General features: G+C 41.2%; 3 protein-coding genes across 3 annotated transcripts in view; 1 reads left to right on the top strand and 2 right to left on the bottom strand.

Moving 5' to 3' along the window:
- Positions 1-7,679: 7,679 nt before the first annotated feature.
- On the top strand, positions 7,680-23,219 carry THBS1 (thrombospondin 1). The gene is made up of 22 exons (XM_002913232.4): positions 7,680-7,848; positions 8,435-8,530; positions 8,789-9,348; positions 10,250-10,325; positions 10,612-10,811; positions 10,920-11,042; positions 12,038-12,131; positions 13,499-13,672; positions 13,974-14,150; positions 14,480-14,653; positions 14,924-15,051; positions 15,164-15,316; positions 15,683-15,901; positions 16,384-16,491; positions 16,970-17,129; positions 17,283-17,401; positions 19,318-19,552; positions 19,916-20,143; positions 20,302-20,573; positions 20,999-21,096; positions 21,200-21,339; positions 21,613-23,219. Exons 2-22 carry the CDS (start codon positions 8,464-8,466, stop codon positions 21,618-21,620), a joined length of 3,513 nt encoding a protein of 1,170 aa, XP_002913278.1. The 5' UTR covers positions 7,680-7,848; positions 8,435-8,463; the 3' UTR covers positions 21,621-23,219.
- A 2,256-nt stretch (positions 23,220-25,475) lies between these two features.
- FSIP1 (fibrous sheath interacting protein 1) lies at positions 25,476-210,842 on the bottom strand. The gene is given in 13 exon segments (XM_019802523.2): positions 25,476-27,802; positions 38,347-38,857; positions 146,285-146,425; positions 156,453-156,611; positions 164,072-164,182; positions 167,382-167,462; positions 167,464-167,507; positions 169,883-169,981; positions 191,809-191,902; positions 193,245-193,399; positions 198,336-198,516; positions 205,485-205,617; positions 210,660-210,842. Coding segments are annotated over 12 exon segments (1,749 nt in total). The 5' UTR covers positions 205,611-205,617; positions 210,660-210,842; the 3' UTR covers positions 25,476-27,755.
- Positions 210,843-221,947: 11,105 nt separating this feature from the next.
- Positions 221,948-236,021, bottom strand: part of GPR176 (G protein-coupled receptor 176) — a 120,439-nt gene continuing 106,365 nt past the window's right edge. Inside the window, exons 2-3 of the mRNA XM_011228174.3 lie at positions 230,023-230,275; positions 221,948-225,218 (exon numbers count right to left, since the gene is read on the bottom strand). Coding sequence (XP_011226476.2) covers positions 224,096-225,218; positions 230,023-230,275 — 1,376 coding nt within the window. The 3' untranslated portion in view covers positions 221,948-224,095. The remainder of the gene's footprint in view (positions 225,219-230,022; positions 230,276-236,021) is intronic.

Below are 236,021 nucleotides of genomic sequence, written 5' to 3'. Positions count from 1 at the left end.
AAAAAAAAAAAAAAAAAAAAAAAAAAAAAAAAAAAAAAAAAAAAAGAACAGGCTGTTGACACACATGCCTACATGCACATTGAAGGCTCCATGATTTAAGACACTGAAATCTTGGATCAATTAAAGCTTTGGTTGCTGTAGTTCACTCTTCCAACTTTGCAACATTGTCACGTGTAGAGCACTGGGTGTTATATGTAACTGTTGAATGATTGAACTCTACATCTGAAACTAATGATGTACCAAATGTTGGCTAATTGAATTTAAAAAAAATAAATAAAAATAAAATGTCTCTATCTTCAGGGAAGAAAAAAAAGTATGTGAAGTTGTAATCAAAACTTGGACAAGTTCATCTGAAACATGACTTGATATACATAATTCTTATTCTGCTACGCTGTAATGTATCAGTGGTAAGCAATTCGTGTAGGTTATTATAATAATCAGCACAGCCAAGTCCTGCTTTCCTTTCCCCCTCTGGCTTCATTTTTTCTCCAATGTCTGTGGATGGGTCTACAGTATTCCTGATACCATGCGCTTAACAATGTCTACCACACAGGCACAAGCACAGGCACCCCAAGGCGGGAACCCTTTGCCCCTTGCTCTGATGATCTTTCACATGGCTGCCTCTGTTGTCGTCCTGGGGAGTGCTCCCCACACCCTCTCCCTCTTCAATCTCCCTCCTAAGCATCTCCTCCAGGGGATGAGTCAAGTTAGGTGGGCCTAAAATGTATATAATTTAGGGTATCTTGATAAGAAAAAGATTACAAAATTGTGAGTTTAAAATTAGGTAAAAATGGATGTTTATTTGAAATGAGAACAGTCACAGCAAACTAAAAAAGATGGACACACCGACAAGGGAAACAGGAAGGGGAAGCCATACAGATGCCTTCAAATCTTGGGAAAAAGAGTGATGGGGGCAGGGGTTAGAATTCTGATGAAAGTCAGGACTTCAAACTCAAGCAAGTGTACTGGAGGTTATCAGATAATGAGCATTTGTCTCATAAAGAGGAGAGGGGTAAGAGTAAGGGGAAAGAAGGAGAGAAAATGAGAGAGGAGAAGGGAAGGGAAAGGAAACAAAGAAGAAAGAGGAAGAGAAGAGAAAAACAAGAAGTTTCCTCTGTGTACACCTCTTCCCTGGGAAGCAGCCGTGTTTATCTTTGTGTCGTAATAACATTTACAAGCTCTCTTCAGACTATACACTCATCCTCTTAAATTAGAAAGGGTGACAGTTCTCTTGGCTCCATTCTGCGAAATGCCAGTTGTCATGATCTCACTATTACAAAAGGGAAAGGGGGGGGGTGGAAACCACCTCGTAAGAGATTGATATCACTTAAAACAAATGCCCAGTGGCCCGGCCATTTGGTCACTGTCCATGTTCCCCAGTGGCATGTGAATTTTTCATCCAGACCTAAACTGGATGCCAATCTCCATGTCATCGTCCATCTTCAAAACTCTTCATGCAATAGTTGGAGTTTTCTTTATGTTTGCTTGCCTTACTCTTTTAACTGACTCGTAATTTTCTTCTAGGAAAAAAAAAAAAGATAACAACAGAAAACTTGGAAAGATCACTTAATCCGGACTGCACATGTGAAAACTGTTCAGAAAAATTGAAAAATTATAATTTATAAATGGGCGGCTTGAGGTAGCACGTTGACCCTCAGAAAAGTTAAATTCTTTAGAGGAATGTGATTAAGCAGCATCAGAAACAAACTACCTCATGGAAATCCTGGAAACTCCATTGTTTCACAGCTTTGCAATGTGATAGATTTCCTTAGTGACGGGGACCCCTGAAGCTCACTAAATTCCAGAGTAACTACCATCCGTGCCATTGGTGAAGACATCTGGGAGACATTTCTCAACCCATCTCAGTAAGATTCCAACGTGTCATAATCTCCACTTTTCGGAAATCATTATTTCCAAAGATACTGCCATTACTCCACATAGTTTGTGAAAGTAAATAGACTGACACCTTTACAATCTCAATAAGAAAAACAAGGTACAGAATTAAAGCACATTCTATTCGTCTGCAAGCTAACTTGTCTGCACTTTTTCCAGCCCTTGAGCCACCAGTAAGGCTCCCATACCTAATCCAGGTACTCGCTGGGCCCTTCAGTTGTGGGCAGAACAACTAAACATCTCACTCTACAAAACATTTGGTTGATGATGGGCTGAGGGATTCTTTCATAGTTCCCAGAAAGCCTGAAGGTCAGATTTCCTGTAGGACCATAAACCCTGCTCAAAAATCAGAGTGATTCTCCATCGCATCCTCGGCTGGGTAAATCTAAAATGACGGTGCATTTCTAAAGCACTTGGCAATCCCAACTTCAAGCCAAAATGTAGCATCCCTCCCAGGAACAGCAGTAAGTGTTACAGAAAAGTCAAGAGAGAGTCGGGAAACCACCAGAGTCAGGGACTCCGCGGGGAGCAGAGAGAAAAGTAGAGGCAGCTTTAGTCAACAAACTGTGTTCAGTGTCTTCTTTATCCTTCCTTCCTCCCTCTTCCCTTCACCTCCTGGGTCTCCCACTTCTCAGACCTTGTTCCTAATAGACAAATTGGAAAGCTCTTATGCCAATTTTAATACTGAGACATCTTTGAAGCCATATGCAATGAATCTTGAACAGCAGAGTGCCGTCAAGAGAAAGACTGAGCTGGAGGTTGGGGCACCTGAGCTCTTTCCTGGACGTCCATCACCAACAGGCTCTAGGACCTCATTCAAGTCGTGTGCCCTCTTTGAACCAACTTCATCTATTAACTGAGTGGTTGGACTAGATGGCTATTTCTGGCTTAAAAATTCCAGGATTTTATTTATGGATGAGTTTCAAACACTGGGAGAGAAAGAAGAAAGTAGAAGGCAGGAGGCTTTCTTTGGACTCATTACACTAAGACTGGCCAGTGATTCCCCAGCCCCCTCCCCTTATCTGTCCGGCTGCCTTCAGATGTGCACCCTTCTTGTGAGGTGGCAAACAGAGAAAAGAAAAAGCTCCCACACTGAAACCCAAACCAGCCATACCTATGAATGCTCCAGAAGGACACTGAGATGATAAAGCATAAAAGTTGAATAGAGAATAAGGTCTGAGGATCTAATGCATAACATGGTGACTACAGTTGATAATACCATATTCTCTAAATGAAAAAGTTCTCACACACACAAGAAAGGTAACTATGTGAGCGATGGATGTGTTGATTAACTTGATGGAGGGAACCCTTTCCCAATGGTTGTGTATATCAAATCAGCACATTGCACGTGTATTCTCAATATCTGATCATTTTGTCAGTTTACCTCAATAAAGCTGAAAAAAAAAAGTCAAATGGAGAGAAGAGCATGAAAGAGAAGTTGGAGAGGCTCCTCCAACTTTTTACAATTGACCCAACTAGCCCTGCACCCCCATCCAGAAAACCAATGGGTCTTTGTCAAAGACAGCATCAGGGGAAGGGGTCTGTCATTATCTCTGGTAAGAGGAATCTCCTCACTTTCCTTTCCAGCTATCTCTCCCCACTTCCATCTCTGGGCCCAGGCTGAGATCTCATCATTTCCTTTTTCCTTCTTCTTGCCCCATGTCCTCAATTTCCCAGCAGGCCCGTTTCCCAGCTCCTCCGCTCACGATCAGCTACTCCTGGCTAGCCTTTCCTGTGTGAGCGCCTTGGACTACATCTTGACAGTGGGTAGAGTTTGCTGCTGGCAAAGGCAAAGGAAGAGAGAGAATGGTGCAACTTCTCCAGAAAGCACTTGAATCATATATGTGAAGAGTCTTTAATATATTTTATCCTATGACCTATTCTTTCTCTTATCCTAAAGAAGTCAGAAGACGTTCCAGCAAAGTATGAGTGAAAAGGCAATCCAGGCAGATGAAAAAGAGCTGCAGGAGTTGTGATGTTTGTGGCTCTGAGTAACAGGAAACAGCAACAAATTGGCTTAAATAATCAGCACATATCCAGAGAACTCTGGAGGCATGAGAGCCTTCAGGGTTGGTAGATTGAGCAACTCGTGTTCCTTCCAGGTCTCTGCTTTTCCTTCAATATTGGTGTCTTACTGAGTTTGGCTCCCCTAGTGGCCAACAGCGCTTCTCAGCATTCTTGTTCACGTCCTAAGGAGCTGGAGGGAGCCTGATTTCTTAAAAAGAAAGAACTTTTCCCAGAAGTCTTCAGCAAGCTTCTCATTGGCCAGAATTGGGTCACATGGCAATTCCCAACTCAATCTCTGTCTGGAAAGGGAGAAGGGAGTTACCCTGAAGCCAATAGCTCGACCCCTTCTTACTGAGATCAATTCGCAGAGAGTACTGCCTCAATCCTGTGGGGGTGGGCGCCATGTTTGGGAGTCAGTCACCCGTGCAGCCCAAGGGCTAAGGCTTATCCACGCCAAACGGTATAGCTGGTTAGGGAAATGGTGAGTAGTCCAATCCCTTGCTACCATAAATTCACTTGAGCACAAAGGGCCTTGGAAATTCAACTATTAGAGCCCTTTCCCAAGCCCAAGCCTTTGGGTCCTTACAATATAGTCCTTAGACATAAGAAAATAAAATTTACTTTGAAAAACTAGATAATAAAGAATGTAAGCTGATGCATTATGCAGTAGAGATAAGCCATGTTTCAGAGTTTCACAGAAAGAAGAAACAGTGCAACACAAAGCCAGTGGAGAACATCTTATGAAGGAGGCAGACTGGTGTTCGATTGAAGGATAAGAAAAATCTGGTAACTTCCATCTGGCTTTGCCCATCAAGGTAGCTGAGCTGAAACAACTCTAAGGTATGAGCTACCGAAAAATATTCAGAGCGAATGAATTTGTGATGTCTTCACTGTAGAGATGTTATGATTCTGGTCTGTTCTAGAATTCAATGATTTTTGGGTGCTGCTCGATTCAAAGAAATTTTCCACTGTGGAGCATTTTCAATATGGTTTTTTGTTTTGTTTTGTTTTGTTTTGTTTAATCCCTACATAAAATCGCAGTCCACCTTGCTGTTCTTTGCTAGATAAACAAATTTTTTTCTCAATTATCCTGCTCTCCTTAAGCACATGTAATTTTTAAACTAGCTGTTACTGACAGTCCTTTCCTCCTATTTACTGGCAATGTTTTTAGGTCAATCCCACATCCAATTAGGGGAACTTGGAAAAAGGAAATCCTACAGCAAAATGCCATATGCCTTACAATGTAATTTTAAATACATAATCCTCAAGGATAGCAACTTGGCAAAGAGAGAACTGGACCCTTTCCCTGGAAGAACGCAACATTCGGGTCCCTGTCAGATTACTGGCCTGAAATCCCAGCATTTGTAAATACATACCCAAGAGGGACGATATCCCGCTAATTAAAGGTGTAGGTTTTCTTTCCCCTTTTTTCCACTCCTGCTTCTCTCAAAGCTTCCCCGAGGTATTCAGGTTTCTGGGGAATATTTTCAGCACACACTGACCAGCAGGAATGTGGGTGAGTTTCTAACTCTGCCAAAACACCCGCTTCACTGTGGTCAATCCTTTCCACCAGAAAACCTGGAGTGCTGTGATTTGGGGAAGGTCTTTGCATTTGAGCTAAATAACTCCCACACCTCTGTCAGCTTTCTTTGACAAGATAGCTCTTCCCTGCCACCATACAGGTCACCTTCCTACTCTCTGTAAAGCATGTCCGAGGATAAAATTCTTCTCCTTGTTTTGTTAAAAGAAGCCAAGTTCCAAGAAGATCCAGAGGGATTCCCACAGTCCCTTAGTCACGGAAGCTCCTAGCTTGAAGGGGCATTCCAGTGAGCTTCTATTCTAGCCTATCCATCTCCCCAGGGGAGATGAGGTTTTTACAAAAGGAAAGATGTATCCTGCTTTTGTGGGCCTCTTGTGGACCTTACCCCCCAGCTGATTTGTCTAAAATTAGCAAGTGGGTGAATAAGCAGGAGGCCATCAGCTGGCCATCCCTCCAAAAACTGTGCCTAGGTACTTGGTATGATGAAGAATTAATAGCAAGTGAAAAGAAAATTGCCTTTCAAGGAGCACACAGGATGCTAGGGAAGAAGGAAGGAGAGGGACATGTACGGCTGCTGACTCTGGAATCTTCAGATCTGTTTGGATGAGTCATTACTGATGACTTCTGCAATAGGAATCTGATTTGACTAATCGTCCGATAGAAACCCTTATTTCTGTCTCTCAACATGTGAAATCTATCTGGCTGTCAGGTTTAGTTATTACTTAAGCAACAAACCAACATGTGTCTTAGGAACATATTTGTCATATTCCAGAAGTACTTGATGTATACTGAGTAACGAGAAAACATCCATGCTGGAATCCACACACACGTGCACCTTGTCACACAACACTCCCACACAGGAAAAGTGAAACTGCCCTTTGATGAACGCAAACTCGTGGGTGTTTCCAGCAGTTAGGAGTCCTGCCAGGTGTGAGTCCTAAGAAGGAAGGTGAACCCGAGGGCTTTCCCCAGCCTGTGGCTGAGATCCTTATTTGGTAAAGCTACTACCTAGCAGTCCTCAGTCTCAAGGCCAGCCTGATAGCGCAGGACCACAGCAGGGGAAGTGTGGCTGCTGACATCCCAGCCCTAAGAGATGAATGGAATTCCAGGCAGCTGGAGTCACGCTGGCTTGAGACAGTGGTTTGGAGACCAGACTTCCAATGACAGAAGCATTAAGCAGCCGCGCTCATGGCAATTGGTGCACCCACAGAAATGTAACCCACACCTCGGTTTCAGGAGCTAAAAAATGAAAAGAACGTTGAGGGAGGAAAAAAGGAAATAAAATGATAGGTGGAGGGTAATTTATTACTTTATGGGTCTGTTCTGTAAATAGTTTAAGACCCAGAGCCAGATGGTTCCGCAAATCCTCCAACCAGGAGTCACGTTAAGAAGCACGAGTGGGCATAAAAACTGTTTTTCAAGACACAAGTTCAGTTTTGGCTTGAGGGAAGTAGATAGGAGTACGTTTCCTTAACAATCCTGTCTAGAAAGAAGCGCTCTTTGCGGGTCCTCTTCATCAGAATACATATACCGCCCCCAAGCGGCCAGCCGTGGAAGCGCGGTAGCAGGGCGAGAGGCGATTTTCGCGGGGACCTGGGCGCCAGGCAGCTGCAGAAAAGTGTGTCCTGTCGGGCAGCGGGAACGCGAGGTCTGTTCACCGCCCGGCTGGCCCACGCGACCCCGCACTCGGCTCTCTTAGGACTCGGGCGGGAGGCAAGCGCGTGGTCCTACACCCCAGCGGGTGGATGGAGGAGGGTCACCAAATAGCCCAGCCGGAACTTCTTTAACGACTGCTTCTCTCTGGGCCCCATTTACCCGGTTGGGCTCATTTGGTTTTACAAACGGGCTCGGTCCCCAAGTGTCAGCCGTCGCCCAGGTATCCAAGAAGATGGGTTTTCCTGACAGCCCTCCTAAGGGTCTGGAGGCGGGGGGGCGGCTAAAGCCCCGTCCCGCTCGGGTTGCTCACACTGACTCCTGGAGCCAAAGTGCTGAGCACGAGGGCGCCAAGGCTGGGTGGGCGGGCACCTATTTTTCAGAGACTTTCCACCGCTCCTCGCCCCGACCCCCGCCTCCCCCCCAGCCCTCCACTCTCTAGCTGGAAAGCTATGCGCCAGGCAGCGGGGGGCGGAGAGAGGAACCCAGACTGGCCCCCCCCGCCCCCTGCCCGGCCGCCTCCCATTGGCCAGAGGAATCCCCAGGAATGTGAGCGCGCCTTTAAAAGCGCGCCGCTCCGCCGCCTCGCCAGCCACTGCCTCCGAGCCGGCCGCAGAGTCTCGGCTCCCGCGAGCGCTCCCCGCGCAGCCTCCGACTCCGGCCGCCGCCTCCCCGGGCGCCCTGCCCGCCCCGCGCCTCTCCCGGACTCGGCGCCCTCGCCGCCACCCCGGGCCGCTGCACCCGAGCGCACACAGGTAAGGAGTCCCCGGGCCGCCGCCGAGGACCGGTGCTGCCCGGGTCAGCCACCTTGAGCTCCGAGGCTTCAGCCCCTCGGGGACCCCGCAACTCCTACTCCTACTCCTCGCCTTCCCCCGCTGTCCCTCTAGTCGAAGGGCTCCGGAGCTATTCTCTCCGGCCTTGGGGTTCACAGACCAACTCGTCAGGACTTCCCAATATTTTCTTTTATTCTCCACGTGTTCCCCACACCTATCAGTCGTCTAGATGAGAGTCTCTACTTCCCCAAGTCTCTGCGCCCCCACACTGCATCTCCTGGTCCTTCTGTTTACCCTCAACTTCCCAAGAAGTCCCCAGGTTGTTGGTCTTTGCCCCAGCGCCACCCCCCACCTTTAAAACCACAGTCTCCTCCCCTCGACTCTTTTTCTTCCTGATGCCCTGTCCAAAGTAAATAGTGTCTACCCCCCTGCCCCGCGCCCCATTCCAGCAAATGTGGGGCCAAAGGGGGGATGCCCTAGGGCCCTGGCCCCAAGCCCAGCCTCCAAGTTGTGCCCACCCTCCCTGCTTGGCTGCCACTGACCATGGGCTCTGTGTTTCCTGTTACAGGCTCTCTGCTGGGCACAAACAGCTCCACCATGGGGCTGGCCTGGGGACTCAGTGTCCTATTCCTGTTGCATGCGTGTGGTTCCAGCCGCATTCCAGGTGAGTCTACATGATACCTTTTGAGAGGGGAGGGAAGATGAGGTGCGAGGGTAACCTGAGTGTGCTTCCCTCCCATGCTCTGCTCTGCTACCTGTTTCTCCCCAGAGCCCTGACTGGACATCAGCAGGCAGGTTCCCTCTGAGTATGGTGTTTATTCAGCTCTTTCCGTGGTTGCCCAGAGTTTTCGCCCTGTCCTTTCGTCCCCATCCCTGGCCTTAGCCTAGAAAGCTCACCGTGTGTCCTGCTCTTGTTGAACAGAGTCTGGGGGAGACAACAGCGTGTTCGACATCTTTGAACTCACCGGGGCTGCCCGTAAGGGCTCTGGGCGCCGACTGGTGAAGGGTCCTGACCCTTCCAGCCCAGCTTTCCGCATCGAGGATGCCAACCTAATCCCCCCTGTGCCTGATGACAAGTTCCAAGACCTAGTGGATGCCGTGCGGGCAGAGAAAGGCTTCCTTCTCTTGGCCTCCCTGAGGCAGATGAAGAAGACCCGAGGCACTCTGCTGGCCATAGAACGGAAGGACCACTCGGGCCAGGTCTTCAGTGTGGTCTCCAATGGCAAAGCGGGCACCCTGGACCTGAGCCTGACCGTGCAGGGGATGCAGCATGTGGTGTCAGTGGAGGAGGCGCTCCTGGCCACCGGCCAGTGGAAGAGCATCACCCTGTTCGTGCAGGAGGACCGGGCCCAGCTGTACATCGACTGTGAGAAGATGGAGAACGCAGAGCTGGATGTCCCCATCCAGAGCATCTTCACCAGGGACCTGGCCAGCGTGGCCAGACTCCGCATTGCCAAAGGAGGGGTCAATGACCATTTCCAGGTGAGGCATCTTCTCCGGTTCCTGGTCTGTGGGGTCGACTGCCCGGCAGCTGACCTGTCCGGGGGGCTAGAGCGGGAGAGCCTGCCTGTGGCCTAAAGCAGTGGTTCTCCGACCTCAGGGAGCATCAGAATCGCCTGTAAGGCTTGTTAGCACACGCGCTGCTGCGCCCTATTCCCAGAGTTTCAGGTTCAGCGTGCCGGGGGTGGGGCCTGATGATTTGCATTTCTACCAGATTCCAGGTGAAGCATAAGCTGGTGCTGGGGTTCTGGGGACCACCCTTGGAAAGCCACTAAAGGAAACAAGAAATGGTTTTCCTATAGCCACCTGTTCAAGCCTTAGATACTCCTTATGCTCTCCTCAAGAAAATAACTTATTTCAAAGCATTCCACCAATTGTAATGTAGCTTGAAATGGATACTGTGAGCAGAATAAGTACCAGTTGGCTATCTGATTACCCACGGGGGTGGAGCCGGTCTCAGGAGCTGGTCTCCGAAGGTGAAAATAGTGGTTATTCGCTGCCGCGGCTTCTTCCTTGCTTAAACATCTAGGTTTTTGCAACTGTGGCTTTGAAACTCCCACATCTAACTCTTTGACACTGGAGAGTGTCATTATATCCTCTGTCCCTAGGATCTGATTCCATTTCCTGTGTACCCAAGTAGGCTGATAACGGATTTCTTTGTACAGTACTGAAGACTTGGCAGGAGACCCAATTAAGATTGTGAAGTTGTTTAGCAAATTACGTTGGTGTGTTATTTTGACGTGGTGATGTTTAAAGGGAGCTCTTTCAAACTTCTAGAATCTCTGTTGTGTGCTTTTCCTGGCATAAACCGTCTCCCCCACCCATTTCCCCCCACTGCCCCCCTCCCACCGCTCTACAAGTAATGTGTGTCCTCTGCCCCCAGGGGGTGCTGCAGAACGTGAGGTTTGTCTTCGGAACCACACCAGAAGCCATCCTCAGGAACAAAGGCTGCTCCAGCTGTGAGTACCCTTCTGTTCTGGGGGGCGTATGAGGACATTCAGGGGATTCCACCCAGAACAAGCGGAGAAACCGGGAATGGTGGTCATGCATACATTACCTGGGTAACTTAGGAAGTATATGAAAGTGCCTCAAAGGGTGATGCACATATGGGCATCCCCTCCCCCTGTATCCTTCACCCCAGGTTTAATGTCTTTCCAACTAGGAACTCCAGGGGCTGGCTGGTGAGAGCAGCTGTGTGAAGATCTTCCATTACTTTTCTCATGGTGTTCCTTTCTTTCTTGGCAGCGACCAATGTCCTTCTTACCCTAGACAACAATGTGGTAAACGGCTCCAGCCCTGCCATCCGCACTAACTACATCGGCCACAAGACGAAGGATCTGCAAGCCATCTGCGGCATCTCTTGTGACGAGCTGTCCAGCATGGTCCTGGAGTTGAGGGGCCTGCGCACCATTGTCACCACACTCCAGGACAGCATTCGCAAAGTGGTCAGTGGCCTTGGCTCCCAGCCCTTTAGCATGAGCACCTGAAGGTGTATCACAGATGACCCCCGATGAAAATGAATATGACACTAATGACCTTTCTCCCCCTTTTAGACTGAAGAGAACAAAGAGTTGGCCATTGAGCTGAGGAGGCCTCCACTCTGCTACCACAATGGAGTTCAGTACAGGAATAATGAGGAATGGACTGTTGATAGCTGCACGGAGTGCCGCTGTCAGGTGAGGGATCATTCCAGAACGAAATAGGAAGTGATGGCATGTGTTTGAAACCAGTCCCTAGGGAAATACACAGATAGCCACACAAGCTCTTTCTGTGCTCTATGGCCTGATACGAAAGCAGGTTTTTTTGTTTTTATTTATTTTTTCAATATGCATTTTTGACCTCCATAAAACCTTAACTCTCAGAAAGTTTTTCAAAGTCTTCATTATATCCCAGGCCAAGTATCTAAAACAACAAATCTGCTCAGACATTTGAGTAATTTACCTGCTTTCGTTCAAAGCCTAAGTGTTGAATGTCGGGTAAATAAAACCTGGTCGGAACATTCCTTTCATTTCCCCAACCCTGACTTGTATTCAGCAATGACATCGAGAGTCCCTTAATACAGCACCGATTGTTCCAATCACTTAGCCCGACACTGTGAGGACGCAACTGTCCACTTAGCTCAAATGGCACCCCCTGCAGGGTGTGTGTCGCTGGCTCCCCAAAGCCAGCGCCAGGCGACTTGGACGCTTCGCCTGACGCACTGAGCAAAGTCCATTTAAATACAAGTCCCGGATTGCTAGATTTGGGAGCTAACTTGATTTCCTTTCTTCTCCAACATAATATAAAACCAGATGTATACGTGAAGGGGGGAAATGTTCACTGGTCTTGCCTCTATGCAGAGAAAATTGTAAAATTTCAAAGTCCTGGCTGAGTAAGGAGTTCATTTCAGACACTGATTAAAAGATCTGACTCAGATAATGGTGGTTCCCTTTGGATAAATTCTACATGCTGTCACTTCATCACTCAGTAGCAATTGAGAAAGAAGTCTCCAAGGCACTCAAGCTGTCTCCACAGCATGGTGGCTGCAAACAAGACCGACAGATGGATTAAACTCCTTCCACCAGAGCGGTTACAGCTCTGACCAGGTTTCATCTTGTAATGGAAATGTTATAGTATATGAACTTTTGCTTACAATATGCTTAGTAACCCATGTCTCCCTCTTGCCCTGCAGAACTCTGTTACCATCTGTAAGAAAGTGTCCTGCCCCATCATGCCCTGCTCCAACGCCACAGTCCCCGATGGAGAATGCTGCCCACGGTGTTGGCGTAAGTTCTTAGAGCTGCATGACCATTCTTGAGTGACAAGGTCCATTCTCCATATCCACGGGACAGCTGAAATGGGACACGGGAACCCCACCCCCATTTCCATTGTGTTTCCACTACGTTTCCTGCTGTGGCATCTGGGTAACTGATGGCTTGGCTTCTCTATGGGCAATCATGATCTTGGCACAGCTTACTAATTTTGACTTGAGGCTGGGAGGAAAGGAGAGACGAATGTGTAGCCGTAATAGCTCTAAGTGGACGGCTTTTAGAATTTGACGCTATGGCCTAGAGGGAAGAAAAATCTCACCAGATAAATTGACGGTCCATAGTGCAAGCACTGAACTTAATTGGGCCTGGAGGTTGTATGCATTTTATCTGCAGGAGGAGTGGGCCTAAGAGTAACAGTTTCAGTTTCAGGGCACTGGCAGAAATAAGGCACTATATTGTTCCGTGGCACTCTATTCCCTGGTGGGTGTTGCCCGTATAAGTTAATCCCTTTGCCGAGACAACATTGAATGTAGTACACACAAGTCATAAAATGATTCAGCACAACAAAGATGAGAAATGAAGCAGGAAAGTAGCAGTCCCTCTCCAGCTCCACACACCCCTACCCCCAGGTGGTCACAGCTGAGAATAAGCAGTCTCCTCCAGGGCCTGCGTTAGCGCTCTTGGCGCTGTGATGGTCATGGGCATATCTGCTTCTGTTCAGCTTTCACGTCAGGTGTGGGCTAAAGGGAACGAAGCTAGCTGGAGACCAGTGGAGTCCTGACCTTGAATCAGGGATTGCTAGGAAAACTTCCAACTGTTGGCAAGAGAAACAAGTTCTCGGGCTTGTGTCTGATACAGCTTCATGTGATTGTAGTCCTGGGGCCCAGGCAGATGGTAAACAAGCCCATTCTCTCGTGCAAATACGTAGAGAGAAGGCCTCACGTGCTAGGGTAAGAGGAACCGCACACTGATTAACCTCATGACCGAGTTGGAGGCAGGGCCGACAGCAGCCAAGCCGCCTTCAAGCTCGTCTGCCAAACACATGGTCTATGGCTCCCCTGACAGTCCAAAGGGCCTCCTATGAGCTGCCTGCACATGGAGTACTCTTGGAAGCCTGAGACTAGAACTGCCCATCAAGCTGTCTTAAGTCAGGAAAGGGAAACACACTCGAAATGCTGAGAAAGGCCCCGTGAATAGGCCAACACATGCTGGGAGAAGGTGGGGCTGTACATGTAAGGACGTGGGATAGACCCTTTGGCTATTGGCCTAAGAAATACAGGGCTTTTTGCCCTCTGGCAAAGGAAGAAGATCCCAAAGAGCATGAGCTACAGAATAGCTGGTCCTCACTGATTGCACACTAAACGAACCCGCTTCCTCTGCAGCCAGCGACTCTGCGGATGACGGCTGGTCCCCGTGGTCTGAGTGGACCTCCTGCTCTGCGACCTGTGGCAATGGAATCCAGCAGCGCGGTCGCTCCTGTGACAGTCTCAACAACCGATGTGAGGGCTCCTCCGTCCAGACGCGGACCTGCCACATTCAGGAGTGCGATAAGAGATGTGAGCATCTTGGCCACTTAGCGATGGAGAGCACAGACTTGGCCCTGGCCTCATCCAGGCAGCATAGAGGTTAAGGGCACAGCTTCTCGACCACCTGCATCTGAACCCCAGTTCTGCTCCCCTGTGCACCCTTGAGCACAACTTACCCTCCCTGAGGCTCCTTCCTCAACTGCACATCGCGGGGAATAATAGCTCTTGATAGGGTTATTTTGAGGATTTCATTTAGGTAATGCATTCAAAATGATTAGCGCAGAGCCTGACACCGGGTGAGCACCCTATAACCAGCAGCTTTGTATTTCAGTTAAACAGGATGGCGGCTGGAGCCACTGGTCCCCGTGGTCATCTTGTTCCGTGACCTGCGGCGATGGTGTGATCACAAGAATTCGACTCTGCAATTCTCCGAGCCCCCAGATGAACGGGAAACCATGTGAAGGCGAAGCCCGCGAGACCAAAGCCTGCACGAAAGACGCCTGCCCCAGTAAGTGAGCGTGTACAACATGGCTGAGGGCGGAGCAGCAGCTCTGCGCGGCTGGACGCCTGGCGTCTGCGGCCCCTAGTCCTGTGGGTCATGGAGGGGGGAAAGGTTACTTCCTAGGCAGCAAGTAGAAGCCGCGTCCTGCATGCTCAGCAGCTTCTTCTAATAAAAAACAGAAAGAAAACCATTTCAAACTCTGTCTCTTCCCGAACATTCTCTCCACGTGTCAGATGAGCAGAGGTTTTCTTGAACGAATCTAGGGGAGTCTTCTATGACAGGTGAGGTGTTTGAAAATTGACCTTAACTTGGGCCTGTGGTTCACTTCCTTGCAGTCAACGGAGGCTGGGGTCCCTGGTCACTGTGGGACCTCTGTTCTGTCACCTGCGGAGGAGGGGTGCAGAAACGTAGCCGGCTCTGCAACAACCCCACACCCCAGTTTGGAGGCAAGGACTGTGTCGGTGACACGACAGAAAGACAGACCTGCAACAAGCAGGACTGTCCGATTGGTGAGTCATGCAGCCCAGGATAAGCGCACCCTTGGGAGTCTGGGTTTCTTTGTTGTTGTTTCATTGAAATCCACGGTCAGCATTCAAGGGCAGGGGCGGGGGGCTGGTTCTGGCTTTGAATGGTCCTGCGTGTTCATCTGGCATTTCCGAGTAATCTCAACACGTGAACGGTTACACATACCCTACACTGTTTAACACTTCATTGTTTTGTGACGAGTGGGCCAACAATAATCGCTTAGACCAACCATTTGCCTGTCTCCCTGATCTCAGACGGATGCCTGTCCAATCCCTGCTTTGCCGGGGTCAAGTGTACGAGTTACGCAGATGGCAGCTGGAAATGCGGTGCCTGTCCCCCGGGCTACAGCGGAAACGGCGTCCAGTGCGAAGATGTGGATGAGGTGAGGAAGGGCTGGCTGTGTTACTAGGTCTCGGGAAGCGGCTCAACGTGTCCCAGCCCCTTCCCAGGGCGGCGTTACCGACACAAAAGGCTCACTGTCGTTCCTCCCACAGTGCAAAGAAGTACCCGACGCCTGCTTCAACCACAACGGCGAGCACAGGTGTGAGAACACCGACCCCGGCTACAACTGCCTTCCCTGCCCGCCTCGCTTCACGGGCCCGCAGCCCTTCGGCCGGGGTGTGGACTACGCCACCGCCAACAAACAGGTAGAAAAGGCTAGACTCCCACACCGGAGTCGGCGGGGGGTGACTGAAACAGCCAGCAAAGGGAGGCCTGTCCTTTCATAGCCTTCCCGCAAGACGGGAAGAGGGCTGAGCATATAGCCTAGGGTTTAGAAACAGGGCAAGACAGTCCATTGAAAATGCAGCAGGGGGAGAAATTGCCCATGACAATAGAAACTGCAGCTCTGGACTCAGTGGTGAGCTGATGGGCTTGTAAAGCCACAGGGGCAGACACGGGAGGGACAGAGGTAACCCACACTCCTCCTCATGGAGCCTCCATCTCCATGGAGAGGAGAGGGACACGGGGACTCTGGAAGGCTCTGCATTCACTTCGGGACGCTGTGCCCTCAGGTGTGCAAGCCGCGCAACCCCTGCACGGACGGGACGCACGACTGCAACAAGAACGCCAAGTGCAGCTACCTGGGCCACTACAGCGACCCCATGTACCGCTGCGAGTGCAAGCCCGGCTACGCGGGCAACGGCATCATCTGCGGGGAGGACACGGACCTGGACGGATGGCCCAACGAGGACCTGGTGTGCGTGGCCAATGCCACCTACCACTGCAAAAAGGTAGGGCCCGCCTCCCTCGCGTGCCTCCCGAAAGAAAGCACGTCGCCCTGACCCAGGGAAGAGGCTGAGCAATTTTTAATGCTTCAAGTTTGAACACGAAAGTGACAGATGAATTCACACAAAGGCAGAATGGCACAGAGCCTTCACATTAAACCCCCTGGAGCCACAGACATGAAGAGGGAGGGCCCTTTTGGGCAGTGCGCTCCAGAGCGGGTTCTTTTCCCCTGAAAAACGCTCGCGACTCTCCCAAATACCGCAGGGTAGGACTGGTGCCCCCAGCATGTATGAAGCACGGGGCATTTATAAAAAGACCCATCCCCCCAAAAAGTGCTTAGTTTCTTGTCTTCCCATGAGAAACGATAAGATGCTGTCAGGGAGCACAGCATTTCTGGTCCGTGTGCGGCATCCAGGGGCCCTGCCCCGGGCTCGGGCCAAATGAAGGGCACAGGAACGGACCCATCATATGCGTCCTCTCTTCCCAGGATAACTGCCCCAATCTGCCCAACTCCGGGCAGGAGGACTACGACAAGGATGGAATCGGCGACGCCTGTGATGACGACGATGACAATGATAAAATCCCAGACGACAGGGTAAGGATGTGGTCCAGGCCTCCTCCATTCCCCTTCTCCACGTGGCAGCAGCCTGCGAGACTCCCATGCAGTCACTCGGGGGCAGCTTGAACACCTAGATGTTGCCAAGAGAAGGTTTAAAATGAGGGTTTTGGGTTTTCATCCCCACCTTCCCTTCCCTCCCCCCAGTTTAGCAAGAAATGACAATGTATAAACAAATGACACTCAGGTCCTTAGAGTTGTTTCACATTCTTATCTAAATTGCAGTAAAATTTATATCGGGTATACTGAGAACTGGGGCGGTGTCCTTATATTTACATTTCACTGACTTGTAACCCACAGGAATCCATTTTTCATTCATTAGGCCCTGGCTTTTAACTTCTGCAGTGAGGATTAAGTAGAAGATGAGACAGATGGTTGTAGTTGTATGTAATGCAGACGGCTGCAGGCCTGAGCTGGTTGCACGGACAGTGTTGCACAATGCTCCGTTCTTTTGCAGGACAACTGCCCATTCCATTACAACCCAGCCCAGTATGACTACGACCGAGATGATGTGGGAGACCGCTGTGACAACTGCCCCTACAACCACAACCCCGATCAGGCTGACACGGACAACAACGGGGAAGGAGACGCCTGCGCCGCAGACATCGATGGGGACGGTAAGGCACCCCTGACTGCGGCAGGCCTGTAGGCAGTAGTGACCACACTCAGCTCTCACCTTAGTTCTCTCCAGCCCTGGTTCTGGGTGTGTGGTTTATTGAAACCCCAGACGCTGGAGATTCCAACCCTGACTGGTCACCTGTTCTCTGTAGGTATCCTCAATGAACGAGACAACTGCCAATATGTCTACAATGTGGACCAGAGGGACACAGATATGGATGGGGTTGGAGATCAGTGTGACAACTGCCCCCTGGAACACAATCCAGATCAGGTAGGTGGACTCCATCGAGAATCTTCCAGGAGAGTGCTGGAATAGATTTTGCTAGGCCTCTTAAAACAAAAACAAAAAAACCGAAGTTAGAGTTCAAACTCTTTCACGACCATGGCTCTCAGCAGTCTCGAAGCCAATTCCAAGATTTTCATGAGAATGACATCTTTGAGAGCTCCTTGCAGGAGAACATCCCATAGATCCTTACTGTGACAATGTTGTAACTTCACTCTTGTCTATCAGGTTACCTACTCCGTGTGAGCTACCAAATTACACAAAGCAGAAATCTGAGAACTGTAGTAAAACCGATCATTTCTAAGACTAACCATTTTCATGGCTAATGCTATAACCTGTCTGTAAGAAAACCTCAACCTAAAAATACTTCCAAAACTAGAGAAATTCCTGTTTGTCGTTCTTCAAAATTATTTGGCATTGCAAACACATCTGTTTGTTCTCTGTGTGACGGAGTACTACAAGTAGACCTTAGAACAGGTCCCATGTTTTTCTTGTGTGTCATTGGCCATCGTATTCTAGGAATCTAAGTTAAGGCAGGTCTTTTTTTAAAATGCTTTGCTGTAGAAACTTGGAAATCCGCTTTTTAAAAATGGAAATTTTGTAAGATCACAGAAATGATAAATCCAGCTTTTTCCTCCTAACACGTGTTATGAGGCCCTGGAAAACAAAAAGCAATAGGATAAACAGCTGTGGGCTATAACAAAGTATAAGGCTCTGGGATAGCTTTGCTGAGCAAATGGCATTGAGGGTCCTCTGTTTTGAGTTTGGGTCTTACCATAAACTTCTTTAATATCATTTAATCTCCCTGGAAGAGTTTTTCGTTCCTGAGATTATAATATTTATATCAGTTCAGGCATTATGTAAATCTTACTCGCAAGCAAAATTCCAGTCTCTGTATAAATCATCCCTGAGCATCCCATGCACACTGAATATGAAATTACTGAGAAATATAGTTTTGAAGAGACTAAAGTTTGACTTTACCCGAACCAACAAATGAGAACCCTCATAGACTAGATGTATTAAACCAAATATAGAAAAAAAAATTTAAATAAAAATCCTTAATCCCCACCATACACATTACCCAGTATTAACCAAAAGCAGTGCCATGTTTCCATGATTTAATGACCTAGAGTAGAAATGGACATGTCTACAATTTTATAATTGAAACCTTCAATGGAAAATAAGAATGACCCAAAGAATTTCATTTAATGTTGAGAAATAAGCAGTTAACAGACTAATGGATCAAAACATTAAGATTTCGAAGTGAGGCACCTTAGTCATTAAATTTATTTAGAAAGTTTTATGTTTAAAAACTCTGAATAGGGGCGCCTGGGTGGCACAGCGGTTAAGCGTCTGCCTTCGGCTCAGGGCGTGATCCCGGCGTTATGGGATCCGGCCCCACATCGGGCTCCTCCGCTGGGAGCCTGCTTCTTCCTCTCCCACTCCCCCTGCTTGTGTTCCCTCTCTCGCTGGCTGTCTCTATCTCTGTCGAATAAATAAAATCTTTAAAAAAAAAAAAAAACTCTGAATAGCTTTTAAAATTCATATTAAAACAAGGATCAAGAAAATTTAAGATTTTACTTACTTGAGCAGGGGGGCAGAAGGAAGAGGGAGAGGAAAAGGAAAAGAATCCCAAGCAGACTCCACAGTAATCACGGAATCTGACACAGGGCTTGATCCGAGCACCTGAGATCATGACCTGAGCTGAAATCAGGAGCCAGATGCTTAATGGACTGAGCCCCCGAGCTGCCCCAAGGATCAAGAAAATTTTACTACTCCTCTCTTTTGGCAATAGTTTATAGACCCGAAACCCCACTGGCCATATCAAACATGGGAGAATCTTGCATAAGTCATCTTTAACATTAACGACTTACACTTCAATTTACCCTCCCTTTCTCTTTCAGCTCGATTCTGACTCAGACCGCATTGGAGACACGTGTGACAACAATCAGGATATTGATGAAGACGGCCACCAGAACAACCTGGACAACTGTCCCTATGTGCCCAATGCTAACCAGGCTGACCATGACAAAGATGGCAAGGGAGATGCCTGTGACCATGATGATGACAATGATGGCATTCCTGATGACAGGGACAACTGCCGACTCGTGCCCAACCCTGACCAGAAGGATTCTGATGGTGAGTCAGGGGAGCCCCTTTAAGAGACTGACACCATGGCGTCTCTGGATTGAGAAAATAAAAGCAAAACTAAGTGCATTTGAGAGGATGAAGAGACAAGATGCCAACTTAGACAAGATAGTGCATTTCTGATACGAGTAATGTTTCAGAATTTCACTGAATATTATATATTTCACTATATATTAGAATATAATTATATATAATATGAAATATATATTATATAATCATATATATAATTTATATATATTCCTATATTTCCTATAATAAATATATAATATAATATGAAATATATATTATATATTTCACTATATATTATAATAGAATACATTATAATGTAATATAATCTTGCCTTTTTGACCTTAGGTGATGGTCGAGGTGATGCTTGCAAAGACGATTTTGACCATGACAATGTGCCAGACATTGATGACATCTGTCCTGAAAACATTGATATCAGCGAGACTGATTTCCGCCGATTCCAGATGATTCCTCTAGATCCCAAAGGGACATCCCAGAACGACCCTAACTGGGTCGTACGCCATCAGGGTAAAGAACTCGTCCAGACCGTCAACTGTGACCCTGGACTTGCTGTAGGTGAGTAGTGAGTTCGCCACACAAGAGGCTAGCGCACACAGGGGAAAGAAGCAAATCTAAAACCTGGCACTTACGTGTATTCCTGAGGATGTCTGGGAATGTAGCAGAAGCTTCTGAAGGCTGCAGCTTTTAACCTCGGTCTGGCCTCCTTTTCCTAGGTTACGATGAGTTTAATGCCGTGGACTTCAGTGGCACCTTCTTCATCAACACGGAAAGGGATGACGACTATGCTGGATTTGTGTTCGGCTACCAGTCTAGCAGCCGCTTTTATGTCGTGATGTGGAAGCAAGTCACCCAGTCCTACTGGGACACCAACCCCACTAGGGCTCAGGGATACTCAGGCCTTTCTGTGAAAGTTGTGAACTCTACCACCGGGCCAGGCGAGCACCTGCGGAATGCCCTGTGGCACACGGGAAACACCCCTGGCCAGGTAAGAACAAGGCCCTGAAGAAGGGAGAGTGGATGGGTGCTTGCCTAGCACTCGGGGTGCTGTGCTTTGGCCAACGCTCCCAATGTGGGGGGCGGGGGGTCCTTAGATACCACGTTCTCATCACCGTCAACTGCAGCATTAAGCTCTGCCTTGTAAAAACCTAACAGTGTCTGAGAAGGGAGCTTGCTGTAACTTCAGAGTTACCTTCAAATCCAAAGACCTTTCCAGCCTCTTCAAACAAAACTTTCCCTCTCTTTCTGCATTATAGAGACATTCAAGGGCGCACATCAAATGAAAGGCCTTGGAAAAATCCAACATGGCAGCCCTCTAATTTAGGTCCACTTGGTACCTTTCACATACTGTTTCTTCTAGAACAAAACTAAGTCTTGATGGAGCCGTGTTTCACCCTTTTCCTTTTCCTTCAGGTTCGTACTTTGTGGCATGACCCTCGTCACATAGGCTGGAAAGATTTCACTGCCTACAGATGGCGTCTCAGCCACCGGCCCAAGACGGGTTTCATTAGGTAAAGATTGTGCTGACGATGTTTGACTTAGTCACACTAATGGGGAAGCAGGAAGAGACCAAAAAGTAGGGGTGTCACTCACGAGATTTTCTTTTTCCTGCAGAGTGGTGATGTACGAAGGGAAGAAAATCATGGCTGACTCAGGACCCATCTATGACAAAACCTATGCTGGTGGCAGGCTAGGGTTGTTTGTCTTCTCGCAAGAAATGGTGTTCTTCTCCGACCTGAAATACGAATGCAGAGGTAGGAGCAACATTACTGCAAATGCAGTTGACGTCTCTAAGTCAGACTAATAGCAAGAGTGCCAATTCTGGAAGCATCTGTTTAAAAGACTGTTTTAGAGACAGGGATTATTGATACTTTGCTGTGAAGACCCTAAGAACAAGGCCTATGAACTGTGGCCAATCTTAAATTATGCTTTGGTTACTATAAAAGTAGAGCTCTAAGGCTAATTTATTAACTGATAAAGCTAATACCTTCATGAATTAATTGGCTTGTATATTTGTGTGTTAACAGATTCCTAAGCATCAGACTTGATCAAAAGACTGATCCTAACCAATGCTGGTGTTGCACCTTCTGGAACCACGGGCTTAAGAAAACCCCCAGGATCCCTCCTCCCTGCCTTTTCTCTGCTTGCATATCATTGTGGACTCCTAGACTATGGGACTTGCCTCGAGAAAATGCCATTTTCCCAATCAGACTCAGCATGCAGCCTCTGAATGTGAAGAGAATCGCCCAAGAACAAAAACAATCACATTGGTTTGCTTTTCAAAAAGTAAAAGCCCCCATGTGCTCCAGCTGGCAGGTGGCCGCTCCACTCTGTTCCTGTCAGAGTAGAGTGCTATGGGGAAGCCATCTTGGAGCAGTGGACTCCAAAGCATTTCCAGGCTTGTGAGAGAAGGGAGGACTCACTAGAATTGGCAAACCACCACCCTTGACAGACTCCCTCGGAACTAGGGGGAGCAGGGGCCAAAGCCCTAAGGGGAGGGCGTGTCCCCAAGAGATGATTGTATGAAGAAAAGATGGAGGAGCTGTTACGTGTTCGGTACTAAATCATTTTCAGGGGATTTGGAAGACTCTTGCTGGATTTCATGATGCTGACCAGTGTTAGCTGATTAACCCGCATACATAGGCACTTACACAGAAGCAGGGAAGGGAGGGAGAGACTGGCTTCTGGACTTCCTCCCAGATCCCCATCCCTTACCTCTCACCCGTAGTGACCACACTAGGGAGTGAGAATGAAGCGGGTGGAAGGCGATGCTGGCTGCCCCTGCCTGCTTGCCAGGAAATTGGTTTTATTCCACACGTAGCTTGTGCAGATGCAGCAGGAAAATCAGAAAACCTACCATCTCAGTGTGCACCAGGCTGCCTCCCAAGGGATGGGCAGCCATGCTCGTATATTTATGGTTAGAAAGGCACAAAATAATTATCAACTAAAACATTCCTTGTCTCTTTTTCCTGAATATCATGGAGTTTTCCAACTCTTTTAGACTGTAGGGTTTTTTGTTTTTGTGTTTGGTTTTTTTTTTTTTTACAAACACTTTACAATATAAAATATTTATTTTCTACTTTGGAGGATCTGTCTGAAAGACTATTCATGGAACAGGAAGAAGCATAAGGACTATCCGTATCAGCTTTGTTAGGAGTCTTCATGACTGTAAGATTGTAAATACAGATTATTTATTAACTCTGTTCTACCTGGAATCTCGGTTTCATATGGAAAGCGTCTGACAGCAGGTAGTGGAGATTGAGAACAAATCTCTCAAGAACGGCACGAGGAACATCAGAGCGAGCTGCCCTTCACTTTGCGCTCAGAGTGAATGATTTGGGATCTTTTTTTGTCTTTTCAAGTGGAATTGTCCATTTGCTAGTGTCTTTAAGTCTCAAAGAAAGCCATGAGGCCTTTCAAACTGTTGTACCCCATCCCTTGTGCCTATTTCCAGGGAGAAGAAAAGCATCTACACTTTGTTTTTCCAAAAGAGAAAAAAAAAAATAACAAAGGTGAAACTTATATACAAATATTACCTCATTTGTTGTGTGACTGAGTAAAGAATTTTTGGATCAAGCAGAAAGAGTTTAAGTGTCTTACAAACTTAAAGCTACTGTAGTACCTTAAAAAAAAAGTCAGTGTTGTACATAGTATAAAAATTCTTTGCAGAAAAGTATTCCCAATAAGGAAATAGCATGGAAATGTTAAATACATTTTCTGAAAGTTATGTTTTTTTTCTATCTTATATACCATTGCTTTATTTTTATAAATTATTTTCTCATTGCCCTTGGAATAGATCTCAGATTGTGTAGATATGCTATTTAAATAATTTATCAGGAAATACTGCCTGTAGAGTTAGTATTTCTATTTTTATAAAATGTTTGCACACTGAAGAATTGTTGGGGTTTTTGTTCTGTTTTTGATTTGTTTTTCGCTTGTTAACCCCCCATTTTTACTATTTGCCAATACCTTTTTCTAGGAATGTGCTTTTTTGTACACATTTTTATCCATTTTACATTCTACAGCAGTGTAAGTTGTATATTACTGTTTCTTATGTACAAGGAACAATAAATCATATGGAAATTTATATTTATACTTACTGTATCCATGTTTATTTGTTCTCTGCTGGCTTTGTTATGAGGTATGGATAAATTCCATTCCTAAACAAGACAGCATACACAAGAACACATTACAGTAAATACTAGTAACATTCCCAGTTCCTATATAATCAAAGATTGACTTACTTAGGAAACACATTTGCTGGATTTGTAGAATAAGAACCAAACATGAGCCTACCACATCCAACACAGGAAGGAGGGGGCACCTGCGTGGCTCAGTCAGTGAAGCATCCGACTCTTGATCTCGGCTCTGGTCTTGATCTCAGGGTTCTGGGTTCAAGCCCCAAAAAATCTTAGAAAGAAATGGCTCTTAAGATGGGGGCCCCAACAGGATCTAATTTTGTATTTTACTAAGGTACAAAATGTCCCATATTGAATCCCTCTCAAAGTACAGTCCTGTTTCCACGAAGAACTGTAAAAAAGGGAAAAACACAGGTAAAGCACACACAATTCTCACAGCTGCATTTTCCGGCCCATGAATGACCGCGCTGTGCAGGCAACACACTTGCGAGTCGTGGAGAAGCATTAGAAGGAAGCGCGACTGAGGGAGGAGCCGTCCTTACAAAGTTGGGCCAAACTCTACAGACATCACCTTTTAGAGGATGAATTCACCTTTGGTCAAAAACAGGACGAAAAAAGAATTTAGAAGAAACCCTAAAAATACATACAAATGATCAAATTAGTTTTTGAAGAGCAGGCCAACGCATTACAGGGAGCAGACCTTGGGTTTCCGGTGAGCTAACAATGAAGGTAAAATACGGACTGATTAATTTCCGGTTTTAATAAGAACAGGTAGAATTGGAAATCTTAGGAGTAGGCTAAAGGTCAGGCTTTGGGATCCAGTAAACGCTGGAAAGGACTGGCTGAGACAGATTCTTCTTGTAGATCTTTGTCTCTCATTCTAAAAACATTTCTCCATCGAAGGCAGCATAATCATATGGAAGCATAAAAGGCCAAATTATTTCCTGGTGCCCAGGTGGAAGAATCAAGCACTAGAAGGTACCGGAAAGGGTCACAGAGTTTGGAAAACGGATTTGAAAGATAATTCTTTCAAACAGGACCTCATTCCTTCTCAGAGGAACACAAACATGGTAAGTCTTGGGAGAGAATTCTTACTCACTTTCAAGTAGCAAACCTACAGTCACTGAAAAGACCCGGATAGGACAGAAAAAGTATATAGGAATAGGAGCTCCCCACCCCCCCGCCCCAAGGTATGTTCCATGTTTACTCGGAGACTGACCTTCCAATCAGTAGGTTGTATTGAAATAAAGGGCTTGTTAAACATTAAAATTACACCATCAGGGTGATAGCTTTCTCCTGCTACAAGAGTTTATTGTCCCGTGTTTCAGAAAGAGTCGGAATGAAGGGCAATAAACTTCAGGTCCTTCGGGAATTTACAATAAATGCAGTGCCAGGAGTTTTTTTGAGAAGTCACAAACACAAAAACCTCACATTGTAAGACCCTAAATATGCTCTTTCATGCTTGTTCTTCTCTATCTTGTTCTGGGGCAAAGACTCAGGGGTAGAGGGAACCTTAAAATAAATACACTGATTTTTAAAAAAGAACACTTTCTCTCCCTTTCAGGGTAATATTTAAAAAAAGAAAAGAAAACAGGGGCGCCTGGGTGGCTCAGTCGCTAAGCGTCTGCCTTTGGCTCAGGGCGTGATCCCAGGGTCCTGGGATCGAGCCCCACATCAGGCTTCTCCACTAGGAGCCTGCTTCTTCCTCTCCCACTCCCCCTGCTTGTGTCCCCCCTCTTGCTGGCTGTCTCTCTCTCTGTCAAATAAAGAAAAAAAAATCTTAAAAATAAATAAATAAATAATAAAATAAGAAAACAAAACTCTGGAGGCTTCATGTCGAATTACATTATCCCCCTGAATGGACCTGATCTCATCTGAATTATGTATCAACTTACCAGTCCCTGTTAGAGGTCCCTTCAGCTGATGTGCTATGGAATCAATGGTGTCACCTCTTTCAACGGCAAAATCCTTTACTTAAGATCATTCTGTCTTCCCTTCTCTTAAACTCCTATAACATAAAGGCTCACTATACCCATTTGCAGAAACACATTATGAAGCCATAAGCTCTCAACCCCCCAACCCTTCACACACACACACGCACACACACACACACACACACACTCAAATACCAGAAGCACACAGATTTAGAAAGCGGAGCTCCTCGGACAGGGCGATGGGCCAAAATGGCTCCTCTCTGTCACTACTCCAAATTCCCACCCATGTCACCTCTCCCCTGACTCAGACTTTACGACGCGAGTCATTCCTAGCTAGGAGAGTCTAAAAGCATGACTTTAACTTCTGCTGGTACCCCACACCAAAACTCCTCGCGTCAAGATGAACTACGCCATCACACAGCAACATCGACGCGAACCACTGTTATTTTATTTTCATGTGCACTGAAAGAGGAGGCCCAAAAAAGAAACTGCTTATCGATTCCTCTGAAAATAGTAGCTACAGGATTCATTTTTTTAAAGTCCAGGAAATGTGATGTTAGCAGTCATTAATATCATCCACTATCAGATGAAAATAGGTGAGCAAAAAATAACCATGCTACACACCTATCACTCCGAACCCCGTTTAAGGCAGCACAGTTGCCAGCTCATTTCTTTGTCATCAGAAATAAACTGGACTTCTAGTTCCAGTGCCAGTTCGTTGTCAAAAAGTGCTGACATAAAATTTTCTCATGAATGCGAGTGACTGCCTTGTAACTAGACAAAACTTCTCTCTTAAAATAGAACCACAGAACTTAAGCAGCTGATCTTTATTTGCTGCGTTCTAATTTCTTCCAGTGCACTCTAGAGAAAAAAGTCTGAGTGTCTTCCCTTTGCCCTCTCTATATGGTGCTTACGGCATTTTGATTAATACCTATGTATTTAACAATATCATCCATTTATTACCACTGTAACATAAGAATCTCCAAAAAGAACATTTAGAAGACCTCTATATAGGGTTCTTTTGTAACAGTTATCTACTAACTTACTATATAGAAAGCGGTTGTCTCTTCCTATGACATCTGTCAGTCTAACACAGAGAGGCATCAACACATTATTTAATATTTGAATAATTATTTATTATTTATCCCCTCCAGTCTTCAAGTTATTTAAAATTAGAGGGTTTACCATAGAATTCTCATTGGGAAACAGTAGGAGGTTAGAAACCGCAGTGAATATATGTCTGCTTCCCCCAAAGCACTCATTGCTACTGCTTACTTTTTACTATTGTCCCTAGTTTCTATGTGTTATTCCAGGCAGATTAACCCAACTCCCATCTAGGAAAAGCAAGCATGAATCCCTGACTACACCAATCATCACAGTCCATCCCCTGGCCATAGAATTTGCTTCAGAGATGCAAAGGTGATTAAGCTGGTTCCGTCAAAGCGAGGCATAGAGCCTCTGCTCAAACTTGTGACATAAATACTCTCTCCAACAGGGTATATTGTTGCTGCATTCTGAAAGATAATTGATAATAAAAATCGAGTAATTCAATCAAACTCCTGTTTAAGCTAAGTATCACTGCTAATAAGAAAGCAGTCTATGCTAACATTGTTTTGTTGAGAAAATTCATTTTTTTCCATGGCGAGTTGTACTTAACCACCAGGCATTAGAGAGGAGGAAAGCTGGAAAATCAGGGCCCAAGTAAGAATTCATAGTGATTAAATCTGTCTGAATCCCAAGGAGGTTGTAACACATAAAATCAAATACAAAGTCATCATAGCACTTCAACTAATTTGAACATAGCACACACATACATAAAATGTTGGTTTCTATCATGTATCCCTGATGTTACAAGACTGGCAATAAAACACAATTTTACCAAGGATTTCAATGGGAAAAAAAAAGCGCCACTGACCAATTGTACTCCAAGTCTCAAAAATATCAAAGAAATATAATCCAGGTAGAGAAAATCCAAATATTAAAATCATTATTTGAGGAATGGCCCTTATAAATGCAGTCACTGAATATAAGAATTCAGAAAAAAATATGTAATTGAATTTACCAACTTTCTTAAAAGCACACCCAGCCAGTCTTTGCTTAAGATTCTTTCCATTCTTCTGTCACATCTTCAGTCTCCTGTTCATCTGCACATTGAAAACAATAACCAGAGTTGTTAAGCAATCAGAAATGTGTGCATAATTAAGAAAAATCATTCAACCTCCAGAACAGTGAGTCATTTTACACACGAGACAATAGCCATTCTCATTTAATATTAATTTGAACACTCGTCACAGGCTGCATACAAAGTTTACAAGAAAAAACAAAAGAGAAGGTGCTCGCCTTCATTTAGCTTACAGCCAAGACAGAACTTTCTAGGTTTTAAGAACTAAAATGGTTATGGATTTGGAGATGGCATCAACTTTCGTTGTTGCTTGTTTTGCATTGTTTCTGGGAAGCAGGTTGAAACCAAAAGTAAATGTGGTATTCAGGGTGGATGGGTATTGCTCATCGGCCATTTCTTCACTGTGTGAGGAAAGAAATGTGACACTAACAGAAATGACACGGAAAGATTCCCCCAGCCTTCGTGAGAAGGTTACCAGAAAAGGCAGAAGAGATAAGAGAACCAACTAAAAGAAGACAATACAATTAAATCCAGAAACCAGAAAAACTGAAGCCCTCATCCATCACTGGTGGGAATGTAAAATGGTGCAACCACTTCGGAAAACAGTCTAGCAGGTCCTCAAAAAGTTACCATAGACCCGATAATTCTGCTCCTACGTATATGCCAAAGGGAAATGAAAACATACATCCACCCAAAAATCTGTAGGCCAGTTTGTTTTTTTTTTCATTTTATTCATTTGGGACAACTGAGTGGCTCAGTCGGCGAGGTGTCTGCCTTCAGCTCAGGTCATAATCCCGGGGTCCTGGGATCGAGTCCTGCATCGGGCTCCCCTGCTCAGCAGGGAGCCTGCTTCTCCCTCTGCCTGCCGCTCCCCCTGCTTGTGCTAGGTCTTTCATTCTTTCTTTGTCAAATACATGAACAAAATCTACTTTAATTTTTTTTTACAGATTTTGTCAGAGAGAGAGCGCAAGAGCACAAGCAGGGGCAGCAGCAGGCGGAGGGAGAAGCACACTCCCCACTGAGCAGGGAGCCCCATGCAGAACTCAATCCCAGGACCTTGAGATCATGACCTGAGCCAAAGGCAGAGGCTTAACCGACTGAGCCACCCAGGTTCCCTGGAGGCCAGTTTTCATAGCAGCATTACATACAACAGCTAAAAAGTAGAAACGACCCAAATGTCCACCCACTGACGAATGGATAAAGAAAATGTGGGATAGCCATACAAGAGATTACCATTCCACATAAAAAAGAACGTCTCAAACTNCATGAACAAAATCTACTTTAATTTTTTTTTACAGATTTTGTCAGAGAGAGAGCGCAAGAGCACAAGCAGGGGCAGCAGCAGGCGGAGGGAGAAGCACACTCCCCACTGAGCAGGGAGCCCCATGCAGAACTCAATCCCAGGACCTTGAGATCATGACCTGAGCCAAAGGCAGAGGCTTAACCGACTGAGCCACCCAGGTTCCCTGGAGGCCAGTTTTCATAGCAGCATTACATACAACAGCTAAAAAGTAGAAACGACCCAAATGTCCACCCACTGACGAATGGATAAAGAAAATGTGGGATAGCCATACAAGAGATTACCATTCCACATAAAAAAGAATGGAGTACGGACACCTGCTACAACATGGGTGAACCTTGGGAACATTTTGCTAAATGTGAGAAGTCAGACACAAAAGGTCACATATTGTTATGATTCTGTTTAGATGAAATGTCCAAACTAGGCAAATTCACGAAGACAGAAAGCAGATTACTGGTTGCCTAAGGCTGGGGGCATTGGGGGAACATGGGGCATCACTACTAATAGGTACACCATTTGTTTTGGGGCTGAGGAAAATGTCCAATTGAGAGTGGTGATGGATGCACAATTCTGTGGCTATAAAAACCACTGCATTGTAAAGTGCTGTTGAAGAGTGGCCAAAAAATGTTCTGTCCACATTCTAGTCCCTCGAGTCTGTGAACGTTACCTTACTTGGGAAAAGGGTCTCTGCACATGTAACTGTTAAGGGTCTTGACATGAGAAGATCCTGGACTAATGCAGGTGGCCTGGAGGCTCAGTAACAAACGTCCTTACAAGAGAAAAAGCAGAGGCAGACTGGAGACACACACCCAGAGAAAAAGACAATGTGACAACAGAAGCAGAGATTGGCATGATGTGGCCCCAAAGCGAGAAAGCCAAAGAATGTCAAAAGCCTGAGACACGGGAAGAAGCAAGGAGGCACTTTTCCCCAGAGCCTCCAGGCAGAGTATGGCCTTGCTGACTCTTAGATTTCAGACCTCAGGCCTCCAGATCCTTGAGACAGTAAATTTCCGTTGTGATCATTTGTTGTGGTACCATAAGAAACAAACACCAGTATGGAAAATATATGTCAATAATGCTGTTATTTTTAAAAATCACCCTAATCATTAAAGACAAATGATTTGGAGTCTCAGAGAGTGAACTGAGAAATGTACTGATATTTTCAACACATGGATGAAAAATATTGCAGGGATTAAGGAGGGCTAGAGGAGCCGCAGACCTCAATATCCCACACGTGAGAGTAGGAACGATAGGAGCCGCCCAGGCCTTCCCAGGTACTCTCTCTTCTATCTGGAGTGTTGCTCTTCTTGCCCACCCAGTACACGGCCCTCACCCTTGGAGGCGCAACTTGAATGTCACTTCCCCACCTCCTCAGTGTTCGTCACTCCCTCTGTAGTGTGCTTTCGTGTCTTTTGTGCTGAAGCTCTTACTACTCCTGTCTCGCCGCTGCTGTGATTATCTGCTTAAGGGCCTGTCTTCATCAACAGACGATGAAATAATTCAGAGTTGGGATTGTGTCCTATTCCTTATATCCTAGAACAATGCCCTTAATGAATGAACACTGATGTCCAGAGCCGATCCCTAGAAATACACTTAATTCATCTGGGATGGAACAAAGGCATTCACCTGTTTTTAAATCTCACCAAGTGATTCTAATATGTTGCCAATGTAAGAAGCATTGCCTAAGGGATGGACTTAGTATAGCTTAATGTGCCAGACAGATCTGCAGCAGAAGCCAAGTAGAGAGATCCAGAATCAAAAGTATATGGAGCACAGATGATCCCATACTGGTTATGTGTGTCTCCGAATATCAACCATGAAAGAGCTGAGAACTCAAGTTAGGGCTGCTTGCTCTTGGTGACTAAAGGGAAGGTTACCCAAAAGCAGGACAGGAGGAATGTTTAGAGAGATAAGACAATCTGGAGAAGGTAGTATCTTCATTAAAATTAAATTTAAGAATAAAAAGTAGGGATTGAGCAGATGGAAAAGAAGATAATTTCTGACATTATTTTCACCACCATATAGATAATCCTGCAGCAGAGTGACCCGTAAACCATCTAGTCCAGAGCTTCTCACACTTCAACAAGTGCACAAATCACCTGCTGGGGCATCTTGTTAAAATGCAGGCTCTGAGACAGTGGGCCTGGAGCAGGGCCTGGGACTCTGCATTTCTAATAAGCTCCCAGGACTGCTGGTCCATAGACCTAGTCCACAGTTAGGATCTTAACTATGTCATTTTACCCAATTTGAATGAAGCAATGGAATCACAAGTTCTTATTAACTGATACAAGGATAATATGTTACAATTAAATACCAAAACTCTCCAACATGCCATTGGTGACACTATTAAACAAAATGATAAGGTGATATTTTNTGGAGCAGGGCCTGGGACTCTGCATTTCTAATAAGCTCCCAGGACTGCTGGTCCATAGACCTAGTCCACAGTTAGGATCTTAACTATGTCATTTTACCCAATTTGAATGAAGCAATGGAATCACAAGTTCTTATTAACTGATACAAGGATAATATGTTACAATTAAATACCAAAACTCTCCAACATGCCATTGGTGACACTATTAAACAAAATGTATGAGTAGATGAGAAAAATAATCAGCGACACATATTTACATGAAAAGCCCACCTCAAACCAAGAATGAAAGCATGAAAGAAAATTAGTTGAAAGCAACTTATAAAGATAAATTCATTGAATATAAACTTACTAAAGTTTTCTATCAAAAGGTAATGAACACTGGAAATTTCTCAAATAGCAACTCTGATATTTTGATCAAATAAATTTTGGGGAGTCGATTAAGTTACTAAGAACATCTGAAAAGCAATGAGTAGCCTTGAAAAAGAATTTAACAAATAATAACCAGGAGGCCTGAAGGCACACACAGTTTGAGAGAAAGAGAACTCCATCAAAGCAATGATGAGTTAAAGGTTTCCCTAAGAGCAAGCCAACATATTTTTTAATGGAAAAAAAAAAAGTTAGCTAATAGTGTTACTTTTTTAGAATCTCAGCGCTCCACTACAAACCAGAAAGCCTGTATTACAACAAAGAAAACTTTCTCAAAACAATCTAGTGCCTTCGAAACTGTCCAGGTAGTCCGAGTAAGGACATACACTAACACACCCTTCCCAACTGCAACGTCCTTCACAAAAGTCAATCCAACTACAACCACCTGGAGTTAAGTGTGCTCAAAAGTTAGTCAGTGGTGAGTCCCTGTACTGTACACCTGAAACTAATTTAACACCGTATGTGAACTACTCTGGAATTAAAATAAATTTTAACAATAAGTAAACAGTCACAATCAAATAAACCTCCCAGTGGGCAGGACTCAACACGAAGTATCTTCAGATTGTACGGTTGTCATTGTCGGTCAACTTGTTCTGAGGACCCCAGTGGAAGAACATAATTAGCTTTCTTACATCTATACTGAAATTCATATTTCTCAAATGTGTATAGCGAAATCTTGTAGCTTGCATTAGTGTGACAGACTGAATGCTCCACACCAGGGACAGTGATTCAGCAAGTCAAGCCAGGACCTCGGACACAGGTATAAAACAAACAAGCAAACCCCCCCCCCCACCGACGATTGTGCTGCTCTGTGGTTTGGAACAGTGCTTCTCGAACCTTGCGGTAGGGGTCGTTGGGGGAGCTTATTAAAGTGCGAGTTAGGGGTCAGTGGGTTTTCTTTTTTTTTTTTTTTAAAGATTTTATTTATTTATTCAACAGAGACAGAGACAGCCAGCGGNCGGTAGGGGTCGTTGGGGGAGCTTATTAAAGTGCGAGTTAGGGGTCAGTGGGTTTTCTTTTTTTTTTTTTTTTTAAGATTTTATTTATTTATTCAACAGAGACAGAGACAGCCAGCGGGAGAGGAAACACAAGCAGGAGGAGTGGGAGAGGAAGAAGCAGGCTCATAGCAGAAGAGCCTGATGTGGGGCTCGATCCCATAACGCCGGAATCACGCCCTGAGCCGATGGCAGACGCTTAACCGCTGTGCCACCCAGGCGCCCCATGGGGTCAGTGGGTTTTCTAATAAGCCCCCAGTAACTGGGCCACACTCGAAGCAGCAAAGGCTTATAACATGGAATGGAAATCATATGGCTCCAAAGGGCCAGGCACATGAAGCAGAGAGGGACAGATGGAGGGGGCCCCATCCCCCTGGAGGTACATGCCTCCTCCAAAGGGAATGTCTGTTACTCAGCTCTCCTCACTGGTGGAAGGACCTGCTGATTTGTCAGAAAAGTCAGAAGTCCAGGCTTTTAGGGGAAATCTCCTGATTCAGTGTTAAATACAGTAGTTCCTCTTATCCACAAGGAATATATTTCAAGACCCCCAGCGGATGCCTGAGACCGTGGATAGTACCAAACCCCAGAGACACTGTGATTTTTCCTAGACATACATACCTCTGACGTTTCGTTTATAAATTAGGCACAGTAAAAGATTAAAAACAATACTAATAGAATGCAATTATAACTTACTGTACTAAAAGTTACGTGAACATGGTCTCTCTCAAAATGCCTTGTACTCGCCCTTCTCGCTGTGATGATGTGAGGTGATAAAACGCTTACGTGATGGGATGAAGGTGAATGACATGTGCATTGTGACATAGCGTTAGCCTACTATTAACCTTCTGACAACAGGCCAGAAGGAGAATCACCTGCTTCTGGAAGGCTGCTGACCATAGGCAGCTGAAACCGCAGATAAGAAGGGACTACTACTATCCCACGTGAGCCGACCAAGTCCAGCCACTGACATAATCATCTTACGTGGACTTTCTCGTTTGATCCTTATTGAAAGATTAAAACCATCTGATCTTACAGATAGGAAACCAAGGTGTAGAGAAGAGAGATTAAGTAACTTGCCTAAGATCACTGCTAATAACAGAGCAAGGATTCAAAGCCGGATCTGCCTCACCCAGAGCCCACGCTCCCAACCACCGGGCCAGATCCTGCCAGTGGGTGGGCACACCCAATCTCTCTGCTCCTCTAGGTTCTAGTCTGGGATCCTGCTACTTACCCAGACTACTGCAAGCTTTAAGTAATTAATTTGCCCTCTGGGTTTCCGCTCTCAGTTTCAATTCACAGTGACCAATCATCCCAGTTTGCCAGAGACTAAGGGTTTCCAAGGACAAGAAACATTTGGTGGTGAAACCAGGACACTCCTGAGCCAACCAAGACAGTTAGTAGCCCTAGTTTTAAAGTTATTTTTTAAAACAAACGTACCTGACTCATTCGTTATAGAAATTTTTAAGAGCACCATTCATTATATGGGTCCTATGGGAAATTCCATTTTGTTTCCCTCGAAGAGTTAGTATAGTTCTGACCCCTTTCTTTACTACATGACGGACTTGGTGTTCCTTTTGTCCTATTCTACTGTTGGTTTTGTTATTTGTATTTTCCTCTTTACTATAGGAACTTCCATTGATAAGTAGCTCAAACGCTTAGTGGGGGAAAAAAGAATACTATACGTGCAGAGATGCCTTTCTGTTGGGATTCTCTGGAAAGCAATTCAACATTAGATAACTTGATTAAATACTAGAATAACCACCGACCTGAAGGGCTTTCTCTCTAAAGTGCCAGTGTACTCAGGGGTGTCTCAGAGATGAAGTGATGGCAAAGAACGCTTACTCCCTGCTTTCCTCGCACTTGAACGTGGAGAAACTTATAGTGGGGAAGCATCCGCCCTCACTCCGTTCTGCACCGCAGTCTGCCAGGGAGAAGAGCCAGTTCCCTGATCAGTGAGTTTGGGGGAAGAAAAGGCACACTCAGCTCAGCCCCGTCCTCCACGGGACTCAGCATGCCAGCCCGCCCCGCTAAGGGCGCTTCATGGCTCCTCCACGCGAGTGGTTCCACATGGACAGGTCTCCACAGGTGAGGCTCAAGGCTTTTCACCTCCGCCAGTGGCTGGGTGTGTCGGTTCACTCGGAGGATGCAGCATTAGGAAGACCATTCAGCTGCCTGGGTGACAACAAGCCCCTCCATTTCATCAGCAATGAAGCCGACCTCCTTGCTCTGCATTCGTCAGACTCTATCTTTAAATGGGTTCTGATCCGGGCAGCAATAGAGAAGACAATATTTACCAATCCCCTAAAGCCCCAAGAGTGGGTGAGAAGAACAATGAATTTATTGGACCTTTTTTAAAAAGATTTTATTTATTTGAGAGAGAGAGCACAAGCGGGGTAGGAGGGGAGAGGCAGAGGGAGAAGCAGACTCCCCACTGAGCAGGGAGCCCAACTCAGGGCTCGACCCCAGGACCCCCTCGATCCTGAAGGCAGACACTTAACCGACTGAACCACCCAGGCATCCCTGAATTTACTGGACCTTGTATCCAGAAAGTCAAATATCAGTAGGTACCGCTAAGCCTAAAGCACAAACAAGAAAAATGCAACTTTTAATACAGCTGTGGGGCAGATCCTTATCTTTCACTGCCACAGTTTAAATTGGCCCTCAATATCCCTCAGCTGGGCTCTCTTTGAAGTTTTATCTGACTTTGCCTTTTAGAAGAATTTTAATACTTGTAACAGACTTCAGTTCCTCAAGAAAAACAAAAGATTATATCAGTAATATTGGCCATTAAAAGAGAAAATGATAACTAGCTTTTCTTAGTTCATTCCCGTCTATAGACACCTACTCTGAAATCACATTCACATGTGACTGTTTCCTAAGAAAGACCTGAACATAATGTATCAGCTGAACACACTGCAACTCCTCGTTCAAGTGACGTCCGTAAAGGGCTTTGTGCCAAGGAAGCTGGCTTGGCATTCGGTTTTGGTGTTCACTTTCGTAGAAAGCACATAGTTCCAATTTAGTATTCAGAATAAAATTGATCAGCAAAATATTTTAATCGAAAGCACTGAGGTTAGTAAAATCAAAAACTCCAACCTCAGATACACTAACATTCACTCAAAATGATAATGTGGAACCTATTCCTTGAAGTTTGTTAAATAATAAACGGAAAATAAAATACGGTTCACATATTCACCTCTCTGCCATCTTAATCCTCCATACTCACAAGGGTTGTTACAATCATTCATTAGGATTATCTGGTGCCTTCAGAGGCACGTTCTATGAAGTTATAGGTTAGCCTCCACAGCTTCTTTCCATCAAGTCACATTAAGTTCTAGTTCATTCCATCTTGTCGTGTTCTACTCGGAAACAGATATACATCAGTGTGACTCAAGTTCACACAGAGGTAAAGTCATATTTTGGCAAAGTATTGTTCTAAACCCCCTTGCACACAGACTCCATGGGAATGAGATCGTGTATGCAACAAATCATCACATCCTTATTTGGTAAGTTTGCTTATTAAGGTAGACAAAGAGGACATGCAGATACTTTTTCTAAGAAAAACCCTTTATCCGAATAGAAAGAAAATACACCGTGATCTTAGAGCAGAACAAAGTTTTCATAGCTTATTTATTAAAGGAAGATCTTTAGTGGGGAAAGGCAGAACGCACCCATCTAATTGAATTGCATGTTGTAAAAATGAACTCTCTGCTGGATACAAACTTCATAGCTTGTAAAATTTCATGAAAAAAAGAAAAAAGTTCCAAATCTTTATATAGCATGTGAGGCTTGCACAACTCTTAAGCAATACCACCTGCTTTCATTCATAATGTGAAGAATAAATGTGAAACCATATTTTCAGCATATTATTCTAAAACTGGGCAATTTAAATTTTCATTTATTAAACAGGCACTTACTTTAAGGCAGCACTTTGGACATCAAAGGAGATGTTACCATAAATCAAAAGATAGGATCTTTGTCCTCAAAAAAAATTACACAATTTTAAGGAAGGGAAGGTGTGTGTGTGCCTAACAACTTCAAGACAGTATGTCTGAAATGATCTGATAGGGGACCAATGTTCCTGGACATTCAGAGGAGAAATCAAAACTTTTAAAAAGGGAAGAAGGGAAGGTTACACTCGGAGAATGGGGTTGGGATCCAACTGCCATTGAAGGGGTACCTGTACATTCTTCTGAAGAAAGGGGTAGGGGCTATCCAGGGGCAGAGGAAAGCCCTGAAAATCCCGAGACCAGATTAGCCATAACCGGAATAACAGGTAGAGGACTAGTTAGAGACTGATTAGGAAGAGATGGAAGTCAGATTGTGGAGGCCTGGGCCAGCCAGGGAAAGAATTTGGATCACATTCAGTAGGCGCTGGAGAGCTACTGAAGTTTTCTGAGCTGCAAAGTGTGGTTATCAAAGCTGGACTTTGGAGGGCTTAGTTTGGTGGTCAATGATGGCTGGAGGTGGGGAGAAACCAGAGGTGGGGAGGATGGATCCAAGGGTTATCACAGCGGTCCAGCTGAGGCAGCAGGAAGAGAAGGGAAGGGATGGGCATAGGGGACGCTGCGGGAGCGAACAAACAATACTAAAGGTCGAAGGCGGGGAGCGAACGAGAGAGGAGATTCAATGATGACTCAAATTTTGAGCCCAGGTGATGGAGGAAACAGAAGGGAAAGAGGAAAATATGAGTTAAAAGGAAAGATGAGGAAATCAGTTTGAGGCCATAACCACACAGAGCTGTCTGGCCGGCAGTGAGAAATATGGGACTGAGGAGTTAGTTCGGAATTAGCAGAGTCTAGATTTAATAGGTAGTATGCAGATAATAAAAGATCGATATAGATTTAATAGACAATATATAAAGTAATCAATACATTAATAAAGACATCTACGTTAGAGGAAAAGTTGAGTCTATGTAAATAGACTTCGAACATAGATAAATAATCGAATATTTGTTTATGTCAAAAACTGTCGATAGTATTCATAACCTGTACCATTGTACCATTGTAAAATGCAACACTGGATCAAGACAAAATACCTGAGTATATATAAGTAGCTGGGACAGGAAGTTTATATAGAAGCTAATAAAACCACTAATAAAATGTATTTCACATTTACAAATTCATTCCCTAGAATAAATTGCCATCACTGAAATGGGGAAGTTAAAAGACTAAGCAAATCTATTCAAATTATTTGCATCAAACCAATTTGTCTTTTATTCTGAAATCATCACTGTTTTCTGTATAACCATCAAGAATATGTATTCATTACCATTAGGAATAATGGATCTCATTAGAGTACCAATCTCAAACTTGGTGTCCCACAAACATGGATAAATGTTATGTTGCCTGCTATTGACACCACCTGTGATTTACAAACCTAACTCCTATCCTGCTCTACCTGAAACTATAACATCTTTATATTGAGATGCCAAGTAATAATGATTCACCAAATACACATTCTCCAAGCCTTACCTGTTTCTGGTTTCTCTGGAGGGCTGACTTTCAGACATTGGTCTTCGGATGAAAGACTCACATTGATGCCATACAGTGGATCATCCAAGAAAGAAGGCCTTTTCAGTCTTCCAATGCCAAGAGTCTTCGACATAAAGTAGTCTTTTGTGTCAGTAATAACCTCGTCCTCGGAAAATTGGAGGCATTTCAAATTCTCCTCTTCGATGACAAGAGCCTGGGACATGTAATGCCCAGTCAAGGCTTTGGTGAGATAGTAGCCTGCGTGTGTTTCACATTCCTCATTCTCAGGCATATCTGCATCTTTCACTTCTGTGCTTTTGACCTTTGTTTCTAATCCATTTAGGAGCTCAGAGAGGATGGATCTGGAAAGATGGGGGGCCTCAGGTGTTATATCCTCAATGTCTTCCTTTTCTCTTTCTGAAGGAAGTCTACTCATGGACTTTTGGTTGAGCGTGCATTCATCCAGAAGACACCTTAACTGTTCCTCAGAGAGAAGTGATGTTGAGTCTAACTGATGAAACAAACCAAATGTTTTCATAGTCAATTGATCAAGTACACACACTTATTTTTGATAAGTTCCAGTAATGCAATATAAATGCAAGTGCCAGGAAATCCCTTACACAAAACACCCAAATAGCAAAATCATTCATTTTAAAGGATCCAGAATTTCAGAAGAAATGCACAGCATCCCTAGAGAATAGCTTTAGAATCCATCATGCCTACCAAAATCCAGGGGAAATGCCCTCAGTCCTGATGGAAATAAGTTACTGCTCCAAATTAACCACTACCTCTCTCTACAGGAAGAAGTAACTTGAAATGGAGATATTAGAAAAGCATTTTCAATTTCATAAGTTTGGGGACATCAGGCAGGGCAAACCACCCATTGATAAACAGCTAGAAATCCTGCCATAGTCTCCCGCAGGTGTTTCTCTCTTTTCCACCATTCCTCAGTGCAAACCCCCATCACCTCCAATTTCTTAAAAATCTGGGAAAAAAAAAACAAAACAAAAAACAAAACCTCAGGCGAGCAAGTCAGCCTACACCTGCCCCTGGGGATTTACCACTCCTGTCTGTCCCCAACTTTCAGTGGACAATACGACTGAAGCCGGAAAAGGAAGGGCGAAGGGTCGGTACATCCGGAGATGGGTAGTTGCTTCAACACTACAGGTCTAGACAGAGGTCAGGGGCATTCCCATAACAGTGCATTCTGGGAGGAGGATTTGATCACAGACATTTAATCTCTGCTTGTAAAGGCTATCAGGGCTGAGCGTTTCAACCAAGATCCTAAGGACTCAAAAACATTTTCTTCTAATGATGTTCTCAGGAAATAAAATAAATCAAATGAAAGTATAGAGCTATGTTCCACAAGAATTCAACTGAATTCTTGAATTGCATCAATCTCAAAAGGAATGGAATTAAACTATACTGAAAAACACTGAAAATAATTTCTCCTTCTCTAAAGAATCAGCGCCATTCCTGATTTATGTAGTGGATTATTTAGGAAAACACTAATTCTCCTTTACAGGGTTATACCTCATCTAAGAACAAAAGTCCCCATAAGAAAACCTAATCATGAATTACGATGGCCTTAATTTCTACTTCAGTAAAGTAAAACAATGCTATTGCCCTACTTAGTAGGACCCAGTCAGAATTCACCAAATATTCTGCATGTATAAAGTATCAGGGAGGGATGGTGTTATTGGAACTAGTGTAGTTAATTCCCTATTTGTGTAATGTTTCTAATGCAGCTAACAAAAAATAGTATGTAAAACAAATTTTTAAAATGTATTTTATGTTGTAAAATTATATTTAACTTCCATATATTAAAAACTAGCTTTCATAGTGGCAACTGCTATTACGAGTTTGAGAGTAACAAGAAATTGGGAATATACATATATATATATTTTAGAAATTGGGAATATATTCTTAATAATTATCTAGGATCCAAAATTTAGGTAATTCACCCTAAGGTTAATTTACACGTCAAAAAATAGGAGTTGAATTACATATTAGCAAATCCTACTTTTAATGTCCAGACGTTTCAGGCATCCAGATGTGGTATTTTATCCATTATTAGGAGAATTCCCTTCGAAAACCTAGTTAACTATAAAATGAAGCCAGTCCTTGTATGGTAGTAGATATTTAAAACACACTGTCAAAATCTGCTTATATGAAACTGTTACATAAAATTGCTTCTAATGAGTAGACAATTCCCTGAGATTTAGAAAGGGCCCGTTGAGTGTCATTTTCACAAAACATCCTCACCAAAGGCTTATCATATGAAATTTCCAGACACTAGAAAAAAAATCACTTTAAACTGGAGAAGGAGGATGATGTATTAAGCAAGGAGGTCTGGGGGAGGGGGCAGAGAGGAAGAAGATTGGTAGATTACCTGATATATTTGACCACTTCCACAAATAATATTGATAAAATAGATGTTTGGTAGTTCTGATAATCTATTTGGCTAGATGCACAGAAAATTAAGTAAAAGGGGAAACATAGCAATTACAGACTCTGGGGAAAACGAAAAGCTATATAAAAAGAAAGGAGAGGTAGTGTTTCAGATAGGTAACACAGAATATTAAGCAAAAGAAAATGAGATAATTATTAACATTAAGACAAATAAAAAGTTGCACAAGAAAGGATACCGTAGGGGGCGCCTGGGTGGCTCAGTCAGTTGAGCATCTGACTCTTGGCTTTTGGTTCAGGTCATGATCTCAGGGGTTGTAGGATAGAGCCCTGGGTTGGGCTCAAGCACTGGGCGCGGAGCCTGCTTGAGATTCTCTCTCTCCCTCTTCCTCTGCCCCTCCCCGCACAGCCTCTTAAAAAAAATGATACCATAGGATTCTACTTGCTTTTGCTGTAAATAATATTTACATGGTCATCATAATATAAATAGTGATGATGGAGGTAACCAAAAATTGTGATTTGACTATTTTGGGGAAAATAGGGATGTTTAGAATTAAAGTTAAATCCATTACAGGAAGCCAACATACAACTGAATAATAATACAATACTATTGTATTATTGATATAAAATTTTATATTATTGTAAATTGATATAAAACTGATCAATTGAGATAGCAAGTTATTAAACAATATGGAGGTAAGCAGTTGGGAAATACCTAAAGGAATTAAAAATGCTTGACTCTGGAGAGCAAAACTAAGGGATGGGGAAGGATGGGTCAAGGAGCTACACTTTTTGTTTACAACCTTTTAACACAACTTCTTCTTTATTTTATAACTATAACAAAGGTTAAAATTAACTTAAAAAATAAAAAATAAAAATAACAAGTGTATTTACGTTTTTAAATAAAAATTAATTCAAAAATCAAAATCTGAAATATTAAAATGAAATTTCTAACCAATTATATCTTTGGGCATCAGAGGCAAATTGAGGTTTCATGGAACCTGAAATTTACAATCTCGCAGCAGGAAGAGGATACTTCTTTAAGAAAAAGAATACAAAATGGCAAGTAGGAAATAGGTCCAAAAGCAAGTTTCTTTTTCTTAGAATGTGAGAAAGATCACAATACATTACTGGAGCCTTGGAAAGTCAAATCCATCTCTTCCATTATCTCTTTAGGTCATTTACCAGAAGTGTTTATATAGAAATGTTTCCTGATTACAACCTAGCTTCCTCTCCCCACTCGAGGCTCGTACAAGTGAGAGGTCCTAAAGCTTAAGCTTTGCTGGCTTCACAGTAAATCTGCTTCTGGGCGCTCCAGCATAAAACACAGCACATCTGCGTCTGTGTGTACACAGAAAGAAGCTCAACTACAATCACCCTGATCCTTGGGGGAAGCAGCCTGATGGGAAAGAAAACACAGAAGATTAGAGCTTGGGCTTTGGTCCAAGCTTGGCCACCTGATGTATGTCAACCCAAGGGACCCATCTCCTTCAGTGCTGAAAGGAGGCATTGAAGAAGATGGTCTCTAAAGTAACCTCTAGCCCTAAAATTGATTTTTATGAATAACCGCTTTCAGAATAAAAATACAAGAAAGAATAAACTTTCTATTAACATTAGAGTATCACCTTGATAGAATTTATGAAAGCAAAACAATAACAAAAAGGGAACATTTATTTCCTTAACTTCTTCACAGTACCAATTCTGAACTCAAAGAATAAAGCAAAAATTCCCTGGTCTCAAGACTCTAAGTAAAAGTGAACCAACTGTATTAAACCTTCAAATTAAGTTCATTTGATCACAGTGTTTTCTGGGTGGCAACGCAGATCAGAACCTTCCCCATGAGCGATCTTTCTCATCTTTGGATTCCCTGCAGAGACTTGCCCACGGTATAAACTCAAGAACTTGCTGTTGTGGGAGTCAAGTGAATTAAGGTTGCTGAGCGGTTTGCAACAGCTATATAGTACGTTAGCAGAAGTTATTTACACATGCTGCGCTGGACTAAACTAGGGCTCTATCCCAAATGTCCCTAACGACCTTTGATAACCCATACTCTTCATCCAGATTGCTTTGAAACCCCTGAGCTGATGAGCTCTGTAACTGAATGACGCAGAGCAAGCACCGTCAAGTAACCATCTGTTCAAGTATTCACCTCAAAGTATTCATCTTTCACGCCAGTTCTAATTTTCCAGTATTTCATAAACAAGTTCTTATTCATGCTATTCCTTTCACAAAATTCATCATAGTGCTTCTCAGTCTTCATTTTTCCAGACCAAAACCCAATCTATTTACTCTCCTTCTATGAAAGCCCCTCTCTTCCCATCCTCATTTTAGTAGCCCTTTTATGCACCTTCTTTCTTGTTTTAGCCAAAGCACACGCATTCCAGAGTCAAAGAGTAAACAGATTGGATTTTCTCGACAGAACCAGAAGAGAGAATACTTGTGGTGCTCATTTTCATGCCTCTCGCTGGTCTTGCTGACACACCTGGTGACGTCTTACAGACTAGTAACAGCATTTATTAGGCGCCTCCTCTGGGCCAGACACTCCTCTGTGCACGACATGTATCAATTCCGTTCATCTCCACAACAAACCTATGAGGTAGGTACTCTCGTTATTCCCGTTTTATAGATGAAGAAAGAGAAGCACCAAGAAATCAAGTAACCTGTCCATGGTCACTAAATGGTAAACCCGGGATCTGAAACCATGTAGTCAAGGTCCAGAGCCCATGTGCCTAACTGCTAGACTACAAACCCGCTCACTATAAATGAGTTCTCCCTCTACCACTCTCTATCCTTTTCCCACCGGACATTCATTTTTCTGTCCATTCCCTCATGTATGAAACCTCTTCCCTTAGAGTATCTTACCTAACTTTGAATTTTATTACCCAGACTAGTTTAGTATCTTATGCAAACTTACACAGTACCCTCTCTTTCAGCTCATTTCAGGAGAAAAAAAAAAAGGACAACCCCAACTCCATTCCCAGGGTACCCACTATTTGCACTTCTCCACCCAGGTAAATACCAATTTGGTGTAGGCGCTAAATCTGACGAGGAGTGCAGCTTGTAATTGCTGGAGACGGATCACAGACTGAATGACCTCACCTTCATTCCTGCCTCTCCTCCGATGCTATTTATCTGGAGTTTCCCCAGCCATAAAAATCTCCAGTCATTTGGGCACTGAATTTGTTGACAAGGCAATCAAGATTATGTCTCTGGTGCAGATTATCCAGAAGTCCACTATTATAAACAAGCAGAGGCAATCTTGCCCTTTGATGTAAGCTTACACCTGATGTTGGGCTTTTTGTGAGGGTTTTTTCCCCCACAAATGCAGAGTCCCTAAGGACACACACTACAGCCAATATGATTACCACAAGAGAGAAAAGAGTGAAAAGCCAGAATGTCCTAAATGATTAACAACCAGAGTATGGATGTAAATAGCTTTCAATGACATCAAGCTCTACTTCACTAAGCTAGAAGAAAACAGTCTACCCTTTCCTTAACTGCCAAGATAAAAGTTTACAACTCTCTGTTGCAGCCACTGCCAGCAACACCTAAGTAGTAGTTTNGTAAGGTGGTATCTCAGTGTGGTTTTGATTTGAATTTCCCTGATGGCTAATGATTTTGAACATTTTTTCATGTGTCTGTTAGCCATTTGTATGTCTTCATTGGAAAAGTGTCTGTTCATATCTTCTGCCCATTTTATGATTTGTTTATTTGTTTCTCGTGCATTGAGTTTGAGAAGTTCTTTGTAGATCTTGGATACCAGTCCTTTATCTGTGGTGTCCTTTGCAAATATATTCTCCCATTCCGTGGGCTGTCTCTTAGTCCCTGTGGTGTCTTAACTCCCTGCTTGTCTGATGCACCCTCCCCTCTGCAAACAAGCTGTCTCTGCTTACTAATGCTTTCTGCTCTCTCACAACCCCAGGTTGCCTATGGAGCGTGAACTGACTCTGGTTCTATCCAACATAACCTCAAGGGTCTAGCACCCACCAATGACTGGCAATGACCTCTATGTCCATTAGCTCACATTTTCAGGCAAGATGACCTGGTTGGTCACTGACTCGATGAAGGACTGACGATATCAGTTTCGAGTGTTCATCACTAGTCCAATCACCTGTGGTGAGGGTCACATGGTATGAACGTGGGGTATTTTTGGCAGGGCTGCGGGTAAGGGAGATTTCTCAAAGAAGAAGGCAGGAGCAGAGCAGGAACTTCAAAATAAATCTACCATATGTATAGAATCAGAAAGGGACCTGACAATGATGTTGTATATAGCCAACTTCATTGATGAGCAATCACGGTGTTTCCATACTTCACCGATCTCACTTAATCTGAGTACTCATTGAATAGTTCATTGATAAATAAAAGAATTACTTGTTGGAAAATATTCAGTTGCAGAGAGAATGGTAAGTTGGACTTTCAGTGGAATACAGAACAGCACTCCCAAGCACGATCTATATGATCCGAGCAGGCTCATATAGGCTCAAAAGGTTCATATCACTTGCCGTGACTCTTTGAGATTGAGCAAATCTAAGAATCATGGGGGTAAAATGATCGGCGCTTCTTTTAAAGTCTGCATCAATAGCGCTAAATTTTCAGAAGGAAGGGGCTTATTTGTTCTTCCCTCCCTCGCTCCTTCCCTCCTCCATTCTATTCTTCTACCTTCCTCTCTCACACTGAGGCTACCCCAATCATATGATGGCCAGTCTGGCAGGTGCAATGCTCTGAGGAGGCCGCAGCAGGGACCAAGGGTGTTGGGGGCCAGGTGAGATCTGGCATACCTTTACCCAGAATAGTCAGAAGTTGCCTGGCCAGAGGAGAATCTGAATTCTAGTCAAAAGGGAAGCAAAGGTCACTGCCAGAGAAACTATGTAAAACATTAGGAATGAGGGTTGAGGCCAGGCTGTAAACAGGAAAGTGAGTCAGCCCCCAGGTCAGAAGCCGGGAGGCGCTGTGGATAGAATAATAGGGAGTGTGAAATAGGTCAAGGCAAGTGGCTCTGAGATGAGTTCATGAATGATGTGGTGGTGTTGGAAGGCTGCTTTTATGTGGGGCCTGGCATATCAAAGTGACCATGCAGAACAGGACATCGCCCTTGCTCAAGCCACTGATCTTCCCCAAACAGCTGGGCGAGGCAGGGCCTGGAAGGTTTTGCCTGGTGGGCTTGCCTGGTGAAAGGCTGTCATAGCCCAGAACATTCTGTAATGGTTCTTCTTAGCCCAGGTGCCAGAGCAGGTGTCCCTGGCATCAGGAATCCAGACTTCCAGTTTCTCTCTACAAGGATGAGAGGGGCGGGAATGCAGCGTGATCCCAGTGCAGAAGGGAAGGGTGAGCATGGATGGGAAGAACTAGAAGCAGGAAATGGGATTCTCAATTCCTGCAATTTGAAAAGGGGCCAGGAGCTCAGCTTCAGTTGGTGACCTAGTCAGAAGGGTGCAGATGTGCTCAAAGGAAAGCCAGACCAATTTCACTCCTCTGATTTCTAACAGGATGACTTGAGAAGGGGCTCTAATTTTCCTGTTTTGTGGGAATTTTTCATCTGAGGGCTGCCAGCAGCTGCTGTTCTCCAGCAGTAGAGACAGCGAGTCCTCTTGGATCAGCTTCCCTTTGTTCTTTTTTTTTTTAAGATTTTATTTATTTATTTGACAGAGAGAGAGAGAGACAGCCAGCGAGAGAGGGAACACAAGCAGGGGGAGTGGGAGAGGAAGAGGGAGGCTCCCAGCGGAGCAGGGAGCCCGATGCGGGGCTCAATCCCAGGACCCTGGGATCACGCCCTGAGCCAAAGGCAGACGTTTAACGACTGAGCCACCCAGGTGCCCCCAGCTTCCCCTTGTTCTGAGCAAGTTGCTGGAATGGCCCTTTGGTCACATATCTACCACATCATTTCCAGAAACAAGGTTCAGGGTCCAGCTCTGGACCCACACACTCCCAGCAAAACTAAGCTTGGCCAGGAGGGTGCTGAAAATGAAGATAGCAAGTGTGTATACAGAGCACTTTTTCTGGTGGGCTGAGCCACCTACCCACCCCACCCCCCAGGGAAGTATATCCAGTGTGTCCCTTGCAGAGCAACTAACTCTCCCTCCTATGCAAGATTGCTGGTTTATTGGATAGTAACAAGTATGCAAATCATTTGCATGGTCTTCCCTACTCTCAGTTTAAAAGTCTATTTTTACTACGTAGAAATAAGCTGGGTCAAGGGAGGCCATGATGGGATCAGAAGTCAAGAAGGCCATTAGCTATTTAAATGCTTCAACCTAGGCCAGAGTCCAGATCAAGCCTCACCTTGATTTTGTAGGAGGTCACCTGGAAGATGAGTCAAGTTAGAGAAATTCAGTATAATCAAAACATGAAGAACTTCTGTATGGCCACAGGGCTGTCTCTCTAGAAATTTAAGTACTTCCTTTGACATCATCTTAGCTTCCCAACTGAAGAGGAGGTGACCTTAGAACTCTGTCTCTGCTATCTTCAACAGGCATTGTCTGGGCCAGCTGTGGTCACTATGGGACCACCCCCAACAGGGGCTCATTAAGGCCAGGTCAGGGAGCATATCCGACAGGTGTTAAGGAAGATAAATGATCACCCAGTGCAGAAGGGCACGGAGGAGGCCATCTGCTAGAGCTGAAACAAGGTGGAGATACGCATGGCCTAGAAGGTAGGAACTGGCCTCATAACGGCCTTCCGATGGATCGGATAAGATCTCCAGCCTCTGACCATGAGTACTTCTTTCCAGAGACACAGGCCCTCAGCACATGATCAATGCCACATTTGTCAGCTGCTCTGAGGACCGTGCGTCTTCCTCTTGCTGTGAGAAGTATCTCTATTGTAGCATTATCCAGATCCTGCCTCCCCACCCGCCCAGAGAGAACACTCAGCTGGACCCCACCCACCTAAGAGATACTATCCCCTCTGAGACATGCTCAACCCTAGGAACTGGAAAGAGAAACTGAAGATTTCCTTGCATAGACAAGAAGTTTCCCAGAAGCACAAACAAGCCCAGCCCAGGAACTAAGCTGCGCTGACATTAAAATGCTCCAGCGTGACCGGATTCAATTTAACCATCACCCGGATCTGTGCACTTGCCTGATGCTGGGCTGAGCGGACCTAGCACAGCCTGCGCTGCCCCCACAGCTACGGATCCGGAATCACTACTGACGTCAGTGCCATAGCCCCTCGTGCCACCAATGAGCACACCATGGGCCTCTGGCCGGCCATCCACAACTTTATTGCTGCCAAGGTGCGACTTGCTAGCAAGGTGTGATAGGGTCAGCTGGCCACTCCTAGGCTTTGCAAACTACATGTACAAGCCTGCCCTTGGAGCAGACTTTGACCAAGAGCGGAGAGGAGCCAGGGAATAAAACCCTGCCTCCTCCTCTCCGGGGAAGAATGGCTATAAAATGTAGTCACCATCATGGATTTGCCCCGAAGATATCCCATAAGATCAGACAAACAACTATATTTGTTAACAAACAGTAGCCAGATCCATAATACATCTTTCATATTTATTCTCCCTCCTTCTTTGTCTTACTCCTTTTCCCCACTTCTCTAGTGTTGCTTTCACGAGTTAAGTGATAGCACATAAGCTTTTGCCTCCGATTTTGCTGTTCTAGATGGTTCCGGACGGAGACGGCCACGATAAGCAACAGCTCCCAAGTCCTGGTAGGGTTCTTGAGCCGTGCAGGATGGGCCCGGAAGCACTGGGCCAAGAGCTCCACCGCAGCCTCCACGAACTGGTCAGAGGCTCACAGGGCAGTAAAAGCCAGGGACAGGGACTGCAGGGCTAGCACCAGCACTGTCAAGGCCACAGGAGGCAAAGTGCTGCCTCAGGAGCCTTAGGGCTCACAGCTTCGTGGCTGTTCATTCTGGCACTGTGGAACGAGAGCAGCAGGGCACCACCCAAGGGGGAGGGTCAATGGAGAAAATCCCTCGGAGGCCTGGGAGGACATTTGCCCAGGGCAGCCAGAGGCAGCACAGCTGGAGGGAGAATATGGACTGGAGCCAAGGAGAGAAAGTCAAGATCACAGCTTAGGTTCGAGGGTCAAGATAAACAGAAAAAAAATGACAAACACTGGGTATAAAAGACACGATGGTATGGTGTTCAGGACTAAGGCACGTTTGTTACAAAAACAAGGGAGGCCGCCTTCTTTCCCGGGTGGGCAGAGTTCAAGGTCAGGCCTGGGGTCTAAGGATGTTGGCAGGAGCAGACTCCTCCATGTCAGCATCCACTAAGGGATCACAGTGCAGGCCTAGGCCAGCACGCAAATGTGTGACAGCCTCCCCTGGCTTACATGTGCCTCCAGCACCCTTTCCCACACCCATTTGTGTTCCAGTAAATAAAGTTTCCCCAAGTTAACTGTGCCTGAGGCTGCATGCTATCTTTTCGGGGGAAAAAAATAGAAACCTCCAGATGGAGAGGAAATAGCCTTAAGCACAGGATGGAGAAGTAGAGAGAGGCAGACATTTCTAAGTTAAAACCCCAGGTCTCTCACCCCTCCGCTGTTCTGTATCGGACAAATCACTGGGCCTCTCAAAACCTCAAATTTCTAAACTGCAAAACAGAAACTCGAACAACTAGCTGGCTCCTCACTAGCGGGGAGGAATATTAACAGCTCGCAATTTGCGATGAGCCTGAGAAACATGCGTGAAGCCGCCAGCACCCTGCCTGATGCCTAGGAAGCAGAATTCCCCTGCGAACCAGAATGCCAACAGTAACACTCGGCTTCGATTTGAGACGCTGCGCACGGTAGTAGCTAGATGACGCCTCTCGCAAGTTTGAGACCCAAGTGCGCACATTCCAAGTTCAGGTGGCCCCTACCTCGGAGGGCCTCTCTGGGATATGGGAAATGGAGCTTTGCAAACAATCGGACAGTTAACAATGTGCAACAGGTGAACCGTCACGTGCACTCCAGGGATTAGTGGGGGGCTATAGCGGCCATCCGATGCCAGGAGAGGGGGCGCCCAGGAAGGAAGGATGGAATGTGAATCTCAGTCATCATGGCAGGAAGGTTGACACTTCAGGGCAGACACTATTCAGTCTTCAGTAGCAGAAAATATTGTGGTGACCAGAAAGTACCCGGGAAGGGGCTGGTTTCCAGACACCTTTATCTTTGCTTAAAATAATGTCAGGGCTCAAGATAAGTGGTGAAACACAGGGACGTAGGTGAGCCGGGTTCATCCCTTGCTTCATCCCTTGCACGCACACAGACACACACACTCACACTCACAGGACACTTCCCTTTTGCCAACACCCTCTTTTTTCTGCTCCCTTCCCGAAGGTCCCCTAAGACCTCATGCCGCCCCGTCAGCCCTCTCCACCTGAGCACACCCTCCTCAGAGAGTATCCTCAATTCCAAACCTTTCCAAATTTCCCTCCCATCAAAACTTACCTTTCCTAACATGTGTTTCCTCATTATTCTAAGACTGAACCATGCAAGCCATTGTGTAGCCCTCCCAAGGGACAAGCTCACATTTACAGGAGCCTCTTCAAATCAGAATGACTTAAGCAAACGGGTGATTCCAAGAATGGGAATCCGGGCCTGTAGCAGGATGGTAGAAAGAGATGTGGGAGATACTGTTTTCAGCACCCTCACATCAGGTCACAAAGTCAGGCCTGGTCGAGTCCTGTCAAATCTCATCAGGTCTCATTTTCCTCTTGGGTGTGAACCTAGTGCGGGAGAGTTAACTCCACGTTTAACTTGTTAATCAAGGAGAGCTTTTTCTGGTCACAAGCAGGCGACCTGTAGCTTTTCCCAGGGTTGAGCAAGGGCTCCTGAAGCTTTATCCTGTCTAGACATGTATCTGAAACATCTAATTACCGCTGTGCATTCTGTAGAGCCCACAAAGCCCAACGCTATTACATAAACACGAAGCTCTCTCTTAATATTGCTGCTCAGTGAACTGTCCTTTTACATTTGCCGATCTGAGAGTGAAGTCACGCTACCGCTGAGAATAAGGATCGGATACTGTGAACAGTAACTTCCAAGTTTTGATATGACCCAAACTGTGGGAGTTAAATTCTCTAAAAATCCAACAAAGAAGCCATTTAGTAAACTGGATCCAAACTCAGAAAGATCTAAAGAGTTTGATGCATACGCTCTTTTAAATGATGCATTTCATTTTGCCTTCCACAGGGCAAGAGGGATATCCCTCTCCCGGAGGGATAATGCTTTCCATGTCCTCCAAGGGTCATCGGCCTCTCTATGAGGCAGGTGTCCAGACCTGCCTTTGGTCATTGGCCAGCTGCACTGGGGTTGGGCCATGGAGTGGACAAGGTTTATAGTCCTTGACTAGCCACCATATACCAGGAATGCCGACGTACGTTATCCCATTTCTGTCTCTCAATTACCCAACGGGAGGAACTGGGAAATCATTCTCTATATATAACAGATACAGAAAATGAGGCTCAGAGAAATTAAAAGGCCCAGAACTACCGAAAAATGAAACCAGAATATAAGGCTAGGGCTTTTCATACTGCTGTCTTCGCACAGACGCCTAGAAGAGCTGACGCGGTCCCACCTTCCAGGGGAGCGCTCCGAGACAGCACGGTACTGTGGGTACTGTGACATGTCCTCTCACAGCCTACTTGGCATCGAAAACACCATCCAGCAGAGCAACCCCATAGAACCACTTTCACCTCATAAACATGAGGCAGAAGACGTGTGACCACTTCCAGTGGGTCACGGCTGCCCTGTGCCCCCCCCAAACCTGGACTGCCTGGTTACATCAGCACAGGACCCTCTGTGTCTGCCTTCCCTGACGGATATACAGTTTCTCAAGGCTGGAACCAGGTCCTCCTCATCTCTCTTCCCCCATGCCTATGGCACAAGATGGACACAAGGCACAGGTTTGTCGGCTACATGAAACCTTCCTTAGGCGCTCCTCCACCTTCCGCAGGGACAACATGCTCCTATAAACTCAACTCAGTGGTCTTACTCCGTCCCCTTAACCACCAGTGGTCCCGAAGCAGGGAGAGAAGTGTCTCTTCTCTCCCATGTGTCCTGCTCCCTCTGGGCCCTGCTCCCTCTGGGCCCTGCTCTCCCCACACAGCTTTGAAAGATAACGGTTTCATCAACTGAGGAACCTTCACTTATGATTTGGCCAGGCCAGATAACAATACTTTAACGCCTAAGAGTTCCTTAACATTTCAAATCCCAACAAGGATAGAAGACAGACAAACTGGTTGAAGGGAGGGGATACTTCTGGTACCCTCCATATCACCCTCCACAGGCAACAACTCCCCAGACCTGTGGGCAAAGATGATGCTAACAAGGACTGTCCCCCCAGCCGTCACCAACTTCATGCCACCCCTTGACCAAGGAAAAGTGCTTCAGATTCACAAAAATTCCCAAGCGCAATAAAAAGCCGATGTTCTGAGCCTATCACTGTGATATTCACCATAAGTCGGACATAGGGGTTTAATTTGGTCTGCCATGAAAACAGAACAAATAATAATCACAGTCTTTGATTGTGGATAGGTTTAATTATGGAAGCTACTCATGCACTTATATAGAAAGCTTCACAAACATGCAGAAAACCATTTCTTTTCATAAGTATTTATAGGGAAAGAGCCTTTTCAAAAGGCTCTTTAAATAGATTCTTTTTTTTTTTTTTTAGAGAGAGCCAAGTGGGGGGAGGTGGGGGGAGGGGCAGAAGGAAAGAGAGTCTTAAGCAGGCAGGCTCCACACCCAGCACAGAGCCCGACGAGGGGATCAATCTCAGGACCCTGAGATCGTGACCTGAGCTGAAATCAAGAGTCAGACATTTAACCGACTGAGCCACCCAGGCGCCCCAAAAGGTTATTAGTAAATAAATACTTCAAATAAGCAAGCAAAAATAAGGTCTCTACCTTTTAGGGACATAAATCATGATCTTGTCACATTAACATTCTTTCTCTTGATTCCCAGTGACGGGCTAGAAGGAGCTCTGACCTGTGTACCAGGTGGGGTGCTGCATCACTTATATAGAATGGGATGTGGACGTTATCAAGACTGACAAGTACAATCGATGTTCAGTGTAATAGCATTAGAAACATCGTCTAATTAAATATCCTAAAATAGCTTGGCTGAAGAAATAGAAGAAAAAGCAGTAACAACTTTTAAAATTTTTGTACTTTCTGATTTTATAATATACATAATACTGTCTCTCGAGTCAGACAAAAAAATGAACAGCCTTTATTTCCTTTTAATCAAATTTCAAATTAATGTTTTAACTTATGCAGGGATATGCATATGCAAGTATGCACAAACACAATTTCCCCTCAATCACTTAATAACAATTTAAGGATGACAGGCTGAAATATACAAAATGCATAAAAATAAAAACACAGAAAGAAATGGAGTCAGATAAGCACTTCCATTTGCTGGATGTAAATTCCCTTACTATAATTACCATTTTTCTAATGTTCAAAATCTTCCCCACACGGCCTATCTTCATAAAATGCCAACACAATTGATGACACTTAATCAATCTAGGTTTTTTAATTACTAAAATGTATTATTTAACTGAATTCACTAGTTAATCAAGCCAGTGGACTTTTTCATCACTGACTTATTAAAATTAATTGTGCATTTATAAACTACCATGAGTTTGTCCTTCCATAGCATAATTACTGTGTTATAACTAACTCATCATACTAAAATGAAAAATTTATAACTGTGACACCAGTGCAGATGAAAAGCTTTAAATGTAGTTAATAACACTAATAAATGTATGAAATGGAAGATCCATTGGGATTTTAATATTGTTTTAAAACTAAAGCCTTAGCAAATTTTCCTTCTAATATATATCAACATACATTTCATATTTAAGTGCTAGGTATGAAATGTCAGATGCCAGCTGCATCAACCTTCATATCGGCTGAAACCCTCAAGTTCATTGCTACACACGCCCTCTCCAGCCACGGCTCTGAGTCTCCCATTTTCTTTCCAGTAAAATTTCTTAAAATAGTCTTCCTGTCATCAGGTCTGTCTGTCTCTTCCTATTGTCTCTTAAACCCACTCCGAACAGGACTTAGTCATTAAGCCGCACTAAAACTGCTCTCGTCCTGAGAACCGATGTCCTCCCCAGGTCTGAGGCAACGGTCAGTTCCTGGTCCCCATCTCACATGGGCCCCCGAGACCTATCACAGACAGAGCCAATGACTCCTCACTGGGCTCCCAGATCACTGCTCCCTCCTGATTTTCTACCTTCCTCACTGGCTGCCCCTCCTCAGTCTCCTCCGCCAATCTTCCCTCATTTCTCCAACCTCTCTACCTCTGCGGAATGCCCCAAGGCTCAGCCTTAAATCCATCCTGTCTTCTACTTCCTCCAGCTACCTCGGTGATCTCACGCAACCACAAAGTGCTCACTCCCGAATGTACGGCTCCGGCCTGCACCGCTCCTCGAAATGTAAACTCGTATCCCACTTCCTATTTAACATGTCCACTTAGTGGCCTGGGTGGCTCAGTCGGTTAAGCGTCTGCCTTTGGCTCAGGTCACGAGCCTGGAGTCCCAGGATGGCGCCCCACATTGGGTTCCCTGCTGAGCGAGGAATCTGCTGTTCCCTCTCCCTCTCTTCCTCCCCCGGCTTGTGCGTTCTCTCTCTCTCTCACTCACTCTCCCTCTCAAATAAATAAATAAATAAATAAATTTTAAAAGCGGAAGTTAAATCATTGGCTGCCTTTCTGTTTAGAAACCTCTAGTGGCCCCTGCTCCTTCGGAGTAAAAGTCAAGCTCCTTCAGGAGTTTGGTTCCCCTACCACCTTTCGGTCCTTCTCACCTACCTCCCTTGTCATCCACTCCCTCCCACCATGCCCGCTGCCTTGCTGTCCCTTGAAGGTGATGGGCATATTCCTGTCTTAGGGCCTTTGCCCTCACCATCCATCTTCCCGAAACACTCTCTCTCAGATGTCTTCATGACTCGTTCCCTCATCTCTTTCAAGCATTGGATCAAACGTCATCTCACTGGGCCCTTCCCTGACCGCCCAGCAGTGTCTACCTGGACTCGCTCTCCAGTGTCCCTTCCCTGCTTAATTTTTCTCTGTACCTAGGCAGCACTTGCCTGCCTCCGTTCACATACTCCATAATTCACTAATTTCTTTGTGGCCTGTCTCCTCCCCCTAGAACTCAAGCTCCACGAGGCAGAGATTTTGACTAATCATTTCACCACTATCCCCAGAGCTTAGAAAAGCATTTAGACCTAGTGGGAACTTAACAAATACTTGGTTAGTGAATAAAATGCCTCTTCTTGGAGAGGTATGCGCTGCACGGGGATGTGCTCACACCATGGTCTAAGCATCCTTCTTAAGTCTCTGCTACAATTTTATCTCCCACTTGATGAGTAAGATTTGCACCATTTGGGATCAATTTTTCTTGCTTTTGTGTCATCATTGTATCACCAACCAGTATGCTTCTTTTGGACAGTTTAGTGTTTTAAAATTCCTTTCAAATGCCTTTAAGAAGAATATGTATATTCTCTAATCACTCAGAACAAGCCTTCTCTCTACCCTCATGCATTTCATACATCTCACATGCCCTTCCTGGTCTCTGAAGGAGTTTCACTTGGCAACACCTGCACAGAGCATAGTATAGATTTCACCAACCAGTCCCGTGTCCAAATGCAACCTTGTACTTTAATGTATCCAGCAATTCCATTTTTTGCTGAGGAACCGTGACCTTCTTAGGCTACTTTTCCCTTTATTCATTTTCATCACCACACTAGCATATGGCCCTTCAGGATGATTTCTTATGACAAAATAAAATATCTACAACATGATAAGCATTACCGTGTCAGAGGGAGGGACAGAGAATGGATCTTCACTGTTGCATGGATACCAGGAGACCACCTAGATTGTCTCCTTCCTGCTAGCACACGTGTATTTTAAACCAGGACAGCTAATGATGTACTATATGCGGGCTAATAGCCAGGACATCAGGGGCACCTGCCATAGCCTACTCTCCACGTGCCACAATATATTGGACCAACACCGTGTCCTGGGTGATGGTCAACAAACTCGAAGACAAAATGGTGACACAGAGCCACCGTCTGACGCAAAGCAGTGAAGTTACTCTGTCGCTGCTATCAGATAAAAACAAACTGTTTAGTGTATTCTCTGCTTACTTGTCTAGGGGAAAAAAGCATTTGTTGGATAAAGACATGCATAGCAAATATCGAGGCATGTGTTGAGTTGTTCCAGTAAAGAGACTGTATCCTGTAGAGAACAAGTGTCTACTAATCTCTGTTAGGTCTTAATATTTCCTTTTCCCCAGTTACTCTAATAAATATACTCAGGACTCTTTTGCAAGGCTCCATCTAGCAAGTTCTTGACCTTGCTTCCATTCAAAGGATGTTGGGCTTATGAACTAATCTCTGTCTGGGAGTTAGGTGAGGGGCCACGATTTCCTATTGTAACGGCTAAAATCAAGCCTGTTAGCCAGAAGATCCAGAGTTTTGGGTTGTAAAAATCAAGCAGCATAGCTAAGTGCCTATCTATTTCAATCACAGGGATCCCATTATCAAGAGCCATTTCCGAAGATCCCTGCTGTTCGTTCCAGTTAAAATGCCCATCCTTCTGCCTATTATGGTAGCCACGCTGCCTACTTTGCCTTCTCGTGGTAAGGTGCTGTTACGTAAGCTCCATGGTGCCAGAACCCTAATATCCCTAGTAACGTCAGAGAGCCTCGCTTCAACCTGAGTGTCTTCTGTTAGCACCAGTGGCCATTTTTCCCAAAGATGTTAGTGAGAACTGTATCTCCCAGTTCCATCACTGTATCAGTGTATCTCTCCAGCTCTTGTTGAAGACAGTTTCATCAAGATCCTCTCAAGGGACATAGTTAAAATATGGGATTCAATGTCCAAGATATATCCCTTCCAACAATTTTATCTCCCTGAGTGTTTGAATTCCTTGCTCCTACAGTCTGTAAAGGGATTTCTAGCATCTCAGTGGAGCTCAAGTCCGAGTTTTGGTCAACCAATCAAGGAAACAAATAGAATCAGTGTCACCTAGTCATGCTAGTACATTGAATCCAAAACCTCTGATTAAGTGCTCCCATAAGAACAAATTCAACCCCTCTAAAATTGTATTTTTCTTTCTTGGACATAGAATCTTCAAAATCTATTCTCATATATGTTTCTGGATTTTTTTCAATATTAATTAACAAAATCTTGCAAATTTTTAGCACCGTAAGCCTCTTTCCATCTCTGACTTTGTCATTGGCATTTTGAAGTATGCTGGGATCCAAGTTCAGTTATAGATCTGGGAAGGGGGCATCAGGGGCATAAGGAAAACTGACTTTGTCATGCAACTCCTTTCGGTGACAGAAAATGCAATCAAAACAGGAACAGCCTCATCAAAGAGGGCAGAGATGCTGCAGCAGCTGGCAAGGGTGGCTTGCCGACCCTGGGGTCCAGGGCACCCTAAGCTCACCAAACCCTACCATACCCCTGTTATAGTTCTCGGGGGTCCTACCCTTTCTCTCTAAATGCCCAAACTTCAATACAAGGGACCAGGCTGTGAATTCAACTGACACTCGAATTTGGCAACCCACATTTGGCTTTTAACATTTTCCTCTCCGAAAGACAAAAGAGATATTTTTTTACTGAAGTCACAGCCAAGTCCCTAGTTTTTAATCCATGCTTAGAGAAAAAATTGAGGAATCTGACCTCATATTCTCTTTCTTTAAGCAGTCTCACACTGTCAGAGGCAGCTACCACACCATGCCACACCTTCACATCCTCTTCCCTTCACATTAATTGATGGAAGCTTCGACTTGGTTCCCAAAGCCTCCTTCCTACTTCATTCTTGAAGTTCACAGATGACTTATTTGCTGATTTGCCACTGAATGTTATGGTACGCAAGAGTCTCATCCCCTTACGTGGCTGTAATTCTTAACTACCTTTAGCTCCAACTAAGCCAGACAACCAAACCCTGCCCCCTCCCCTCAGTTCTCTGCGGTTCCATTTCCTACAATCATTCCTGGTGTCAAATGTCATACCAATCAGCATTCTTAGTTGCAAACAAATAGAAATAACAAAACTGAGTCTGGCTGCTTTAAGCAGAAATAAAATTAACTGAAACAATGTTGACTATTCTCGCATAATCACTGAGAAGCCTAGAGAAGGGCTTTGGAAAACGGGAACAATAGGAGGCTCCCAACCACAACCGAATTCCTGCCATGTGGTTCAAGACTACAGCCTCCTCAGGGCGCCTGGGTGGCACAGCGGTTAAGCGTCTGCCTTCGGCTCACGAGCCCCACATCAGGCTCCTCTGCTGTGAGCCTGCTTCTTCCTCTCCCACTCCCGAGCCTGCTTGTGTTCCCTCTCTCGCTGGCTGTCTCTCTCTGTCAAATAAATAAATAAATAAAATCTTTAAAATAAAAAAAAAAGACTACAACCTCCTCTCGACCACTCAGCTAGCTAGCTGAGCTACTGACCAGCATCACACCACCCGAGACAGGATGCCGCGGCTGGGACTACTGCCCCCTGTTCCCCGGGGAAACTGACATTTCTATCACCACTGCTCACACTGAGTGGATTCTCCACTCTCCCTGCTCCATCCCTTAGTTCAAAGTGGGGCTGCCTGCTAGGCTAGGTCTAGCATATGTCCTGTGGCAAAGGCTGCTGGGAAACTAAATAGTGGGACTTCCCAGATTCCATGATGAGAGGCAAGATCTGAATCCCACTTAGGTTCACAAAGTCAGGAATTTCCCAAACAAGGGAAGAGGAATCATATGCTAGCCAAACAGATTGAAACAAACAAAAAAACAACCCACATAGAAGTATCCCCTACAGGAATCTTCTTTATATTATTAGGAAACATTGTTACAACAAAAGAAAGGTAGATTTTTTTATATGACCCAAAGTTGGAAATTATCCATGCTAAGGGGAAAACAGTGTTGCAAAAGCTTCATTTATTTGTGGGTGTGTGGCATCTACGAAGGAGAGGAATGTCTGATATTGAGGAAAGAGAAAGCTGGTAAAAAAAAAAAAAAGTCAAATTCCCCTTAATTTTAACTATGCAAATTAGAGAATCTGGAAATAATACTCTTGATCCCTGATCCTTTTTTTTTGTTCTCACTAAGGCTGATTCATAAAAAGTATTTAAAATATCTGTTAGTATTTTCTCAAGGATGTTTTAAAATTCCACAAGGAGCTATAGGAGAACATTTGCTATCAATTTGAATGGATTTGAACATCAAAAAAGAGAAAAATTCTTATAATAATTTGACTCCATACTTCCCTTTAAATGTGTTTAAAGCACTTTATAGCAGAGCACGTTAAAACAATTTGTCCTCCAAGAAGTACAACTAAGAGGAGAAACAATGGAACATAGCAGAGCAAAAATGGAGACCCAGAAATCTAATTGGAGAGGGAGAGGAGGAAATATGCAACAGGGCAAACAAATTAATGAATCTTGGTGATTGACATACTTTGCCATTGGTGAGGAGTGAGGCATTTTTTTTTCTCAATATTAAGAAAATAAAAGATACAGAAACTACAGAAATACACAGTTATCTCTCATCTTGAGCAGGAATGTATCCCTCCCTCTTGCTATTATCACCTGAGCACTATATAAGTACTTTAATTTATCTGCTTTTAACATTTAAATAATTACATCCATTTTACTATGTGTGTTTTCATTATAGACTTCTAGAAGACAAAACATTTAATAAAAATGTGGTTAGATGGACCACAAAGAGATGTGAAAGAAACAAAAGAGAAAAAAAGGAGGTAGCAAGAAGGAGACAAAGAGGGATGTGTAATGATTATACTCTTTTACTATTTCCTCTGTAGGTGTGTGTGTGTGTGTGTGTGTGTGGTGTGTGAGTGTGTGAGTGTGTGCGGGGGGGGGTTTGACTAGCAAATTTACTCCATATTAATAGAGACCTTAAATTTCATAATTCTGTTATTTTTTTTCTTATTTCTAAGTATAAAAGCTAATGCCAGTTATTTACAACAGCCAAGACAAGGAAACAACCTCTGTGTTCATAGATAGATGAATGGATAAAGAAAATATGGCATACAATGGACTACTATTCAGCCATAAAAAGAAGGAAATCCTGCTATTTGCAACAGCATGGATGGACCTTGAGGGCATTATGGGAAAGTGAAATAAGCCAGAGACAGAAAGACAAATACTGTATGATCTCACTACATGGAATCTACAAAAGTCAAACTCATTGTTGGAGGACATAATCAAAAGGACATGGCCACCAGTTGACCCTCAAGCTGGACCCAGGCAATCGGTGGCTCCTCACCCCCTTCCCACCTCCCCTATTCTTGGAATGTACCCTCTGCCCACTGTTCCTGCGGTGGAAACTGTTCCAAGGACATGGCCTTGAGAGAGTAAGTTCTTACTGAGACCATCTGGACAGTATATGTGACTGAACCTAGTTAAGGCCTCTGTACAAACTTTAAGATTCTGGGAGATGAGCACAGACATCTTGTGGCCACCCCAAAACAAGCCTTGTTATATACACCTGCCAAACTAGAGTCACCGGCCTCTTTCTTCTGTCTCTCCTTGCCCTCCATGGGAGGGGGCTGGTTGCAGATGACACCCGGAAGCTCCCAAGGCTGCAAACCAACATTCACATGAACAGTAGAATGGTAACTGCCATGGGCTGGAGGGTTCGGAGAGCATGAGATGAGGTTGGTCAAAGAGTACAGACTTCCACTTATAAGATAAGTAAGTTCTAGGGATCCACCGTACAGCATTGCGACAGTAGTTTGCAACACTGTATTAGATACTTGGAAGTGGCTAAGAGAATATCTAATTATGTGAGGTGAGGGGCACCTGGGTGGCTCAGTCAGTTAAGCATCTGCCTCCAGCTCAGGTCATGATCTCGGGGTCCTGGGATCAAGCCCTGCATTGGGCTTCCCGTTCAGCAGGGAGTCTGTTTGTCCCTCTCAGTCTGCTCCTCCCCTCCCCATGCTCTCTCTCTCTCTCAAATAAATAAAATCTTTAAAAAATTTTTTAATAATAATTATTATGTGAGGTGGTGGAGACGTTAACTAACTTTATTGTGATAATCATTGCACGATACACATACACGTGTATCAAATTACCACACTGCACACCTTACACACACACATTACTGTATATCAATCACATCTCAATAAAGCTGTGGGGGCGGGGAGGGGAGAGTCAGTGCCACGTTAAGTCCCAAAGCTATATGCTGAGAAAAACGTAAGGGTGTACCTTTAGATTCAAGTGACGTCTATGAAGTCAGAAGGACACTGTGAAGCAGTGCTGGAGAGAAAAAAGAAGGGGGGAGGGAGAGCAAATGCCTTCCAAATATGAGGTTAAAAACTGACCAAATTTTCTTGGTTCCCAACTGACACCAAAGACCAAAATGCACCACTTTCCTTTCTTCGGCAGCTGAAGCTATAGCAGTTACTGCCAAAGCCCCAGGCCTGCGGGGGCCCGGACGGGTTGAAGAGGAACGACTCTCAGCACGGCAGGTGATGAAGCAGAGAGAGTCTTTTCCTTATTCCTCTAACAACAATTTTTTAATGTTTTGACACAGCTGTCCAGGTCTGCGAGCGAGCAAAAAGGAATAGGGGAAACTACAAGCTTAGTCTGTAATTAAATAAACAGTTTCAGTTAAAGGCACTAAAAGCAGTAACAACAAAAATGAATTCGAAGTTGGTACGTACAACTCTACGATTATGCTTTCCCAGGAGGCCAGAGTCAGGCGCTAGATACACTGTATTTTATATCAGAACTTTGCAACACAGTGAATATGCTGGGGTTTCTCCTGGGTCCTTTGAGTTTCTGATGGTTTGTTTGTTTGTTTGTTTTTTCTTCTACTAATTCTTCTGACTCTCTCTTAGAGTATACAGCGGAGGGAGGGCACCTTTCCTGCTTGAAATCACAAATGCAAATAGGGACACATTGTAAAGGGTTGTATATTCAACAGCATGCCCTGGATACCAAGAGTATACCTCAGGGCCACACAGGGACTATTTTTTAATTATTAAAGGGGAAAAATAAGACAGTCCACAGGTAAGCAAAGAGCAACTTAATTTAGTTCTAAAGCAGTAGTTCCAAATTCTTCTCAAAATTAAAACAATGAACTGTATTTTATTCTTACTGGACTATAAATGCCATTTGGGCAACAGCCAAGTTTGTCTTTTCATTTCTGGAATCCAGTACCCAGTGGGGTGTCCAGCACAGAGAAGCAGCTCAAAAAATACATGTTGATTGAATAAATGGGTATTCAACATATAAAACAATAATCCAATGAATATTTGAGTGTTGACTTCACGTATAGACATTATGTATACTAAAATCCACTTAGTCCCCAGATAGATTCAATTAAGAAATAAGCAGAGGTGGGAAACGTGAGAAAATAAAAGACAGAGAAAAAAAACCAAAACGGACAGAAAGCAAAATATTTGCCTTTGGAAAATCCTGCCGGCAGTTTATCCATTGATCGTGGCACCTAGAAAACTCTCATCCTTCAACTAGAAGCTCCTCTTTAAATGAAATAGTTACAGGGGCCTCCAAGGAGATAATATAATTCTGAACATAATTAATGGTCCCCTCCCCCGCCCCATGATGCTCAATGACATTAAATGAAGTCTCATCTGGCTATGCAATTATTTTCAGGACCTGTCGTAATGACGCAGCATCAGAGAACCTGAGAGCCCGAAGGAACCATATGAACCATCTAGTTCAACCTCATTCATTCACAGATGAGGAATTTCCCAGAGGGTTTGAGGGCCTTGCCCCAGTGCCCGGGCAGCAGTGAAATCTGAAACCCCTGTTCTGCAGAGTCCTGAAGCCTTACACTGTCTTGTCAGCTCGAATTGGCCACAGTTTTAACCATTCATTAAGAATCCAAGACTTTTCAAACCACTTCTTGGTTTGAACTGCCTCTACTTCCACTCTAATAGCAACGTGACCCAGTCATTCTCTACAAAACTCATGCTTTGATTGAGTCCCACTGCAATGTCAGAACGCACTCAGGACAGGGGGAAATAGCTCAACAGCAAATATTTAGATTTCCAGTCTCTCATTCCCCACCCATGAGTTAGACCCTCTCTGGCATTCTTTTTATCCTATAGTTGGGTACAACTTAATGGGCAAATTTACTAAACTGTCTGAATGATGACACCAGGCCCTTAAATCCAGCTGGTAGTGGCAGGGACGAAATGCTTGGAAGGACAGGTGATCAATTCCCACAACGGATGCTCAGAAGGGTCTTTAAGAAGTGGTATGAATGAAAGCCACGTGAGAGGAAATAAAGTTGGGAGAGCCTATGTATAAAACATCCTCCAAAATTCCTCTTCCCGCCTGGCATCAAAGAGAACCAGTTGGATGTCATCCACTGGGGTACTGCAAAGAACACTAAATTGTACAGCACTTTATTTGAGTTTCTTAACCCCGAAAGGGCTCATGGACACAAAGGATTCATTACTACAAATAAAGATCTATTAGACACCCAGAAATCTTTGGAGACAAAGACAGCTCAAATAACCACAGAAGGGTATCCGTAAAGAAGATAACACAAGTTACATACACAAAATTTTTCTAATTCAAACTGAACATCTTGTAAATTTTTTTTCCAATTCCCATTATTCTCCAGACAGGGGAAAGCAGGAGTTTCTCTCCACAGTACACATCTCAGCCGTCTATGTTGTAGTATCAGCATATTACCCGCGACCAGAGCACAAAGGCAAAGTTCAGGCCCTCCTTTTAGAATCAACATGAGTAGCTGCTGACTGTCAACTGCACCGGTGGGTAAGCGCACACAACTCCCCGGATGCCTGTCATCTGCTTCTCATCACATCATATCCAGCAACCAGTTGTAGACCAGGCAAAAAAATCCTCACAGCTGTTTATTGACTATAATGAACAGGGTTTATGGTATTTGAAATCAAATAAGCACCATGACTAATGCCATGAAATATGATGTATAAAAATGATATAAAATCGTTGTGCTGTTCTATTTGACTTTCCAATGGAAGAACCATGAGTCATGGCTTCCAATCTGTTTGCCACCTTACCATTTACACGATTTAGGGCCCAAATCTGCTCTCCTTCCTGTGTTATGACAAAATGACACAGGATTAAAACACAAGCCCCACCAACCTTTTCTAGGGCATTTGCAGCAGCCAGCAAATGTAAAATAGGAAAAATCCAGGACTCTGAATAGATCACCCAGCTGCTGGTGTAAATTTATAGCAGCCTGTAAGCCTTAATAATATTCACCAAATTACTGAGCAGTCCTTGATTACAGGGTGCTATAAAAATGCAAATTGCAGTCACAGGAATAAGATGTGCGTTGGAACCTTTGAAATCAACCTTCATTTTTTGACCTCCCATTTGATATTTTGCTATAAAGCCTCCGATTTTAATGTTATACTTGTCAGAGTTAGTGAAACTGAAATGGGTCATACTTACTATGACTCTGTTAATATAATATCATCATCATCACCTAATATTGCAGGTATTCACAGCGCAGAAGCAGAATGCCATAGGACCAAATAACTCAGCTGCTGATCCCCTCGTTAAAATGCAAAGAGCAATAACCAGTCTCGCTGATTTTAATCAGACAGTCTTAATGCAACTCCCCTCCCCCCATCTCTATTTTTCTTATTTATTTTATGATTTTTAACCTGCTTGTGGTCCAAGAAACCAATTCCTAGCCTGGCGTAACAGGCATTTACTAATGACCTTTCCAGTAGGGCTCATACACATGAGTGGCTTCCTCCAGCTCGCTCACAGACTCACAGACTTGGGGTGGCTTTCAACAGCCCATTTTTACCTGAGGGTCTTTATATTTCAGTGAATTCTTTAGTGACAGTGATCTATGGAAGAAAGAATGCCGCTTGGGGTAGGAATGCACACACATGTTTTCAGCTATTTTACATTCAGGCCTCCTGTGACTCAGCTTGCAAGTTCAAAGTTATAAAGCCATTTTTCATTTCTTTGGAGAAAACGTCTCATTAACAGTAAGGAAACTTAAAAAAAAATCCAAAACCCCCTTTTTAAGGGAGATATAGAATAAACGTTCAAAATGATTTAGATTTTTCTAAGTAGTGGTAAGAATCAGGAAATGACACCCATTAAGATCTACTAAGTGAATCTAAAATAAACAACAAATCAGTTTATTCCTTTGGTAAAGCGCATAAATTGGTGGTTTATTTTCATTGCACTTGTCGACCTTCACTGAGCCTATCTCTTAAAATAACTCAGTACTATAATTTTTTCATAGGAGTCTGGGAGAGAAAATAAAATTCCTCTAGTAGAGACAGTTTCTTTATATAATTGATTTAGTCTTTAGAGTACTTCACTTTTAGGTGGTAGTCATAAAATTAAATCAATACATTCATATTCAGACTTTGCCTTTGGAGAAAATCCTGGCAGTATAAATTAATCCTTTGCACCTGAGGTCAGAAATGTGGCAAAATAATGGCATCGTTTTAGGCCCTGGCAGAGCAAAGTTCAATTTTAATGTGGGAAAGAGAAAAGAAAAGAAAAGAAAAAAAGGTCCAGTATAGGAAGTGTGACTGCTATTTTATTAGCAGTGATTATATGTATAAGAAAATATTTAAAAAGCAAGTTAACAACAATAAAATCACAAGAATTTTGCTTTTTCTCTTATGGATTTCAAAGCTGAAAGCACTGGAAAAAATTAAAACAGTTTCTTTGTTTTCAGTATAGTTGACACACAATGTTACATTAGTTTCAGGTGTACAACTTGGTGATTCAACAAGTTTGTACATTGTGCTGTGTTCACCACAGTATAGCTCCCATCTGTCCCGTTATGTCCCTATGATAATATCACATTGACTCTATTCCTTATTCTCTGCTTCTTATTCCGGTGACCTACTCATTCCATAACTGGAGGCCTTAAAACATTGAGTTTTTAAGTGTCAAAGGTAATTCTGGAAAATATTTGGCCACACAAACCCTAGCTGGGCCTATTCCAGATGGTTTTCTTATGTGGTGATGCCCAACCAGATTAATTTGGGCATTACCAAGGGCTGAGGTAACCAAAAGGAGTGGTTTGAAAAAAGAAGTTGATGCCAGGAAAAAAAAAAAAGAAAGAAAGAAAAAATATGAGGAACCAGATAAACAGAAAAATGACATAGCCTGTTTCCTGATCAGAAACCAGCCCGCCCACTACCCATGAGAGAATAGGTAGGTAATGCTTATCGGTGTCACATTTGCCCGAAATTACTCTGGGACTTCTGGATATATCTTGGAAAATCTGGACAATACTGCTTCTCACCTTTCTTAAGACACAGTAGATGTTACCTACAACAAGTGGGAACACCAAGCCCAGGCCCTTATTTCTGAATTTGCGGGCAACTTCCTACGTACTTTATAAAAGTGCTTTTGCCATTTGCTCTTCAACATAAACATTCTTTCATAAGCAAGTTATTTAAATTGGATCCTAGCTTCAAAAATCAGTGTCACATTTTTCAACCTTCCAGTTGAGTTTGGTATGACTGGAAAATTCTGCAAAGCTAAGAAAGTGTGCCAACCATAAATTTTTAAAAAAAAGTCTGAAGGGGCAGAATGTAACTCTGTGGTTTACGAGCCTACAAAGGATCTAATGTCATGAAGTTTATGAGTAACAAACCTCGGTGACAGTAATTTTCCTCAGCTGAAACGCTCTATCGCCTAAAATAATGTGCAAGCCATCCCATTACATCTGTAGACATCTCATCAGGCTTTTAGTACTTTAAAAACTCAGTGTCTGAAATCTCCCTTTACACGTGACCCCTCCAAATGCACCTCCTCCTGGATTTCATGCTCATCACAGCCGAACACGTGGGAGTAGCCGAACACGTGGGAGTGTCCGAAACACTTGCCCCCTCCGCGGCAAAGTGCGCGAACCGCCTGCCACCAGGCCCGGTGTGCGGCGTCCCAGGCAGTAGGCTTGAGGGTTTAGAACAACTGTTCCAGAGGTGATGGATGACTGGAAATGCGCAGCCCTTTTGTTTCCCTGGGGACAGGTCACACCAGACCCTCTGTTATTGCCACCAGTCAAGATGCCTTGCTGAACCAGCACATCACGCCCCCCCCCTTTCGAACAAGTGCTCATTTATCAGTCAAACCGGCCAAAATGATTCTTTTCGGCTGTGCCTCTGAGACACAAGAAGAGAGACCTTTGTCTTGCTTTATGGCCTTCGAGAACTCCAGAGACATTCTGCAAAGTAGTTTCAATTTCCAAGTCTGAGAAGCATACTTCTCGAGCTGCACAGCAGCATTATACCGAACGTCCGAGCCACTCTGAAGGCGCTGGACGGACAGAGCAAGCGCTGGAAAACGAACTCAGCAGACAGGATGTGTTGACTATGCAATTGAAGGTGGGACTGCTTTATAGTCAGCTTCCCTTTGTGCAGGAAACTCCTTTTTCAAGGTCTGGTGAACAGCCTCTTCAATTTTGTTTCCATCTCTCCCAAACTTTTCATTCCAATCAAGCCAATATCCTGTCTTTCATGGAAATCACGTGATCACTCACACATTCATTCAGTAAACAGTGACTGAGCCTCAAATAAGCGCCAGGTCTGGTGCTCATTCTTGGCCCCACACTCTTGTATATCTCTTTTTTTATCTGTATATTCTCAACTCACCCATTTCATTTTTTCTTTAAGATTTTATTTATTCAACAGAGACTGAGAGAGAGCACAGGGGGAGAGGAAGAGGGAGAAGCAGACTCACTGCTAAGCAGGGAGCCCGATGCAGGGCCTGATCCCAGGACTCCGGGATCATGACCTGAATCGAAGGCAGATGCTTAACCGACTGAGCCAATCCCGGCCCACCACAACTCTCCCATTTTTAAAAGGCCCCCTCCTGCACAACGCTCTCCTCAACTGTGCTAACTCCCCAATCAGCTTTTTTTTTTTTAAGATTTTTTATTTATTTATGTGACAGAGAGACAGCCAGTGAGAGCGGGAACACAGCAGAGGAGTGGGAGAGGAAGAAGCAGGCTCCCAGCAGAGGAGCCCGATGCGGGACTCGATCCCAGAACGCCGGGATCACGCCCTGAGCCGAAGGCAGACGCCTAACGACTGCGTTACACAGGCGCCCCCCCCCCTCAGCTTCTTAATCCCCAGGAGTCCTAACTCAGCATCTCTCAATCTGCATTCACGTACCACTATCCTAGGACACTTGCAGAGATTCCGTTCCTCAACTCAAATTGGAAACTCTGTCTTAAACAAAGTTCAATTTGTTTCTCTACTACAGGAATTCTCAGAGCCTTTAAAAAAGCTAACATTAGTGGAGCGCCTGGGTGGCTCTGTTGGTTGAGTGTCAGACTCCTTATTTCAGCTCAGGCTATGAGCTCAGAGTCATGAGATCCAGCCATGCATGGGGCTGCACGCTCAGCAGGGAGTCTGCCGGAGATTCTCTCTCCCTCTCCTCCTCCCCCCCACTTGCACCCTCTCTCTTTCTCTAATAAATAAATAAGTCTTTTTTTAAAAAAAGCTAACATTAGCTTGAATTCCAACAAGGGGTATACAGTAGTCAGCATTTCACAAACTTACTTGGGCATGGAGCATATTTTTTTTACAGCTTAACTACTGATATCCCAGGGAAATCTTGTTTGGGAAATGTTCATTGTCATCTAAAACTGGTACCACACGATTTACCACATGATTGTGCTGGCTCTATAGTATTCTCTCGTTATTCCTATGCCTTTTCTATACATATTAATCCTTTTCAAATATCCAAAATATTAAGTCCTTCTCCCTCATGACTAACAGCAAAGGGTTAAAGCATAAAATACTGTTTGTCTCAACCCTTGGTAGAAGTTTTCCAAGATGTATTAATTTATCTCCCTGCCTTAGTAACTAAATGAATGAATGAATATTTGATGACTGAGGATAGATAAAATAATAAAAAAGACAATAGCACCACTCTTAAAAATGACCTCACACAGACCCCCTCCCTGGGCCTCGGTGCCCTCATCTAAATAATGAGAACCTCCCAGTTCTAATGGTTTAACTTCCATCTATGTCATGATTCCTTAAATGAGTATTCACTGTACAGCCCTATAAAAATAAGAGCAAAACAATCAGATACTGGACTGAATTCATCATTCCCAGAACATTCTTAACAAGTCTTGTGCTGCACTTCACTTTCTTTTTATTCTAATGTTAATTTGTTTTCTTATTATTTCCCTCCTTTGAATAAAAACCATTTCTGCTAATTTAGGTTTCTTGTGATTTGGATTTGAGTCAAGTTTTACTGGACAAGGAATGGAATGCCTCGCAGCCATAACAGTAAGAACATTCTCATGTTCTTGAATTTACGATATACATCTCTGGTAACTGGTCAGATGGAGTCGTAAAGGGCACTGGCCAGGGGAGAGGAACTCACGGGGGCAGGGTGGGGGGACATGTACCTGTGGGAAACACTGTAGTAAGTCTCCATGTCTGCTTATCGTTTGGATTCTAGTGATTTAACAACTAAACAAACGGTTCATTTCAGAATTTACGGATTTCTAAATTAATGGATGTTAAATATCTTACACACCAAGAGCCCACTAAAAAAAAATCTTACCATGAATCCAAGATTCCAGAAATGATCATTAAAACAATCTCTATTCCATTACTCTGATGAATTTTGCAATACTGACATGGGTTTCTCACAATGTTTAATGCACAATGATAAGCAACTCAAAATTTCATATTTTTCTTTCAACCGCCTATTAAAAACGGGTAAATATTACATTTAGCTCAAACTAATGAATGGAAAATGCGTTATCTCTTTCAAGAAACTTTAAGAATTTGACTTTGGGCAAGTTAACTTCTCTATACCTCAGTTTTTTCATCTACAAAGTGGGAATTATAATGATACCTAACTCATAGGGTTGTCATGAATATTCAAGAAAATGATGGATTCAAAACACTTGATGCATCACTGTTGTACTGTTACTGTTGTTTTTTAGTATGGTTGCTGTTACTGTTGCTTGATTTTTTAATGGAAGAATAGTTGGTACATAATGTTACATTAGTTTCAGGTGTAAAACAGACATATGATAACTCCAAATGTTATGCTATGCTCATCACATTTATTTTTGTTTAATTGCTATTACTACCATTACTACTACCGCTATAAGAAGGACAGTTGGAAAGGATTCTATTAAGCCTCTTGAGGAGATTATATTACTTTGATTTGGAAGCCAAAATCTTTTTGCACTGTTCAAAATCAACCTATAAAAATAGTTAGATCCAACTTGGAAAAGCACAGAAAATCTCTTTTGCCTTCAACAGTTTCCACCTCTCAACCAGTCGGTCTCCCCTGGTCCATGTCATCCAAGAAGCTTAATACAATTAAATGGGGAAAGAAGTAGGATGAAGTTGGATGAAGCTGGACTGAAACAGTCAGCTCAATTCTCGATACACAGGATGGAGGATGAATTACGGGGTGAAAGAAAGAGATGTTTTTCCTCCCCGGACAGGAGGCATGAATTGTACTCCCATAATGTCAATTAGAAGCTATGTGACTATGAGCAGGTCAAGAAACCGCTAGACTAGATGACCTCCATTGTTTCTTTCCAACTTAGAGTCAGCCTCAAAGGCCACACAGTTGCTTTCTGTAAAGTCAAGCCTAAAGGGGAGGAGCAGTCTAAATATTATCTTTTAAAAAAGAAGCACAGTGCTATTCAAGAACCAAAGCATAATTCCGTCTGGAGATGAACAATCTCAACTTGTTTGCTTAGAAAAAATGTTTCCTGGGCAGAATAAAATGACACAGAGCGATGCATTGGTTAAAAGCTAATTCTACACATTAGCTACACTGGGGGTTACTAACAAAGTGTTAGTTATATATGTTGAGCTGTGTCTGTGTTTATAGAAGCAAATTCTGCTTATAGAGGACCAAGGAATGTTGAAATGAAAATTCGTTGTGGATTTTGCACATGCATGTTAACAACCTAAAGATTTCCTTTACCTAAACCTTTCTTCCTATATTTAAGAAAATCTTGGATCCTACTTTTCTAAGCAGTCACCCTTTCTACTAGATTAGATTTAAATAACTTCAGAGACCACAGGAAAAATAAACGCTTCTATGAAACTGGTCACATACTTTTTTTCTAAGACTTCAGCACATTTCATTTGTTATAACATCTAATAATTATTAACTAATGGAAGTTCCTCCAGCAGACACTATCCTCTTCCGGGCTGGCTCAAACATGACTAACTTATTAACAGCAAGAATTTATTAAGCATTAACTACATGTTGTGCTAGATGTTCTGGGGGAACAAGGCTCCTTAGAGTCCCCAACCTCCCTGATTTATAATAATTTAAGTAACCCCGATGATGTAGACTAGAAATGCAATGGAGCTCAGAATATCGCATTCTTTGTAACTTGATATGAAAAGCAGCACCCTAGAAGTTATTAAAAATGTTACAGAATTGAAAGCACAGTTTCTGGTCTCCAGAAGCTCACCTAGTAGAGGGTTATAAATTTCACACTCTGGACATGAGGACTTGTACTTTTTCAATAGCGTATTTTTATTTTTCTGTATATGGAGTATAGCTATTTCCATGTTTTCAATTTTCCTACTCTCATTTCAAATGGCATCTGGATATTTAGATTAATAAGATCACATGTGTAAAACACGTCAAGATTCTTAAAAGGCATTTTAGAAGTCCAAGAATGTATCTGGGAATGTCAAGAATGAATGTGCCTAACGACCAGTAAATGACTTAAGGTATGTGTGTCCTATTGCTTTTTCCTCTCACTCATATTCATAAGAGGTTAAGTCTTACTAATGCTAAAGGTTTCTATCACTAGAAGATTATATAAACCACTAAACTAATTAGTCCACTAGATAACAAGGTCATCTGCTCTACCTCAGCTGTTTAAGGGTAGGCTGCCTAAGAAAGGAGAAGCTGTTCTCTCACATGCCCATGGGCCCAGGAAATGTTCTCAAAGTCACATAAATTGTCTGGGAGACAAGTTTCTTAAGGTTAAACCGGAAGGACTAGTCTTGTCATTCGTTAGATTAGAAAATTATGACTCTGTCTTGTATTTGTTGCCCACAAGGTAGAAAATTTCAAAAGAACATTAAATGAGAATACCGAATGCTTGAAACGCTGCAACTGAAGAGAAACTTTAAATACATCACCCACAGAGAAAAACTGCTAGAGCCCCTTGAGATAAAATAAATCCAGTTCAGTCTGCCCAGTGAGAGCCCCTTCAGAAGACAGCCCATTCAGACATGGTAAAAGAAGAGGCCAGAACACATGCTCTCTCAGACATACAAGCGTACTAATTTTTCACCAGCCTCAGGCACAACAGCTCACGGAGCTAGTCTAAAAGGACCCCACATCAGTCAGGAAGACCTGTGACCAATTGCTCTCACGACTAATGGCCTAAACAGGGGAAAAAATTCCATGCCCCCCAAGTATGGTAAATGATGAGTGACAAGGAAAAAAACTTTCCTATTCTGACCATGTAAATTCCTTTCCTTTAAAGGGAGGCTGTTTGCCCAAAGGCTTAAAGGTGAATCATGAAACCACTCATGTTCTGGAAAAAGACACACTAGTTGATAAAAAGATGATTTCCCCAATAAGAAGTGAAAAACATCAAGACATTTTAATTCTGTGCTATTACTTTAAGCTGACATTCTCTATTTCTAATCAGTTTCGTGAGTATACCAGGTATGGAAGTTTATAAAACTTAAAATACAGAAAAATCCCAAGGAAATTCCACTTCATCTGTGTTCCTCAAACTAAAGTTTTCCCTGCACCTGTTTTCTTCTTGTTAGCAATGTGAGAAGGAAGAGTGTATAAAAAGAGATTTAAGACATATCACTGACTATGTTATCTGAGAACTTGTCCTTCTGGAAAAGAAATTTAAACTTACAAGGAATCTTTTTTTTAAGGTATTTGTGGATATACACCATCCCCCTGCCCCAGCAGCAGGTGTCTTTTGGACTCCAAAATATTGAACTAGAGACCTATTACATCAAAAGAGCCTTTCTATCCTAGAAATTTTTTCAGAAAAACATGCCTCAAAATATAACTGTTCAAGCACCCAACTAATTCTTCTGCTGCTCTAACATCTCAACAAGACTGATCATTCATTCATTCAACAAACATTTGTTAAATGCCTACTACAGAGCTCATGCTGTAATCATTTAATGGACTCTAAAAATCCTGGATTTGAAACTCAAGACCTGTGCAACCCCAAATAAATTTCTTAAGCTCTCAAGTTTCAGTGTCTTTGTCTCTAAAATACTAGTTGGTGATATGAAATTACCTCTTAAAAGCCAAGCTAAAAAAGCACCATCCTCCTTACTCAGATGGGAGGGGTGGGGGCGGGGTGGGGGTTCGTGGGCCAACCTAAAGGAAGACTACGATATATTTTGCAATGTATTTAGGCTACAACTTACAATCTCAGGCAGGTTGCTGTGGACCCTCTCACTGGTCTAAGAATACAATCACTTATTGAGACAATAAAAGCAACCATTTCTATTATATATGGATATATGTAGGCCCAGACAGTGGCTGAGATGAAGAGGCCTCTGAAAACATCAATCACAGCCAGTGTCCAGGTGTACATCACTCTGTTGCTGGAAATTGTTGAAGAAGACAGTAAAAGCAGAAATTGAGTATAATACAACAGGAGTGCCTAAAAATCCCAGGGGCCTCTGAATACTGTAGCTGGTTATGGGAGTGAGTAGAAGTTAGGGTTCTGTCACTCTTGGGCTATTGCTGCTGACATACTCCTAAGTGGAAAAGTCATGTGGTAGACCTTTAAATTCTGTGTCTTTAAAGATTAGCTTGGAGGAGATGTTTGGTCCAAAACTGTCCCATGGTGCACTGGGTGTTATATGCAACTAATGAATCATCGAACTTTACATCGGAAACCGGGGATGTACTGTATGGTGACTAACACAATATAATAAAAAAAAATTAAAAAAAATAAAATAATAAAAGAAAAAGAAAAAAAAACCTGTCCTGTTAGGGTACTGAGGTATACTGGGTCATTTCAAACCTCTGTTGGTGCTGTTATAATAACCTTTCACCTGAAAAGTACTCATTTTTCAAGATTAATTTTCTATATGAAGTCTTCCTTGCCTATAAAATTTTATAGCATGTAATTTGTAAAGGTCCAGTACCACTGTTAGACTGTTAGCTAAAGAAAGAACTATGTCTTATCTGTCTTCATGACTCCAGAACCTAGTGCATGCCTAGCATCTTGGAGGTGTTTGATTTTCTACAATGTTTAAGCAGTCCTGTTGAGGAATCCCCAGGGTGAAATCAGGAAATGCAGAGCAAAGAGTGCTTGAACTGTGTTTGGAGATAGTCCCTGATATTTCTCCTGCAGAAGAAACAGACTGAACCAACAAGGCTCAATGTCAGTTTTTATCTGGGCTGCTCAGGATTTCTGAGGAAGCATCATCCAGAACTTCCATTATTAAATAGTTCATATTGCCCAGACAGCTAGACAGCTAGATCTCTTCTTTAGAGACCTAATACATGATATTATGATCAGATAATAGGGAGCAAAAATGGGGGGGATGCATTTGGGATGGATCTTCTCCATTTGCCCTGAGAGATCCATTCTGACCTTTCTCCACCTGGATGGGTCTCCTTGACCTCCAGTTTCCTGTCAGATTCAGCCAATAGAAGGCATCAGCAGGAGACTAAAGGGAAGGAAGAGAGTGAGGTCAAGATGTTTATTCCCCATCTCCTCCCTGCCAGGCCACCAGGGGTTGGCAGCATCCTTCAACAAAGGCCACAGCTCTTGTAGGGAAGTACCTACCTTCTGGTTTCTGGTAGCCTCTCCCTCCCCTTATCCTTCCTGGGAAATGGGAAAAACAGGAAGTTAACAGCTTCTCACAGTTGTTATCCCAGGCTGATGCACCACCCTTTGCTGGTTTCACTCAGCTCACCTCACATCTTGGTAAACAGCCCCTTTATTAAATTCTCCTCAATTATCTCATTTGAGAATCCATCTATTTTCCTGTAGGGACCCTGACTTACAAACATTGAAAATGGAAATGCCTGACTGGAAAAGGTTTAAGGGGCTCAACCTTCTTCAACATTCACAAATGACAAATAATTACATGTAGTCTTATTTCTACGTTTGCAATCTTTATCATTTTCAAGTGTCTTAGGGTGTGTGTGTGTGTGTGTGTGAGGTCAACATTTGACCACAAAAAAACAAGAAAACAAAAAACAAAAAACAACATCTAAAACATTTGAAAATGCAGAAAACATTAGCATTCATCTTAGAATGAAGATTTATTTTCCCCAACTAATTTGTCTTCTATTATTTTGCTTCAGATTAAATTATTTAAAATACCTGAATATAAAGACCAAATAGTGATGGGATGGAAACCAAGCAAGAATGCTAGACACGACTGGACAGTAGGTCCAGATTTTATAGTTTGTCACAGATAATCTGCAGGCAACGTATACAAACCAAACAATATGCACAAACCCCTCTTCTCCTTAGCTCCTGAATACTCCTCCTAACGCAAATGTAATACATCCTAGGAGAATGAATTCAACACCATTGTCATGGGGACTCATGCATTAGAAAATATACAATCTGTAAGAAAAGAGAAGATCAATAAGATAAAAAATATTTAAAAGATGTTTCAGCCAACTCCTAACTTTAAAGGAAATTTTTTAGATTTTATTTATTTATTTGAGAGAGAGACAGAGAGCAGGGTGAGGAGCAGAGGGAGAAAAAGACTCCCTGCTGAGCAGGGAGCCCAATGAGGGGCTCAACCTGGGATCATGACCTGAGCCAAAGGCAGATGCTTAACTGACTGAGCCACCCAGGCGCCCCTTTTAAGGAATTTTTAATTTATATGAAGTCCAAATTCTAAATTTGCAGTGAAGATGCTAATATTAGAGAACAATGCAATTTCATTTGACTCAGTTGGAGTAATTTGATAGCATTTGAGAATACTTGTAAATGCCTATCACTCCTAATATTTATTTATTTAAAGATTTCATTTATTTATTTTTTTATGGGGTGGGGGGTGGAGGGAGAGGGACAAGCAGACTCCCCACTGTGCCTGGAGCCCCAGCACAGGGCTCGATCTCACGACCCTGAGATCATGACCTGAGCCAAAATCAAGAGTTGGATGCTTAACCAACTGAGCCACCCAGGTGCTCCTCCTAATATTTAAAAGGTAGTTGCCATGGAAATAAGCAAATGGGCTCAAGGATATTTCAGGAGCACAATTTATAATTTCTTTACCAGAACTTCAAGAATTTAGTTCATTAATCTTGCCATTTGCAATGACACGAATGGAACTAGAGGGTATTATGCTAAGCAATATAAGTCAATCAGAGAAAGACAATTATCATATGATTTCACTCATATATGGAATTTAAGAAACAAAGCAGAGGAGCATAGGGGAAGGGAGACGAAACAAGACAAAATCAGAAAGAGAGACAAACCATAAGAGACTCTTAATCATTGGAAACAAACTGAACATTGCTGGAAGGGAGGTGGGTTGGAGCATGGGGTAACTGGGTGATGGACATAAGGAGGGCACGTGATGTAATGAGCATCACTGGATATTATATAAGATTGATGAATCACTGACCTCTACCTCTGAAACTAATAATATATTATATGTTAATTAATTGAATTTAAATTTTTAAAAATGAAAAAATAGAAAGCCTACAATTACATGAAAAGACTATTACAAAAAAAAAAAAGAATTTAGATCATTAAGGCAAATAGATCTGACCTTGGAAAGTCAAGTTTGAAATGCAGTACTCAAGACATAGATGGCTGTCCTAGAACCAACAACACACCCACCTTACCCAGAAGGTCAGAGTTCACTTGTCACAATTAAATGGGAAGGCTCCTTTATCAGACATCACAGCAACCAGGTTACAAGATCATGAGTTACCATACATGGTTTGGCACACCACTAAGTAGTGTAGCTTGCTAATGTCTTGCTAAAACTGTCACTTTTCACAGCTTGAGTTGATATCAAATCAAAAATTTTGAAAAAAGCTAGAATACCCACAGGATCTCAGAAACCTAAGCTTTCTACTGACAGGAGGAAGGTGAAAAAGAGCTGGTACCTTCATGGTTGTTCCCAGTGTCCCCAACATAGCATCTGAGCCTTCCAGTTAATGCCCCAAATAGCTATACCCCAAAAGGATGAGGGCTGGAGGAAAGTAATGTCAGAAACAAGACAGAAGGACAGGAGAATAAGAAATCAGCTATGAAACATAAATCATATTTCTACTTATTGCATAAGAGTATTTTTTAAATGGGCATTATCTCACAGAAAGACTTCATACCATGCTACCCATACAACTGCTGTCCAGTCCTCCCCTAATTCTACTGCTGCCCTACACCCCATGCTCAGATGGATCTGAGTAGGGCCCAGAAGAGAATCCTGACCACAGCTGGCACTCAAGTATCTGTCAAGTAAACGACTCTACAGTCTTCTACTACCCATTTAACAAATTTTTATTTAAGGCTTACTATATGCAACATCTGTGTTAGCGTACTACTGGAAAAAGAGAGAAATAACCACAACTATCTTTTAGGGGCTCACCCAGCCTAGAAGGGAGACAAAGGCACACATAAACGCTGCCAATGTGAGCCAGACTATGTTAATTGTCACAAGACAAACACAAACTAAGTGCTTAAAAACAAGAGAGAAGAACTCAACAACAAAAAACAATCCAATTTAAAAATGGGCAAAAGACTTGAACAGACATTTCTCCAAAGAAGATATACAAATAGCCAACAGACACATGAAAAGATGCTCAACATCACTAATCACTGGAGAAATACAAATTAAAACCACAATGAAATACCATTTCACACCCATTAGGATGGCTATTATTTTTTTTAAAAAGAAAAGGAAGAAAAGAAAAGAACAAGTGTTGAGAAGGATGCAGAGAAATTGGAGCCCTTGTGTGTTGCTGGTTGGAATGTAAAATGGTGCAGCCGCAGCAGAAAATAGCAGTTCCTCAAAACATTAAACATAGAATTACCATATAATCTAGCAGTTCCACTTCTGGGTGTATGTCCAAAAGAACTGAAAGCAGGGACTCAAACAGACATTTATACATCCATGTTAATAGCAGTATTATTCACAAAAGCCTAAAGATGGAAGCAACCCAAGTGTCATCATATATATATGTATGTACACACATGTGTATATGTATATATAAACATGTATATGTGCCACACACGTGTATGTGTATGTATATATGTGATACACATATACTCCACACATGTGTGTGTACATATATGATATATATATATCACATATATATGCATACACACACACACATACACAATGTGATCTTATTCAGCCTTCAAAAAGAAGGAAATCCTAACACATGCTATCACATGGATGAACCCTGGACACATTAATAATAATAATAATAATAATGTCAAATGGAAGAAGTCGAACACAAAAGAACAAATATTGTACATTTGCACTTATACGGGGTACCTAAAGTAGTCAAATTCCTAGAGACAGAAAATAGAATGGTGGTTGCCAGGATCTGGAAGGAGGGGGTAACTGGGGAGTTATTATTTAATAGGTACTCAGCTTCAGTTCGGGAAGATGAAGAAGTTCTGGGGACGGATGGTGGTGATCGCACAATAATGTGAATGTGCTTAATACCACGGAACCATACACTCCAAAAGTGCGCGTCATGCTGATTGATATATGTATACATTGTGAATGGATTCCCATTATCTGGTCAATTAATACGCCCATCACCTCACATACCTTACCACCTTATTCGTGAATTAGACCTCAATAAAGCTGAAAAAAAATGCTTAAAATGCCAAATATCATGTTATGTATATTTTACCACCATAAAAAAGGAAAAACAATGGGGGAGAGAGTTTGTGCATGAAGGGAAGGCTTGCCATAGAGGAAGGATGCTGTTCTGGCTGTAAAGGGGGGGGGCACTGGACAGACAGAAGTAGGGAACGTGGAAGAGAGCAGGTGTCACAAAAGACAGTGGGTGATGGGCCGGAGGCCATCTGCAGGGACCCAGGACAGAACTATGTAACCAGGACAGAACTACGTAACCACGGTAAGAAGTACAGATGACATGAGGCTGAAAGGGCAGCTGTGATCTGCCTGGCGAGAACATCTGCACCCAGAAGAAGGGAGGACTTGAAGAAGTTTGAACCCTAAAAAGAGGCCCTTGTGAGCACTGAGTTGACTGGCCTGGAGCACGGAGCGCGAGGAGGCTGGGAGGCCAGGGAAGAGTCTGTCACAACAGTTCAGGTAAGAGCTTCAGCGGCATAACACTCTACTTATCACCATGCTCTTCAGCCTCGAGTCTACTTGTCAATGATTCTTTAAATTAAATCATTGTGATCGTGATGGTACTTAAATGTGTACGACACAGAAGTAGGTATAAATTCCCTATACTTACAGCTCCTGTGAAACTAAAAACCAAAACAAAGTTACAAACCCAGACAGGCTCATTCTAGGGCTTGTCCTCTTTCTGCCATTGGCCACCTCCCAAGGACTTCTGACATCCTCCCTGTGAACTTGGCTGAGAATGTGGCATGTGAAGCGGGAGGACCTGGGTTCAGGCTCGGACTCTGCCACTTCCTTAGCTGGAGACTTGGGCAGATGCTTCAGCAACGTGAACCTCAATTTCTTCATCCACGAACCGAGCAAAATAACCTACCTCACACGGTTTTTGTGAGAATCCAAAGAGAGATGTGGGAAGAACTCTGTTCCCAAAGTATCTTCTAGTAAGTTCTCACTGTCACAATCTTGTGCATTCATTTTAGTATGCAAAAAAAACACCAAAATTTGCTGAATTAAGTGACACTTTTAGAGGTGTTCTGAACTATTAGGAGAGAATAATCAAAAGTGACATTTTTCTGGGAAAGATGTAATCATTTATTTTTAACTATTTATATTCAGGGATCATGCGTTACTCCATCTCATGCCCTCATTGACAGGGGAGAAAAAGCAGACAGGTTGAGAGCCCACTTGTACTGGTGACAAAGGCAAACTGAGCCCAGGCCCCCCGGATCCCAGATCTGTTCACCAACTATAAGACATCCAGCTCGTGAATAATGCTGAGAGAGGGCACAAGTAGCACCTTGTTGTGGAAAGCGTCACCTGGGACGCTTCCACAACACCCCCTTCCACACCCCACAACGGGCTAAAGTGGGAGACAGAGAAGATCGGCAATTGCCAGGGAAGGTCCCTGAACCTCATGGCCCTCTCTAGCGAGTCAGAGCTGATTCTTCACCCCAAAACACAATGTGAAAGACAAACAGTACCCCCACCAGGCCTGAATGTCAACTCATGTCTCTCACCTTCTGATCCATTAGGCAGTACGATACTATGCTTGCTCCCGAGTTCCTATAACTCTCTTTTCCAGAACAATTTCTTGGGCAAAGTTTATCATATTCATAACTCCATAAACATTGGCTTTCTCTCCTGCTCCTTTTCAGAAAGAATTCCTTTGAGAGCAGAGTTATCAGCACCATTGAAATTGTGTACTTTCCAGCATCCCGTGAACTATTAGATCGTATGCGTTAAAAACATACTGGTTTTTTTTTTTTTTGTAAGGTTTGCACTTAAAAGCCAATTTCGAAGGACTGTGGGGGGAAAAGTCTAAACAAAAATACACCTTTTTAAAATTTTTATCGACTTACTTAACGAAACCGTCTCTAAGAGGAGTCATCAGAGCCAAATCCGCTATCTGAGGTTTGGGCTTTGCGCTTCTCCGGCCCCTCACCCAGATGCAGGCTCACGGGGATCTGGCAGTCCCTGTAAAGAGCCATCAGCGCTGATGCTAAGAATAGTGGCCGCGCACTGCGGGTGCCTGAAAACAGGCATCGCGGTTCACAAGTCCTGCATCTCGGTGCTGTCGGTCGGGATAGGCACATGTTATATCGTAACAATTAAGGCCGGTGATGCTGTCCCGGATCACGAGCGGCTCCACTCTCTTCTTCTACGAGCATTGTGGCTGTTACAGTAATTCCTCAGTTATCAGCTTTCTCAGCAGAGAATCCCGTAACAAACTCTAGCAGCAGGGTGAGACTTGGGATAACTGGCACAGGGGCTAAATCCAAGAATGGGTTCTCCGCAGTCTAGTGCCACAGAGAGCACAGGGCATCCACTGAAGGAAAGACGTAAAAGCGGTCTCTGTGACCACTGAAACTAAGTCGGTGGAGCTTAACACAACAGGCATTTCTGGATTCTCTCAGCCACAGGGGAAAAGCAGAGTCAATGGCAAAACTTTCAAATACAACAGCAAAACAGAAAAATCAGTATCCTCTAGAAAGGATTAATTTCATGTATAAACATAATTCTAACCAGCCTCTGATAGCTCTCATTACATATTTAAAGAATGCTTGTACCAAGATTGAGTAAAAGAAATTATACTTTGATAGACATAAGCACAAGAACAAAACTACAATCCTAGGTTCTCCTGTGATAAAAAGTAACAAAAGAGTTATGGTAATAAAAGTTACCAAAAGATTTTTGGCAATAAAATCATCAAGAAGTAAAAAATGGGGATTTTCAAACCCAGAGTCAGTGCAGAAGTTCACCAGATGTTTATCACATGAGAAAGCTCCTCTTAAGTGAAGAAACAGGGACCAGGAACCTGAATCAGGATCAACAATGATGATCAACCAAGAAGTCTTCTATGCAGATCAATTTCATATGAAGGATCTCATGTCTTCAACTCAGGGAAAAGTTGCACAATTAACAAAAGTGGTTTCACACACACCACAGTTGATCCACACTGTGATCGTGTTAAGTTGAAATTATGACAAAAAATTATTAACAAAAAAATAACTTGTTTTTATTGTGTTAACCTTAAGCAAAACATTTTATCCTATTTTTTCTGTTCTTGGAGAAAAATTTGCACACCTTTAATTCAGTAGCGAACTTCCTGCATTTGGTAAGCTTAAATATTGTTTATAAAAATAGCAAATAAACTTTCATTCCACCGTTCCTCCCTCTTGAAAGTAAAATAGCACAGTACCAAATTCCATTAATTCTTTCCTTTACTCATAAAACAAACACTTTGGGAGCACCCACAATGTGCCAGCACTATGTTAATCTTAGGGGACTTAAAAATGAAGACTACCAAAGTCTCTGCCCTCTGATCATAAAATTAATATTAATACAAAATCAGAGCCAGCAGACATTGGCTGAAGTGATTTCATCCAAGAGTACAAGAAAGTGCCAAAATTAAAGAATTGTGGGGAAAAAGAAAGTTATCATTGAAAGAGATGACTAAACAAATTCATAAGAAAGACATTAGCGAGGCGCCTGGGTGGTTCAGTCGGTTAAGCAGCTGCCTTCAGCTCAGGTCATGATCCCAGGGTCCTGGGATTGAGCCCTGGGATTGAGCCCAGAGTCATCAGGCTCCTTGCTCAGTGGGGAGTCTGCTTCTCCCTCCTCCTCTGCCTCTCCCCCCACTTCTGCTGTCTCTCTCTCTCACTTGCTCACTCTCTTTCTCAAATAAATAAAATCAAGAAAGGAAGGAAGGAAGGAAGGAAGGAAGGAAGGAAGGAAGGAAGGAAGGAAGGAAGGAAAAGAAAAAAGAAAGAGGAAGGGAGAGAGGGAGGGAGGGAAAGAGAGAGAAAGAAAGGGAGACATTAGCAACAAAAAAGTTCTGAAAATGCCTATTAGGGTTTTGGCCACTCATCCAAGAATAGAGTATATTTATTTAGTAGAACAAGTGATGGTCAGCACAAAAACACTAGGACATAGATTAACTGCATTTGATATTTAGCAAAGAATACTGACTATGTACTTTGACATAAAATAAAATACGTAGGTACATTTCTACTCTTTGAATATTTACGCTGTGTTCTTTTGCTCCATCCTTCAAAAAAAGTGAGGGATCTATTAACATTCGTTATCAGGATACCATTTTAGGCAAAGAGACATGAAGGATCAATGCAGATTAACCAGTATTCTACTAGGAAATCTGATTCTTCTTTCAGCCTCAGCAGATGTGATATCTATTCTTCTAATCAACATAAGTTATACAACCAAACAAATCTCCCTAAATTATCTGTATTACAAAACAGGAATGTTGAATTAAAATAAGGCTTAAGTTAGATATAGCAATACTTGGCTCATCCCAAATAATCTAATTCCAAAATCTTGCTTATATTTGACTGCTTCCTATTCAAAATTTATATTAAAAGTCAAAAGATTCCTCAAAAAGCTGAACATAGAGTTGTCATATGATGCAGAAATTACACCTCTACATATATAACCAAAACAACTGAAAATAAGTCCAAACTAAAACCAGTGTTCTTGGCAGCACTATTCAGAATAGCCAAAAGGTGAAAACAATCCAAATGTCCATCACCTGATGAATATGCAAGATGTGGTACATCCATATAATGGAATATACTTTGGGAATAAAAAGGAATGAAGTACTGACGCACGCTATGAAATGGATGAACCGAGAAAACATTACATAGAGGGAAAGAAACCAAACACAAAAGACCCCATATAATCTGATTCCATTTATATGAAATATCCAAACTATGCGGATCCACAGAGACGGAAAGATTAGTAGTTGGGCAGGGGATGCGTGGTGACTGGCAATGTGTATGAAGTAAGAGAAATCTCCAGGTATTTGATAGTGATGGAGGATGCACAAGTGTGTGGCTATACTGAAGACTACTGAATTACACACTTTAAAAGGGTGAACTTTATGGTCTATGACTGATAACTCAATAAAGCTGTTATTATTTTTTTTGAAAAGCCAATGGCCTTCCAAATGCTTCCTGAAATTTAGTCTCGGTTTGCCCTTTCTTACTTACCACTAGTGTATTTCCTCATATATAATAAATAAAAATCATTACATGAGTAAATCTGAATGCTTCATCAGTATACATTACGCTATAATGCTCTGATTCTGGAATTTATACTGCAAGTTTACTTCCAAAATTGGAATGCTATAATGTATAAAATTCAATGTCATTGGGTCCTGTTACGATAGCAAGAATCTAATCATAATTCTGAACGTGTTCCAAACATGCAGTATCTCTAAGACCAAAAATTATTTCAGAACATGTAGTAAACACGACCCTGTGTGTGACCTCCTGCCTCCATCTCCCCTCACCATCCGCACAGAACCTTTCCCTACCTATGGGGAAAAGAAAACTGGCCAACCCCCAACCACCTGCAAGGGCAGGAATGACCAGGCAGCTCCATGATCAAGAGAGGAAAGAGAAGGAGGGAGGGGCTTGACAACACAGCAGCAAGTAAATACCAACACACTTTTGTCCTCAGCTTTGGCCAATCAGATTCCAGCCCCACCCTCCTCCGGGAAACCTGGAGAGAGTGGGGCCAAACTTCCTTAAGTTCCCTCCCTATCACTAAGCTGGGGAGAGAGGAAGAACTCCCTGCTCCCTGACAGAAAGCATGCAGTAAATGGTGGAAATGTTTGTATTTTCTTCACCCCATCCCACATGCAAATGAAGCTAGCTGTGGCCCTTTTATAACTTTCAAGAAATGTTAGTTGAACTCATTGAAAAAAATTAAACAAAACAAGACAAAAAAAAAAAAAAGAAGGGGGGACCATTGGTATTTTTGATGTTATAATAGTTTTGATTGAATATAAGCCAGTGGATTTCTTAAAATCAGATTTCTTCTAGCAAAAAGTAACTTTCGGTATGTCTTCGTAAAATTAATACACTATCTAGTCTAAATGAAAAATGGCTGATTGGGACGCCTGGGTGGCTCAGTCAAGTTAAGAGTCCAACTTTTGATTTCAGCTCGGGTCATGATCTCAGGGTCATGAGATCAAGCCCACCTCAGGGTCATGAGATCAAGCCCACCTCCGGCTTTGAGCTGGGTGTGGAGCCTGTTTAAGATTCTCTCTCTCTCTCTTTCTCTCTCTCTGCCACCCATACCCCCCTCCAACAGCTCATGCATGTGCACTCCCTCTTTCTCCTAAAAAAAAAAAAAAAAAACTGATGAAAGTCTTTAAAAGATCCGCTGCATGAGTAACAACTGACCGGCTTAAAACAACTGACTGGTTTATTTAACTTAGAATAAAATTTTATTTACTTGAAATAAGAAAGCGGAAAATTAGTCTTCTATAAATTTTAACAGCTACATCCTAAAGCTCCGTGAATTTTCCTATGAGAAGTCGACCCTTTAACCCAAAAGCGATAATTAACACAATGGAGCATCTGAAGACCTACCGGCTTCTCTAGTGAAAAACCTACTAGAGTGTTGCTATGCAAACTAGGGATTTCAAATACTAAGGAACTAAACATTCCCCTTGGAATTTCTTTCTCCTGCTTATTTTCTTAACAAACTTTCTTTCAACACAGAGAACAGGGGTAAACTTCTAGTTAGCCCAGATCTAAGCGATGAGACGGCTTTCTTTATACGATAGGTCTGGGTAAATAATGGGGAAACTGAGCTTCTGCTACAAATTTTGACTCTTCTGAGCCTAGTTCAGTTAACGTAAAAATTGCCCACTGAAATCTATCACATTTTCTTTCACACAATCTCATTACTTGGGTATTTTTCGTAATGAATCTAATTACATGATTACTCGGAGAACAATCTTAATTATATGAAGATGACAATATAATTCCAAATGGATTTTGTTCACTCTCCTTAAGTTCCAAAGTGGCCTTTTTTTTCCCCCCTGGGCAATGGTGGTGAAATTAATTTTTCCCAAATTGCTGAAAATGTGACAATCTAGACTCAAAGTACTATGGGCTTGGTTACAGATGCCAGAACTAATTAACTTATTACCATAGTCTTTCGCTCAAGTCACACACCAGAGAAAATCTGACTCTGTAAGAGATACAGCTTCCTAACCACAAACGTTAATTTTTAGGTCATATCTAATAGAGTTCTGCCAGCTGGAAATCAGTCTTTTTTTCCACTAAGATGCCTGGTTTTAGCATTACTTCAGGACATAAAAATATTATTTAATCAGGCATTCAGGAGCCTGCTCTCCTGCATTCCATTAACACCTTCTAATACAGTATAAGCACTGTAAAGGTTATAGTCTTGGACAGGCCAGGATGTCTTTGAAAAATTATTAGATCGCCCCCCGAAGGACACTGTAATCCAAATGAATGAGTCATAGGTCTAACTGGAAGAAGGGTAGTATCCCATCTTCAGAAATACAGTTAACTATAATATTAAAAGACTTGTTATTTAATGTTTGGGCTAGAGTAGACGTGGAAGTAAGGGTTGTGAGAGGGAGTGAAGGTCGTTACTCAAATGTACTCAAGCAAAACATTTAGGCAAGCCAAGTCATTTTTAAATTTTAATGACATTATACTGGCTAGCAGGAGTCTAGATGTGCCATGCCTAGAATAAAGCTAACTGAGCCTAAAAAACTTAAGTTATAAATACAAAAGTATAAATACAAAATTTAGGGGCACCTGGGTGGCTCAGTCAGTTAAGTGTCTGCCTTCAGCTCGGGTCATGATCTCAGGGTCCTGGGATCAAACCCCGAGTTGGAGTCTGCTAGGCAGGGAGTCAGCTTCTCCCTCTCCCTCTGCCCTTCCCCCTGCCCACTCTCTCTGGCTCTGTCTCTCTCTGTCTCTCTCAAACAAATAAAATCTTTTAAAAAAATAAATACAAAATTTAGAAAAGTTCAAAACCCAGAATCTAAAAGTTTCTTTAGAAGATGAATTATCATGAGTATCCACCCAAAAATTAGGAGGAAAGATTAACACATAAGATATTCTGAAATACCACATATTTTGGAAATTAAGGACATGTAATCACATGCCCTACAACTCTTTTCTCAATTAATATGCATAATATTACTCAAAGATGAATGATGAGTTGGAGGCAATGAGGTGTTCTCCAGCCTTCTACACTGAACAGTATTGGGAAATTAAATCAATGTCCTCAGTTAGTGGGGATGATTATCTTAACATCCAGCACTAGGCTGTAAGGTTAGGAAAACTCCATTAAGTGGTAAGAAAAATAAGGTATAATTAACACTTTGTATTTATTGACTTTCCTAAAAGGTCCATTAATTGGTAATAAAATGCAAGTACTATTAAACAGCACTTAGAAAAGTAAAACAGGGTGCCTGGGTGGCTCAGTGAGTGTCTAACTCTCGATTTTGGCTCAGGCCATGATCTCAGGGTTGTGAGATCGAGCCCCGTGTCAGGCTCCACATTAGGTGTGGAGCCTGCTTAAGAATCTCTCCCTCACCCTCTGCCCCTCCCGCTCTCTCAAAAGAAAGAAAGAAAGAAAAGCAAAACAATTCCTTGCTAATTGCAAATATAAACAAATCTGCTTAATGGCATTAAATAAGATACCAAAAATCAAAATACAACCAAAGAATTACTGTCTCATTTACTCTGCCTATTTTCTCACTGGCAAAAAAAATTCGTTCAGCCCGCAAAAACAAAAATGAAATATTTAAAACATAATCTTAGAAAATATCTTTGCTAAACTCAAGCAAGCTCTCTTGTTAAAAATTTTTGATAAAATTAGTTCTGGCTCAAACTGGAAAGATTCGTGATGTGTAAAATAGATATTCCTTACAGGCCTACTCTGTGGTTGTCAAATCCCCTAAATGCCATATAATAGTGACTAAATTTAATCCAAGTCTGTCCCACTTGAAAATAAGTAAATTGTAGGGCACCCAGGTGGCTCAGTCAGTTAAGTGTCTGCCTTCAAATCAGGTCATGATCTCAGGGTCCTGGAATCAAGCCCCACATTAGGCTCCCTACTCAGTGGGGAGCCTGCTTCTCCCTCCGCCCCCCACCCCAGCTCATGCTCTCTCTCTCTAAAGTAAATAAATAAAAATCTTTTCCAAAAAAAGAAAATAAGTAAATTATGTTAATATACCCACTAACACCTGTGCATAGTTTTTCAACAAGACCTACAGGTCCACTGACATGCTGAATTTCTAAAGACCCTACAAATAACTGGTATCACAACAGAAGCAATTTATTTCCCAGGGAATATAATATAATATACTATAAATATATATAAATTTAATTTGTAAGAGATACAAATAATCTCTATATCTATCTATTTGTGTTCAAACCTAGGACAAATATATCCAACTCGATCCTCAGTGCAAATCAAATGCAGATATGGAGTAAAGAGAACATAATGAAAATTCACACTTAGGTCTCTATGGTAGCAGCAGTTATATTCAAACCCAACGACAGGAACTGTACTTGGCACACTCATAATGCATCCTTATAATATAAGGTTAGGAATGAAAATGGACTAAACCATTTTCATTGAAGGTAACTTAAGCAGAAGTAACAATGTGCAACGTATTGGAAAAATAAGGTATAAAACAAAGGGCTTGCAGAATTAATTTCCAGGACAAAACATTGTCCAATGGGAGATAAGAAGGAAATAGGCAAAAGTCTTAAAGGGATAACTAGGTTTTAAGAATGTTTCTTCAGGCATTATTCAGTGATCCTAGGCTCTATTTAAACTCTACTTTGCTGGCAAGAAAAGAATTTTATGGAGATAGATATTGTGCAATGGAATGTAACAAAGCATTGTTCAAATGTAGCGTCTATTAATTTCTGTCACTGATTTTGGATCTATTCCTACTGGTAACTAAAAGCTTTTTGAACTGAAAACATTAAAGGACTATTAAAAGAAATAAATGCAGAGGAAGGGCAGCCCTGAAATAACATGCAGGGGTTGGGGGAAGGGTCTTCACATTTAGACAGCACGGGCAGGATGCAGATTTTTTCCCATTACTAAAATTTGTATTATGCTTCAAAAATCAAAAAAAACCATTCCACAATAACAGTCTGACCTGATGCAATTGATTCCATTTAGAAAAGCCACCTAATAACATGTCATTGAAAAAGAGTGAGGCAGAGTTGCAATGCCAGTTTGCAAAAGTCTTTGTGCTTAAAAAGAATTAGAATTAAGAAAGCTGTTATAATTTTGGCTAAAGGAGCACATTTTAAAGGATTTTTAAAATAAACATTTGGGTTCCATCAGACCTATGTAAAATCGGTCAAGAATTCATTCATTCGGGGCGCCTGGGTGGCACAGCAGTTAAGAGTCTGCCTTCAGCTCAGGGCGTGATCCCGGCGTTATGGGATCGAGCCCCACATCAGGATCTTCCACTATGAGCCTGCTTCTTCCTCTCCCACTCCCCTGCTTGTGTTCCCTCTCTCGCTGGCTGTCTCTCTGTCGAATAAATAAATAAAACCTTTAAAAAAAAAAAAAGAATCCATTCATTCAGCAAATTTATTTGCAGTCAATTGAAACTTCAGTCCTAGATGAACCCAGACATCAACCTGCAGCCAAGGAGCCAAACAGCAGTGGACTAGTACTACAGAAAAAGCCAGCGAAGCAGATTGACTTTGTTTCAGATTCATGATCGGTCGCCCCAACACTGCCCAGACATCCGACTCTCTGTCTCATGAGTGTGCACTCCCACCTCAAGCAACGACTTCACACCTGCTCTGCTCTCCTTCAGCCACTCCGACACACACCGGACCCCAACCTCAGCTGATGATATCACTCAGTTTTGCTGGGGAAACAAAAGCCTTTAGAAAAGAGCTCTTTTTTTTTTTTTTTTGAGTATAGTTGACACGAATGTTACGTTAGTTTTAGGTGTACAACATAGTGATTTGACAAGTTTATATGTTATGCTGTGCTCACCGCAAGTGTGGCTACCATCTGTCATCACGCTATGCTATTTTACAGTAACATTGACTGTATTCTCTATGCCGTGCCTTTTAATCCTGTGACTTGTTCGTAACTGGAAGCCCGTATCTCCTGCTCCCCTTCACCCATTTTGCCCAGCCTCCCTACCACCCCCCACTCCGGCAACCGTCAGTTTGTTTTCTATATTTATAGGTCTGATTCTGCTTTTTTTGTTTATTCATTTGGTGCTTTTTGGTTTTGTTTTTCTTTTCTTAGATTCCAGAGAAGAGCTTTTGAAAGTCCCACCATCAGGTTACAGACCCTTGCATCGATTCCCACTTTCCTTTTCTCTCTCCTGTTACCAGGGGGTGTCCTTCCTCCAATTAAGGCTAAGCTCCCCTCCATAAGCCATCCTTGACCCACCCAAGGGGAGAAAGTGCAGAGAGAGCCAGAAATAACTTCCCTCCGCTCTACCTTTAAAAGTACTACCTATTTGTCAAAAGACACTACCTTCTCTCACTAGAAGGTAAGTTCCACGGGAGCAGAGATGTTGTCTTGGTTCACACTGGCTCTCCAACACATGATCGAGTGCTGTCATGCAGTAGGTGTGCAAAACAAATTCACGCAGTAGGTGTGCAAAACAAATTCCTTGAATATTTGCTGAAAATGGCATCCTCTCCTCCTGCCACCCTCATTGCCAGCACTATCAACTAACAAGATCTCAACTACATCCAGGGAAAATTAATCACTCCCATAACATTTGTATCCTTCCTACAACACATGAGGAACTTGCAAAAACTATATTCTTCCTTATTTTGATTGTCATTGCAACAGTCTAAGGCAAGGTATCAAGAAGAGAGACTTATTATTTACCGCTTGGATTCTAAATCAGTGCCTGAATGAGCTCAGTGAGTTTCTTCAACCGAATTGGAGGAAAAGTCCAAAACTGCTTTATGAATTAATTTCCAACTCATCTTGTATTTTTCACAAGAAATATGTAAGATAAAATATCTGTTTAGTGAATAACAAAAATATACTCTTCTTTAGTTGCAGAAGTCATTTAGGCATAAAGTTGACAAGAGTACCACTCAATTTAATAGAAAGATAATCTAAGTCTGTAAAGAAAACACCAAAAACTGAAAATGTCCGCCCCCCCCCACAACATCATAAACGAAGGCCATGCTGAAGTCAATTAACTAGTATTTATCTCACCAACACCAAGAACTTTGATTTCTCACCAATCCATACCCTTAGATTTCGAGATTTGTGCTATTACGGAGGTAGTTGGTAATTTTATTTTGTCTATTAACAAAAGCAGAGTAAAGTTTTAATTAATTAATTGTACTAAATAAAATGTAGGGGGGGGAAGCAATTAACAAGAACAAACAAGATTTTTTTCTTGGTCATTCCACACAGGGCTAAACAAAAGCCACTCTTAAAAAACTCCCTCCCGGTACAATAGCTACTTTTCTGTGTGGATTCCTACAAGATAATGATTATGCAAGAAAAACACCTAATTTCCTTTTTTCTTAAATTCTTGTGTTTCCCAAGAGAGGTTCCACTCACGGTGTGGAAACTGGTGCTCTTAGAAGAATCTCACATACTTATTAACCAGGAAACTTAAAAATTAAATAAAATATCAGCAATTGGGAGCTTCTGGTTAATCATGAGAGGAATAAACAGTGAAGCAAGAAACCCCATGTTAATCAACTCTGTCGATCTATCAATCCTGATTTTCTCCAAGTGAAAATCGTAGACGTTGCTGAAAAATGAAATAAGATAAAGCACTGTCTATGTGACTAAAAATGCAGCCAGCCTCATTTCTGGTGTAGCAGACATAGATTGCAGAAGAACATGGCCAAGACTCGGACTAAAATTATCGATCAATCTATAAGCCTGCAACTTACAAGAAGTAGTTTAAATGTTGATAAAAAAAAAAAATAAGACAAGGTTCCAAATAAAGCTACTCTTAGTATGATTTCAATATTGTTATTTGCATGAAAAATTACAAACTGTTTTTTCAGTCCACTAGTCCTGGCATTCATATACAGGAACCTCTGAAATGTCAAAGATACAATTAAGTTAAATTACCAATTGTTTTCATTTATTCAAAGTGAAAATAAATACAGGAAGCTTTATAAAGTCAATGATTTCAAAATAAAACACAAAGACAAAATGGCCAGTTGGATCACACTATCAAAGTGAATGAACCACAAATTTTCAAATTTTTCAAATCAAACATGTAGTCCTTCTCATTTTCAGTTCAAGATGCGATACTTAACTTCAGACAGTCACGTCTGATTTTTAGGATGCCTTTGGAATTGAAGTCTAAGGCCACAACTAACAAAAAGCAAGTACCTCGCTGCTTCGCAGCAGGATGCAGATTCCTTTTTCTAAGAAGAATTCCAGACATTCCACATGTTTCCTATAAAAATAGAAGATGTCCATTTTAAAGTAGCCCAGCCTGAACTCATACCAGCATAAAATGGCCAAGAAATGCACTTATTATGAGAAGGCTGATGTTTGCTCTTGTAAGCAAACTACATATCTCCACTCTCCCCTCCAGCTCTTACTTATAAGACACGGGGCGCTGTAAAAAGAGCTTTTGGTCCCAGGAAAAACAACAGATTAGGAAAGCTTGTGGGAGAGAAAGTGAATGAAGGGCTTGCTTCTCCCTCCCCCACAAATCAAGTCCTTAAAAAAAAAAATCTGAATAATAATATTTGAAGATATCACGACTCATAATTCAATGACTTAAGGAAAATAATTTTTTGAATAAATCCAAGTACCATGATTTTTTTAACCTGACATGACGACATGCACTTAAAATATAAAGTGTACTAGGTTTAAAATAAAATAAAAGAAAGAGTACTAGATTTGAACAAAGGTAAGGACTGTTTTTAATTGTAGACATCAGAGTAAAGTCCTCATTCCTAGTCTTTGTGGTAGCAAATGTATAGCTTAATGTAAGTGGGATTTACACTGACCTATGTCCAAACTGAGATGGCCCCAACAGTGAGGTGGGAAACATAGGCTGAACAAGAAAAAATTACTGGAACCTTCTAAGTTTCTAAGTCCTAAGACTAAGTCCTTTGTTCAAACAGATTCAGTGAGTCCCTACTCCATGCCAGCACTGTGCTTGGCAGATGGGAACCCAAACAGACATAGTCACGGTCCTTGCAGGGCTGCAGTTGGATGGGGGAAATAGACAATCACACACACACAACAGGTAATTATCTCCTGTGATCAATTCTAAGAGAGAGTATCAGAGGAAAGTAAGAGGGGGACCCAATCTAGTCTAAGGATCAGCAAGGAAGTAAAATATACACCAAGTGACAGTTAACCGGGTGTAGAAGGAAAGAGAAAGAGCGTTATAAGATGAGGAACCAGTATGGGCAAAGACCCAAAGCCAGAGGGCCAACGCCTACTGGGGGAGCTAGTGAAGCAGAAAGAGGGCGAGGGGAAGGGTATGGGTTTTGGAGTTGGGTTTGGAAATGTAAATAGTGAGAGATGAGGTTGGCGGGCTCCAGGCAACAGTCAATGCCAAGTACTTTGAAGCCTTTATGGAAGTAATGGGAAGTAGGAAATAACAGGATTGAATTTCCATAAAGAATGGGTTGAAGGGAGGCCTATAGTAGACAGGTGAAAATAGTTGCCAGTCTACAGCAGTAACCCTAGGAAAATCATGGAGACTAACCCAAGAGTGTAGAAGTGGAAAATGGAGAAGTGCAGTCTTCGATGAGCTCAGATCTGGTACTTTCATTGACCTTCTATAATGGACTGCATCATTAAAATTCAAAAGAGGCCTGGCCCATAATAAGTGTTCCATGAATATTTGTTGATTTAGTCAATCTTTTTCATTCCATGCTCCTTCCTCTCCTTTTTTTAAAAAGCGCCCTTCCCATGTCTGTCCGGAATGGCCCAACATCGCAGAAGAAACTTCTCCAGAAAAGTCTGTCAATTCATTTCCTAATAATATTAACACTAAAGGTCTAAGAGAGATACAAAAGAAAAATATGAGGCAGAAAAGTTCTATCTTCAAGTTCAAATCTTCATTTTTCTATCAACATTTTACAGCTTGACTTGTTTTGGGTAGTTAAGAAAATCAGCATGTATGGTGTTTCCTGCTAGGAACACCAGCATACGATGAGTTTTCATCCACACTGTTCAGTCAACACATCCACTTCATTCCTCTCACTGACCAGTCAGAACACTGAAGGTCAGAAGGAATGAGAGACTTGCCTGTCACAGAGCCACACAGAACAGAAGCTGGAAGGCCACGCCAGCTGGAAGGTAACACCTGTGCCCTTTCTCACTCACCACTCTAGTTCTCGAGTAGCTACGACACCTTTCCCTTGCTTTCCCTTCACATACACTGACCCCCATTCCAGAATAATACAGCCATGACAGCACGACGTCAGTTTGCCAAAGCCTAAGAGAGGAGGACACATTAGTTATTCCTCCCAGCTTTGCTCAGAATTAACAACGAGATCTTAAGCAAATTGTTTTGCCTCCCTTTTTCATTGGTCAGATGAAGATACTGATACAAGTATCTAAGTGTTATCATTAGGAATAATCAGGAGAGTCCCATGGGGTACAGCTCAGTCCCCTCATCAAGAAAGACCTCCTGCCCAGCTGTGGAGATGTGCCAGTGACAGCCTCTAGCAGGCAGCTCCTCCATGGGCCTCCGCCGCTGAGAGCCTCTTGCCTGAGGTCACCCGTTCTCCAGGTTGGCCTGCCTTCAGCGACTGAGCAAGGGGGACGGAAAGGCCAGTCACTTCAGCCAACATCAGCCACTGCTGACTGGAAACCCTTGCTCCCTAGTTCCCTGCTGGGTCTGAAGGCAGTTCAGTTTCTCCCTCTGCCCAAACACACCTCGCCCTTTCCCTTTCCTAGGTAAGAGTTCCTAACAAACATCTTGCATCCCAAACTCCATCTCCACACTGCTTCTGGAGAATCCAAATTGCCTCACTCGCCTTACTCACTTCGGGAATATTAACTGGGTCAACATAAAAGTTACCTGCATACTTGAAATGCCAAGAACTCAAGTTACTGTTGAGTAACTGGATTTGAAATTGCTCTATTTATTAATAGAAGTATATTTTTAACTCATATTTTAAGCCAGTCAAGTCCTAGTGGCTACTTTAAAAAAAAAAATCTCTAGTGAATTTAAAAGCCACGCTTGAACATTTGACTTTTTATTGCAAATAACTTGGGAAGAAAGTTACGAAGCTAAAAATAAAAGGATAAAATTAAAGTAGCATATCTAATAAGATGATAAGTGTCCTGCAGGGCCACTGCTGTACAGCTCCACTGTATGGCAGAGACCGACTACACGTGGTATTATGCTTTCTGCAACCATGCAGAAGGGAACATACGGCCTCTCTGCTGTCTGCAAGTCCAACTTATATGCATAGGACTTTAGAGGGAACATCTCCCTTTGTGTCATATATCATATCAAAACAAAATGGACACTTCCAAAAAGAGCAATAAAACATGCATTCTCATTATAACAGGTTATTATTTCAGGTTGTCCTGCAAAGGACTTACCATTCTATACTTACAGAGCACAAGCTTTCAACCATATCTGGAAAAACGAATTCCAAAATAAAAACTGAGAATCAAGAACATCAACAGGGTTATTGCTACATGTGCACATGCAATTAAAAGAATACAAAAACAAATACAATAACCGAGACACGTGTGACATCCTTCAGGCTGGATGTTCATATATTACACAAAGCTGATTTGATAGCTGTTTGTCATCAGTAAATAAATAATCAGCATTTTTGCCAGCAAAGCACATCTATAAAACCAACAAGGGATAGAAGATCCACTCATGCATTTCTGCCAAGGCTTTAGCAATTAGAGCCATTTAATTTTAGCGTTCCTATTAGAGTGGAGTCAAGTTCATTCTAGGAATGTCTTTTTTTCCAGCCTTCCTGGAAAATGGAAATTAATACATGTCCCTGCTTGCTTATAGCCTGTGCTACAACTTTACTTTTATCTAAATCTGAAGGTAATGGTTAAACCATTTTAAACCATCCAGGTAAAGATAATTTTGAAAATATTTCATAGATAGCAGCGATATGAAAGAAAATCAAACCTGTAAATATATGACCACTTAATTAGATATGCAGAGAGGCTACAAGGTCCCCATATTTACTGCCCAGCATGTATTCATTCAAACACTATTTACTGAGCATTTACTATGTGCCAATCAATGTCTGAGTGAGTAAATCTATCCAACAGTGATCACCTTGCTTGGTAAACAGAAACTCATGAAACAAATTTGGCCCAAAAGCCCCACATGTGTACATAACAGGAAATGTACTCCCATACATGAGGAATAAATTAAGGAACCATATATTAGATATAAAGTAGTGATTATTCCTCTCTTAATGGAGCACAAAAAGAATACTGTAGAAAGGTCCATGGATCAATCGGTCCCACTGGAATGTTGATCCCAACTTCTTCCATAGGCAGAAATACCTGTCAGCTCTCGGTCAGCAGCTATCCTATGTAGTAAGGCTGTTTAAAGGAAACGCCTAGGGGGCGCCTGGGTGACTCAGCTGGTTAAGTGCCTGCCTTCGGCTCGGGTCATGATCCCTCATGATTCCAGGATCCTGGGATCGAGTCCCATGTCGCAGGGAGCCTGCTTCTCCCTCTGCCTCTTTCTCTCTCTCTCATGAATAAATAAATAAAAATATTTTTAAAAATAAATAAAGGGAAAGCCTAATGGGGCTGCTGTGTCAATGGGACCAATAAATTAATACACCACAAATACTGAATATTGAGAGGTGCCAGAGAAATTCTTGGGAGTCACAGGCTTTCAAATGTATTGTAAGCACTTCTGCAACATTTTTATAAACAGAATCTGAGAAGTATGGTACGCTTTTTCATTTTAGATCTCAGGCATACACTTTATTGAATTCAAAACCAAGCCAAATATACACTACTTCAGCGAAAGGGAGGCTGCCAAAATAACACGACAAACCAACAGAAAAATGTCACCTCCTGCAGAGAAATTGAGGTGTTGAAACAAATCGGGTTGATTCTTGTTTTTATTAATGTTTAATCATTTACAGGGCACACTTCATTTGCAATGAAAATACTTGATCATCAAGTTGAAAGATGAATAATAATTGCTTTCTGAGCATTTTAATATTAACTGGATCAAAGCAGGGAACTAGAAAAAGGGCAAAAAATAAAATTTAATGATTCTGCCTAAAACTCAGCTCGTTTTTTGGGTGTGCTAAAGAAGGAAAGCATTTTAGACAGGAAATCTTATTCTCTCATCCTTTGGTTAATTGTGCTTAATTAAATACTTGGTAAAAGGAGAAGAGTAAATGGACTTTTTAAGTTGAATTTCTTTTTCAAAAAATCAGCCGTCTGTGTGGGATGAGGGAATCCAGGATTCATGCTGCAAAGACTATGTTAATGTTTAATTTGGTTGTGTTTTAAGGAACCTGAAGGCTACTGCAGACTGTTTTCATTCTATGCCACTACCCCACTCCTGGGCACAGCTACCAAATTTTAGTGCCACCCTTATAAAAGCCAAGGGAGTAAGTTTATTTTTCCCAAGGTTCAACAGAGATCTCTTGTGCTTAGTGTGAGGGCAGCGGATTCCTGCATTAATGCATATTTTTATTAAGCTCTCACTTTATTTCAGCATACTACAGATATTTTCCAAAGTTTTTATAAACCCTCTAGCTCTCTGACTTAAAAATCCAAAATAAAGTCATGAATGCCACATCTAAATATTCCTTCCCCAAAGTGAATAATGCAAAATCCCTCAAACCTACCAATCCCAGCACTGGATCATCTCAGATGCAACTTTTAGTAGAAAATGGCCAAATAGCACCCGAAGTTTCCAGAGCATCTCTCACATCTGCAGGGAACTGGCTTCCCCATTCGGCACAGAGCATCCAACTATTTGACCACCAAGGAGGTACCACTGAGTTCTGGGCTCCATATACTTCCAAGTCCAAGTCCACAATCCAGAAAAATAGGGAGATGTAAAGACTCTCCAGAGAACAGCATCTGCATAGGAAGTGGTTATGAGTGTAGGTTTTGGGGTCAAAGAGCCTAGGGAATACCTCCTGGTTTGGCCAATTACTCATTGTATGACACTGGGCTAGTTAATGAACCTTGCTAAGCCCCAACTTCCTTGTGTTAAGATGAAGGTCAAAGATCTGCTTTGGGAAACTGGGCTAGAATCTAGAAAGATGCTGAGGGTAAGGCGTTTGGTACCGTAGCTGCTGCAGAAATGCTCGGTACAGGGGCGATCACTGTTAATATTGTTCTCAGCATTGAGAGCAGCCCGAACACCTGCACCTACCACCTGCTTAGAAAGGGCCTGACTGTGAATGACATGACTGCCTGTCTCTCCCCCTCCCTCCGGAAATAGTACAGACAGAACAGAAAAATCACCGGTTGAAAAGTAAAGGTAAGGCTATTTGGGCACTATGGTTCTTTTCAAAAGGGCACTATGGTTCTTTTCAAACCTTAGGGCATAAAATAACTGGTACCTTTCTCACACTGAAGGGAAAATCAGACCGGTAGCTGACACTCCATCCAGTTACATGAAGATACAAAAATTAATTCTATATGATGGTGATATGACAATCATAGTCATAATAATAGATACGTTATAACACTTACAACAACCTGGGAGAAAATATCACGCAAATTTTTCAGGTAACTGAGGCTCAGAGTGGTTACTAACATTTCTAAAGACCACATAGCTGGTAAAGAGAAGAGCCAAGGTTCAAATCCAAGTGTGTTTCATTCCAAACGTTCATAACCACTGTAATACATTCCAAGCATCCTCCCCAAAGCTACAAACCTCACACGCCAGCACTACAGGATAGGATGGGGCGAGATGGAAATTCAGGGCGTGCAACACAGAAGGGTGTGGTCTAAGGAACTAAAAGCAAGGGTCGGGCCCTCTCTATATTACAGAACATTCCACACAAAGTGTCAACCTAAAATGAGGGCCATTTAGGGGCGCCTGGGTGGCACAGCAGTTAAGCGTCTGCCTTTGGCTCAGGGCGTGATCCCGGCGTTTCGGGATCGAGTCCCACATCGGGCTCCTCTGCTGGGAGCCTGCTTCTTCCTCTCCCACTCCCCCTGCTGTGTTCCCTCTCTCACTGGCTGTCTCTCTCTCTCTGTCAAATGAATAAATAAAATCTTTAAAAAATAAAAATTAAAAAATGGCCATTTAATCATCTGGTAATCTGGGAACTAAACAATGGACAGCATAGGATAATCAGAGAACTTTTTACTCTTAGGATGTGCAGACCCCATAGCACATGTGAATCATGATAGTAAGTCTCACAACCAACAACTGCCCCAAACGTATATAACAAGGGGAACTTAACTAATAACAGGGGGGAAATACGGCATTTTAAAAAGACTCTTTTTTACCAACCCAGGAATAAACACAACACAGTCTCATAAAGACAAATATGAACTTTTTTTAACCATACCATTGGATTAATCATAATCCTTAGTTCATAACCCATATGCTTACCTTTCCTTAATGCTCCATGCATGATCTGCTTTTGTATTTAATCATTTGTGTTTGTATACATATATGTGAATGCTTTAGATAATATACCAGATTCTCATGAACTCACCACCTGACAGGAGAACTAGAACATTAGCAACAATTTATATCTACCAAGCGCTTTGCCCCAGCCCACCTGTGTTAACTGTCATCCTGAATCATGTACTTATCATTGACTGGGTTTTTTAAAGATTTTAAAAATTAATTTTATTAATTTGAGAGTGAGGCCACAAGGCGGGACGAGGAGCAGAGGTAGAGGGAGAAGCAGACTCCCCGCTGACCCAGGGATCCCAATGCAGGACTTGATCCCAGGACCCTGGGATCATGACCTGAGCCGAAGGCAGATGCTTAACCAACTGAGCCACCTAGGTGCCCCTAAACATGGGAATTGTTTAAACTTCATTAAAAGACATTAAAGAATATCTAAATAAATTGAGAGCTATCCCAGGTTCATAATTAGGAAGACCTAATATCATAAAGATGACATTCTCTCCAAATTGATCTAAAAATTCAATACAATGTTAATCAAAATCCTAAGAGGGTTGTTTATGGAACTTAACAAGCTGATTTTTAAGTTCACATGAAAGAACAAAGAGAAAAGAAGAACCAAGACACTCCTGACAAAGATGAGCAAGGAGGGGAACTGTGCCCTATCAGAGATAAGGACCGCTTATGAAGCTGGCTAGCAGACTAGGACTCAGGCCAGGGATAGACATCCTGGCCCATGGAATAGAAGAGAGCTCAGAACAAAATCCCACACGCATATATGACTTCAACATATGATGCAGGTGGTGAATGATATGATAAAAGTGAAAAGTGAACATCTATCTCACATCTTACAAAAACCAATTCCAGATGGATCGGACTTAAAATACCAGAAGCAAAACTTTAAAAATTTTAGTGGAAAATACATTTTTTAATTCTTTCTGATCCTGACAGGGAAGGTTTTCTTTAAAAGTGTTCATTAGAAAATGTTAATGAATTTGACTGTTAAAAGCAAGGACATCCAATAGTCAAGAGTCACCCTGGAGAAGGTGAAAAAAGTTACAAATGGAGAGAGGATATCTCCTATTCATATAATTGCCAAGGGATTAGTATCAAGAATATATATATTTTTTAAACTTCAAAATAAATAAATAAATACTCCTATAACAATAAGAAAAGCTGAATCAACGTAAATTTTAAAACTAGGCTAAAAACATGAATAAGTCTTTTTTTAAAGAAGAACTACATATACCAATAAGTATTGAATAAATATTGAACCTCATTAGTGACCAGAGAAATGCAAATGAAGACCATTCTAAACCCACATAATGAGCAACATTTAAAAGTCTGATAAAATCAAGTGTTTAGAGAGAATATGGATGACCAGATTTCCAAAGTATCGCTGGAATGTAAACTGGTACGACTCTTTGGCAGACAGGACTGCATTATCTTATAAAGCTGAACATTCAAATACTCTATGACCCAGCAATTCTCCTCCAAAGCAGAAACCAGAGGAACTCTGACACATGTAAAGTAGACATTTCTTGTATAAGAATGTTCTTGGCGGGGTTCCTCGGTGCACAGCAGTTAAGCGTCTGCCTTCGGCTCAGGGCGTGATCCTGGCGTTATGGGATCGAGCCCCACATCAGGCTCTTCCGCTATGAGCCTGCTTCTTCCTCTCCTACTCCCCCTGCTTGTGTTCCCTCTCTTGCTGGCTGTCTCTATCTCTGTCAAATAAATAAATAAAATCTTTAAAAAAAAAAAAAGGAATGTTCTTGGCAACAGCATTCATAATAACAAATGTCTGGAAATAACCCACATGTCTATTTACAAGAAAATATGTAAATAAATGTAGGTATATTCCCACTATGGAATGTTATATTGCTTTCAAAGAGTGCACTATTGATGTATCCAAAAATACAGATAAACTTTGGCAACATAATACCAACTGAAGAATTAAGTGCCAAAAGATTACCAATACCAAGATACTCTTTAATCAAATATAAATTCAAATATAAAATTCAAGGATATATTGAGGCAGGAATTCACATTTTTCCACATCCACAAACTGAAACCTCCCACCTCTCTAAAAACTTATCCTAAAAGTACAGATCTTCAGAATTTCCATGGTATAATACACAAACCACTTCATCTATTTCATTGGATCAATTAAAATTATGTACTTTATCAAGATCAAATGAAATATGAATGTATAAAACTAAAAATGTACACTGGCAGATATTATATCTTCTCTCATTATTTTTAGGAATAGTTTGCTTGCTCATTTAAGTACAGAGATCATATTAGTAATAAGTAAACCAGAATAATATTAAGTATTTTATTGTAAAGAGGTATGTTTTGGAAAACAGCTCAGTCACGTAATTTATCTTGCCACACTTGGTACGGTGTCTGTCCGTGGCCATTTTTGAGTGAAGAGGGAAGGCCATACACTTGCCTTAAGATCATTTTTGGGCCCAGTAAGGAAATCTTTTTAGCTCCTAAATTAAAAGCCAGAGAAGCTTGGCAGCCCTCACATGTGGGAAACGTGTTGAGCAGTGAATAGAATAATTATTCCCAAGGACCGAGTGTTCTGGGCGTGGAAATGCAGCTCAGTGCCCCATGAAAGCCACATCTACCCTCCTAACTAACTTACAGACAGACTAAAACTGTGTGCTTTTTTTTAACGCCATAATGTCATTAGTCTATTCTGATGACAAATAATTGCTTTTGATTGCCAGATATTTAATACACTACCTTTATGTATACAACCAGTTAACCTGCTCTCCAGAAAACTGGAAAATCGGCTATTTCTGTCTTGAATATTAAGCCAGTGCTTAATAGGTATTGGAGAACCTGCAAATTAAATATAATAGCATTACCATGAGTTTTTATCACTATAGGTTTTTAGGTTCCACTCTTATATGCCTTATACCCACTTATAAAGAATACACATAAAAGAAGGGTCTTTCTCCTTTGAAAAGGAGAAAAAACGAGTGGTAAGATAGTTTTAAGCAAGATGAGTTCAGCGTTCTTTATCAACCATTCCAAGCGCCAGAGTAGTGGTCTATTTGTCAGTGGCAGAAAGTATCAAGATACTGGGAGAAGACAGTAGGAAAGCCCCCATAAAAGTATGGAAATGAGAATACTATGCAAATGTAGATTAATGCCTTGCTACAGAAATGAGGATACTGAAATGGATTGGGTTTCCTAAATAAAAAATGTCAAAAAATTACTAGGTAGGTGATTCGTGATAGGCAGTAACCAAAACACAAATTTTTTACTTCCTTTAAAGTATTCTCTGCATTTCAAAGAACACATAAACACATGCGCAAAGTTCTTGCGTATGTTGACAATGTCAGTAACACATAAATTAATACAACCTTTCCGAAAGCATGGACTTGACCGTAATGATATACATGTCTCTCTCCCGACTAGACCATGACTTGAGAGCAAGGACTGTCTTATTCATCGTTGTATCCCTGGTACTTGGAAAAAATTTTTTGACTGAATGAACGAACTTGGCGTTATGTATCAAGAGCCTTTAAAATTTCTTCACGCTCCTTTCAAACAGTAATTCTACTCCTGGGAATTCATCCTAAGGAAATTATCAGAGACACAAAGATAAATATATCAGAACGTTTGTTGCAGCGTTCTTTCTAGTAGTACAAAATCTAAATGTTCAACAACAAGGAAATTGGTAAAATGTGGTATATCACACAATGTAATGTAGTACTAGGCAGTTATTTAAAAGCATATTTATAAGGTTTAAGTATTGACAAGGGGAATTTTCACAATACAACGTTACATGTACAATGTAAATAATGTATATATACATATATATACCTAGATGCTAATTTATTACATAGATATGCATGAATACATTTGTATACATAGAAAAAGAACTTGTAGAAAGAAAATACACCAAAATGTTAAAAGTAATTAATACAGGGGCGCCCAGAGGCTCAATCGGTTAAGCATCCGACTCTTGATTTCAGCTCAGGTCTTGATCTCAGGGTTGTGAGTTCAAGCCCAGCATTGGGCCCAATAAAAAATTAAAAAATAAAAACATTTAAAAAGTAGCTAACACGTTTTGCTAATATAAATACAACTTAGCAGTCTTTATATTTAAAAACTTACAAAAATAACTAAAATTATACTTAGCAAATGAAATGTAAATAATTATTCTTGTATGTGTTCTGTCTGTAAGCTATCCAATAACCGCCAAAAATTATTCTTGTATGTGTTCTGTCTGTAAGCTATCCAATAACCACCAAAAAGAAGCATTGGAATTTAGTCTTAGAAGTCAGAAACAAGACATTCATAAGGAAGAAGAAAATATGTAAATACAGGTTAAACACCACAAGAGCAGCTCCACCCAAATGAGCACATGCTTTGAAAATAGTTATGCAAATAAAATATCTCATCGGAAAGGTAAATATCACTGAACATTTTGTTTGAAATATAGAAGAATTCATATTAGAGTAATGATAACAGTGAAACACACTTTACAAAAATTATCTAAAATCTTTTAAAATAATAAATACAGTTGTTTCCAAGTTTTACTTTCTAAAAATATAAATTCTGCTACCAATTCTTATCAAGGGTATGGGATTTTCCTTCTTTAATACTGTTTTATGTTATTGCTACCCAAAGGCAATGACTACATCAGAACTCTGGACGAATCCGGTGGAAACGTCGCACCCCCACAGGAAGGCAATCTGAAATCACACAGCTAGGTCTGCTAGCCTGTATTATCTATCCACACCAAGCCACAAAAGCTGCTAAAATCAAACAGTGGAGACCAGATTCACTGATAAGCTTTTAGGTTTTTTAATTCTTTCAGTATTGTTTTGTTGGTGGTGTCCAAATATATATTTTGTTTTGTTGGTGGTGTCCAAAAACATACACATATATATTTAGGAAAAATCCCCACTTTTATACAGGCCTCAAAAAAAAAAAAATGAAAAGCAAGGGTGGGTGGATCTTGTCTGGGTTTGAAGCTATCCATATGCACAGGTTCATTCCTCAGCCCAGTGTACTATGCCATTTAGTGTCTTTGAGTCTGTTTTTCTGTTAGTTAAAACAAGCTAAAGAGCGGCTCTACACTCAGAGAGCCAACATGAGGGTTTTAAGAAAGATGGAGAAGAGTTCGGTATAATTACTGCCATGGCCTGGGAGTCCGGGTAGGCTAAAAGCTAAGCCACCAGGATCCCCGAATATCTTAAATCAAGCTTTAGAAACCAAAGAGATCTGGACAAATATCCCAAGGCCTTGAATATTTTCTGAATGTTGCCCTGGCAGACTGATGTGGAGAAAAGAATGTCTGCCCTGAGAAACACCCAAATTTTGGTCATAGTCTCAGCTACTATTCAGCTGGCAACCATGAAATCTAATTTTAAAATAAGAGTTCCTCTATATCTGAGATGACACAGAGCTTGGTATAAAGATAAGCTAACCAGACAGGCTACTTTACCACCATATGCAAGAATAGCACAGAGCCCAACAACAACGTTTATGTTAAAGCATTTTAACGATTAGTCAATACTACGAAATATTAATTAAAGGGAACTAACCCAACAACGTCATCACAGGCATGCCATCACAGGTGTTTCCTTGGCTACCTAATTTTCCATTTGTCACAGGCACAATCTTTAACATTAATATTTGTAATAGCCACAAGGTACCAAAGCTATTATTTATCATAATAAACATTCAGCTTTTCCAAGTCTGCATCTTTCAGCAATCATTTGAATGTTTACAGTCATGTCACTGAAGTCTATACGACAATAATCTGAAATAGCTCTTAAGCAAGCTCCCGTGGTACTGGGCTGATTTCAATGAATAAAGTGTACTTCTTCAAACAGGGAACTGGGGGAATGTTAAGAATAAAGCCCAGAACCCTAGATAATCACGGCAGTCTTAAAGCATAAAAAAGTAATTTTAGTATAAAAGGAAACAGTTCTTTATACAAAAGCTAATAAATATCTGGCAATCACTATCCCAAAGAATGAGTAAAAGATAAAAATACAAACAAGTTTACAGAAGTGTCTGGTAAATGCACAGATAATAGGGTAGGAGCCAGTTCTTAAAGAGGACATATGCAGGGGCCCCTGGGTAGCTCAGTCGATTAAGCATCTGACTCCTGACTCCTGGTTTCAGCTCAGGTCATGATCTGAGGGTTAAGAGATCAAGCCCCGCATGGGGTGCCTTGCTCAGCACAGAGTCTGCTTGAGATTCTCTCCCTCTCACTCGCCCCTCTACCCCTCTCCCTGCTTGTGCTCTCTCTAAAATAAATAAAATCTTAAAAAAAAAAAAAAGACATATGCAGAACACCTGCCTTACCTCAGAGACCGTGCTGTAGCTCCCATGACGGGGACTGAAAGTTGCCTCTCAATGTCTTTGACATGGTAGCAGTATTTTTAGTTGGCCATATGGCCACTCAGGTAAAGACTCACTTCCCAGCCTCCCTTGCTGTTAGGGATGGCCATATAACTAAGTTTTGGCCAACAGGACGTGAGTATATATGCTATATGCAAATTCTCAGTCATGATCTTCCCCCTGGTTTGAACACAGTTGAGGTGGTGAGAGCTACAGCAGCCATTGTAGACCAGGAGATGGAAAATATATTAGCATCAAGGTACAAAGAACCTGGGTCTCTGGTAACTATGGAACAACAGTCAGCCCTGGAACTTCCATCTAGACCTACATATGGGAAAGAAATATACTCTATCTTGTTTGCACCATGATTCTTCAGGGTTTCTCTATAAATAACTATTAATTGTTAGTCAAAGCAATATAATAGCTAACATTTATTTAGCATTTACTATATATCAAATACTGTGCTAAGGGCTTTACATAATCTTTCATTAGCTCAAAACAACACTTTATTTTTTTTAATTTTTTTATTATATTATGTTAGTCACCATAGAGTACATCCCCGATTTCCGATGTAAAGTTCGATGGTTCATTCGTTGTGTATAACACCCAGTGCACCATGCAATACGTGCCCTCCTTACTACCCATCACCGGTCTATGCCATTCCCCCACCCCCCTCCCCTCTGAGGCCCTCAGTTTGTTTCTCAGAGTCCGTAGTCTTTCATTCAAAACAACACTTTAAAGCAATTACCACTATCCCCAGAAACCCAGGCCCTGTGGAGGAGAGGCGGCTTCTCTGGAGTCCCTCAGCTACCGGAGCCTGAACACAAGACTATCCGATGCTGATGCTGTGGCCAGACTGACCTAAAGTCCCCTACACTTGAAATTCCATTTGCCTGATATGGAGAACAACCATGATCCCCTCCTACAAAGCATTCCAAGAACACTGAGTTGTACGTCCCTTGCATTTGACTGCCATATCTTCAAGACTATGCAGAAGCAAAAATATATCATATTCTCATTGGTCATGGTAATGATTTTTTGAATATGATACCTAAAAAGCACAAGTAACAAAATCAAAAACAAACAAGTTGGACTACATCAAACTAAAAAGTTTCTGCACAGCAAAAGAAACCACCCACAAAATAAAAAGACAATCTGTGGAATGGGAAGAAATATTTGCAAGCCACATATGTGATAAGGGGTTAATATCCAAAATATACATACAACTCAATAGCAAAAAACCACATAACCCAATTTAAAAAATGGGGATTTTGGAGAATAGACACATCTCCAAAGAAGGTATACAAAAGGCCAACAGGTGCATGAAAAGATGCTCAACATCACTAGTCACTAGAGAAATGCAAAAGCACAATGACCGCAAGGAGCTATCACCTCACACCTGTTTGAATGGCCATCATCAAAAAGACAAGAGAGAATAAATGCTGGTGGGGATGTCGAGAAAAGGGAACGCTTGTGCACTGTTGGTGGGACCGCACAGTGGTGCAGCCACCGTGGAAAACAATACAGAGAAGCCTCAAAAATTAAAAATAGAACGATCATACAATCCTTGGGCACCTGGCTGGCTCGGTGGGTTAAGCGTCTGCCTTTGGCTCAGGTCGTGATCCCAGGGTCCTGGGATTGAATCCTTCATCAGGCTCTCTGTTCAGCGGAGAGTCTGTGGCCCCTCTGCCCCTCCCCTCTCCCTGTGTGCTCCCACCTCACCTGCTCTCTCTTTCTTTTGCACAGGCAAAAATAAAATCTTAAAAAACAAAAAAGAACTATCATATAATTCAGCAACTCTGCTTCTGAGAGTATCTCCAAAGGTGAGGAAAACACTAACTCAAAAAGGTATTTGCACCCCCATGTTCATAATGTTCATAGCATTATTTACAGTAGCCAAGACATGGAAACAACCTAAGTGTCCAGGTATCCATCAACAGATGAATGGATAAATGTATATTGTATACATAAAGTATATATAATAGACATATAATGGAATATATATTTTATATATATACTATATATTAATGGAATATTATTCAGCCATAAAAAATCAGGAAATCCTACCATTTGCAACACCATGGATGGACCTTGAAGGCATTATGCTAAGAGAAATAAGTCAAACAGAAAAGACAAATACTGTATGATCTCACCTATGTGTGCAATCTAAAACAATAATAAACTCACAGAAACAGAGATCAGATTTGTAGTTACCAGAGGTGGGGGTGGGGAGGAGGAATTTGAGGAAGGTGGGCAAAAGTACAAACTTCCAGTTGTGAGATAAACACCAGGGATGTCATGTATAACATGATGACTGCAGCTAGCAGTGCTGTACCGATATATGGGACAGTGGTTAAGAAAGTAAACCCTAAGAGCTCTCATCACAAGGAATTTTTTTTTGCTTTATAGACGGATGTTAGATGAACCTAGTATGGTAATCATTTCACAATGTGTAAATCAAACCATCACACTGTACACTGTAAATTTAAACAGTTATGTATGTCGATTATTTCTCAACAAAACTGGAAAAACAAAATTACACACTAAATGGTTAACAGTTTTTGTGTTTTGGTTTTTGATATTTGGGTTGTTTCCTGTTTGTTTATTAGTTTGTTTTGGAAAGAGGACATTATGGAGGACTTTTATTTTCTGTATTACATATTTTTATAATGTTTAAACATTTTATAATGTTTTTTATAACCAGCTAGTATTAGTATTACTTTCATTATCTGAAAAGGCAATAAATATTTTTTAAAACACCCCCCAGGAATTTTCCTGATTGGAACTTTATCATTTAAGAATATGTAATTGTAAGTTACGAAGAAAAAGGGCCAAAGTGCTATAGAAACGTAATGATGTGGATGAAATGATCTAAGAAAAACAAACTCGGATTTTTCTAAAATCTATTTTCAACCATATTATTCTAATGTGGATGTACAGCAGCCTGTAACACTAACTACACTGTAACATGGGAATAGATACAAGTGAAAAAAAATTAGGCGAAAGAAAAATAAAGGCAAAAGAAATCAAATGGAAAGGATTCCATATGTGTCCTCAGTGTACAAAATGCATGAGCCAGAGATGGGCTAAAAAATTTTTTTCTGAGCTTCCTAGCAGACATGGCAAAAAGGTGCTCAGGATGTCCATCAGATCATAGGAAGTGAGCCTTTAGAAGGAAGCACAACTCATTTTGGCACCAGAACCTTCTGAGATGCTTCTCTGGTACGTCCAAAGCAAGAAGGTACTTTTTCACATAGTGAATTGTGTCTCCAAACACATAAAAGATGCTTGAACTTTGGGGCCCAGTTTCAAATACAAAAAGTTTAATCATTTTAAGGCCAAAATTTGATTAATGTAAAGCCAAAAGACATGCATATTGCACAGACTAGTTTCCAACCACCTTCTCCTCTATAGAAATGATATAGTATAATTTACTTTCCATAATTTACTTTCATTGCAGATACTAATATCTTAAATATTAGTGACCCATTTTTAAAATATGCAGCACTAAACTCATTATGGTCTGACATTTTTATATGCTTATAAAACACATTTTGTTCCAACTGTTTTTATTAGAAGAAATGTGGCCTCCTGAAAACCAAAACCCTCATATTTTACTCTGAAAAAAAAAAAAAGGCAGCTGGAAATATAAAACCCCACACATTTGCTTTTAACATGGCTTGGGAACTAAAACCTATAATGTGAACTTGACATCTATTAATGGTTTGTTCAAAGAAATGGAGACTATGTTTTAACAGAAAGCAGCACTCTGAGCTCATGCCACAACCCATGGCATTCTCACTGCTCCCCAGCAAGGGGGGAGTGGGGTGCCCATGCCTGCCGAGGCTCCCCGGATGAGGGCTTGCTTTCACAGGCATCTCTGGACCGTTGTGTCTTCAGACTCAAGAATACAGAAACAAATTCTTTGGAATTTAGCCTCCGGGGAGGCAAGCGAATTATGTTAACCACATGCAAACATTTATATTACTCCCTGGTTTATTTCCATGACCTTCCCCCAAAATTGCAATTTAAAAGCAGATCTTAGAAGACTACATATGACAAGACATCCATAGTTGTGTGTGTGTTTTTTTTTATGCCTCATGAAAGGACAAATTGTGAAAACAATTATTTAGTATCATTTAAATTTTAGCATGCTAACCACAGATGTATTTAAGTAAATGTTCTTTAAAATACAATACATCACCCACTCTCTTTTATAAATTAAATATGCCAAGCACAAATGAAGGAAGGAGATGCTCAGGGGTGACTCCAACATTTAGAGATCCCTGCTCAGGGACTTAGGTGAGGAAAAAGAACGAAACTAAATATAAGTAGATAGTAGATACAAGTAGATAGGAGGGGGTAGAGGCAAAGTATATTTTGCAGCACAGGCATGGTTGGTCTGAGTGGGTTCTTGGAAAACAGGTCAGCCGAAGCTAATGGGGCAGTTAACAGCCCAATCAGCCAACTGATTTCCAACATATCAGCCCAAACACAAGTCTCTAAGTTCTTCGCTAGCTGATCCCTTATTACGTGTTTCCAGTTGGAACTTCAAAATCTTACATGAACAACAACCAAGTGGGGTTTAGCACAGGAATGCAAGACTAGTTCAATATGCAAAAACCAACCAGTGTAATCTACCAGATTAGCAGTGTAAAGGGGGAAAAAATACCCCGTAGTCCTATCAATTGATGCAGAAAAGCATTTTACAAAATCCCGCATTTATTCATGATAAAAACTCAGCAACACAGGAAGAGAAGGAAATGTCTTCAGCCTGAGAACCCGCAGCTGACGTCATACTTCACAGTGAAAAATTGAAATGTCCTCCTCCCAAGATCCAAAACAAAGCAAAAATGTCCACTTCCATCACCCCTGTTCAATCTAGCCAGTGTAAGAAAAAAGGCAAGGAAAAGAAAAACAAGGCATACGGATTGGTAATAAATTAATAAAGCTAATCCCACGCACAGACAACATGAAAATCCCAAAGAATCAGGAGGGGGAAAAAAACTCCTAGAATAAATAAGTGAGTTTAGCAAGTTCACAAGATGAGTCAACATCTAAAAATTTATCCTATTTCTATATACACTAGCAAGGCACAGTTAGAAACCAACATCATATCATCTACTGAAGTTTCAAAAAAATGCAATACTTAAGTAAAAATCTAAAGTGTGTACAGGATCTATAAGGTAAAGGCTACAAAATTCTGCTGAAAGACATTTTTAAAAAAGACCCAAATAAACAGGAAGGCTTGCCAAAGTGATGGACTGGAAGATACAACTAAATAAAATTCATAGGACCTTATGCAAAAAAAAAAAAAAAAGTCATTTTTCTGTTAATTAAAAATGAAATATCTTTAAAGACATATTTTGAGATAATTTATTATTGAGAAAGTACTGTTAATTCCTTTAGGTGAATAATGGCATGGTGGCTACATTTCTAAAAATTCCTTACCAATCAGAGATTCATACTAAAGTATTCATGGGTAAAATTACCTGATGTCTTAGATTTGCTTTAAAAATAACTCTGACTGGGGGGCGGCTGGGTGGCTCAGTCCTTAAGCGTCTGCCTTCGGCTCAGGGTGTGATCCCGTCGTTATGGGATTGAGCCCCGCATCAGGCTCCTCTGCTGGGAGCCTGCTTCTTCCTCTCCCACTCCCCCTGCTTGTGTTCCCTCTCTCTCTCTCTGTCAAATAAATAAGTAAAATCGTAAATAAATAAATAAATAAATAAATAAATAAATAAATAAATAAAAACTCTGACTGGGGGAGGGTCAGGAAGGGGGACTTGATAATTGTTAAAGCTGAAGACGGGGGGCGCCTGGGTGGCTCAGTCATTAAGTGTCTGCCTTCAGCTCAGGGCGTGATTCCAGGGTCCTGGGATCGAGCCCCACATCAGGCTCCTCCGCTGGGAGCCTGCTTCTTCCTCTCCCACTCCCCCTGCTTGTGCTCCCTCTCTCGCTGGCTGTCTCTCTCTCTCTGTTAAATAAATAAAATCTTAAAAAAATAAAAATAAAAAAATAAAAAAAAATAAAGCTGAAGAGGGGTAACACGTCCCTGGGTTCCCATGATAGTCTTCTGACTACATTGTTGTATGTGTTTGAAACTTCATCATAAATGGTTTTTAAAAATATATAATGAAGTAAAATAAAATAATAACTAAATAATAATAATAAACTAAAAAATAAACCAAACGTGATCTAGAAAAGATATTAAGGCACATGGGGAACAGTATTTAAAAGTTAGAGACCAGAAACTAGAGCTGTGATTCTTGTCTGCCTCACTCACTACAGTACCCCAGTGCCAAGCCCAAGGCCTGGCATGCAGAACATCGGACATAGTCCATAAATTACTCCTGAATGAAAAACAAACAGTAAGCAAACAAAAGGTCAGCTTTTTCTTTACCCTCAGCCCTACAGAAGCACAGAGCACCAAGAATCACAATGAATTATTCTTCTTAATTGAAATCCAAATAGGGAGAACTGGCTTTTTTGAAATGTTCAAAATGTTCAAAATCCAGATCCATCCCTCATTCCTTCATTTTCAAAATTCCCAGCCCACACCGGTTTCTGTTTCGTGAACCCCTGTGGTAAGTGCTCTTAACAATTTCTTACTAGACAAAAGACAGTGTTGAACTGTCCACCTGTGTATGGCGCCTAAGCTCCGGCTTCCTCCCCAGATGATGGGGATTCACACCTACTGTGGACTGAGTCCTACCGTATCTCCAAACACTGCCCTAAACACTTTCCACTCAACCCTGCAAGGTCAGTTATACCTCCACTCACACATGAAGAAACTAAAGCACAGAGAGGTCAAGTAACTTCTCCAAGGTCGTACTACTAGTGAGCAGAGCAGAGGGGACACCTGGGTGGCTTAGTCGGTTAAGCGACTGCCTTCAGCTCAGGTCATGATCTCAGGGTCCTGAAATCAAGCCCTGCCTCAGAGCGGAGTCTGCTTCACCCTCTCCCTCTGCCCCTCTCCGTACCCCTTTTGCCCCTCCCCCTCCCCTCTGCTTATGCTCTCTCTCAAATAAATAAAATCAAGAAAGAAAGAAAGAAAGAAAGAAAGAAAGAAAGAAAGAAAGAAAGCAAGCAAGCAAGCGAGCAGTGAACTCAAACACAGGCAATTTGGCTTCACAGTTGTCTCAACAGCGCCTCTTACAAGGACCCTGAGAACCCAGGCTCCATCATACATATTTTTGTATTCTTCTTAGCAACTATCACCTAGCACAGTATTGGACATGCAATTAGACACTTTACAATCTAAATGAGTGATGTGTTACCTAAGCTGTCTGCGAATTCAGAGAACATCTTTAGGAAAGTTTTTAGTTAAAGTCTGCATTGATCTAAAGAACCCTCCTATAGTTTCTTTTTAATTTAATTTCACCATGAGAATTTCTTAGGCAACAAAAAAATTACATAAGTATTTTTATATATATACACATATATACATATACATACACATACATACATATATAAAATATATGTGGTGTGTAATAAAGATAAATGTTAGTACTTAATCAAATATAAATTCTTTATGTAAATATTGCCCATAATGAACCCCAAAACAATACTAAGAGAAATCTTCCTAAAGAAATTTATTTTATATTCCAAAGTCCTTTACTACTACTGTTTCCCCCACCCTTACCCCCTACACATACACACACACACACACACACACACACACATATACATACACACACACAGAGGAATCTTCAAAAATCTCTTGTCACTAAAGAGAGAAAGTACACAATTCCCTCTGGGAATTTTGATCATTCTTAATATCTCTATCACTAAGTTTGTTTTGGAAAACCTCAATATTTGACACAATTCTGGATTACATGTGGTTTAAGGATTAAGAAATGATTACAGTCAGCTGTCCATAGCTCTGTTTAATTAGGGGTGTGCTTGCTGAACATAGCTCATCTGAAAACAATTTTTTTTCCAGAAGATGAGTTTTCCCATTGATCTTTTTCTTCAAGACATTCTTACTAAAGAAAAATTAATCTTAAAAGAACAAGAAAATCTTGTAATGAAATTTCACTGCAGCTGGCCATCATCCAGACTTTAGTTGGATCCGACGATACACTCCAAATACTCTGCATGTCTTCTGTGTATTTACATGTGAACTCATTTCAGTGAAACAGTAGACTAGTAGTCAGCTATGATTTTTAAGTTTAACTCAAATTTTTGCTGACATAATTAGCTAAAAATATTAGTAAAAGGGATAGCAAAACCATTCAGCTAATAAAACTAATTTCAAATAAGGAATTTGAAGCACAACAATTCTGGTGACCATAAGCAGAAGTAAAAATGTTATCCTATCAAGGACAGCAATATGCTAATCAAATTCACCACTTATGTCTTACAAGGATTCAGCAGGAAACCCCAACACTGCAGGCAATCCACCACTGATACTCAATAGCCAGGGGCGAGAAAGAGAATCCAGACAGAACACTGTGACCACTAGGTGGCATGTCCACACCATTTCTTTCATCTCCAAACCTCTCCTTTATAAGGGCTTTCCCAAAATATCAGCACTATAAAATTCAAAACAGTAAGTGCCTCACTTTAACAAAGAAAACAAATTTGGAAAACATATTTTTAATAAAAAACGCTTCTTATAACTTTCTGCATAAGATATTTTGGTATATAATCATCAAAGACTATCTCATTAATTATAAACTGATGTTCAGCCGCCCTCTCTCTTTGGCCGTGTATCAGTCCAATATGATAACATAGAATTGGGATGAATTCATTTTCATTCTTTTCTGTCATAAATACCTTCTACACATGCATAACAAGAATCCCTTCTGTCCCTCCCCCGTGGAAGGTGGTTAACATACAAGGCTATGTCTAACTGAAAAAACATAAAACTAAATGGTGACCTGTAATAGTTCTTGAATCCCAGCCAATGATGGCAGATGCCAAGGGACCCGTAGACAGGGTAGAATGTATATCATTTCTCCAACCATTTTAAATAAACAGTGTTAAGGGTTTTGTTTTTTAAAAAATTATTTATTTATTTATTTGAGAGAGAGCGAGAGAGATATGAGTTGGGGGCGGGGGAGCCTGAGAGGGAGATAAAGAATATCAAGGCAACTCCCGCCCCTGAGCACGGGGTTCAATCTAACGACCCTGAGATCATGACCTGAGGCAAAACCAAGAGTCAGATACCCAACCAACTGAGCCACTCAGGCACCCCAACAGTGTGAAGGTTTTTAAAGACATTTTAAAATAGGTCTAGGCTAGGACTTCGCAGCATTCACAAAAAATTGGCAAGTTTCCCAAGACCCGGGTGGCACCATTAGATTGAAAGGGGAAGTCTGAGTAATGGGCATTTTGTTTATTTGAATTTTTTAAATTTGCTTGTTGTTGGCATGGTGCAATTTACTTGTATTTATTTGCAAGATATCACCTCAGTTCTGCCTATTTATTAGTGTTTATTCACAAAATACCACCTCAGTTTCAGATGGCTACAAATAGGCTGGATCCCAAGTAAAGTCAAAAGGTATGTGCGGTTTCTCCTTGGAAACCTCAAGTCTCTCCTTTGCCGATCCAACCTGTGTCCTTCTCCGCCTTTCAACCTCTTGCTCAGTAACACCTCCTGCTGTTGACACTCAGTGCCTTCTCTCCTTTCTGAACTAATCAAAGGGTCTAGAATCAGCCTTTTCCATTCTTTTTTTTTTTTTTTTTAAAGATTTTATTTATTTAACAGAGACAGCCAGCAAGAGAGGGAACACAAGCAGGGGGAGTGGGAGAGGAAGAAGCAGGCTCCCAGTGGAGGAGCCTGACGTGGGGCTCGATCCCAAGACCCCGGGATCACGCCCTGAGCCGAAGGCAGATGCTCAACGACCGCCACCCAGGTGCCCCAGCCTTTTCCATTCTAAAGCACGTATGTGGTCATTTGCAGAGTTGGGCCTTCTTCCCATGGGGTTCCCTGACACTTTGTTACCTGCCTTCACTTTAGCCCTTCATTCCTCACACTGTAACTGTCTCAACGATAAAAGTCTGTCAAGAAAAGACCAGGTCTTAATCTGCATCCCCCAAACTTATGATGTTTGTAAATAATAAGCTTTCCAAAAAATGCTTGTTTAATGGATGTATCGTCTTGCCTTGCCCTATTTACACTTTAAGCTTCTTCTTTGTGGAAAGACTTTACCTCCATTTGATGCAGGATTTTTTTTTTTAAGATTTTTTATTTAGTCATTTGAGAGAGAGAGCATGGGCGCAAGAGCACAAGCAGGCAGAGATTCAGAGGGAGAGGGAAAAACAGACTCCTCGTTGAGCCGGGAACCTGACACGGCCGACATGGGGCTCGATCCCAGGACGCTGAGATCATGACCCTAGCCAAAGGCAGACACTTGACCCAAGCCAAAGGCAGACACTTAACCTACTGAGTCACCCAGGCACCCCTGATGTAGGGGTTCTTAACTTTAGAGTTCAAGAACCAGCTTTTATGTACATGTTTGCAAGCATTTTTCTAGGAAAGAGATTCACAGTTTTCATCAGATTCTTAAAGGGGTCTCTAAGTCCAAAAATTTGGAACCAAACTATGCTAAAGGACTTTAGGTATGAGGAATCAGAAAGGAGGTATATTACTGGGCACAGGGGACTTCCCAGCAACCCCAAACCATTTCTGCAGGCATCTTCGTACTCTGCTCGTAGGTAATGTCTCCTGATTTGTTCCTATTAAAAAAACCAGACCAGTTTGTTCCCAGGTTGTTGCAACCATATGTATTTCCCGAATAAGTACTTTAAAGAAACTACATCGGGGCACCTGGGTGGCTCAGTCAGTTAAGCATCTGCCTTCAGCTCAGGTCCTGGGATGGAGCCCCACTGAGCAGGGAGCCTGCTTCTCCCTCTCCTGCTCCTGCTCCCCTTTCTTGTGTGCTCGCGCTCTCTCTCTGTCAAATAAATAAATAAAGTCTTTTTTAAACAAGTTTTTAAAAAATAAAGAAAGAAATCACACTGTAGACAGGAGGTAAAGATTAGAATATATACAGAGAACAAACCCTCCCATCAGAAAGATAAAGCCATAATGAAATCACGTTAATTTATAATAATAATAACGTGATTCGTTCCTTAAATGTCCAAACAAATGGTGTAAATTGCCGAAGTCCTCCAGGAGAAAATGTTGGAAGTAAATGAAGCATCATTTGAGCACATTATTTATTTCCACCATTTGTCTTCCAGGATAGGTTTTCTTAAGTCATGCAGGTCTCATGTCTGAAATATTCCCTTCTACTCTCCCTTTAACCAACACCTAAACCATCAGTCAAAACCAGCCTTATAGGTAAGGGGCCAGCAGCCACATACTAGGCTTTCAGGTTTAGATTCTGATGGTTTGGAGTGGAGTTTTTCTTTCTTTCTTTTTTTTTTTAAGATTTTATTATTTTATTTATTTGACAGAAACAGCCAGTGAGAGAGGGAACACAAGCAAGGGGAGTGGGAGAGGAAGAAGCAGGCTCCCAGCAGAGGAGCCCGATGTGGGGCTCGATCCCAGAATGCTAGGATCACGCCCTGAGCCGAAGGCAGACGCTTAATGACTGCGCCGCCCAGGCGCCCCTGGAGTGGAGTTTTTCTTTTGAATTATAAAATCCTGTCTCGGCCCAGTCTCAGAGACCCTTGAGCAAATGTCGGCTGAGATTTGAATGGACCCATGAAAAAGGCCTTTTTCCAACCAGCACAAGGTACAAAGCTGCCCTATTTTCTGCTGTGCCCAAATCCAAGCCTCAGAGGAACTTCCCACAGCACAGGGACAACCGGGCACACTCAGCAGCAGGGCAGGAAAAGGCACCATCAAGCCAGACTACAAGAAAGAGTTACCCAAAGCCTACAGGCACTTACTCCAGGCCACCTCTGGCTAGAGCACTGCCCCTGAATCTACCTGTCTCTGGATGAGAAAGAGGAATGAAATAGAAAAAGAAATGGGGAGGGACCAGGCCAGGCCTCTTCCCTTTTCAAAGAAATCACTCTGTCCAATTCCAGCCAGTGGAAGAAAGAAAAAGAAAATGGCATATATTCACACCTAAAAAACGTGGTCTAGTCAGGGTTGCAAGATAGAACATTCGTCCTCTTTGGACATGGATTGTTAGATGGACAAGGGAAGAAGACTTCGACTCAGGCTTGAAGACAAATCTAACTAGTATGGTGTACAAGGTACTTGGGAAAGTTCCACTCCTGCCACAGACTTGTCTCCACATTTATTTTTCATTTCACAAAGTTAATAGAGTCTACCATTTCCAGGCATGGGTTAGGTAACAGGTATATTCATTCTGAAAGGAATAACACATAGTCCCTGTCCATAGCCTTATAAGAAAAACGGACATGTGGCAGAACAAGATTCACAAATGCTATGACATTTGAATAAGTCTTTTTAAGGGTGAGAAAGTAAAATACAGGGGGAGGAATACATATGCAAAGACTTGGTTGCATGAAGAATTTTTGTATGTTTGGGGAACAGCAAGTAGTCCATGGTGGTGGGTGCACTGGGCAGACTGGGAACTATTACAAGAGGTGTGTTAGAAGAGAAGCTTTGACCAACGAGTGAAGGCCCACACATACCCAGCTAAGGAATCCGGATGCTATTCTAAAGGTTACAGGGCCATTATAACTGGTTAAGTAGGAGATTGACCTATCATATTTGCATTCTAGAAAGACCATTCTTGAGGCAGTGTGGAAATGGACTAGAGAGAAAGCTATAGGAGGGCCTGCTAACTTGGTGAGGCAGGAAAAGATTTGAAAGACACTGAGGAGAAAGAATCTCGTGACATGACTCCCTTCATAACTGTGGGGTTAAAAACATCATCCAATCTCTTATATTTCCAAGTCACTGTTTTTGAGACCCCGTAAACCTATAACATTAGAAGCAATGCCAGTATCTTTCTCTAGAAGCTACTTCCCCATCCCTACTCCAAACCGTTCAAAAGCTTTGTGGTCTGTCTTCCTTCCAAACATGCGGCCAAAAGAGAATGGACAGTTTGATCCGTCCACGATGGGTCCACACTTCCAGCTGACGTGGCTCCGGGTAAAGCCCGAGTTGCCATTTGTGTCTGCTACTGCCATGAATCCTGGTGCCCCAAATTCTTGCAGAGATTAGTAGTGCCTCACCCCAGGGACCCTGGGGTACTGCTGTTTTACCTTCACTTACGTAGCTGTCAAAGGACCAGTGCTGTGTCAGGGACCCAGGCTCAGTCAGCAGAACCTCCCCCGCAAGCCTCCAGAGGCCCCGATGTTAAGCTTGGGTCACCAACTCAACCTCCTCCTTCCTCCGTGGTGAGTTTTCCTCTGGAAGGAATTTTTCCTTCCAAGGGACCTCAGCTGGGGCAACATCAGTCCTTTAGGGACGTTCCAGTAAAAGTGAGCCAGGAAAGAGAAAGGGGTTATAATCTGGTTCCCCCTCCTCTCAGGGGGTTCCCTGGCTCCAAACTGACAATCAGCAGTGCACACTAAGGGGTACTAGCAGCCGTGGTTTTGGCCAGCCACCAATTTCCCATCAATTTCCTCCCAGAATAGAGGTTAGTTACCTGCCTTTTATTTGCATAATCGATAGGGTCCAGTCAAGTGTTTAGGGAAAAGTGACGGTCCATGTCCACCTAAAGAGCAATGGCCTAGACATTTTACTCAACTTAAAAAAGAAAAGCGAAGATGCGAGGTGTCTCCCCTGCTCTAAGTTCCATCACCAGGGTAGCGCCTGCATATAGGACGCCTTTGGGCAACTCGGAAATGGAGCGGGTGTGGGTGGAAGCAACTTCGCTTAAGGGCGTGGCCAGGAGAGCCTTCTAGGTAAAGAGAACATCTCCCCTTCCTCCAGGTGAACTCGGCTGCATGCCAGCGAGCACGACTCACCAAATGAGCACAGCAGATTTCGGCCCCTTCTTGTCCCTTAGCTGGACACCTCTGGGCAGTGTACAGTGACCCAGGAGCCCTGCCTGAGACTGCCAGGGGCTGAACATTCTTCTTCAAGAAGTGAGGTTGTAGGATGAGTCTCTGACCTTGGCAAGTGAAGGTCCTTCCTACCCAGTCTCATCTATTAAAAAGAAGAAATCTCAGTGAGGTAAGATAGGCAGCAGAAAGCACTAATGGGTGCACAGCGTTTTCATGGGGGACTAGAAGCTCACAGGTCTCCTAACTGATTTGATGCTTCCCTATCTCTACTCTGGAAAGAGAAAGTCTCTGTAATTCTCACACCCACGCTGAATAGTCAGTTCTTAAGGGGACGGTCATCAGACTATCTTCCTCACAATTCTTTAAACAGGCTTAAAGCCATGTGAGATATAAAAAGATACAGATATATAGATATATTTAAAGGCATGTTGGATTTTTTTGTTTTAAAGATTTATTTATGTTAAAGAGAGAGAGAAAGAGTGCACATGAGTGGGAGGGGCAGAGGGAGAGGGAGAGAGAGAATCTGAACCAGACTCTCCACTGAGCACGGAGCCCATCACAGGCTCCACCCCATGACCCTGAGATCAGAACCTGAGCTCAAACCAGGAGTCAGATGCTCAATCCACTGAGCCACCCAGGCGCCCCCAAAGGTATGTTGTTTTAAGGAAGTGGAATAGCAATTATTTGCCAAGCAGTGAGAAAAGAATGGGTGTTTTTGGTTTTGTTTTTGTTGTTTATGCTGTCAGTAAATGTAAAATTTTGCCAACTGCTCACAAGTGTTTCTCTTTCAGTGCTTTGAATTAGGGTGATTTTCTATAAAATCAAATGAAAATATAAATAAAGAATGCTGGGCCGCCTGGGTGGCTCAGTCGTTAAGCGTTTGCCTTCGGCTCAGGGCGTGGTCCTGGAGTTCTGGGATCAAGTCCCACGTCAGGCTCTTCCACTGGGAGCCTGCTTCTCCCTCTCCCACTCCCCCTGCTTGTGTTCCCTCTCTCGCTGGCTGTCTCTCTCTCTCTAATAAATAAATAAAATCTTTAAAAAAAAAAAAAAAGAATGCTGACAGGAAAAGATAATTTAATCAAGAACCTTCTAAGTAAATAAGCTTAACAGTGGGGGGAATGTCCAGTCAATAAGCAACACGAAGTGGGAGGAAAGAGTCCCTCCCCCAGGGGAGAGGAGACCATGGCTCCACCACCAGCTGTGCTACCGACTAACTGTGTGGCCTGCGGCAGCCACCTCATAATAATCTCTAAATTACCCATGTTGAGGGGTGTTTAAACACATAGTTATGTGGAAACTGCTTTGCAACTACAAAGCATTATTCATCTGTATTATAATTATGTCCCTACAAATTGTGGCTATTAGTTCACATCCCAAATCTACCTAAGCATTAAACACTATTCTACACATTTTAAAAGGACATTATAAAGTTTTGAATTACACTTTGGCTAGAAAAAAAAAATACAGAGCAGTTTAGGGAAAAAAATAATGCGTCATCTACATCGTCAATTCCAGGTCCTAAAGAAAAGGTTTAATCCCGTCACATAATACAGCAAAGCCTGTTAACCTATAAAAGGAAAGCACTAAACCCTTAATTTAAGGACTAGTTACAACTGATTAAAGTAAGGATACTTATAATTTAGAGTGTAAGAATGTATGCTGAAATATAATTAGTGCCTATGAATTAAAGCAGGATGGCTTAGGCTAATTCATGGAAACCTATCAGAGAGAAGACCCTGGGTTTAAAAAAAAAAAAGAAAAAAGAAAGAAAAAGAAAAGAATGATCCTTGTGTTTGCACAGCAGCTAAGCAGCTTAATGGTCCTCTAATCAATGTGAATGGAAAGAAAGGGGAGTCGGAGCCCTCTCCATGCCTTCAGCCCTCACCGCTGCCAGGCACTGCAGCCCTCGAAGCCGGGTGGGAGCAGAAGTGGCTGCGCTCGGTGCGGTCCGCTCACTTCCCAGCTGAATTGATATGGTAATTAGAGCTCTGCAGCCAGAAGGGAAAGCATTTGCCAAAAGTAAAGTCCTCACAATAACAAAACTGACATATGCTGTGATATTGCCCAAGTGCTGACTCAGGAAATTCTTTTATCTCCTTTTGAAGCCATAAAGTACTATTCGTGTTATTACTAGCCAGGAATTTTTAACAGTCTTGCACTGACAGCAATTATTTAACACATGCACAAAACAATAGAGTTTCACATCACTTAATAAACCTTTGAGCTCGGTGCCTTCCAACACCCTCACTGGCTGGATTTTATGGTCTAGTAGTTCCTGAACAGCCAAGTACACATGCCACAAAAACGGTATAAAAATGATTTGAAACCACCTTTCTTTGTGCCGTTGCAGATCTTTTAAATGAATGAGGCAAGCTCCGTGATCATGGGCTAATTAAAAGATTTGTCTGCCCACTTTACTCTCCGTGCTGAGCTGCTGCGCTTAAATCTCTGTGCAGGAATCAAGTTGAGGCCACGGCTGCTGACCCATCCCTACATCTAATTTTTTTACAAACATCTGCCCCCGTAAGATTTAACAATGTATATAAGATAGGGCTGTAGGATTCCCTTTCTCAGGAAAAAGAATTCATTCGAGTATTTCAATACCAACTCTGCTAAGCCTGAAATAATATGGCACATATAGAGAGGAAAATCAAAAGTACTGCCTTCCACTATTACCTAAGTGAGGAGCCATGATCATGTAATGATGGCAGAAGCCATATATGTTGAAAGAACTCTCCCAGAATTAAGGAAATGTGGGTTACGGGCAAACCACCCAAGTCCCACATCTTGGGTGTCCTAACCTGTAACAATAGAGATAGTGCTGGTTACACCACCTGCTTCCAAGGTTATCATGTAGTTCAGGTAGTCAAACTATAAGGACAAGCGCTTTGCAAACTGTGATGCCCTATAAAAATAAAAGGAATGATTATGTTCTACAAAAGACCATATGATCTTTTTGTTTTGCATTCTGATTTTAAGGATTTTCACATGTGGCCATGTTGGCCACTGAGGCCTTTGTGACCTCACTCCATTTACTATGAGTTATCATGGGAGTTCCTTAACTCTGTGCCAAAAATACAGAAATCAGAATATCAAAGTTTTACGAATTATGAAATTTGTCTCAATGGAAGGTATGGCTTAAAATCGATGGCTAAAAAACAGCAAGCATTATAAAACAAAGTCAACTTTAAAAAGATCCAACTCATCTACACAAAATTCCTAATAACTACATAAGTTCATGTCTTAATACATATTTACGTGCAAGGTTTGAATTACACTCTGACCCATTTTTTCAAAGGCATTTTTATTCAAGTAACCAAAGAGTTAAAAAATATCCTTACTGTGAGTGAGGGACCATAGAAAATACTGTAATAAATACCTATTTTCTTAGCCCATCTTGTAATAAAGACGCACCCTAGGTGGGGTTTACATTTTCCCAGCATGTAAACTTCAGCATATAACCTCTTTTCTTGAACTGCAGACAAGAGGCATGCCACACCCACTACGTGAAAAGGTTCCAGCTGCCAACCTGGAGTTAGTCCTTGGTCTCTACTCCCGGATACTTTGTGCTGGTTACACGTTTGGTATTCTCTGCCTTCTACCCTCCCGGCTGCCAGTTCCCCAGCCGTATGTATCCTTGTGGTATCCAGCACCCAACTGTTCCTCCTCCGCTCCTCTCACTCCACTCCTTCTCTCTGAATACATCAAGCTTTACTTATGTTTTTTGTCCCATCTGCCAAACTTTCAAATACCACCTGATACACTTTATCCTTCAGAATCTTTAAATTATTGTTCAGGTAATCCCACTAGTTATGTATTTGTCTTGTGTCCCTATTTAAATTCTTAGAGACATGAATTTAAGATGTTACTATATTTCACAGTCAATATTTCCATGTTATCTTCATACCCATGAGTATGACAGTGGGTGAAAACATTACTCGCTGGGTAGGTGCGCTTTCCACACCATAGAAAGCTCTATTTTTAACAGGTATTTCATATCTTTTTTGCACCCGCTTTACTAAGATAAAACTGACACATAACATGACATAATTAAAAGGTGTACAACATGTCATTTGATGCTTAGGTGTTCCAAAATGATTACCATCATGGCATTAGCTACCACCTCTAGCCCATCACATAGCTCCCATTTATTTTCTGTGGTGAGAACATGCAACATTCACGTACATGATACAGTATGCATACTGGGCAGCAAGTATTTGAAACCTTACTACCTGCTAAGAGTTCAGTGACTGCGGGATGTTGCTTTGAGTAATGGTCTCAAAATTTTCTGAAGGATAATCTTAGAACAGTGATGTTAATTTTGTGTGCTTTCATATAATGTAGGAACAGGCTGAATAAAAATAAAACTGAGTTTGTTAATTCTCAGTTGTTAACACTGAATTACAATATTAAAAGCAGACTCCCTCAAGAAAGTACAGTCTTCTATGTTTTTACTTGTCATTGCTTATCTAAACCGTAGATCCAAAGAAATGTAGCTAAGAAGAGATTAGCAGCAAACTTCAAAGCTGGTATGAGGCACTGTAGCAAGAACATAATTAGATGGTGATTTCCTTCACATTACTTACTCAAAACATACTCTAGAGATGATGCAGGGCTTAGACATGAAAGGATATAAATACTTTTGCTGGATCATTTCAAGAAACAAAGCAAGTTGCAACAGCCAACATGTATCTCACAAATGACTCCATATGATAATAAATTAGAAAAACAGAACCTTGCAAATTTTTTAAATATTGGAAAACAGTATGCAGAATTAACATTTTGGAAACAGTTAAATATACAACATACGTGACAAACAGCATACTTTCTAAATATACCAAGATGGCTTTTCAATAAAAAATGTAAAACACCGTAATGAGAAAGTAAACAAAGAAACAATTAGACAGTTCACCAAAGAGGGAATATAAACCACCAATAAGCATGTAAAAACATGTCCAAATTCACTAGTAATAAAAAAATGCAAATTAAAGGAACAATATCACATTTAAACTATCAGATTGGCAAACATTTTTAAATGATAATAATACTGGCATAGATATAGCACTCTGAAACACAGTGCAAGCATAAATTAAATATCTTTGAAGGGTAATCTGGCAACATATAGCTAAATTATTTAAACATACACTTTGACTTAGCAATTCCACTTAGGAATTTATCCTAAGAAAATAAGTCAACAATGCATAAAAAAAGATGCTCACTGCACTTTGGTTTATAATGAAAAAAATATTAAATGTAACTAGAAACTCTTGATTTCAGCTCAGGTCATGATCTCAAGGTCATGAGATTGAGCCCCACGTTGGGCTCTGTGCTCAGCAAGGAGTCTGCTTGTCCCTCTCCCTCCCCCCCATTCTCTCTCTTTCTCTCTCTTTCTCAAATAAATAAATCTTTTTAAAAAATGATGAGATTGGAAAAAAATTTAAAAATAAAATGATGAGGTTGGTTATATACCTTATTAACCTGAGAATTTGCCCATAATGTGTTGTTAAATGAAGGAGCAGGCTATAAAATGTATGTAGAATATGATCACAGTTTTATAAAAAGACAAACAACAGAGGGGAGGGTGTGTGTCTTTTGGTGGGAGATGTGAGTACGTGCGGAGCGTGTGAATAGGAAAAATGTCAGGCAGGATAATGGCCAAGGGTTAACTATGGTCGTATGACAGGTCAACTTTCTAAGTGGTAATATTATGGGTGATTTTTTCCTTTCTTCCTTATATTTTTCAGATTGCCTAAATTCTCTAGAAAGCCATTTTCACTATGAAACTAAATTTAAGTCATAACCAAGTGTGCATAATTACTTCATAATCAGAGAAATCTTTTAACAAATTCTCCTTTATCTTCAGAGGCAGTCATATATTATTTCTAGTTGGGCACAGGGGGGAGACTCCTCTGTCTTTACAAAGTATGTATCTAGGTAGACCAAAAAAGCTAAAAGTCCGTGTAGGCCACCATAGACACTTTAAAAACATTCTTGAGTACTTCTGGCGAGAGGTATGTCAGTGGAGGCAGGACGTGAAACGTCAGACGTCTGTAACGTCAGACTGTTGTTACTGGTAGATAAAGTATCTGCTGCTGGTTGACCAAAAAGAAAGAATTAGATAGCCTTCAGAATAATATTGTTCATTAAATGAACTGAGATTAATAATAATGTTATTAATAATAATCACATTGTTGATATCAAGCTCAACAGCTATAAAAATAAAGTAATAATGTCTCCCCCCTGTTCCCCAAATTTGTCTTCATTCATCTCTCCTAATTTAAGGAAGAAAAAAGCCTGTAACAGCAGAATGGTAAAACAGGTTAAGTAAATCCCCACCATTTTAGATAGATATTATAGATAATTCTAAAAAGACACAAAATAGTTTCCTACTCCTTAAAATACCCAAGAGGTGAAATTGAGAGTATTAGTTCTGTTTCCAAGATTACACATATGGGTTCAATAAATCTTTTATTTCAATGTTTATTTCTTGGCCATCATTTTTTTAGATCTTATCTAACAATCCAGGTCAGACTCCCTTTAAAAATACAGTTGGACACTTTCCATAAGACCTTTTTCTCACCGTTGTTAGATTCGCCTAGAAATTTAGGAGAATCTCTTTCTTCTACAACCTAGAAAATTAGAAATTTGGTGAAAACTTTTATCTTTTTTTTTTTTTTTTTAGAATAAAGCAATACTTCAGCACATAAATTACTCTGCTCTTCTCTGGAACTGCCCTGTCCCATACAGTAGTCACCAGCCACGTGCAACCCTAAAATGTGGCTGGTCTGGATCATGACATGCTCTAAGTATAAAGACATCTGGGATTTCAAAATTTCTAATGTTTCATTAATAACGTTATACTGAGTACATATAAAAGCAGCAGTATTTTGGATATATTGGGTTAAATATAATTTCACCTGTTTCTTTTTACCTTTTTAAAATGACTATGAGAAGATCAAAGGTACATAAGTGGTTTGCGTTGTATCTCTTTGGGCAGTGCTGGTTTACAATATTAGTTCATCATTTCAGGATTCTTATTACCATGTCTACAACTCTGCAAACATTCAATATTCTCCTTAAATAATGCGTCTTCACCAGTGGCATTTTGCAGAAGGTTTACTCCCTTCCCCATATTCTGTAAAATACCTGCTGCTAATTACTCATTTTCCCCAAAAATGACTTCTGTGCTTACCAGACGCTCCCCTGCTACATTAATCTGAGCACTCTGGGGGCACTGGGTGGCTCAGTTGATTGAGTGTCTGCCTTCAGCTCAGGTCATGATCCCAGGGTCCTGGGATCAAGCCCCTGGTCGGGCCCCCTGCTCAGGGGGGAGTCTGCTTCTCCCTCTGCCCCCCACCCCTGTTCTGGCTCACTCTCTCCCTCTCTCTCTCAAAATAAATAAATAAAATCTTAAAAATAAATAAATAACGTGAGCAGTCTATGCTCCTTGCAGTCAGTGTTCTCCCCCTTCACGTTCTGCCCTCTGCCATGAACACTTTAGCAATGCGGAGGGGTGACAGTCTGTCTCCACAGGTGCAGGGCGTAACTTTCTTTGAGGTTCAAATTCACATCAAATAAGGCAAATAGACACACGGAAGTGCCAGGGCAATTCCCCAGCAAACCTCATTAACCTCGCCAGTGTATTAGCATAAAATGTTAACCATTTTATACCTGACTGGAAGTAGACTACTGTATCAGTTAAAATTGCTTTCATAAAAAAATTAAAAAATAAAAAACACACGACCTTCCTGACATAACCAAGTTTAGTTTGTTATTCTTTTTTTAAAAAAAAAAAGATTTTATTTATTTATGTGACAGAGAGACAGCCAGCGAGAGAGGGAACACAGCAGGGGGAGTGGGAGAGGAAGAAGCAGGCTCCCAGCGGAGGAGCCCGTTGTGGGGCTCAATCCTGGAATGCCAGGATCACGCCCTGAGCCGAAGGCAGACGCTTAACGACTGCGCTACCCAGGTGCCCCTAGTTTGTTATTCTAACTAAAGAAATAGGTCAGGAAAGATGCACAATATAACTAAGCACCAGGAAAACACAAATCAAAATCAAAACCACATGAGATGTCATCTTACACCTGTCAGAATGGCTAGTATCAAAAAGACAAGAAATAACAAGTGTTCGTGAGAATGTGGAGAAAAGGTAACCCTCATGCTCTGTAGGTGAAAATGCAAACCGGTGCAGCCATGGTGGAAAACAGCATGGAGGTTCCTCAAAAAATTAAAAGTAGAATTACCATATGATCCAATAATGCCACTACTGGGTATTTACCCAAAGAAAGTGAAAACAATTTGAAAAGATATATCCACCCCTATGTTTATTACAGTATTATTTACAATAGCCAAGATATAGAAGTAACCCATGTGTCCAGTGGTAGATGAATGGATAAAGAAGATGTGGTATATTGGGGTGTGCGTGTGTGTGTGTGTATATACATATATATGTATACATGTATATGTATATATACATATAATACGGTGTGTATGTATACACACACACACACACATATATATATATCAAGGAATATTACTCAGCTGTAAAAAAAAGATGAAATCTTACCACTTGTGACAATATGGATGGACCTAGAGGGCACTATGCTAAGTGAAATAAGTCAAAGACAATACCATATGATTTCACTTATATGTGAAATCTAAAAAACAATACAAACAAACAAGCAAACAAACAAACAACCAGAAATAGACCCTTAAATACAGAGAACAAACTGGTGGTTTCCAGAGAGGAGGTGGAAGAGGGGCTGGGCAGAATGGGTGAAGGGAGCAGGAGGTCCAGTTAGGGAACGAGTAAGTCACGGGGATGAAAGGTACTGCAGAGGAAATATAGTCAGTGGTAATGGTGTGGACAGAAAATGGCTGCACTTGCTGTGGTGGGCACAGCACAGCATAGAGAGTTGTTGAATCGCCATGCTGTACACCTGAAACTAATGTCACGTTGTGTGTCAACTGTATTTCACTCAAAGAAGGGGAAAGAAACAAACGAACATAAGAGGTCAGAGTGAGCAGACAAGGCGTGGGGCGGCGGCAGCAGGACAGCATTATGGCCCCAGCCCCATATTCTGCTCTGCCCTGTGATCTCCAGATGTCTCCTGAAGGGTCAGGCAGTATTTCTGTACTCCAACCAAGAAGAAGGGAAAGGAGTAAGGGCAAAAGGCATATGTCAGCATCTTTCTCTCTTTCTTTTCATGAGGACATGTCTGCTTCTATCCCACTGGCCAGAATTGGTTCACAAAGCCACCCCTAGAAAGAAGGGAATGTGGGATGGCAAGTATTCATAACTAGGCACTCGGCTGTCCCAGAGTTCTATCGGTAAGGAAGATGGGTAACTAGATTTGGGGTAGGCCACTGGTAATGTCAACCACAGCTGTATCTTTTACAACAAATACAATTGCAATTCTTTTAGAGAGATCGAAAAAAATACTAGAAAGACTGAGATTACAAAAAAATCCAACACAGTCCACAATCTCAACATAAGGTACAAAATTGGAAAAATAGAAGCCTTGAGAATGTAATTTCTATTATATGAATCATTCCATTTTACTGAACTCTTACTGGTTTGAATAGTCCTTATAGCAACTTTCAGCATTACCTTTGTTGATAGTAAAAGTTTAGTCAATGTACCAACACAAACTTTCCTAAAATTTCAGTTCAGGGGCACCTGGGTGGCAAAGTCAGTTGAGTGTCTGACTCTTGGTTTCTGCTGGGGTTGTGATCTCAGGGTCCTGGGATCGAGCCCCACCTCAAACTCTACGCTCAGAGCGGAGTCTGCTTGGGATTCTCTCTCCATCTCCCTCTGCCCCTCCTGCTTGTGCTCTCTCCTCCTCTCTAAAAATAAATAAATAAATAAAAGCTCAGTTCATATCATATCAAACAACTGCTCAGAAAACTTTATCAGTCAGCAATAGCTTGCTAATAAATAGGACCTCATTCTACTTTTACAATTCATTTCCCTGGATAAAAGTAAACCCTTGATAATAGAAATATTTTTGTCCTGAGTCATCTGTAAAATTCCAAACTCCCATCACAGTCTGATCTAATATGAAATTCAGGATTCCACTCTTCTATTTATCTGAAGAACTGTTACTGTCGTCACTGAACACCACTGTCTTTTTCCTCTGTACTACTAGAAAAACTTTTTTAATAATCAGCATAGAAGTGGCTTTTACTACCACATAAGGGTTAAGGTCCCTGTGATGCCGGATTGAGACCAGCAGAGCTGTGCTGACTGCGGGCGCTTGGCCGGCAGCTAGAGGCATGCACTGAGTGACTCACTCCTGAACAAGAGCGCTGCAGAAAGCCTGGTTCAGATGCTTGCTTCAGCAAAATTCAAGTTTCTACGTCATGTATCTTTGTGTAATTAGCATAAAGTCAAAACTTTATACAATTTAGTCCATAAATGCTGATTTTGTTTACTGTTCCCTAAAATGGCCCAAGCTTTCCCACATCTGGCCCTTTTCCATGAAGTATCTTCTTTCTATAATGCCCATCCCCGTAATTACACCGAGTGAAACCCTCCTCGTCCCCCAAGCTTCAACTCAGATTTCACATTTTCCACAAAGCCTTTACGGATCCCTTCACTACAATCATTCTCTAATTTGAACAAATACAGTACTTTCTCTGCACTTCTTGTCACCTGTCACTGGTTTTATTCTGCTTTATATTATGATATTTGTTTACTAGTCCTATGCTCTCCACTGGATCAAAGGCTTAACTCTATACCCCACCTTTGAGAGAGAGCTTTGTACATACTAAATACATAGAAATCTGTTTGCATTTAATTAAATCTGGAATTTTTTTTATTTGACAAAACCATTTAATCCTGCAACATCAGTCACCACCATGGTTTTTAAAATACGGTCGTGAATTATGGCCCTCAAAATAATAATGAGCCCACTGCTTTCCATTTGGAGGTCCAGAGAAAACTATTAAAATATATCTGAATGGATGGCTTTGAGCAGGGAAGAAAGATGGCCCACGAATGTCTACACAAGGTATTCACTATTCTACTATGCAGCCTATCGCCCCCCCCCCCGCAATTTAAGCAGCAGAATCCTGTACAGCAAAGTTTCTTGAGCTTCAGCAGAGAATGAACAGATTTCCTGAAACAAAAATTAGGACACAGGAATTCTATGCCAGTTCCAGGTGAGGTCCCATTCAAAATGTAGCTTTAAGCAGCAAAAAGTCTCAGAATAACTGGGATATTTCAGTGCTTGGTGATCAGAGCAACTGGAACCAAAGCTGCCTTTGGAAACTGAAGCTGCGTGATTATACTACCTACATCTGCGTCTGATTCTAACATGAGCTGAATTTCTGCCTAGAATCATCCCAAAGACATAATAATGATTTGCTGGTGATGGGCAGTACACACAGAGAGAACTGTGGAGAGAAAGCTTTGGCTTCTATTAGATTGAACTATACAAAACTGCCAATACTCTATCATTTTTGACCTATGAAAAGTGAAATTACATACAGCTCAAACTAATATTTTTTAAACTCAAGTATTTCATATTATTTTTAAATTATAATCTAGAAATGTTTGATTTGTAACAAAAAAAATATGTAGTCCTTAAAGCAGTGAAAAAATGGATCAGGTATTAAAATACTCAAATAAAAAGTATTAAAGTATTAAAATACCAAAATACAAAGAAGAAAATATTTACAAAATACATATCTCATAATGCACTTGTATCCAAAATATACAAAGAACTCTTAAAACTGAACAATGAGAAAACAATCCAGCTGCAAAATGGGCAAAAGATCTAAACAGACACCTTACTAAAGAAAATGTATGTATGGTAAATCGGCATTATACTCAACTTCAGAGTCATTACGTAACTGCAAATTAAAACAACAATGAGTCTACCACTACAAACCTATTAGAATGGCTAAAATCCAAAACACTGACAGTACCAAATGCTGACCAGGAGAGAGAGCAACGGGACCCATCACTCATTGCTGGTTGGGATGCAACAGTACAGTCCCTTTGGAAGACAGTGTGGCAATATCTTACAAATTAAACATAGGTTACCATAGGAGTCAACACTCACACTCCTAGGTATTAACCCAGATAAGCTGAAAACCTATGTCTACATAAAAACCTGCACCCGAAGGTTTATAGCAGCTTTATGCATAGTTGCTAAAACGTGGAAGCAACTAGAATGCTCTTCAGTAGATTTATGTAGTACAGCCATACAACGGAATATTTTCCAACAATAAAAACAAATGGCTTTTTAAGCCCCCCCACAAATATGAATAAATCCTAAATACATATTGCTAAGTGAAAGAAACCAAACTGAAAATTCCACATACCGTGTGATTTCAATTATATGACATTCTGGAAATATAAAAATGGTAAAAAAAAAAATAGAGCATTCTGGAAAACTATGAAGACAGTAAAAAAATCAGTTGTTGCCAGCAATTTATGGAAAGGAAGAAAGGAATGAACAGGGCGGAGAACAGGGGATTTTTAGAGAAATGAAAATATTCTGTATGATATCGTAATGAAGGTTACTTGTCATACACTTGTCAAAAGCCATTGAATGTACAATATAAAGAGTGAACCCTGATGTAAACTATGGACTTCAGTTAATAATAATGTATGTATGTTGGTTCATCAGTTGTAACAAAGGTACCATGCAAAATGCCAATAATAGGGGAAATGGGAGCACAAGTCATGGTGAGGGGGCATATGGAAATTCCCTGTATTTTTTGCTTAATTTTTTCTGTAAACCTAAAACTGCCCCAAAAATAACCTATTAATTTTTTAAAGGCTACATACTATATAATTCCAAGTATATAACATTCTGGAAAAAGCAAAGCCAATGAGAAAAGATTGTGGTAGCTAGGGGTACAGAGAGATAGGAGGAGGAATGAATAGGTAGAATACTGGTTTTCAGGGAGTGAAACTATTCTGTATGCTGCTCTCACAGTAGAAACATGACATCACATATTTGCTAAACTACAGAACTAGACGACACAACAAGTGAATTCTAATCTAAAATATGGCCATTAGTTAATGGTATCAGTATTGGTCATCAACTGTAGCAAACGTACCACACTAATGCAAGACGTTAATACTAGGGGTAGCTGGGATGGGTGTATAGGAACTCCGTACTTTCTGCACATTTTTTTTTGTGTAATCCTAGCACTGTTCTAAAAAATCAAGTCTATTTTTTAAAAATGTAATGTATCAGGGAACACACTTCCTTATTAAATCTGGTATGCATTGCAATGAAGAAACTGCTCAATGTAAAAATTTCAAGTCATAAGAGCTAACACTTTAAAAAGCCACAGGTAAGAGAAGGCAGATAAACAGAAAAAAAAAAAAAGTCTGTCTTACTAGGACAAAAGTAACAGATGTATTCTTGCAAGGTAGGTTGTATGTGATTATACTGTATCTCTTTTTCTTTCTTCTGCCCTATGGTTCAGAGGCAGATGTGTTGTTCTTGAAAAGCCACATCCAATTTTTCTCTAGCTGATTTGAAGCTACTGACCATGTTCTCATTATAGGGTTGATGGAAAGCTATAGAAAAGTTACAGAAAAATGAGAGGGAAAATAAGCATGAATGCCAGAATCCTGTATAGGGATCAGGGAAGGTCTAATTCCAAGAATTTCCACTTTCATTATATTTTCATTTCATTGGTTCCATTTCAAATCTTCCTTTGCCGTCTTTCAAAAGCCCCTTTTATTTCTTTAAATATGTTAAGCAGACTTATTTTACATTCTGAAACAGTCTGTTCCAAACTGCCGTCTGTGTGGAACTGATTCTGTAAATGTGTTTTTTCTATTAACTCTTGCTTGTGGTGGCTTATTTCCTTAGGCATTTGGGGAGAGGGAAGTTCTTTATTGTGAATTTGTGGTCCTTACACTTTATTCGTGGGAACGCTTTCAGATCTAGATTTAAACTGTGTCCTTCCAGAGAGACTTGCTTTTCCTTCGACCAGCAACGAGGAGTACTGCCAACCTAAGGCCACTTTCAACTAAACATTTAATTTGATGTTTTTCAGACCCTGTAAGGAGTGTGAACTCAAACTCAAAACCTACCATCATGCAGGCTTATCGTTAGGAATTCTCATGGGAGATTTTTTCCTCCATTCCACACACAACCAAAAAAAGACACCATCCCCTCTCCACAGCAGGTGTTTTTTTTCTAGTTCTTTCACTGAGGTTTTAATGATTTGGTGAACCAACTCTGTGTGGAGTTTTGATTTGACCTCCTCAGCCCCAGGCCCCATCTCCTCGGCCCCCACACTCAATGGCTTTAGGCCATTGAAGATCGACAGATAGCTCAGGGACAAATGCTGACTCCAGCGGTCACTTACCCTCACTCATCTTGTCATTTCTGTCCTCCAAGGAATTCCCTTTCTTGCCAGTTCACTCATGCTTTAAAAATTACTTCAGAAACAAATATATCTTAGACCATTTTTAGGTTTACTAAGAGAAGCGTCTAAATAACTAGTCGGCCATACAGCTAGAAGTAGGATTCCCCTGCTATACTAAGTATGAAACTATATATAGTTCACAATCCCCAGCAGAATTTCGCACGTTGTTTCAGCTTTCTCCGACGTGCCGCCAAGGCCATGGAAATGCCAGGTCCGCACAATCTGCTTCTGGTCCCCAGCCTCATGCAGGTCATTTTGACCTCACGTCAGTCAAACATCCAGCACCAGGTCAGCTAAGTTCTGTGTTTCCATTGCATTTCACGTGTGTTCTATCACATTCCAGAGAGATACAGATCTTGCTTTATTATTATGCTGTTTTTGTACATTTTCTATATAGTTGGAGTCCATAAGTATAAACGTAAGTTAATATATGATCTTGACCAGAAATCAACATTAAACTGTGCTTTTAAAATAGAACTTTCAGGGGCGCCTGCGTAGCTCAGTCAGTTGAGCATCTCCTTCAGCTCAGGTCATGATTCCAGGGTCCTGGGGTCTACCCCCATGTTGGGCTCTCTGCTCAGTGGGGAGTCTGCCTTTCCCTTTGGCCTTCCCCCTGTTCACGCTCTCTCTCTCTTAAATAAATAAAATCTTTTTTAAAAAATAAAAAATAAAAATAAAATAGAACTTTCAGGAAAAAATAGAACTCCCGGGTCAAATTTTATAGGCAGTTTTTTAAGAATCATATATTTTTTTCCTAAAACATTAGCATCTGTGGTCAGTAGCCAACGGTATCATGTTAATAAGACAGAATGTTGAGAACATGAATTTTTTAAATTTAAGTATAATTACCATATAGCATTATATTAGTTTCAGGTGTGCAATGGGGTGATTCAACCATTCTACACATTACTCAGTGCTCATCATGATAGTGTACTCTTAATTCCCTTCACCTATTTCACCTGTTCCCCCATCCACCTCCCCTCTGATAACCACCAGTTTGTTCTCTATAGTTAAGAGTCTGTCTTTTTGTTTGTCTCTTTTTCCTTTGTTCACTTGTCTTGTTTCCTGAATGCCACATATGAGTAAAATCATATAGTATTTGTCTTTCTCTGACTGACTTATTTCACTTAGCATTATATCCTCTGGATCCATCCATGTTGTCACAAATATTAAGATCTCATTCTTCTTCATGGCTGAGTAATATTCCATTGTGTATACACCACATCTTTATCCAGCCATCTATAGATGGACATTTGGGTTGCTTCTGTATCTTGGCTATTGTAAATAATGCTACACTAAACATATAGGGTACATATATATTTTTAATTAGTGTTTTCATTTTGTTTAAGTAAATACCCAATACTGGAATTATTGGATAGTAATGTGATTCTATTTTTAATTTTTTTAGGAACTTCCATACTGTTTTCCACAGTGGCTGCACCAATTTGCATTCCCACCAACAGTACACAAGTTTCCTTTTTCTCCACATCACCAATTCTTGTTACTTCATGTGTTTTTTATTTTAGATATCCTGATAGGTGTATAGAGAAGAAGAATTTAATAGATAAAGATCATCTCTGGACCCAATAAACTAGAGATGGAGGTCTCTATAGTTCTCCACAATATACATGAGCCAAAGAGCTAGAAACTAAAGACCAGGGCAGAACCCAGTGATGATATCAAAACATCACTATATAGTAAAAACATAGGTCTAAAAGACACAAAGTGAAGGTAAAGAAGGGAGAAGACAGCCACATTCAGTTACTAAGATCCAGGAAGTAGGTGCTAGGAACCATGGGCTCAATATCAGAGATCAGGAATAGGCCAGGGGCGCCTGGGTGGCACAGTCGTTAAGCATCTGCCTTCAGCTCAGGGTGTGATCCCGGCATTCCGGGATCGAACCCCACATCAGGCTCCTCCGCTAGGAGCCTGCTTCTTCCTCTCCCACTCCCCCTGCTTGTGGTCCCTCTCTCACTGGCTCTCTCTCTCTCTCTGTCAAATAAATAAATAAATAAATCTTTAAAAAAAAAAAAAAAAAGAGCAGGCCAGCACTCAGCGCTCCTCAAAGTGTGGCCTGCTGGCCAGGGCTGGTCCCCAAACGTTTGTTACAGGTCTGCTATGCAGTAAGAAGCTAAGCCAGAATTTAAATCACTGATTCACCAAACAAGCTTTTCTTGATGAAGTAAAGAGTATTGCACTTACATTCTGGTAAAAGTTCCTTACCCCCCACCAGTAACAGACGGCTGTTTGACCAACCACATTAAAATCACCGCTTTATGGGGCGCCTGGGTGGCTCAGTCATTAAGCGTCTGCCTTCGGCTCAGGGCGTGATCCCGGCGTTCTGGGATCGAGCCCCATATCAGGCTCCTCCACTAGGAGCCTGCTTCTTCCTCTCCCACTCCCCCTGCTGTGTTCCCTCTCTCGCTGGCTGTCTCTCTCTCTGTCAAATAAATAAACTCTCTAAAAAAATCAAATCAAGTCAAATCAAATCACCGCTTTAGACAATCCCTCCTTTGACCAGAGATAGCCTTAGACCCTAACAAGAAGTAGATCTAGGATACCAAAGGTATGTAAAAAGAAAAAAAAAAAAAAACCTGACTGTAGCTGGTTAAGAAAAACTGAAAGGATTAAAGACTGCCTATGAATACAAATAACATCTCCACTGGGAATTCATCAACTCCATTGGGAATCAATTCAAGAATTTATTATAATAAATGATACTAAAAATGACCTTAAGGAATGGAAAAGAAATTAAATAGTATTACTACCACATGTTAACAACCAAATAATAAGTTTAATTTCAACCTCCGAAAGTGTCATGAGTTTTAATTATTTATGCATTCTAATTTTATGTCAGTACATGTTATACTGGTTAAATGCATGTGTATGGCATAGTATAATCTTTACAATACTTTTTTAACTTTATATAATTATACTTAATTCTATCCTCTAATAAGATATTATTTCTTGATGTATGTACATGCATTTGTTCCATGTAACTATATCCATGGCCTCAACCAATGAAATTTGAAAACTAATTCAGAATGCAAAAAGTAAGTTATGCTAAGATCTAACTAGCCTTATGATCTATTTCTAGAGACTCTGCTCAACAACAAAGATTTTTAAAATCAGGCAATATTCTAAAACAAGATTGCCACCAAAATTTTCATTTTTTTAGCTATTTTCTTATTTTATCAATTCTTCTTAAAATTTTTTTAATTTTTATTTTTATATATACATTATATATGTATTACATATGTATTATTTTTGGTTTCCTTGAGTTGCATTTTATTTTTGTATATTTATAATATATGTATTTTTCTTTACTATTTTTGGATCTAGGTCCTTTATTTTTAAGATTTTATTTATTTCTCAGAGAGAAAGCACAAGCAGGGGGAGCAGGAGGCAGAGGGAGAAGCAGGCTCCATGCTGAACCGGGAGCCCAATGCGGGACTCGATTCCCAAGACCCTGGGATCATGACCTGAGCTGAAAGCAGACTCTTAACCTACTGAGCCACCCAGGCAACCCCAAAATTTTCATTTTTAAGATGACATTCAAAACTTGTACATTATCATTCAGAAACAGCACAATACCTACACTTCTCTAACAAGATCAAGTCTGCGTCATTATAATATATGTGAAAAATCATAATCCAGAAGAAAATATCCTTAATAATTTTTAAAATGTTTTATTATGTAGGCAGAATACAAGGTAGGTATATATACATATCCTCTCTTGTTCCAAAATATATTTGAAACTGAAATCTATTAACGTATTTTGTAAGTGTTTTAAAGTGATGGTTGAAACAAAATAAGTTAAGGAAAAAAATATCCAATTACTTTTTTTTTTTTAAGATTTTATTTATTTATGTGACAGAGAGACAGCCAGCGAGAGAGGGAACACAGCAGGGGAGTGGAGAGGAAGAAGCAGGCTCCCAGCAGAGAAGCCTGATGTGGGACTCGATCCCGGAATGCCAGGATCATGCCCTGAGCCAAAGGCAGACGCTTAACGACTGCACTACACAGGCGCCCCATCCAATTACTTTTAATACTTTACTCCCAAAGCAATACAGCTAAGTTGTGCTTTCAATTTATTCTACAACATATTTGAATACTATACATAGCTGATAGCTTTAAAGTGGTTACTAGCTCATTGACTCATTCTAGAATAATTCTTGAACACCAGCCACGTACCTATAACTGCTACATGCTGTTTCGCAACCATTACATGATTCTATTCAGTTGCAAAAAAAATTTATCAAGAGTCCTGCATCAGGTGATGTAGAAATAAGTGAGTGCTTCTGAAAACTCTATGCTCTACTTACTTGCTTCAAAATGTGTTTCTCTTTGCCTATGATTTTGAGAATGGATTTTTCAAGGTTTGCTTCACTGTCGATGTGCAAATCCCACTCTCAAAATTTCACAACCAAATATTTTGCATCATTATTGTACACCCTGCCAACACCTACAGAAGGAAAAGTAAAGGCTATAAATTCTATAAAAATACCAATAGTTTATGTGTCAGTGATATCATTGTTATCATCTACCTTCCTGAAAGCTGTTACAAATGACAAAGAAAGATTTTTAAAATTTCTACAGTTCTGAACAATGACACCAAAGAGAGAGTATAATTACTTTTCCAACTCAGGCCTTAGTTAATGTATGAATACCAAAACACACTAGTTAGTCTTCCAGTTTAACCACAAACATGTCAGGTTTGTTTGGAGTTCCACTGAATTTGAGAAAGATGTATAAATGGTTGGTAACAGTTGAAAGGCTTTAGAATGAAGCCCACTTTTGTCTGTGGCTCCAAATCTTAGCTGAAAATTGGCTCATCTGAGCAGGTGTGACTTGGAGCGGCAGAAAGTAATGGAAAGCTCCGAGGCTGAAGTATCAAAAGAATTGGGGATTGGCGCAAGTCTATCACTAACTGTGAGTCCTGGAAAAATCAGTTAGCTATTCAAGACCTCGGTGGCTAATCCATGGGACTGGCCCACGTGACCTGTAAGGACCCTTCAGCTCTCACATTCTGTAATTCTGATTCTATGGCATGTTTAGTAATTGAAGGTAGACCCTCCACCATTCACCGAGCAGAAGAAACCCTCCAGTCTTCTGATTGGGGTCCATGTATTCTTATACTAGGTTAAACGGCAAGAGCATGTCGAAATAAGAATCAGAACACAAGGATTGATCATCCTCTGTGAACCACATTCTTATCCACAATGCTCAGCAACAAGGCCCAGAGTGCTAAACATTTTGATGCGATAATGACAATGCAGTTCACCCCACAAGGCCAAGCTCAGTGGTTTCCGGGAAACCGAAAAGGGAAAGAATGTGGAAAGAAATAGTAGAGACTTCAAATGATGAAAAAAATGAATGAAGTTCAAACCGAGAATCAAAAGAGACACAATAAAGACCTAAAAAGTGTGGTCAATGCATTTAGAATGATTGGAACCATGGAAAGCTTTTGCTAACAATACTAACAAAACATCTTTGAGAATATTTTATCATTAAAGGAGTCCATGAGATGAGATCAGATTGATGATCCTTTCTTGAAAAATGCATTCTTTCTTGAAAATTGAATTCTTCTGACTTGTGAAAGCTAAAACTATTATGCAACTTCATTAAAAGCATTTTTACCTAATTCTAGAAGTTAAAGATGTTCTTTATTTGAAAAAAAAAAATCCCCTTAGTCTTATTGTGACAGTGGAACACTCAATGCCTCTGAAAAATTAGACCAGACATGAATTATTACTATTTATTTTAATTACTCAAGAAGCCTATCATTACAGTAAAGGGTTAGGTTGTATATGAATAAAACAATGAAATAATAAAATTACCTCAATTATGAATCCCTTTCTTTAGGAATAAAGGCAATTTAATAGAAAGTGGAAAATAATAGAACTAAGCTATTAACATTTATATTCTATTTACCTTCAGACTGTTGTCCGTATATACATATATATATTACATAGTTATAGTTGATACTTACAATTTAGAATTTTTATCTTTTTGTTTTAGATCACTTATTTCCAACTAAAAGTCCTTTATTGACAAAATCCATCTACTTGTCATTTTTATTATCCTACCACAGTATTAAATGGGTAAGACTGTATAAATTGCTTTGACATTCTATTTGAGAGCATTTAAGTTGTTTCTTACTGCATTCAGTTTGGTTCCACTTGGTTGTTATTTCTTTGTAAATATTCCTAAAGGTGGAATTGTGCAGATCAAAAATAAAAATAATGTCACTGGTCAACAATTGACCAATAGCTTTTCAGGGCAAAAATAAGCAATTTAAAAAGCTACCAATAACTGGGTATTTACCCAAAAAATACAAAAACACTAATTCAAAGGGACACATGCACCTCTATGTTTATAGCAGCAATATTCACAATAGCCAAATTATGGAAGCAGCCCAAGTGTGTATCAATAGAGGAGTGGATAAAGAAGATGTGGTGTATACACACAACGGAATATTATTCAGCCATAAAAAGAATGAAATCTTGCCATATGCAACAACATGGATGGAGCTAGAGACCAAAATGCTAAGTGAAATAAGTCAGAGAAAGACAAATGCCATATGATTTCACTTATATGTGGCATTTAAGAAACAAAACAAATAAGCAAAGGGAAAAAAGAGGGAGAAAGACAAACCAAGAAACAGATTCTCTCTCTCTTTTTTTTTAAGATTTTATTTATTTATTTGAGACAGAGAAAGAGAAAGAGAGAGCAAAAGCAGCAAGGAGGGCCAGAAAGTAAGGGAGAAGCAGACTCCCCACTGAGCAGTGAGCCCAACACGGAGCTGGATCCCAGGATCCCAGGATCATGACCTGAGACGAAGGAAGACACTTAACTGACTGAGCCACACAGGTGCTCCTGAATATGAATTTTAATTACTGCTAAGGCTGAACATAATTCTTTATGATGACTCAATCTATTGTTCTAAATGCATGAAGACAATATGTAATGATCCTTCATATATATCAATGCTTTCCACATTTTGAAATATTGATTCTACTTACAAATGCAACACATGTATATTACGGAAAGTCTGGATATAGAGAAAAGTATGAGAAATAGTATAAAAAGCATCCATAATCCCAACACACTTTTCCCTTTAATCTATGTTATAAAAAGTGAATTTCCTTTTTTCACCTCCCCATCCATCCCATTCCTACTAAAAGTAATCACTCTTTAGCATTTGTTATATATTGTCCCAGGATTTTTCTATGAATATTTTTTAAATAAAAATGGAATCAGGGGGCTCTTGGGTGGCACAGTTAGGTAAGCGTCTGCCTTCAGCTCAGGTCATGATCCCATGGGCTGCGATCAAGTCCTGCATCGGGCTCCCTGCTCAGTGCAGACCCTGCTTCTCCCTCTGCCTCTGCCATTCCCTCCACTTGTGCTCTCTGGCTCTGTCAATCTCTCTGTCAAATAAATAAATAAAATCTTTTTTTAAAAAATGTAATCATACCGACTACTGTCTTAAGCAACAGGCTCTTTTTCCTGAATACTGTATCACGGACATCTTTCCCAGATATATAGATCTTCCTCATTTTTTTGATAGCTGCCTGCCATTCTATCCTATGTTTACAATAACAAGTTATGAACCCAGGTTGAGGAAGGGCAAAGAGGCCCCTGCTGATACCTGAGGCAGCCATGTTACACTCTTCTCCTTTCCCCATTGCAGGTACAGTCTCACAGGTACCACCAATTCCCTTGCTTCCTTGGTCTTGCATTGCAATCACCCAACTTCTCTTCACCCCTGCCTCAACTCCAGACCCATTTCCTCCATCCTTGGTGGACTGCCGAGGGCTGCCAGAGAAGATCCCAAGCCCCACTGGCTGGCTCCCTGTCACAGCTAGGGTTTCCAACCTCAGTGGGGCTGTCTTCACAGTTCACCATTGTTTTTCTCTCCTCCTCACAGCATCTATTCCAGTCCTTCCCCACCCTGCTTCAAGGTCCCATCCCCACTCTGCCCTCTCATTCCAATTGTATAGTTTGATCTCTAATTTACAGACTAGATAGAGAACATGGAGGCATGGCCTCTCTCACTTTCTCTTCAGTTCCAAACCTGCCTTCTCTCCTTTCATCCTGAATCAGAAAAGGGCATCTTGATTCTTTTCTAAGGCTTACTCCTCCATCTTCAATCTCATCCTCTCTGCTATATCTCCCCCTTGTTATCATAGAAACAAGCATATGCAAATGCCACCTTATTAATGTTAATAATAAAAAATAACAATGCTAACAATAAACATTTGTATAGCACTTAAAATGTGCCAAACCCTGTTTCAAGCACTTTACGTATATATTAACTAATTTAATCTTCATAACAGCCTGTAAGGCAGGTATTAATTATTAACTATCCCATTCTACCAGTCAAGGAACAAAAGCACAGAAAGGTCAAGAGACCTGTCCAAGGTCACACAGCTAGGAAGTACAGAGTTGAGATTCAAACCCAAACAGGCTGCTCCTGTCTGGCTCTTAACAACTATGTCCCACATATAGAAGCTTACATAGCAGAACTATAACCCAGGGAGGAAATATAAAGCAGAGTGGGTTTCAAAGAGTGAAGGGTCAGAGAAGCCTGTAGAACATCTAAAACAACCGAAAGTGACTCTCTGAGCTAGACAGGAAAATCAGGGGACAGGGACCAGAGACCACTGGATGGCAAATGATGGAGAGGTTGTCTGCGAGGTCTGTCTGGTGTTGCCTTTCTATGAATACAGCTATTTTCATTTTCTCTTGATTCCATCATCTCAAATTATCTCCGCACAAGTAGTTAGCCTGACAGAGGAACCCTTATCCATGGTCAAAGCCAATACTCCTACCCCCATAGGAACCAACCAAGCAAGAGATGAGTGGCTCAGCACAAATCCCGCCCACCACGTGTGACGAAGAGCTCAAAGCACAGCGCCCCCACACACTTGCCAGACGCCAGCTGCCCGCTTGTGCCAGAGGTGGCCTAACCCGACAGATGGATCCCACTCAAATCATGCTAACTCTTCCTTAATATTTACCAGAAATCGGTCTCTCCGTGGCCTCCCAATCACCATGCTTTTTTCCTAAGCTATCAAAGATTAAAACTAATACTTTAAAGAGTAGTCCTTTAAATATCTTTGGGAAGTGGATAGTGTGTGATTTCTACCAAACCACCCCCTCCTTCTTCACAACACACATGCGTGCACGCACACACACACCCTTCTTCTTCACCAAGCTAAAAAAATATACTCAGTCCCACCAATAATCCTTTCATAGGACCTGGTTTTATTTTTTTAAAAGATTTTATTTATTTATTTATTTGACAGAGAGAGACAGCCAGTCAGAGAGGGAACATAGCAGGGGGAATGGGAGAGGAAGAAGCAGGCTCCCAGTGGAGCATGGAGCCTGGTGTGGGGATCCCAGGACCCTGGGATCACACCCTGAGCCAAAGGCAGACGCTTAACGACTGAGCCACCCAGGCACCCCATAGGACCTGGTTTTAAACCTCTTCCTCAGCCTTGTCACTCTGCTATCCATAAGATCCGTTTTGCTCACCTCCCCCGTACTAGGCAGCATGACTGCTACATTCCACGGCTGACTCATCGTGAGTGAATCCTGCAGACTTGTTCCACACATGTTGCTTCTAGCAGCCATGGCTCGTCCTTCCTCTACTTATGCGGCTGGTATTCGGGACTCCTGTCTGCCCACTGAAGTTCATACTACCCTCGGGAGCTTCTGCCTCATCTCATTGTGCCCACCTTCCCCAGCTCCTAACAGCTGGGCACGCTGACACCAACAACACCATTACCACCTGCAGACTAAACCGGATCCCACTTCCTCAGTCAATCTTGACCAAGGCAAACGTTCCAACTTTTACAGACAAATCAATGGTGGGATTCAAGTGGTTGCAGGACTGTCTCCAGGGCTCCTACACTGCCCCTTCCCTCAATCCTTCCCTAGTGCATCCCTAAAGCTGAGTATGAATTTTATTCCTAAATCACAAGTTCAATGGCCACAGATTACTGCTTTCACCCAAATCAGTGATCTTGAAACAATGTTCCCTTATAATGGGAAGAATAAGACAAAACTCCAAAATTAGCCATTTCCAGAAGCTATCATACAGAAAACACATTCTTTGGTCTATAGGTAGCAGGCTAACTTTTTTCTATAGAAGGAAGACAATCTCACGTTCTTCTAAAAAGTGTTACTGAACTTCCAAAAATAACTTTCAATAGAATATTTAAACCAATTAATACCAGTTGGAAAGCATACACACTAAGCTTTAGATATTTCCAATAACATCATTTTTCACCAAAAATATGCTAACAATCACAAGCAGAAGGACAGAGTTCCTCCAGCCCTACTCCCTTGATTTTAAAGTAAGAAAACCAAGTCTCTAAGAGAAAAAGTGACTTAAGGTGACAGATCGGGCCACTGACAACCTTGAAACAAGGACTCGGGTCTCCAGATTCCCCATCCACAAAATACCTAGGAATCTATGAGGTACAATGGGCTTTACAGAGTTTGAAACAGACACCGTACCTTCCCTAAAAAGCACACACATGTGGTATGCAACGTGGTCCACAGGATATTATGAAACGCTAAGCAATTAAAACATAAAGACATACAGACCAACACTCATGTGCCTTTCTCATCCCAGTTCTCTCTGAGTGTTGACTGTCAAGCCAGACAGCTGATCAAAGCTGATCATTTGAATCCTCTCTCTTCCACTTAGTAATTATATATACTTGAGGAAGTTATTCAACCTCTATTTCCTCATCTGGAAAGTGAGGATTGTACTGTTTACCTCACAGAGTGCTTATAAAGACTACACAGTAAGTTATAAAGTACTTGGACAGTGCCTGCTACTGTAGCCACACTATAGTCACTCTTCTCTACTAATTTTTTAAAATATTTTATTTATTTATCAGAGAGAGAGAGAGAGTGTGCACACACAAGCAGGGGGAGCGGCAGGCAAAGGGAGAAGCAGGCTCCCCGCTGAGCAAGGAGCCTGATGTAGGACTCGATCCCAGGACCCCGGGATCACGACCTGAGCCAGACGCAGATGCTTAACCGACTGAGCCCCCCAGGTGTCCCTCTCTTCTCTACTTATGTATTATTTTTTTCCACTTAGATAACAACCAACTCTTGATATTTATCAACTCTCTGTAAGCCTAGCCAACTTTCACATGACGCTGGAAAAAAATACAAGATTTCCTAAAGGATCCAGGTTTTAAGTCAATAATTAAATAATAGTAGAGACATGGCAGAAAACAATGGATATACGTCCAAGGCATATGACAGGTGGTCAGAAATCAGGAGAGCTGAATTATGGAGAATGACAGGCTTTGCCTGCCTTGGATGGGCAGGTAAGGGATGAGAAGTACCAACGGTTTTCAAAACCAGTCAAGCCCCAAACACTGTATTTACCACATCAAGTTTGCAGTGCCCCATCACTACCACCACAACTATCGGCCAAGAACCTCTTTTATGCTCCCTAGCTATTCTTACTTCTTTTACTTCTTCTCCGTATCAACAGCCTCAAGGAGAGAAAAATCCCTCCGAAAATAAAAATGGAGGCGTCCCTGAAATATAATCCCCTTTTAATTTCCCATGCAAAATAAACAAAAATGAATTATAAAGAGAAGCACAATGCATTCATTCCTCTTCTATCTGCCCCCTGCTCTCATGAGGCAGACCTGCCTGTCCTCTAGGCTCAAGTCAGAGCTGCTGTCTGTGGCTGGCGAATGGTTAAGAGCAATTCAGCTGCACATGAGCAGAAGGGGTGGAAAAATCTCCATCGAAATCAGTGCACACTCTGGGAGAGCTCTAAGGAGATCAGAATTTAATCAAAGTCACTTACCTGATGCTTACACCCATGCAACAGCATATAAAATGGAATAATGAGAGAAGAGACTGACGAGGTTTAAGTGGCTAGACAGGAGGTGACAATGCTGACAGAAGGGTGATACAGGCAAGGACAAAAGAGAGAAGATTTTCAGAGTCATAAAGAACTGTGGCAAGATATGACAGCAAATTAGACATAGTGGTTCAAACTTAATGAGGCTTGAAGATCACCCAAGATAATAGGATTTAGTAGGAGACAGGAAGTAGGTGCTGCTGGCAATTGTGACAAGAACAGCCCTGGGAGAGAGGATGTAGGGAGAGTCACAAGTTGAGCCTTGTCATGTCTCATTTTAGGTAAAAGCCAAGTATCCAGTTGGAAGCATCCTCTGGGTAGCTGGAAAATCATAATATTATGGAGCCTTTCAGAATATCAACCAGCTCACAATTTAGTTGACTTAAGAGCTTTCTCTCATTAGCAATGTTATTAAATGACAAGCTCTTAAAACATGAGATAGGCACAGAACGATTTAGAACATATTAAAATTGAGTAACAATACATTATGAATTATGAACAAAAAGTGGGAGTATTTAAGCTGTAAGTTCAATATGTAAAGATGATTTTATGGAGAATAACTATCACTTTTTTCCATTAAAAAAACATTGATGTCACTGTCAGGCACAGAATATTAGGCGTACGGATCATTATTCTGATCTCAGGTGGCATTTCACAGGTTTATTGTATCACATAAAGTAGGTGTAATATTACTTTAAGTTCTATGAATCCCATTTTTATTCAAATTCTCACTGACAAATTCCCATGTCAGTTTTCTTGATGGACTCAACAAATATAATACCAGTCATAAAACAGTCAAAGGAAACTGGAAGCCTTTTTAAAGACATGGCTGGTGACAGTTAAACTCGAAATAAAGACTTACCACATTTTCCTTCAGCTTCCTCAGTTTGTCATCTATCTCTCGCAGCCGGTTTTGCTGATCTCGTTGCTCTTTGGTGTTGCGAAGCACCTCTTCTCCTGGAGTTATTTCCATATTTCTATCATCATCATGAAGGTCAGGTTCCTAATTAAAAAAAAAAAAAGTTCACACACAGGCTGAAAATGTACCATCATAAACTGCTCCGAAGAAATTGAGCTTTGAAAGTTGGTTTTGCTTCTCAGACAGTATTTCTTCCCTTCAAAATGATATTCATAATTCTCTAAACTCTTTCTATTTAAGAGGGAAAGGTCTGACAGTATGTGAAACAAGTAGGAAAATAAATTCAGTCATCTGGAAAGCAAGCAGTGGCCAGGAAACAGCACCTGGTCTCTCGTCCCCGCTCTGTACTTACCAGCTTAAGATCATGGGCAAATCACACTTTCTCTGGACTCCACGTTCATCATATATAAATGACAAGAAGAAAATCCTGCCCATTCCTGCTATGAGAGACAGAGGTTCAAGACAAACGGGACTTGGCAACGTCAAGAGTTTTGAATCCTGGCTCTACCTGGTTCCTGACTAAGATGGCCTTAGGGAGATCAATTAACCTCTCTGACCTTCAGTTTCATCATCTGCAGAATGATAATAATATCTAACCTAAAAGTCATCACACTACGTAGTCGGCATGCAACATATCTTAGTGCCTAACAACTGTGAGGGAAATACGTCCTTTGAAAAGAAAAAGGACTAAATAGTGAAACTATTTCGCTATTATCAGCAATATTTGAATGGACAGAACAATAATCTCCCAAAGTTAATATTATTTCTAGGTGATAAAAATGGGTATTTCCTGACAGGAAGTTGGTCTTATATCTATAGCTAAACTTCCCACTTTCCCCCCACAGATCTCCTACTCCATGTTTGAAGTTGCTCAAACCAGAATCCTCCCACATTCTCACGCCTTACAGATGGTTGGTCGCCAAGAGGAGTCGCCATCTCTCTTCCTTAAACGCTCATCATTGCCCTGAACCAGTGGTTTTCAAAACCTGGGGTGCTTCAGACTCACCCACAGAGCCTGGGAAAATCTTCAAAGGTCTTGCCTCCACACTGGACATTCCGACTCAATGGGGGACTGACAGCCTGAAGCGCAACTACTTGAAAATTTGAGACCTGTCACCTTAAGCTACTGCTCGGGCCTCTTCATTGATCTGGGAGCCACCAGTCTCCCCATGCACTGCAGCCTCTGCGGAGAAGCCACGGAGCAAGGTGCAAAGTCCTCACCCGTTTCTGGGCTGCGCCCGGGCTAGCTCTTCAGTCTGTCTCCCACTGCTTGGGGCTCAGACCCAAAGGCACAGCAACCTTCATGCCTCCTGGTTCTCCACCTCTCCATGGCTCTTTCCTCCAGCTCCTGAGGAACACTCCTACTCTTTTTTGAGCGCAAGTATATTTCCCCTATGAAATGTTCCCTGATGTACTTAGGAAGGGCAGTTACTCTCTTGACCATGCCACATGTTCCTTGTTGCACTTACCACACTGCTGCTGCTCAGACAGGGATCGTGACTGATCCCACCCTGTATCCCCACACAAACTACGCACTCCCGAAGCCGTGTGGACACGGGTCCATAGACTGACCCTTGAACAGCATGCCGTCTGAGCTGCTCAGTCCACTTTCATGTGGATTATTTTTCAACAAATAGAGTACAGTACTATAAACATATTTTCTCTTCCTTATGATTTCCTTTCCTCTACCTTAATTTATTGTAAGAATGCAGTATATGATACATACAACATTCGAAATATGTGTTAATCGACTCTGTGGTATTGGTAAGGCTTCCAGTCAACAAGTCAACTGCTATTAGCAGTTAGGCTTACAGGAAGTCAAAAGTAACGCACAGATTTTCAACTGCACCGGTGGGGTTGGGGGGGTGTCAGTGCCCCTCGCCCCCACATTGTTCAAAGGTCAACTGTAATTTGTTTCTCAGAACTCTGATCACACTAATGTGTCAATGAAATTTATATTGTATAAAATTCTAATGAGGAGACTATTAAAAGAGTATTTCAATTTCAAGAAGCAATTCTTTTACATTTTGTAGTCCCCAAAAGGGGACTCATTTCTGGTAGCTTCAATCTCTAGAAGGACCCAGAGGGTGAATTATTATCAGGAATTTTTTTAAGAAGGAAACCTAATGTTAGGGAAGCATTTGGAAAAGATGGTATGAAGGTCCCTCTGCAGCTTTAAGCATCCAGGACCTCATGAACTTTCATAAAGATATCCCCACTATGAAGTAGGATACACAGTATCTTAGTCTATCTGAGTTGCTATGACAGAAGACCACATACTGGGTGGCTTCTAAACCACAGAAACATAGTTCTGGGGGCTCGGGAATCCAAGATCAACACACTGGCTGACTTGGTGTCTGGAAAAAGGCTACTTCCTGGTTCCTACATGACCATCTTCTTTGCTGGGTCCTCACATGGCAGAAGGGACAAGGGAGCTCTCTGGGTCTTTTTTATAAAGGCACTAACCCCGTTCATGAGGGCCCTACCCTCATGACCTAATCATATCCCAAAGTCCTGACCTCCAAATATCATCACATTGGGGATTAGATTTCAACATATGAATTTTGAGGGGACACAAACATTCAGTCTATAAAATGTAGGGAGATGAAAAACATCCAAACTGGATTTCACTTTTAAATGGAAATCTTTTTTTTTTTTGAAAGGACAGCATCTTAATCATCTACAACCATGATTTTTTTAAAAATCTTTGAGTAGGCAAAGAAAAGACACAGAAAGAAAAACATTTCTAAACCAGACTTCATCAATATATTAAATTTTGCTTATTCGAAGCCACCATTATTAAGGCAATCCACAGACTGAGAGTAAAGTATTATAACACACAAAGCTGTCAACAGACTTGTATCCATAATATGTAAGGAACCTCACAATCTGATAATAAAATAAAGTATAATAAATACTAAAAAAATCTAGCTTTAAGATGACTTGGAGAGATACTTCATAAAAGATATGTGAATGACAAACAAGCACATGAAGAAGTTCTCAACATCATTAAGTCATCAGGGAAACGTAAATTAAAATCACAATCAGATATCACTACACAGCCCCTAAAATGGCCTAGATGAAAAACGTTAACACCAAATGCTAGAGAGGTGTGGACCAAGAGGAATTCTCAGGTGTTCCTGGTGGAAGCATACGATGGAACAACCACTTTGGAAAATTGTTTAGTAGTTCCTTGAAAAGTTCAATGTTGTCTATCCTATGACCCAGCAATTCCACTCCTGTGACTCTATCCAAGAGAAATGGAAATATATGACTGAAGCCTTGTGCACACATGGCCATAGCAGCTTTATACAAACAGGCGAATGCCCATCAACACAAGAATGATAAACTGACAAACTATGGGGGACACCTGACACAAGCTAGGAGAATGGGACTCCTTCTCCTTGACCTCTGTCTTGCGGTTAGGTTTAATCAGTGCGGTGAGACTGGAGGGCAGAAGAAAGAGAGACTGCAGGACTTTCCCCTGCTCCTCCCTGCTTTGGCATGATGGTTTGGGCAGCAATATATCCCATCAGGTGCCCTTCAGGAGAGTTTTCTTAGATTCAACTGAATATTCATGCTCAAATACAGAGGCCACACGTGGAGAGAAGTATATTCAGAAGAACATAGGACAGGAAACACAGCAGGACTGTGTCAGGAATCCCTCCTCAATGGGAGTTTCTGCTACAGTCCATGCTACGGCAGTTCAGGTGCAAGGGGCAAGGAAGCTACCCTGGCTTAAAAGCTTCCTATCTCATAATGAGAACATCATCTCTGGAAATGACGCCACATGTACACCCCCACAGGGTCCTGGCAAGGGACATGCCGGTCTCAACAATCACTGCACTTAGAGAGACCCAAGGTATGGCTTCCCCACCAGGCCCTCATAATTCCCCCAAACCTCGGGTCATTTTTATCACACACTTTTCTAACATTGTTAACATTCCAACTTTCATCAGACTGCCAGGGAAACAGTGAAGAAGTTAACTACAACTCAAATTCTCATGCTAAAGGGGAAAGATTGGTAAATCCTTTGCCCATGGCTTCTATGATTACAATTTTGGATGGCTGGTTCTTTTCCCACAGCTCTAACTCTTCCTGACTCCAATACACTTTTTCTTCCTCCTACTCACTGTTGTTAGTCCCAAGGTGTCCCAACACCCCTTATTGGCTCCTTTAAATCTATAAATAGTTCCTTCATTTACTTATCTTCAGAATCCAAGCAGGATGTTTTCTCTTTCTTGCCCAAAACTCTAACTGGTATATTGTGTGTCTGTGTGTGTGTGTGTGTATGTGTGTGTATTTGTAGAGAAGTAGACTGGGAGGAAATTCAACTTGATGGTCAAAATCTTGATTCTTTCATCTTATTTTTCTTAGATATTTTTGTACTTCCTAATTTCTATAATACCCATGTACTAATTTCATAAGCAGAAGTCATATTTTATTTTTAAGAAAAAGAACTATTATTCTACCAAGGCTATTTCTGTTCTGCTCTGACAATGTGACTCTCTGTACCCAAAGGTATTGGCCCAACGGTTATATTTTAGCCCCAGTTCTACTGGTGTAATAACCAGTTATATACTTTTAAGCAAGTCACTTTCTCTTTCTGGGTCTCAATTTCTTCCAAAAGAACTTTCTTCCAACTCTCATAGCTTATGAGTCTTAATTCTCTACAGTTGGGCCCAAGAATACATAACATCCTTCCTCAGTTGTGGTCTGATAGCATAACCATATAGTTCAAATAGCATGCAATGAAAGAGAGGCCAAGAGAGTGCAAAAAAAAAAGAAAAAGGTAATCATTGATTCTGGCAGAACTTTCCCCCTGGCATATTCAAGAAGTTCTGTGGTAGCAGGAGAGGGTCTACTGTCACATCAGAATGCCAACCAGTATTATCTGTTTTCATGATCCTAAGGAAATATCTTGATTTCCTATGGTAGAAATGTTGGAGCAGATTCTCTGACCAGCCATATGGTTTCTGTGTTTCTGAGGCATACAGGAATGCTTTTATTCAGTAAAAGTAAAATTCAGTTCAGTAAAAGCTCTCTGTGATATGCACGGAATATCCAAGGAGCCACAAGAAGAGAACTGTCCCTGAGGTCAACAGATATTTGTTGATTTGACCAATTGACTGCCAAGGGATTCTAAGTTCAACCTTAGAAAAATATCTGTGGTGTTGACGGAGCCAACAGGGGTCTTTGAAGCTAACTAAACAGGAAAATACAAACCTGCCTACATAAAGCCAGCTTGCCCTGTGTTTTCAAACAAAAGCTATACTTTTCCAAAGGCCATTGTTATTTTCTGTCATCAGATGGGTCATTTGCCTGGCAGTACAAGAAGTAGGGAAAAAAATCTTTCTGTCAAATTGTTTTTACCATTTTAGAATATTGCCCTGAAACAAAAGAAACCTTGACTACACAGGAGACTTAACATAAAAAAATAAAGAAATACAAATATAAACTTTAAAGTAACCCATAGAACACAAGAGGCAAGAATTCCCCAGATTTATGTGGGAATGTTTGACAGGTTCACAACAACCTTCAAAGTAACTTCTTGTTTATTCCTCAATCCAAAAATCCATGCTCTTACAGCATGCATCTATAGTTTTTGGAAATGAGCCAATGGTCAATAAGATTTCTGTGCTTGTGACTACCATACATAAAAAAATTCCCAGATTCCTGCCCTCAACCAGTGTATTGGGTAATCTGACGTCAAGTAGACTACTTAGCCATCATCAGGACTCTGCAAACCCCTGGACTCAACAATGAAACGTCTTTCCGGATTACATGTCAAACAACATTTTCTATTTCCTCAACTTTAGCTAATGTTGAAACAGGAAGAGACCAAAAAAAAACAGTTTATTTTTGCTGTCAGCAACAGTGTGCTCTTGGTAAGAAAAAAGATGAATACAACTACAATTTTCATCAATCAAACGTGTGTTAATCTTTTGTTGGTCTTACCAAAATGTGTACAACTGAACCAACATTTTAAGAACAAAAAATAAATAAATCAATTAAGGGAGACGTTTATGTTCAGTTAAACAAGCTGGTTTAAGAACAAAGAAATGTCTCTTGTCAATGAGGGCAATTTGAAGACCTTCTCACAACCAGAGGAAAAAAAAAAATCTAACCATAGAACTGGAATTCTAGATTCAGTAAGACTGATTGCATGAGACATGAATAAAGTATACTTCTTTATAAGAGCCAAACTGAATAGAATTCATTATTGAATCCAGTTGCTAAGGACTTAAGAAACTAAATACCCACATAACTCCTATATCTTAGAAATTTCTGGAGAAAGCTGGAATCAAAGACAGCTACAAATAAGAAATATGGCGACTAAATTACAGAACATCACTCAGTTTTACGGTGGGACTTACAGTATGAGCAAAGAACTAACTGATTTGTTGGAGGGTTAGGGGATGGATATGGAAAGGTATGCACAGTTAAACCACAGGTCTTAAGAAAAAAAATTGCTTCAATTAGTTCTCTTTTGCTAAGATGAAATGAAAATAAAAACCAGATGTAAAAACGGCACCCATGTGATATTATTCACATTACAGCAAGAGTAGTAATATGCCATTCCTCCTTCTAAACGTGACCACATGCTTTGTTTTACACTAAGGAAATCAGATACGTAAAAGCCAAATTCTACTTTTAAAATACTGCCATAAACTTAAGAGCCAGGCCAGGGTATCGTCTGAGAATATCCTCGTCAGCAAGCTCAAAAGGAAAAGAAGATTTCTTAACTGCTCCTTTCACAACAACTTCCTTCATCCGTGAGTCACATTTCTGGAGCCCCTCAAATTATTCTGACTCGAGTACGTTTATCATCGTAGGCTCACGTGCCTACCAGTTTAGCCCCTTATAGTTGCCACAGTAAGTCAGAAAGTTTGCACGGCTCAGCTTGTTTGGGAAACGTTTTCTCGATCAAGATAAAAACAAAAACAAATCTCCAAAGGAATTTTTTCAATATCATGCCTTCAGCAAATAACCTTTCCTTTCTCTGTGCCCCTCCCCACACTTTCTCTACTCTTCATAAGATCGGTTAGCATATCATGGTACTTCTTTCACTGTATGGTCACTCCACCACTATCCTCAGGTTGCTACAAGCTGCTTGAAGGCTGGAGATGAAGCCACATGTCAATCTGGACACTCGACACCAGCCACCACGGCATCTCCAACGAAACAAGCGGGCATTCAGCGATGCTTTGACGGCCGGCGCCGGGGCTGGGTAAGTGACCCAAACACGTGCAGGAGGCCTGGGGGCCTGCAGTATGATACAGAGTCGTGAACACCGTGGCAACCGGGAGAATCTGTGCTCCACGGAAAGCAGCGGTTGCTATTCAGAGCAGCCTGTAGTGTGCCAAGCAAAGCTTCAGGTCCAAGGTTGCCAGAGTCTCTAACTTCTCAAGAAAAACTAGAAATGCAGACATTTATATGAACTCACCCAATTCTGAAATGTTGGCTCAAATAAACAATTGTAGACCCTCTGCACGCTAAAGGAAACCTGTGCGTGAGTCAGATTTGCCCTGCAGGCCACCAATTCTCAAGCTTGTGCTGTATACGGGTGGTCTTCTCTGGGCCTCTGGCCCCTTCTGCCTCATTCCCTAGTCCCTCTTCATCCTCCTGTCCCTCACTTGTGGAACCGGACTTTTTTGATATTCCTTCCAGATGCACTTTCTCTGTCTCCCCGCACCACAGCGCTCTGCTTCTATAGCTTTCTATTGTGCTCACCTATGCTCCTTGTACCACAGTTATCTGTGTGCATATGAGGGAAGGTTAAGTCACTCATTATTATTGCAACAACATCATTGGTTGAGTTTTGTGTCAGACACGGGGCTGAGCACTTTACACAAATCAACTCATCCACCCTTTACAAGAGTCCTAAAGAATGATACTATTATTACTACTGTACGGACAAGGAAACTCGGGTTCTTGGTGCTTCTAATTAATGTCAAGGCCTCAGAGCTAGTAAGTGGAGGAGCCAGAGGTCCAAGTGAGGCTTTTTGACTCCACGGTTCTATATTCGCCTGCCTTGTCTGTCAGTGCCCTACAGTTCCTACACAGCGAGCTCCTGATTAAGATTGCAGAATCAATTGCTGAAAAACAGAAATTCATGTTCCACTTAAAAGACATTCTTTCATAAGGAGCATGGAGGAAAAACTACTGATGAGTTAATGGTTTGCAGAAGGGTTAAAAATAAAAATAATGTGAAAATGCACTATGAATATTTGTGGTTCAGCAACAGATTGGAGTCCATTCATCAACTGCACAGATACACAAGGTTTAACCAACATACTTTTCAGTATATTTATCCAAAAAGGGTTCCAATCCAAAAATAATATCTGCAAAACAACTTGCCATGTTAGCATTTCTGGCTTGAAAATTCACTGTGCAGTGCTGGTTTTAGTTAGAAATGAGGAAATGCCAAGAGGAAATTGAACAAAAGCTCAAAAGATATTTTTTTTTATTTTTGCATGCAAGAACCATCAATTATTTCTTTTCATCAACTATGATGTTACATTTCTGTTTCTCCATCCAATGGGAGTCCCAAAATGCAGTTTTCTCTTTTCTCTCTAACCATATGTTGTTTCATATAAAAACATATAATCTCAGTATGTGAAAACTAAGTGATATACTGGTTTTCTCTTTTAGTATTTTTAAAATATTTTTCTGAACTATAAATGTGAACTCTGAAAATGTGATTTAAATGACGATGACAGAATCTTACTGTAGTCACTTTATTTAAGCCCTAATGGCTAAACAAATCTCTAAATTCTCAGTCTCTCCTTAAAGAATAACGTTTGACCACCATGAAAAAGGTATTTTCTATCTTTAAGATCATTACTCAGCTTTGAGATCTCAACTACCCTTGAAATCCAAAAACAATAACAACAACAAAATAAGCTGTAATGCAAAAAGAACAAAGAGTATCCCTGAACAATTTTACTTCCCCATCTTGGACTCTTGCTTTTGGGAAATGACACCCAGTAACATAAATAAACGAGTGGTATAACTGGTGTCAAAGTCCTAGGGTACATTTGGGTGGGGCCAGAGATTCCAATTCTCTGTTTTCCAAGAACTCTAATCCCAATCCAGAAATGAGTGGTTTCCACTACCACCCCTCTTGCTGTGTAAAGGGCTCAGAAGCAGCTGTGCCTGGCCCTTGCGAACATAACCTAAGGAAGCCGACAAGGCTCCATAAAGGTTTTGCCAGCGACCAAACTTTCTTTGGAACATCTTAACACTCCTCTTTTCCCTGGAAGCAGTTTCAACTGGCCCAAAGCCAGATCCCCCAGTCTTCAACTGATGGCTTAGAGGTTCACTATAAAGCAGAATGATTACCTATAGGATAGTTATTTTTAAATCTTTTTTAGGACCAAAAAAAAAAAAAATCACATGCATCTAAGATGCACAGAAAATGATCTGGTGAAATGTCTACAAAACTGGTAGAGGGAGAACAACAAAAGATGAGCCGCTTTCTCTTTGGGTGAAAACTGCTACCCGACTCCAAGCTCGATCCCATGAAGCACTAAGGGGTGAACAACAGAATTTCACTTTCACAAAGCTGCTGTTACTCGTCTGTTTTTCTACACAGAAAATTGTAAAAGAAGATTTGAGAGAGCTAGCAAGAGAGGAAACACATTCATTTCAAAACCCTCACAGGAGAGAAGTCCTCAGTGTTAGGAGCTTCCCTGCTTGATGTGAAATTAAAAGAAGAATCTGGCAACGTAGGGGACAAGCAGCTGCCATTGCTAATACCTAGAACCAGAGGAATTAAGAGTTAAAATAAAGCGCTTAAAGGACAAATGTGCGCATTATCAATTTTCTTCCCTATCCTGTCTCCTGATCATGATCAAGAATTAGCTTAAATCATAAAGACATAATAACATTAAAATAATATTTCCTAAGTGACCCCTCCCAGCAAATTACCAACTGAAAGAAAAACGAAGAAGAAGTGAAGTCACCAAAGAAAAACACACACAATACGTACACTTTATTACTATCGCTGCATTTGTTGTCATGGAAGAAACATGTGGGATTGTCAGACTCTGTGAACCAGCTTTAGCACGCAACCCTACCGGTCTGTGTGTTCTTAACTTAACTCTACCTGATCGCTCTGGTTGTCAAGTCCTGGAGAAAAGCTGGAGGTTGTTGGTGAGGCTGCAGAAAGTTTTTGGAGCTTTGAGTCAATTTCAGCAAGCTGCTGGTGCTGGGTGACTGCAAGTGTATATCCTTCTCCCGGGACCAGCCAGCCAGACTGATCGCCCTAAGAGGAAACAAGGATCACTGGGTCATTCCCATGCTATGTTTTTTCCAAAATATACCTTTCAGATTGTTACATCAATGCTCATCTCTCACTCACACACACACACACACACACACACACACACACACACACACAGCAAAACCAAAAAAATCCACAAAATTAACACTGGGATAGTGAAAGAAAAAAATTAAATAGTTTATGGTTTCATTATCTGCCAAATCTGCATAAAGTATATCCTATATTTTGTGGGAGTTTTCCCCTGTGGAATAAATCTCTGGGCCTCACAGTCCGGTTCCTACAACACTCACATTTCTCCACTTTGAAAAAGTGGTTTGTGATACATTGAATAGGAAGAAATCATGTTTACCCTATAATGGACATGGTATTTCCAAGATTTGTCCCTGAAAGGTAACAGAGGGCCTATAAATGCAATTGTTTGGGTTTTGTGAGTTTAATTGCTCATCTAACTCCTTATTCAACTAACACTTGTTTCATAATGGGTTAAAACCCATTCATAACATTCATTCAGAAATCCTGTACTGAGCACCCACTGTGCATGGGCATTACACCGGGCACTGATGATTCAATGTGAATCTCATAAGCTCTGCCCTCAAAAAGTTCTCAGTCTTTTGGCAGCAAAGATTTTAACAAGGTATGAAGGGTGCTGGGGAGCCCAAGGTGCCATGGAGACCAGGAGGGGTCAACTAACCTTCGTGGACAGGAAGGAGCAGAGAGACAAAGTGGTTGGAGAAGGCTTCCTGAGGAAATCATCAATCTTCATCACATCTTAATCAAGGAAATATGATTTGTCTACGCATTTTAAAACCAGAGCTGGTGGGGCACCTGGGTGGCTCAGTTGGTTAATCATTCAACTCTTGATTTCAGCTCAGGTCAGGGTCTCAGGGTCATGGGATCAAACCCCATGTTGGGCTCTGTGCTCAGCACAGAGTCGGCTTGTCCCTCTTCCCTCTACTCTTCCCCCTGCACACACACATACACTCTCTCTCACTCTCTCTCTGTCTCACTCTCGATCTCTAAAATAAATAAATAAAATCTATAAAACTGGAGCTAGTGAGGGCAAGACTGGAAGCAGAAAACCCAGTTAAGCAAAAGCCCAGGCACCTGGGCGGCTCAGTCAGTTGGGCAGCTGACTTTTGATTTGGGCTCAGGTCATGGTCTCAGGGTCCTGGGATGGAGCTCCGTGTTGGGCAGTCTGCTTGAAGAGTCTGTCTTTCTTTCCCTCTGCCCCTTCCCCGACTCACATGCATATGCATTCTTTCTCTCTTAAATACAGAAATAAATCTTTTTTTTTAAAAAAAAGCAGCTAAAGCCATAACCTAGAACTAAAGTGATGAGCACCCGAACTAAGCAATATTTCCTGGGAATACAGAACACAGGACAGATTCCAGAGATATTTAGGAAGTAAAATTTATAGAATCCGGAGATAATTTGATGGAAGAATGAAAGGAGGAGTAAGGATGAAAGATAAAAACCAAAATGTGGATTTTGAGAACTAGGGGTAGAGCGGTCATACTGACCATGTGACGGAATACAGAAGACAGAATAGGTTCAAGGAGGAAAATGACAAATTCTGTTTGGGACATTTTGTTATTCACAGATGTCCCTAGGATATCCACAGCTTCTGTTAGGTAGTTAAATATATTTGTCTGAAGTTCAAGATAGAGACCTAGATTGGAAATAAGTATTTTGGACTCACCCACATATCTATAGGGCTCAAACCCTTGAACCATGGGAATGGATGAGGTCACCCAGAGAAACGTGTAATACAAGGACAGAAGAATCATAAAAATATTAAGAATAAAGGGGCAAATGGAGGGCAAGGAAGTCTAAGAATTTCATACACTTTGGTTTCATGACTCTAATACCAGGAATCAATCCGTAGGCGGTAACCAGAAGAGATACATGCAAAAACTTATGCAGCAAGAATTACATGTCTCCCCCTGACCCCAGCATCCAAGCTCCCTTCCTGTTTCAGTGAAACCAAACACTGCATGAGCCTTAGTAGGAGACAGGTTCCCACCAGCCACCCCTTCTGCCCACCCACTGGCATCAAGAAGACAAGCAAATGACCTAGAATTAGCCAGTCAGAAGTCAACACGCTGGACTTTGACTCTTGAGGGAAAGAGAGAGGTACAAAGATGCAGGGGAAGTGGGGCAGTAATTAATGGTGACAGCAGTAACCTTGGGGATCCAGTGTTGGTAGCGGTGAGGGTGGCAGCAGTGATCTTCTAGCGGAGGTGCCTGGTGGCGATGATGCAGCCCCTAACCAGCCTGTTCCTAAGGAGTTTCTATAGCCATGTTTCTGGGTTCCTTGATATCTGCCAAACTTCCCACCAAGTCTGCGGGCTATCCGACTCTCCCAATATATTTATTCTGTTTTTTTCATCAAAGTCTATCTCTGTTTCTTATAACCCAGAACACTAACTCATATGTTTTTGCCATGTCTTTTATAGTAAAGAATAATTGTGAAAAGTCCAAATGTCTAAAAATAGGGAAAAGTGAGGGGTGCCTGGGTGGCACAGTGGTTGAGTGTCTGCCTTCGGCTCAGGGCGTGATCCCGGAGTTGTGGGATCGAGCCCCACATCAGGCTCCTCCACTGTGAGTCTGCTTCTTCCTCTCCCACTCCCTCTGCTTGTGTTCCCTCCCTCGCTGGCTGTCTCTATCTCTGTCGAATAAATAAATAAAATCTTTAATAAAAAAATATAAATAAATAAAAAATAAAAATAGGGAAAAATGAAAAGGCTGTAGTATATCCATACAAGGATATGATACAGTAATAAACATTTTAAATACACTTGTGAGTTGGCATATGAAAGCTATTATACATCATTACAAAAAATAATATTTAATAGTTACAAATAAGAAAACTCCAGTTAATTTTTCCTAAATAAAAAGGACATAAATACTGTATGCTCTAAATGAGAAATAATGAGTCACCAAAAAATGGAACTATGGAATCAATGACTAAATATTTGTCGATAAATTTTAAATTTTTGTTTGAACGGAATTCTTCTTAATGACACTGGAAATAAAAGAGCATATCAGATTAAATTCAACAGAAATGTAAAAGTTTTTCATGTGCTACTCTGTCACAGTGGGAAATTATATGTAGATTGTATGTAATATGTAGTAGACGGTATCATGTTTTTCCATCTAGTGCACCTTCTAGACAACATTGCTAGGTGTTGAAAATTTCTAGCTTTCAGAAGTCTTGCCTCCCCAAGACAGAATCCAGAAAATGCTCTTAGCCACCCTACTTTACAGTGAGCGCTCAGGCTGGTAACCAAGGGTCTACAACCAAACCCATGCATTCAACACTGATTTGGGTATGAGTAATTTGAGATACAATGCAAAACACATTTTGGCAGTAGAGGCATCTGGCTTTGGGGAGTGCCATCAACTGCGAGTGTAAATTCCCAAAATAGAAAGAAATCCTTTAGGGGAGCCTGGCTAGCTCGGTGGAGGAAGCATGCAACTCTTGATCTCCATATTGTGAGTTTGAGCCCCATGTTGGGTGTAGAGATTATTTTAAAAAATTAATTAGGGGCGCCTGGGTGGCTCAGTTGGGTAAGTGTCTGTCTTCAGCTCATGTCATGATCCCAGGGTTCTGGGATCGAGCCCTGCATCGGGCTCCCTCCTCAGCACGGAGTCTGCTTGTCCCTCTCCCTCTGCTCTCCCATTTGTGCTCGCTTGTTCTCTCTCTCTCTTGCACTCTCTCTCTCTCTCAAGTAAATAAATGAATAAGTAATCTTTTCAAAAATAAATATTTTTTTTAAGAAAAGAAGGAAACCTTTTAAAAATTCTAAGTATCCTAGAGAGATTCAAGAGAATATCCCGTCCTCACAATTAAACATGCCACTATGAAGAACCACCCGAGAGCAAGAGTTCCGGGGAGTTAAAACGTAATCACCACCCTGGTCACTCTCTTTCAGTTGCATAGGCATTTGTCAGAGATGGGGGGATGGGTTAGCACTCCACAAAGAAAAAGACACGCAGAAGTGCCACAGACTATAGCAAATTTGAGGAATCTGAAGAAGTTTGGCATGGTTTAAGAATATAGTAGATGGGGTGCTTGGGTGGCTCAGTCAATTGAGCATCTGCCTTTGGCTCAGGTCGTGGTCCTGGGGTCCTGCCTTGTTAAGATACAAGATTTTAGAGAATAGTTAATTATTGAAGTTGAAAAAATATGCACATTTTTTTATTTTAAGAAATCGAGGGTTAGCAGCACCAGATCAGTTATCGGATACTGAACTGAATCCTCAAACCATGAGAGGAAAAGGGGGTGAAGTTAAGAAAACAAAATAAATCTAGGGGTGCCTGGGTGACTCAGTTGGTTGGGCATCTGCCTTTGGCTCAGGTCATGATCCCAGGGTTGTGGGACTGAGCCCCAAGTCCAACTCTCTGCTCAGGAGGGAGCCTGCTTCTCCCTCTCCCTCTGCCTGCCACTCCACCTGCTTGTGCTCTCTCTCCCTGTCAAATAAATAAATAAAATCTTAAAAAAAAAGAAAGAAAGAAAACAAAACAAATCTAATCAATGAAATATCAAATAAGATGTCAAAAAAACGTCCAAACACTGTCAGTGGTCATAATAAATATGAAAAAATTAAATATCCTCGTTAAAAGATGAAGAATAAGGAAATAACACCAAAAGATAAAAAAAACAAAAACACAACAGCAACAACAAAAACCCACCTATATGGTATTTGTAAATAATCTACTAACAAAAATAATACATAAAAGGCAATATTTAATAACAAAAATTCACTGTTAAATCATTCCTGGGTATGTAAGGAAGATCTACCATGCCATAGTTTGGAACCCAGAGAATCAGCAGCTAGCAGCTTGCCTAACTTCATAATTAATAAAACCAGGAATGAGATGCAGTTCCCTTAAGTCTTACTGTTAAAAAAAAACAAAACAAAAAAAAGTCTTACTGTTATCTTAGCTTTTGTTAATAAAATAAATCACCACAAATTCTGAAGTTAAATATTTCCAAATTCTGTAGGAGGTTAGCAGTTCGCCTTAGCTACTTGTCAGCCCTGCTTCAGAGAACACACCAGGTGTTCCGAGGCCCGGCTATCTATCCTCTGCCTTGTCAGGGCATCTCCCTGGGCAATCTCACCAGCCCCAGACACACCAACACCTTCCCACATTCTGAGACACAGCCCCCGCTGGGCCTGCAACCTCTCAGGAAAGAATATTTTGAGGTTGTAGACTGTGATGTTCTGTAGATTTGCCTGTGGCTTGGGGTGAGGGTGGGAGGTAGCGACTTTGTTGGCCTACACGGACCTTTTTTTTTTTTAAAGATTTTATTTATTCATTTGACAAAGAGAGAGGCAGTCAGTGAGAGAGGGAACACACAGCAGGGGGAGTGGGAGAGGAAGAAGCAGGCTCCTAGTGGAGGAGCCTGATGTGGGGCTCGATCCCAGAACGCCAGGATCACACCCTGAACCGAAGGCAGACGTTTAATGACTGAGCCACCCAGGCGCCTCTACACAGAACTTTTTAAAATGAAATTAGTTGTCAACATTTAAAAAAGGAATATTTCCCACAAAAATCTGAATGTCTAGCTTCTCTTGACACGTTGGAGGATCCATGCAGCCCTGGGCTGAGATTTGCAGTCGCCAGCTGAGGTGGGTTGTGGGCCTCCAGGAACTGGCCCACCCTCCCCCACTGGCAACAGGTACTGTTGCTCACGCACAGCTTGTGTCCCTACAGCGAAACGACCCTCTGCGCCTACGTACCTGAGGCGGGTCTAGATGCAGAACCTGAGACAGGGATTCTTGTTCAAGTGACTTTCTGAGGGAGCGCTCTCAGGAGAAGCAGTGTGAGGGAAGCAGGCTAGGACAAGGGAAACACAGCCCACAACCGGGCAAGGATGTGGTCTCAGCTAAAGCCCGGATAGGCCCCCGGGAAGCTCTGGAGGACACACTGCATCACAGAGCTAAGCCCGTCTTGAGTTGGGAAGGGATAGGAGTGGGGAGGGGGTGCTATCCTAGGCTGTGCGGCTCCCATTTAGTGCGTAGCCATACTCCAGGGAAGGAGGCAGCTGTGCAGCCTTGGCACAGGGCAGGGGCACGGAGGCCCAGAAGGTACCAGGGAAAAGGGATTGGGGCAGGATGCCAGCAGCCTTGACCCCATCATGCCGCTATTAAACATGGGTAAATAAAACTAGATGACAGGCTTGGGGGCTTCCAGGTACACAGGAGAATGCATTTGTAGAAGTAAAGGCTATTGCTGTTAAGTTTACTACGCTAACAAGGGCCAATGCTAAGCCACTGCACGCTCACCTGACCTGCCCGCACACTTGTACCCTGGACTGCGTACTGTTCCCCTCCTTGGACTCTTCGGGGGCCTGGATGCTCAAGGGCAGGAGCAGGATGGGGTTCTTTAGGGCTACTGAAGACTACACCAAAATATCCCGGAACCAGCTGAGGGATAATAAGAAATGTCCAAAATAAAAGGACACAGAGAAACTCATTTCTATGTCATCAGTGACTAAGCCCTATTACATGTCAAGCAGGGGTTATTACCGTGATAGTTAACGTGTAGTCACTCTTACAGTGACATCAGATAATCCTCTGACAGTCAATAATAAATTGACCAAGAAAAAATCTGAAAAATTCAAGAAACATAATTTGTAAACCAGGATATTTTAAAGTCAGAGAATATTGTCCCATAATTTAAAAATTTACTGCAAATTGGGCAAATGGGCCAATAACAGGATAAAAAATAAAAATTAAGAACCATCGAGGTCTCCCATCCAAGTGCTAACTTGACCCAACCCTGCTTAGCTTCCAAGATCAGACAAGATTAGGCATGTTTGCAGCGGATGAAGCTAGAGAGTATTATGCTAAGTGAAATAAATCAGTGAGAAAAAGATAAATACCATATGATCTCACTCATATGTGGAATTTAAGAAACAAAACAAATGGGGGCACCTGGGTGGCACAGCGGTTAAGAGTCTGCCTTTGTCTCAGGGCGTGATCCCGGTGTTATGGGATCGAGCCCCACATCAGGCTCCTCCGCTATGAGCCTGCTTATTCCTCTCCCACTCCCCCTGCTTGTGTTCCCTCTCTCGCTGGCTGTCTCTATCTCTGTCAAATACATAAATAAAATCTTAAAAAAAAAAAAAGAAACAAAAAAAATGAACATGGGGGAAAAAAAGAGAGAGGCAAACCCTAAAACAGACTCAACAATAAAGAACATACTAAGGGTTGATGGAGGGAGGTGGCGGATGGTTTAAATAGGTGATGAGAATTAAGGAGGGCACCGGGTGTTGGGTGTTGTACGTAAGTAATGAATCACTAAGTCCTACACCTGAAACTAATATGACATTCTGTGTTAACTATCTGGAATTTAAATAAAAAAATTGAAACCACAAAACAAAATAAATGAAGAAGAAGTGTAGAGGTCATTGAATATGGGAGCTTACATACCTCAGAACAGGACAGCCCCGAATCTTGGTCATCTGGGTCCTTCAAAAGTTCAGTCAGCCTTTTCTTCTCTCTATCAATCATAACCACGGGCTTTCCTGAATTCTTGGCCAACTACAGAATGTATTAATAAAAAATAGTAAATACGCAAAACAATTCATAGTTCAGAAAAATAAAAATGGGAACTGAGGCTTCTAGAGCAGAGACACACTAAGGTAAAATCTGTGAGATTAGGCATTTTTCATTTGTGAGGTAGTTTTCTTTTGCGGCTAATTTTTGCAGCAGGTCCGTTCTCGAAGCAAAGATACTCCTGCTATAAGCAGGCCCTCACGTTAGCCATTTCAACAATCGTTTTATTTAAAATATAAAGTAAAACAAACATGGGCAGTTTGCAAACCTCTCTTGATATAATATTTATCAATGTAATAACAATTTGCTGAGGTATTTGGAAAGAATCTTCTTGCTTCTTACATGACATGGATCTACTGAATGACAGTGCTTTTTTTTTTTATCTGTGATTTTAACTATTCCTTATCACATAATTTGCCAATTTGTCCTGATGGTACATCTCCTCAACTTTAATCCTTCTAATGAGTTGGTAGAAGCACCATTACCAATCGTGCATATTTGGTCATTCTACAGTTATGTTTTCACACAGCTATTTAAAAGACAATCTTGAATTATAACTTCATCTGATTTAGTGAAGAATTCACAAGCCAAGTTTGCTACTGTATCCTGTCACACTGAATTCTGAAAGTATCTGACCTTACAGGTCATCTATAAAATGTGAGAAGTGTAAAATATTCTTGGTTTAATATTATACATAAACCACATGAAAATGTCTTTCATTAAGCCAAAGGCAACAGTTTAGATGCAGGGAATTTTAATTAAATTGGCATGGTTAAGACCAAAAAGAGAAAGTGGACATTTCCAGCTTATCTTCAGCCCTTGCCTTTAACAGGCTAACGAACACGACGTGAAACACAGCTGAGTCTTGCTGTTCTGTGAGGTAGTGAAGGGATTTCCTCAGTATTTAAATAAATGTAACAGTTAAATAAATCTAAATAGAAAACCCATCTCCTATAGGTTTAGAGATGGCATTTACCATCTCTGTGAAAAGTAGAACTTCACCAATCGATTCCAATCATCTCTCCAGAAGGGGAAAACAGTGACAGCACTTGCAGAAGCAGAATCACTATCAAAGTTCAAAAACCTGATCGTACGCATTTAACCATAAGTCAATCTTATTTCAGTCAGGACTCTCCAAAATAAATCTTCATCAGCCATTCATGATCTGAGTTCTGGTGTATGAGATCCATTTAAATACGGTACACATAGAAGAAGTCATGAGACATTCTTGTTTCGTAATAAACAAGGCAGTGGCCAATTACTGTGCCTTAAAAACTATCCAGTCTGCTCTTTTTCTCCCGTCTTCCTAATGCCAGCCAAGGTCGTTTTTGTTTCAAGGATGTGCTTCTTGGGATTCTCCAAATACTCCATCGGTGTCTCCTCTCCCCAGGTGATGCCTTTGCTCTTGTTGGCATCTAGGTGAGAAAACCCAGGGGCCTGCCCTGTGTTTTACCCAAACATACCATGGCAATGCGGCCCAGTCTTGTGCTTCCCTCCCTTTCCCACAGTATGGCACTGGGCACACTTCTACACGAAACTCTTCTTGTCTTTCTCAACATCACCCATTTCAAAATCGTTCTTGCATCGGACCCAAAACGAAGGTGCCCGCTTGCAGGCTGGACATCCCACTGTCTCCTAAATGAACTTGCTCTTAAATTTCGAGACTGTCGGGGTACCTGGGCAGCTCAGTCAGTTAAGCATCTGCCTTTGGCTCAGGTCGTGATCCTGGGGGTCCTGGGATCAAGCCCCGAGTCAGGCTCTCTGCTCATCTGGGAGTCTGCTTCTCCCTCAGTCCTTCACCCTGCTTGTGCTCTCTCTCTCTTGCTCTCTCTTTCAAATAAATAAATAAAATCTTTAAAAATAAATAAATAAATAAATAAATAATGAAAATAATAAATTCCAAGCTGTCATATCAGGACTTTGAATAAAGAGTCAGCAATTATTGTTAAAAGGGGAAAAGGGAAATCCATGGTGGAGCTCCTCTCTTGTGTCAGCAAGAACTTGGATATGAGAAAAATGTTACCACTCTCGGAAAATTAAATAAATCAACATGGGCCAGTGCAAAAGATAGATCAAGTTGGAGAAAGTTTCCTTCAGATCAGAGGAACATGAAGAGAAAAGGCAGGAGTCCCAGAGGCCCGTCCTGGCAGTGGCAGGTTGGCCCATGAATCCAATCTGCCTGGAAATGATGTGCGAACCGTGGAAGAAGCATCTGGCTTGAACTGTGAGGAATGATTTAACTCTCTCCTCTTGTGAATAACTTCCCGCTCACCTAGTGACTTATCTGTTATCCGCCTGGGTGGTTTGTCACAAGCCTTCTGTGCACTGCTCCTACACTTCGCGCTGTAAAGTAATTAATCAGCATTCTGGTCTAATAGAGGAGCCCCTTTGCCCTTGGTTAGTTTGCCTTGAGGACATACCAAGTCAGGCTGTAGGGTCAGTAAGACCAAGGTTGAATCCCCTAAGCACGGAGCTAATCAAGGCAAGGGACAAGTGATGGGCTTCTTGGAGGCTCAGCCGGAGTGGGCAAGGGGCAGTCAGCCCATTGGCCTTTCCAGCTCTGCCAGGAAGCATTTTCCATGCAAATTTCTAAATGCACCAGCATTTAGTCTCATTAGTTTAAAAAGCCAATTTTACTAATATGCAATTTAAAATCTAGGAAACATTGTCTGAAGCTATTATCTAAATAAATGTGTTTCAAACTGCAGGAATCAGATTCGTTTCTAGGTAGTGAAATAAGCATACTGAATTGCAGCCAGCATTTTTAAAAGGGGTAGAATAAGACAGGATGGAATAAAAAATAAGGAAGTTAAGTACTGGTCCATTAAAGCTTTTCTTTCAGTGTTATATGCTGTTTCAATTACATATGCATGTATCATGATAAAAAAAAAAATTTAAAGACTGTGAACACAACTATTTTCATTTTCGTAACTCACCTAATCCCCCATTCTGATTTCTTTTTTTTTTTAAGATTTTTTTTTATTTATTTATTTGACAGAGATAGAGACAGCCAGCGAGAGAGGGAACACAAGCAGGGGGAGTGGGAGGAAGAAGCAGGCTCATAGCGGAGGAGCCTGATGTGGGGCTCGATCCCATAACACCGGGATCACGCCCTGAGCCGAAGGCAGACTCTGTGCCACCCAGGCGCCCCCCCCATTCTGATTTCTAAATTCTAAATACATACCTCAATGTTTCGCTTAATGAAATCCTGGCTGTGTTTACCCCGGAGCTCAATCTTTTCTGTATCTGAGAAAGGTTTCTTTTTCCGCTTTAATCAACGACTCATTTCCTCCCACATCATAGGTAAAATCTAATATTAAAAAAGTTCAAAATTTTTTGTAATTATAATTGTCCATTATGCTAAAATTTTAAATTAAAATTACATTAAGCATACGTTAAATATATATACATTAAATATATAAGAAATAAAGCAAGCATTAAAATATATAAGCATCATTAAAATACATAAGAAATAAAACATATACAGAATAACTTCTAAATTCCAAATCCAGAAACCTAATATGCATGGAGATTTATTCTTACAGAAAAGGAAGATGTGATACACACACACATAGACACACACAGACAGTAGAATATTACTCAGCCATAAAAAAGAGAAAGAGCTTGCCATCTGCAACAACATGGATAAACCTAGAGGGTATTACGCTAAGTGAAATGAGTCAGACTGAGAAGGACAATTACCATATGATTTCACTCATAGGTGGAATCCAAAAAGCAAAACAAATGGATAAATAAAGAAACAAAAGGTAGAATCATACCTATAAATACAGAGAGCAAAGTGATGGTTGCCAGAGGGGAGGAGGGTGATGAGATGGGCAGGATGGGTGAAGGCCACTGGCAAATGCAGGTTTCCAGTTAGGGCATGAAAAAATCACAGGGATGAAAGGCACAGCGTAAGGAATATAGTCAATGGTATCGTAATAGTGTTGCATGGTGACAGAGGGGAGCACACTTGTGGTGAGCACGGATGAATGTGCAAACTTGTTGAGTCACTATGTTGTACACCTGAAATTAGTGTAACATGTGTATCAACTAAACTCAAATGAAACTAATTAATATATTTTATCTCAGTCTTTATATGAAACAAAACTTCTCCTAAAGACTAGAGTCATTTCCTGCTGTCTATTAATACGCCATCACCCTCTCTGAACAGTAAGTTTTTGTTCAAACCTGTCTTCTAAGCAAAGTCTGGGTATAAGGGTCCTGGAAGTTTGACATCCCATCTGCGCAAACCCTTAGAGCTCATCTCAGTTTGTCGTTTTTCTCAACCTTTGAAAAGAGGCCTGAGTCAACTTCTGAGTTGTTCAGATCATGGGTGCTCAAAACAAGGGTAAGAAAAATACTTATGGACTCTTATTCCCTTTATTAAATATCTTATTTTCACTGTAGTCACGTTTAAAGCATTTAAAACAAGATCATGTGTATGCTTCTTCAAAACTCTAAAAACAAGCATAAAGAAGAATCTTCTTAAATGACAAATGGAGTCCACCGTACAAAAGATCACAATTGCCACATTAAAGTCCAAAAGAGAAAAACACCAGCCAGTAGCTCAATCCAGACAAGGTTTACTGAAAAGTTATCTTTGTTTTATAAGAGAGTGTATGTCAATAAGAAGGATTAAGGGAGCTAATCAATTGGTATATTTATAGTTAGTTATCAAAGATTCCATAGGAATTTAATAATTAAAGAATATATTTTTATAACAATAGCTGGAAAGAAGCAGGAAAAGGGTAAGGTCTATGGATGGTCTATTTTCAAACAAAAATAAATGTGAGTAAGAAATAAGTTTCGCTCAAATTTAAGTTACAAGTTTCTAGGCAAAACAATCTCTATTTTATCATTGGGATTTTATTTCTTTAATCAATAACATTTTTTAATCAACTACCAACAGTTAAAGTGTGAGTTACTTTTTCGGTGAGTGGCCTCCTTAGATATAAAACATGCAACTTGTTCTATAACCAAGTTGTGTATAGTCTTTGAAGTTGAAATATGAGGTTTATTCATTCACTTCAAGTTTCATATACTCTTAAACAATACAACATTAAAATAACTCAAATGCATTCATATTGACATTTATAATAGTTTTTAAAATTGTAGTAACAAAACATTGGGTTGTCCGGTCAGTACTGTCTCACTAGAAATGTCCTCTCCTCTCCACCCTGGAGGTGACCGGCAGTAGGAGCTGTCACGTTCCTACATTAACCTCAACCCTTGCTGGGTTGGGTGAGTTGGTTGGCCCAGGGGTAGGTGCCTAACCCAAGCTGGATCAGTTGCTGTCTTCTCTGCAATTTTGAAATTGAGTCTCTCTCTCAATGATTAACCACAGAATATGCTCTCGGGAATCAAAAAAGCTGTCTACCTCCAGGATTATTTCCAAAAATTTTCTTTTTTGCTTAAGCTAGTTTCTATTACTTGAAACCAGCTTTTCTTTAACTCTTTATTATATAAAATTTAAATATCCAAAAGCAGAAAGAATGGTATCATAAACCCTCAACAACTAACTTAACAATGATTAACTTGTGACCAACCTTGTTTCATCTAGAACCCTCACCTACTTTCACCTACCTCTGGATTAAGTTACATCAAAAGACTTCATCTGTGAATATTTTTGTATATAGCTAGTATTTTGTGGCAATATGCAAAATCACACAAATTAAAACATACCTTGCTTGGCATTCTGTATACAGTTTTCATATTCTTCTGGAGGGACTTGAGTGTGGAACACTGAGAAAAATGTGTCTTCATGCTCACAGCGAGAAGGATCTGCTGATTTAAAAAATCCCTTGTTCAATATGCAAAATAAGTAAAAAGTTGGCTACATGAACAGTTGTTTAAAAGGAAGATCTAACATTCTCTACAATATTCCTCAATCCCCTCCACCATACACATTTCTTAAGATGTCACTTCCGGGTTATAATGATAATCATCTTTATACACATTAGCCTCTGAAACAAACAGCAGAAAATCGAGACTGCCAAAAAGCATTTCCCTAGGACTTCTACGCAAAGAAGATGTACAAGTGTGTGCTAAAATATCACACCAACTCCCTGGAGTGAATGTATCCAAATTCCAACATTCATAATATAGAGAATATGCACACTGAATAACTTTGTATTTTTCTTTTTTCTTTTACATCCCCAAATAAAGATTTCAGATACATGGTCAATAAGATAAAAACATGTGTTTGAAAGAGAAAACCAGGAGACTCTTAGCAGTTAGCTTTCTTTCTTTGGGATAGCTTTGGGATTTACGCTCTCGGGCCAATACCCATAAAGAAATTAGGAAATTGTGTTTTTTTCAACTCTTCTTGTTTCAATGTAATTTATCTTATTTTCTCCTGTTAGCTAATGTAGACACCGTATATCTGCAAGAAACTGCTAACATAAACCAGTATCCTTTTCTTTTAAGTCTCTATGTCTTAACATGAGAGACTCTGCCAGGTTGTGGCACAGAAATGTTTTTGCTTCAAAACATGACAAGGTGTGAGGATAGTATAGTATCCACCACCCATCTCTGAAACACACCTGGTTCACGCACCCTCCTAGACATGATATAGGCAAAGGAAGTTGGCAGAAGATACGTTCACCCCACCACACAAATAAGCACCCAATTCAAAACACACAACGTCTGAGGGTAAAAAGAAATGTTTCGATTCCAATTCCCTAATTTGGAATTCAAAACAATGGAGCATCATTGGGATTGACATTACAGCGTTAATCCTGCATAATCTTTGATGAGTTAATCTAGCAAATCAGTGGTGTAAGCCTTGGGTGGCAGAGGGCTAAGCTACTTTTGTGTAAAAGACAGAAAGGTTTAAGTTCTTTTCGAGTGGTAATATATTTATTTTGGATCCCATAATTCCTTTTTAATAGCAGTTTCACTCACTTCTACACCGAAGCACCTAGAAAGACACAATATGAAACCTTGTGATACTAAAAACTGTTACAGCAAAGTGATATTTGGAGATAATTTTAACCTAAGGGCTTTTCCTAGGCTAAAATTATTCTTGTGATCCTGTGGCTCTTCCCCAACAGTCTCAGTGGTATTCTGTACACTCAGTACCTCAGACAGAAGGCGGGCACGGCCTAGAGCAAAGGCCTCCCAGCTCAGCTTTGAGCTTAAAACACAACAGCTTTGAAAGTCGGTTATTCAACTGCAGGAGCTTAACTCCTCAAAGGAAAAAAAAAAAAAAGCATTTTCTGAATTTCCAAAGTTCTCCTTTAGAAAACTCTTCCTTAGAGTAAAAAAACAAAAACAAAACAGAACAAAAAAACGCATTACTATAGAAGACCTAACGGAATTAGAAAATAGTCGTTGGGTAACCATCATAATAATAACTGATTCAGGTAAGAATCACCAATGGATGGAAAAGTAGTAGATGAAAGTTGGAAGAATGACACAATAGCTTCAGAGTACCTCCCTGCAAGATGACTCACTCAGTACATAAGGAACACTAGCAACTTCACAGGGGAGAGACCTGGCAGACACCACCTTAACCAAGTGATCAAGGTTCACCTCACCAGTTATGGCACAATCGACATCGTGTACTTTCTGATAGGACCCACTGAAGACACACTGGGATTCCTGCCAAAAATGTATAACCTGAACCAAATCTCGTGGAACTAGAAACAAACCCGGACTGGGGAACAGTCTACAAAATATCAAGCCTATAGTCTTCAAAAATGCCAGTGTCATAGAGCACTAAGAATGACATAAAGAGACATGACAACTAAGCACAACACATGATCAGGGATTTTCTGTTGGTAGAAAGGATTTTAGTGGGACAATTAGCAAAAGAAGAAAGCCTGTAGACTGGACAATAGTACTGGATCAGCGTTAACTTCCTGGCTCGTGCATGTGTGTGTGCAAGAGCCCTTGTGTGAAGAGGGAGACAGAGGGGAGAAACATCTATACAGAGACAGACACAGAGACGGAGGATGTGGCAACATGTTAACACCTGGAGAATCTGGATAAAGGGTTTTTGAAAATTCTTTGTGCTTTTCTTGAGACTTTAAGTCCGAAATTATACCAAAATTAAATTTAATAGGAAATTTTAAGATTCCTCTCCTCACTACAAATATTCATGGGGGGGTGCAAAAACAATCTCCCTTAGGAGGTCAAGAGCCAGACTTTGAAGGACTGAGCACATTTTAAATAAGAGTCTTAAAAGAGAAAGATTTCAGGATGGGATATAAGTTGTTTCATGCCACCTAAGGAAGACATTGAAGTCCATCCCAGACAGTGGAGAAGGATCTAAAACAGCATCAGAGGAAATGAATTTAGACTAGACGCAATTGACACAAGTGTGAGGCTGCTCCCTGATACAGGTTCCCTTAGAGGGAAGTTGAAATCCCGAAACTGGATTGAAACCCCCAAAGAAAACGAGGAAACCCAGAGCACAGTGGGCTCTTCCTCACGGCACACCTGGGACTCTGAAAGAAGACTCCACGCACAGTGCTCCACACTTACACATGATAGCTGCAAAGCAGCAACAGCAGTGTGCCATGTTTAGAGGGACAGAGACTCTGAAATCCATCCTCTGCTTGCTCTCTCACTCACTTTCTCTCTCTCTCACACATACACATACACACACACCACAATTCCTCAGGGCTGGCCTATGGCATGAAGATCTAGAAGTTCTCACCCCTGAGAGCTGCATGAAGCCCTCCCCCACTGCACACCATTATGCCAACCAAAAATGCACATATCCAAATGTCCCCTAGAATTTACAACCATTCTATTAGACTATAATTTCAATAAATTCAAAATATCAAAGCAATATTATAAATTTCTATATTAACTTTTAAAATATAGGGCTTATTAAAAAAAATTCTGGAGAATAAGGGAAAGGCACTGCCATTTTCCAATTAACTACTAGATCACTAAGGAAATAAGTACACAATAACAACTTGTAGAGAATAGTGATAACACCATGTACTAAAGAATGCACTTCAGAGATAAAGCTATATTTAGAAATAAATGCATGGCAATGATGCTTTTATCATACTGTTACAGACTAAACTGTATCCCTCCAAAATGTGCATATGGAAGCCCTAACCTCCAGTGTGCCTGTGTTTGAAGACAGGGCCTTTAAGGAGGTAATTAAAACTAAATAATGTCACTGTGTGGGGCCCTAATCTAATAGAACTTGTGGCCTTATAAGAAGAGGAAGAGATGCCAGAGATCTCTTTATCCCATTCCCCACTTCCCCTGGCACAGAGAAAAGGTCATGACGACACAGTGAGAAGGTGGACAACTGCAAGCTGGGAAGAGAGACCTCACCAAAAAATGAATTTTCCAGCACCTTGATCTTGGGCTTCGAACCTCCAGAGCTGTGAGAAAATAAATTTCTGCTGTTAATGGGGCACCTGGGTGGCACAGTCGTTAGGCGTCTGCCTTCAGCTCAGGGTGTGATACCAAGGTTCTGGGATGGAGCCCCACATCAGGCTCCTCCGCTGGGAGCCTGCTTCTTTCTCTCCCACTCCCCCTGCTTGTGTTCCCTCTCTCGCTGGCTGTCTCTCTCTCTCTCTGCCAAATAAATAAATAAAATCTTTAAAAAAAAAAATTTCTGCTGTTAAGCCACCCAACCTGTGATATTTTTTTATGGCAGGCCTAGAAGGCTAATATACATATTTTAAGAGAAAATGAAATGAGCTTAACTAATTTAACTGAAGAAGCTAGAGAAAACAATAACAAGGTCAAGAAAAGAAATAATAAAGAAACAAGCTAGAATGAGCAAAGAAATTCAAAACTGGCTCTTGAAGGTATAAAAAGAAAAATCTACAAGTGTAATTTTAAAAAGAGAAAACACTAATTGTGATCAAGATGACATGTTTTCAGTGAAAAACACACAGATCACTGGAACAGAAAAGGGAGTTCAGAAACAGACCCACAAAAATACAGGCAACTGATCTTTAACAAAAAAAGCAAAGGCAATTCAGTGGAGAGAGGATGATCTCTTTAACATGGTGCTGGAATAACTGGATGTCCATATGCAAAGGAAGGAAGGAAGGAAGGAAGGAAGGAAGGAAGGAAGGAAGGAAAACAAACCTAGAGAGAGAACTTACACTTTTCACAAATAATTCAACTAATCTAAAATGCAAAACAATAAAACTTCTAAAAGAAAACAGAGGAGAAAAACCCATGTGATCTTGGGTTTAGTGATGAGTTTTCATACTCAACACCAAAAGCATGATCCATGAAAGAACAAAATTGATATATTGAGCTTTATTAGAACTTCTGCTCTACAAAATACACTGTAAAGAAAACAAAAAAGACAAGCCACAGGCTAGAAGAAAATACGTGTATTTACAAAACACGTATCTGATAAAGGATTGGTATCCAAAATACATAAAGCACTTAAAACTGAACAGTAAGAAAGCAACAATCCAATTTTTTTAAATGGGCAAAAGATCTGAACAGACAACTCACTAAAGAAAATATACAGAGAGCAAATGAGCACCTGAAAAGATAGACAACATCATTTGCCATTAGGGAAATGCAAATGCAAATTAAAACAACAATGAGATACCACTGCATACCTATTAGAATGGCTAAAATCCAGAAAACAATACCAAACGCTGCCAAAAATGCAAAGCAACAGGAATTCTCATTCTTTGCTGGTGGGAATACAAAACGGTACAGCCAACTTGAAAGACAGTCAGTTTCTTATAAAGTTAAACAGTCTTCTCATATGTTCCAGCAATCCTGCTCCTAGATATTTATCAAAGTAAATTGAAAATTTAACCACAAAAAAAAAAAAATCTGCATAAAATGTAAAGCAGCTTTATTCACAATCACCAAAAACTGGAAGCGGTCAAGATACCTTTCAATAGGTGAAGGTATAAACAAACCGTGGTACAGCCGTAGAATGAAATACTATTCAGTGACCAAAAGAAAGCAGCTATCAAGCCACAAAAAGACATCGATGAATCCTAAAGGCATATTGCTAAGTAAAAAAACCCAACCTGGAAATGCTACATACTGTACGATTCCAATTATATAACATTCTGGAAAAGGCAAACTATAGAGACAGTAAAAAGATCAGAAGCATCTAGAGGTATGGGGGAGGAGGCAGAGGTGACTGGGAATTCACACAGGATTTTTCGCAGTGGTGAAATTATTCTGTATGATTCTCTACTGCCGGTCCCATGACACTGTGCATTTTGACAACCTATAGCTTCACAACACAAAGAGTGAACTGTAATGCATGAAAGCTTTCAAAATATCATTTAGGATGTCAGAGAATCCCAAGATGGAACACAAAATGTGACCAAACAATCTAACTGCATTATAAATGTCTGAAACAGTCTCACTGAAGGGGGTAGGGAAAAGGTATTCACCTTAAGTATCTGCGGAAATGAGTGGAGTCTGCAAGTATGGCACATGGTCTGTGCCAAACTCTGCTAATAACAGAGACTGCCCCTGAGCACTGAACTCCAGTTGACTAAGTTGTCTCCTATAGGGGTACAGGTTAACAATTTTAATATCACTACACATTTACTAGAATTGAGCAACAAGTGAAGGGAGGGCCAATGGTGAGAGCCAGGTTTCTCACTGTCAGAGTAGAAGTTACAGATAAGCAAGGGGAAATGGTTAGAAAGATTCATGTGGTAACAGCATAAAGTTGGAGACATCAGTATGAATCCACGTTTAGCTTAATATAGATACAGAGGGTTACACATAGAAATAAATATGGTATATAACAGGTTAGTATACTCACAAATATTTCCTTCTTTAGAGGGCCTAGAATCAATGACTTCCCAGTAGCAACAGCATACCTAGCATCCAGATCTTGGTTTCTAATATCATTCTCCAATCAGAGCAACCAGGGCTCCCTGAAGAGACAACTGATTCTAGGACTCAGACAGGAAATATACAAGCCAGGAGGTGGGGGAAGGGAGGGGAGGAAACATACAAACTGAGTCTGGTGCATCCCATAGTGCCAGAAAGTAAGGAGGTGCTCAACAACAATAAAACCGGCCATGTTGGAGGTACATCAAAGGGACATGGGGGTGGGGTGGGGGACCCTGGGTAGCTCAGTCGGTTAAGCATCCAACTCTTGATTTCAGATTCAGCTCAGGTCATGATCTCAGGGTTGTGAGATCGAGCTCCCTCCACCTCTGCCCCCTCTTAAAAAATAAAAAGGGACATAGATGTCAACTGAAAGAGCTCCCAATGACCAAAACTAGAAAAATTTGAGCGGCAAAATAAAGGGATATTAGATTACTATAATCCAATGTATAAAATAAATATCCACAAGTCTATACTGATATAAAGAAATGATTGAGGGGCGCCTGGGTGGCTCAGTCGTTAAGCGTCTGCCTTTGGCTCTGGGCGTGATCCCGGGGTCCTGGGATCGAGCCCCACATCGGGCTCCCTGCTCTGCTGGCAGCCTGCTTCTTCCTCTCCCACTCCCCCTGCTTGTGTTCCCTCTCTCGCTGGCTGTCTCTATCTCTGTCAAATAAATAAATAAAATCTTAAAAAAAAAAAAAGAAATGATTGAATAAGTACATGGGAAGAATAGACAAATCTCCCATGCAGATAATTCAAAATAATTTATGTAAATACACTGCCTTCAAGGAGGTGAAGTGTAACTCCCTACCTTTCAAGAAAGGGCTGCACATAGTAACTTCCTTCCAGAGACAGGATGGAAAGGGGGGAAAACTGAAGAACTTCACAGTGGAGAAATGTGACAAACACCTCCTCAGCCAGGTGATCAAAGTTGACATCCACACTGATAAGTTACATGGCTAGTATAATGTGACGGAATGGAAATGGCACTTTGACTTCGTAGTGTTCCTCCCAAGAACGTGCAACCCTTGTCAAATCATAAGAAAAATATGGATAAATCACAATTGCTGGAAATTCTACACGATACCTAATGAGTACTCCTCCTAACTGCCAAAGTCGTCAAAAGTCTGAGAAAGTGCACAGCCAAGAGTGGCCTAGGGAGACATGAGGACACACGTACTAACGTAATGTGGTATCTTGGATGGCACACTGGAACAGAAAAAAAAGGGTAAAAACTAAAAGTCCGAAGAAAGTGTAGGCTTTAGTTAATAATAATGTATCAATATCGGTTCATTATAACAAATGTACCATACTATACGAATAATAGGGGGAAATGGTTGCAGGTATTTGCAAAATCACTATGCTATCGTCCTAATTTCTCATAAATCTAAAACTATGCTTTAAAAAAGTTAACTTAAAAAAAAAAACTTTAAGATTGCAAAGAGAGAAGGAAAACAGGAATTAAATCAGAAAAAAAGAAATGTGGCATAATAAACAATAAGGGGAATTATTCTTTTAAAATACTATATGAAATTTTATTAGTAAAATGTTCAATCCTGGTGAAATGGATGTTTTGAAATCTCACTGACATGGATGTATTGCCAGAAATGACCCAGAAGACTAGAAAACTGAAATATAATAGTAAATATGAAAGAAGCTGAGAAAAGAGTCCGAAAATTGCCTCCAAGAAATTATTTGAAACAGATGGTTTTTCCAGTGCAATCTTTCAAGTTTTTAGGGAACAGATAATCCCCACATTATATAAACTATTTCAAAGCATAGAAAGAAATGAACAGCCAGCCCCAATCATTTTATGAAGTTAACATAGCCTCACAAAGCACACACACACCCCCCCTCCCAGCCCCACCTCTGCTGTCAACACCAGAACATACATGCACGTGGGCACACACAGTCATACACACACACACACACACACAGAGCAAATCTCACTTATAAATATAGATGCAAAAATTCTGAGTAAATTCAGCCATTCAAATCTGGTACTAAGTTAAAAGAATAATCCTTCATAACCAAGAAATATTGACCAAAGAATAACACTCATTTAGTATTTAAACATACTGATTTTAGAGGCACCTGGGTGGCTCAGTTGGTTAAGCGTTTGCCTTCAGCTCAGGTCATGGTCCCAGGGTTCTGGGATTGAGCCCCACATCGGGCTCCCTGCTCAGCGGAGAGCCTGCTTCTCCCTCTCCTTCTGCTGTCCCCCACGCGCCCCCCCCGCCATGCTCTCTCTCTCACTTCCTCTCTCTCTCTCAAGTAAATAAATAAAATCTTTTAAAAATAAATAAATAAATAAATAAATATACTGATTTGAAAACATTAAATAAGCTTGTCAAGATGGAAAAAACTTGATGATAGTTTAAATACCTAATGAAATGCACTCATAAATTTCAACACTAAGTCTTTATAAAGTTCTCAGAATAGGAATAATTATTGAAAAGGACACAAAAATTAACGTTATTTCAAGGTGATCATAAACTAACAAGACTCTAAGCAAACAACTAAAGATAATTGGAATGAATAAGAGAATTTAATTATAGCTGAGGCCCAGAAGAGATCAATGTTCCAAGTCAAGCAGTCAAGCAGAGAGGGCAAAGCCTTCCTTTGTCCGCCTTGTAGTTCTGTTCAGATCTTCAGCAGCTCAGATGATGCCCACCCACACTGGGGAGGGGGACCCTACTCAGTCTACCAATTCAAATGTTCGTCTGTCCTGGAAATGCCCTCAAAGACACACCCAGAAATAATGCTTACCCAGGCATCTAGGCATCCCACCACCCAGTCAAGTTGATGCATAAAATTAACCATCACAAAGTCTGGATGGATGATGAAACCATTAACCCAGATAGAGGAAAACACACAGGAGGAGAAACAGATTTCAGCAATGAGAGTAAGGGAGAAGAGAGAAGAAAAACGGGGGGGCTGGCAGGGAAAAATGACACCAGTAAAAACGTTACTGGTCTGTGACTGGCCAACCGCACTAGATGCCACAGAGAGGTCAAGTAGGGTCAGAACTGGAGTCTGTCACTAGGCTTAGAATTGAAGAGGACCACTGACAAAGTAGCTTCTGTAGTGTGAAAGGAGAGAACACAGACCACCAAACAGCTGAGAAGTAGATGGAAGTTGACCAGGTAGCCCCAGTACGTGTGGACTGTTCTTTCAAGAAGTCTGACCTTTAAGAAGAAGGGAAGTAAATGGGACCTGTTTGGGAGCAGGGTGAGAACTGAGGGAGGAGGTTTTATTTGTATGTTTGGCTGGTTTGATGGCTCTCTCTGTTTTGGGACCAGAAAATTCAAACATAGTAAGCTGGAGGGAAGGAGAGAGAGGAGGACAGATAGAAGCTCTAGGTGAGGGGCGCCTGGGTGGCACAGCAGTTAAGCATCTGCCTTCGGCTCAGGGCGTGATCCCGGCGTTATGGAATCAAGCCCCACAAGGCTCCTCCGCTATGAGCCTGCTTCTTCCTCTCCCATTCCCCCTGCTTGGTGTTCCCTCTCTCGCTGGCTGTCTCTCTCTCTGTCGAATAAATAAATGAAATCTTTAAAAAAAAAAAAAAAAGAAGAAGAAGAAGCAGCAGCTCTAGGTGAAACACAGAATGATGGATGGATCAGGAGCCAGGGGCAGAATGAAAGGGATGGCATGTCGTTGACCTTGGCCTTAGAGAACAGCACCTTCCCTCAATCTAAGATAAGAAAGACGGGGGATGGAGGAGAACAGAGTGCAGTTTAGAGACAGAAGGAAAGAATATGGAAGGGAGTCACACCCAGGTGGTTGTTTTCTCTGGGCAGTAAGAAGGCCAGAGTGAAGGACTTGCAGACGACAGGAGGTTAAACACATGGTAAGCATTTGGAACGGCCACTTTGGAGAATGCAAAAGATATTACTAGGCAATATTAAGACTGTAACAGAGGTTAAAAACCAAAAATCCTTAACTGTCCCAGTCACCACAATTGATTTTCTCCCTCAATCCTCTGCAAATCAGGGTGGAAATAGACTACCATATTTTCTTAGAATATTCCATCTTAACATCCGCAAGGAAAAGTGACATATACCTGAATTTCACAGAAAAGCATTTTCAAAAAGGTATTTTCAGATCATTAGAACCCTAGTTGATTAAGATGCTATTGTGTTGTGCTTACATAAGCTTATAAATTTGGAGCTGGGAACACAGAGGCCAACGTGACAAAGGAAAAAGGAATAACCTCCTTCAAAAACACTGCTGACAAACAACTCTATCATCAGATGTGCTTCCCCCAGAGTACAGAATTCTGTCTCTATCCATCATAGAAATGCTAAAAACTAAGGGAAAACTCCTTACAGTATGGTAAGGAGTTCTGATTTTCACCAGATTTCTCTATAAAAACTTAAAAGTGGCCCCTCAAAAATGGGGTGAAAAGACTTCTAAAATATTTCCGAGATCTCTATTAAGTGTAATATTGTCTACTTCAGCACCTCAATAATTAAACTGGAGGTTAGTAAGTTTGGATTATCAAGTCAAAATGTGGGGGGAAATATCAACTTAATGTGGTTTTTCTCCTTCTCTTGGTGTCAAGGCCCCACTTGTGTTTACCTGTCAATAAAACCAAATATATGACGCAACAACCAGTACCTTTTCATTTGTTTTGCTGTTGGTTCTTTGTGATGTTAGAGGGGCTAGGATGTATTTTGTGTCTGAAGAGCTGGTTTGAAATTGCCATTGTGCTACCAGCCTGAAGTCCCTCAAATTACACTTAAATAAAAGGTTAAGCAATTGCGGGGGGCGGGGGGCAGTTTAAGGAATAATATTCAACCTAGGAATTTCTCCCTTTTTTTTTTTTTAAAGGGAAAAGAGGCAGAAGGAAGATTTGGGTATGTTTGTAAATATGCGTTTAAAGTTCGAGTCTAAAAAAATTTTTTTAATTAAAAAAAAATTAAGTTCAAATCTAAATAAGTCTGGCTCCAAACTCTTTCAGACGCTTTTTAGAAGTGCGTATTTTAACTAGATGCTGCCACCTAATGGATAATTTGCCAGGGTTTGTGCTTTCCTACTAACAGAAAACGTTCTGGAGAGGAATGCGGCAAAAGATTTCTGTTTTCATAAGCCTTATAGAAACATTTTACTTTAAAACTTACGGCTATATATAGGCTTGATCAAAATAATTGTTTCAATTTTGTACTTTTAATTAAGAGGGGTAGCCAAAGTTCAGTGAATAACATGGGAAAGAAATCTCAGAATGAAACAAATATAAGTAGTTTCACACCATTTTCTAATATGCAACTATGTTGTAACAGTAGGAATTGGAGACTTTAAAATCACTGCTATGTGGTCAAACTGGACCCTTATATTCCTATTCATTTGTCTTCTACAGACAGTGAAAATTCTCTGCTAATAATACCTTTCTTAAACTGAAGATTCCAAAAGTTTCCTCTTTGGGAATGAAGTAATAACTATGTTATGTAAAATGTAAAGAAAAAATGTATAATTAGCCTAATAATGTAGTCCAAAGTAAATATCTCCTTTGGTTTTTAAGACACTTAGAAGTCAGATATGCATGACTGTTAAAAATATGCTTATGATATAAAAAACCAGCAGGAACTTTCACTAAGGAATTTGCCTTCTCTAAAAGACCAGTCACCAAAAAAAAAAAAAAAACCAAAAAGAATCTACTTAAATCTGAAGAACCAGGAAGGCAGTAACATTGTCCCTTCCCTTGGGCACACCGGTCCCCCATGAGCTATAGACAGTAGCGAGAGTGAAAAGCAAGAGACATCTGGTTCACCTAACAGTATCTATTATTCCCATTCCTTTTCCATTGACCCAACTTTTGCATCTTATCTGCTCTGAGCACAATAAACACTGCCAATACATAATAACTAAGAATTCAAAATCTAAAAATTGGAACTCTAACATGATAATGTTTAAACCAGTGATTTTCCCTGAACATAGGTTTCAAGTCCCTGTTAACTCCAGTTTTCAGCTCATGAAGCCCAACTGATTTCCACATTAAAACATTAGAACTAATCTGACGTTACTGCAAATGTCTGCAGGGCCTATTGTAGTCACGTGACTCCAAAGCTACAGCAGGGAGCTCTACAGGCTTAAGCCAAATACACCCGGCATGAGCTTTAAAAGTGAATGTATTTGATAGTCCTGGTTTGATTTTGAAGAAAAGACAACTGAAAACAAAAGTCTTGCCCTACAGGGCCAGAAGTTCATTGGGTAGTGAACTCTATGCCTGAAAAGGTTAACGTCGAAAAGTCACCACGGATCCTCTGTTTCACAGTGCCCCCTCCAGAGTCAACCAGGGGAGGTAGGGACGGCCTCTTAGAACCGCATCATCCATTAGAGAAACCAGCATTTAGCTCCAGCTTCCTGAAATACAGCTGCTGCGATACTGTCATAGCCAGAATTATATTCCTGACACTGCCCATGTTCTTTATTTGGGAAAACAAACACAGTCTTGGTTCTAGGAAGGTACAGAATTACCGACAGACATGAAAGAAAATATAAGAAATCGTACTTTTCGAGACAGATTATCTTCATACAATAGCCTTCGGACATTTAAGTTAGTAAAATAGCATTCTATAAGCTATAAGGTTAGAGGTGCTTTGCAGTCTTTTTTCTTAAATAGTGGACTCCCTGCTAAGCAACTCTCAAAGAGAAAAATAGGCTTGAGAAAAACACGTTATTGCAAAAAACTTTTTGAAAAAGACAATATACCTGTCCCAATAAAATGCATTACAAAGCTACAGTAATAAAACCTGTGCGATACTGACATCAACGCAGACAGAAATATTAATGGAAGAGAATAGAAAAGTTGGAAAGAGACCCACTTAGTGCATGATAAAGTCAGCATTTCAAGTAAGTGAGGAAATGATGAATTATCCAATAAAAGGTACTGAGATAACTAGTGTGAAAATCAAAACAAACGGAGACTGGGGCACCTCGGTGGCTCAGTCGGTTAAGTGGCCAATTCTTGATTTCAGCTCAGGTCATGATCTCAGGGTCCTGGGATGGAGTCCTACAGACTCAGTGGGGAGTCTGCGTGAGATTATCTCTCTCCCTCTCCCCCTCCCTACCCCGTTCATGCTCTCTCTCTCTCAAATTAAAAAAAAGGGTTGCCTGGGTGGCTCAGTGAGTTTAGCATCTGCCTTCAGCTCAGGTCATGATCCCAGAGTCATTTTGTTGTGATATATGAGGTAGAAAGTTGATCTGGTGGGTTTTTTCCCCCAATTTGTTAGCTAGCATCAAAAGATCAGAAATACCAGAAATAAAACCGATGAATCACCGAAGTAGATATTAGTAAAAGTTCATTGTGCACACATCAAAAAGCAGCTTGTAAACTGGGAACACTAAAACCAAAACATGGCATGAGGCTCAGGGGTATTTTCTTATAAAGTAGAATGGTTATGTCATATCAACTTTGGAAAAACACTTGAAGTTTTGCTTGTGATTTCCAGACGCATAAGCAAGAGATGACCCAGGTCAAGATAGCCTTGCAAAAGAAGCTAAATTAAGTTTTGTTTGTATGGCTAAACTGGTTTTGTCTGCTCGGATAATTTTTAAGGCTTGTCTCCATTTGCTGTTGGTTTTTTAATTTAATTTAATTTAAACAATTTTTAAAGATTTTATTTATTTGACAGAGAAAGAGTGAGAGAGCACAAGCAGGGAGAGGGGCAGTGGGAGAGGGAGGAAATAGATTCCCCGCTGAGCAGAGAGCCCCTTGTGGGGCTCAATCCTGGGACTGAGGATCCTGACCTGAGCTGAGGGCAGACACTTAACCCAGGCGCCCAACACAAGTACATTTTTGTCATCTTATATTGGAAAAGGCCTTTTTAAGATGAACAACAATCAATGAAAAGAGAAACGAAATGACTGATTTAGCTAAATTTAAAAAAATCAAGTTTGGGAGAGCAAGAAATACCATAAAACTAAAAATAATAAGTTAGAAAAAAATGTTTTTGGTATTTATAATAGTCAAAGAATTAGTATCCTTAATATATAAAGTAGTCTTTCAAATCAATAAACAGGAGCACCTCATTTTATAAAAGAACAAGTAACTCACAAAATGGCTAAAATAAATATTCAACCTCCTTAAATATCACAGAGATACAAATTATAACTCCATTTTAAATAAGTGAAGCTTTAAAACAACTATTAAATCCACTGTTGGGGCGCCTGGGTGGCTCAGTGGGTTAAGTGTCTGCCTTCGGCTCAGGTCATAATCCCAGGGTCCTGGGATTGAGTCCCACATTACGTCCCTGCTCAGCAGAGACCCAGCTTCTTCCTCTCCCTCTGCCCCTCCCCCAGCTCATGCTCTCTCTTGCTGACTCGCTCTCTCAAATAAATAAATATAATCTTTAAAATAATAATAATAATAAATCCACTGTTATCGTGGGTATAGGAAAACAATTCTCAAATACACTACTTGGGAGGAGTCTAAATTGGTATAACATTTTAATGAGTCAATATGGATAAAAATCTTTAAAATGTCCAAGCCCTTTCACTTAGTGATTTCCCTTCGAAGGTGTATTCATTTCCTGTATCTACTGTCACAAATTCACACAAACTTGGTCACTTAAAACAGCAGAAATTTATTCTCTCTCAGTTCTTGAGGCCATTAGTCCAAAATCAAGGTGTCAGTAGGGCTGCACTGCCTGTGGGGGCTCCCAGGGAGAGTTCATTCCTTGCCTCTTCCAGTTTCTGGCAGCTGCCAGCATCCCTTGGCCCGAGGCCACATCACTCCAACCTCTGCCCCCTCCTTCACATGGCCTTCTCTTCTGTGTGCCTCTTCTTCCTCTGCCTCTTTCTTATGAGGATACTTAGGATGGCATTTAGAGCCCTCCTCCATATTCCACGATTATCTCCTCATCTTCAAATCCTTAACTTACTCACATATGCAAAGACCCTTTTTCCAAATAAGGTAACATTGACAGCTTCTAGGGATTTGATATGGCTATCTCTTGGGGGTCCCTTTTTTCAACCTAGTTTTCAACCTAATTTTTTCAATTACCGCAGAAGGTCATAATAGAATAATTATGCAAGGATGTTATCACAGCCTTATGTATAACTAAAAAAGTTGAAAAACAAAGAAAATAATCTAAATGTTTAACAGCAGAACGTTAGTTAAATAAATTATGGTACATCCACGTAGGGAGTCATTAAAAATAATGCTGACACAGCATAAGGAATATAGTCAATGATATTTTAATAGTGATGTACCAGGCCTGATGGAAGCTATACTTGTGGTGAACACAGCATAATGTATAAACTTGTTGAATGACTATGTTGTACGCCTGAAATGAATGCAGCATTGTGTATCAACTATACTCGAATTTTCAAATTTTTTTAAATGCTGATGTAAATCATTCCACTTATCTATTGTTACATTAAAAAATCACCCAAAATTTAGTACCATACAGTGATAATTATTGCATGCAAGATCTACTAATGGATGCTAACATTAGTGGACAAAAGTTTGGGGAAAAACAAGATATTTGCATAATCTTAAAGTATCTCGCCCAAGATATTTATTAATTCTAAAAGGAAAGTTAGTAACTGTACAATAGAGAAACCTGGAAGACACCAACTTAGGCAAGTTTTCAAGGTTACCATCACCAGTGATATGAGACATTAACCTTAGGTACCCTGAGTGTGACTGAGTGAGAGCCCATAATTTCTGGAGTATTCTTTTTTTTTTTTATGATTTTATTTATTTATTTGACAGAGAGAGAGACAGCCAGAGAGAGGGAACACAGGCAAGGGGAGTGGGAGAGGAAGAAGCAGGCTCGCAGTGGAAGAGCCTGATGTGGGGCTCGATCCCAGGACTCCAGGATCACACCCTGAGTTGAAGGCAGACGCTTAACGACTGAGCCACCCAGGCGCCCCAATTTCTGGAGTATTCTTAACAAAAATGCATAGCCTCTATCTAATCAGGGGAAAACCATCACACAAACTGAGACTGAAGGATATTTTACAAAATAGCTGACCAGTACTCTCCAAAAGTGTCAAGACCATAAGAAACAGGGAAAAACTGAGGAATTAACACAAATTAGAGGAAACTAAGAAAATATGACCACCAAATGCAAAATGGGATCCTGGGTTGGATACTAGAAAATAAAAAGGAAAATGGTGGGAAAACCAGTGGGATTTTAAGAAGGCCTATAGTTTAATTAATAGTATTATACCAACATTAACTTCTTAGTGTTGATCATTGTAAAGTCGACCCTTGAACAACATGAAGGTTAGGAGTGCCGACTTCCCATGTAGTCAAAAATCCATGTACAACGTTTGACTCTGCCCAAACACTTTACTAATGGCCTATTGCTAACTAGAAGCCTTACCAATAATGTAAACAGTCAATTAACATACATTTTGTATGTTACAAGTATTATACACTGTATTATTAAACAGGGTAAGCTGGAGAAAAGAAAATGTTATTAAGAAAATCATACGGGGAACCAGAAAAGACCCTAAATAGCCAAAGGAATGTTGAAAAAAAATTAAACGAAAACTGGAGACATCACAATTCCAGACTTCAATCTCTATTACAAAACTGTAATCATCAAGACAGTATGGTACTGGCACAAAAACAGACACGTAGATCAATGGAACAGAATAGAAAACCCAGAAACAGACCCTCAACTCTATGGTCAATTAATCCTCAACAAAGTAGGAAAGAATAACCAATGGAGCAAAGACAGTCTAACAAATGGTCTTGGGAATATTGGACAGCCACATGCATAAGAATGAAACTGGACCATTTCCTTACACCATACACAAAAATAGACTCAAAATGGATGAAAGACCTAAACGTGAGACAGGAATCCATCCAAATCCTAGAGGAGTGGGACACCTGGGTGGCTCAGTCAGTTAAACATCTGCTTCAGCTCAGGTCCTAATCCCGGGGTCCTGGGATCGAGCCCCAAGTCGGGTTCCCCACTCAGTGGGGAGTCTGCTTCTCCCTCTGACCCTCCTCCTGCTTGTGCTCTCTCTCATGCACACGTTCTATCTTTCTCTCAGTCAAATAAATAAATAAAATCTTTTAATAATAAAAAAATCCTAGAGAAGAACACAGGCAGCAACCTCTTCAACTTCGGCTGAAGCAACTTCTTGCTGGACACGTCTCCAAAGACATGGGAAACAAAGGCAAAAATGAACTATTGGGACTTCATCAAGATAAAAAGCTTTTTTTCCCCCTAGATTTTATTTATTTATTTGACAGAGAGAGAGACAGCGAGAGAGGGAACGCAAGCAGAGGGAGTGGGAGAGGGAGAAGCAGGCTTCCCACTGAGCAGGGACCCTGATGTGGGGCTCGATCCCAGCACCCTGGGATTATGACCTGAGCTGAAGGCTGATGCTTAGCGACTGAGCCACCCAGGCACCCAAGATAAAGAGCTTTTGCACAGCAAAGGAAACAATCAAAAACCAAAAGACAATCCACCGAATGGGAGAAGATATTTGCAAATGACATATCAGACAAAGGGCTGGTATCCAAGATCTAAAAAGAACTTATCAAACTCAACACCCAAAGAACAAATAATCCAGACAAGAAATGGGCAGAAGGGGCGCCTGGGTGGCATAACGGTTGGGCGTCTGCCTTCGGCTCAGGGCGTGATCCCGGCTTTATGGGATTGAGCCCCACGTCCGGCTCCTCCGCTGTGAGCCTGCTTCTTCCTCTCCCACTCCCCCTGCTTGTGTTCCCTCTCTCGCTGGCTTTCTCTATCTCTGTCAAATAAATAAATAAAAAATATTAAAAAAAAAAAAAAAGAAATGGGCAGAAGACACAAACAGACATTTCTCCAAAGAAGACATACAAATGGCCAACAGACACATGAAAAAAATGCTCAACATCACTCAGCATCAGGGAAATACAAATGAAAACCGCAATGGAGGGGCGCCTGGGTGGCTCAGTCATTAAGTGTCTGCCTTTGGCTCAGAGCTTGATCCTGGAGTCCTAGGATCGAGCCCCGCATCAGGCTCCTTCGCTGGGAGCCTGCTTCTTCCTCTCCTACTCCCCCTGCTGTGTTCCCTCTCTCGCTGGCTGTCTCTCTCTCTGTCAAATAAATAAATAAAATCTTTAAAAAAAAAAACAAAAATTGCAATGCGATACCACCTCATACCCGTCAGAATTGCTAAAATTAACAAGTCAGGAAATGACAGATGTTGGTGAGGATGAGGAGAAAGGGGAACCCTCCTACTATTGGTGGGAATGCAATCTGGAGCAGCCACTTTGGAAAACAGTATGATGGTTCCTCAAAAAGTTGAAAATAGAGCTACCCGATTACCCAGCAATTGCACTACTGGATAATTTACCCCAAAGATACAAATGTAGTGATCCAAAGGGGCACCTGCACTCCAATGTTTATAGCAGCAATGTCCACAATAGCCAAACTATGGAAAGAGCCCAGATGTCCATCGACGGATGAATGGCTAAAGTAGACGTGGTATACACACATACACACACACACACACACACACACACACACACACAATGGAATATTATGCAGCCATCAAAAAATGAAATCTTCCCATTTGCAATGACATGGATGGAACTAGAGGGTATTATGCTAAGAGGGTATTATGCTAATGAGAGAAAGGAAATTATCATATGATCTCACTGATATGTGGAATTTAAGAAACCAAATGGAGGATCATAGGGGAAGAGAGGAAAAAATAAAACAAGATGAAACCAGAGAGGGAGACGAACCATAAGAGACTCTTAATCACAGGAAACAAACTGAGGGTTGCTGGAGGGAAGGAGGGTGGGGGGATGGGGTAACTGGATGATGGACATTAAGGAGGGCCTGTGATAAAATGAGCACTGGATATCATATAAGACTGAAGAATCACAGGCCTGAACCTCTGAAACCAATAATACATTATATGTTAATTAACTGAATTTAAATTTTAAAATGTTTTTTAAAAATCATAAGGGGATAAGGGGGTGTCTGGTCGGTGCATTCAGTTGAGCATCTGATTCTTTGTTTCAGCTCAGGTCGGATATCAGGTCTGTGAGATCGAGCCCCCCATCAGGTTCCGTGTTCAACAAGGAGTCTGCTTCAGATTCTCTCTCTCCCTCTGACCCTCTCACTCGTGCTCTCTCTCAAACAAATAATAAATAAATCTTAAAAAAAGAAAGAAAATCATAAGGCAGAGACAATGCCTTTCCAGCACTGTACTGTAAAACATCCACGTGTAAGTGCACCCATGAAGTTCAATTCCATTTTGTTCAAGGGCCAACTAACTACGGTTATACAAGATGCTAACGTTAGGGGAAGCTGCGTAAAGAGTAAACAGGAACTCATGTGCTATTTTGCAACCTTTCTGTAAGTTTAAAATTATTTCAAAATAAAAAGTAAAAAAACAAAACTTAGTGGCACAAAACAGTGACCATTTTATTATGCTCATGATTCTGTGGGTCAGTAATTTGAGGGACACGGCAGGAATAATTTGTCTCTGCTCCACCATGAATAAGGCCTCAGCTGGGGTGGCTGCATTTGGCTGGAGGTGTCCGTAGCAGCTCACCTGAGACCATATGTCTAGCCTTGGCTATTCTCTACCTGGTGTTTGCTAGGAATGAAATGTCCTCATATCTCTGGTGTCTGCACTGAAATACTGAGTCGTTAGGTTAGTTTCCAAGGGCTACTGTAACAAATAACTATGGAACGGGTGGCTGAAAACAATAGAGATTTCCTCTCCCACAGTTCTGGAAGCTAGACATCTGAAATCAAGCTGCCAGCAAGGCCAGGGCCCTCTGAAGTCTCTAGGGAAGAATCCTTCCTGTCTATTCCAAGCTTCTGCTGGCTCCCGGCAATCCTTGGCATTCCTTGGCTTGTAACTACATCATTCTAATCTCTGCCTCTTTCTTCACGTGAACTTCTTCCCTTGCCATTGTGTCTCTCTGTCTCTATGTATCTTCTCTTCTTATAAGAACACCAAACATTGGATTTAGGGCCCACCTAATCCAGTACGACCTCATCTTAACTAATTACATCTGCAAAGACACTATTTCTGAATAAGGCCACATTCTGAGGCTTTAGGTAGACATGAATTCTGGTGGGACAATACTGAACTCACTATAGGTGGGAACTGGCCAGCATCACTCCCTCTGTGTAGCCTCTCCATGTGTCTTGTTTGGACCTTCTCATAGCATGGCACCTTCAGTGTAGTCTGACCCCTTACAGGATGGTTGGCTTTCCTCTGAGTGAGCTTTCTAAGAAGAGAAGCAGAAACTGCCAGTCCTCTCAATGGCTAGGGCTGGAACTGGTGTAGGATTACTTCTGCTGTAATCTATTGGTCAAAGTAGTCCCAGCCCAGCCCTGAAAATACAGGATGACACAGACTCCATCCCTCTATGAGGACCGGAATGTACATAGAGGAAAGGAACTGATGGCAAACATCTTAGAAACCAACTACTGCACAGCTCTGTTCTTACTGACAGCTAAAGGTGCTCACGAGATACAAATTAATAGAAAACAGATTACAAAACACCATATACATCATTTGATCTCATTTTTATTTTTAAAAGATATATGGATATTTGCACTAAAATGTCCCAAAAGAAAGAGTAAATAAAAATATTAATAATGATTATCTCTGCAAGTTAAGAATTTAGGTGATTTTTTTCTTCCTATCTACCAATATTTTCTAATACAGATTACATGTGTTATTTCCATAACAAAATAGAAGGAGAAAGTAAATGATCTATGATTTTAACAGGCAAATAGCTTTTGGTGTTTTAATTAGGATATACAAATGGTAAATTTCAGTAAGGCCAATCTAGATATAGATCTATCAAGGAGAAACTCAGACTCATTAAAAAAAAAAAAAAAAGTCCTTAGTCATAGAAAGGGCAATCCAGATAGGCACCTGCCTTCTTGGGGAGAAACATTTGATGTATTCCGAACCCAAATCCCTCAGGCCCAAGCAGTTTCTGAACTCTCAATGCTGGGTCCAGAAAGAAACAAACTTGAAGGAATTTCATTCATATCAAAGCTCACACTAAACAGCCACAGAAGTCAGAGTCAGGTTTGCCGGTTTCTGCAATGTTAGACGTTCACTTTGCAAAAGACAGATGGAGCCCAGGATTCTCAGAGAAATCAGAGGCCCCTGCTCAGTCAGTCTTACCCCCAAGCAGTACTGGATAACCACTTAGGCGATGTAGGTTAAAGGATTTCCACAGTGTCCTGCCAAAACATATCAACTGCTTCCCAATCCCTAAAATGTTCACCACTGTCTAAGTAAGTGAAAGATTACATGACTCCATAAACTTCTGTAGCTGAAGAAGGAGGAGGAGGACGACGAGGACGAGGAGGAGGAAAAGAAGGATCACAGATATACATAAACATGAGCTGGGAACGTGAAACATGTGCAATTAATTGGCTGGTCTCAAAAGCAAGACTAGAAGAGAACAAGAAACAGGACAAATCAGTAATGGCTTTTTACAAAAGGGCTGCAGAAGCCTGAGTGGGACACTCCATGGGAGAATTCTAGACAGTTAGGAGACTGTCTACATCGACAGAGTGTCTAGAGGTATCTAAGAGGCACAGAAAGTAAAGGCAAAGACATTTTGTCTATTTCCCAATTTTTCACTGCCCCTACCCCACACCCTTGAGCAGATACAAAACCTAGAAACCTCTGAAACTTACCTACACTCAGGATAGTTCCATATAATCCTATCTAAATTGATCCTTTCCCCTAAAGAACAATCAGGCTCAAAGAAAAAGAAAACAGCTGAACTGGGAATTTTACTTTAATCCAAATAATCTACGACTGAGATAAAAAGAGGGACAAATTTTACTCACCAGCAGTTTCTTCTGACGCAGCAGTCAAAGCTAGAAACTTTTTTGTATTTTCCATCTCTTCATTACTTTGCAAAGTTTCACTAGTTTTTGCAGACTAATAAAAGAGAAACAAGTTTAAACATGGAAAAAGAAGGCAACTATACTCATCGATATTTTTTCAAATTCCATTGATTCCAAACTGTGTACATACAAACAAGAAGGTTCAGGTCTTTTGTATTCCTTTAGTTAGGAAATCTATTAGTGTTCCCATTCCCACAAATTCTAGCAATGAATATTCCCAAATAGAGTTAGGATATATGTCTATCATTACACAATAATTACCTTGCTTAAATCTTCAGCTTCTGTTCAGTATTTCCTATAACTAATAAGTAACCTAAAGGTACATCATCAAATTACAGTTCCAGACATTTCAAGATTGATACTGTATTTTATTATGGGTCATCATTCTTGTTTCCAAACAAGTAAAAATTTGTTTTGAGATTCAAAAAGAGTAAATGACAGACTAACTTTTTCTGCTAAAATTTACATAAACCATTTCTCTAGTTTTAAGCACTGCATTTTGAATGGTGCTTTCGTTCTACCCCATGGTCTGCCTGGGAATCTTGTAAAAATGTATTCTTAATTACTTCATTATTAATTCATATTATCGTCTAGGAATTTCCTTGAAGTCAGTCGACTGATCAAGGAGGAATTTTTCACAAACAACCAACCTGTTTTTACGATACTCCTTGCTTTAAAAGTGCTCTCCTTAAAGGCTCAAAGTTCAAATATGAGCCAATGGCTATACATCAAGTCAGCGCAAGCATCTGGTCAACTTCCACCCCTCAATACTACAGAGAATAAAAGGTCCAAGAAGGCCAAGGAACATGAACAGAGCACAGGAAATGTACTGAGACAGAAGCAAATAGAGCGTGGTCCCAGACCACAAGCCTTTCACAGCTTCTAAGAGATCCGAACCAGCATATGAAATAGTGAACTCCCCACTTCTTGGTCACAAAAGTTTACTCAAATAATAATGGTCACCAGAGGGTGAAATGTTTGGTATATTTATGTATTTATCTCCACACTGTAAGGATGCTGAAGAAGCAGAAATACATACTCGCCGAACGTAGGCGCCACATCACTCTCTATGCCAGAGATGGGGGATCCCCAGCCTGACCCTGGGAAGAGAGGTCTACTGCTCTGTCCATGGAAAATGAACGTGCCAAGGCAGTGGCTGAAATCTGGAATGCCGCTAAGTTACCTTGGCCAGTTCCAGAACACTATCTCCCTCACCCGCACCCCCCCAATACGGACATATACACACCACTGTCCTACTTCCACAAAATTAATCAGTAAAGGCAGACCACGCTGATACAACCACAGTCCATGCTTTTCTTACTCATCTTAGAGGAAACTGTTTCTTCCATGTCAGCATACGGTTAAACAATTCTTACCTTAAGTTCTTCCCACAGCTTTATTCTCATGTCTAGACCTTGCTTCTTAATTTCTTTTTCTCTATATTGTCGCTTCACCAATATCTTATCAAGCCTCTTCATCTTCTGAATAGCATCTTGAAGTTGAGAATCTAATTCTTTTAATTCGGGTTCATCTATATTGTGTTGAAAGGAGGAGTGAGCTTGAAGTTTAGTACAACCATAAAGTTTTGCTTTGTGTTTACCGTTTGTTCTTTCATTCAACATATGTTTATGGCTCACGAGAATAATTAACAATGGTGTCACATATCTTGATTTACAAAGTGCTTTCACATGTATTTTTTCATATAATTATCTAACAACCCTGTGAAATAGACATTTCTCTCTGTTTTATAGTTGAAATAACTGGGTCTTTTCTTTTTTCCCTTTTTAAAAATTTTTTCATTTGAGCATAATTGACACACAATGTTACATTAGTTTCAGGTGTACAACATAGTGATTCAAAACTCTATAACATGGTATATGCTCACCACAAGTACAGCTACCATCTGTCACCATTTAATGTTATTACAGTACCATTGACTGAAAAAAAATAAAACAATACCATTGACTGTATTCTCTATGTTGTGCCCTTTATTCTCATGACTTACTCATTCCATAACTGGAAGCCTATTATTTCCCACTCCCCTTCACCCATTTTGCCCATCCCCACTAACCCTTTCTTTCTGAAAACTATCACTCTGTTCTCTGTGTTTATAGGTCTGATTCCACTTTTTTGTTTATTCATTTTTGGTTTTTATTTTTTTATTTTTTTAAAAGATTTTATTTATTTATTTGACAGAGAGAGGGACAGCCAGCGAGAGAGGGAACACAAGCAGGGGGAGTGGAAGAGGAAGGAGCAGGCTCCCAGAGGAGCAGGGAGCCTTATGCAGGGCTCAATCCCAGGACCCTGGGATCACGCCCTGAGCCAAAGGCAGACACTTAATGACTGAGCCACCCAGGCACCCCTGCATTTTTGGTTTTTAGATTCTACATATAAGTGAAATCATACGGTATTTGTCTTTCTCAATCTGACTTATTTCAATTAGCATAATACTTGTTAGGTCCAAAACCATATTGTCACGAATCACAAGATCTCATCTTATTATAGCTGCCTAATGTTCCATTGTATGTGTGTGTGTGTGTGTGTGTGTGAATATATAACCACATCTTCTTTAACCATTTCTAACGATGGACACTTGAGTTGCTTCCATATCTTGGCTATTATATGTAGTATTATAATACTACAATAAACATAGGGGTGTGTATATCTTTTCAAATTACTGTTTTCATTTTCTTTTGGGTAAATACCCAGTAGTGTAATTCCTGGATCATATGGTATTTCTATCTTTAATTTTTTGAGAAACCTCCATACTGTTTTTCATAGTGGCTGCACCAATTTATATTCCCACCAACAGTCCGCAAGGGTTCCTTTTTCTCCATATTCTTACTAACACTTGGAAATAACTGGGTCCTTTCAAATAGCTAAAAAATTATAGTACTGAACTCAGAAGTGGGTCTCATCTAGTTTTCAATCTCAAAATACCTCTCCTTCGTTCTGCTATACCTTCTATATTCACAACTAATAAATAAGAAATAAGACGAAGACCCTGTCCTGAAGCTGCTTCAGACCACCCAAAAGAGAGGCGTGTAGCTCTTTGAGAAACAGCAGTAAGATGTAGCATGTCAACACACAAAGTGGTTCCAACACACAAAAACAAGTTCAGGAAAGTACTCCATGGAACCAGGTACCTTTTATCTATGCCCCTCCCATTGATTCTATTTTCTTGAAGTACCTAAAAATGGATAATTGGTAGCAACTTGCTTGAAATTAAGGACTCTTTAGAACTTTTTTCCCTCAAGTTTAGCTTACAATTAATGATAGTGTTAGTAATAGCAGCTATCATTTATCATTTATGGAATTATCTGTTGGGCACAGTGTTAAGTGCTTTATTTACGGGCATTATCTCATTTAATCCTCATCATAACCCTGTGAGGTAGTATAATCATTGTTCCCCTTTTACAAGTTAGTAAACTGGGGCTAATTTGTAACTAAATTACATATATGTCCAAGATGATATAACTAGTAAATGGCAGTCAGTTTCAACCCTGATCTGTCTGATTCAAGAGCCAAAACTCTTCACCACCAGGCGATACGTCCTCTGTGAAGTCTGACGAAAGATGACAATCTGGCAATGAGCATAAATGCTCAAATACTAAAGTCTCAGCCACTCCAGGTTAGATCATTAGAAATGGCATATTCTGCTAAGAAAGACCAAATTTTGCAACTTTTTAAAATCCAGAGAGTCTAGTGTGTTTCTCTATAATGTATATCACTTCCTCTTTAAGGAAAAGGAGATACTGCCAGAAGGGAATTAGCTTATCCAAAAAGAATACTGATCTTATTAATAAGGAGTTTCTGCAAACCTTACTGCTTACTTATTTCAAATGCAACAGCCTTTAGCTCTAGTTCCCAACTGCCAGTCCTAGTACTCTCAGCCTCCATATACATAGATGGTCTATATGGCAGGAGCTCATGCATGAAGGAACTCACGCAGTTCTGAAACAGTACAAACAAGTACAGAGTAAACTGGATCAACAGTGGGGTGCCTAGGGTGGTGGTTCAGTGGGTTGGACGTCTGAGTCTTGATTTTGGCTCAGGTCATGGTCTCAGTATCATGAGATTGAATCCCGGAGTTGGGCTCCACGCTCAGCACGGAGTCTGCCTGTCCCTCTCCCTCTGCTGCTCCCCCACTTGCGCCCACACATACGTGAGCTCTCACTCTCTCTCTCTCTCTCTCTCTCTCTCTCAAATAAATAAATGAAATCTTTAAACTGGGCCAACAGCTAATCTCACCTATAATGCCTCGTTTCCTGATAACTGTGATCCTGAGTCACCCGGCCCAACTTTGAGAGTTAACCTCATCCCAGACATACTCTAAGTTAGCAGTTTTCAAAGCTTATGACCTCAGCTTCCCTTTACAGCCTTAAAAATTATTTTGAACCCAAAGTAGCTTTTGTTTATGTTACATCTATTGATAATTACCATATTAGAAATCAAAATTGAAAAATATTATAAAGATTTATTTATCCATTTAAAAATAATATGTTATTAGTAATTACATATTAACATAAATATAACATTTTTATGGCCAATAACTACATATTCCAAAAAATTATTAAGAAGAATGGCATTGTTTTAAATTTTTAATATCTAGCTTGATAGAGGACAGCTAGATTCTCAAATCTGCTTGTACAATCTATTGCAATCTCTTGTTTCACTTAGAGTATATGAAGAAAATTTGGCCTCATGAAGACAAGTACTTGGAAAGGGGAGGAGAAATGTAATAACTTTCTCAGATAATTGTGGATACTCTTCTTTGATACTACATCAAAACTCGACAAGGGGTAGTTTCTTAAAGAGTAGTTGTAATGTGAAATCTGCAACCACATCAGTGAGCTTTTTGTACTTGTTCTATTAAAACCCATGCATCTATCTTTCATGCTGAATGGATCTTTTACCCTACATTGGTTATTTGGAAAATAGTGGTTCATTGAATTATGCAGACCTTCAAAATGTTAACATATTTCAGCGTTTTTAAAATATATTAAATTTTTAAAATATTTTAAATATTTAATATATTTTAAAAATCACTTGGTTAATACTGTCACCAGAGCTTATCAAAAAAGTCTAACTACTGGAATGGCACACACAAGTTTTCCAAAATTCTAATTTTCACTTACGAGCCCAAATTTTATCATTGACAAAAGATTACTGTCAATTATTTTCCTTGAAGTAACAGGCTCCATTCATCTTAAAAAAAAAAAAAAAAAAAAAAGGCTGCCAAATACCCAAGTCTTAATGATAATAGTTTGTCGTCAGTCATTCTTTCGCAAAAGAATGGTGTTCCATTAAGAAGTGGCCAGTTCAGTTCTCAACTTAAACTATCATACAAGTACTGTTCCTCAACACAAACTTCATGTTTTGGTTTACAGCAGAATTGTTTTATATACCTCCCATTTTACCTCACAGGGGATTATAAAGATGTATATCTGAAAACCAAGATTTAATAAGATTAGTAATTTTTACTGCTCCATCAAAGACGTTCTTGAGTGACACTGGCTATTTCTTCCTTCTGCCAGTGCCTGGTCATGAAGACCACGATGACTACTAGTTCAATATGACACATCGCCTTTAGTCACGTGAAAGCCCTGGCGATTTTACTCACCATGCCTTTTGTAGCATCACTACAAATGTCCATTCCATGGACGAAAAGGCAAATGGCATTATTTCAGTAATGAAATACATAATGAATGATATTACTGGTAATATCGGTATGATGATGAAAGTAGTTTTTTACTTTGCAAAATTCCTATAAGGGTCTCAGCAATCCCCCAGGGCTCTGCAGACCACATTTTGAGAAATACTGTTCTAATTCACTCTGACCAGTATTAATTTAATAACCAGGGGAAAAAAAGGAGTCTTTTAAAATCCAAGAGTTATTAAGATCAAATGGGATTATCCCTTAAAAGGCATTTGTAAGTTACAGGATACATTTTATTGCATAATTTAGTCAACTAAAAGATCAATAAATCGGGGCGCCTGGGTGGCACAGCGGTTAAGCCTCTGCCTTCAGCTCAGGGCGTGATCCCGGCGTTATGGGATCGAGCCCCACATCAGGCTCTTCTGCTATGAGCCTGCTTCTTCCTCTCCCACTCCCCCTGCTTGTGTTCCCTCTCTCGCTGGCTGTCTCTCTCTCTCTGTCGAATAAATAAAAATAAAAATTAAAAAAAAAAAAAAAAGATCAATAAATCATGTCATAAAGTGCAGAAATACTTCCTACTTGATTAACGTAAAATGGCCACAATAATAATTTTATTAAATGACAAATTTCATTATTTTCTAAAGTGTTTTTAAGGACTCAACATTATTCTAAATAAAAACCAGTGCTCACAAAGGTATGCCTCTTTTCTTAACTATTATTTCTACATAGCTGATGAAAAACATACATAACTCTAATATTTTATAAAATCTGTCGCTGTCTTTAGCCATTCCCTTAGTGATTATCCTACCTGAACATTCAGGAATTGTCTGATGTTGAACGAAGTTCAGATCTTCATCTGACCCATCCTCCACCAATTTTTGCTCAGAGTCCTTTTCCCCTTTATCATCATCATTGTTTCTACTTTCCTCTGCATTCCTGCTGTCTGAGTGGTTCTCTTTACCAGAGTTCAACTTGATTGCAGTATCACCCTAAATTATTTCCAAAGAAATAGTTTTCATAAATAATATATTTTTTAAAACTTTACATTTCTAGACTAGTTTAACACTAATGTAAGTATGTGAGGACACCCACACACACACTAGTGTTAAACTAGTCTAGAAATATAACACTTTTTAATTAAATATAATTTAACTACATAATTACATTTAATAACGTTTGCACCAAAGAGGTATGCCCCATTCTCCAGCAATTTCCAGCAATATGGAGAAGGGTCAGGAATCAGTCCCAAAAAGAACCACTCTCTGCCAGCTCTGGACATGAGCCATGATGGTGCCACTCCCTGAGCTTCCGCTCGGAGGGACAGTCAGAGGTCTAGAGCTCTGCTGTCCCATTCGATGGCCACTAGCCACGTGTGGCTATCAAAGAGTTGAGAAGCGAAGAGTCTGAATAGAGATGTGTTTCTAATGAGATTCTTCAAGTCAGAACCGTGTGCTTTGGTGATTATTTTTAAGCTATTCACAGTTTTTCTATTTCATTTTGGTTTCTCTTTCTATTTTAGCAACGCTCATTTTGAAAACACCAGTTTGGGGCAGCTGTATTTTCCTGAGAGAGAGCAAGAAAAGACATCCATGGCTGCATCAGGGGGAAAAACAGGGATCGTAGTGCCCTGAGAGCTGCGAGTGATAGTGAGAGTCACACTGGAAGTGAACACTGCCCACAGGAGAGGCAAAACCTCAGAGACAGAGAGTCAGCCACTTCTGGGAGGAGTACCTTTCCCCTCCCAACAAAGGAATCCAGCCCTTGGAGGGTTTTAGGTTCTCTCTGACCCACGTGGTCAACTCCTGGCCCCCGGTAATCTGTGCCCCCTTGTGAATCTCCAGGGCAGAAGGTGGGTGGTGTGGAGAATTAAACTGCCAGGGACGCAGAACTGCACTCAAGCATCTCTGCTCACCTGGACTAGGACATAAGCCCCAGCGGAACTGAGCTGAGTCAGTGGTGTAATAATCTGAGCCAACATTTCCTGAGGAATTAATACCGGTCAGGCCCTGTGCTAAGTACCTTGCACACTCTGTCTCATTCACTCCTCACAGTGACGCTATGGTACAGGCCTGACTACCTTGATTTAACAAAAAAGAAAACAGATCCAATATGGAATGAAACCAGCGGAGGCCTAACTTATAAACAAGGAAAACAATGCCTCCTCTATGTAATCTTGGAGGTGTTAAAGAGGGTTCCCTGTTCAAAAACACACTTCTGTGAAAGGCCGGGTTAAAGCCTTAAATTCCATAATACCCAGTAAATCCTTAAGGCTACATAGTTCTGTGAAAATGCTGAAATGGCTGGAAGAGATCACATGAGCCCTGTCGGTTATTCATATCTTGGCTTAAATGAATTTGGCCGACCTTTCCCAGAGAATGGATTTTATATAGGGGAATATAGAATATATAAAACATAACTAGATATTAGCAACATACTAGGATAATAACACACTTCAGGACACAAAAAGACCTTTCATATATATCATCCCATATGATCCTAACTCAGAAAGAGCAGGAAGCTATGAAGCAAAAAGATTAAACTAGAGAACAAAAGACAAACTTTGCCCATTTTATAATTTTATCCATAGTTCTCCACTCCATTAGCACCAAACATCTTTAGGTTACTTGAAAATAAACTAAAAAGAGTTTCCAGAAATTAAAAAATATCATTAACTTTAAAAATTCAATGGATTAGGGGCGCCTGGGTGGCTCAGTCGTTAAGCATCTGTCTTTGGCTCAGGTCATGATCCCAGGGTCCTGGGATCGAGCCCTGCTTCAGGCTCCCTGCTCAGCGGGGAGTCTGCTTCTCCCTCTGCCTGCCATTTCCCCTGCTTGTGTTCTCTCTCTGTCAAATAAATAAATAAAATCTTTAAAAAATAAAAATTCAATGGATTAAAAAGTAGATTTGACATAGTATAAGAAAGAATTCAAAAATTTAAAAATATATGTTAAAAATTCCCCAGGATGAAGCAGAAAAAGAAATGAATAGAAAATATTAAAAAGAAGATAAGAGACATAAAGGATAGAAGGGAAAATTTCAAAAGACATTTAATATGACTTTCAGGATGATGCAAGAGAAAAAAAGGAGACAATATTAGAAACATTTGAAAAAACAATGGCTGAGAATTTTTCAAAATAAACGAAACACAAAAATCCTCAGATTGAAGAAGTTCTGGTCTCCAGAAGGATGATAGAGATAAATCCATACACAGGTGAGTGACGGTAGACACCAAAGACAAAAATAAAAAAATTAAAGGAACCAGAGAAAAATACCTAAACTAGACAGCACACACTGTAATGAATATCGGATTTACAAAAGCCTTCTCATTGGCAACAAAAGAGGCTAAATGCAAAACATAAAAATGTAACACATAAAACTTCAACACTTTCAGAAGAAAGCATAAGAGAAAATCTTTGGAACCCTGGCTTAGACAAAGAGTTTCTGGATGCAAGAAATAAACACAAGCCTCAAAAAAATGTTGACAAATTGCAGTTAACAAAATTGAAAATGTTTGCTCTTCAAAAGACATAGTTAAAAGAATGAAAAGTCAATCTACAGATTAGGAGAAAATATTTGCAAATCATATATCTGACAAAAGACTCTAAGATATATAAAGAACTTTCAAAAGTTAACAGTAAGAAAAAAATACAATTGTAAAAGTTAGGCAAAAAAACTAAACATACACTTTCTTATTTTTTTTTTAAGATTTTATTTATTTATTTGACAGAGAGAGAGACAGCCAGTGAGAGAGGGAACACAAGCAGGGGGAGTGGGAGAAGAAGAAGCAGGCTCCCAGTGGAGGAGCCTGATGTGGGGCTCGATCCTAGGACTCTGGGATCACACCCTGAGCTGAAGGCAGACGCCTAATGACTAAGCCACCCAGGCGCCCCTAAACATACACTTTCTGAACGAGGTATGTGGATTACAAATAAGCACATGAAAACACATTCATCATTATGAGTCACCAGCAAAATGTGAATTAAAATCAGAATGAGATACTACTATATATTAGAATAACTTTTAAAAAAAAACTAAAAAACTAACACTATCAACTGCTGGTGAGGATGAAGAGCAGCTGGAACTCTCATATTTCTCACGGGAACAGGAAACAGTTCTGCAGTTTTTTATCGTTAAACATACACTTACCATACAACCCATACCAACTCCTAGGTATTTACCCAAGAAAAATAAAAAACTACTCCCCCCCCAAAAAAAAATCAGTATACAAATATTTATAGCGGCTTTATTCATAATCACCAAAACCGGCAAACAATCCAAATGCTCCTTAACATGGGAATGGAAAAACAAACTGTGGTACACCCACACAACGGAACACTGCTCATTAGTAAAAAGGAGTGAACTACTGATACATATAACAGTAGAGGAGTCTCAAATGCCTTGTGCCAACAGGCTAAGCCACACTCAAAAGCTACATACTTTTTAATTCCATTCATATGACTCTCTGGAAAAAGAAAAACAATAGGTTCAGAGAATAGATCAGGGTTTTCCAGGATTAAGAGTAAGGGAGATTGAAATAGACAAAGTATGGAAAGAGCCCAGATGCCCATCGACAGATGAATGGATAAAGAAGAGGCGGTATATAGGGGTGCCTGGGTGGCTCAGTCGTTAAGCATCTGCCTTCAGCTCAGGTCATGATCCCAGGGTCCTGGGATCGAGCCCTGCATCGGGCTCCTTGCTCAGCAGGGAGCCTGCTTCTCCCTCTCCTCCCTGTTTATACTCTCTCACTATCTCTCTTTCTCTCTCTCTAATAAATAAATGAAAATCTTAAAAAAAAAAAAAGAACAGGTGGTGTACACACACACATATACACACAGTGGAATATTACACACCCATCAAAAAATGAAATCTTACCATTTGCTACACCATGGACGGAACTAGAGCAAAGCAAGTCAATCAGAGAAAGACAATTATCATAAGATTTCACTCCTCTGTGGAATTTAAGAAAGAAAACAGAGGATCACAGGGGAAGAGAGGGAAAAATAAAATAAGACAAAATCAGGGAGGGATACAAACCATAAGAGACTCTTAATCACAGGAAACAAACTGAGGGCTGTTAGAGGGGAGGTGGGTGGGGAGATGGGGTAACTACGTGAGGGCATTAAGGAGGGCACATGATGTAATGAGCACTGGGTGTTATATGCAACTGATGAATCACTGAACCTACTTCTGAAACTAATAATATACTATGTGTTAATTAATTGAATTTAAATTTTATTTTTTAAAGATTTTATTTATTTATTTGAGAGAGAGAGAATGTGAGAGAGAGAGAGAGCATGGGAGGTGGTCAGAGGGAGAAGCAGAGTCCCCACTGAGCAGGGAGCCCAAGGCAGTACTCAGTCCTAGGACTTCAGGACCATGACCTGAGCCAAAGGCAGTCACTTAACTAACTGAGCCACCCAGGCACCCTGAATTTAAATTAAAAAAAAAAAAGAGTAGGGGAGACTGAGTAAGGACAAAGGGGTAGCATGAAGAAATTTTTGAGGGGTGATAGAACTGTTCTATATCTTTACTATGATGGTACTACTCTACACATTTGCCAAACTCAGAACTGTACATCAAAACAGAGTAAATTTTGGGGTGCTTGGGTGGCTCAGTTGGTTAAGCATCTGACTTTGGTTTGGGTCATGATCTCAGGGTCTTGGGATCAAGCCCCACATTGGGCTCCTCGCTCAGCGGGGAGTCTGCTTGTCCCTGTGCCCCTCTCCCCATTAATACTCTCTCTCTCTCTCAAATAAATAAAATCTTTTTTTAAAAACAGATAAATAAAAACAAATTAAATTAAATTAAAATTAAAAAGTAATTTCACAGTATGTAAATTATTAAATTAGAAACAAGTCAAAGCGAGCAACCCTCTTGGGCCCCCTCCTTCTTTGGGAGCTCTGTACTATCCCTTAATAAGCCTTGCTTTGCTACCCACCAAAAAGAAGAAGAAGAAGAAACAAACAAATCAATGAGATACAATGTTAATAGATAAGATTTAATATCATAAAGTTAGAAACTGTCTCCAAATTAATCTATAAATTCAAAGCAATTTCAGTCAAAACCCCAAGAGCAATTTTCACAAGACTTCAAAAACCAGTCTAAAATACAAAAACAACTAAAAACCAAAAATAGCGAAGATGGTTCTAGAAAAGAATAAGATGGGGAGATCCATCCTACCAGATATCAAAAATTATTACACAACTAACAAGAGTTAACACACAGTAATGGTGCTGGATTCGATGCAACAAAACAGAGAGCTGAGCTAGACATGGTATTTTTAACAAGCCACTTGCAGTTCTTGATGCATGTTAGAATCATTAGCTGCATCTGCACGAGATCTGGGCCACAGACATGAAGTAGAGCCATCTTCCCAAGCTCCTGATAGGAAGTTGGCAAGAAATACCAAAGGCAGTCATCTCTGTATGTCTAGTCACTTTCGTGGTTCTGAGGGACTGGTGGCAGTGCCAGAAGAGCAGCAGCTTTTTGATTTCGGTCATGGAGGTGCAACCAGGAACCAACAATCCAAGGGAAGTCCCCTCCCATGATTTCCTTTCCTGCTGGCCTTCCACTGAGTTTGAGAAGCTGAACTTCTGGTATTCAATCCTTGTTTGCTGGAAATGCCCAGAGTGCTTTCTATTTCCTGCACTAAATCGTAACAAACACCCTGAGAGTTTTATAACACAGAGCCTAGTCCATAAATCAAAAGAATAAATGAGGGATGCCCTCGTGGCTCAGTCGGTTAAGCATCTGCCTTCGGCTCAGGTCACGATCCCAGGGTCCTGGGATCGAGCCCCACATCGGGCTCCCTGCTCAGTGGGGAGCCTGCTTCTCCATCTCCCTCTGCCTGCCACTCTATTTGTGCTCTCTCTCTCTGTCTGTCAAATAAATAAATAAAATCTCAAAAAAAAAAAATAAAAAGAATAAATGAGTATGGATTCATAATGTTGCAAAGATTTTTTTTACCGTAAGGTTTCAAATTTTTGTTTGCCACAGCTTAAAACAAACAGTCCCATATTGCCAACAGAAAAACTGATCTCCAGGACACCTGGCTGGCACAGTCAGTTAAGCATCCGACTCTTGGTTTCAGCTCGGGTTGTGATCTCAGGGTGGTGAGATGGAGCTCGGCATCCAGCTCCCGCACTCAGCGGGGAGTCCGCTTGAGAATCTCTCTCCCTCATCCTCTGCCCCCCCACCCCCGCTAGTGCTCTCTCTCTAAAATAAATACATTAATCTTTTTTAAAAAACTGATTTCTTAAAAAACATCAAGTTTAGATATTTTAGGAAAAGAAAAAGAGACCACTAAAGAAAAGAAAAGGAAGTCAGGCCAGGTAAGGTACTACTAAATATATACCACACGGTCTTTGACCCAAACTTTATTTTTAAAATTATTGAACCTTTTTCATATTAAGAGTCAAGGGTGGCATAGTAGATATTAGAATGCAAAGATTTCTTATGGGGGCGCCTAGGTGGCACAGCGGTTAAGCGTCTGCCTTCGGCTCAGGGCGTGATCCCGGCGTTCTGGGATCGAGCCCCACATCAGGCTCCTCCGCTATGAGCCTGCTTCTTCCTCTCCCATTCCCCCTGCTTGTGTTCCCTCTCTCGCTGGCTGTCTCTATCTCTGTCAAATAAATAAATAAAATCTAAAAAAAAAAAAAGAATACAAAGATTTCTTATGAAAAAAAGTTTACAAATGAGCATTAACAAAGTACAGCTGTGAACAAATATGCCACACTCCAAAAAAACCAAAAAAACAAAAGAGGGAGGGGGAGGAGTAGACAAAGGACACAGAAATTTCATTATAAATGATCTAAAGTAAAATCCAAGAAGAAATCTATGCGTGCTCCCAAAACACAGCCTCTAAAGAGCAGCCCTTAGTGGGATGTTAACAGCAGCCTTGGTTTACCAAGTGCTAGAGTTCAGAAGGACTTGAAATCATTTCTAAACAGCAAAGTACCTTGAAGGACGCTGGTTCCGGTGACAGCACCTCCAAGGAAGTACTTGAACCTCTGCTCCCAGGACGTGTTCTTGAATTTGAGGCTGGTTTTGAAATTCCATCTAAGTTTCCCTTTATAATATCCATTGATACCCTGAAATAAACAAGAAATTAAAGAAAGTTATGACCTGTATGCTTACATGTTTCATTAGAGTTAATGCACAATTAACCCGGAATCTTTGTTAATAAGGATTATGTGGCTACCAAAGTCACCCTACCCTAATTTCATCAAAAGACGTCTGTGTCGAGGAATTTTTCATGTGACACCACCCACAGGCCTATCACCCCTCTGGCTCCCTATTCCCAGTGCTGTTTTCCGAAGCAAGGATTATTAGGCAGGATGGTTTTAAACCAGTGGGAGAACTTGGGCACTGCAGGCACCTTGATCCTTCCAAACTGTGCCCTAGATCAGGACCCTTTCAGATCTGTGCAGTAACGCTGGGGTATCATGCACGCTAAGAAAATGGAAGAAATAGGGAGAATTCCAGATTTTCCCTTCTCATACTTAGCTTTACATACAAATGGATCTTCCAACAATCCTTCCCTAAATTTCATAATTTCCCTAAATTTCTATTAATTATGAATTAAACCATTTCTCTCATAACAGAAAGAGGAAAGGCAACTGCCTCTGACCCAAGCAAGTGTAACAATGTCCTTTTTTTACTCTACAAAATAACTCATCTTTCTTTCTTTTTTTGGGCAGCAGAGGCAGAGTCCAGGGAAGTTCTGGATACAGGAGGAAGCACAAACATAAACAACCTGAGGCGGGGTAATATGATTTGGCCTCCAACCACTCAGTGTGCCAAAGCGGATGCCGAAGGGACCAGCAGGTCAACTCTTTCCATCTTAGCAAGTGACAAAGGCCGTGATCTCAACATTCTTCAAACTCGGCAAAAGCATTTGGGCTCACTCAGGAAGGCGCTGACATTATTATTGTGGGATGACGGATCACCCTGGCCCATCACGTCACAGTCAAAAAGCATAAGTCACCGAAAGGCCAAAAGTCTTGCAAATGCCATGAGCAGGCTGTCAGGGGAGACTTATTGTAGCAATGAGATGGAAGCATTTGCCGAGCCGGTACAGAACTTGTCAGTAAAGGAGAAGCAGCACAGAGAGCCATCAATGACATGGATCATCTAAAAGGCTCCAGAAATTTTTCAATTTGCTTTAGAAATGGGTCTGTTCTATTATTTTGTTCCTGGAAATAATAAATGAAATAAATTATAGTTCCTAAGGTAGGTGGGGACATAACTGACCACCTTATGACTTTGCCTGTGTAGAAAAAAGTAATGGATAAGGGGCATTGAATTAGGATCTTATAGATGTATTGTCAGTGTTTAAGAAGAAATCTCAATAGTCACATAGAAATTCCACAAGAAAAATAAAACATCGTCAAAGAAAGTAATCAAATGATAATTAAATACGTCTAATGACAGAAGCACTAAATGTTGATTTAACCCAATCCTGTGTCTTACCTGTATTGAGTGTATCTGGGGAGGAATATGTAAGAAGAGAGGTAGTATAAAATATCTAATCTCTCATAAAAGGAAATCAAAGAGAATGCCCAAAAATTGATAAAGCCAAGCAACAGTTAAATAAGCATAATATTTACGAGTTCAGGGTGGTTGCCTCTGCAGAGTGAGACTAGGAATTGCTTCTCTTTTCTTCTATCACAAATGTTATAGTAGAGTTAGACATTTTGTACTATACTACTTTAATAAAAGTAAAAACTAATTTTCAAAATAATAAATAAATGTAAAATAAGAAATTTCCAAGGGACTGAAAGGAAATATAATTTATGTAATAAGTTAATAACTTACTAAAGATAACACCAAGAGCATAAATCAAAAGGAAGAGACGAACACATTTCATCACATAACATTTAATATTCTTGAATGTCAATAAAAAAACAAACAAAAAGAACTCTAAATTAAAGTAAAAGGCACCTGAGAAACTAGGGAAAATAGATGCAACACAGATGATACACAAAAAGTTAATGAATTTACATATTTAAAGGAATCTTACCAATCTATAAGAAAAAGAGACATTCCAAAAGAATACTGGCTAAGGGCATAAACAAGGAATTCACATAGAGGAATTCACTCCTCTGCACATACACTCAATATAGTTAAGGCATAGTATTTGGTTAAATCAACATTTAATGCTTCTGTCATTAGAAGTGTTTAATTATCATTTGATTACTTTCTTTGACAATGTTTTATTTTTCTTGTGGAATTTCTATGTGGCTACTGAGATTTCTTCTTAAACATTGAAAATACATCCATAAGATCCTAATTTAATGCCCCTTATCTGTTACTTTTTTCTACATAGGCAAAGAAGGAAGGAAGGAAGGAAGGAAGGAAGGAAGGAAGGAAGGAAGGAAGGAAGGAAGGAAGGAAGGGAAAGAAAGAAAGAAAGAAAGGAAGGAAGGAAGAAGGAAGGAAAGAAAGAAGGAAAGAAAGAAAATATCAAAAAAAAAGGAAAAGAAAGAAAATATCTTGCTAAATGTCGATATTTTGCTAAAAAAAAATTAAATTCTCTGATTAAAGAAATATACACAAAGCGGGGCGCCTGGGTGGCACAGCGGTTAAGCGTCTGCCTTCGGCTCAGGGCGTGATCCCGGCGTTATGGGATCGAGCCACATCAGGCTCCTCCGCTATGAGCCTGCTTCTTCCTCTCCCACTCCCCCTGCTTGTGTTCCCTGTCTCGCTGGCTGTCTCTATCTCTGTCAAATAAATAAATAAAATCTTAAAAAAAAAAAAAAAGAAATATACACAAAGGGACCTGAAAAGATGATAACAAATCAGAGAAGTAACAGAGGTGGGTTCTTCTGGATTGGTGGGTTCTTGGATGTTCTTGGTCTTTTTTTTTTTTTTTTAAAGATTTTATGTATTTATTTGACAGAGAACAAGTAGGGGGAGCTGCAGGCATAGGGAGAGGGAGAAGCAGGCTCCCCGTTGAGCAGGGAGCCCAATGTGAGGCTTGATCCCAGGACCCTGAGATCATGACCTAAGCCAAAGGCAGACGCTTAACCGACTGAGCCACTCAGGCGCCCCTGTTCTTGGTCTTTTATTTTACCTTTCACTTATATGTATTTTCTGACTTTCTAATAAGTATATCTTGAATTCACAATTAATTTATTTATTGTAGAAAAATGTCTAGAATAATTAAAGTGTATTCAAAAATAAATAAAAATCACCCAACATTCACCACTCTGAGCTAAAAATCATTGGCATATTTCTTATTCATTTTTGCTCTTTGTGTTTCCACCAAAACTGGACTTGTATATTTCTCACTTAACGTCACATGATAAAGCATTTTCTTATTGCATTAAAGGTTTTTCAAAAATAAAAATTATTTACTTCATGATACTCCATTAAGCAGATGATATATGACCAGATTCTAAATTGTAACAAATCACCACTAACACATATCAACTTTTTATAACATTCATTTCAAACAAGATTAATTTAAACTTTTTCAGGGACACCTGGGTGGGTCAATCAGTTGGGCATCTGCCTTCGGCTCAGGTCATGATCCCAGGGTCCTGGGATCGAGTCCCACATCAGGCTCCCTACTCAATGGGGAGCCTCCTTCTCCCTCTGCCTGCTGCTCCCCCTGCTTGTGCTTTCTCTCATGTGCTCTCTCTCACGTGCTCTCTCTCTCCGTCAAATACATAAAAATCTTTAAAAAATAAAAATAAATTTTTTCATACAGGCTTGTAAGAAATGTAATCACCACGGATCATTTAAAATCAAAATTGGGACATATGGCTGCCATAATTTGGTATTTTTGGATGAAAGGAAGAATTGAAAGAAAATGAATCCTCCTCTGTTTAGTAATAATAAATAGCCAATCTTTTTTAAAAAATGGAATTATATTTATTTTCATGGTTTTGTCTGAAAGTATTTTATGATAGATTTTACTTTATATATTTATTATGTAAGAAATACATGCCCATGAGAAGCAAAAAGTCAAATAATATAGAAGAGTGTAAAACTTTTTAAAGTCAAAATTTCCAGGGTGCCTGGGTGCCTTAGTCAGTTGAGCGTTGGACTCTTGGTTTTGGCTCAGCTCAGGATCTCATGGTCAGGGGATGAGCCCCAAGTCGGGCTCCCCCTCCCGGGAGTCCACTTGAAGATTCTCTCCCTCTGTCTCTCTTCCTTTGCATGCTCTCTCTCATAAATAAATCTTTTAAAAAAATATTTTTTTAAAAGTCAAAATTTCCCTCACCTCAAGAACCACTGTTGATAGACTTGAGGGATCTCGCTTTTGTTAGGCATCTGCAAACCTTCTATCCTTTATACCTACCTACCCGTCACCAACACAAGCACAAATGGCACACACAATTTTAAGTGAACCTCTTTGTGCGAATCTTTGTTTAGTGAGGCTAAACAAAGTATATATCCAGATGATAAAGTACACTGAGTCAAAGAGTACTTGCTTTTCAACTTTTGGTGTCACGGCACATTGTCCCCCAAAAAGGTTATATCAAATTACACTACCAACAGGGTGTGATGAAAGTGCCTCTTTCCCCATTCCGGCCTGGGGTCAAGCTGGTCATCATCAAAGCTTTTTCATCTTTGTCATTCTGGTAAGCGTCAAAGATATCTGGGAGTCTGATTTACATTTCTTTCATTAAGATAGAAATTGAGTCTGCAGCCAAATGTTTACTGCCCACCTTTTTCCCCCCTGTGACATACCTATTAGCATCCTTTGCTATTTACCGTCTATTTTAAATGACTGGCAATTAATTTTTAATGTAAGTTTTAGAACTTAAGGGCCAGGAGGCACAGGACAGTAGGAGTCCCTGATAGAAGGTCCTAAGGTCAGGAATGTGGAAACGCTGGCGACAGTCTCCATAGAGGCAGAAGCCTCTGTCTGGATGGGGAAGGCCCGCTCTCTCCCAAGCCCCGCCCACCCCCGGCTGAGCCCGCCCCCTACTAGCCCTGCCCCTTCGCCCTAACAGCCAGTCTCCGGGCCCAGCAACCGGACACGACTCCGCCCCGCCCTCTCATTGGCCCTGCCCCTCTGCCTGACATCCCTTCTGCGGTCCCTGACGCGACTCCGCCCCACTCACTCCGCCGCAGGTCGCGCGGCGATGGAGGTGGGGTCCTAACAGGTGCCGTGCCTTACCTTCCCCGCGGAAACTCTGGGAGGCAGTCGCCAGTCGGAAGATCATTGACGGACGCAGAAGCGCACCGCTGACACTCAGAGTCACCCCCTGTCCCCCAAAGGGGAGGGGTATTTCCCACCACCACAGCTTCTCTGGAGGGGGGAAGTTGCTGTGCGTCCAAAGCCCTCCCGCCTCCGGGAACGCTGTTCCCTTGGCAACCAGAAGCCCTGGGCTTCCAGTCTCGCGATAAGAGAAAAGGGCTGTACCATGCGGAAACAAGGTGTGGGGGGGGGGGAGCTAGGGGCGTCGAGGAACGCTGTTGGACCTTGGAGAGCTAGGGCAGCCTTACTGTCTCCTCTGTCTTCCTGCGGACGGTGTGGCTGGGGAAAGGGTTGTTCCTATTTAGATTGAACTCGAAAGGAGGACATCTGGACGCTGATGTGGCCCTCTACCATTAATATGATGCCCTGTAGGTCTGTCATCTTCTCTGAGCTCAGTTTCCTCCTCTGTAAAATGGGAATTATAATTCCTTCCTCTCAAGATAGTTGTGCAGCTCAAAAAGATCATGTATTTGAAATTCTTGCTATATTTTGGATTCCATGTAAATAAAAAATACGAGTTTTGCAAGATTGGGCTACAGTCCAAAAGAGTAATGATTTTTATTTGCATTTTTCCTTTTTTGTGGATTCTCTCATCTTCAGTGCATGACAATTTCCATGGGACCCCCAAACTGATTTTCTTCATCCTCTGTACCATCAATCTCTGCTTTCTAGTATGGACAGCACTTTACAGTTTACAAGGCATTTTCCCATACACAGCCCCTTTAGCCTTATTATTTTAGGTAGGTAGGATGTGTATTCTTTTAAGTGTTTTTCAGTGAAGCAAACAGACAAAGGTGAAGTGAGTTGCTCAGGGAACCACAGCTACAATCTAGGGCAGTGGTTTAAAAACTGGGTTTAAAAACCTGGCTGTAAATGCCATTCATATACTGCTAAATCCTGTGTTTCTATCTCCAACCCAGACTTCTCCCCTGAACTCCACTTTTATTTAACCGACTAGAAGATGTCTCTACTTCCATATAAGAAGCATCTTGAACCTAACATGTCAAAAAACAAACCTCTCCACAGTCACCCCCACTCCCACTCCACTGTCTTATCTATCTCAGTAAATGGTAACTCCATCCTGCCAGACTCAGACCAAAAACCTTGAAGTTGTCCTCAATTCCTCTTGCCCTCACACTCTACAATCAATTTGTTATAAATCCTATCAGCTTTACACTTAAAATATATCCAGAATCTACCTCTCACCACCTTCCATGCTTCCCTTCCGGTCCATACTGCCATCATCTGTCACCTAGATTTTTGTAACAACCTCCTTCTTCATTGTTGCCTTCCTTGCCCCTACTACTTTCAAACAGCAGCCTGAATGATGCCTTCAAAACCGAAGCCAAACCATGTCACTCCTCTGCTCAGGACTCTCCATGGCTCCCCATATCCTATAAAGCCCTTACAATGCCCACAGATCCTGAAGGACCAGGCCCTCTGTTTGCTCTCAGACTCTAGTCCTACCACCCTCTCTCTGGTAAACTTTGCTCTAGCCTCACTGTCCTCCTTGTTAGTGTTTCTGCATAGGAATTTCTTCCCAGCATTGATCAGGATACTTGCATGTTTTTCCAAATTAAAAAAAAAAAAAGTTGAGAAATCAGGAAAAATGGAAAAGGTATTCTAATTCTCCTATAAGAATTAAACTTTATCAGCATAGAGATGTTACTGAAGAAATCCACTCATGTCAAGTTGAAAGCAAAAGCAGGAAATGCTAACGCTCTGCATGAGAAATTGAGGTCAACATCCTGGGAATCTGGATTGGAGATGCAGTCACAATCCAATTGGTTATTCCTGCTCGGAGCCGGTGCCATATTCTAAGTGTGTTTTCCTGGCCATGTCTGCTGCTACCAGTGACTCTTACTTGCAAATGCAAATAAAATAAATATGAATAAAATGATACTCATTGTATACTTTATACAAATTCTATGAGTGGTGTTCAAAGAAATAACAAATTTTTACTCAAAAATAAGCCCTTAATTGGGCAATTTTCAACCTGTGATTGTGTGAAGTGCTGTTAACCTTGCTTGAAGATTTGTATGTCACATTATTCCAATGGTACCCAGTGATGTTCTCTGTGTTCTCTAGTATTTGAATATTTGCTATAGGCTACAGTTCACAGAAACACCTACAAACACTTTTAAAAAATGATTCAAGTGGTGCCTGGGTGGCTCAGTCAGTTGATCACCTGACTCTTTGGTTTAGGTTCAGGTCATGATCTCGCAGTTCTGAGGTTGACCCCAAGTCAGGCTCTGTGCTCACCACAGAATGTGCTTCGGGATTCTCTCCCCCTCTGCTCCTTGCCCCCCACCCCATCTCTCTATCTCTCGAATGAATGAATAATGAATGAAATTTTTTTTAAATGATACAGATAGCATGATAACAAGAATATGAAGAAGGTTGAAAATATTTTAAGAATAACTTAAGATTTTGAAAACTGCTGACAGTTTCGATTTCTTGTTTCTGCTTTCCAAAGATAACTATGTTGGGAATTGGGAAACACTACTCCGTGTTGTTCCTCTAAGATGGAATAATCCCCTACACACACACACACACACACACACACGCACACGCACACGCACACGAGCGCGCCCTCTGCCTCCTCTGCCAGGAATACAGTTGCCCAACTATCCGTTTGGCTCATTTCCTCAGCCATCCGCTTCCTCAGGTGGGTCTTTCCTGACCACCTTGTATAAAATAATCATCCCCGGGGGCGCCTGAGTGGCTCAGCTGGTTAAGCTTCTGATTCCTGATTTCTGCTCGGGTCGTGATCTCGGGGCTGTGGGATCAGGCTCCGTGTCAGGCTCCGCACTGGGCACGGAGCCTGCTTAAGACTCTCTCTCTGCCGCTCCCCACCTCCCTCTCGAAAAGGAAAAGGAAAAGGAAAGAATTAAAAAGAATTGAAAAGAATTATAATAATAATCCTCATCTCCACACTCCCTACGCTCTGTTCCCTTGACTTTTTTTTTTTAATAAGGAGAAGAGAGAACATTGTTTGGATTCTGATACGAAATAGCTGGTTTATTCTGGTTTATTCTGGGTAAATCTGTAAACTTTTGTAGGCCGTAATTTCCTCATTAGAGAAATGTGGTTGGACGAGTTTTGCAGTTCTTAACTCGACTGCATTAGAATCACCTGGGGAGATTCATGAGCCACTGATCCTAGGACTGAGTCTGAGAGCCAACGAACCTGAAATTCTAGGGCTTCTCAAACTTTAATGTGCAGATCCATCAACTGGGGCTCTTGTTAAAATGCTGAGTCATTGTGTCAGGTGGGACCCATGAGTCTAACAGGCTCCCAGGTGATGCCAATGCTTCTGGTCCACCGACCCCTGGAGTAGCTAGACAATAGATGAACTCCAAATGTCCGCCCAATTCTAATATTCCATGAATAAAGGCCACTCTTTCCATTTTTAATTTTGGCGACTAATGGTGCTAAGAAAGTAACATATTTCAGATTTTATGGGGATGTGGGGAGAGAAAACCAACTAAGAAATCAAGGCTATGACCTATGCCTTTTTTTTTTTAACTGTTGCTTTTAAAATCTATAAAACAGAAGATACATAAAAAGCAAGTGAAAAGAAAATTCAGGTTCAACAGAAACTGTCACTTCACCGTAGTCTTACCAAACTAAGTGCCCATCGTTGTCATTTTGCATGAAACTCATCTTGTTTTCTGTCCTCATTTTGTTAATCTCCTGCTGTTACCTTTAGTGAACTCCCAGAGGCTGTAGGTGCCTTGAGGGCAAATTTTAACAAATTGTCTTTGTTGTGTATTAGCACACAATACGCTATCTCTTTGTTTTTAATTTCCTGAAATACTTCTGTGTCCGTTGTTGCAGGTGACACCCTCCAAATCATTCATATTCAGATCCATCAGGGAGCGCCGTATTTTTCTCAAGTGTTGTGTTCAAAAAGCCCAAACATGTTCTAGAAAGTATTGTGCCTTTCAAAATAATTCATAAAGATTTCGTCCAGAGTCAAGATATTTTAAGTTAAAACATCCCTGGTCTCATTCCAGGTCGGTGACATATGGCAGTGGTTTCAGAGTTGGTTTTTGTTTTAAATGTCTCTCTACTCTTGACCTTCCCCTGCTAAGTGGAGTCAGATTTGAACGAATGAGAGGGAGGCCACATTGTATTCCATCTGGGCCCCAACTACCATTCCAGCTTTGCTGCCCGAGTTTCCGTTTTCTTGCCATAAGCTTCAGCCAAATGTGACAGCGTACTAGGAGCAGAACCTCACGAAGCCTTGTATTACAGATTTTATGAGCTACACTAAATAGCCACTTATCTTGGAGGGCAGCTAAAAATGTATGCCACTGGAGAGCTCCCATGTCCCGGGAGTCTATGGCTTAGCCTAAGTGAAAAATAACATTTACTGAGTGTTTGGGACATGCCATAGATGTACCATCTCACTTCACTTCATAACATCCTATGAGGCAGCACTATTATCATGCGGATTTATAGTTGAGAAGCGGGGAGCACAGAGAAATTAAGTCATTCTTCTGAGGTCACTCAGAAACGAACTGGTACTGAATTTCCGACCCAGCTCCAAAGCCTGCTCTCCACCTCCTCACTGGACTGAACTCAAAAAAAGAGGTTATTTGTATCCACTAGATGGTGCTGATTGTCTTTTGTTAAAAACAACTCTCAAACTCTTTCCTTAGATTTTAGGTGTGATTCCAGAAACCACTGAAACCAAGTATCCTGTATGTTTGAACTGTGCTCGGATCCATCTTTAAAGAGCCATTTGAACTGGAAAAGTGAAAATTAAATATCAAAAAACCAAAATGGATTTTTAAAAATATCCTAGTATATATTATAAATACCGAATATCAAATAACCATTGGTCACTTTGAAAGACTGAAGTTCTCACACATTTGTATTTATCAAAAATCTGTAGACTTAAAAAGAAGTCCATGTTTTATTTCATTTGCCCCTTTTATACCAAGTGCACTCCTTCCAAATCCTGCATGGCCACAATGCCATCCATATAACCAAGAGGCATGACCAGGAAATTAAATAAAATCTTAAAGAACAAAAAGCAAGTTCTGTAGCAGGTAACCCTATTTTTCTTCAAAGTAAAATGCACTTTTAGTGTGTGTTTAGTAATTTTTTTTAAAAAAGATTTCATTTATTTGAGAGAGAGCGCCGGAGTGTGAGAGCAGATGCAGGAGAAGGAGAAGCAGGCTCCCCGCTAGGGAGCCCGATGGGGGTGGGGGGGCTCCATCCCAGGACCCTGGGATCATGACCTGAGCCAAAGGCAGCCGCTTAACAGATTGAGCCACCCAGGTGCCCCCCCTTTTTTTGGTACTTGTTAGTACTTCAAAGTTATGAAATGAAACTGCTGAAAATGAGTTCTCAGATTTTGTGGTTCATAGGGATCATTTCATGGGTTACTTACAATGTTTATTTTCATCCCTGTTCCGTGACTTAGTAGGTCTGGGGTCAAGCACAGGAATCTGCATTTTAACAAATACCTTGGTGATTCTGGTGCAGTAAAAGCACGAGCATGCTTTGAAAAACACTAACTTAACAACACCAACTGTTTTTTAAAGAGTAAATGGTGAGGAGGCCACTGCTCTGCGAGGCGCTATGGAGCCCCCGGAACTGCAAGACACTGAGAACCCCAGGACCTCCTTTGTAAATAGTGATGGAAAAAACTGGAAAATGTTCTCCCATCCCACTTCCTTGATTCTGAACACTTTCTCCCCTCTTCCTGTCTACTGTGGAGTGCTACGCAGAATCAAGTGCTAGCCAGAGAATGTCCCCCCTGTAAAACACTGAGGGGAGAACAAATTGCCACTCTTCAGTATCTGTTAGCCTGAACACATAACGATACCCCTTGAATTTTTTAAGTGAAAGGAGTTAGCCCAGGCATTGTCATATGACCTTGTTTAACTTGTCCAAGTGATAGGAATTTCAGTGTTGGTGGGGGGAACCAAGCTATGCCAGGAGACAGAGGAGCATAAAAGCCACACACACACACTCTAGCCTTCCGTTTATGACCCAGGAAGCTAACAGAGGATTGTTTTTTTAAAGATAGTAAATAAAAAATGAAGATATCTTCTAAAATCCATAATGAATTTTTTTTTGGAGCCGAGGGAGGAGTGGTCATCTCAGTCTGCCCTCAAGATATAAGCTCTGCCAAATGAGTCATTCACCAGCAAGGGAGAAATCTATTTCCCTTCTCAGAGAACTCCCTGGCAGTCACTCTAGTTACAGTGCTGGCTCCAAAGTTTGGTCACCTGTAGCAATTCTGCATCTATAAAGAGTTAAAAGAGTTGCCAGAACATTCCCTGAGGCCTGCTGCAGTTTCCATTGCTGGATGCCAGTTGAGATGACACCGCTGGACTCGTGGCCTGTGGCCTGGGCCAGAGGAATGGATGAGACACTGCTTGTGGATAACAGCTGAAGAGAAGTTTAGCAATTTCATTGCAGCAATCAATCCTGGGCTGAAACCCACTGTTTCTGAACTCTGTCCGGGCACTGAGTGTCATGCTTCATGCTTCTCCTTGGATTCCAAACCATAACTTCTATACTGAGCTAGTTTTTCTCTGATTGGGTAGGGTTTTGGTTTTGGGTTTTTTTTGTCTTATTTATTTATTTATTTTTAAGATTTTATTTATTTGACAGAGAGAAACAGCCAGCGAGCAAGGGAACACAAGCAGGGGGAGTGGGAGAGGAAGAAGCAGGCTCCCAGCAGAGAAGCCTGATGTGGGTATCGATCCCAGGACTCTGGGATCATGCCCTGAGCTGAAGGCAGACGCTTAACGACTGAGCCACCCAGGCGCCCCTTGGTTTTTTTGTTTTAATTTGGGTTGCCTTATCTGCATACTAAAATGCCTTTTTTTTTATTATCCGAATTATATTAAAAAAACTTTATTTTAACACAAAAGACAGCTAAAAGTGATTCACATAGCATATTAGAAATGAATTCAAATCAAACTTCAAGGGTCTTAAGCAGCAACATAGAGAAATTCATTTTTCTCAGGGTTAGAGTCTCCAAGATAGAGAAGAAAAAGGTAAACAGCACAGGGCGTTGTTCATCAGTCAGCAGCCAGGCTGCCATCCTGAACTGCTTAACATCTCACTTCCTTCTAACACATCTTTTTTCTTAGCTCAAACTCAAAGTAATGTTTCCATCTGAACATACAAGGTGTTTATTACACTAGGAACTTCTCAGTATTTTGATGACTACTGACTTTCTTTTTTTTTTTCTTTAAGGTTTTATTTACTTGACAGAGAGCACAAGCAGGGGGAGCAGCAGGCAGAGAGAGAGTGAGAAGCAGGCTCCCCGCTGGAGCTGGACATGGGGCTCGATCCCAGGACGCTGGGATCATGACCCAAGCCAAAGGCCGACACTTAAGCGACTGAGCCACCCTTGGCTTTCTTGTTAAACCTCTTTCTTCTTTGATCATCCAAACTCCTTATTTAACAGAAGTTGATTTCTTTTCCCTTCATTTTATCATAACAAACTGGAATTAATATTCTAATTTGGCTCAAAATGTTATGTAATTCATACCTTGTTATATAACTCACACATTGACACATAAAACCATTTTAAATTATGCATCCCTGGTTTCTCATCAGGGCTCTGCCAAGAGTTGATGTGGGCCTGGTCTTTTGACATCCCTCAAGCTGTTTGTCTAGTAAAATAAAGGCCGGATAAAGCTTTCTAAGCTTACTTTCAGCTCTGAGACTCTGTGATCACCCAATTTAAGTAGGCTTGGCTCCTTCTGGAAACAACCTGCTCGTGTGTCCTAGTCTGAACTACAACAGTATCCTCACCAGCCTAAAAGACACCTGCTCGACAGGCTGGACAGCCAGAACTTCCTGTTTAGAAACATCTGGGCAAGAGTTAACAGTCATCAGTCTTGTCCTCTGCAATCTACAAGCAAAGAATTAAACAAAGAAAACGACAATAGGTGCGCTCTATCTTTATAGCATGATGCAACTGAATGAATTGAAAACTGGCTTAGGTTTTATTAGATCTGGATTCGCATCCCCCTCTGCCCTTGACATCATAAAGACAAGGCCCTTCACTTCTGCAGGCTTCAATTTAGCAGCCCCTCTATTGATTAGTGGGAAGGTAACGCCTGAGCACTTTTCCTTACTTTGTAGAAATAGAGAAATTAAACGTTCTTGGGATTCTATATTGAAGGTTTCACTGCAGTTGTTAATGAGTATTTTTATTTCAAATAAAAGCAGCCTTCCCATCTGTACTGGAGAATGGAAGAAAGACAATTTATCAGGTCCGGTTCACAGTCATCATCTATTAAATGCTCATTTACCAGACATGCTTTGCTACAGATGACTTGGTATTTTTATGAAAATTGCCAACTGTTTTTTGTTATGAATCTAGAGATTGTTACCTTGGCCCAAATTTGGGGGGATTTTGGACGCAGGTGGAACACTTGCATTCATGTGTTCATTTGGTCATGTACTAAGTTAAATCCTCCAGCAAACTATTTCCGGGCAAGTGAGTTTTTCAGCCTTTCTCTTATCTCATCTAGTCATCTTGCCAGGGGAGGGGCTAGATGGTCACATGAATCCCTACCAGCTCCTCACCTGCACTGCTTTGAGACAGTAAGTGTCAGCAGTAAGGGGGTTTTCTGAGTGCCCAGCAGTAGTTACCTATCTGCAGTAAGTAGCAGATAGAAAAATCGAAAGCCTTAGTTAGGAAAATATTTCTTCATCCTCTCAACTGGCTATCTATTGAATTATTTACATTTCATCATGAAAAAGACATTTACAAGCACTGGTTTCCACTTCCCACATCTTGCTTATGAATTAGGCATTTTTTAAAATCATGAGTTCTAAGGCTTCTGGGTAGCTCAGCTGGTTAACCATCTGCCCTCAGCTTAGGTCATGATCTCAGGGTTCTGGGATCGAGCCCCACGTCCAGCCCCACATCGGGCTCCCTGCTCAGTGGGCAGGCTGTTTCACCCTCCCCCTTTGCCCCCCCCCACTTCTGCTATCTCGTTCAAATAAATAAATAAAATCTTTTTTTAAAAAACCTTGAGTTCCAGTCCAAGGTCTTGAAAAAAATCGGGTGCCTGGGCGGCTCAGTTGGTTAAGTGTCTGCCTTTGGCTCAGGTCATGATCCCAGGGTCCTGGGATCCAATCCAGCATTGGGCTCTCTGCTCAGCAGGGAATTTGCTCCCTTTGCTCCTTCCCCTTACTCCTGCTCACTCTGTTGCTCTTCTCTCTCCCTCACAAAAATAAATAAATAAAATCTTTAAAAAAAAAAAAAAATCAATCTCCTAGGCCTCAATTTCTTATTGTAAGCAGGTTAAGATCGTCTATATTCTAAGTGCTATGACTATGTGAAGTAAATGGGCATTTTATGGAGAGAGATATTTTCTGAATTTAAAGAAAAACCTTGCCAACCATGGAATAAAATCGCTGAGGAAGACGCACACACTCAGTGCAACGTAATTTTCACTTTCCTTCAGGACCTCCTGTTAGCATGTGAGCATTCACTGCTATCTGTCTCTTACAGGGACTTGCTTCTCTCCCCCAAGCCACCTGGAGGGCAGGAACTGGATCTTAAGTACTTTCTACTCCACTATAATAGCATTATTAAATGCAGTAACATTTATTGTTCTGAACGAATGAATCTTGTAAACATTTCAGATACTTGCAGAAAACAGTATCAAGTGTCCCTGCGGGAGTGTGGGCGATGGCTGAGAGTGATTTGATGGCAGTGACTCTTACATCAAACGAAAGGTAACCTTGGTGCAGAAATAAAAAGGAGGACATCTGTGAATACTCTCAGCCGAACGATCGCAATCTTGGCGTTCCACCACGAGCTTCTTACCATTGACTCTGCACCCAATTACTCCACGATGATACTGAGGAAATCACAGAGCTAAAGGAAATTTGAGGAATAACACTGAGAAAAACAGCTGTTGGGCATTAAGTGTTTTAATCCAGCCCCCAGTACAGTTTAATATGATGTGCCAAGCGGGTATTCAAAAATAATCATAATAACGGCGGATTATAATGATCATCAGTACTTGGGAAGGTGCAGCGAAAGAATCAAGCCTTAATGCCATCTGTACTGTTTTTAGCTCTGTCTCTACTTGCTTCGTCGCTGAGAGCTAATGACGTGGCCATCTGTGCCTCTCGTCTCCCCAGCTGCAGAATAGAGAGCCTATCATTGCCTATAGAAAGCCTGCGGGCTGTGCTTTAATACCCTCCGGTGAAACATCACACGTAAGTACAAAGCACGCACTGAGAAGCCAAATGCTAAAGAGGGAATAAACTTGAAGACAGAGAGTATTATAAATTAAACCTCACTGAGATCTTCTAGATAATATTCTAATGACTCAAAGTAGTTAATGCAAAGGTACTTATACTGTGTTCACTTCAGATATTGTCTTAAGTAGATGGGAATATACATTATAAATAAACAAATTCCAGAATAGTTGAATTCATTCAACTCAGTATTTTTGAATAAATCTGAAATATTAGGTGGGTTCTAAATTTCTGACGCAAACTAGCATTACTTAAACTCGCTCTTAAAAGTAGTAGTAACTCTTAAATGTACTTTAGTGAATACACACCAAAAAAGAAAAAAGAAATATTACTTCTTGGTTACTGAGAGAATATGGAATTCAGAACAGCCTGTAACTGCCCAGTTCATAGAACTTATCTGAACGAAAGGAATTATCTGAGCAAACTGACATTATTTCAACCTATCAGCAGAAAGCCACTGGTTACTCTGACTCTGAAAGCCTAAACTGTCTTTTTTCTCAATTCCCTTTAATGATGCTTATGGTTTCTTCTATTTTGTTTTGTTTAGTCTGAGGGTGTGCTGCAAAATTCCGAAGGTTTTTAAGCTGATCTGTTTTTTATCTATATGTGAGGATTGTTTTAAAATATAACAAAAAGGCTTAAAACAAACACCCAAAACAGTCCCAGAGACAAGGACCTGCAACCATTTTAGCCGCAGTCACAAACCTCCCTATTTCCATGTAAGTGTATTCTACTCGGTTCGCATCATCCAGTTGGGACATGACTGGCATCCCGTCGGGGTAGATGAGGACATCGCTCTCCTGCACAATCATCCCCTCTACTTCTCCTCCCCCTTCCCAACATCACTGTAACTTTGACTGAATCAACATTCAGCGTTTACATTAATATGCCCACTGGAGAGGGAAAGAAAGAAACAAGAAAACAAAGCTCATTCAACTTTTGAGTTCAGAAACAGCTTTTCAGTTTTTTATTAAAATGGAATTCTTCAAAGACTAGAGAAATACACCTGGCAATGACCTGTTAGAAGTCAACCATCTGCTTCAAACATACATAAGAAATAACTCCCAAATTCTGTCTCACCAGAATGTATTAAGATGTACATATATATTTTCAGAACACCACCAAAGTGGCTACATTTGACAGGTTCTTCTAAAGTAGACACAATTTTCTGACAGATGATGTTTCCCCTGGAGGAACGTTGTAACAATTATGAAGGTTCTGGAAGATAAGCTTGAAGGGCCACAGTGAACTATCAGGGCACAGAGCCACAGGTGGCATGCACGAAGGGCCCAGGAGGCGGGGGACGCCAAGAGAGGGTATGGCAGTCCCCCATTTGTGCTGAGAGCACACAACACTGCAAGGAGACACAATGCGAAGAGAAAGGTTTTCCCTCTCTTAGGGAAGGGACTTTGAGTTTATATTCTGGAATCACAAGACACCACACCCAGGAAGAGAACAGGAAAAGGAAACTCCCTGCACATAGTCTAAGCTTCCTTGGAAGGACAATGGGCCAGTGCGGTTAAAGGAAGTGATCCATGAGGACCACTGCCTTTGGGATGCGGAAGGAAGTTTGCCCGCGAGAATGACCACTTTCACTCAAGCTTGCTCAAGGCACTGGATTGCCCCCCCAACACACTACTAACAAGAACAAAATGTCCTAGAGAGAAGAGTGGAGTGGGCCCTTGTTTTGCCGTCATTAAAAGTGAAGTGTCATCAATGGTTTGAGTTTAGCCTGGTGAGATCCACCCCAAAGTGGACTGGAATTGCTTGAGAGCCCCCACCCCACCCCCAGGAGGCTAATCTGTTGAGGACACTGTCTTCCTCCTCTACCCACTCTGACTCCTGCTAAAACTTTACCAGATAAGAGGAAGTGAAGGGCTCCCCTGGGCTAGGTGCTGCCTCAGCATTTTTAAATGATTAAATCTTTCTTCCTGTCCTCTTCCTCCTTTGTATCCAAAATGAAGGGAGAACCATAGTTGCAAAAAGAGACTGAAAATGAGGCTGGCCACACCTGGCATCTGAAGTCCTCATCAGAAGAAAGCCATCTTTGACTTCTCTCACTCTTTTGGGCAGCATCACCTTTCCTAATCAAGTATTTTTTGCGTGATGTTTCCAGAGGACCCAATTTACACTAACTCTGCATTTTAAAATCACCTTTTAATTTCAAAAGTTCGCATAATTTTTTTTCAACATAATTCACTCCTACTGATGGTGACATAGCCCCTTTCACGTGAAATCAACGTTGGAAGAGAAGAGACTACAGGGTATGGACATTTCTTTCTTCTCTACCTCTTAGCTTCTCTCTCACTGGTTGAAAAAATGCAATTTAAGGGGCAAAGACATAGTAAAGCATTTGTAGTCTTCTCCAACCAACACTGCAGACAAAGCTTTCTGAGGCTTTCAGTGGTGCCAGGAGAGCGTCAGGATAATCAAGACAGAGTATCTCCTCCCTCATCCCCGGGGCACATCTACCGCCTTGTCTGTCAAACGGGGGTGGAAGTGCCTTTCTTCATCTACATCCCAGTGAAAGAGATGAAGAGCTTCGGGAGAAACTGAGTCACACTATCAGGCCTTCCAGAGAAAAGGTGTCAAATGCCAACTCCGTATCTCCCCTGAAGGTACAGATCAATATGAAACGTGTTTAAATATCTGTCCTATTTGAGTCAATCGAATAGGCCTTTTCTTTGTGGCCACACCACTCCATAATTATCTTGGGCTTCCTTTAGAGTGCCTCTGTTCCCTCCGAGCTCATAGATGTTCTTCTCCCCCTGTACTCTCTGCTGGGCCCAGGAACCAAAGAGTCCTCAGAAACTGCACATGGAGTACTCATCCCAAGACCCATTGCACGCTGCCCAGCTGTTGTCTGCACAGAGAGGAACGCACACTTCGCTAAGGACACAGATCATGGAGATAAATATATATACTCCCTCAATAAAGAGGACAATTGGTCTTCTACAGATTTCCCTCTCGTTCAAAAAGCATTGGGCCCGCACTGGAGGAGGCAACCCGGACTTGGTGGCAGTGAGGTCCCACAAATCCTGGGGCCTGAAAGGGGAAGGGAAGGCAGGCGTGTGGGAGCCCGACAATCCTGACTAGGAATCCACCTTCGGAAAAATGCTCACTTTATTGTTCCTGCTCACCTTCCGCTCCACCCTGCCCACCTTGGGCATTTTTGTCTGAATAAGCTCCTCTGGGGTGTTCCCCAAGGGGGGAAGCAGTCGCTTCTTGCTGTGTCGGGTCTCTGAGAGCCACTGAGGTGGCAACTCAAAAGGCCCAAAGCCAAACTGCAGGGAGTACTTGTCAGGCAGCGTCTCAGGCTCCATGGGCGCTGCTGGCGCCACCTGGGAGAGCGAGTCCACGGTGCCCAGGAGAGGGGCCGCAGGTGCGCGCTGCGGTCCCCGCTCTCCCTCCAGGCAGGGACTGCCCATCTCCTTGGCCTGGAGGTCAGCTGACCCGGTGTACTTGGCCTCGCTCTCTTCCTCATCCTCTGTGGGCTTAAAGATCTGCTGCTGCCCGATGTGGAACATCTCCAGGAGCTGGCTTCCCGAGCGCAGGCTGGGCTCCAGGCTGGCGTCAGCCACCCCGCCCCCCGCGCTCACCACGTTCCGGCGGCTGTAGCGGTGATGCAACTGTACCAACGTCCCTACCAAGCACTTGCGGACGGACTTGTTCACAGTAAGAAAGAGCACAGGGTTGGCCAACAGAGACACCTTGGGCAGCCAAATGGCAGTGAGCAGCAAGAAGACAGACGTGTCGGGGACATTGAGCACGGTCTGGTAGACGACCAGGGTGGCGTAGGGCACGCTACATAAGATGAAGACCGTCACCATGGAGAGCAGCGTGGCGTGCAGCTCCGCCTCCCGCTGGGACGCATAGGGGATAGAGATGGTGTTCTGTGGGGTCCGCAGGGCCGCGATGATCACCTTCTTCTTCTGGCTGGCGCTCAGCGCCCGGCGGATGAGTATCAAGAAGAGGAAGACCACGGCCACAGGCACGATGACCGTAGTGACGTTATAGGTCAGCACGTACACCAGGTGGCCCAGCGAGTTGCTCCAGACTTCGGTGCAGGTGGACGTGGCATAGATGTCGGCCACGTTGGTCACTGCAAACACGGGCACGCTGGCCACCACTGCGTGGGCCCAGATATACATCACCAGTTCACGGGACTTGGCATCAGATATTTTTCTCTCCAGTGGATAAAGGACTGAGTAGTACCTGAAAATGCACAAGCAAACTTCATGTCACAGGAGAAAGTACAGTTTAAATGAGCGGACTCTGCATTACCAAAAGGGGGCGGGGAATGGGTCAAGCTCTTTTTTTCTGCCTCAGACGGAGGGAATCACTGGGGGAATTAGGAAGCTAGACCTTAAGTTTTGAGGACTTTGCTGTACAACAGAAGTATTACTAGGCCAAAAAATTAAAAAAAAAAAAAAGACCTTTTCAAATGAGCAGAGAAGAGCCCTGTCGTATGGGACTCTCAAGACTATCAGGAAAATAAGTGAGTAACTGCATTTCATAGCTAACTTTATAAATATTGCCACCAGCGTCAGATCCCAAGGAGTGCCCTAGATACAAAGGATGTCTCCACCTGCTGTAAGGACATCGATTTTTCAATTTAAGGGTAAAGGGTAACTTGTAAAAAATTTTACATGGGCTAGAACAAAGGCGCTAATGGAAAGAAATCTGTCTACACACGTCTAAAGCAGACTCATGCCATAATGCATGCATGGATAGCATTAGCATTCACAGCTGCTCGGGGCAGAGGAACCCCGTGTGAAGGACAGACTCTGACAAGGTCCTTCCACAAAATCAATTCAAAATACAAAAATGGGGGTGCCTGGGTGGCTCAGTTGTTAGGTGTCTGCCTTCGGCTCAAGGCATGATCCCAGCGTTCTGGGATCGAGCCCCGCATCAGGCTCCTCTGCTAGGAGCCTGCTTCTTCCTCTCCCACTCCCCCTGCTTGTGTTCCCTCTCTCGCTGGCTGTCTCTCTGTGTCAAATTAATAAATAAAATCTTTAAAAAAAATACAAAAATGATGTCTGCTCAATAGCCGTTGTTCCCATGATGACCACCCAGTAACCCTAGCAATCAATTAGTAAGTCTACAATGTCTGCATGATTAGATGTTTGCTAAAATCAGATCAGGCCTTTCTTCCTTCAAACTTTCACTTGATTATTCTGTAATCAGAATTCCAAAAGCACCTTGTTTCAATATGACCAATGACTTAGGGCAACTGAGTAATTCTTCAGACCGCAGGAACCACATCTGTCATGAAAGGGCCGTCACTAGCCATCAGAACTATGGTGAGCGCACATCTCCGCGGTCAGCTAAAGCTGGAGTCGACCTCACAACTCTATTAACGTTCATCACTCACAGGGCCAGTGAAGCAAGCATGCCCTCCTGTCATGAGATCTGTGCCAGGTACTGCACCAGGCACTGGTTACAAAGATGAAAAGACACAGGAACATCTCTAAACTCCGTGGGGGAGAAGGCATGCAAGCAAGCAGTTATAACCAAGGGGATGATGGCTCTTCTAGAGGGATGCACAAAGGAGGGACTGGAAAAGGAGCACCTCGAAAAACATCAACAGAAGGTGGCACTGTGGTGGAGTCTGGCAGGGGACAAGCTGGGGGAGAATGTTCCAGGCTGAGGGAGATACGATGGAAGCACAACATGACCACGGATGATCAGGAATGGATGGAACGTGGTGAAATGTGTCCTAGATCTCTTTCTGGGAGGGAAAAAAAGAGAAGTTCATAGGTTATGCATGCTCTCAATTTTTTTTCCCCTCTGAATATAGATACACTTTTCTAATCACAACTCCTTAATCCAATGTCAAAAAAAAAAAAAAATCCAATGCCAAGGTGCTACACCCACACATGAATACATTCCCATTCGTCACTGAAAGGTAACAAAACTACACTTCCACTATGTCCTGGAAAAGCACACGGGCTCATCAGAAATCATTTTGTTAATGTTTACATCTCTAGAAGATGATGCAGGAAGTGGCCTCCCAACGAACTCACTGACTTGGGAGCCAGCAAACGAGTATCCGAGAAAGAAGTGAGAGAAAGGATTGTCTTCCCTTCACCTTCATGTCCACCACCCTACATTTGCCAGTAATTGGTTTCCCTGCATAATAAAATAGGAATTTTTTTTTTTACCAGCCTTTGTTTTCTACTAAAAAGACGTATTTACTTTTTTTTTTAATGATAGCAAAAATACAATCAATTTTCCACTGGAAAGAAAATAATGATTTCTTTTTTTTTTTTTTTTAAGATTTTATTTATTTGACAGAGATAGAGACAGCCAGCGAGACAGGGAACACAAGCAGGGGGAGTGGGAGAGGAAGAAGCAGGCTCATAGCGGGAGAGCCTGATGTGGGGCTCGATTCCACAATGCCGGGATCACGCCCTGAGCCGAAGGCAGACGCTTTAACCGCTGTGCCACCCAGGCACCCCAGAAAATAAGGATTTCTTATCATTTACGTATTTCCTTGTCTAAGACTAAGGGCCCAGAAACCACCCACGGGAATTACTGCACTGCCTCACTAGGTATGGTAGCAAATGGGTCAGAATAATGTGTCCCCACGGTTGTTGCATCCTGTTTTAAGAATCCTTCAGGATTCACGGCAGCATTATTCACCAGAGCCCGAAAGTGGAAACAACCCAAATGTCAACCAGTAAAGGCAAACAAAATATGGTATAACCATACAATGGAATATTATTCAGTAACAAAAAAGGAATGGAGCAAACTTTTAAGAGTAAATCCTAAGAGTTCTCATCATAAGAAAAAAAAAATTTTTTTCCTATCTGTATCAGATGATGGATGTTAACTAAACTTACTCCAGTAGCCCTTCCACACTATATGTAAGTCCAGTCATTTTGCTGTATACCTGAAACTTACACATTGCTATATGTCAATTGTATCTCAACAGAACTGGGGAAAAAGGGATGAAGCACCGATGCTTGGGCACCGACAAACCTTGAAAACATGAAGCTGAGTCAAAGAAGGCAGCCACAAAAGAACAGTGCATGATTCCACAATATGAAATGTCCCCCGCCCCCCAGCAAAGCAAACATACAAAGACAGAGAGTAGATTAGTGGTTTCCTAGATCTCCAGGGGGGGAGGGGAATGACTGTAAATGAGCAAGAGGTCTCTTCTCAGGGTGCAAGTGCACTTTCCAGATATTCAAGGACCTCTTTCCAAGAACGAAAAAGACACACGCCGCAAAATGGCATCGCATGGAGCACATTCAGCTTGTTAAAGGAATTGAGTGACCCACGTAATCTTTTTTGAATGAAAATTAGTCACCAAGATTTAAAAACAATAAAATTCAGGGCGCCTGGCTGGCTTGTAGGTAGTGTGTGTGACTCTTGTTCTCGGGGTTGTGAGTTTGAGCCCCACGTTGGGTGTAGAGATCATTTAAACAATAAAATCTTTAAAAATAAATAAAAAATAAATAAAAATGGCAAAACTCCAGATTTCTGATGTCTCTTCTAAGAAAACAGAAAGTCCTGCCTACTAAATCTAGATTCCCACAAAGTAACTATCAGCTGCATCTGCTGAGTTATCGACCCCCAAGAGCAGGAATGCAGACACAAAACCCCAACCTAGCCAGTGACACCTGGCTTTGTCTCCTGTTTTACCTGCCCCTGTAATGATGAATTTTTACTGAGAAACTCCCAAAGAGCCAGAGTTGATGGTAGAGTGTTTGCAGACAATGTATCTAAGGAAAATGGGCCAATCGAAAGAGAAACCTAGAGAAAAACAGACAAACACTGATGCGGCCTATCCAAGCACAGGCCATAAATAATTAATTTTTCTTATCGCAGAGGAACCTTAGGTTCAGAAAGGTTAAGCCACGTTGCCCGAAGCAACCCAGCACAAAAGCAGTGTGTGGGTAGGGCTTACAGCCAACTTGAGGCTCCAGACTCCCCCTCTCTTAACCACGAAGTCAATGACTCCTCCTAGTAGGCTGGGAACTTTGTGGGCCTCTGTGTCCTTCCATGCAGGTGACCCTGGGCAGCTGATAAAATCAGAGTTGCAGGCCTGTGGCTGAACTGACGTCACAGATTGGCTCTGCAATCCACGCCCTCATATGTCATTAAGGTATCAAATATGTTTTGAACGGATAAAGAGATTAAAAATTCCAAATTCATCTAAAATCCAGTTAAATGTATCAATGAGGATAAAGTCAGAAGAGCCAGCACTTTCTTCTCAGCAACTTTTCCTCTCTATAAATCTTGAAATCAAAAGTATTTATGGATACAAAATACTTGTCAGCTCTTGTTTGCTTATTTAGTTCTATTCTCTAAAATGTATTATTATTTCAAACTGTATTCATGAAGTGCTCACAACAAAAGAAGGCAGGAAGCTGTTGATTACTGATATCTTTACACTTGACCCTGATAAATTTGATCCAATTATGTACGATGGCAGTAGCTAAGATATGATTCATTTCCAAGTGAACACCCTTTTAAAGAGGATGGGAAGAGAAAACCACCACCACCACAATATAAAATCTTGGAAATCAATCCTCCAAAGGAATTCTGGTATTACCTTGCCAGGTCCAACTGGGCTGTCTAATCATTTCTTAAATAATTACTGAATTGTCCCCTTGTTCTTCTAGAAATGTTTTCAGCCTACATCAAAAAGCACTAATTGCAGCGTTATCAATCAGATGAGCAATCTACTACAAATCGCAACACAAATACCACCAATTCCAACCAAGCTGAAGCTACACCACGACCCAGCCTGCCCCAGCAACCTCAGGGCGTAAACACCCCCCCATGCCCCATCTTTTCTCAAAGTCCTATCTCCCGTAGCTGCCGTGAAATCAACAGGTGTTTTGTGAGGCATCTGTTTCAGACATTCATTCTCTTTCTGTTGACAGGAGGGGACTACAAAGCAGTGTGTGGAACACAGACGAGTCACTCTTAGCTTTGTGATGCTAATTTTTCAATGCACTTGAGGGAAAAAAAAAAAAAAGTTGAACCCCTGGCTAACCGATCTTACCTGTCCAAGGCAATGGCAGGGAAGCTGAGAATAGTCACAGAGCAGAAGACTTTGTGCAAAAATTTGACGCCCTTGCAGAAGAGCATGGTGTAGATCCACCAGCAGCAGTGAGGACTGGTGCTGAGGACGATGTCAAAGGGCACGCAGACCAGGCTGGCACAAATCCCGGAGCAGGCCAGGTTGTTAATGAACCTGTTGGTGACAGATTTGAACACGGTTGTGCGGCAAGTTGACCATAACACCATGAAGTTTCCTGGCCAGATATGCAAAAAAAAAAAAAATTAAAATAAAAAAGTTTTTTAAATTAAAAATAAAAAATTAAATGAAAAGAATGAAAGAGGACAAAAAAAGGAAAGAAAGGAACAGGTTAAAAAAAGATCGAAAAACCACACTTGAGAGTTGATTTCAAAGGATTTCATGCAAATACTTACATATTCTATTGCCAATTTATGTGAAAGTATTAAATCACTTATGTACACATCAAAAAGTCTAGAAGGCTTTTTGGTGGTGAGTTTTGTTATTTAGTTTTAAACATAACAGTATTAGATGATGACTCAGTCTCATTTGAGTTTAAAGAATTTTCTAGGTGTTACTTAATCTCAGGGAGTCTACTCTTACCAAGTTTGCAAATGACCCCCACACGCCGCCAAACTCTGCAAGAGAAATATGACGCAAGCCACACGCGTAATTAAAATTTTCTTCTTCTTTTTTTTTTAAGATTTTATTTATTTATTCAACAGAGATAGAGACAGCCAGCGAGAGAGGGAACAAAAGCAGGGGGAATGGGAGAGGAAGAAGCAGGCTCCCAGCGGAGGAGCCTGATGTGGGCTCGATCCCCTAACGCCGGGATCACGCCCTGAGCCGAAGGCAGACGCTCAACCGCTGTGCCACCCAGGCGCCCCAAAATTTTCTAGCAGTCATAGTTTGCAGAATTAAGAAGCAGGTGAAATTTTAAAAAGTATACTTTATTTAATCCAATATATCACAAACATTGTTTCAACATGTAATCATTACTTTTTAAAGTACTGATGAGGGATGCCTGGGTGGCTCAGCAGGGAGCCCGATGCAGGACTCGATACCAGGACCCTGAGATCATGACCTGAGCTGAAGGCAGACGCTTACCCGACTGAGCCACCCAGGTGCCCTCATTCTGTTTTATACCCCCAACACATTTCAATCTGCACTAGTCACATCTGAAAGTCCTCAATAGCGCTGGCAGCTAGCGGCTATCCTGCGGGATCGTACTGTTCTAGACCTTTGGCAGCAATGATGCAATGACACATCTTTGAGCATTCTCCTATTGCAGCTTCCACAGGCCTATAATCTCCTGGTTTTCCTCCTACCCTCCCACTCTCTCATGTCCTGGCTGCTCTTCATCTTCCTGACGAGGCCCTTGTCTATCCTCTCCCTAGGCAAGATGACCCATTCAGGTGGCTCTTCATCAAAATGCTAATGACTCCCACATGTGTGTCTAATGTTAGACCTCTCTTCCATTTCACACTCCTATTTGCAACAATATATCTGATTCCCCTTCCCCCTCAATCTGTTACCACTGTCTTGGTCCTCAAAAGCCTACATGATCTGGTACCTACCTGCCTAATCTCACTCCTCTTTTCCCTGGGCTAACTAGGCACCAGCCACTCTGGCCTTTCTTTCCATTCTTGAAACAGGATCAAAGTTGAGCCTGTCCCAGTGCCTTTGCACAAGTTTTTTATCCTGCGTAACATGCTCCTCATACGCCTGATTCCCTTTAAGTTGGGTCTTAATGTAACTGCTGCCTCCCCAGAGAGGCCTTCCTTAACCAGCTTTTTATTTTAAATTCTCACTGCTCCTCCCTCCATGACATTCTACTATGATGCCCTGTTGGGGTCTTCATAGCTCTTATCATAATTACTGATTTGTTTACTTGTTTCCCTCCATCTCATGAGGACAAAAACCATGTCAGTGTTGTTCACTGTTACAGCTCCACTGCCTTGCTCAGTATTTGGCACAGAACAGAGAGTCAGTAAATATTTACTGAATAAATGGATTTGTAATCAGGAGACAAATAGTAATCAAAAGTCCCTTTGGTAAGATAACACCTTTGGTAGTATGTCCATCATGTGAGAATATTCTAAGTCAGTAGTTCCCAAACCTCACTGTGCATCAGAATTACCGAACCAGACATAACCACGGTTAAGGGGTATGGAACTGAGAATGTGCACTTAATAACAACTTTCCTGGAGGAAATTTCAGAAACACCAGTTCTAAACAGAGGCTGTAGTCCCCACCCAAGAGCCTCACAGGGTCCAAGTCTTTGCATAAGCAGGGCATCCTACGTTACCGGTAAACCTTGTACCTGGTGAGACAGCCAGGTACATTGGGTCAATCAGTCATGACCCAAGGACATGACTGCCTCCTGAGCACGTGCTCAGAGAATGCGCTCTCATGCACAGAGCCCTCAGCTCAGCCTCACCTGTAAGGAGAGTGATAGAGCCAGGGAAGGAACTGCAGGGCTCCGGGCTGCAGCCAGTCACTGCAAGGACCTGCCTCAGTGCCTTCGATGTTCACATAACTTATTGTCAAGAGTCCTCTCCCAATATGATATTCTACAGCTACCTCTTATCTGCCAGACACAGAAAAAAACAGTCACTGTGTTTAAGTAAGTAGGCCAGCTCCTTCCAGGAAATTCTCTCCCAAACTTTCCTTACATTGGTATGTTGCCTTGGTGAGAAGAAACCAGCAATGTGAATATATACACATTTATTCAGTGTAAGAGCTGTTTATACGAATACCACCACCTCAGGCCCCCTCCCCCTTTCCTGTCACCAAGGTGAGAGACTGAGCAATAATGAGGTACTTGAGGCTCCACCGATTTGGAGGACTCTTCCCCTGGCCTTGTCCCACTGGAGCACAGATTAGGATCCTGCTGAAGCATCTTTCCTCACTTAAGTTTTACAGAGAAGACTTAAACTCTAGTAACCATCCAACCATGAAACAGCCCACTGTGGCCAAGCTGTGAGCACAGCAACACAGTACACACTCACAGCACACACAACCAAGAGGGGAAGAAGAGGTGGAGGGTGATGGCACTGGGACACACCTACATTCCCTGGGACTACTGTTACTCTATCATTCCTCCCAATCTAAAATACAAGTAAGATTTCTCTCTACACATATACTTGCTACTTAAAAATAACTGACGTTGAAGACACAGACCTGTCGGTTAACTACTATCATAGACAGTGGTTGACAAACCTTGAGGAAATAACCAGGCAATTTTTTTCCAACTAAATTTTGCCTCTATAAAATTTTGACTGTGGCTGTCCTTTTTTTTTTTTTTTAAAGATTTTATTTATTTATTTGACAGAGATAGAGACAGCCAACGAGACAGGGAACACAAGCAGGGGGAGTGGGAGAGGAAGAAGCAGGCTCAAAGTGGAGGAGCCCGATGTGGGGCTCGATCCCATAACGCCGGGATCACGCCCTGAGCCAAAGGCAGACACTTAACCACAGTGCCACCCAGGCACCCCTGTGGCTGTCCTTTTTAAGTGGTTCACAGGCTTTGCATGTTTGAGAGCAACAATCCTGTGTTAAAGGGACTAATAACCAAAATGAAATATTCCAAAAATATCTTGGAAAAGAGTATGCTTTGGGGAATCCTCCTGGGAAAACAGATAAACTACTCTTTAAAAACAATCAGATTCCCCAGAGACTTACAGCAGCAAAAAAATCCATGGTCATGTTTTTACAGAAGGATAACATACCACTCAGAACATTCTAAAAATTGAATCTTGAAAAAAAGCAAGCGAACACTGGAGGTAAATGTTAAAGTATAAGAAAAGTCCTAAGACAACAGACTGCCAAGAGAGAGGCCAAAGTGAATGAGCAAGGGTTAGAAAGTTACAGTGGAATGTTTACACTCAGCAAACACCATGCAATGTAAGAGCAAAGTCAAGCAAATTAGGTCATACTATTCCATAACAGAAGAAACAGAACAGACAACTACTTTGTGTAGAATGCAATTTTAAATTTCTTCTTTGCTTCAGTTTCCAGCCAAAAAAATAACCAAGAACAGAGTCTCTTAGGTTAAAAGAATTATAAAAAGAATATTAGTAAATGCTTCTAATTAACATGCCAGATGATAACAGGAATGATTTTTAGCCTTTTTACTCAAAGTGGCTTTCCTACAGACAGCAAAGAGCTGGCCCTTACTTCCTTAACTGATCTGACAATCTCTTTTAATTTGTGTGTAGATCATTTACTTTAATGTAAATACTGGTATGGTTGGAGTAAAATCTGCCATCTTGTCAGTTGTCTCCTATTTGTCCCATCCATTTTTCACTCCTTTTTTCTTCTTTATCTTACTAATTTTGGATTGGATATTTTTTATTTTATTTTTTTTTAAAGATTTTATTTGTCAGAGAGAGAGCGAGAACAAGCACGGAAAGTGGCAGGCAGAGGGAGAAGCAGGCTCCCTGCTGAGCAAGGAGCCCAATGCAGGACTCAATCCCAGGACCCTGGGATCATGACCTGAGCCGAAGGCAGCCACTTGACTGAGCCAAACCATGTGTCCCTGCATTGAGTATTTTTTAGAATTCCATTCTATCTCCATTATTGTCTTATTATTTACACATCTTTCAAAAATGTTTGTAGTGGTTTCCCTCTGTTTACTGTAATTTATATCTTTAATTAGAGTGTACTTTCAAATTCTATTATAGTGCTTCACATGTAGTCTAAGAATGTTCTAACACTATATTCCTAATTCCTTCCTCCTAACATTTGCACTTCCATTGTCATACATGACTTTTATATAAACTATAAACCCAAAGTACATTGCTGAAAATTTCAGCAGTCTATTTTGATTAATTTTAGAGTAATTTAAAATAAAAGAAAAAAGCTTTTTATATTTATCTTTAAATCACTTTAATCACTTTGGGAGATCTTCATTTCTTTGTGTATACCCAAGTTTCTGCCTGGTATCATGTTCCTCATGCCTGAAAAATTTCTCTTAACATTTCTTGTAGTGCAGGTCAGCTAGTAATTAATTCTCGCAGAGTTCATCTGAAAATGTCTCTTTTTTCCTTCACTTTTGAAAGACGTGTTTGCTAGGCATAATAGTTTCTGAGTTGAGTAAGGTTTTCCTCCAGTACTTGACAGAAGTTGCTTTACTGTCTTCTGGATTTTATGGTTTCTGATAATACACATGCCTTAAATCTTACCTTTGTTTTTCTGCGTGTATTCTATTTTCTCTAACTTCCTTCAAGATTTTCTCTTTCTCTTTGGTTCTTAGCAGTTTGAATATGATGTGTCTAGAAGTGTGTGTGTGTGTGTGTGCATGTGTGTACACCTGGTTACAGCACTCTGACCTTCTTGGATCTATGCTTTGATATCTTTTATTATTTTTGGAAAATTCCCGGCCAGTCAATATCTCTTCAAGTATTTCTTTGGCCCCATTCTCTCTCACTTCTACTTCTGGGATTCTAATCACATGTAGTTTGTGTGGTAAACAGAATAATGCCCCACAACCAAAGATGTCGATATCCTAATCCACGCAACCTATGAATATATTAGGTTACATGACAAAGAAGAATTAAGGTTCCTCTTCAGCTGACCTTAAGACAGGGAGATTAAAAAATTCTCTATCTGATAATTTCAATACCTGGATCATACCTGAGTTAAGATCTTTGATTCTTTGTCTCTTGACAGTAGGCTATTCTTCTTGCTTTTTAAGACTCATGATTTTAGGTTGAAAGCTATATATCATCTTTAGGATAGTAAATACTAGTAAATGATATATACAGGACATTTGGACAAACATGCATTCACAAACACTCACACACAATGACACCAAAACACAATTTAGGTCAGATTCCAGATCCCAGGCCATGGGTCAGCAACCTCATTTAGTAGTCCCATAAATATACACAGGATTTATAGACAAAAACCAAGAAATAACATTTGTTAAACAAATATTATTTATATATAAAAAAAAAAAAAAAAAAAAAAAAAAAAAAAAA

This window comes from Ailuropoda melanoleuca, chromosome 5 (assembly GCF_002007445.2).
Source record: "Ailuropoda melanoleuca isolate Jingjing chromosome 5, ASM200744v2, whole genome shotgun sequence".
In the NCBI taxonomy this organism is placed as follows: Eukaryota; Metazoa; Chordata; class Mammalia; order Carnivora; family Ursidae; genus Ailuropoda; species Ailuropoda melanoleuca.
The sequence above is the reverse complement of the archived record's forward strand: the minus strand, read 5'-3'. Positions and strand labels throughout refer to the sequence as shown.

Bases quoted from the DNA above. Each gene is read 5' to 3' on its own strand.
- THBS1 (XM_002913232.4), top strand. From the start codon at position 8,464: ATGGGGCTGGCCTGGGGACTCAGTGTCCTATTCCTGTTGCATGCGTGT. The intron at 14,151-14,479 runs GTAAGTGAGCGT...ACTTCCTTGCAG, and splicing joins CACGAAAGACGCCTGCCCCA to TCAACGGAGGCTGGGGTCCC. The intron at 20,574-20,998 runs GTAAGAACAAGG...CTTTTCCTTCAG, and splicing joins CGGGAAACACCCCTGGCCAG to GTTCGTACTTTGTGGCATGA.